The sequence below is a fragment of the Abrus precatorius genome, unplaced genomic scaffold, assembly GCF_003935025.1.
Source record: "Abrus precatorius isolate BTA unplaced genomic scaffold, Abrus_2018 Scaffold2, whole genome shotgun sequence".
Classification (NCBI taxonomy): domain Eukaryota; kingdom Viridiplantae; phylum Streptophyta; class Magnoliopsida; order Fabales; family Fabaceae; genus Abrus; species Abrus precatorius.
Genome location: NW_020874362.1, coordinates 25,184,915 through 25,412,642, shown reverse-complemented (window position 1 = coordinate 25,412,642; position 227,728 = coordinate 25,184,915). Strand labels below are relative to the sequence as shown.

The 227,728-nt window shown below is 30.3% G+C and overlaps 29 protein-coding genes and 4 non-coding genes across 55 annotated transcripts; 16 read left to right on the top strand and 17 right to left on the bottom strand.

Moving 5' to 3' along the window:
- The first annotated feature begins 22,053 nt into the window (after positions 1-22,053).
- On the top strand, positions 22,054-26,193 carry LOC113858111. 4 transcript variants are annotated; one of them, XM_027490581.1, is made up of 7 exons: positions 22,172-22,935; positions 23,034-23,236; positions 23,593-23,613; positions 23,650-23,815; positions 24,751-24,836; positions 25,225-25,316; positions 25,510-26,047. In XM_027490581.1, exons 1-7 carry the CDS (start codon positions 22,840-22,842, stop codon positions 25,719-25,721), a joined length of 876 nt encoding a protein of 291 aa, XP_027346382.1. In that variant the 5' UTR covers positions 22,172-22,839; the 3' UTR covers positions 25,722-26,047. The 4 variants fall into 4 exon arrangements, with proteins under 4 accessions (XP_027346379.1, XP_027346382.1, XP_027346381.1 ...); XM_027490580.1 differs by having other exon boundaries at positions 23,028-23,236; XM_027490578.1 differs by having other exon boundaries at positions 22,054-22,935; positions 23,028-23,236; positions 23,593-23,815; positions 25,480-26,193.
- Positions 26,194-31,761: 5,568 nt separating this feature from the next.
- On the bottom strand, positions 31,762-48,674 carry LOC113858110 ((R,S)-reticuline 7-O-methyltransferase-like). 5 transcript variants are annotated; one of them, XM_027490575.1, is made up of 6 exons: positions 48,116-48,600; positions 47,952-47,997; positions 47,830-47,861; positions 46,909-46,959; positions 40,611-41,375; positions 39,822-40,373 (listed from the first exon to the last, which is right to left on the bottom strand). In XM_027490575.1, the coding sequence occupies exons 5-6, from the start codon at positions 41,316-41,318 to the stop codon at positions 40,074-40,076; spliced, it is 1,008 nt and encodes a 335-aa protein (XP_027346376.1). In that variant the 5' UTR covers positions 41,319-41,375; positions 46,909-46,959; positions 47,830-47,861; positions 47,952-47,997; positions 48,116-48,600; the 3' UTR covers positions 39,822-40,073. The 5 variants fall into 5 exon arrangements, 4 of the variants coding, with proteins under 4 accessions (XP_027346374.1, XP_027346376.1, XP_027346377.1 ...); XM_027490576.1 differs by lacking the exons at positions 47,830-47,861; positions 47,952-47,997 and having other exon boundaries at positions 46,909-46,938; positions 48,356-48,375; positions 48,495-48,524; XR_003503333.1 differs by lacking the exons at positions 46,909-46,959; positions 47,830-47,861; positions 47,952-47,997; positions 48,116-48,600 and adding exons at positions 31,762-31,774; positions 45,991-46,572 and having other exon boundaries at positions 39,965-40,373.
- Positions 32,890-38,161, bottom strand: LOC113858112 (ELMO domain-containing protein A). Of its 5 annotated transcripts, none has more exons than XM_027490583.1 (10): positions 38,022-38,161; positions 36,778-36,880; positions 36,007-36,110; positions 35,466-35,534; positions 35,164-35,279; positions 34,552-34,606; positions 34,300-34,420; positions 34,084-34,131; positions 33,873-33,967; positions 32,890-33,245 (listed from the first exon to the last, which is right to left on the bottom strand). In XM_027490583.1, exons 3-10 carry the CDS (start codon positions 36,100-36,102, stop codon positions 33,147-33,149), a joined length of 699 nt encoding a protein of 232 aa, XP_027346384.1. In that variant the 5' UTR covers positions 36,103-36,110; positions 36,778-36,880; positions 38,022-38,161; the 3' UTR covers positions 32,890-33,146. The 5 variants fall into 5 exon arrangements, with proteins under 5 accessions (XP_027346384.1, XP_027346386.1, XP_027346385.1 ...); XM_027490585.1 differs by lacking the exon at positions 38,022-38,161 and adding an exon at positions 37,688-37,927; XM_027490584.1 differs by lacking the exon at positions 38,022-38,161 and adding an exon at positions 37,589-37,698.
- Positions 48,675-53,692: 5,018 nt separating the features above from the next.
- LOC113860067 lies at positions 53,693-54,272 on the top strand. The gene has a single exon (XM_027492693.1). The coding sequence runs from the start codon at positions 53,757-53,759 to the stop codon at positions 54,093-54,095; it is 339 nt and encodes a 112-aa protein (XP_027348494.1). The 5' UTR covers positions 53,693-53,756; the 3' UTR covers positions 54,096-54,272.
- Positions 54,273-66,934: 12,662 nt separating this feature from the next.
- LOC113859220 (ethylene-responsive transcription factor ERF054) lies at positions 66,935-69,062 on the top strand. Its single transcript, XM_027492033.1, has one exon. The coding sequence runs from the start codon at positions 67,197-67,199 to the stop codon at positions 68,412-68,414; it is 1,218 nt and encodes a 405-aa protein (XP_027347834.1). The 5' UTR covers positions 66,935-67,196; the 3' UTR covers positions 68,415-69,062.
- Positions 69,063-71,501: 2,439 nt separating this feature from the next.
- Positions 71,502-74,759, bottom strand: LOC113858490 (bifunctional epoxide hydrolase 2-like). Its single transcript, XM_027491171.1, has 5 exons — positions 74,633-74,759; positions 74,335-74,549; positions 72,414-72,584; positions 72,095-72,330; positions 71,502-71,914 (listed from the first exon to the last, which is right to left on the bottom strand). Exons 1-5 carry the CDS (start codon positions 74,703-74,705, stop codon positions 71,665-71,667), a joined length of 945 nt encoding a protein of 314 aa, XP_027346972.1. The 5' UTR covers positions 74,706-74,759; the 3' UTR covers positions 71,502-71,664.
- A 5,004-nt stretch (positions 74,760-79,763) lies between these two features.
- LOC113858520 (probable polyol transporter 4) lies at positions 79,764-82,417 on the top strand. Of its 2 annotated transcripts, XM_027491203.1 has the most exons (3): positions 79,764-80,232; positions 80,587-81,986; positions 82,029-82,299. In XM_027491203.1, exons 1-2 carry the CDS (start codon positions 80,019-80,021, stop codon positions 81,963-81,965), a joined length of 1,593 nt encoding a protein of 530 aa, XP_027347004.1. In that variant the 5' UTR covers positions 79,764-80,018; the 3' UTR covers positions 81,966-81,986; positions 82,029-82,299. The 2 variants fall into 2 exon arrangements, with proteins under 2 accessions (XP_027347004.1, XP_027347003.1); XM_027491202.1 differs by having other exon boundaries at positions 80,587-82,417.
- Positions 82,418-83,875: 1,458 nt separating this feature from the next.
- On the bottom strand, positions 83,876-85,045 carry LOC113859030. The gene is made up of 2 exons (XM_027491846.1): positions 84,840-85,045; positions 83,876-84,764 (listed from the first exon to the last, which is right to left on the bottom strand). Exons 1-2 carry the CDS (start codon positions 84,991-84,993, stop codon positions 84,193-84,195), a joined length of 726 nt encoding a protein of 241 aa, XP_027347647.1. The 5' UTR covers positions 84,994-85,045; the 3' UTR covers positions 83,876-84,192.
- An 857-nt stretch (positions 85,046-85,902) lies between these two features.
- On the bottom strand, positions 85,903-88,294 carry LOC113858899 (lanC-like protein GCL2). Of its 2 annotated transcripts, XM_027491693.1 has the most exons (6): positions 88,055-88,294; positions 87,787-87,965; positions 87,587-87,698; positions 87,260-87,376; positions 86,837-87,154; positions 85,903-86,585 (listed from the first exon to the last, which is right to left on the bottom strand). In XM_027491693.1, exons 1-6 carry the CDS (start codon positions 88,238-88,240, stop codon positions 86,247-86,249), a joined length of 1,251 nt encoding a protein of 416 aa, XP_027347494.1. In that variant the 5' UTR covers positions 88,241-88,294; the 3' UTR covers positions 85,903-86,246. The 2 variants fall into 2 exon arrangements, with proteins under 2 accessions (XP_027347494.1, XP_027347495.1); XM_027491694.1 differs by lacking the exon at positions 87,260-87,376 and having other exon boundaries at positions 86,181-86,585; positions 88,055-88,282.
- Positions 88,295-89,410: 1,116 nt separating this feature from the next.
- On the bottom strand, positions 89,411-90,506 carry LOC113859239 (expansin-A20). The gene is made up of 3 exons (XM_027492051.1): positions 90,368-90,506; positions 89,960-90,278; positions 89,411-89,723 (listed from the first exon to the last, which is right to left on the bottom strand). The coding sequence occupies exons 1-3, from the start codon at positions 90,498-90,500 to the stop codon at positions 89,411-89,413; spliced, it is 765 nt and encodes a 254-aa protein (XP_027347852.1). The 5' UTR covers positions 90,501-90,506.
- A 3,392-nt stretch (positions 90,507-93,898) lies between these two features.
- Positions 93,899-96,711, bottom strand: LOC113859109 (expansin-B3). Its single transcript, XM_027491924.1, has 4 exons — positions 96,486-96,711; positions 96,062-96,362; positions 95,247-95,376; positions 93,899-94,206 (listed from the first exon to the last, which is right to left on the bottom strand). The coding sequence occupies exons 1-4, from the start codon at positions 96,661-96,663 to the stop codon at positions 94,012-94,014; spliced, it is 804 nt and encodes a 267-aa protein (XP_027347725.1). The 5' UTR covers positions 96,664-96,711; the 3' UTR covers positions 93,899-94,011.
- A 4,778-nt stretch (positions 96,712-101,489) lies between these two features.
- LOC113859688 (protein ACCELERATED CELL DEATH 6) lies at positions 101,490-103,854 on the bottom strand. Its single transcript, XM_027492398.1, has 7 exons — positions 103,677-103,854; positions 103,349-103,611; positions 103,147-103,297; positions 102,916-102,952; positions 102,555-102,825; positions 101,910-102,169; positions 101,490-101,811 (listed from the first exon to the last, which is right to left on the bottom strand). The coding sequence occupies exons 1-7, from the start codon at positions 103,852-103,854 to the stop codon at positions 101,490-101,492; spliced, it is 1,482 nt and encodes a 493-aa protein (XP_027348199.1).
- A 1,322-nt stretch (positions 103,855-105,176) lies between these two features.
- LOC113859687 lies at positions 105,177-107,381 on the bottom strand. Its single transcript, XM_027492397.1, has 3 exons — positions 107,313-107,381; positions 106,539-106,882; positions 105,177-105,456 (listed from the first exon to the last, which is right to left on the bottom strand). Exons 1-3 carry the CDS (start codon positions 107,379-107,381, stop codon positions 105,447-105,449), a joined length of 423 nt encoding a protein of 140 aa, XP_027348198.1. The 3' UTR covers positions 105,177-105,446.
- A 1,722-nt stretch (positions 107,382-109,103) lies between these two features.
- Positions 109,104-112,626, bottom strand: LOC113858288 (tetraspanin-19). Of its 2 annotated transcripts, none has more exons than XM_027490850.1 (6): positions 112,274-112,626; positions 111,569-111,668; positions 110,751-110,831; positions 110,515-110,619; positions 109,725-109,910; positions 109,104-109,444 (listed from the first exon to the last, which is right to left on the bottom strand). In XM_027490850.1, the coding sequence occupies exons 1-6, from the start codon at positions 112,441-112,443 to the stop codon at positions 109,433-109,435; spliced, it is 654 nt and encodes a 217-aa protein (XP_027346651.1). In that variant the 5' UTR covers positions 112,444-112,626; the 3' UTR covers positions 109,104-109,432. The 2 variants fall into 2 exon arrangements, with proteins under 2 accessions (XP_027346651.1, XP_027346652.1); XM_027490851.1 differs by having other exon boundaries at positions 109,124-109,444; positions 110,751-110,795; positions 111,554-111,668; positions 112,274-112,604.
- Positions 112,627-112,727: 101 nt separating this feature from the next.
- TRNAV-UAC lies at positions 112,728-112,800 on the top strand. The gene has a single exon. It is a non-coding gene; the product is annotated as a tRNA-Val (tRNA).
- Positions 112,801-113,298: 498 nt separating this feature from the next.
- LOC113860046 (putative ribosomal-protein-alanine acetyltransferase) lies at positions 113,299-114,071 on the bottom strand. Its single transcript, XM_027492670.1, has 2 exons — positions 113,832-114,071; positions 113,299-113,528 (listed from the first exon to the last, which is right to left on the bottom strand). Exons 1-2 carry the CDS (start codon positions 114,064-114,066, stop codon positions 113,299-113,301), a joined length of 465 nt encoding a protein of 154 aa, XP_027348471.1. The 5' UTR covers positions 114,067-114,071.
- A 415-nt stretch (positions 114,072-114,486) lies between these two features.
- On the top strand, positions 114,487-117,906 carry LOC113859685. Its single transcript, XM_027492396.1, has 5 exons — positions 114,487-114,712; positions 114,799-114,953; positions 115,723-115,941; positions 117,408-117,612; positions 117,875-117,906. Exons 1-5 carry the CDS (start codon positions 114,487-114,489, stop codon positions 117,892-117,894), a joined length of 825 nt encoding a protein of 274 aa, XP_027348197.1. The 3' UTR covers positions 117,895-117,906.
- Positions 117,907-121,928: 4,022 nt separating this feature from the next.
- Positions 121,929-124,767, top strand: LOC113858863 (pentatricopeptide repeat-containing protein At2g20710, mitochondrial-like). The gene is made up of 2 exons (XM_027491648.1): positions 121,929-122,303; positions 123,095-124,767. Exons 1-2 carry the CDS (start codon positions 122,055-122,057, stop codon positions 124,343-124,345), a joined length of 1,500 nt encoding a protein of 499 aa, XP_027347449.1. The 5' UTR covers positions 121,929-122,054; the 3' UTR covers positions 124,346-124,767.
- A 3,805-nt stretch (positions 124,768-128,572) lies between these two features.
- Positions 128,573-131,789, bottom strand: LOC113858631 (E3 ubiquitin-protein ligase RMA1H1-like). Of its 2 annotated transcripts, XM_027491344.1 has the most exons (3): positions 131,633-131,789; positions 130,154-130,163; positions 128,707-129,454 (listed from the first exon to the last, which is right to left on the bottom strand). In XM_027491344.1, the coding sequence occupies exon 3, from the start codon at positions 129,406-129,408 to the stop codon at positions 128,707-128,709; it is 702 nt and encodes a 233-aa protein (XP_027347145.1). In that variant the 5' UTR covers positions 129,409-129,454; positions 130,154-130,163; positions 131,633-131,789. The 2 variants fall into 2 exon arrangements, with proteins under 2 accessions (XP_027347146.1, XP_027347145.1); XM_027491345.1 differs by lacking the exon at positions 130,154-130,163 and having other exon boundaries at positions 128,573-129,454.
- Positions 131,790-138,645: 6,856 nt separating this feature from the next.
- Positions 138,646-141,441, top strand: LOC113859037 (GPI-anchored protein LLG2). Its single transcript, XM_027491854.1, has 3 exons — positions 138,646-138,774; positions 138,889-138,945; positions 140,972-141,441. Exons 1-3 carry the CDS (start codon positions 138,693-138,695, stop codon positions 141,337-141,339), a joined length of 507 nt encoding a protein of 168 aa, XP_027347655.1. The 5' UTR covers positions 138,646-138,692; the 3' UTR covers positions 141,340-141,441.
- A 6,924-nt stretch (positions 141,442-148,365) lies between these two features.
- On the bottom strand, positions 148,366-149,216 carry LOC113859684. The gene is made up of 2 exons (XM_027492395.1): positions 149,053-149,216; positions 148,366-148,900 (listed from the first exon to the last, which is right to left on the bottom strand). The coding sequence occupies exons 1-2, from the start codon at positions 149,140-149,142 to the stop codon at positions 148,775-148,777; spliced, it is 216 nt and encodes a 71-aa protein (XP_027348196.1). The 5' UTR covers positions 149,143-149,216; the 3' UTR covers positions 148,366-148,774.
- Positions 149,217-156,455: 7,239 nt separating this feature from the next.
- On the bottom strand, positions 156,456-157,961 carry LOC113858612 (riboflavin synthase). 2 transcript variants are annotated; one of them, XM_027491322.1, is made up of 2 exons: positions 157,338-157,939; positions 156,556-157,199 (listed from the first exon to the last, which is right to left on the bottom strand). In XM_027491322.1, the coding sequence occupies exons 1-2, from the start codon at positions 157,866-157,868 to the stop codon at positions 157,080-157,082; spliced, it is 651 nt and encodes a 216-aa protein (XP_027347123.1). In that variant the 5' UTR covers positions 157,869-157,939; the 3' UTR covers positions 156,556-157,079. The 2 variants fall into 2 exon arrangements, with proteins under 2 accessions (XP_027347122.1, XP_027347123.1); XM_027491321.1 differs by having other exon boundaries at positions 156,456-157,961.
- Positions 157,962-160,846: 2,885 nt separating this feature from the next.
- On the top strand, positions 160,847-162,061 carry LOC113860096 (CASP-like protein 1C2). The gene is made up of 3 exons (XM_027492738.1): positions 160,847-161,001; positions 161,098-161,200; positions 161,828-162,061. The coding sequence occupies exons 1-3, from the start codon at positions 160,847-160,849 to the stop codon at positions 162,059-162,061; spliced, it is 492 nt and encodes a 163-aa protein (XP_027348539.1).
- Positions 162,062-165,866: 3,805 nt separating this feature from the next.
- LOC113857673 (extensin-like) lies at positions 165,867-170,538 on the top strand. 6 transcript variants are annotated; one of them, XM_027489787.1, is made up of 4 exons: positions 165,867-165,928; positions 166,050-166,213; positions 167,419-167,706; positions 169,044-170,480. In XM_027489787.1, exons 2-4 carry the CDS (start codon positions 166,058-166,060, stop codon positions 170,211-170,213), a joined length of 1,614 nt encoding a protein of 537 aa, XP_027345588.1. In that variant the 5' UTR covers positions 165,867-165,928; positions 166,050-166,057; the 3' UTR covers positions 170,214-170,480. The 6 variants fall into 6 exon arrangements, with proteins under 6 accessions (XP_027345588.1, XP_027345587.1, XP_027345590.1 ...); XM_027489788.1 differs by lacking the exon at positions 165,867-165,928 and having other exon boundaries at positions 165,949-166,213; positions 169,044-170,164; positions 170,209-170,333; XM_027489786.1 differs by having other exon boundaries at positions 165,888-166,213; positions 169,044-170,538.
- Positions 170,539-174,552: 4,014 nt separating this feature from the next.
- Positions 174,553-182,083, top strand: LOC113857471 (callose synthase 12-like). The gene is made up of 2 exons (XM_027489404.1): positions 174,553-180,037; positions 181,647-182,083. Exon 1 carries the CDS (start codon positions 174,728-174,730, stop codon positions 180,023-180,025), a length of 5,298 nt encoding a protein of 1,765 aa, XP_027345205.1. The 5' UTR covers positions 174,553-174,727; the 3' UTR covers positions 180,026-180,037; positions 181,647-182,083.
- LOC113860445 lies at positions 177,681-177,758 on the top strand. Its single transcript, XR_003503897.1, has one exon. It is a non-coding gene; the product is annotated as a small nucleolar RNA J33 (small nucleolar RNA).
- LOC113857472 (mannan endo-1,4-beta-mannosidase 2) lies at positions 181,871-187,639 on the bottom strand. Its single transcript, XM_027489405.1, has 5 exons — positions 186,734-187,639; positions 185,619-185,816; positions 184,635-184,757; positions 183,878-184,089; positions 181,871-183,385 (listed from the first exon to the last, which is right to left on the bottom strand). The coding sequence occupies exons 1-5, from the start codon at positions 187,121-187,123 to the stop codon at positions 182,998-183,000; spliced, it is 1,311 nt and encodes a 436-aa protein (XP_027345206.1). The 5' UTR covers positions 187,124-187,639; the 3' UTR covers positions 181,871-182,997.
- A 5,537-nt stretch (positions 187,640-193,176) lies between these two features.
- On the bottom strand, positions 193,177-194,947 carry LOC113859023. The gene has a single exon (XM_027491839.1). It carries the CDS (start codon positions 194,835-194,837, stop codon positions 194,331-194,333), a length of 507 nt encoding a protein of 168 aa, XP_027347640.1. The 5' UTR covers positions 194,838-194,947; the 3' UTR covers positions 193,177-194,330.
- Positions 194,948-200,764: 5,817 nt separating this feature from the next.
- LOC113857416 (probable serine/threonine-protein kinase At1g54610) lies at positions 200,765-207,128 on the top strand. 2 transcript variants are annotated; one of them, XM_027489276.1, is made up of 9 exons: positions 200,765-201,091; positions 201,353-202,074; positions 202,641-202,925; positions 203,084-203,401; positions 203,831-204,058; positions 204,655-204,755; positions 204,961-205,075; positions 205,654-206,115; positions 206,720-207,128. In XM_027489276.1, exons 2-9 carry the CDS (start codon positions 201,655-201,657, stop codon positions 206,894-206,896), a joined length of 2,106 nt encoding a protein of 701 aa, XP_027345077.1. In that variant the 5' UTR covers positions 200,765-201,091; positions 201,353-201,654; the 3' UTR covers positions 206,897-207,128. The 2 variants fall into 2 exon arrangements, with proteins under 2 accessions (XP_027345077.1, XP_027345078.1); XM_027489277.1 differs by having other exon boundaries at positions 200,902-201,180; positions 206,720-207,123.
- A 1,574-nt stretch (positions 207,129-208,702) lies between these two features.
- Positions 208,703-212,424, bottom strand: LOC113858487 (probable L-type lectin-domain containing receptor kinase VII.2). The gene has a single exon (XM_027491168.1). It carries the CDS (start codon positions 212,385-212,387, stop codon positions 210,378-210,380), a length of 2,010 nt encoding a protein of 669 aa, XP_027346969.1. The 5' UTR covers positions 212,388-212,424; the 3' UTR covers positions 208,703-210,377.
- Positions 212,425-214,314: 1,890 nt separating this feature from the next.
- TRNAG-GCC lies at positions 214,315-214,385 on the top strand. The gene has a single exon. It is a non-coding gene; the product is annotated as a tRNA-Gly (tRNA).
- A 7-nt stretch (positions 214,386-214,392) lies between these two features.
- Positions 214,393-214,465, top strand: TRNAF-GAA. The gene has a single exon. It is a non-coding gene; the product is annotated as a tRNA-Phe (tRNA).
- Positions 214,466-222,180: 7,715 nt separating this feature from the next.
- LOC113859264 lies at positions 222,181-224,910 on the top strand. Its single transcript, XM_027492075.1, has 3 exons — positions 222,181-222,399; positions 222,651-222,879; positions 224,483-224,910. The coding sequence occupies exons 1-3, from the start codon at positions 222,181-222,183 to the stop codon at positions 224,908-224,910; spliced, it is 876 nt and encodes a 291-aa protein (XP_027347876.1).
- The last annotated feature ends 2,818 nt before the right edge of the window (positions 224,911-227,728 follow it).

Sequence of the window (227,728 nt, the reverse complement as noted above, 5' to 3'; positions counted from 1 at the left end):
ATTTATTTCTCAATTTTGTTTATGTTAGCAATTAGTTGATGAGTCATGCATGAAAACAGGCTCGTCCTTTTCACGGTGAATAAAGTGGACACATCACGGATATCCACCTTCTTTTTATGATGGCTTTTTGCTTTTCTTTTAATTTTTGTTATTAAATATCCAGCGAAACCAATAGAAATTGCTGACTTTTCCCTTTTATCATTATATTATTTTCATTGATGTGGTTGGATTGCTAGAATCTGTAGTCTTTTTCAATTTTTCCACACACTTTTCTCATAACTTTTATTTATGCTCTCTAACTTTACAACAATTTGTCTAAAATGTTGGCCCTTTTGTATACTTTACTATCTTGCTTTCTTGGTACGTGTCTATATTATAGTTTATGCATAGTGCTACTTTTGGTCCTGGGTACTCAAATTACATGTCTTCTTCTAATTATTATTTGGCCATGATTATGGATTGTGTTCATATATATTTATATATGAATGACATGCACAACAAATATTAAATGCTTAAAAAGTTATAGACTTAAAATTTTAAATATTATTATTTCATATATATCATAGTAGAGAGGATCCAAGAAGTTTAAGAAATGATTGGTTGATTGATTTTATCCTTTAAAATAAAGAGAGTTTGGGGAGGAAGGTTGATGACTCCACTATTTTCATGTTTCTTATAAAACAAATTAAGAAAAGGAAAAGTTCTTACTCCACATTCAAAATATTGCCAGTCTTTAATGAAATTTTAAGTGAACTTCACCAATGAAGGTATCATCAGCCACCAACAAGAATCCAACCATTTTTTCTGTTACCACATCAAAGAAGTACCACTTAATTTGTGCATTGCCTTAACTACAATTATACAAGTTTTTCATTACGAATCGTACTTATTGTGATGGTAATCGTATTATTAATTTACTTTATTTGAGTCCTTATATATTTCGAGAATAATTTGTTATATATATTTTTCTATGATGAATTTGTTGTAGAATGCATACTTTCATAGATAAATTGATTCTCTATGAAAAATAATAAGCGGCATTAAACCTTTCTTTTTGTTTATTGGAAAAGATTGAGAACCAAAACAAAAAGATGAGTGCAAGATAACATCATTAGAGTTCTGGCCTTAACTTCTTTATGAAGAATGTATCTTTCCATCATGCTTGATAGACATTATAGCTGAGAGTCGTGTGCGTCAGATATATAAAATTATAATTTGTTTTGATTGAAAAAGGTTTATGAACAGATAAAGATGTTCTATTGAACTGTTGCAGGTTGAAGTGATAACTTAGAGCAGTATAATAAATGTTTTTTTCCTATTAGAAAGCATAGAGCAATCAAGCAAAAAAAACATTTGAATTAATGCTATTCTATCTTATTAGTCAAGTTAATCTCATTGACAAGAAAATAATAATTATATATAAACAAAGAATGAATTCCAGTGTATTTATTCGGGTGGTCATTGGCAATCATGAAACCTCAATAAGTTTTTTGCCCTTCTTCTTTTATGAAAAGTCGTCAAGAATATTGGTTTTATATATTTAGGACTTATGAGACTATACAAAACAGAGGAAAAAAGGGTAGCATTTTAAGCTCTATAGAGTTAAAGCTTTTAAAATTGGATTTGGAATAATACTATTATCTTCTGATTTCAATAGACTGTTACACGCTTCCACACTTTGTTAGTTTGCCAAACATCATTTAGTCATGAAAGGTTCAATGATTTAATTGTTAACACAAGTTTACTTCAAACCTGTGTCCAGTAATTTTTATTTATTTATCTTTTATAAATAAAAACACAACAACAACAATCAAGTCTTTTCCTAATTAATAGTTATTGTTATGTTTTTCATTTATAGAAGATAAATACAAATTTTACTATAATTTTCACCATTAAAAATGAATAGAAGTTTGCCTAACATTTGTCTATAGTTAAATAAACACTTCCAATTGTAGAGAACGTGCATGTAGTATGTAAATTTTTCTATCTATCTCTTAACATTCATTTAATTTGTTTATACTAGACAAAAAAGTATTTTTATTTTTACACTGACATTCTTTACATGTATTTTTTTTATTTATTTTTATCACATCTTTTATTTTATTTTCTTTCCTACACTTGTTCCACGTTCAATTTTACGCACACCCGATTTTAGGGTGTGAACATAACATTTTCCTATTACAAACTAGCGACAAACCTTGTTGAAGACAAAAAGTATTTACACAGAGAGCACACAAGAGTGCATCAAAAGTAAGGGTCGTGAGCATCTTCTGAGGAACATCAACAAATTAACCAAACTCCATAGAAAGAGAAAAAGACAAAGAAGCTTAAATATGAGCAAGTTTGTTAGCATCCTTGCCAACATTGCTTCAAAGAGGAAAACCAAAATAACTATGACAAACTCCTGCTGTCCAAGGTGATGAACAATTGAAATCATCAACATGCAGAAACTACTTTGTGCTGAATGGGGATTCTCAATCCCCACCAGAGATTGGGTAGAATTTGAGCCTCTCGGTTGTGAGGCTTAGATAGCCTTCATAATTGAGTAATAAGCCAACATGATAGAATATTCATCAAGTTTCTATCGCTTGCTATCGTTGTCTTTAATGTCTCTCACTCTCATGTCTTCATTTTTTTGAGCACAGGGAACACTCTCTCTCTAAAGTCATATCCTTTTATTTAGCTATAAGAAAATACATAATATTTGGTATATTAATAATTTGTAAAACTTTTTTTCGTGTACAATACCGTTTTTTCTAATTTATTTTCAATAAGTGTTGGTATTAATTTAACATATGCCTTTAGAAAACTCGCTGTAAGATTTAGTAACAGTATATTTGAGTGTACGTTTCTTTTCCCCATATTCCTTATTTCTTTTTTTTTTAAGTGTTTGGTTTAAGAAATATGAAGCGATTAAAGCCTAAACGTAAATTTTATTGCACAGCACAAATAGATACTATAAGACATCATAATTTGTAAATATAAAAACCAAAGCACAATAAAGTGAAATTAAAACTCAAATTTAAATTGGGGTAAAACCTTGAATTGGCAGAAATTCATTAGAAGTAACTACTAAGCAAAAATTACAAAACCTCAGCTTCCAAGATATTGAAAGATAAGTTTTAATAATAATGCAAAATGCAGAACTGAATTACGTTTATAATTTTATAATTAAACTTTTTTTTTTGTCATTATACTTCCTCTATCTTAGCTATAAAAAGTAAAATCTGACCAAAAATCTAAAAGTAAAAGGCTATTTATTTTGTTGAGCTTGTCATCTCTTGGGCCTTGTACCACTTAGTTTTGATTCGTGGCAAGAAATACAATGAGTTTTGGGCCAACCATGCAAGTTGAGTGCTTCTCCTGGCATAGATAGGCAAGGGCTGTGGACCTCGGGCTGAGGGTAGCAGGACATGAATCCCATAAAGCAAGGTTTGACACTTGTTATCTTAGTATTTTCACAATTTTAAAAGTAAATTAAGTTTATACAAATTTATTAATATTGCACTACTCAGTTATAATTTTAATAATATAATATACATTTGAAATATTATTAAATAATTACTATTATATTATGTACCTATAAATGTATAATTATGTAAAATTTTATACATATAATTATTATAATAACATCGCATGGATTAATAAAATTTATTTTTAACTTAAAATATCACTTATTGAACTTGACGCTTAATATTATTTGATTGTTGTTGTTTTAATTAAAACCAACCCAAATACCCAGTTCAAGTTTAGCTTTAACAATTGGTTTTGACATCACAGTTCAAGGATTGCGTATCTATGAATTCATTGAAATATTACTGTAGGATTTCATTTCTGAAGCCAATATCTTTGCATATTTCGAACCATATTCAGTCAAAACTGATTCTCTGTTTTGTTTCTCTTCCTTTCCACGGTCCCACCAACGCTAAAACAGTGTCGCCATGGAATAACTTTCTTTTTTCAAACGATCATCCAATTAGAAACTGCCAAACGGCACTTAATAATACTTCAAATTTAAGAGTTTTATATTCTTAAAAATAATCCAAACAGAATAAAAACTAAACAAATCCTAAAACGGTATATACTCCTTTTACAAGACAACCATAAACTCGAGTCAGAATCTTTGTGATCCAAAACTATGGTGGATGCCAGAAGTGACGTGCAGGGCCACACTTCTCTCATACCATGGTCAGTAGAACCCTGTTTTCATTAGTGTTCTTTTTAGCCCATTGTCATAACCTGTTAGGCCGAAACAATTGAAACTTTGGCTTTTACGTGTTGGGCCAAGTCATCCCATGATCACAGCCATGCTCATCGTATATTCTTTTGCATATACAAGTTTACAAATTACAAGTATTCTTTACAAGAAAGTAATCTTGTTTTAGCTATAAACATATACAATATTTGTGAGGTTAGTTTTCCCCAAAAATAAATTATGCTTAAAAATTTGAATTCGAGAGCTTATTACGTTGGGGCTATATGTTTACACTCATTTATGTGTTTATCATGTACTCTTGTGGCAGTTGTTTAGAAAAATATTCCAAATTTTAAAGCAATTTTTTTAATCATCCAGCGTTTACACATTTTATATTACATTTGTACAATAACTAAACCTAATCTTTCCATTTCAATGAATTAGAACCAAAATTAAATTCAAACAGCAAGTATTTCACAGATTGCACAAGTATTTTTGAATTTAAGTAAAATTTATGAATATTTAAAATTATTATATAATGTGCATTATTAATTTGAATGTCTAAGTATAAAAATAAAAGTAACTAAGATGTAGGATAGAAAACAATAAAGTTTTAAAAAATAAAAGGAAATGTTTTGAAAATATAAATAACTTTGAGAAGAAAAAAATAATCTCAATATATAAAGCAAAAATTGAAATAGTTAAAACTGAGATATAATAAAAATAAATTAACGCCAAAGAGAAATTAAAAGAATTAATAATTCTAGAATTTATAAAAAATATTAAATAATGATAAAGTCACTTGTCAAATATATATATGATAAAAGATGCTCCCACTTTAAAAATGAGGACTTATATTTATAATACAAAAGTTTGATTAGAGAAATATTTAATAGTTTCCTTTTATGTTTTTTCTTTTCAAATTTATTCCATAACTTCCAATTGAATTATCTTTCATTTGATCTACCTTTCTTACTGAGCTGTCACCTTTATTAGTATTCTCCTCGCATGATTTAACATTTTAAACTGTTTTCTGTAAATTCTTCTCAATATAGATATAAACATTTAATTGGTAAAAGGTGATGCAGACACCCACGTATAGATTTCAATAAAAAAAAAAGAAGAAGAAGAAGAAAATGAAAAGAAAAACAAAGACCTGAAGTTTCAACTTTTGCCAGCTATTATTGATCAGCTGCTTAATTAGTCGTTTAATCACAGTTTTCTGCTACCACATTGGAAGGAATTTCAACTATTAAAGCACTGTCAAAAAATTTAGGTCCAAATCTGGTAGTATAATTTTGATGGACATGGTTTTGAATGTCCTATCTATCTTGGAGTTTATTTTGACCCTTAAGTTAGCCCTATATGATACGCAAAGTTAAAAAAGCTATACAATTTGAGTTTACCGTTCACATTTCAAATATTTCAGTTACAACACAAATCATGAAATTAAGAAAAAGTCGACAAGAAATCAAACGTTTGCCTCAAAATTCCTTGTATTTTTCACATCAATTAAATGGGCAAGATAATGATCGATGTCGTATAATATGATTAATTTAATTTCTCCTATGCATTGAGGCTGCGTGTTGGCCAATGATTAAGATTATGAAGCCATGCCAGCTAATTACCGCCGAAGAATATGGGAAAGAATACCAAAACTCTTGTATAAAGATGTTGATACTCTTCTATAATGAAACATGAGAACTATTTTCCTCCCACTAGCTTCTTGACTTGATCCAATTCCAAAGTTATTATTGACTAGCTTAGCATCCAACACCACGGGCTAGAGGAACTCTATGAAGATAACTCTTTATTGACTATTCCATACTTGAATTTCAACATTACATAAATTGTGGCCTTGTCAACGATACCAATCTTCAATCTATAAATACTTTATGGACATTTTTTTAATGTATAGCTATACTTACATCTTTAGTCTAGCTTAATTATTAACTACCCTTTACTTAACGTATTATAATGGGCTCCAACAGCAAGAGTAAAGAAAATGAAAATGTTTATCTAGGCAAATATAGAAGGAAGAATGTGTCTTGACAAAAAAAAGTATTAATGAGGGGTAATTTGTAGAACTCATTTAATGGGTGTTTTTTTTTAACATTTGCATGATTAGATGTAAGAGTTGTTTATCTAGTAAAATGTAGAAAAAAATTAGTATTGTGAGATTCACATAAAAATTAATAAAATATAACTTAAACAACTCATGAAAGTATTAGCATTCCCCTAAGAAATTATACACAATTAACATCTTAATACATGGACAAATAGTATTGTAAAAATATGCGCCATTGAATTTTCTTTTTCAGTGTTGAAGCATTGATGCTGTCTTACACTTACATTGGTCGTTAAATAATAAAATCTTACATTAATGAATAATAATAACAAATAAAAATTATAAATTATTTTAAAAAATAAATTACTTAAATTTAAATTTCTCTCACATTTTAAATTCCACCCGCACTCTAACTTTATAGTTGTGTTTGAAAAAAGTATTTCAAAATTACTACACTGCATATATTTAATTAGTAAGAATTTTTTTAAATATTATACAATTTTATGTGACAATAAAAAAATTAAAAAACTTATTTTTAAAGAAAATTTTAAAATTTTTAATTGTATTTAAACTTTTATATTTATCATTCATAATTCTTTTTATATGAATATGCATAATTTTAAAATTAGTAATTAAGGAGGCAATTGTCCTGAGAATAGCTGAACCCTGGAATCATGATCGGACTGTATCTGCACACTACACACAACAAAGGCCTTAAGTAGTGACTGGTCGATCAAAAGCACAATGAAAAAGTAAGATCACAATTTCAAGATTTGGGCAAGAAGGATTAGAAATACAATATATTGAGTCCTCTGTTGAGTGAATTCCGCCATAGTTTTAACGAACATGTGACTAATTAATAGCGAAAGCTTGACCAATTAACAAGGACTATATAAACAAATTTCTATTAAAAATTATTACCTTGATTGCGTCTATCTTTGACATGGGTGGCCTGGTTCTTTAATCTTGGTGCCATGATTTGTCGGCAGAATGGACAAGCTATGCATAAATTACTTGTAATGGTTCTTTCATAATTAATCAATTTATTTTATATTTGATAAGGTAATGTTTTATTTATCATGCCACATGTTAATTGTGATAACTTTCTTTCATCACTAGAAAACTTATCTATCTATCTATCTATTCTAATATAATTTTATCTCCATTTTATAATTATAAAACTAAATCTTAATTATATAATATATTTAATGTAAGGTGTCGACATTATATTATAAAGTCAATTTTAAACCAAATAGTAAATAAATAATTAATTAAAAATGTTTTTCTGGTAAATTATCAGTAGAAGTAATACTTCATTTTAGATCAACGTATACTATTTATCATTATAAATGCAATTAATTTTATGAATTCAAATAAATTAGCCTTTATTTTATTGTAGGCTTGTAACCCCACTTCAGTAATGAACTTGGGTTTTGGTACCTAATTGTGACTCCGGCTTCTGTTTTAAGCTCTAATATAGTAATTGAATAGTTTCTTTAGTGCAAATCTAATTGGACAATTTGAATGCGTAAACTTTCTATTGTTATCTTTCAAAGTGAAAAGGAAAGTTTTGGATCCTTAACCTGGAGAAATTGCAGATAAGTTCACATCACATTCTTAATATGGAGGATTTTATATTATTTTCTCCAAATATCCAACCACTGTCTCGTTTGCTACAGTGTCATTTCATTGAGAAATTTAATGCATTTATATTGACATCTCACTGTATATTTACTTATAAATCATATCCTTTTGCCATTGTTCGCAAGTCATCCCCACTGATATTGTTACTCTACTTTTGGGGTTTCACTTTTAAATTATATGTTTTTATTAATTTTAGCTCGTAAAGTTACTTTTAATTTTTTTTGAAACATGCACTTTATTGAAAACTAATCCTGATGAGTGCAGGTACTCACATGGTCACTAGCCACTCAACAACACAAAATTAGGCTCAAGTGGCGTATAATTTTTGTTTTAATTTCCTATACCTTTGTTTTGTTGCAAATGGTTAGTTTTCCATGTTCATATACACAAATATCCTAATCGGAGTGCGACTTTTTATTTTTTTAATATATATAAAATATTATATAAACTTAAATATATTATAACTATTTTTAAATAGAGTTTATTTTAAATTATTATTTATTAATTTTTATTTTAATATTTAATTATTTTTTTTAATTTTATACTTAACATTAATATCTGTTAGTTAAATAGTAACGTGATTCACAATTTCTCATATCACTCAATTTTTTTTTTATTTTATTCTTAAATTTTTATGTCATATATTAATATCATAAATTGATATCAGTATTTTATTTTTAAAAAAATAAAAAAAATCAAGACTCCAGTGCAGTATTTTAAAATTAAGATTCCTTGATTTATTATTAAATTTTTTTGACTTTTTACAATTTATTTATTTTTTAAAATGTTAAGGTTTTATAAATTTTTGTTGTTCCATCAGCCTCTATACTAACAATTATTTGTAACAATTTTAAAATTTTATATTTTTGTAATTTTTAAAAAAACATCATAAAAAAAACCGTTAAAAGTAACATGAATAAACACAAATAATCCTGATTGAATATGAAGATGCCATAATACCATATTAGCTAGCAACCACACTGGCCATTTGGGTCCAACACCTAGCTAGTTAGTACTTGAGTAGTATATCTATTTTCTTATCGAATTCCTAGCTAAGACAGAGCTAAATTCCCTGCATTGATAAGGAGGGGAGAAAAAGACCACTGAAACATTCACAAGTTGTTGCTTATGGCTTGGGTTGGGGCCAAGAAGCAGAATTATTTGGGCGAGTACCAAAGCGAAAGGTGTGAATCTTGTGACCATAAATTTTAGTGTGTTCGCCCAACACTTGATCGTGAAAGCAGAGCGTGGGACAAACTCTCTGGCCAAAAGCAAACAATAGAACGAGGAGTGGGGACTTTGGAAAAAAATAGCTTTTTTTTTCTTTTTTGCTTGCATAAAAAGTTGAGTTCTTGGCTTTTCAATCATTAAAATAACCGATACACATAAAAAGAAAATATGTATAAATTGACACAAAAATTGTTACTCATCAAATCTACTTATTGGTATAATATTTGTCTAATAAAAATTATTACAGAAAAATTTCTTTTTTTTTTAAAAAAAAATATTTCCTGTCCATGGCTGAACCATTTATATATTTAATAACTGAAAATAGTGAATCGGATAAGATATTTGTCACGTGAGATGAAAGTGGAATGGGCCATTGCATTGTGTAATGTGCTGGATATCGATTGGCCCTCTGAGATTAGGGTTTGGATATGGATTGGATGTATAACTATATAATAACAACAATATGTGGGGCCTCACTTTTGAATAAATCCATATCATGTCCACCCAAATGTCAAAGAAAATCTGTTAGCAGAAGAGACTAAATTAAGAATCACTTAATTGTTTTTTTGGTTAGATCAATACCAAGGGCCTCACCTCACGTGGTGTTAGGAAAAAAGCACACACATTGATGCGATGTATGAAATTCTTTTATATCCTTTTATATGCTTTTATTTACTAATTTAAATTTTTATAATAATTAATTTTTAACAATACTTACACAAATTTTAACGTTGAACGTGATAGATTAAGTTCACCTAAAAACTAATCTTATTATGTAAGAGAACAAGGCGAAGATTATGAAGTCGCCATCCTCGATCTTGCTCCCAACATGAGCAACATATTTTAAACTTGTACGTCATACAAAACTATTTCAATGATATGTTTACAGGACTCGTTCATAGGGTTAACTCATCCTTACCTACCAATAACTCGTTTAACTTGAAAGATCCAATTTATTCTATTTAAACATGTTTTAAAACATAAGTTAGATAGATTAAAATTGAGTATTGGACAAGTCAACTTGATGCATTCGTGTTGGTATCGTGATTGATTTGTTTTAACTCAATTACATTTATAAATATTTTTATACTTTATTTTTAATTTTTTGTCTTAAATTTTATTTTATTTGATATAATAAAATATTTATAGTTAATAATATTGATATTTATTTTAAAAAAACTTATAAAATTCATTAAATTTAAAAATAATCATATAATTTGTTAATACATGTGCAGTAATGAAAATTTGATGAATTAATAATAATTATTTCTTATCTTTTTATAAATAATGAATTATATGTATATATATATATATATATATATATATATATGAATAAAGTAAATATGCCTTGCTTTTATATAAAGAAATATTTTGTTTCTTAAACATGTTTAAAATAAAAGTAAAAAATAATTACACAAAAAATAAACAAATTAAAAGTTGAAACATATGTAAATATGAAATAGTTTGAAATAATAAAACAAAAGGACAAATAAGTATTTATACTTGAATGAATAATTCAATTTATATATATATATATATATATAACACGAGAGGAAAGGAATAGGTGCATAATTTGATCTGAACGAGTAGTATTTTTTTTGTGGTTAAGAATGTGGATGATATAAATATAAATAAGTGGCCACTAGGGTGTATATATTTATTTATTTTAATTGAGACACGTGTTTGTTTAATGTTTAAATATATGTAGTGGTCCTTTCAGGTTCACTAATCACTAGAAAAAGAATTGAAGTTCTTTCTGCTGCAAACAATGTCTGGTACACATGCCAAGCCCATCTCTACTTCATATCCTTCCAATACTTTTGTAAATTATTAAAATTCAATATTGTATATAATATTATTATGTAATTTTTTTATTTTTTATATATACATATATTAAAAATATGCTTTTAAACTAAAAGAACACTTCAAAGTTTCCTCTTCTGATAATTAAAAAATATTTTCTAATTATTATAATGATCTTGCTGATCCTTAAATATAAATTTTTTAATTAAAAATACATTTTATTAATTATAAAAATTAGATATTTTTATTAAAAATTCAAATAATATTTCTATAAATTTTCAAATAAAAATATTTTACAATAAATTTTTTTCAAAAAATAATAAATTTTTAAAAATTTTAAAATTATCAATAATGATTTAAAAATTATTTTAAAATATTAATACATTATTAGTGATGATTTTTTAAAATTTTTAATATTATACTTGAGCTGCAAAACTAGGGTAGAAACATTTGGGTGGCATTTGTAGATATATTATAGTATTTTTGTCAAATGTAGTTTTAAAAATATCAACGAGGACTCGGGGTTGATAAATCTAGTTCCCCTCTAATATTTGTTTTTTTAATCAGTAATAATAGAATTTTTATTAAAACTGGTACTAGAAGTACTAAAAGAAATATATCAAAGCAAACACAACATTATTATGAAGTGTAGCTACTGGAACAAAGAAGCAAAAAAAAAAAAAAAAGAAGTCAAAGGGAGCAAAACAGGATTTTTCTGACTTAGTCTAGCATGTGGCTGAAAGCTAGCAATACTTATATCGAACAATATATATCATATTACAAGCAGCAATATCATTATGAAATTTCTATGAATGCCAAGTCAATAAGCAAATATTGCAATCTCCAATTATACCTACAAATGCACCATGCTGTTACCAACCACTGCTCCCTTACACATTCGATCACTGCACCAGATCAAATAGTGAATATAAATACAGCTCACAGCAGCACCGCATCAAAACAGGAAGAATTCAGCAATTTCACAACTAACCCTTAAAGTCGAAATAAATCATGAACAGTGATAATGTGTCACAACCTATTTTTATTAAGAGTTAAAGAAAATTTCTTCATTACTGTCCCTGATCCAATTAATTAGTTATATGATAATGTTCACATATATTAGAAGTATAAACTTTTAAAATTTGATTTCCGTATCTCAATTCAACATAATAACAATGCTTCAAAATCATCTTCATATAATCCAAGTATTTATGTAAATATGTTCGTATATGTACTAAAATTGCTCTACAAAGAGCACAAAAATACAAGTTTTTGAATAATAATAATAGTAATAATAATAATAATAATAATAATTACATCATCGAAGATTGTTACTAAATAGTCTAGACCTACTATCCAAACCTAGACTAACAAGTTAAAATTACAATCTTCACAAAACTCTTGACTCCATGCTTTCCTCAGCCAGATCTTCCAGTATGAGAAGTAGCTATAGCCAGACACACACACACCAACATATACAATATAGTAAGGGTGAGCTTACATAACAACAAACATAATTATAGAAAAATAAATAAATCTAATTAATTCATGTAGTTCATTATTCAACAATTACTTAGCAATACAACTTCTTTTTATTAACTCTTTGAATGCCAATAATTATAACAATGATAATAATAACAACATCAAAAATAACAATAACTCAGCTCCACTGACATCACAGCATATTGGCCTACCACTCGATACATTTACCTACCACATTTCCATACAGTTTCAATACTAATCTATAATAAACATTATTCGTTAATCAATCTCAACTATATATATATATATATATATATATATAAAACCATTTTTTAATCATTTTTTCAGAATAAAACAGTATAAGACTCCACCATAACCACATCAATGAAAACCAAATCACTCAACCATATTTACTCTGGTTTCTATTCTAAGGTTTTGCTCATACATCAATTAATCCTTAGTTAATATGATGTCTCTATATATATTCACACATGCCAACACTAGAAGAATACATAAAGCTAATTAGAGTAAGCTCTCTTTACCTAGAATGAGTTTTCTTCAGATCAACTCCTAGTAAGTTCCGAAGGGATAGATCAAGCGTTTGGGTATAGAATATGGTTCTAATGGCTCAAATCTACTCAAAACGACATGGTATAAGTCACTTAAGAAAGAAAGAGAAGAAAAAAATAAAGACTGAAAACTGGGCTCCAAGAACTCCCCTAGATCTCAATGAGTAGAAGATCTCGCTTTGATAAGAGAGAAATTTGACTTCAGGAAAGTTTTCTCTAAGAGTAATAAGAGAGAGGATAGAGAGAAAATGAGAGAGAGAAGCTGTCTGGTGAGAAAAATGAAGTTTCTGGGCGCTGAGGTCCCTTAAATACTCCTCCAGCCCGCGCGCTTTCACTTAAGCGAGATAATTCTCGCTTGAATGAGATCTACTCTCGCTTAGGCAAGAAAATCAGACAGTGAAATCTTTCAAATTTTTTGCTATTCTCACTTGAGCGAGATACATCTTACCTGGGCGAGTAGCAATCTCGCCTGAGCGAGATTGGGTCCAAAGAGTTACCCATTAATCTTACGATTCGTCGCTTGAGCGAGGTCGCCTCTCGCCTGAGCGAGATTCCTTCTCGCTTGGGCGAAAGGACGGTTGAGGTGATCCTATCTTGTCTCGCTTGAGCGAGATTTATCTCGCCTGAGCGAGAATACTCTGTACCATAACTAAATACTTCTCCCTGTGATATTTGTCATTTTTCTAGACAAAGGAAACTGCCATATTATACTAGTGAAACACATTTAAATAAAATTTTTGACATTCTACATGGAGATATTTAGGGACCATATTTTGTACCTTCCCTATCCGGGCATAGATATTTTCTTACTTTAGTTGATGATTATTCTCGGTTTACATGAATTATATTAATAAAAACAAAAACTGAAACCAAAAACCATATAATACAATTCATTTCTTATATTGAAACACAATTTAATATCAAGTTGAAGTGTTTTAGAAGTGATAATGGTGTGGAATTTCTGTTGCATGACTTCTTTTCCTCAAAAGGCATAATTCACCAAAGAACTTGTGTGGAAACTCTCCAACAAAACGGAATTGTTGAAAGAAAACATCAACATATTTTGAATGTGGCTAGAGCAATTTTCTATCAAGCTAATATTTGTCAAAATTTTTGGCATTTTGCTATACAACAAGCTGTGCATATCATTAACAGATTACCTACCCCTTTATTAAAATTAAAGTGTCCATATGAATTATTTTATGCTCAGCCACCTAGTATGATTCACCTAAAGGTTTTTGGTTGTTTGGCCTTTGCTACTACAATCCAATCACACTTAACCAAGTTCCAACATAGAGCTAGAAAATTTGTGTTCTTAGGTTATAGGGAAGGCACCAAAGGTTATGTTCTATATGATCTCCAATCTCATCAAATTTTTATCTCAAGGAATATCATACTTTATGAAAATGTGTTTCCTTTCACAGGGTTATCAAGTATTTATCCTACAAACCAACCTCCCGTATTGACCACCACAAACACAGAAACCTTATATTCTTCACCCATACCTCCTAACAATTTCCCAATAAACAACACCTCTTCTCTGACCCATGAACAAAATGTTGCTCTCCATCCTCCTTCAGAAATTCATTTACCTTAACCCACAAGACATTCCACCGAAATCCGACACAAACCTTCTTACCTAGCAGATTTTCACTCTAATTCAGTGATTGCTCCAAATTGTTCCAAGATTCCTTCTGTAGGTATTCATCCTTATCCCCTTTCTTCTGTTCGTGACTACACTCATTGTAACAATTCGTATAAATTTTTTTGTCTCTCTGTCACTACTATTCCTGAACCAACTTCATATACTCAAGCATCTAAATTGGATTGTTGGCAAAAGGCCATGAATATTGAGTTACAAGCTTTACAGCAAAACCAAACTTGGTCTCTTGTTGATCTCCCAAGTGGTAAGAATCCTATTGGCTGCAAATGGGTCTACAAGGTTAAATATCATGCTGATGGGTCTATTGAAAGATACAAAGCTAGATTAATGGCTAAGGATTACACACAATTGGAAGGAATTGATTTCTTTTACACTTATTCACCTATTGCTAAGATCACTACTGTGAGAGTCTTACTTGCTTTAGCAGCTGTCAAAGATTGGTTTTTGGAACAATTGGATGTGAATAATGCCTTTCTTCATGGCGATCTGAATGAAGAAGTTTACATGATTCCCCCTCCTGGTTTGCTTCCATCTGGTTCCTCTAAGGTTTGCAGGTTGCATAAGTCACTCTATGGTCTTAAGCAAGCTAGCAGACAGTGGCACAACACTTTGTCTACTACTTTTATTTCCCTTAACTACAAACAATCTTCTGCAGATCATGCTTTATTTACCAAGTCCACTTCTAATTCATTCACTGCATTATTAATTTATATGGATGATATTGTTTTAGCTGGCAATGATATGAATGAAATTTCTCATGTTAAACAAATTTTGGATGATAAATTCAAAATCAAGGATCTAGGTTCTCCCAAATACTTTCTTGGCCTTGAAATTGGTCGCTCCAAATCTGGCATTCACATGAACCAAAGGAAATATGCTCTTGAACTCCTAGAGAACAGTGGCTTAATTGGATCCAAACCTGCCAATACCCCTTTTAATCCTTCAGTTAAGCTCTAAGCTGATCAAGGTCAACCATTGCCTGATGCTGCCAGTTATAGACGCTTGGTTGGGAGGCTTTTATATCTCATAATTACTTGCCCATATATTGCCTATTTTGTATAGCAACTAAGTCAATTCATGTCCAATCCTTTAGATCATCATCACAAGGTTGCTTTTCGAGTTCTTCGTTATTTAAAGGAATGTCCTGCTCAAGGTTTATTTTTCTCTGCTTCCTCTGATCTAAAATTATCAGCCTTTGCTGACTCAGATTGGGCCTGCTGCTTAGACACTAGAAAATCTATCACTGGTTTTTATGTGTTCCTTGGCTCTTCCTTAATCTCTTTACAGTCTCACGTTCTTCTTCTAAAGCAGAATACCGAGCTTTAGCCAGCCTCACCTATGAAATTCAGTGGTTACACTACCTTTTTAGTGATCTTCAAGTTCATTTGGATCTCACTTCAGTTAAATGATAGCAGATTCATTTAGACATTTTACTGTCCCTAGCATCACTACTCTTCTCCTTCGATAACCCATTTTTCTCCCTACATCCCGTCTCTCCATTGCCATTAGTCTATCAAAAACAGTTTCCTTCTCAGTTCCAAAATCAACACTCAATTGAACCCCAATGCTCATCAATTCTTCTCCTTTTTCCTTCATTGATTTTCCCTTGATCAATCTATTATGATTGCAAATACCAGAGCTCGTAATAGACATATATGTGAATGACTCACCAGATTTATTGCTACCCATTAGTTTCTGAAACAAACTACTTTGACCTGAGTTATTGTGTTATGGGAGAGTCTCAAATAAAGAGAAATTTTTTAACACAATTCAAATCGCATAAACTATTTTAAATCACTTTTCTTAAAAAATATCTAAGTATAAAATTTATTATTATTATAACAATATTAACTATATAAATTACATAAAATTATACTGATATACATTTGATTAAAAATTATTTGAACCACAGCATAGGTACACTAATTTTTATGTCTCTTATTTGAAGTCATTAGTTCCAAATTAACATAATACCGCATTTCATTAGTCTTCTGTGATGAATCATGGATGTAATCTGATATGTATAGTTAGCTAGGGCAGTGTTGTTGATTATTGAGCCAGCAAAAGTAATCTTTTAAACATATTTATGACGTGTTGTGGCTGTCAAATTGCTGATAAAATTTGACAGAAAAGGTACCAAATTGTTATGAACTCTTCCCACTTACAATTTGAACCCGTTAGATTACTAAAATTTAATTATTAAATTATTGATTTCCAAAATATATATTTTTCTTATAATAATATTACACTTACTTTCTAAAAATGTCAATTTTTGAATTCGCTGTAATTTATTTACTGAGCATGACACTCCGGTAGATAAATACCACAATCTAAATGGATGTTTTACTATTTATCTGATATTATAAAACGAAAGAAATATATATATTTTGGGAAATCGCATGGAAGAATATTTTAACATTGTAATAAAAGATTTAATTAAGCAAAATGGGGCCCTCGTGATGAGTAGAGGAAAATGACTTTACACAATAAATATTTTCACACTCTTCTTTAGAAAATGATTTCCAAGGGAGGCGTGAATCACAATCACAATCACAGTCTGAGTTTTCTTTTCAATTTATTTTTTTAATCATGTTTAAACCGGGTTGATTTATCCATACATGTGAATGATAATGATTACAACTTTAAGTCATATAATCAATTTTAATTTTCATAATTAATAATAAGATCAAATGATTAATTTTTTTTTATTTTTCATAGAAAAATTCTCATTTGATATGTTTACATATATGTGTAATTTTATATAAAAAGAAAAAAATAAATATAAATTTCATAATTATACATAATATATATATACATATACATATATTTGTTATATGTTAAAATTTAACCATTCATAATAAGATTTAATTATGAATTTTTTTAAAGAGAATTAACCATGCATTGATAAGCAGATAAAAATGTCGATCGGAACATCGCTTTGAATAAAAGGTTATAAACCTGAAAAATAGTGTGCAAAGGAAATTTTATTCTTCTTATTGTCGTGTAAAAGAAAGCATTTTTATGTTATAGCTGGAATAGCATTATAGTACTAAACTTTTGGGGTTAAAAAAAAACTCTTATTTTAAGAGATTATATCAGAAGTTAAAAACATTTTTATTTTAAAATTATAATAAATAAAAAATATTTAATAATTTAAAATAATTATTACGATGTTTAATATTTTTTTAACACGTTTCGTTAGACGCACGTTAGAAAGATATAAGAAAAATGATTAATTTTGTTGATTGTAAAATAAATATTTATACATGTATTACTTATTTTTCACTATGAACAATAAGAACTATTAGATTTATTTTTTCTATGTTAACTTAAAGTTCAAGAATCCGTTAATTGACACATGTTACATGTTTCATTAATTTTCAAATTGCACATAAATAATACATTTGTTTATCATCAATTATATAAAAAAATCTCACTAAGTTTGGAACGTTGTTAATTTGATACTTTAGTCAATTAGTAAATTATTGTTTTCTAAGTAATAAATAAACCAATGTGAAACTCATTACCCAATGAAGATGATTGATTCGTGTTTTCTCCCAATGCATGAAGTTGGGTACATTAATAGCCCACGGTAGTTCTAATCCATTAAAAACCATATAAATCATAAATAATTGGGTGATAGACGCTCCTGTAGCTAGAACTTAAACCTGATGAAGTAAGTAAAGATAAATAATATCTGTATATTCAAATTCTATCACGCGCAAAATATTCTTATGTTAGGAAAACTTATAAATCTTATGTTAAGGATATTTCGTGATTTTTTACCATGTTCAGAAATGAAATATGTCGAGACAAGTTATTTTATGAATCATAAAAAATATATTAAAATAACTTTTTACTAAGATTCCTAGTTATCTCTATCCAAATCACAAAGAAAGGAGGGGGTAGTCATATATGGACGAGTTTCTGCACAAACTATAATATAATGCATATTTATATATATGGCGTTTTGTTTTTTATGAATTTTATATTATCCCCAAGCATTAGAAGGTTGAACAGGTACCATGCAATATTGGAACCAATCTCATTCCATTTGTTTTGTTTGAACAGTTTGAACGTTCTTGCATTGGGTACCTACCAATGGCCAATGTGCCTTTCGGGCAAAATTTCAAGCGTTGAATGGATACAACACTGCATTTTTAGTCAGGACTCTGTCAACACTGTGCCTTTGCATGTGCCTGGCTTATGTTGGATTTGAGATTTTTTAACGGATTTACTTTTCACTTGTTATTCATGTAATATTAGAAGGTCAAAATTATTTTCTTGTTTTCTTTATATAACTCGTTAATGCACGCCATTATGGCATATTTGTACATAAACTATTATTCTCTAGTTAAAATATAAAATTTCACACATTTAAGATATTAATCACAATTAACTTTACCATGTTTGAAGTGTTTTTGGCCTTATGTATGTTCATTTTATCGTACCAAAACTTCGCCAAAATGATTTGAGATTTGAAGTATTTTTTCAAGAATTTTCTCTTTGATCAGACTAATAACTAAAGATACTGACAGAAACTGTTTTCACTCCCTCTAGGGCTAAGAAACCGAACAGGCTGTCAAAGAAATTAGATTGATTCCTTTTTAGTTATTCAGTTTAAGAAGATTTTTCATTTCATGTCATTTTTCTTATTTCTGAATATATAATTAATGTGCGTTAGATTGTGCAAATACCGTTGTTGTTATTATTATTATTAAAAATGTTCTACAAAATGGTGAACCATAAGCAAACGACAGCCCGTTAAATATTTAAAGGAAAAGGTGCATACCTTTCAAAGTTTGAGATTTTTCTGAATGTGTAACAACGACTTTTAAAATTAACTAAAATGTACGATCCTTAAATTTTAATTATTTTTTATTTTAGTTTTGTTAAGTTATTAATGGTAACTTCATTAGAAAAAACAAAATCCAACCCTTAAAAATAAACCTTGGAAGTTGATTATTTTGTTATTTAGAATCCTATTTTAAGTTTTGTTTTCTTTCAACAAACTTCCTCCAATCACTCATAATTTCGTAGTCTGAAAAAATGCTTTGCGTATATGGATGGATGATGAAATGGATAGTGACTCTAGAACAGTGATGCTGACTCTATTTTGGCCAAGCCTGCTGGAGGATGGCTTCTCCGCTTTATGATGATACTATACCCAAAAAATAATTAAAATAATTAAAGAAATTCATTTTTATCTACACTTTGAAAACAAATATTCTTAATTAATTATCTGTTTATTTAAAAATTTTAAGTACATTAATCGTTATTTTTTAATTACGTCCTCTTATTTTCATTTAATTCTTGAATGTTTTACTCATTTAGCATAAACAAATAAGAATGGATGTTATTATTAGAAAAATAATTATAATATAAATAAAATATCAATTTGATTTTTAATCTATATATTACCTTCTTTAGTAAAAAAAATAAATGAAGGAGTATTCATTATTAGCCTACTTAATAAATTTAGACCAATAAGATAAGAAGTGCTGACCTAATCTGAATTACGAAGTAAAACATCCTGATATATTAGTTATGTATATTATACAACAAAATTAGGAATATAGGAAACAACATCCCTTTACAAATTATAACTTACATCAAATTTTAATTTCTTAGAAATATATTCCTATACATGTAAACCGTATGCTACTATTAAAATTGAATTACATTGAAGTGTCTGAGCAGTTTGAATAATATGATATATTTAAAACTCAGTGTTATTAATTTTTTTTAAAGTTATATTTTTAATCTGTTTTAATTGAGAATCACGTCATACTTTTAACGAAGGGTTAGCAAAAAATGTTGCATTTTACATTAGTTGATGTTTGACTGAATAGTTTTCTTAGTTTAATTTTGATATGTTTAGGTGTAAAAATATTTATAATTATAAAATTAAATAATTCTCATTTATGTAAAAATTATAATTAATTGTCATTTGACAATATACAAAATATTTATAATATCAGTGTATTTTAATTAAATTATTGTATGCAAAACTTTTACAGTGCTTATTTAATATTATAGAAATTATTTATAATTTCAACATTTATTTAAATGAATTTTATAATCAAACCATAAAAATTTATTATATAAACATTCAATTAATTTATTTATCTAATTTCGAGAACCAGAAAACCAAGCAGTTTTGATTATAAACAAGAACTAAGAAAGAGAGAGTTTTTGTCCATTTGTGGAAAATAAATCTATTCATATTTATACATCAAAGACTAGTCAATTTTGATACTTTTTTCTTGTTAGTTTCCTCCCTCAGAACATATTTTACATTATCTGGTCATACTTTTATTTTATTTTTTCAAAATAAAATAAATTAATCTGATATGCTTCTCTTTTGACATTGTTTTTTATTTTGTCTAACAAAGCAGATAGCATGTCCTATCTTTAAAATAAGGTAATTTATAATTAATATTAGCTTGTCACGGTAAAAATTAATTGTTCATCAACTATAATATCAATGGTTCAAATCCTTATTTTATTACCCACACCACAGCCCCAAAACATTAGGTAATCTCTATTCTTTTAACTTTATTCTAAAAGCAAACCATATCCAATAACAGGATTAAAATTAATGTATTCTTTTTCTGTTTTATTTATTATCTCTCAATTGAAAAAAAAAATTTATGAATTTTTTACAATAACATGTTTTTCATTAATTTATTGACAGAAGTATTATTTTTTAATTAAAGAATCAGAAAAGAAAAAAAATGTTAACTAATGATTTAAATCCCTTATCCATGCTTGAAAAGGACAAAAGTATGGATAATTTCAAATTCTCTTATAATACGTTTTTACATTTTTTCTTATTTACTAAATAAAGGAAACATTAAATATATTTTTTGTTTTTAAAATGATAAAAATATTTATTTCCATTTAATATTTTCTTTATAAATATTAATAAAATTTTGAAAAGATTTAGTATTCTTAAAAAAAGGAAAATACTAATAAATATTTTTTAATATTAATTAAATAATTTTAATTTTTTTATTAAATAATATTTTCAGTATAAATTTAAATTTAATTGAAATATATTGACAGTATAAAACTTTTTTATATCTTCATTTAATGAAATTTTATTATTGTCAATCATCTAAACTTAAACATGAATTCCGAGAGCTCTTAAAATAAAATTTAAACAACTAAACATAATGGTTTTTATTAAAAGATTATTATATAAGATTTAAGTTTTTGCTAATAAGCATTTTTAAAGTATTAATTAAAAAAATTTAAGGGAAAATTATATTAGCAATATTTTTAATAAAATTTTAATTTAATTTCTTAATTAATATTTTTTCAAATACTAATTAACATTTATCATAAAAACTTATTTTTTAAAAATAAGAAGGCTAAAAATATTTCCCCGCAAAGGGAGGGTGATGGACGCAGGAATTATAGAGATGTTAGAGATTTTGGATTGTGTGTGACGCGGTGGTCATGGCTTTGTTGTACCCGCAATCCATCCATCATATATATGTCCCGTGCTTCGCACTTCTTCAGAAATTCGCAGTTTCTAGAAATCACATATAAGTCCCTGTTTGGTTTCATCAGAGTCCGTCCTCAAAGAAACATGGTTTTGTTTGCCTTTTGGCTTTCGTTTCTTTTAATCTTACCGTGATTTTGTTGTTGTTTCTGGGTTTCCTTGTTGGTTTAAGGTTAAAGCGTCAGCGTGTTGTCTTTTCTTAAAGTGGGGTGGTCTTGAGTTTTCTTCAAGACTCGGTTTAATAGGGAAAGATACAGAGTTGCCATTGTTTACGTAACATTTTCTGGGGTTGCAACATTGTCTGTTTTGAATTTACATTGTTGCTTAAGTCACTGTTTGTTGAAACACACAGATTGTTATGGAGCGGGTAAAGAGACAGCTAGATTGAGATTTTTGCGGGGAAAAATATTGGTGTTTTAACGCTAAAATAAAAATGAAGACTTTTGACTCTTCTTTGTTGGGGTAATTTGCGTTTCAATTATCTTTCTTCTCCCTTAAAAGAAAAAGAAAAAAAAAAAAGATTTTTCCCAATAGTTTCTTAACTTCTCTTTTTTCTTCTCTCTCTCTCCCTCTCTCTCTCTCATCTGGGTTCTCATTGTACGGTTTGGCTGGGACTTGGGAGAGAAACTGAAACTCATCCTTAGTTCATTTCCTTCTGTTCTTCTGACTGACACCATGATTTTTGCTAAAGGGTCAATGCAATCTAAGTCTAACCTTGATTGCTTCCTCCGGTTTACCACACCGGTGGTACCATCTCTGTCTCTTCCCAAGGTGTTAATTTTGTCTTTTTATTAATTTATTTTGTGTTTTTGGTTCCTTTATGATCATAGATTGTTTGATCCTAATTTAATTTTTGTGGGCAGCACGAGATTAGAAATTTGAATCGTTTGTGGCACCCGTGGGAGAGAGAAGCAGTTGAATATTTCACTTTGGGTGACCTTTGGAATAGCTTCCACGAATGGAGTGCTTACGGAGCTGGTGTTCCTATCACCTTGGCCAATGGGGAGACCCTTGTGCAGTACTATGTGCCTTACCTTTCTGCAATTCAAATTTTCACCAGCAACACTTTCAGGTAGTTACATATGCATGTGAAGAACATATCGATAAAGGGTTGTTTAAAATTTGTATAGTTTTGAGTTTTTTGATAAAATCGAGGCCTTTTTCTCTGGATGTGTTTGCAATGTGTGTCATAACTACATGGCTTTATTTTCTTTGTTAATGTTTTCTATGACCAAATGTGTCTATTTTGGTTTAATGATGCTTGTGAATTGTTTTGGTGTCATAAACATTGGAGTGATTTTGTAAATTATGTTATGTTGTGCATGGTTCTTGGTAGATTGGCAGTAGAAATATCAACCTTTGAATGAACAGCTCTGGGAAGTGCTGTCACGGGAACATAATGCATAAATTTGACTTGAGTATTTTCAGGGAAGAGACTGAGTCAGGGGAGTGTGAGACAAGGGATTCCTACAGTGATTCTTACAGTGAAGAGAGTGAGTGTGATAAGCAATGGAGATGGGATGGAAGTTCATCAGAAGAGGGAGGATCTGAGCAAGATTGCCTTTGGCATTTGAATGACCGATTGGGTCATCTCTATTTCCAATATTTTGAAAGATCAACTCCATATGGGAGAGTCCCTCTAATGGATAAGGTGCGGCGGTTTGTTCTTTGTTGGCCATTTCTGACTTTTGCATCTTTTTCTGTTATTTATTTACTTATTTGAAGGGTTGAATAGTGTTTCATCTATATGTGTTTTGATTTTCTTGTTCCTAATAAGATGAGAGCCCATAGATTAGGCATAGGAATAGGGAATGTTTCTTTTTAAAGGAGTGTTGTGATCACTCAAAATCTTTTATGATAGGGCATCCATAAAAGGTAATCTGTGACTTTTGACTTTTCTATGTGAATCCAAATAACTCATTTTCCTCTGCCCATTATAACTTGGCACTTCATAACCACCTCTGTTATCTCTTTCTTTAGTGGAAATAGGAACACTACTTATTCCCTTTATTTTTTCATCAATATAATAATTATTATATTTCTTCAGCATATGTTCTCCTTCCAAAACTTTTGCTGTATGTTTTGATCTGATTCCCTTTATGTATGTTGTTTTCACTTTTCAGTGTTTGGATTATAGTGATCGTTATATAAAAAAAACCCTTAATGTAGCTCTTCATTAAATTAGCATATCACCAGTTTCTCTTTCAATTTTTTTTAATTAAATTAGGTCCTTGAAGTTACAAATTAGGCAGAGCTTTATCCCCTTAAATTAGTCATTTGAATTCAATTAGTTGGATCCAATGTAAATATATAGCTTCCAGAAGAAGTGGAGGGTATCATGCAATACAAAACCAGTATCAAATTCACTTTTTGTATTGTCCTTTTAGTCCTTTGAAAAGAGAAATTTAGATATTTGAAAAATTATCCTGATAATGACAAAAGTATTTTTAAAAAATGTTATAACAAGAAGTAATTTAAGAGTTTATTCTAAGCAAAGACTTAAAATATCAGAAGTACCCTGGCATCAGTGGTAATGCAAAAAAGTAAGAAGATTCTACTGCTGACCAAAATGTTTTTGGCTTTCAGATCACTGGGTTAGCAGAAAGATACCCTGGCTTGATGTCACTAAGAAGCGTTGATCTTTCACCGGCAAGTTGGATGGCAGTTGCTTGGTAATTAATTCTCTCTGTCATCCTTTCTATAACTACTTCTTGAACATGTTCTATTTTCTCTTTTCTGCAAAATTTCTATTCCTGATGATTAAGTAAAGATTTTGCTAACCAATCACCCTACAACATTAGTTAAGGAATAAAAAATTAAAAAACAATTATATGCATTAAAAATTATGAAAAAAATGCATTAACAAAATTTATAATAATTAGTAAATTTTCGCCTTTTAATTGCTTTTAATTCCTTAATTAGTGCAGTGAAGGGCTAACATTTGCCTTGGATAAAATAAATTTGGAATTGATTTATCTTTGATGTTTGGCATTCTGGTGTGGTTGAAGGCATTTATTATGATCAATTAGTGAATGGACCTTTCATGGTTACTATTTTCAGGTACCCAATTTATCATATTCCCATGGGAAGAACAATTAAAGATCTTTCAACATGCTTCCTCACATACCACACGCTTTCATCTTCATTCCAAGGTATACATGCTTTTTCACTCCTATAATTATGTGGAGCTACTATAACTTTTTATACAATTGGAGGGGGAAAAGGAAAAGATCTAGAAAATTCAGCTCAGGAAATTAAAACCATAAATTATTAGAAAGGATATGCAATGAATGGAACTTTTGCTATTATGTGTAGATATGGACCTTGACGATGATACTGAGGGAGCCCACGAGAAGAGAAAAGATGGTGAAGGGATATCGCTGGCAGCATTTGGTTTGGCCACGTATAAGATGCAAGGGAATGTGTGGGTCTCTGGCAATTGTGGTAGGGACCAAGAAAGGCTGGTTTCACTATTGAGCGTGGCAGACTCATGGTTGAAGCAACTAAGGGTCCAACATCATGACTTCAATTACTTCATGGGCGTTCGGCATGGCTAAAACAAATTAATGCACTACTTTACAAATTGACCGCTAAAATCCTCTTTTTCCGGCTATATTTGGTTGTTGTGTCCCTGGATGGACCATTAATTGCATCTTTCTCTTTTTCTTCTTGAGAAATGAGGAAATTTTAGTTTTATTTTTAACCCTTTAGGACACACCCTTGTAAGATTCCAGAGAAAGGGTAACTGATAGATGAATTGACTCCTTTGTATCTAGAGAAGTAGGTGAGACTACATAGAACTTTGAACTTGGATTGTGTATCACTTTATTTCTATTGACCATGACCATGACCATGACCATGATAGTTAATGGGATGGATGAGGTGAGAGACGTGGAATGTTTCTGTAAATGCCACCCTGCCACTGGCTATTGTTTGCAAATAGATAAGCATCCCATGATACAACATTTCTTTATCATTGTTGTTTTGGTGGCAAGAAATATTAATTTTTAATTAAAGAATGGTATATCTATTAAAGGGGGATGCAAGAGAAATGAATGAAAATGATAAACTGCTAAACATTTCCGCGTGGACCCACCATACAATAACATAATATAGCAAACGCTTTGGCACATCACATGGATTTGCTTCTACTTTTACGCTAATTTCGTTGTAAAATACGCGTATAGATCCTCACCTAAATTTTGGTTAACAACCGCATAATCCTCTGCCTAGTTTTGCTCTCCACTCTAAATATTTTATGGGTTATTTTTCATTTAATATTTATTAATTATTATTGTGGGATAAATTTATTTTTATATATGATTTTTCAGTGTTAAATTTTGCATGAATCATTTTTAAGAATCATCGTTATATCATAAGATTTTTCATGCATTGATAACTAATTTTTTTTAATTTTTTTCTTTTTTATAATTCAGTCTTGATAGATTATTTATTATTAATAATTTAAATGTATATTTTAAATTATAAAATTTGTTAAATTTAAAAATAATAATTTTTTAATTTCAATTTAATATTATACGTGACATGCATAAAAATCGTACTAGTATCTTATAATTAATATATTATTAATAATTTTCTTATCAAGACTCATCCTTTTTTCTCCAATCTTATGTTATCATTTTTTCCTTTTAAAATAAACAAGAAATAAACGATGTTATCAAATCCCTCCCATTCTCAATAATATCTTATTATAAAATGTGGATATATATCATCCTCGTATTATATATTTTTTTGTTCGATAACTTGATTAATTTTATTTGGTAACATTAATTTTTTTATCATCATTATTTAATTTTGATAATTTTTTATTGTATAATAATTTACTTTGAAGCTATATATTTACTTATTATTATCATTCTGTATTAAATGACCACTTTTATTGTAATATTTCTTATGTTTAGAAGTTAAGTTTTAGAGATGGTAACTATTTTTAAAAAAAAATTAAAGAAGTAAATTTATAAAATTAATTAATTAATTAATATATGATATTTATATTAAAATATTATTTTATAACTATAATTTTAAAAATTATAAAATTAAAGAATATTAAATAGAAACTAAAAAATTGCCACATTCTTTTTTGTTATTCAAAACTTAACTCTCAAATACACACTACGTTATTGAGATACTTGGACCATTGTTTAGAATATGAGGATATTAGTTAACATATATCGTATTTTTCTCTGTTATATACACTATTTTGCACTATTATGAGCTTATTGTTTCTTTGCATCAATAGTAACCATGATCGATACTGTGAAATTGTGATTTTTTTAATAACTAACTGATGTTATCTAAATGATAAAATGTTAATTTTTAATTTATTTTGTAGAGTAAAAATATTTAATTATTAAAATATCATTGAGTTATTCAATAATATTATTTATAAAAATTGATACAATAATAGTTAAAGTATGATAAATATTTATAATTAAATTTTTATGTGAATAGATCGTGGTGGTTCAAACTGCTCGCTTAATGTTTGTTAAAAGGTTACTCATTTTTAACAAACTACTTCTCCATTAGGCGTATGTACTCTTGTCAAGATAAGGCTAGTTTCTCTCGTTTGATCTCTTTCGACACACATTTTAACTAAATTTTCTCTGTTGATTCTTATAGAGCATAGTGTATATAATTTTATATCTATCGTGTGAGGTGTGATTTGATCCAGTTATCTTTAGAAAATTTATCAATTTATTCATATTCTCTTATTTTATGGTGAATGCTAAAAAACGTTTCAAATAAATTAGTACTAAATAACAACTAATATGAAATGAAAGTATAAAAACATAGTTAATTATTTAGTGAAATTAAAGGGATCTCAAGGGTTCCTTTTCAATGCAAACAAGAGGTTTTTGGCCACTTTGATGGTAATGTAAAAAAGTGGGCAACATTTGGAAAGTAAATTCCAAAAATGGAAGATTAAAATGGAGTGATGCCAAATTGTAACGACCAGCACTTTGTTAAGTGAGAAAGGCATGAATTTGAAACAATGCAAAAAGAGATGAGAGTGGTAACCACCAACAAACCCATCACCTTGCAATCACTGACACATGGGTTTTGGTCATCAAAGTCAATGCATCAGTATCACGTAGCTGTTTGCCACTTTGACTTATTGGTAACTCACTTTAGATTTCATAATCCACATGCATGCTGCACAAAATTCTTTGACGCCGGTTTTTTTTTTAATTTATAAAAAAAGTTTTATTTCAACATTTATAAATAAATTTTTTATAAAAAAATATATAATTATTATATTAAAATTATAAAAATATAATAAATACATTTCTTTTTAATAAAATTTTATATTATTCACTGCTTATCCTCAATTGAAGTTAATAAAATTCTATACAAAATATTAATCTCGAAATTTAAAGTTATGTTTCAAAATCTTATAAAAAATAGTAAGATTTTATTTTAAAAAATATTATTATATTTTTATAATTTTATCATTTTTAGATGTTAAACAAAATTGCTTTTAGTTGTGGTCTTGACCGAAAAACCATTCATAATAAGGCAATGTTAATAAGTATTTTGAAAATTTCCAGTTAAACAATTGAAAATTATATTAAAAATATTGTTAATATATTTTTATTACAATTTTAATATGTTTTAATATGATTTTTATTTATTAATTTTTTAAAATAATATTATTAAAATATTAACTAGTGGATGACTTTATTAAACATTCGTTTTACCATTATGAGCCGTATGGTTTATATCACCATGCATTTTGTTAACTTCATTAATTGATAATAGGTTGCTTGACACATTGTTTCTCTTGGCTAGGAAGAGATAATAAGTGTTCTAATCAAGTAATCATTAAATACTTAAACAGGCTTTTAGTATACCTAAGTGGACGATGCACAGCAAATATACCACTATACCATCCATTCAAAAATTGCCACCAAGCTACATGCTAAATATGATAAGTAATAAACAAATGCTATAATAGAATTAAGTATTAAAATTATTTATAATAATAAAGATTAATAAATCTTTAACTGAATGTTTCATTATTCAAAAAATAGAAAATGAAAAAAAAAATCTTATCATTACAAAAAAAAATTATTACTTTTTTAAAAATATTTTATATACACAGCTGAACAACAATTATACTAAATTGATTAAAAGCATAAAACTTCTCTTTAATAATAGAATGAGTCAAACTTAATTCATCCTAATATTAATAACTATAAAATTATACTCATTGATGATAAAATAAAATAATTATAAATAAGTCTACTAATAATAATTAAATAGAATATGAGTTAAATAATATAATTCAATATTTCGACATTCAATTAAATTAAAGTTATAGTGAGAATTGATTTATACCAATCTCATAAAATGTTAAACATTTCTAAAATATTTTTTATGGTTGAGATACTGAAATTAAATAATTTATCTTGTTTTTTTTAAATTGTTATATCTTTTTATTATACCTATTTTAATATATAAAATATATTATTTAAACAAGTGTTACCAATATTTCACCCAACATAAACGTCCAATTGTCATTCCAACGAAAAACATAAAATTAATAGAGAATTGGGGATATTGACATCCCCATGAAGTTGTTGACAGACAATGAAGCTGTTTGTTCCACATATCATATTGAAAAACCTGTTTCTTTTGTTCAATGAACATGCTCATGCTCTTATTAGATGTGTTAATTGCTGAACTCCATTTTGTTTAAATTGCTTTTATTAGATGTGTTTCATAATGCAATCATTAATTGATTGTAGCTGTAAATCTTATATCTTATCTCATGTTGCGTTCATCCAACAAATAATTCAAAGAGACTCACAATCGCACGAAATGGATAGAACTGAGTGGTGGACACGAATATGCGCTTTTAATGCTTATACAGCAAGTAAAGTAGCCTCCCAGTAATTTATTCTTTTCTTTTCTCCCACTTTCTCTTTGTGCCATGCTATATGATGATGCATTTGCTGAGCACTGGATAACAAATTATAAGTCAAATTAACTTATTTTAAATATTATCAACATATTTATTTTTGTAATTTCTAATATAATTTAACGCATATTTCTTAATTTTTCACGCTGATGTCTGAGTGATAGCATTCTCATAGTAGTGAATGTTCTTGGCAAACTAATTAAATCATTATATGTTGAATTTTAATGGACAAGCGTAAGCATGCCAGATAAATATCAAGTGCTTCAAAAAGCGATATAAAACTAAACGAGCCACCAAATGTGATAAAAAAAAAATTGTTAATAACACATTTGTGATTGATTTTTTTTTTTAAAAGTTAAGGCTCTTATTTTGTGAATTTTAAAAAAATAATTTAATTTTCTCTAAAATTTAATAATCACTAGAATTATGCTTAATTAAGAGTGTATTATAAAAAGAATACATATATTATAATCAATAATATAATTAAAAAGTGCATTATTGAAGTTCTTCAACATGATAATTAGAACAATCATGTGCTAAATTGATGCAATGATGCACGGGGACCCTATAGTATTGTTCCACCTCTGAGGAAGTATTTAAGCATCATATAACGGGAAGCTAATGTCACTTGAAAGTGCTAGTTAAAAGAAGTGCTAAGAAGGTCAATGCCTCATTAACAATAATAAATTGAACTTAAATAAATCAATCACCAGGGTCAATGCCCGCATTCAAAGATATGAAAGACCATGCCCATTACACGTTTGAAAGTAATGCAATTGTCATTTCTACTCAATTTAAATAACAATCTTTTTAATACACGTTTGAGAATACACAAATAATTTATGTATGTTAAATTTTTATTAGAAATAGTAATATATTAAAAAAGTCAATACATAAATAACATTATATGTTATATTTTTTAATAAATTTTAATTTTTTTTTCTTATGTGTCCTTAAACACATATTAAAAAAATTGCTTAAATTATTTCAGAAAATATATATAAAATAAATCAGGGTCGAAACAAATTTGAAAAATATTTCCTAAAATTATAATAAAAATTTACTTCATCTAAAACTAATGTTTAAAATTGAATTTTGATGTTAAAACTTGTCAATTTAATCTTTAATTTTAGCAACTATAAATTATTTTGATCTTTGACTTTGATTATTAGCAATTACTTTGATCCATGATTTTCGTGTATATTAATCAATTTAAGTCCCCTTGAAAATAAAATTTAAAAACCAAATAGATGTTAGTTATCAAATTTAGGAATGAAATAAATTGATTGAATAATGGTAATAACTAAATTGACCATTTGATTGATGTGTTGATTTCAGAGTAAATTGACTGATACTTGTCAAAGTTAGAAAACATTTTTGTTTATTTAAATGTCAAGGATTGAGTTGATTGCTTATACCAATTTTATGAATTAAATATTGAATAAAACTTATGTACATTGTTTAAATTATTTTTAATATTGTTCTTTAATTGACATTTTATTCTAATGACTCATGTAATAAGTCAACATTAAAGGTCCATTTTGATTATCAAAGTAAATTTTAGATCATAATTAAATAATAGCATTAAAAACATCTGATATGTTGTACCTAAATTTTATCAATTAACGTTTTACTCGATTTTTTTGTTTAAATTCCAAAAGGGTTTGTCTAGTGTGCTCACAACCAAATGAGGCTGGCAATGGCAAGATATTCATCCCTCTTGTAGGCTGTTCTGGTGGGGAGTATGTCATTCCAAAGTCGCCAAATAAAATTCTTCATAATGTTAGATAATAAAAAATCATACTTTGATGACTTAACAAGTTAAAATGTTATATAAAAGAGTTATGAATATAATTTATCGTTAACCTGTTAAGGTCAAACTTTTTATTATCTAACACATAGGAACTGAAATTTTCCAATTTTTTTTCAGATCACCTAACCCTGATGGCTAGACTTGTGTTACATCAATTCATCCCATGGCAATTGAGTACTGATGCACAATCTTCTTGAATCCAGAAAAAGTTAAATGAATCAATTTTTTTTATAAAATAAAATTAATTATACTCTTAATTTAAAAAAAATTTAAATGAAGGAGCATTTAAAATGTTAAGCTCTATAAGTTAATTTTAAATTATGAAAAAAATCCTAATTCCTTCTGTCTCCTTATTTTTTATTTTTTTGCTTATTCTCTTACAAGTACTCATTGAAATATTTATCTTGACTCGTAATCAGTTTGTTTAGCTAAAATTATGTAACTGCTCCTTTGATTTGGATTGTTTTCATTGCAGGACACTGTCCAATGCATTCAAAAAGAAAAGGAAAAGGAGAAAACAAAGTCCTCCTTCCAATTCTCCGTTTGTTAGCCTTCAAAAGTCTAAACAAGCGAACTATAAATATTTTTTTGAGAGCTTCATTAAAAGAAATTATACTATAAGGATGTAAAGAATATTTAGCCTTAAAATACATATGTTTCTTTAAAAGAATACAATGATAAAGTGAATTAATTAATTCCAATAATTTTTAAACTGGTCATTGTAAAGGTTTTTAACTAGTAGAACAAGGCAACAACAATTTGTTAAATACTTGTTACTGTCAAACCAAATTAACCGATTTCTACCTTAATCATTGACAAAAGATGCAGCTAAGAGTGTGTTAAAAAGTGGTGTGCACAAGTGAATCAACTTTTGTATCGCAAATGCTCCTTCTAACCCACCAATATTTTATCTTCAAGATTTTAATCAAATTGATTTTTTATTTCTAATTTTCTTTTGCACTAATGGGTCCTCACTTCTCATCTCTTTTCTCTCAGGATTAAAGAAATTCCAACTGTAGTTTCAAAATGCATCTCAAAATGAACCTTCAATGTCATTAGCTCATTTTCCAAGTGTCTGCTGTAAAGAACTTCAAAGGGGCATCATACAAATTCATCCTGAAGAGGAGTAAATCCCTGCAATTCATTGAGGAGAGACATTGTAATGGAATTGTCTGCAATACTAAGAAAATTGTGCCACTTGGAATTTGTTGTTTAAGAGTTAAGCTTCTAGTACAACAGATTATAAGCAGGCAGATCTTGTATTTTGTTTATGTCTTCTAAGGATAGCTCTCTCTCCAATTGTATCCGTGTTGCTTGTAGAACCTCCTAGTTGAAGCCATGGAATAATTTCCAGGTCAGTACATTGCAAAAGTTGAAAAGACCAAACAAGATATACTGTGTGTTTCAGATAGTCATTAGTCAAGCAGTTTCTGAAAAAGGAAGAAAAAATTTAGAAAGGATCTTCTGAATGCCAATTTTAAGTGAAAAGTTCTCACACACTCCAGTTATAATTTTGGTTCATTATTATGTTCCAACTTTTTCCAAAGCTTGTTCTCTCTGTTCTAAGAAAATGGGACCATAAATAATGTCCTTGTGCCATATCAGAAAGGCAAAACTTAGGTTCAGTTCCTTAAGTGCTGTTTACCAATCAAAATTAGAGTTTCATCTCAGTTGAAAATTTGCAGTTAATATTGTTCCAGATTACCAAGGTGAAACTTTAATTTTGATTAGTAAATAGCACCTGAGGAACTGTAAAATTTTGTTCTAACAGAAAATAAAGTTATCTTGATGTAAGGAAATATGACCATAAATAAGATATCGAAATTATATTGTAAAAGGTTGCCTTAGTATCAAAGTCCTTGCAATTTCAAAACTCTAATATAACTTTTTTAATTGGTGGCCTATGAAGGAAAGTCATGGAGATGCAGAGAACACAGGGAAGAGGAAGAATACATTAAAATCCATGTAGGAAGCATGCATAGCCAGCCATTGTGCATCCATCATCTCAAAAGCTATACAGTATAAAATATCGAATGCTTCTTCATTTTCTGCAGTAAGATGCCAGGGAATTGTGAGCATTTGCAGGATTGAAACATCAAAAAGCAACTGGGATTGGTCAAATATATGCAGGCATTTGACAGGGAGAGGTTATGATGTACCACACCTCCTAATAACTTGACAAAATTCATGCCTGGAGGACATCGAGGCTTTACTGTACACACACCCACACACCAAAAAAAAAAAAATTCAGGGAAAAAGTTAATGGACTGTACTTTGCATTTCTCACTTGGTGATAGGCAAATATTTACAAGTGCCTAAAGGTCAACCTATCAAGCAGAATCAAAGGAATGATTAATGCAATTTGAAATTGTACACCAACCTGAACATAAATCCAACATCTGTATCAACATATATGATATATTAATGCCAGCAACAGCAAATGGATATTCCCATGTTGCTCTTTCTCCTTCTTTCTTCAGCAAAAGCCTGTGAAAAGATGCCTTCAATTGAATTTCCATAAAATTAGTAAGAACTCGTCTTTTCTGCCAAGTTAAATATCAAACTAAAATGAGAGGACATAAGGCAGATCAAGTTCTTTCAGATGTGCAGAATGGAAGAAACAATTGCATACCGGAAATTTCCTTGCAAAATACAGCAGATTTTCAAGGGAAATGAAGCCACATCCCCTGAGAAAAGCAGGATATATATCATACACAATACCTTTGAATAGAAAATTTTTAGGTAATGAAAAAGTGAAACATTAATGCCACTCTCTTTTAAGTCTGTATGAACAAGTGTTTTCATATATTATGCACTTACTAATATGAAACTATCAAGTCACCATATTAATGAGTTTGAGATCCTCTATAAAGATATTGAAAGAATCTGTATATTTATTCTCTTTCTTATCATGTCCTTGTGAGTTTGTGGCACAAGCAGCACATTGATCTTCACCAAAATATTTCATGGCCAGAGTTTAATCTGTAGTTCTTATCTAATAAAATTGATATATGAAAAGGATCTTCAAATTTCTGTAAAATAAAATTGTTGGGTCTAATTCTCTCCCAAAATTTTTTAAAAAATAAATGTGAGAAAAAAATAATGAAGTTATATGCTACTATAAACCTTAACTGCACCACAAGTCTACAATGACACTATATTCATAACATCTAATCAGAAGATTTTCCGCATAGGAAGAGTGACCAAAATGTCATGTGAGCCTCATTAAAACATATCTGTGTACCTAAAGTCCGTCGATGGATTAGGACCTTGCCATCCCATATCTTTCCATTGGTCCGATATCAAGCCATTTAGAGAAACATTAGGAAAGGAACAATCCCATAAAGCTCTCAGTGATTCCTATAGAAAGTTAATGATATTGTTAGTGGTATGAACATAACAACTCAAAAGTTGAAAGTATTCCTAAACTACAGGATAAAATATATCTGCCTATGAACCAGAAATGAAGCTTGAATTTTCCAAAAACAAGATGAAGTATTGATAAACAAGGAAGAAGCAAAATAGCTCCATGAAAAACAGAAGTACTTGATGATCAGGGCAAGTCTCATCATAAGGCACTTGCAGTCGTTCTTGAAGCCTTTGAAGTCTTTCCTCCTGACATAAACATGAAAACAAAATAAGCTCACTGAGTCCCTAATAACACGAAGAAACTAGTACGCATAATTGCAAATTTTGATTTCCTATCAAGTAATAAAATTAAATTGTTACCCTAAAAGAATTATATGTCTTTCAGCTATTATCTGGTACAATATAAACAATCATATTATGACACCATCACTGTTCTGCACAAGTCCACCAAAAGGTAGGTCCTGGAGAAATCCTTTCCCCTAGAGAAGGAAAGGTGGAGGGGGATGGGCAAAAGGACAAGTGCATTACCAGATTTGAACCTGTGCATTCTTCTTACATGTCCCACAAAGGGTTGTTCATACATTGATGGAACATGGAAGACCATATAAATATAATTATTCAAAAAGTTCAATACGAAGGTAAGTCACAAGTGGCTAAAGAAAGATACACAAAATCAGAAGAATAGTTCAACAAATCACTAACTTCTTTTCTCCTTTACCTCAATTGGACTCAAAGGATAGTCAACAAACTTGTCATTTCTTTTAGTGTTTGTGCGGTGAAAGAGTCCTCCTATCCATGATCGTGATCCAACCATAGCATTAGCTACATGTAACAAAATATGGGTCAACACAGAAGAGATTTTGGATGATAAATACAATACTATAAGACAGAATCATCAATTTGAAGTACTGTTAAGTCATGTTAGAGACTTTTGACATACTAAATTTCAGAACTGAAATATTTTCTTCTAATACATCTGCAAATTGTCTGTGCTTTGCAAGGAAGTTCAAGAGAAATAAGAAGTGAATATTGGATGGGACTAAACAAGCAAAGAAGCTCATTTTCCTCTGCTTGAAAGGAAGAGCTACACAACATGTCGAAATCTCACACGTCTCAATGTTTATAGGCTTACAGAGAAAAAACTTTGAAGTTAAAAGAAGGGATACTTTATTTTTATATATAGCGTTGAATTACGAAGAATGTTCCCGAAAGAAACTGCCAAACTCAACTTAATGCTTACTGATAGGACTAACTAGGCACCTAAATCACCATATTTAGAAGGATAATGACCGTATTAAAGCATGAAAAGCAGATAATTTATGTATTTTATTGGAACTGTTAGAAATTTCTCACAATGTGCAGAAACCATCCAATTTGTCATTGGCTCATAACATCAATCAGTTAACATGTTAAGATATTGATATAGAAAAGAGGTACAAAAGTGTAAAGAAGCAGAATGGCAGAGATCAAGAGAAAAAAATCTACTCACTAAAACATTGAGTCAACTGAGATATTAAGTGAGTGGAATTAGGTGTCCATTCCAACTCTTCATCTTCCTTTCTACGTCTCCAATAAATCTCATCCTCGTCAACCTGCATTTCAATTTTAAATGCATCCTTTTAGCATAAGGAAAATATGAATAACTTCTTGTGAATCTGCTATTGACAAACTTCAATTTCATGCAGTTAGTTGAATGAATCATAGTATGTTATCTTGAAGTGCATAGATCAATGGGTCAGGAAGTAAAGGAAGAAATTTAGTTTTAGTATTTTACTAAGATATAAGAGATCCTTCAAGTTCCAGGAGCTGTACAATGAAAAGGAGAAATAACTAGACAAGAGACTATTGAACTAAATTGCGGACAACATCACTGTCAAGACCAAGAACTTACGGAAAAACAAATTGCATGTTAACACAACCAAGATATGGCAATTTACTTAAATGCATTATAGCGTTATAAAAAGAGACGGTTTCTAAGGATTTGATATTTCATTAGTTCCTTTCTAGATTCCTACATTATCAGCATCTTTCCTAAGGCAAATTTTCAGATATGGAGGTTAGGAGAGAGAGAGAGAGAGAGAGATGAGAAAACAATGTTGAATTTACTCTGTGAAGAGACGAACAAGATGGAAAACAACGTTTACGCTTCCTCAATCTCATGAGGGTGCAATCAGGCACAAGGGTCTTTCAACCTTTTTTCTTTAACCAAAAGCAAAAGGGAAAAAAAATTTCATTTTTGAAAGAAATGGGAGACTTATGATTGCACTCAATTCATGCTCTTCTCCTATAATTAAACCTACCCATCATTCCAATTCTGTTTATCCGCTGATTTCACCTGTAGCAATTACTAGAGAGAGATAAAAAAAAACAAAGTGCCAATATATAATTGAAGGCCAAACCTGAAAAATAAAGACATGATAACACGTTGAAATAGAAGGACAACATTAACAAAGTGATGAAAGGGATCTCTCTTTTTGCTTAACTTTATGCTGTAAAGAAGTTAGTGATGAAAAAGAAGATTTGAAAAGTGGGGGTGGGTGTCTCTGCTCTGCCTAGCATTGATTTTTGCTTTTCTAGCCCACCAACTTTTTAATACAAGACAAACATGATATCCGTTTGTCCTATCAAAGGCTTAGATATATAGAGAACAGGTAAAGCATAGGAACAAAGACATGTAATGTAATATAATGCAATGGAATATATTGATAGATATAATAATAATAAAAAGAGTACCTGCTATGCTATGTTATGGTATGGTATCTGAGAAGAGATGTCAGTGGTGTGTTGTTGTTGGTACTTGGTGGTATTGATGTCTGAAAAGAGCCACTAGGACAGTAGAGGGAAGTGGTAGGGCCAGAAAGAAGATGGAACATGGGAAGCGGAAAAATGGCATTTTGTTTGAGATTGAGTTTTGCATTGAGGAGGGGGTCTTTTGATGGTTTGTTTTTTCTGTCTGTTATGTGGCTTTGGATGCCATACATTTTCCCTATTGCTAGCCTATACCGTAGTTCTCGGTGCTGCCCAAAGTAATTATCTTCTGTGGTTCTTTTTTGTGATGATCGTGTCCAAATATTAGTTTGGTTATTTATGTGTTTTCAGTTTGGGAAAGGATTGAGATCTTAATTACTAGGAAATTCATGCTAATATGACACTTATGAATTATTCTTTCGAGATGGAATAAAGATTGTATTATAATTTGGATAACAAATGCCAAGGGCAATTTCTATTCTGAAGAATTCACCTATATTCACGTGTATGTGCAATTGCTTATACAGTAACATCCTTATTTTAAGGACAGTGCATGTACCTGATCCAACCTACCTTAAGGTTGACTGATGACTACTAATGGGTAGACTTGTGAAACTCTCTATCCAGAAGCCCAGCCCTAATGGCTCAGGGTTAGCATCGGCCAAGTAGACATTCATTGCTGTCCACATACAAAAAAAATAATAACAAAAGTCACGTTCATTAATTACTGATTTTTTGTGACTCGTTTTAAAGATTAAAAAATTTGTGAACCGTTTTGTACTTCTTAATCTAAAGGCTAGATAATAAGACCTGGAAAAGGCTATAATATGATAAATGGGTACTATTTAATATAAAACGTTCAAGTTCTAATTTGGAGTTTAAAAATTGGTTGTATTACTCGATTAATGTTATCTGTAGAACCTAGGGTAGGATTAATAGTATCCAAATTCACATTTTCTTATAAAACACGCAAGGAGAAGTGCTTTAAAACTTTTTAAAATTTGACTCATGCACATACTCATAATTTATCGAAGTAAATAACATTGGACTGAGAAATCTTTCTTGAGTCCAAGCCATTGTTATTAAATTCAATTCATTTGTCAAATCAATTAACAGATAGATAGATATAAATAAAGTGATAACATATATATGAAATTAGAAAAAAAAATATTTTTTTGTTTCGTATTTGATAATCTCTTTATTTGTGTGGGAAAGAGAAGAGTGAGTCTCCATACTTAAACTTCTTGAAAAAAAAAAAAAAACAACATCGAAATTATTGGTTTTCATCATCCTCTATTCATTATTAATATTCCATACAGGTTTTCACCCCTTGGTGCTTTTGGCTACTCTAGACTGAAATCACCTTTCCATCTTTGTTCTGTCTAGAACACTCAAGATTATGCATCTAAATAATACTACCACAAAATCTATGGTTAATAACGGGTGTAAGAGAAACTTCTCGATAAAATTTTCAAGATAAATGAGTAGAGTTATAAACACTGCCTATAGAAAGCACTAGAACATAATAGAGGCAAGCACCACTTATAAATAGGCAACGATATGCTTCACACAAATCACAAGTGAAGCAAGCCTTTCCTCATCAAACAAAACTATATTTCCCTAATCCAATAACCTTTCTTTAATTTTTCTACAAAACCAACAGTTGCTTCAAGAGTTTTCCAGTATTTTGTGGTCTATTATTCATTATCGTCTGTGTCCATCATGTAGTAATCGACATGGAAATAGCCAACAGAGTGAAGAGAAAAGAAAAGGAGAAAGGAAGAAAATGTTAAACACCAAATCTAATTCATTAACAGCAATAGATTCTTCAGTACAATCACACACCACTCATTACTTGATGGAACATGTATAGTCCACAAATCCAAGCATTATTAGGTGGTGGGCGTTTTATTCAAAATATGACACACCTATAGGCTGCATAACGCCTTGGAAAGCAACAGCACAAGAAGAGAATATCGCTGCTGATAATATTACTAATAATAATAACACAAACAACACATCACATGCAGTGAGAGTTCAGACTGGAAAAGCCTCAATGATGGATGGCAAAGCATTAATCTTGATGATGTTGTATCGAGCGAATCCAGTTTCTTTAAATAGCCACTTCCAATTCTCCTCAGTCCTCTCTTTGCCACCAGCATTGTGTGCAAGAAGCATCATGTCAAATGCAATGCCGACGTCAGTAAATAGTTCATTCCCTTCGGGTCGCAGCACATGGTCCACAATTATCACCTTTCCGGTCTTCTCCGGTATTGCCTTCCTGCAGTTCTTTAAAATCTTTATGCAGTGTTCATCGCTCCAGTCATGAAGAATCCACTGCATTCACCCCAAAGAAAATGTTGAATCCTTTAACTTAATATATGAAATTTCACAGTCATTTATACCCACATCGACACGGGGACATGCTAGGAACTTGACATATTTTTAACTGTCTCCTTATTGGTTAAACAAAACATATACGGTCTTAGAAAACTTTAACATGTTAAAAATATTTCATGCTAGCATTTCTCACCGATTTTGAAAAGACATGATACGAGATCGAGTTTGGCATACCTTCATGTAAATAGCATCAGCACTAGGAATGGACTGGAACATGTCGCCTCCTACATGGGTGATTCCATCATAGTTAGGTGCAGTGGCAACAACATGAGGCAAATCAAAGTTAATGCCTTTGATGTGGGGATAGGCTCTGACAATCTCAGAGAGTGACCCTCCAAGACCACCTCCTACATCAACCAAAGACTTAATCTTGTTAAACCCATCTTTGTATCCATTGATAACAGCCTTGGACACAACCCTGGCAGTGCACACCATGCCCTCATTGAACAACCTGTTATATTCAGGATCCAAACCAGTCATATCAAATTGCTCATGTCCATGGCACCTAAAGAAAGCAGTGCCATTTTTCGTTCCTTCTCTAATAATGTCACTAATATAGTGAGCAGGGCTTATGTGAATTGGGTGGTTCTCTAACAGCAACATGGGTGATAAGGTCATTTTTGTGTCCCTTAGGATCCATTTAGAAGCACGTGTCAAGCCATAAAGGGTTTCTCCATTCTCTGACTTCTCTGCACTGAAGATCTTTCTACGCACCATCACTCTCATCACTCTCTCCAGCAGAGAGGTATCTGGGGAGGGTGCATCTTCTATGTTCTCCACAATTTTTGACAAGGATAGTGGTTTACCATAACGGTCTATTATGTCAGCTATACGCAACTCCACAACGCTTTTCAAGGCCACAGAGTCGGTGAAGCTTGTCATGTACTTCCATATTTCAACTTGCCCAAGCAATGAATCTTCCTCTTCCTTGGTTAGGCCCTGATTGGATACACAGACAAATGAGACCACAACAATATAAACATTAATGTTCACAGTAGAAAAGGATTTAATATTGTTATGTGAGCCCAAATGAACAAAATGAACGTGTTGTCTCAAATAATATGCAGCAGCGCGAAAGTTGCATGTATTGAGAACAATTTCATAGTATACCTTTTTTAATATTGAACATGCATGGGTGTTTGATATGTCACATTATTATTATTTTTTATGCCATTGAAATAGAAATGAAGCATTACATATGGAATGGTTATTTTTGTCCATTTCCGGTTGTGTCAATAAAGTAATTAGCAGAAAGATGTATTAAAAAGAAGTAATAATCCTTAACCTCCTTTTTTATTACGTGTCCACTAGAAGAATATATAATCTGCTATGCATGGATTGGCGTATTCTGTGCCACGTACTGCCATGGGGAATATTAGTGTCCCCATTAACATTAATGAATTAAATGCACAACACTTTAAAGTAGAGATCGAGCAGATCAAATGGCATATTTAAGCTGTAAGTGCCTTAAGATGTATTTGATGATACATATTTTCTCAATAATTTAATAACACTATAATTAAATTAAATTAAATTACCAAAAATGATCTATCATTTAATTATTTAATTATATTAAATCATACTATAATTATCTGTTGTAACATTTGATGATGGGTCAAAACTGTGATAAAGAAATTGAATTTCCTCCTTGAATTATCAAAGGGTTGAGTTCTAGTCCATGCGAAGTTCAGAATTTATCATCATACTACATATTTATCAGTTGTAACATTATTTAAAAATTAATTATGAAAATAATTATTCAACAAAAAGTACGGACTATGTAATAGAACAGTTGAAAATTCAACAAGTTTCAAAGATAAAAAAAACAATTATCTTTGGTTCTGAATATTACTAATAGAAAATAGAGGCGGAAAAGGGTTAGCAAATTAAAAATCTTGCATAAATTGGTAGTATGATAATTGCTTAAGAAAAACACATTTACAACAAAATTAATTTAAAACATATTTTAAACAATTATTTTAAAATTGGTTTCATCGAACCTATAAGAGCAAAAAGTGAGAAAATTCTTGAGTAGTTTGATGTACACAAATTCTAAAACTCAATATTGGTTGTATGATGATTGTGTCTAGGATTCATCATTATCATCAAGATGAGTGTGTGTATTCTGACGGGAAAACCGCCAAGAGTCCAAGATTGTGTGAAAGCATAACCAGTTAAAAGCAAAGAACAAAATAAGTAGTCATTCCTAAGTTATTTCATTTTTTGGTCTGATTCCTAAGTTACTATAAGACAAGCTATTGAATCCAATTCTAGTATTACACTCACGAAGTAATATAATATAAAGTTGCATGTGGTTAAATACGAAGGGATGAAGGGTGGAGTTTTTACGATGATATTGCCATATCCAATTGACCTCCAGCTTCGCTTCATTTTGAAAGAAAAGTAAAGCTTTACATTATTTAAGCATTAGCATGATAAAGTGAAAGAAAATTTTAAGGTTTTTTACTCATTTATATGTGAAAAAGGGATCTACATTTTTAAATACGAATAAATTGGAAATGTTAAAAAATATGGTTCAATCAGATAAAAATAATAATATTAAATATTTAAATATAATAGTTTGGCGGCATAAAAATAAAATAAACTAAAATTAATTAGGGGATGTCCCTCTAAATCATGCCTTCAGAAACTTCCAAACCTTTCCGAAAATAGAAGGCCAATAAATATTAATAACTGTATTGTGCATTATTACTAAACTGTGTTGTTTTCAAAGGAGTTTTTATAGTTAATGATCACCAATGTTATTTATTTCTTTGAAGGAATAATATACGAATCACTCATCTATTTTTTTCTTCTTGTGTAAATTATATTTTTATCCTCCACATTAGTCATTTTTGTGAGTTTGCTTTATTTTGGATTAAAATAAACACTATTTTACTAACTTGTATTTGTTCAAAAATGAATTCAATATGCATATATCATAGTTTTTAAAATCGAAGCAAATCAGACTGGTTAAGAATCAGTCAAGTTATCATTCAACACAATCTAAGAAATCAATAAAACAACAAACTCATTCAAAACAATAAAAAAAATTATTAAAACTGATTTGAACAAACTTTAAACATTATTCAAAAATATTTTTTAAATAAATATAAATCATATTAAATTATTATTATTTTTCTTTAGATAGCATATATTTTCTAAAAAAAATTTTAAGTTGAGTAAAACTATTATATTTAATACTGATGCAAATTCAAAATAAATAGTTTCATACTAATTGATTAAATAGTATGTAAATTATTATTATTATTTTTATTTTATAAAATATATAGTATAATTTCCAAGTTAGTTTAATATTTTACTTAACTTAATTTTTTATATATTTATAATCATCAGTTTTAAAAACATCGATGTATATGCTCCATTATTATCCAAGCTTGATTTCGAGCTACAATCCAGCTTAACTCCGGAGAAATAGTAATTTTAAACTATGTAGGGAAACCAATAGACAGTTTTCATCAAAATGTAAAACAAACAGTTTTTCATGTAAAAATATTAACCTTTATCCTATCATTTTTTTTTTCCTTCTCCTCGTTCAAATCCGTATTGATCATTCTATTCCCTATAAATATATAAGCGAGTTGTTATCATTCTTAATTTGATAATTTTTACTTATAACATTTAATAAACTTTAATTAATACTAAAAATGTATTAAAAAGGGTTTCCAACTTTATAGTGGGGAGTTAATTAACCATAAGATAATTCGCCTTCTTTTTTTTTTTGGGATAACCATGAGGTACTTTGGTTGAATATAGGCATGAAAAATCACTGGGAAACGTCTAAACAAGAGAACCCATTGTTCAAGTCATTGCCATAGGTCCACCCAAAAAAAAAAATTCACTATTATGTAGAAACATTGTGCTTGTTTGAGGATCTATTAGTTTAGTTTTTTTAAAAAATGATTTTTTTGTGATAAATTTTTTCAAAATTTGTTTTTTAAAATTACTATTTTAAATTATGAAAAAATAACTGAAACTAATATAAAAAAACATAATTATTATGAATATTTTTAAACGACTTCTTAATAAAAAAATATTTTCTAAGCTTGATAAAAAAAAATCCTCAAAATTACTTCTTTTGAAAAATTGATATTGTGATAATTTTTTTTAAATTGGTTTTGAAAATCACTATTTTTAAATTTTCAGAAAAACTGAAACAGATTTTAGAAGAAAAAAAAAACTATTATCAATATTTTAAGCATGTCTTTCGAGTAAAAATAATTTTCTTGAAGTTTGAAGAGAAGTCACTTTATTATAAAGATTCACTCAAAGTTGCTTCTCTTTTAAAGAAAATCATTCAGCAATTTTTTCACCATAAGTTATTTAAAAATAAAATAAGTTAATTGAGTCACATATTAACTAAGTTATTGGCAGTCGTTATACAGTTGTACTTTACGTGAAAACGTAACAATACTGTTAAAAGTACATGTAAACATCCAAAACCAATACTTGACACACTAAATATTCCCTGCATGAAAGAATTTTTTGCAATCACCAATATCAGCTCAATGGTGCCTCCTACGGATTGCAATCACAGTTCGAAAAAGTTTTCCATTTCCGGAAGAGTTTCTCAAAGTCCTTATTCTCTCTAAGTCATAGCGAGAGAAGTATAGAACCCGAACTGGGGAAGGCAGGGTAGTACCGGTCCAGTGGCCACAAAACCAAACTGGAATGAAGAGTAACAAATCTCATATATTCAAAATTTAGATCACTAATTAATTAACAAAGTTTTCATATCATGCCAAGAAATTAATCAATTTAAAATATAAAGAACCTAAAACGACTTTTAGATATGCATCAATGCATGCTAATTGTCACAAATACAAAGAAAGATGGCAAGCACATTCCATTATGCCTTAGCTTTTACCTATCCTTTTGACATTAACCTTGTCTATCAAATACCCTCCAGTATTTTAATGACCTACTAAACTAGCTCCATTAGAAATCAGGACAGATATATGGTTCCTTCAACAAGAATCATCAAAATGACTCTTAATTTTTAAAATTGATGCATATTATGTATCGATCCATGGATGGTTTTGGGTCAGTATCCAATGAAGACAATGCCTTAAAAAGCCATAGCAAATACCGCTATCTTTTCCTATAAAACGTAAGATGCACATATTGGAACAATAATTAACCTAAAATACTGATAGCAGCTGACATGGTATTTGACTGACTTCATTATACTAAATGCAAATCTTATGGGGCTTTCTAGTGAGCCCACTTTGCAATCTCTTGGTTTGGGGTAATTAATATATTGTTTATGAAATATAAATCAAATAATAAATAAGGTTGACAGATATATAATAAAGAGTGTATACTCTACGAAACTACATAATCAGACAAGCACATATATGTTCAACATGATTATTAAATGTGTGTTTAGTTCAGCTGATTTTGAAGAAACAATCGCTTGCTTCTGTCAATTTTCTAGGACAACTTTTAAAAAATAAGCGACAAATAATCATTTCCAAACATGTATTAAAATTATTTGACTGTTAACCATGCAGTGTGCTGTATTTCTACGCACCTTGAAGTCCAAAGGTGGGGAGTGCTTGGAAAGAACAGTCTCCATGTTCAGTGGAATTTTATACAAAGAATGGGAAGTTTGAACTGCGTGCTCAGTGAAGGAAGCCTCTTTCTTTTACTTACAACTAGCAGTTCATTCAGTGGGTGTTGAACTGAATTGGCTTGGAAATGAATGGTTAATAAAGATGATAAGGCAGCATGACGCGTGTGGTTGATTATAGAAGTTGTATATACGAATTGATAAGGTTTCAGGCAGTGTGTGGTTGAGACTCGCAGCACAGATTTCCGTGATCGTGCAATTGAATTATTGAGCATATGTGATGCAATGTGATGGATGAGTGTGTGGTGCAGATCAGAACCAATAAAGTTTGTGTTCTAATTTAGAACAATATAATTGGTGTTGTAAGGACACCTAAACTATGTTGTTTAGCTTTCATGAATTTGAACCACACTTTATACGATCTCTGCCATGATTATACATATAGAAAGTGACTCAGTCCAATGCCACTCTTCTATTGTAAAGTTTTAAAATAAACATAAATTATTGTTAGATTATGACACCAGTTTATCATACATAGAGTTTAAAAATAACCAGCATTATTGATATAGATTATGCCATACTCTACTATGCAGTTTTGAAATAAACATTATTATTGATAGATTATGCCACTCATCTATCATTCAGTTTTAAAAATAAACATTATTATTGGTAGATTGTGCCACTTGCCTATCATATAGTTTTGAAATAAGTATCGTTATTGCTAGATTATGCCACCCATGTATCATTCAGTTTTAAAATAAACATTATTCTTGATAGATTATAATCCCCCTAATCTTCCTTCATTTGTTCTCTACTAAGCTATGGGAGCATGTCTTAACAAAAGAAGAAATTGATCAGCATCCATAGTTAAAGACAAACCTGGGGGTCACACCTTCAATTCTGAACCACCTGAATTTTGACACGTTAGAACTACAACACATATATACAAACGTAGGCCTCAAATAATTGTAAAAAAAATTGGTCTTTCTGCAATGATGTTAACAGAAATAGATACCCATGGCCAATGCAATCCATACACCGAAGCGCAACGATGAATAAGACTTTTCATGTCATTTAGTGCGTTTTGTTTTTTATGATAAAAGTTGAAGTGTAAGGAATGTATGTAGTCAATACAACACTAATTTCTCAACCTTATGCATTATGGGCCAGTTTGTGTAATTGCGTCTAACATTTTTCTGTGTTTGAAATAAAAAAAAAAAGGTAAACCTTCGAATCAAAGTGAATATGAAATCTAGATTGGGCCAACCAAGGCCCGGTCCACCCCAGCCTAGCCCAGCATATTACTTTCGATGTTCAAAACCCAATCAGATTATATCATCGGAAGGATATGGCCTGTTACTAACAGGGCCTTTGGATTTGGATTGTCACTTTAACATAAGCAAGATCCAACCATGCGGTTTTGAGACCCAAAAAAGAAAATAGGTAAATAACATATGGTTTGAATGCTATGCGTATCAGTATCTGAAAAGGGATTGTTTCGCAGAAAGTCGAATATCCTGAAAAACTTCATAAATCAGAAAACAAATGAAAGAAGAAAGTAGTTCAAATGAAATAAAATTTATAAGAACTACCACCAGCACAAAACAAGAAGATTGATGTAAATGATCTCAATAAAATAAAAATAATTTTAACTTGTAATTCTCCACTCCTGCTATATGTGTGTATAGTTTCATCGCAAATCTCAACCTCGGTGAACTTTTAACTATAATTAGTATTTTACTTTCTCAATTGGGGATAATAATTTATATAGATAAACAAAGGGAATAATAGTTCATATACCCTTCCATATCCACTGTCATGTAAGTATGCAACTACGAGTCAAAAAGAAAAAAGAAAAAAAGAAAAACTGAAAGGTGTTTCATACGTAAGATCCCGGACAACCATGTCATGATAGAATGCACCAACATGTTACATACACACTGCACCTAGGATCACAGAAAACAAACACTATACAAGGGAAGAAAACAGAGAATCAGAAGAGAAAGTAAACAGATCATGAACTATGTATAAGAAGAATCAGTGTTAGATTTATGCACTTCAAGAAAACTGGTAGTTAGCAAAGTACCTTTGGTATTTGACCAACAATAGCATCAGCTAGTGCCACCAAACATGGAGAAATCATATTAAAAAAATTAACAAATAAATAAACACTAATAAGATTCCAAAAAGATAACCACCACCCAGATTCAAGAACACGAAAAAATCTGAACCTCAGAACAGGAAGGGTGATGAGGGTGATATCTTGATCAACAAAGACAAGGGCAGAAGAAAAAGCATTTGAGATAACTTGGCCTGCATTCAATACCTGAAGACCGTGGTGACCATCTAAAAGTAATTTACATGAGCATCAAATATGATGGGTGTGAACTGTGAAGTACAATAAAATAATAATCAAGAAAAAATTAGAAACTAGCACTGGTGTTTTAGGCTTGAAGGACACATACCCATAAAGCTAAAAATAAAAATAAAAGAACGAGAGAACAACACAAGTTGTTAACCATAATTTGAAGAGCAACGAACCAACGAAAAGGAATTGAAACCAAGAGGATAGTTCAATACAGCTGTAACGTAATGTACAATTGAAAACATGCAATAAGATGTTGAAAGGTTTCATTTTAGGATCCACGCCAGCATGCGTTGTCAAGTTGAGTTATAATTGGACGTGTCCAGGTTGTACGAGAAGATAAGATATCTTTGAAGCCAATCTTACCGTCTAAGATGGTCTTTGCGTCATGTCATCAATCATCAGCTTCACATTCACGCGTGAGATCAGAGCCACAAGATCCATGTTGTGCCCATACGGAATTGAACTCTTTTTTTCCTTTCTAATTCTTTCAATTAAAGATACATTATTTTTTTAAAAATATTACATTTATTAATCCTTATTGTTGATGACATTTGCCTAAAATACTATGTTACTTATTGTCTAAAAATGCTTCTTCTTGTGCTATGATTAGATAAATATCACGTTATTTTAAGATCCTTTTTTTTAACAATAAAATTCATCAAAACTAAAATTAATAAAAATATTATAACACTATAGTCAAATTTAATTATATATTTAATTTTTTTTGTTTAAATTATGTGTAATTATGGTCTTTTATTTTTTAGTTAATTATTTTTTATTTTTGAAATTATGTAAAGTTAGTCCCTCTATTGATTTTCCTGTACGTAGGACTCAAATTCTTGGAAGTTGCGATGGAGTTGAAATATAAAATAATTTGCAAATTTAGAAGTAAGAAATTTAATTGAAAGATTTTAGAGTACATGAGGATTTTAAGTTATTTTATTTTATTTTTTGTTAATCTTAAGGAGAACAACTAATTAAAAAATATTTATGATATTTTTATAACTTTGATATAATGAAAATATAATTCTTTTAAGAAATTATTTATAAATGTCCTTAACAAAATCCTAAACTTAAAACCAGGGTGATGGTTGACAAAACGCAGGAAGACAAAGTGGATAGCCCACTTGAGAGGCTTGAAGGATAAATTGGGCAATCCAAATGTGAAGGACAAATCAGGTAGTCCAATTTGGGCATTCGGAAGGCATTGGTCGTTTGAGAAATGGATAGATACAGCTTAAAGTTGGCGAATGCTGACATATGATATATACCAACAAATATATATATACACACTAAGATAACCAATAAGTCATTTTTCAATAAATTCAAAATACCCACTTTACCCTTCTAAGAATCAGCATAACGTTTCTAGAATATAGAACCGATGAAATGAACTCAAATTATCTCCTAGAACAACGCTCCCAGTCCCAAATTCCCAAAACAATATATATAATTTTCAGAAACAAATATTTTACTTTAAAATTCGATAACATAATAAAACAGAAAATGAATTTATACTTTTCAAATTTTATCAATAAAAATAAAATATTTTATCAAAAAGTTAAATAAATAGTGAAATAAGAAGAATAAAATTAGAATAAGAAAGGAACACACAAATATTGAGTAAAAATAAAATCTTCTTCTTAGTCGGTATACTGAATGTTCGATCAGAGGTGTGCGAGGAATCAATGATGGTGCTATGATAAAGAATGAAGAGATTCATTAATGGCAAAGGCCAAGGAAAGAACACACAAAAGTTACGAACCAAACAATGGAATAAAACGGGAAGCAACTCGTTTTGACGTTTTCTAATGGGCAGAAAAAGATTAGCTGAAAAGTGGGTTCTAAACTTTTGATTTTAGTTAATAAAATGTAATACTATTATAGAAATTTTAAATCCCTCAAGAGTCACTTATACATACGTGTGCGAGTGAGGTTCGTTGGATCAAAAAGTCAGTTTAACTAATTAATTAACACTAACTAATTGTATAAATAAGATTTAGAGTTCTAAATGATTTATTAGTAAATTGTTGTATTAAGTGATATTGGTTATGGGAAATTATATTGACTTAAATAAGAAGAGTTGTTATAGATACAATAAAGTTAATTTTTTCTATATCTTTTGATACAAATTTATATTTTAAAATACAAATAATAATAAATATTATTATATTATAAAATGACTATTATTAATTATTACTATTATTGTTATAATTATTATTCATTTCTACTTAGCAGCGAAGTACCTAGTAATTATTGCTATTATTATCATTAATTTTAGTATTATTATTATTATATAGTTAACATGATTTTATGTTACTACCGATGAGTATTATTATTACCATTGTATCTATCATAATAATTATAATTGTTATAGCATCATTGTTAACATTGTCATATTTGTCGTTAACTTTGTTTTTATTACCACAAATTTATTATTGATATTATAATTATTTATTATGTATCGTTTATTCTATTATCCCATCATCAAATAAGTGTAAATTAAGTAAAAAGTAATTTATATTATCCAAGTTTAAAAATTAAAACTAAAAATTATAAAATTAATTTTTTAAATTTTAGAAAAATTCAAAACTTAAAACTAACAACGACTAAATATGGTTAAACATGAAATGTTCAAAATTTAAACAATTTGAAAAAATAAATTTAAAAATGATCAGGGTTAAACATCTATTATGTGCTTTATAAACTCGAATGCCTTCAAATTTTCACTTGAATCGTTAGAAAAAATCTATTGCTGAACACACGTCACATCTTCAAATCGTAAGTTCTTTGAATCATCAGTAAATGTAGTATTTTAAAATTCACTCACAGAGTCTGTTCGTGATTTTGTCGGATAGAAACTAAGGAACTCTTTGAAAAATTAATCTCTCACACTTAAAAGAATATTTGTCACACCATCAATTACACACAATTAATACCTTATATTTAATATCATTAAACTCAATGCATTTGTCTTCTTTTAAACATTTTGAGATATTATTTTTATAACTTAGTATAGAAAAATTCCAAACAAAATAATGATCCAAACAATTATAAAAATAAAATCATTCATAGTTTTTGTTTAAAATTAACATTACTCTTACCATTTATCAGATTATTTGCTATTAGGCTTCGTATGCCCATAGGCTACCCCATTTTGGTGATGGAAGTAGACAAATTGCAGAAAATATTTTTCTTGCTTTTGTCGAAAGTTTAATAGGTAACTTTTTTTGGGGTGAAATTGTTTAATAGTTAAACAGAGATAGTTAATGACAATATTAATATGGATGGAGTAATTAATAATGACTCCTTTCTTCTAGAAATTAAAGAAAAGAAATAAAGCACAAAATCAATTCAAAGCATTCTCTGTACTCTTCGAACAGAAAATTAAACATTGTGAAAACAAATAAAAACGCAAAAATGTCATCTTCAGCCAATATCGATATTAATTATTATGGTCTGGTCAATGGTCAACAATAGTGGCTCGCTCGAATCTTCTTTTACCCTGTTACTATTCTTTATGACGTCGGCTTGCGGTTCAATCTCATAAGCTAAAATAAGATGGTATATTATTATTATTATTAAGGATAAATTTATACATAATTCATGAAAAAAATTTATAACTTGTTAAAATAAGTTCATTTTAAATTTTTAATAAATTTTATTATTAAAATTATAATATAAATTATTATTTTAAAATTTTGTTGGATAAATATTTAAATACACTCTAAATTAAGAAGTGATTTTTTTTATTAAAATTAATATTTACACTTAACTTGTGACTTAGTTTTGTAATTTTTCCAGACTATTTGATATTATTTCGTGAAATTCCGAGAGATGGATATCACGGACGCCTGTGTGCGCGCGTGTGAGAGGGAGGAATACGCGAGTATGATTAATAAAATAATTAATAGTATTAGATCCCATGAACAGTGCACAATTTTGATATCAAATTAACTGATATTTAAATTAAATGTAAAATTTTAAGTTTTAATATTAAAGTAATCTAAAATAAGTATTCTTAGTTAAAAATGTTTTGGAGCATATATAATAAACGAGACTTTAATTGTAAATTGTCTTATTTATCAAAATCATTAGTTTTTATAATTTTAACTTAAAAATTATATTCACAATATAATTTAATTAATTAAAAAATATATTTATTACACTAACAATGCACCAAAATTAAACTTATAAAATAAAGTGATGATAAAAAACCTTCCTAACATTTAAAAAAATGGCATTTACCAACAAATAAATTAGATTATTAATGCCTTAAAAATTTTGAAAGATTATACTAACAAATAATGTATTATATAAACAATTTTGAATGTTTATAGTACTAGTATCTAAAGTCTATATCAAACATGTGACTAATTTAGATTAAATTATTATAAAAATTGTTTTCTCTAAATTTTTGATACAACTGGTATTAAACATACTTTTAAAATATATTTTTTAATTTTTATACATTATTTATATATGTTTAAAATATTACATTATTAATTAATTAAATTATATGATTATGTAGTTTTAAAATTAATTATTGTAAAAAGTTAATAATTTTTATTGATATAACAATTTATGATTAAGTAACAGTATAAGTAAAAAAAATGTTGTGAATGCATTTTAATTAAATTATTTTATTATTATATAAAAGTTTGAGAAAAATTCTTTTAAATAATATGCATTAAATGTTTTATCAATTTTATTAAAATTATTTTTAAATATTGATTTTAAGTATATACAAATAATAATTTTTTAATTCTAAAAAATTGATTTAAGTAGAGTAAGAAAATGTCTCGTGTTTGACATCACATGTTCAAAATTCTACTAAATTCAATGGCTTTCTCTCTTTCTCTCTCTTAAAGTGTGACACTTTCCCTAAAAATTTTATAAAAAGAGTAATAATTTTTATTAAAAATATTTAATAATATTATTGATATAATAAACATTTATGATCTCCTTACTTGATGTTAACATTTTTCATGTTTCATTTGTAACGTAATAAAAAACTAGGTTATTAATTATGTACCACGTGCACAACCACCTACGACGAGCACTAAATCATATAAAAACCATATTCTGTCAAATCTTAATTACATCTCACCTGTTACCATTTACCATGACCATGGAAGTGCGCACGCCAACTACGAAAAACGAACGAAATAACGGTCAACAGTCAACACCCTTTAACACGACTCTACACAAAGTATCAAACAATCGAAACCTGCTTCTGACAGAGAAGGGTTGGCTATAAAGTAAAGAACACTTCGAAATTTCGAGCACAAACCTTAATCAAAAACTGTGTCTGTGTTTGTTTGCACCTTGTGTGCGAGTGTGTGAGTTCTTTGTCGACATGAGCACACTCGTCCGCAACACCACCCTCACTTTCAGCCGCAGATCAAGATATGAGCTTCTGGGTCTTCAAACCAAAGATAAGATGCTCAAATCCATCAGTTATAGACGCAGAAGGGCCAAGCAAAGGCAAATCTTTCTCACAACCTACAAACTTTCTTCCTTGGATAATACTTTTGGAGAGCCCAAAAGGCCCAAACTCAAGAAGGTTGCTGTTAAGGTCAAGAAAATTGTAGCTTCAGTTTTGATGTTTATGCGAACCGGTTCTTTTAGATCGTGCTATTCTAGGTCTGCTATTTCTGCCACCTCTTCACCATCGCCAAATAGGAAGATCTTTTAGGATGATTTTATTTCTCTCTTGCCTGTGTTCTTGAGTATATTTAGGTGGTTGATGATGAGAGCTTGAGAATGATTATCAAATAAAATATTGTGTATATAATGCTTAATCTAATGTCTACTTCGCTACTCCACTACTTTCACCACTTGCTATAACTAGCTATCAGATAAATAACATGCCCTGTTTCAAATTTCATTCCTTTTAGCATTCATGATTATATTAGATGTTATTTCGTTTCAAATAGTAGTTTTTTGCCCTGCAATATTAATTTTTTAGGGTTTATCATCCGGTGGTTGAAAAGGGTTAAATAGAAAAGAAAGAGGTTTGAAGGTAGAGTGAATTCTGATCACCCTTGTGTAAAAATCAAATTACATCAGCTGAATTGTCCAAATTTTATTTGAGGTCCTTCGAGGTCATTTTAATATTTTCATTTTGCTTATTCGAAATCTCTGAATTTTCTTGTTTGTAATTTCTAATTTAGATGATTTTAAATCGTAAGTGTAAATTAATAAAATCTGACTTCATTTCAACACAGTTGCAATAAATACTTTAACATTTGCATTGGGTAAAAAGAAATTAGTTATATAGGAAATGACAGAAGCCAAAGGTGGCTGAGCTGCTTATACATTGTAATTGAGAGATGAAGCGCCAAAATCGGAATGGTTTCGCCTCTCATAAATTGGAAATAGTATTACTAATGATGGGGCGGCCAGTGGTCAAAGTGGTTGACAAGAACTAAATGATGATGATGGTGACTCCTACCACTATGCTTCATTAATGGCCGCCGTGGTAGGAGTTCTGGCCATCGCAATAGTAATAGGTGAGCGTCGTGGAGGCTTTTTTTACTTTATGGTTTTTATTTTAAAATTACAAAAATATGAGTTTGTTTTTAATTACCTAAACATGAAAAGATTTTAAAAATCGCTAATAACATTTTTTTATTAAAAATTATCAATGACGATATTTCAAATATTTTATTATTTTAAAAATTATTATTAGCTAGTTTTAATTTTTTTAAAATTATTAATTATGATTTTTTAATAATTTATAAATTTTTACCAATTTTAAAAACTTTTTCATATTTTAAATTTTTTTTCAAAACGCTATATAAATATATATTATTTCTAAATACTATATATAAAAAATTAATTCCAGTCTTAAAAGATGCAAGAGAAGTTTAATATTTTTTATGATTAAAAATAAAAAAATAATTATATACTTATTAAGAGGTAATTGTCAATATTAAGTTTTAAAATTTTTAACAAGATTAATTTTTAATTTTGTAATAGTTTTAAAATTTGTGTTCTTTTATATAAAACAGCTGTGAGTTAAAATACCTCCTCATATGTACTTGTTGGTTACATATTAAATTCAAATTGTTGTTGTTTCTATTAAAGTTCTTTGTTGACACATTCTTTAAGAAATTTTTTTATTAAAAATTATATTCAAATTATTAAAAATTATAAAAAAAAAAGTGTGATATTACAGTTTTTCTTAAAAAATGTTAGAAACTGGTAAATATTTTTATTTTTCTTATGATTTTATTAAGTAAAGCACTGAGTTTTGATTTTAACAATAATTAATTGTATCAAACTCATGTTATTAATGTATTAGTAAAACAAATTCAAGTGACTTTTGTAACATTATAGAAAAATAACAGTTTTGTTAATTTTAATCATTATATTAAATTTACACATTTATAAATAATAAATTATAAAAAAAATATAATATTTGTTATATTTTTTAAAAGAATTAATAATTTCTACTGTATTAAACATTGAGCAAAAGAGTTTTGTTGCTCGTACTAATTAAAGTTTACCACTTTTAATTACTTATATTAAATTGCCATTATTTCCGTATATTAGATTAATTTGAAACTTCTACGATTTAATTTGTAACATGACCAATGTCCTACAAAAACAGTTAGAGGTGGAGTGGAGCAGTTATTGAAGGACGCCACTACTCACTCTTTTCTCGTAGGTTGTCTGTTTCAACTTTCAACTCAACACTCTCCTCAACCTACGAATAAATATGATATAACCTCCACGAAATTGGACCCAACTGTCATATTCATTCAGTTATATCTTCCTTTAACTTCTTCTCACTCTTCATCTTTCTTCTCCTTATTAATGTAGACATGTTTGGCATCTTCTTTGGGTGGTCAAAAGCTTCAAAATGGTAACTAAGATTTTTATTTTTGAGATTCTTTCGTCTAGCTATAAAAACCACGTTTAACTTCAATCTTTTTATTCTTAATTATGTTGCAGCAAGAGGGTGATCAAAAGAGCACGTTGCAGGCTTGTACTACTGAAGAATAAGAGGCAGGTAATAGCAACGCAACTGCGCAAAGACTTGGCTGAGCTAATGCAGAATGGCCATGATGAAACTGCTATTATGAGGGTATGTAAATATGCTTCACCTGCTTATGAATAACATGCATATCCATTCGTTATGTACACATGCATGTGCTTCTAAATCTTGTAGAGAGGACTTGGTTCTTGGTTCTAGTATATACTGCACTGTAACTAATAATATTGCATATGCCTTTCATCCTGTTCATAAAACCTTGTTTTCATCTACAATATCTACAAATTGCAGAAATTAGTAAACTAAAGGTCACAGTATCCTGAATTATTAGTTATTAAACTTGTTATCTCATCCACTAGGATAAGGCTTTTGTTGTTGTTGTATCCATCAATGTTACTATTGAGCATAAGTAATTTCCAGTTTCAAGCCTTATATTGCAGTTAATTCCCTTAAAATTTCAGGTTAAGCATCTCATTCAAGATGAAAGCCTAGTTGCTGCGTATGATTTGTTAGATCACTTCTTTGAATTTATCCTTAAAAAACTTTCATATATCCGAAGGCACAAGTATGGCTTCGTACATATCTTGATGAATCAAAATAAATGTCATTGTCACACCCCTAATAAATTTTTTTTATGCTTCAACTTGCCAAATCCAGGGACTGTCCACCTGATATTGACGAAGCAGTATCTAGTCTTATATTCGCTTCTGCAAGATGTGGTGATTTTCCTGAGCTCTACATCATTAGGAAGCTCTTTGGACAGCGTTATGGTGAGGACTTTGCAAATGCAGCTGTGGAGCTATTTCCTGGGAATCTTGTTAGCAAAAAGGTTTTTTACTTTATTGTGCAAAACAACTATAAGCAATTCCACTTTTCTTAATGTATGTATACATATTCATGAAGTTTCAAAATCACAGTTAATCGAGAATCTCTCAGTAATGTCTCTCCCGGATGATGAGAAGTATAGAGTGGTCGATAATATAGCTAGGGACAACTGCCTCCAACCAGAGGTATATATAATCAGCTATAAAAATTGTTTTCAGGGTCAATGTGATAATATATTGTGGTCTATCTTATTTACTAATACCAAATATTTATGTTCAATAATGTTGTACAGGAGAAGGAACATGAAGGGAATCAATTATTGGAAAGTGATGCCCAAATAAATTACACAAACGCAGAATCTAAAATACTCCCTTCAGAGGTTGAAGAGATAGAAAGAGGTATCACATGTGTTGGTTCAGCCATCTCAAAGCCAAGTGACTCTTTCTCTCTGCCAGAATCTACCTTAACTGAAACTTCTGCATTAGTGTGTTCTACCCAACAGTATCCCCCTTCCCCATGCCTGGCATATCCCATGCAAAATAAAATTGAAAAAGAAGACTTTCCTGATTTGCAAAACAAAGAGGAAATAATGGCTTTGGTTCCCTCCTCAGAAAGAGTTAGTTTGCTTCCACATTCTGAAGCAATGGTAGATTATGTTGATGACATTGAGGAATCTCAGCTTCTTGTATCAAAAGGTGGTTCCTGCCAAGACCAAAGGCAATTACTCGGTTGTGATAACAGTGATATTGATGAAGATGAATCAAGCAGTGAGAGATCAAGCATAAGGGGCTTAAGAAAGAGCTATCAGACACCTAAGCAAAGATTGAGAAGAAGATCAGTTTTACTTGAAAGCCAAGCCCTAATGGAAAACGGATGCATACTACATTGTCAAAAGCCACGCAAGAATCAAGAGTATGGTACTCAATGCAGCAAAATGGGAAAGAAGCATCTAGTTGAAGGAATACCACGATCAAATTATCCCCAGAAGAGACCAAAGCAACACACCTCCTGTGAAAAGGAAAATTGTATAAGCCAAGGTAGTTCTAAGAGGGCTTTCAACCTTGACTTGAGTGACTGCAGCTTGGACCATCCTTGTTATTGTTGCGTTTACTATGCTCAAGAATGTTGCGATGAGTTATCAATAGGGACAAAGAAAGGGATCAAAGATGCACCAATTCAACAAAGAGTTTTGCTTGGGGAATTTTGTCATTGCCTTCCCCTTTGCCTCGATGAATCAAACAAGGGAATGGAATTAGCAACCATTCCTAAGAAACTAATTAGAGAAAGTTACAGTGGTGCAGCAGGGTATCATTTACTCACCTACCCAGATTACCATCTAAGTAAACCAAACAATGAAATCAAAGGAAACACGTCCAAGTCCCAGGGTAGCTATGCTGCTTCTACCAATGTTTCCAATACAAGTACCTTTGGTTCCTTAGCAAGAACAGAAACTCTAACTCCCAATTCAAGAGCCTTGACTATGCCCCCGGATCGGCCCAAAAACTGCCAAGAAATTTTGTTAAAGACATATTCGTGTACTTCTCAACAGCCCAAGCATGTTCATCCTAAGTTACCAGAGTATGAGGACATAGTTGCTTTGTTTACGGCTCTCAAGAGAAAGAGTATGCGGCTAGAGGGTAAAAACAACAACTAGAGTAGAAAAGGAGGCATGCATGTGTATGTTTTAGTATAACGCTGTAATGTTCAAGTTTTCTAGGATTTAGATATTACTGAAACTATTCTTTGACACTCATAGATATATATGATTGCAAAAAATTAATCACCTTTTCTAGCAGCAATTACGATGTGAATGATATTACCTTTTTAAATGACGATTACCGGTCCTGTACGAAGAATCCAAATATCACTTAATGTTAATGATGTGATATTGGCAATCTCACCTATCACCTATGAAATCGAATATACATATAAATTGCCTCATTTTCTTGGAGACTTGGAAACAAAAACTAATCTGTCTTATCAAGTTTTAAAACACTTTTATTTTTTCGTCATGTAGTTAGTTTAGGCTTGTTGTGATACTGGATAATCCAATAGAGAAGGCTAATATAAGGGATTTTCCTGAGTCCACTCGAAGTATAAGGAAAAACAAAAAGTTGAGGTTGATTGTGATGTAGTAGTTGGACACTTCTTTATCGATATAAGGAGAAAGGAGTTAAAACACTAAAAATGTTTTTGTGTGTGTGTGTGTATGCGCGCGCGCGCGTGCGTGTGAGTGTGTGGACAACAAACACTTTCTTTGGTCAATGATCTACAAGGAACCACAGGTTTTTTTTTTCCTGGTCTACAACACTTGAACTGTATAAGCTAAACTTTGTGACAATGTTAGCCTTCAAGCCAGTGCATTAAAAAGGTATAAATACAATTGGTCTCTCAATGGACTACAGGCCTTGCTTGTGATTTTAGGCTATGGCCCATGAAATCTCACTGAGATAATGAACTTAAAGATGCTTTTGAATAGATATGACATCTACACTTTTAATTCCCATATTTTGAAATTTTAATTTTAAAACTTTTAACTTTATAAGCTAAATTTTTTTTAGAGAACTAAATTAAAAATCACATATTTTTAAGGAAGTAAGCCAGTTTTTATATATAATGATTGTAATAATACTGCGTGAACTAAGGGCTTGATATTTATACACTGAAAAAGTGTAGCTCCCGTGAGAAGTGTCTAATTAGGAGTGCTAACATGCCTTAGAGGTGGAAAGCATTTTGAAATTGGAACCATTATGATTCAATGGCGCATAGTGATTATTTAAAAGCACACATTTTCTTCACCCAATCACTCTTCTGGATGCAGACAAACTAATAATATTATCTTCGTACTATTTTGTTGTGTTCTAGAGTTGTACTTCGAGGATACCTATGTTTTATTTGTGTCAACGTTAGTGCTATATTTTTCATACGATATTTTTTTAAAATATTAAAAATGAAAAATCTACGTAGTATCTTAAAAATATAAATAAAAGATATCGTAAAATAATTTAAAACATTATTGGGATAATGAAAGCTGAATACTCCTTTATTTTGAATAATTGTCATTATTTTAATTTATTTGCTGTTATCAAAAATTAAGAAAAAGTCAATTATTTATTCAACTTTATTCCTATCTTTCAGTAGAGAGAGTGAAATGAAGAATGTTAATGAAATAATAAAATTACGATAAAATGAGTTTTTATTTTAAAGTAAAAATTTTAATTATTTTTTCATGAAGTGTTTAACAGAACTTATACGAAAAACTTATGTTTAGGAAAGTTATATAATTTTGGTACAAAATTTTAATGAGTTTTATAAGAAATTTTATAATTTATTTTAATTAATTGGAAAGTCAAGTTTAGAAATAAATTTAACATGATGATAATATTTTATCATACAAAAATATTTAATTGAGATATTTATTTAAATACACGAGTAATCTTTTTTATCATTGAATAAAAATTAATTTAAGATAAATACTATTCAATGTCTTTAGTTAAGCAATTAAAAGTAAAAATAATATATTTAATTATAATTTTGAATACACTCTAATATAATTACTAATAAAATATTTTATTTTTAATTATTCCTATAAAAACAATAGTTAACAATATCTCAATTTAAAACAAGTAACTATCTTGGTATCGTGAAGTTTTCTTTTACTCCCTTGACTTATCAAATCCATTGATTAAATAATCAAAGTAGTTGATTGATTATGCAAACTAGCTTGACAAACTGCCCACGTGCTTGAGTTGCATTGGTAAAAACTGGACAATGATTTTCTTTTGAAGGTCCTATCAAGAACAAAAAATCGGTGCTCCATAGAACTTTTTTTTGTCTGTGAGTGCCTCCCACTCATTTTTTTTATTGCTAATAATAGTATAACACTAACAAAGCTGAAACGCAGACGCCGAAATGTGAAGTAGATGGATAGTTTTTTCTTATTTGGCATATAAAATAGTGTAGCCATTGTACTTTGGTCTATAATTTTAATAGGATTCAAAATTTGATGTTTATTTTATAATTTTAAATGCATATGAAATCCTTTTAAAAAAATAATAAAAAGCTTGCACACTGAGACTTTTGTATTTTAAATATATGCACTATTTTGGATACGTCCATAAAGTTTGACTTGACCTTTTTTAGGTATTTTATAACCAGTAATAACAATAATTTTCCTCAAGATAGAAGTCTCTGAACATTAAACAAATCGGATGTGACCTCCACTGTGAAGAAAGAAACAGTCCATTACCTAAGTTGTTTCTTGCTCATATCTATCAGAAAGTCATTGCATAGTGTTGGAGCTTCTGTATCTCCATGTTGTGAATAGCCTTGAAATTGTATATTGAAAAACCTGGTAAAGCAAAAGGGCAACATATTTATAAATTTGTGTTATGTACAGGAGAATGGTTCTTCTATAAAATTGTGACTATTTACCTACGATTATTATGATTATTATTATTAACAACATATTTAGTGATATATTCTTTTTCATGTGAGAGTAAGTTAAATAATTTTATAATAATTATATATATAGTTGAAATTTCTACTGATTGGGTTGATATAAAATTGCTCATCACATGTACATCTCCTGTGTATAAATATGTGTCTATGACTAACTATGCAACATTGTCCTTTAATTCAACTGGCAGGTGGAAGCTACTATCAGATTTGACATGCCTCCAATTGTAGAGACTAGAAAGCATGAAATAGTACTTCATTATTACAAGTGATTCTGAAGAAAGGTAGTTTTTCTGCTCATTGGCCAGAATGACAGTGGTTTCGAAGGTTTGATGTGAAACAGATGAGTCCTATAATTGTAAGACATAGTAATGCATGTTTTTCCATCTTAGCCAAACTGTAAGACATGTCAAAGTCAATGCCCCAATTTGATTCCCCGACATATTTAGCATGCAAATGTGTTCCTAAACCGTAGCGAAGGCCATACAAGAAAAGTAGGTAAGTTGTGTTTAGTTGTTCGGTCAAAGAAAGAGACCCCAAAATTTGTCCCATCATTCTGTAATCAGATAAAGAAAGAAAACATAATCTTCCATTTGTTTAGATAGATGTGATTGGATCCACAATGTAGAAATTTCCAGCCACGTGTCCACGAGTAACTTGTCCAAATTCCAAGGAAAGTTATGTTATTGCTCGTCTAATCCTTCATATATTTTATTCGCTTTTCTTAAGGTGTCTTCAAAGATATCAATGTTAATAAAAATGAACTTTTATTATGAACTATAATATCTGATATTATACTAAATTATATATTTTCATAAAATATTATTATATATAGTTTTATTGTATGTTATTGGACACAAATATATATATATATATATATATATATATATATATATATATAAAGAGAATAGCTAAATAGTAATCAAACTTGAATTTATTTTTCTTTGGTCATATATACCCGTATAATTTTCTACGCATGTCATTAAATATTTATAATTAATATAGTAAGCATATAAGAAAAGCTTCCAGAAAAAGATTAAATCATATCAAAGAAACTTCTGAATGATTTGACTATAAGCTGTACTCAACTGCAGTTTATGCTAGAGAAGTTGAAAACCTAGATTTTTTTAATGAATTTGACAATGAAATTTAACCTTAACTAGATCTAACTCCGTGTTATGCGCGGATATATAAAATTAAATTTATTTATAATAATTAATAAATTATAAATTTAATTAAAATTTATTGATAGGATAAATGTTTCTTAAATTATTATTTAGTTACAGATTATCGTATTAACAAATGATTGATTTTTATAATAATTATTTTAAAAGTTATATAAATAATACATCTACTATATGAAATAAATATATTTAAAATATTTAAACCACTACTTCTCTCTTGCATAACAATTTAAATAAAAATTAATTTATCTTGTTTGATATATATATATATATATATATATATATATTTTGATTATTAATTTAATAAAATATTTTAATATTATGGTAAAAAATTTATTATTTTATCATAAATAATATTTTATTATTTGATTCTTTATATTATAATTATAATGTAATGTTATCTTTATATGTATGATAATTAAATAATATATCATAATTGAAGAAAAGATATATGAAAAAAAAAGAATAAAACAGTAGTCGAAATTGATATTCAATTTTATAAATTAAAGATTGAAGATAGAAATTTATTTCTATATATACATAGATAATAACAACTCGTTTACCTACACAAAATTACATCCTCCGTCGTAAAGAATAGTAATATTGCTGGATCATATCATGAATAATTAGAGTGGCTCTTCCTTTAAATCACATGATCAAGTTAATTACCTAAGCAACTTTTACACAAGTCCTCATGAAGAAGTTATAATAAAAGATGTAATATAAGAAGATTGAAAAATGTTAAGATTTAAATATGGGTGGGCACACTTAACAAAAGATCAGCACCTTCTGCAATTCTAATATATATGAGGGGTTAAAATTTGTATACTAAGTTGGTTGTTAATACTTTAATGTTAGCATTGTTTTTATAAGAACTGAGAATAGGAAGAACAAAATGATAGAGGATTGGCGTGGACCCCCACACGTGCGGATTTTCGCCGACCTGTTTTTAGTGACACCCTTGTGGTGGTTACTTTGAAACGACAGCCATATCCCCAACTCAAATATTTGAAACCCTTTGCGCAATGCACCGAAAGTGAAAAGAGAGACCATTACGTGGCTCCTTTCCCACACACATAATTCCAATGCTTAGCTCACCCGTTGCACCATTAATTTATTAATAGTTATAAATTTTTTATTAAAGTTTAAAAATATTAACAAATACAATTTTTTCATATTTAATAAGGATTATTTGAAAGATAAGTAAGAGAATATAATAAAGTTCTTAACCCACTTAACAATGCTATTGAATTTAATTCTATTAAAGGAAAAAAATTTTGTAAAATAAAAAAGTGAGAGCCTATCTATTATTGTCCAGTCAATTTAGCACAGCAGGAAGATGCCAAGACAAGCCATTTTGCAGATATGGGCTGCGAAGCATTTGTTTGACCAATTCGAATGTACCTCGTGGTTCAATTGAACTCTATTTTTAAAATTTCTCCTTTTCAACAGAAACTCACGCAGGATTGTTATAATGGGAAGATGACCTTCTGATGATTGAGTACATATAGTTTAGAGATTTGGGTCCTTATTGTTTGTCGTCTTGAAAGTTGTTTGATAGAAACAGCTGTAACAAAGATATTTTAATCAGTTTAGTCGTTTAATAAAGTATGTGATCCACAATCAGGAGAAATATGTTTATCAAATTAGCTAATCATGATCTATAATAAGGAGAGATAAAGTTATTATATTTATCATATTATAGTTAATCATCTAATTGCTTACAGTGCTATAGCCGACCTTTCGTATTATTTTTTTCTTTTGCATCTTCCATTATTCTTGTGAGAAGATATATCATTTGACGGGAGAGAAGATGCTTGCATAAACTTTTGAAGATGTGTACAATCTAGACTATGTATAAAAAGAAAAAAGTTACGTTGAAACAATAATGTTATTTAAAAAATTATATGAACCTGTGTATAAGTATTGTATGATGCAAACGAGAGAGATATATAAACAGCACGTATATCATGTAAAAGTGTGGGAGGTGATATAACTTAATTCTTTATTAATCTTCCATTAGCCGTCAAGATTATATAAAAAAATAGTTTTGGAAGAACAACAATTAAAATATGATTGAGCAAGTTAGAAAGATTATACGAAAGCTAAAAGGATAAACCCTAAACAGCAGTTGTGAATCTAGATAAAGAGTGTTTATTAAGATAAATAAACTAGTTTAATTAAATTAAATTTACTTGATACATGAGCTGATTTTAGTAATTTATAATATTTTTGTTGTGCTTTTTTATATATATTATTTTATATACCATCTTAACAATTTGCTAGGAAACTTGGTAGCGAGTTAAAGTATATGGTGGATATATTTAGTGGGAAACAAAAATGCCCGACTTGAACAGTTCATTGTTTATGCCGGAAATCAGTGATACGTATTAATTGAAGGGTGATGGAAAACTGTTTCCGACACAACTCTAGCTAGGACCATTGTTTCCCTGTCTATGTACTTGAAGACCCTTAGAAGCATATATATGCATACATAGCAGGCAAACAAAACATATGAATGTGTTCTATATTTTACCATCATAAAGACACAGACACGGAGAGAGAGAGAAGGAAATAAATAATGAACCATTACAGAGGTGATTCCATTTTTTTCTTGGATATGGAGCAGCTAGACACAATGCCGCGTACCGTGTAATTAATTGATTGTCAATTATATATATATATTCTAATTATTTGGATTTATTACTCATAAATTTTGTTGGTTAAATAAGGTCGTCGTTAATACTTTTAAACAATTCTTTTGATAGCAATGACAAAGATTAATATAGCACAAGATTAAGAGAAATTACAGTGTGTCACTATGTTTTCCTTTATATAGTTAACATTCAGTAAAATCTTACCAGCACATTTTGTTAAAAGCCCTTCAATAACCTAAATTATATAGTGTTTAGTAAGGAGAGTGGTTTAATTATTGTACCTTTCAGGTTAAGTAGGAGCAAGCCATTGTGCACAAGAAGAACTTGATTGCTCTAAACAAAGATGTATTTTCGAACAAAAATAATATATAATTAGGACAATCATTCTAGTACACTTTATTTTTTGATGCAGAAGAAAAATAAAAATAAAAAAATAAACAAAAAAGAAAGAAAGTAATGTGATAAAAGAATTTTAAAAATGAGTTGAAGAGGTGAAAACACTCTTTAGGTGTGAATATCATTGTTGATATAATTATAAGAAAAAATTTATTAAATTTTATTAAAAAAATACAACAGTTAGGAACTGAAATGGGAATTCCTCGTAAGCAAAATGCAGGCAACCAAGTTTTGAAAGACAAAATCACATTCACAAACCAAATATGCCATTAGGCACCGAAGTATCATTAGTGAGTATCTGACCTCATGAATTGTAAGCCACTAGGAAAGAGTAGGGTACAAGTTTGTAATATCTCTCTCTTTATCATTTACTTAATTATTAATTAAAGTTTATTAAAAATCATTAAAAAATTAACATAATGGTATATATTTACATTATGCTGATTCTGAATTAATGAGGACTGAGCAATGATCCTAATATCTCTAGAATTTAAACACTCATTAAAATTAAACGCTTATGTTTAGAAAAAGAATTGAAATGATATAAAGCTTTAAAATGGTACTTAAATATCCTAAAGGGCTCTTACTTAGGCTTTAAGATAGGAAATAGAATGGAAGCGAGATTGGTGCAGAGTGCGTGGGAGAGGGCATAGCATTGGAGAGAAAATAAATCCCTGTTTGCGCACAATGGCACTGACATAAACAGTTAATAACTGTTTTTGGTTCGGACCTCACAACTGCCTCTGCTGGATTTGCAACAGTGGGAAAGGTTAAGAGGAAAAAGATAGATACAGAGACATAGTGAATGAAACGTAACCACACAGGTGAGTCAGCAAAGAAAGATACAGAAAAATTTATGTTCAAGCTAAAACAAGCGCGTGGGACCCCAATTTGCCAACCTTGTTCCTGATTCTGTCCAACTCTTGTTGCATTAACTCAAAAAAGTTTGATTTGAACCCTTTTCTGCTCTTAACTATAAAAGCCCTTCCTCTCTCTCCCTTTTCCTTGCAAATTCTCCACAATCAGCAACAGAGTTTGAGATGGGCCATTCCAAAGCTGAGAGCTTTGCACTCGGATTCTGTTTTTGGAAACCGTAATCACACTCCAAAATTCTCTCTTTCCTTTATTTCTTTGTGTTTGGTTCATTTTATTTTAGTGTTTTTTTATGGCTCCTTTGTTTGGGACTAATATAGAGTTATAGTAGTGCTCATCTCAGATTTTTTTTGAGATTGAGAGAGGGAGTGGAAGAAGGTTTGTTGTTGTTATTGGTGGTGATCATGGATGGAGAAAAGAACAGTGGAAAATCCACCAAGGAGGGTGGTGTTGATGACACTCATCACAAGGTGATTGGTGAGAGTGAAAGCCGAGATTGGGAGAAAGATAAGGGAAAGGGTGTGGATTTAACCTCAGGGAGAAGGCAATGGAATCCGGTTTTTGATGATGTTTCAATGTTACATGAGAGGCCACTCAAGAAGATTCGAAGCCCTGAACGCCAAAATCCGAATCAACAAACATCCCCTATGCTATCTCTTCAACCTCCTTCATCAAGAATAGTGTTTCCTTTTGCTTTTGAAGGGTCTCAGCAACCAATGCCATTCCCACACCAATTTGGAATTGGAGCCACAAATTTGCCTCTTTTTCGTCCACCTGTTCAGCCAACGCAACAAATGATATCTTTTGGGCCCCAACACAACATGGGGTATCCACCATTCTTAGCCTCAGATTCTACTATTCAACACCAACACCAACAGCTTCAGCATCAGCAACAGCTTCTTCAGTATTGGAATGATGCACTGAATCTTAGTCCAAGAGGGAGGATGATGAGACCAATGTTAAGGCCTCAAACACAGCCTTTGAATGCTACTAAGCTTTATAGGGGAGTGAGGCAACGCCATTGGGGCAAATGGGTCGCTGAAATTCGTCTCCCTCGCAATAGAACTCGCCTTTGGCTTGGAACTTTTGACACTGCTGAAGATGCTGCTATGGCTTATGATCGTGAAGCTTTTAAGCTTAGAGGAGAAAATGCTAAGCTCAATTTTCCGGAACTCTTCCTTAACAAGGATAATAAACCAGAATCTTCCACAACTGCTGCAGTTTCTTCTTCCCATGATGGATCAACATCAACATCAACCCTGAACAAAAAGCAACCTGAGCCTGAACCAATTGCGGAAGAGCATAACGTGGAGGAGACGAACACTGATAGTGTGTCAGAGACATTAGCAGAAGAGAATACTGAAACTGAAGAAAGCATTTCACAGCCTCAGGAATTGGTTTGGGGAGAATGGTTCAATGCAATTCCTGCAGGTTGGGGTCCTGGCAGTCCTGTGTGGGATGATTTGGACCCCAACAATAATCTTCTCTTGCATTCACAACTTCCCTTTGTCAACCCGAATCAACAAGAGTTCCATGATGCTGATGCTGCTCAGACACAACAACAAGACAGCACAGGACCAGGTTCTTCCTCTTCCTCTTGTCCCATGAGACCCTTCTTCTGATTGAACCAAATCTTACCTAAAACCATCAGCATCTCTTTGATCAAGTGCTTTTAACCTTAATCCTTCTCTTAGTGTTAAAAATACCCCACATAAGAATATGGCCAAAATATTCTTTATATGCTTGGATAATCCTTTTTATATAAGTTAATTTTGAGATTGAGTTAAGCCAAATTTGCTATTACTTGTTGGTTATTAAAACTTGGCCACGTTCTCACTGGTTGCTGATATATTAACCAAACAAACAAACTCTGAATCAGAAAATTTTCTGCTGCAATAAGGCTGCATATTTTAACGGGCCTTTCAGCATCTGCCTCATACTTGGTGGGCCTTACCTTTGTTCCTAGTAATAATACTTAGTCATCTAATTTTTGGTTTTATTTTTAATATTTTGTATTCTTCTCTATGCTCTTTTACAATATTTGTTGTTTTAAATTATGCAGTAGCTGTAGTTTAGCATGGCCAATGCAGAAGGAAACGTTTTTGTGATTTCCTTTTCAATGGTCCATCCGTTATGAGCTTAGTTTTTCAGCTCCAGGGACGGTGGTATACCTATTATTTTTGTAATTGGTTATGCACATTGTCCGGTTAATTGTAGTTTGCATTGATATAATGTTATGGTTCTGTTATACTTATATCATGTCAACAAATTTGCAGCTTATTTCGTTGTAATTATCATCCTTTGTTTATGTCAACTTTCTATTGTTTTGGAACAAGGTAAAAGCTATAATGGACATGCCATTCTGCTGGAGTTTGGATTTGCAATCATAGCCATCCATTGAATAAAAATAAAGATAAAACAAAACTATAGATTTTCTTTCCAATGTAATTAATTGTATTAATCAAACACCCAAGTGATATAAAAAGGAAAAAAAGTAGTTAAAAACTAAAAAAAAAATGTAGATGAAAGTTCTTTTGTTCAAGAAGAATGTTAGTGGTATAATTTTTGAACATTTTAAACATTTTCTAATTAGTTTATTTTTTAAAATGTCAAAATAAACTTAAAAAAAGTAATTAAAAATGTGGTGCTAATATTTATCTTTATAAAAAAAATGTTCAAAATGTATTATTATTCTAGCTAATAAATATAAAATAACATACAAATATAATATATATTTTTATTTTATACAAAAATTTGCTTTTTAAAGTAATTAATTAATTTGGCATTTTATTTATATTTTGATAAAATGGTGACAATGAAATTGCAACTTGTGACTCCATACTATTCTAATCTCATGGTGTTGACCTAATTTAATGGCTTTTCTTAAGTTAATTTTTCCATCTTATTTAAAAACATATAAACATTTTATTAAAAAGTTCAAAAAAGTAGTATAATAACTGAAAGAGTAGTTCATGCAAACATAGGAATTTGGTGCGAGGATTAGATTCCTACCTTTTGGTGACAAGTATCTAACTGGAAATAAAAATTTAGAGGTTTCAATGCTTCTGCCAATGCATTGCCAAAGATTGCATTAGTGTTGTTGTGTTTAGTTTGGAGAGAGTGGAGTATTTTGAACGCTATGGGGAGGATTTATTTATTTTTAATTACAAAAAATTTTAATACTTAACTTTTATAACTACTCATCTAATCTCCATCATGTATTTTGAAAGATGAACTACTGTAACATTTAATTAATCTCTCACTGTTGTTACAATTCGTTAACTCTTTTATCAAACTCACATATCATTTTTTCCGATAAATTATAACAATAAATTTATTAAAATAAATTGAAATGAACTTATCAAAATTAGAGGTCATTTTTATAAACTCTTTTCTAGTTTTTTAGTGCAATTAGGTACTCAATCAACAATTGGCACTTTTAATTACTACATTATTTTAGATTATTGTTAATTGGTTTTGTTAAATTTTAAACATTTAAAAATAGTATATTTTGATTAAAATTAATATTATAAGTTTATATAATAAAAAATTATATTTTTAAAAGTAGATTCACCTCACTCTCCATGAAATCAAGAAATGATGAATCCACATGCTCAAGATACATCCATACTTAAAAGTAGTGGTTTTGAATTTATATTTTTTATTAGACAAATGCTAGTCAATGCTCTTTAAAAATTGTTATAAAATATAATAAATATAATTTTTCCTTTGATTTTCAATACAGTTTAATGCAATTTTTATTATAAACTTGTCATTTTTAATCTTACACTAGTTAGCAAGACCATTTTTTATTATTAATTAAACTATTAAATAATATTTACTTAATATAAAGAATTATGTGAAGAATATGATAATAAAAAATATTTATATTTTCTATAAGTATTTTTAATAGAATTTATTTTTTTATCTTTTTGTATTTATCAAAATAAGCAAAGAGAATATTTTTCATTTTTATCTCTTCTATTTCAACTCATCGTAACAATATTTATTTATTTACCTATATTTTCTACTCTAGTTTATCCCTTCTTATTTTTTGTTACTTCGCCAAAACATCTCCTTAATATGAGCGTCAGCGTGTTATTTACATGACCGTCCTCTCCGAACAGTAGCACCGCAGTCTGAGGCGTATCATGAGAACAATTTGGTTTTGAGCAGACTAAGAAAATTATGCCCACATTTCTGGTTACACTTTCTTTAGCGCAGAGTAACAAAAGGGGTAGTTTGAAGAGAGAGTTAGGGAGAAAACATTATCGTAAGAAGTGTCTATGAACACTATAACTTGAGAAATTTTTAAATGGTCTACAATCAAGTGATGCCAGCCACTCATATTGTAACATGTTTGCTTTTTATTTATATATAAATTATAAAATTTTGACACTAAGTGTGATTAAGTGGCCGGACCAAATGATCCTAAACCATATAATAATTTTTCTTATAACTCTTCTAATTGTATGAAAAATTTTGACTATTTTGGATGAGTATTGTATGTTGTAGTACTTGCCACTAATAACGAGGAAAATTGGAATTGTCTGCTTTTTTTTTCCATATCCAGTGTTAGGGTTCTCCTAAAGTTTGCAAGTTCACTTAACCTGTACCTTGTAGCTTTCTCAAATTGTATCAAACTTTACATCAACCAGTGTTGGGAATTTAAATGAAGTATCTCTAAATCAACCAATCTATCTTAATTGATAAACTCAATTAGTAGTTTCATATTTTATTTTAAATGAACTTCTTGACATCATTAAACAAAATGTCCCCCTTCATGAACTGAAAATTTCAAATGAAGTAGTCTAGAAAGTACACAAGCCTTAAGAAAAATATGATTTTAACCTAAGAAGTTAGAACACACAATTAGACACTTTGTTTGTCAAGGAACTCAATGAGGAGCTGGTTCACCTTCTCTGGAATTTGTTCATGCATAAAATGGCATCCCTCAGGAATATATATGATTTCCAGGTCTGGCACAATATGCTTCACTGTTCCACTTCGGATATAGTCCTCCATGCCTGGAAACTTGAACACATAATCTTTCTCACCCATGATCAGAAGTGCTGGAACAGTAACTTTCACATCACTTAAGCCAGTTTCCACATTGAGACTCCTGCATGGATCATAAACAGTCTAATAAGGAACTAGGACAATACCAGGTTATATCGAAATAACATTAGTTGAGCAAAGATATTTGGAGTAGCATTTCACGTTTAAACATATAAACACCACTTTATAATGATTTCACTTTTTCAGTTTTGAAAGAAGGAATATAGGAATTTGTTCTATTCACCTATAAGGAACTTGTAATGCATATTTAAAACCAGATTTTTCATATAATGATGCATAGGTAGCAAGGTCTTCCTCAGAAAACCATGGTGGTAGGGGAGTTGCTGGGTTGAACAAGTCCATGATTTCTTGATCATCAGCTGCTATAGGCACCTCACTTCTAGAGAAAAGAGTGTAGATGTTCCTTACAACTGATTTTACAGGAAAGCGACCAAAATCTGCTTCTGCTCTCCCAGGTTCCTGAAATAAGTCAATAACAATCAATATTCGCTTCTAAAAATTAAAAGGAATATAAAAATTATGATGCTTGATGGAATTTGTACCTGCCACCTAGTAATATAGAAGCCTTTGGGGAGAAGGTGGTTTTGGACAGCAGAAGGACCTGGAAGTATGAAAGGAATGCCTAATGTTATGACAGCAATCACTCTTTCTGGGTGAACAGCAGCTGTAAGATATCCTGGGATAGCACCAAAATCCTTGCCAACAAGAAAAGCCTGATAAAAACAATTGAAATTGCATATGCATTAGAAACATTTTTACCAAAGTCCTTGTTGTTGCCGTATAACATACGCACTATGAAGGTGTATCTTTACAATATTATACTCAAACACGTCATTCGCTTAAATCATTACCATTCATCATACACTACACTTCAACCTTCACTTGTAAAAAGAAAAATGACATGAAAAATTCATTTGGGTCTAAAATAACCAGGGAAGGGCAATCATAATCGGTGCAAAATGTTTGAAGAGTCATGGCCAAGAGCACCAAGGTGGCAAGAAGTGTGAAGAGTTGATCCCATAGAGGTTGGCCTTGAGCTTAACATGAAAATACTTGTTAACTTTCTTATGAACTTATCCAACTTTTCAGTCTTGTTGAGTCCACTGGATTTGCTCATCCCGTTGCATAGTTCCTCAGTTTCTTCCACACTGAGAGAGGTACTTAACTCCATGATATTTGCATATTTCAACAGTTTCACATCCCCATAGTATCTACGATTGCTCTCATCAAGCCTGTGTGCCTTGTGAAGATTAGGAAATCTGATTTGGTCAAGGCCTCATCAGCCACAAGGTTTCTCATTGTCACTTCAGAGCTAACATCTAATTTAAGCACAGGTAGGTAATGGCTATGATGCACCTATGGAGGGTTGAAAATGGATTTCAACTGAATGAAGCTCATGTACACAAGGGATTGTGACCACCACCAGAGCTTCTGCTTCAAGAAGTAGCTTTTGTGATGAAAAACTTTCAAGGTGTAAAGACACATGGAGAATTGGATCTAGGTGTCGTGTAAAAGGTTGGAGAAGAGGAATATTCACTAAATGGTATTTGTGTGTGTTTCAAACTTTTCATTCTAAGAGACCACTAAATGGCACATGAGATATAAGATATGATAATGATTGGTGACAGCTTTAGAACATTTTGCAGCGTGAAATCACTTGAGTACAGAGTTTAGCCTGTCACAAAATGACAAGAACATTGAACCCAAGTATTTTTAAACTGAATCAATGGTACATGTAGGTTGGAATTTGGTTTTCTTCCATGTTCACTTCTCTTATCTTGACACCACTTCTTTGAACATGTTCTTCTAGTCATGTCATGAAGGAGCCAAACACTTTCTCATCAAGGTAACTGTGGAAGAAATCCAATAAGAACAAACCATCAATGGCCAGGGTGTATAGCAAGGTGTCTTTGTTGTATTTGTGGTAACTAGCCCTGTGTTGCGGAGTAGCTCAACCATCAAGGACCCTTTTGGCAGAAAAAATTCCAAACATTTCCATCGGATAGAGCTCAGGATGAAAGTGAGTGTATGGATCAATGGCTTGGCACAACTCAAAGTCTTGGGAACTTGGTCAATGCATACAGACGTTTTACTCAATATTGTAAGGTTAGTTTCACTCACCAACTGATTGATTTGGATCAACCAAGTGTCTTCATCAGATTCTAAATAGAATATTGTGAGAGGCCATGTGCTAATGTAGAAGATCACCCAGCTGATTCTTGGCTTATTGACACTTAAAAGCTTTGGTTTATTTATAGAGAGGTGGTAATGGATAAACTTTGTCGGCTTTGTGTTTTGTTATTGTACTATTTCCCTATTTATTTGAGTTCAATAGTGTGAAGATTTGAGCTAAAATTCACAGTTTGAACATATAAATTTTAGTGAACATATAATTATACTCTAGAAACCTACGCACACTGATAAATTCACAAAACAAGTATTCTAGTGTGAATAGCTTCTTACCTTAGAGATGTTTAAGGCATCCAAGAGGCCCACGATATCATCAACCAGATCATACATGGTTTGTTCTTCTAGTTGTGGTGGATGCTCAGAAAGTCCATAACCTCTGAAATCAAAGGCAATTGCTTTATAACCAGCATTTGCCACAGCAATCATCTGGTGCCTCCATGTATACCAAATTTCTGGGAATCCATGCAAAAATACCACTACCTTTGAGCCTGCACAAACAAAAACATAATTCATTAACTTGAAGTAAATGCAAATGAATTAACAATATTCTAATGGGTCTTCAAGGAGTTACCACTTCCGATCTCTGCCACGTGCAGCTTCAATCCCTTCACTTCCACGTGACTATGTTGAATCTTCTCCATCATAACACTGATGGGTAGTGGTGACTCAGAAATACAGTGGAAAAGTGAATGACTGGTAAGAATGAAAGCAAGATAAGAAGACTTGCCGATACAAAGGCAAAGTCAAATGACTTGGCAGCAGACAAAGTTTTGCAACAGTTAAATCATTCAAAATAATTTTGTTCTTTGTTAAAATAACAACAAATTTTAAAATAACCAAATCTTATATCTGGTTTAAATTAAATTTCATTTTCTTCCTGTTAATTATTAAATTTAAATAAAATTATTCTTTAAGTGATTAACACATCACACCGTAAATGAATCTTTATGCCATTATAATTATTGGAATTTTAACAAAGCCGTTTTATTTTTTTCTTAAGAAGCTCTTAAAATTGTAAAATTTATATCTAGATCTTATAAATTAGTATAATTAACGGAGTATTTGGTTTAGATGAGAGGAGAAGATGGATTTTAATAAAGAAAAAGTAAGGAAAGAGGAAGGAATAAAAAAATATTAAATATTTTATTTGATTCAAAGAAAAGAAAATGAGAAAAATTATTTGGTTGGTAAAAGGAGATAAATAAAATAAAATTATTTTACTATTATATTTTATAATAATAAATAATATTTAATATAGATATTTTCTTAACTTATTTTATTTATAGAATTCAAGTTGTTGTTAATTGCAAATCATAACCTCTATCTCTCTCTTATTTTTCTAAGCTATTGTAATTTTAATTTCAATTATATATAATTTTTTATATTATATAATTCTATTATAGTTATTTTAATGAAATATATTTTTAATTTATTTTTGTCTCAACTCATGATGATGATATCCAGGTCCAAACTCAAGTTCATGGAAGAACTCACACACTAAAAAAGGTCTAAGATCCACTTGAAGATTTAAGTGGGCCGAACCGATGACAAGGTCAAGAACTAAGAAAGTCTAAGAAACATTAACACATGAAATACATGTTGGAAGCCTAACATTAATTTGAAGCTCATGGTATCAAGGAAGTCCATCACTTATCTTGTTCTTGCTGATTTTGAAGGACACAAGCTTAATGACTCAATTTGAAATTTTTTTTTTCTTTTCAGTCTATAATTAAAAATATTTAAAATTTATCTAATAGGTCATCTTAGTTTACTTATAGTAAAGGTACTTTTTTTTTGTCTTGTTTGATTTTAATTATGTAAACTTTAATTTGCATAATACTAAAATCACTAGGATTGAATGAAAAAAGTAAAATTCAGATTGAACAAAATTTTAAATTGTGATATTTCCTCTAAAGGCTAGGATTCTTCCTTAATTGTAGGTCTTATCAATAATTCACATTATTGTGACAATCAACTTAGACTTATTAACCAATTAGGTTTGTGATGCCTATCCTTTGTTATTTATTCTTCTAATTATTTAATTTTATATGAAATCACAATGATAAACTTAAATCTGATATAGGATTTAAAAATATACAAAATTTCATCATAATTCTAAAATTTCGTTCTAAATTAACCTATATCATATCTCTTAAAATACAACTCTTTTTTCAGTGATTTTTAAACTAAAATTGCAGTTTAAAACGTGAAATTTCACCTCATTTTAAAAATATCATAATCTAAATTTTGTAACATGAGATACAACTCAAATTTAATTATGTTTGTAGTTGGATAATTCTCTTGTTGTTTGTTTTCTTTGCTAAAATTAATTCTGTCTTTCTAATTTTTAAAGATTCAAGATATACATTAAAGCTTTAATTTTTTTCTTTTAATTTGAGTGTTTGTAGTTCTAATTAGGTCCTTTTCTTCAAAGAGTTTTGAGAAAGCTCGTCAACTCACTTTAAAAATTCAAATTAAATTTTACACCACTTTATTTGATATAATTTAATACATATCACTCACAAGAGATTAGTCCTTTTATAATATATAAAAAACCAGCATACTTCAACAATGATTATTATAATGTGCGCACCTTTCACACGTCAACTAAGGGCAATTTTCAATGGCAAGAAAGTTTCAAACTTGCAAGATCATTTGATTCAAAATAATGGAAATAGGAATCAGTAGATATAACTATGTTAATTATTTTACTCTCTATTTATTCATCGTCCAAATTATTAAAGTGTAAAATTAGAATTAATGTTAATGTGTCTGCAATGTTTGATTTACAAGGTGCACGATAATTAGCTGCAACCACCATATATGATTGGGCCAAACGAGACAGAAGACAAAGTCATTTTAGAAATCCTCAAACGTCATACACTGTTGCGTGGAAACGGGAAAAAGAATAATCCAAGTTATCACAAGTGATTTGGTCATCAATTAGGTACTAAGTAGAAATCATGCCATGCTCTGCCAACAACACCTTAGTTCAAAATAAAAACAAAAATCTTGAAGACCCAAGAAAATTAATTATTTATAACAAATTAATATGTGTGTTCCAACCTTTAGTATATAAAAAATCCATTCTCAGTTAACTGAGCATGTACAAGTTCTTCTTGGTTTGTCTTGAAATATGTAAACTTTGATTTGCGTCTCTTGCCTTTTTTATTAAAAAAAAAATAACAGTTGAAATTGAAAATTGGATATGGATTTAGGTTTCCTAAAATAAAAGTTGTGTACTTGTATTTAATAGTGAAAAGTGTTGGGGTAATAGTTATATATTAATTGAAAAATTAATAATGAAGATTATAAAATATTAAAATTTCAATTATTAATATTTTTTACTTGACAATTATCACTCTTTACATTATCCTTTAAAGCGTATTTTGTACTTGAAATTCTCTTTTTCAGTTATGAAGCTTAACCGCACAATTAAGCATGTTATATATATCTTGGTAATTTTTTCCTTTTTTTATATAAAAAAATGACCCTTTATTTAATGTAATATGTACTTTTAAAATATATAAAAAATAACTAATTAATTATTTATTTTATAAAACTTGATATAAATAATTAAAGTTAATAAAGTATATATTAATTTATTTCTGTATAAATTTTTATAAATTTAATTTACTTAATCAATTTTATAAAAAATTATTAAATATTATAAATATTTAAATTTAACATGTAATGTTAATAAATCTTGAATAATGTATATTTGTGTCTTTTTGCACATAAACTGGCTCAGTATATATTTAGTCCTAAAGTAAAATTATTGAAAAAAAATTATTAAAATGATAATGTTAATATAAAAAAATAATTTTAAATTATTTAGATAGTTATTATATTTTATATCTGAAATATTGTTGGCTGCGTGAGAGCAGCAGTGTCTGAGCATGCTTATGATATTGCCGCGTTTTGCGCCTTAATTGGTTCTGAGAAATTGAGCAATATGAGAGTATCACCTTTCTTCTTAAAGATTGCTCGCTATGTTAATACTTTTATTATATGGTACAATTCACATTTTTGCACAACTATAAAGCTGTTAACATAAATGTATTATTATAGTTTTTATATATTTGATTAAGTAATTTAGTAGAATTTTTAAATATCATTTTCATGTTCCATGAATGAATTTTGATCGTTATCAACCTTCAATTAAAGCTTTTTTTCATTGAAAATAAAAATAAATTAGCTGGCACTTTGCTGTAATAAGACCCAGCTACAAGACAATAATATTGTCGGTGCCATTGTTGATTCCAAGGAATGAATAGCAAATTCCATTCGATTACAGCTCGCCGACACCTCAGTTAATGTTGAAATTTATAGATTTATTTTTATTTAATATCAGAGTAAAGAATATTTCGTTAGCCTACTAAATGGATTTAAGTGTTTCGATTATTATTGAAAAAATTGACACTTTGATAGTATCATTACATTGCTAAATGAGACTGTAAAAAACTTATATGTAAAATATCTAAATTTTAAAAATAAATGATTTTTTCATAAATTTACTGAGTGATTACATTTACAGCAATCAAAGAAGTTGGCCAAATAATTAAGAATATGTGGCCTCGATCATTAAATTTGTACCAGAACTATGAATTTCTCATAATGTTTGTTAAACAAAAGAAAATCAGTGGATTTTGTGTTAATTAAACTGGTTCATTTTTTTTTTACGTTTTTTGTTTTGTTTTCCGCTTAATTTTTCTAAGGGAATATTTTCTATCTTTTTATAATAATTTTTTCGCTACACTATTATTTTATAAGTTTATTATTCAAAGCAAAAAGTCAACTATTTCACAAGAAACTTATCTTATTTTTTAGGGGGAAAAAAACTCTTCTAGCTAACACGACTTTTTCTTGTTGAACTTATTGGAATATGAATTGTTCAACGCAGTTTATACAAAACCAAGCGTCATGGTGAAGGAAAACCCTTCCCATCTATGTCAACAGTTAGGTTTATAAATTTCATCTTTCATTTAGCAATACTTTTTTTAAATTATATTTTAATTTTTACACACAAAATATATTAACATAATTATATTTTCAATAAACCAGTAGAATCAATTTATAATACATATATAAAAATTAAAATATAAAAATTTTTCATATAAAAAATAAAAAACAAGACAAATATAAAAACCAAAAGTATAATACAAATACAGAATAAATTACTCAATCTTTCATCATTGTTTTCCTACTTGAAAGCTATGCCCGATATCTAATTAATAGATTCCACATCAGTTTTTCAATTGGGATTTTTATAATTGTCGTATCTTACCATATTTCAACCAGACAAATATGATTATCGTATCATAATCATAATAATTTTTAAAATTCAAATTATACCCTGATTAAATGTGAAAATAAATTATAATTTATTATTGAACATGCGAATTAATTAATAAAAAATTATTTTATTTTATAATCTGAAATTCAAAATTTTAAAAATACAGTTATATTAACTTTCTGTCTAAAGAATAATAAAAATAAATGAAGAGAGTCAAGCTAGCTAACAACAATAAAATAGTAACATATTTTAGGAAGCTAACAAGCATATTTGTTGCGCGGAAAGCGCCATTTAAGCTTAATAAAAGTAGGGGGTCAAATCCCCAAACCTTATGAATGATGCATCAAATAAATAATAAATAAATATTGAAGAAATTTTGCGGAGCTTTTGCTTGCGTGACAAAAAGGGTTGGCCACTTGGCCCCTCTTGTTGCTGAGTCTTGTCCTTCAATTTCGGGAAGAGTTTCTTTTATTCTTTCAGTTTTAGTTTCAGTTTTCAGATCTACAAACCCCAATCTATCTTCCATGATTTTAGTTTTGCTTTGTTAGTCTCGGATATGTCGTAGAATAGTCCAACCAAACACAAATATCAAAGGTTGCAACTTGCTACAGTTCTCAACTTTGAACACCAAAAACCGCAGGTTCTACTCCAATTGGAAGAGATGGGGTTCCAAGAAAACGGGAATGGGGAAATGGGGTTGTCTGGAATTCCCTTGGGAGCAAAGAACAAGTATAAGAGGATGAACTCTGAGCTCCCTGAAGATAATGATGATGTTTTATTCCAACAGCAACAGGAAGATAGGAGGAACAGTACTAGGAGATATGTTCTTGCTTGTGCCATATTTGCTTCTCTCAACAATGTTCTTCTTGGCTATGGTATGTTTTGTTTGAAAAGTCTATTTTTCGTCTTGTTGTCATTTTTGTTGGAAATTTTCTTCAGTTCCCGCGTTGATTTCATCGCTGCATTTTTTGGTTGACTATTCTATTTATATTGGGTTGGTGATGGCTTCCAACAAACCGTTCATTTGCCACCATGTTCTTGTTCTGTGGCCCATTATATTATGATTTGTATTTGCATTTATAGTATACATGTAACAGATCTACAAAATTTGGGTTTAGAGCTGGCAAGCTGAGAGCAGTTTAGTCAACTGTATCTCTTAGTGTGGATATCATTTTGATCTTGAATTCTAAATCAAAGCTTTTACATGATTTATTTTGTGAATTTTGCAGATGTTGGTGTGATGAGTGGAGCTGTTATATTTATCAAAGAAGATCTGAAGATATCTGAGGTTCAGGTAGAATTTTTGGTGGGTATTCTGAGCATTGTTTCTCTACTGGGTAGCCTTGGTGGTGGAAGAACATCAGATATCATTGGTAGAAAATGGACAATGGCTTTGGCTGCAGTCGTATTCCAAATGGGTGGAGTCACAATGACTCTTGCTCCTTCATATGATGTACTAATGATTGGAAGATTTCTAGCTGGGATTGGAATAGGGTTTGGAGTTATGATCTCCCCTATATATATTGCTGAGATATCACCAAACCTGAATAGAGGCTCTCTTACTACCTTCCCAGAGATTTTTATAAATGTAGGAATTATGCTAGGTTATGTATCAAATTATGCATTTTCTGGCCTTTCTGCACACATAAGTTGGAGAATAATGCTTGCTGTAGGGATTCTGCCCTCCGTGTTCATTGGCTTTGCCCTTTTCATTATTCCCGAGTCACCCAGGTGGTTGGTAATGCAGAACCGAGTTGAAGAAGCAAGATCAGTGCTGTTGAGAACAAATGAAGATGATAAAGAAGTGGAGGAGAGGCTTGCTGAGATACAGCAGGCTGCTGGATTTGCCAATTCTGACAAGTATGAGGATAAACCGGTCTGGCGTGAACTTCTATTTCCTTCTCCTGCTCTTCGCCGGATGCTAATCACTGGACTTGGAATTCAGTGTTTTCAACAGATCTCAGGAATCGATGCAACTGTGTATTACAGTCCTGAAATTTTCCAAGCAGCTGGGATTGAGGATAATTCAAAACTTCTAGCTGCTACTGTTGCTGTAGGCATAACAAAGACTATTTTCATTTTGGTAGCCATCATTCTCATTGATAAACTAGGAAGAAAACCCCTTCTCTTGATAAGCACAATTGGGATGACAGTGTGTTTGTTCTGTATGGGGGCCACTCTTTCATTATTTGGACAAGGGTCATTTGTGATTGCATTGGCTATTCTGTTTGTTTGTGGGAATGTAGCATTCTTTTCAGTTGGATTAGGCCCTGTGTGCTGGGTTTTGACATCAGAAATCTTCCCTTTACGTGTGCGTGCTCAAGCATCAGCACTTGGAGCTGTGGCTAATAGAGTCTGCAGTGGCCTTGTTGCCATGTCTTTCTTGTCTATATCTGATGCAATTACAGTTGCTGGAACATTCTTTCTGTTTGCTGCTATTTCTTCTCTTGCCATTGTCTTTGTCTTCACACTAGTTCCGGAAACCAAAGGGAAGTCATTGGAGCAGATAGAGATGATGTTTCAGAATGAGTATGAGAGTCAAGGGAAAGAAATGGAGCAAGGAGATGTTGAACAACTTGTGCAGAACAAACCTGGTTTAACAAATTAATTGATTGTGACTCTGGGGGATTTGTTATGGTTTAACAAATTATTGATTGTTACTCTGGGGGATTTGTTATTCCATAGTTACACATATTTCACTAGTTATGTCTAAGGCACTATCCATCCTACACATGTGATTCTGGGGAGGATTTTTTTGGATTGATACAATCTTCTGCGACCCTAAAAATCTGAGATCTGTGAGTAAGGGACATAAGAAAACATGAAGACAAATTGCATTCATATTGTATACGCAAACTTTTACTAGTTGTACAATTATTCTTATTTCTTTCTTTCTTTCTTTCTTTTTCTTACATTTAAGTCAATGACAACATGGTATATGGAAGGAGTTTTTTGTTGGGGATTATTGTCTCCATATGGTCCTTCGAGATGTTCTGAGACAATTTGTTGTACCATCATTACAATGTACTCCATGAGATGTAATTAAGATGAAAAATTCTTTTAACAGATTATTTTATATTTAACTTTACTATCTGTTTTGTTTATCATTTTGAGACGTCAAAGCTTATATGCTTCAGTGACATAATGTTAATGACACCAAGCTCTCGTCCTTCTTTGGTCAAATTATTTTTAGTTAACAATTAGCAGGGCTTCCATTTGTAAGTTACTGTTAACATATTCAAAGTCAGTGCATATCTCTCTACATTTAGAGGTTGACTCCAAAAGCAAATCCTGGTTCGGCACTGCTGCTATACACTCTTACCTCTAAAAGTTGTGACATGAAAAAAATGGTGGCTTCAATTGCTATCATCTTGCAATGCTATCATATAATTGGTATCATCTTATATTTTTATCCTTCAATTGTTGCTGGATCTGATTTATGATCTTATTGGACACATGTCGTGCTCGTATGAAAATCGTTGAGCATGCATTTTCATGCACTTTAGTTCTAACATTAAGTCATTGATTAGACACCCTTTGAATTAACAAATGTGTCTAGTTAAGATGATAAAATTATTTGGTAAAACTAAATATTGAACTAGTTGATAACGTAAAATCACATAAAAAAGATGTAATTAATTACTTAACTTTAAGCTTGAAATTTGATAATATATATTTAGATAGTCATTATTTTTTATATTTCAATAAATACATTCATTGTCCAGTTCTATTATCATCATCATCGTTACTATCTATTAATTTGAAATTAATGTGAATATTGTGGATATGTTTTATTTATTTATTTACATACCTTGTTGTAACTAGTCTATTATAATCCATTAAGTTCAATTGGTTGTAGTCATTAATTTAATTTTCACAGCATTTTAAATAATTATTTTGACAATAATTTGGAGTGGAATAAAAATTAAGCAAGTAAATTATAATTATGTAGAGATTTTAAAATAATTAATAAATCAAGTAACAATTATGGAATTTTTTTAACTTGGAAAAACTAAATTTTAAAAAATTAGCAAAAATAGTATAAAATGTCACGTCAAAGTCAAGGCGTGTGAAAATGTGAAAAAAACCTCTCTATTGAAGATTGCTTGCGTAAGAAAAAGATAATGGGATTGGTTGCCGTTTAAAGCTTGAAAAATGCATTTCAGGAGATAAAAAGATCCAACAAATTAAATGGATGGCGATTTATAGAGCTGAAATTTTAAATGTGAAAAAACATATAAGACAGGAAGTAAATTCAGTCTTCCTTCTATTTTCCTTTACCTAAAATTCATAAATTTTATTTTTTACTCAATTTCTTTTCAAGATAAATTAATCGAATCATATTTTACTGAAAAATTGGTAACCTAAACTTAAAAATTATATTCAATACTTTTAACAACACTCATCTAAAATAGTCAAATTCTACCATACACGGACAAAACTAGAAGAGTCAAACGATTCATGCAAAATTGTTTTCTTTATATCTCTCTCCGTCACATTAATTAGCTTATTCCATATTTTCTTTTTTTCTTCATATCTCCTTCTGTTGCATAATATTTTGCATCACCAAATACAATTTCTGAAACTAATAAATGCCAGAAACGAGCAGCTATTGCATAACTATTCAAAAGACATGCGTTCTAAATGCATTCTATATCCTAACAACTAGCTTAATTTTCCAAATTGCAGGGTGGTTAATACAATAATACACAATGCGCCTTCATTAATCTCACTGCGAGAAACAAATGCTCATAAAAAAGAACATTAAAATGAAATTAGTGAACTACTAAAACTGAATCAGTTACAAAATCAAAAGGGAAGTGCAAGTGTGGTTGTCATGTGTGGAGCAAGGAAAGGCCACAAATGAGAACGATAGCATAAACAGCACAATCCATGAACACTGCATCCGCCACATTCTTCACCAGCAGACCTAATTCCAATGCCCTAGCAAGTTGCGAATCAGAAGAATTTGTGTTGCGTGTTCTTCTCCCGAAACCTCTCTGTTTTCGAGACACGATCGTTGCAACCACAACCGTTAAATTGGTGAGGAGAACCAAATAGAGTGGCCTAAACCCTACAACACTCTTAACGAAGTTGGTGTCGAAGAAAGAAAATCGAAGATAAGATGAAAGGACTAGAACAGCCATAACAACGGAACAACAAAGACGAGTAACCTTTGAGGCGTTGATGGCACCGGTTATGTCACTCGGGAGGATGAAAGGTTTGGATTCTGGTAGAATCTGGACAGGTTCGGGCTCGGGTTGAGGTTCAGGTACAGGTTCGGGTTCGGAAGTTGGGACACTTGAAATCTCGTTTTCAGTTGCGAAAGGGGGTGCTTGGATTTTACGGTTGGAAACGTCGGAGGGATAGGGTTGGGGATTTTGCGAAGTGGAAAGGGAGTCTTCAACTGCAAGCAAACCAAATAATGGAAATTAGAATTGTCATTGAAAATTGGAATAGCGAATAGGGTTAGGGAAAGTACCAGTGGAGGGAAAGGGCGTGTTTGGATGGGGATCCGGAAGAGGGGGAGGAGGTGTTTGGATCCGACCCGTTATGAAGGCGAGACGGTCGGATCCTTGTTCTAGGATTCTTCTTCGTCTTCGATTGTCTTTGTTGTTGGCGTTCGCTTCTGCCATCTTTCGCTACTTCTTCTTCTCTTTCCTTCTGGTCTACAACCGGTCCACCCTCGCCTCCATCAAGTAAGCTTCTTTCTCTTATGAGTCTTAGGTTAAGTAATTAATAAAAAATATTATTCACAATATTTTTATTTTTAATTAGTGTATTTAAAATAGTGATTAATATTTCTTTTAAACATTACAAATGTGACATAATATTTTTTATTTATGAGAAGTAAATCGTAAATCATGTATTATCAATAAAGTTTATAATTAAGGGATAATTGAATTAATTAAGATTTAATTTTCAGTTATGTCTACATTTTTTTATCTATTAGTTTTTATACTGATTTATATATTATAAATTTGTAAGATTATTCTTAAAAATGAAGACATTTCTTCTCATATTTATTCTCTTTATAACATGTTTCGTCTTATTTAACACTTATTTTCATAAATTTAAAATTATTTTAAAAAAATGCTTTTATGACAAGATAAACTATATTTTTTAAAATTTTACATAAAAAGTTATGTTTCTGTTCTAAATCTCAATTATCAAAGCGACTATTTTCCCTTAAATCTAAATTACTTATATCTCCTAATAATTTGTTTAAAATAATTGTGTAAATTTATCTTATAATTTAAAATGTTTCTTTTATTTTATACATTTTCTAAAATTTTACTTAATAGTGCCCGTACAACACATGGTTAACTTGTTAGTTTAAAATGTATTTTTATATCGTAAGGTAAACTTTGCATATTTAATAATTTTCTAAACTGACATTGGATGCAGCATTAAACTTTATCAAAAACTAAATTTTCTAAAAAAATTATTTTGTATGTTTATATTCAAACCTTGAAGTTAGTTGATTGATTTTGTATGCTTTCAATTTCGCGCGTTTGAGCTAATAGACAAGTATATGCATGTACGTGAAACCCAACCTAGTTTCTTTCTTAAGATCACAACACAAACTCCACCATCACTACATCAATACAGCTCCAGTACAGCCATAGGTCATTATTTTCACGGTATAGAGAGGGCAATCACATACAAAATATCCTGTAAAGATGATTGTGACGAGGAAAAGCATGCATAAACAAGCCAAAAAGTAAAGGGAAGGATATTGACACAATTGCTGAAGCATAGTTCTCACATAGCACGAAACTTAGGAAGTATATATTCTACAAACTAAGGCTCTCATTTTCTTTTTTCCTCGGTCATATAATAATACACTGTTTATACATTAGGCATCCTTTCCATAATATGTAGATTCTCAGAGTTCATAAGCTGGGAATTTAGACTGTGAAGGATCAATCATGTCCAAAAAGAGATAAGCCATGCCTCCAAGCCCTTCAAACAATGAATATGGTCTATCACCACCATGCATTTCACCTCCAGATATCAGCTTATGAGCTCTGTCAAGCAAAAAGCAAGCAAAAGCTTTGGCCCTGTATAGATACTTTTCATTCCCGGTAAGTTGGTACAGTGAAAGGAACACATATGCATTCCCACTTATACCATGGCAAATCCCAACTCGCTTAAGCAGACCACGATTCCACACCACCTCTCCTGCTTCAATAGCTGCATCTAAGAATTCTTTATCCCCAAATATCTGTGGATTATGTTTTGAAATAAAAAGAGAAAAAGTTAGAAGCACCCAGAATAGCAAAAACATTTAACAAACAATTCAATTTGCCAAAAAAAAAAAGGACTTCTTTTGCTTTTAGTGTTTAATCAATGCAATGAAGTGGTTCTTTCAAGAATCATGGAGCCAAAGATAAATGAGAATTTTGCAACTCCTCCAGATGATCATAAAATTTCATTCGAGAAAACATGTGCTATCAAGGTTGAACATGTGGTCACCTTAGCTGCTTTGACTAGTGTGAGGGCCATTCCAGGAGCTCCATGACACCAATGCACAAGAACGTCCCTTTTCCTATCTTCTTCACTAGCAGGATAGTTTCCACTGGGAAAGCGATTGTTTATCATGTATTTGAGAGTTCCCCTAACGTCCTCAAGCTCATCTGGCTTCAAATCCATATCCAACAAGACATGCATAATCCCAGCCAATCCATGCGCAGCACCCCAATACTTCTCTCCATACCATTCAAACATCAATGGGCATCTTCCCTTCCTACCCAATGCCCTTCCATTCTTTATGACTTCATCCACAACCATAGCCTGAAGCAATTCCAAAAACACAACCCCATGGTATTCATTCACTTATCTCCCAATTCAACACACAGAAAAGGCAAAAATCACAAGTATAGCTGAAAGACCACTCACAGTATAATTTGAAGGAATTGTCCCCTGACCAAGGTGCTTGTTTAAGAACAGACACGCCCATAAAAAACCAACTCTCCCATATAACAACTCATCAGGAAGATCTTTTGGCAGCTTAATCTGCAACCGACGAGGCTTAGTTAGTCGTTAGTTCTTATCACTATATTCTGATTTTAAACTAAATAAATACAACAGAACTTTTCGAACAAGAACAAGAACAACAAGAACAAGAACAAGAACCAGACAAGAACAAGAACAAGAACAAGAACAACAACAATAATAATAATTATAATAAATTAAACAAATCCAATTCTACTTAAATAGTAATACCTTTTCGAACTGAACCAAGTAGTACCTCAAGGACTCATTATCACCGGCATATTTTGCAGCCACAGCTCCAATGGCACACACACCAGCACGCCCACAAATAAAGGTAACGTCCCTATCATCCATTCACTTAAAGTTTGAACCTCTACCAATACACAGAATCCTTGAAAACAGTAAAGGAGTAGTGAGAGAAGAGAGAGAACCTTGAACGAATAGAAGCAGCATCGCAAGCCTTCACAATCTGGGAACAGAGAGTGATATCGTTGGTGTTGCAGGTCACTTGGTAAGACTTTAAGAGCAGAGAAGCAGTGCCCAGAAGGCCACAATAGAGAGTGAAATCACGCACGTTTTGCCCCGACACGCCCCATGTTTCTATCACTATCTGACACAAAACCACAAACACATGGTGGGTTGTGTGAGAACGGAGAAGCACGTGTCAAAATGAAGAAAGAGATGAATTTGCTATTGTACGGTTTCTTTGAGGTCCAAGGCGGCGCGTTTGAGACGCTCCGAGAGTGGCACGTGAGGCATCGCGAGGAGCTTTGAGAGGGAGTCTCCGTCTCCCACCGTGAGTGCTTCTTGTTGTTCCTGCGGAGTGGACGGTGTCGTTTCGGGTACGAACTCGGGCATCGGGTTCGGGAAGAATCGATCCGCCATGACTTCGGGTTCTGAAGTTTCTAGAAGGCGCAAGGTAGAAGAAGAAAGAATGAACAGAGCACGTGTAAAAGAGAGGTTGCCAAGTTTTAGTTTAAACGACGCCGTTGAGTCTGACGTGTCGAGCAATTATTTTGACACGTCGTCTAATGCGTGTCGTGGCATTGAATGTTTCTGTACATAATAATATAAAAAAAGTTATTTCAAATTACAAATTTTATTTTAAAAAATTGTATTCGATAAAACTAATATTTTAATATTAATATCTTTTATAGGGATTACCATGGAATAACTCGAATATGGTATAGAACTCGAATTGTTTTGACATTCGTTATCAAAAGTAGAATTTCATGAATTAATTTCTAAAATTTGTGTTAGTTTCTTAGTTATCATACATTTGTACGATTAAAATTCATCATATTTTGATTGTTTTATTAGTTTATTTTACAGCACAGAAGTTCTGTAGTTTACACAGGCTTGAGCAGCTTCTATTAAAGAAGGCTTATGTAATTTATACATCACATTAATACGCCATTTTAATACTTTGTATTGCTTGGAAAATAAAAGTAAAGATAATATGTTTTAAAATCTCTATTTGATTTTATTATTCAAGAGGGAAGTGATGAATAGAGTGCAAATATCCTTGTTGATTCAATAATTATTGACAATGCCATCATGAACTATTAAAATACTAATCCAGAAATTTTATTCTTTTTAATTAAAATGCAGAAAGAAAATATGGAATTAATTAAAAGTGTCACTGTTTAATTGCTCAAGTTTCTTGTCCTGAGCGCAAATATCTTCAAATCAAACTGACTTGTATCATGTAGGGGAGGATTAGGATGGGCTTTTCATAAAAAAGGGTTCAAGAAACAAAATCAAATGACAAGATAAAGATGGGAAAAGAACTGTTCATAAGACTATTTATAAGAGAACATTACTTTCCAAATGATTACATATTCCATTAATGTTGCCTTTTGAATAATGGAACTGTAAGGGTAGGGACCATGCACATCTTTTCCTCAGCCTATCTTTTTAAGCATTTTCTTACTGCATGAAAGAAGAGCAAATATACAATTAAACTTGTGCTCTTTGTCAACAGATTTCACAAACCACAGTTTGCAACTAGAAAATTCAAGCCTCCTAAATTTTATCCAATTTGAAGTTCTGTATCTATTCATTCTTAAACTGTTTTCCTTCAAATGTCTGTCCAAACAGCCAGTTTGCCGGTGCTACATTGTAAGATGTGAGTGTTTTTCCACTGCTAATAGTTACCTCAAAGGACAAAGGCTGGCGTTGAAGGTTCACATTGCAATGCCAGTTTTGTCCCCAGTTTCTTGCCATTGGTATCCACCCTGTTCTAGATCCCTTCACTTTCACACCAACCACTTCACCATCCATTCCTACATTGGTAATCAGGACTTGATAGAAGTGTGCACTTCCACTCATTGTGAACTTCAAGCCACCACTTCTTTGACACTTTACTCTGCAAAACATTTTTCCCTTTGATCAACAACAAACTTAAATATTAACACGGTTTAAATTTAAGGTTCTTGTTAATTAGAACACTAGTTAAAAACATTCAAAATAAAAAATTTATGTTAAGAATCATAATAACATACATTAATAACAGTTTTAATTATTAAAAAATCATTTTAATTATTTAAAAACACTAGTTAACGTTTACCTTAATCAATAGTTATCATTGAAGCATGTTTTTACCTTCTATACTGAACCGGGACTATATCAGCTTTTTTCTTGGCAATTTCAGCAAATGCAGCTTGTGACAACTCAAAATGTTCCCTTGGAAAATTGCACCAACCACCATAATCAACTGAGAGCCCAAAATTTGGTGCACAGAAATCTGTAGCAGTAACAACTACAGAAGGACTTCCCAAGACACACCACAAGATATGGTCAACACATCGGATCTCATAGCAAGCCCCACAGGTACTCCCTCTATTGAACAAAATGGTGCTTAACCCAGCACTGTGTTTTCCATAGCTAGCTTTGTGGAGATCTCCATAACCACAAGCTCCTTCTGCAACACATAGCACAACCACATTGTCAAAAAAGACTACTTTTTTTCTTGCTGAGACTATGTAAGAACCAAAGGAGCAAGAGAAGTACCGGTTATAAGAGACCCCTCTGTGTCATTGGCATAAGTTGCAGTGGCTTTCTTCCATTCTTGGTCCTTGTAAGCAACAATCTTGCAAGAATGCAATAGAATCAAGTAGAGAAGTGTAAACTGAAGAACACCCATCTGAGATAATAGCGTTTAGAAACTGATTATTACTTTAAATTGAAATACTTTAAGGTGTATTATGTTTTTGTCATAAGTGGGGCTAAGAGAGGACTAAACAAATATTAAAAGGGGTTCTTTTTCTAACTGCGAATGATGATGATCTCCTTGCTAAAGTTGGAGATATAAGCATTGACAAATTTTACCATGGTTCCTTAATTTCTATATTGTGGGGTCATTGAATTAAGCCGAAAAATAAGGTAATTTGTTGCCTATTCCGAGGAGCATGCTCCTCTTTTGTTTGCTTTCATGCTTTTCTCTTGTCTCTTCTTTTTAGGCGAAGAATGGAGAGTCCAAAAGAGGAGCTTGGAGCCTGCAAAAGAGAAGCATTTCATTTCATAGAGAAAGGGTTTGAGGCTTTGTGTTGGTGGCAGACACACAAAGAGGAAAGGTCTACTAAGATACTTACAATGTGGAACCTTGACTGCCAAAGGGATGCTTTGTTAATCATTTTGTTTCTCAGGACATGCAGTGTTTTGAGGATTTGATTTGTTATATATATAACTTTTAATAAATTAATTAAGAAATTAATAAATAAACACTATATAAAAAATTACATTAAAAGATAATTACGAGATGGGTACATTATTATACTTTTTAATAAAAAAATTTATATTTAATTTTTTAATCAAAATCTTTAAAGAATTGGTTAGTTTTTCTTTAAATTATGTTTTATGATATGAAAATATGACATGATGAATTGATAATATGATGTTTCATTAACCCTACAAATTAAATCCTTGTAGCTCTCTCTGATTCCTAGAAAAAAAGTTATGAAAATTTAAATCTATAACGGTGGTCGCACAATCGAATAATGTGTTTAAACGATGTTAAACTAAATTTAAGTGAGGAAAATTATATTTAATTTTTTATTTTTTAAATATAAAGTTGTAGTATTTATTTTTTTGTTTACATATAGTAAAATTTTTAACTGAATGTAAAAATTATATTTTTGTACTAGTAGTTAAATAAAATTTTAAAGATATAATCAATTTTAGTTGGAAACAACTAAATAAATAATATATATAAGCATTTGATCAGGAATTTGTTTTAAATTTTAGTAAAATTAATTATAAAATACTTGACTTTTATATAATTAATTAATTAATTTGAAGAAATATTATATATATAAATTTAAATAGTTTGCTGCTACGTTGATAACTTGTGGTCTAAACAAACAGAAAAAAAAAACGTTTACATTTAAACGGGCCTACATTTTTATTAATTTAAACCTATTTAACTTTTACGCTATGTGGATTTTTCCGCATGCTTAAGCCCATATACCTGATTATAAATACTAAACATTAACACTCTTTAATTTACGTAGAACCTTAGTTATTTTTTTTTTTAAATAAATTTAAATTTATTTAAATAAAAAAGTAATTTTCGTTTAAGCAACTAAATCATGCTTAAGCGAAACTGCCTCTTCGCCAGAGCCAGCTCTCTTTCAATAACCTCACCGCTGTGTTGTTGAATTAGAATCCCAAGTCCTTCACTGACAAGGCGCATGCATTCCTCCTAGCCTTGAACAAAGTCCAACAAGCACCACAAAAAGATCCACATTTAATTTTACTCATAATGGTAGATCCATATCTTGCAATCCAGAATGACGGAGTGGAGAGTTTTCAATGAGAAGTGTACTGTGAGTGTTGGATTCTAAACTTTGAGAGATTTTGTTTTTGTTGGGTCATGAGCACAGAGTTGAAGACCCAAGCTCCAATTCCATTACACCCTCCAGTCATAAAATGCAAGGACAAAACCCCAACATGGCAAACTAAGTTGAAATGATTGCAAAATCTCCAACCACAGAAACGACATTAGCAAGAGCATGGAGTGGTTGAGAAGTCTGAAAAATGACAGCTTTCAACGCTGGAGAACTATGAAGAAGGTTTGGCAGGTGAAGGAAGCGAGAGAGGTAGAACAAAACAAAACGCAACATTCTAAGTTGAAAACAGAGGAACCACTCGTGATTCTGGAGAATGGCTTAAGCAAAAATTAAATTTTTATTTAAATAAATTTAAATTCATTTTAAAAAAAAGAACTAGAGATTTAATTTTTATGTAAACTGAAAAGAATCTGGATCTCTCATTTATGCCATTGTTGATAAGCATGGGACAGGTACACTTGTCATAGAAGGGAAGGCTCAAATGTTTGTTTGCCAACTACGGTTAAGCATTAGAATTTATACACCTACTTTATAATACGGTAAAATATATAAATAATTTAATTAATAAGATTAAATTTATTAATAATTTATATTCTTTTTCTAAAATAACTCTTAAAATTATTAAGACTAATTTTCTTATTGTTTTTTTACTTAATTATTCATTTTATCTGTATTAAGGATATTTTTACATCAATCAGATTGGTTCAATCAATCTAACCTATAATGGGATTGGACAAAAAAAAAAAAATCAATTTAAGTTGTTCTGTAAATTTTTATTTGGCAAGAGTTTTCAATATGATGAATGACCAACTTATAAATCCTTTCAATTGCTAAATCCTTGACCATAAAACCACTACAACTTTCCCTTCAAGAACTTTTAGTGGAGAGACATCTCAATCACCATACAATCAACTAAGAATTAAAGGCGTATATCAGGCCTCAACTACTCAAGGCCCAAACTACAAGATATTACTATAAAATGTATGGTGGGATATCACGATAGATTGAACTTGAGCTAAACCTTATCAAAATACTTCCAAATTTTGTTTATTTTGGTTGTAGTAAATAAAAAACTAACCTTTTTTTTAAGCTGGCATGAAAAAATAACGTTGAAAATTGTGTAAATTAACTTAAAGCTACACTAATTTTAACGCTGATTTTTTACTGTAAAAAGTTTCACAAAGTACAAGTTGATAGACAAAGTAAAATCTTGCATGGCAACAAACACCCACCTGTAATGAGCTTCTGAAAGAACTGTTACCTTTTCTTTGGTCAATATAGAAATTAATTAATGCTATGAAAGCTTACAAGGAAACTATCCATGAGGACCCACAATGTGGAGATTGTCACAAGTTCAGCACAATGAAAGTTAAAAACATAAATAGTCCAGAATTAATGTTCATTAAAAGCCTAATGGGACCAGTACACACACTCAACTTCATAAAGAATCAAGGATACTACACTACCCGCTCTCTCTCCAGTTTGGAGAGGGCTACATGACATTTAATACCAACAATTACAACACACAGACAAGTAGGTATACAAAATCAAGATAAAAAAATAATAATAAGAAAGGAGAAGGACCATTGGATGCCCTTGTGCACTCCAATGGTTACTTTTCTTATAAAAAAAAAAAGGGCGAGGAGTAAAAAAAAACTAATGTATACTATATAGCAAACAAAGGGAAAGAGTGTTGGAAGCTCATGAAGACTATTTTTGAGTTATGGGATCAACTAGGTAACACGGCATATTAATTACCCTCTTTGGGAAGGAGACTTGGATGTACCAATTGCAAAGGGTGTGTGACTAGGTGTAAAAATTTAGGCTAGAGGTGTAAGTGGCCTTTGGAACCCAATTGCCCGGAATAACATCTCTGGCAGAGAGGCTCCTCCCAGTAGAAGAGCTCAATTTCACCGAGAATGGTCCCCTTAAAGGTCCCCCAATAATGCACCAATTTGCACCCCAAAGATGATTCATTTGTAGCCACTCCGTAGACCCTGCCTGCCAATAGCAAAACACAACAACAGTGTAAAGAATAAAACAAAGTTAGCCTCATTTTTATATAGTAAAATTTGCAATAAAACAAATTGGAGTTGACCCCACCTAGCTAAAAAATTAAATGTAAGGATTACAGTATAACCATAATTTAATGATTTATATGTAAACAAATATCAAATCACCACTTAATAATTATTTAATTTGTTTTGGTAATTAAGTTGCCAAATGTTCCTAAAGTCAAGTAATTTCATACATAGAAATGTTTTAACATTGGTCCCATATCACTCACGTGATTTAAGCCCAGAAAACACAGGGAAAGTACCACCATAGCAAAGTTGTCAATAGGCACAATTATATGAGGAATAACCCACTGATAATATATTTAATAGGAGAGAAGAGGGACTCCCAATTGCAACCTTTGGCAGATGATCTACATCCTAAGGTTCTAAAGATTGGAGTGATGGGCAGAGACACGTGTACTAAGGAGACACGTCCGCAAAATTTGGAATTGTCAAGTGTTAGCATGGACTTTAATAATAACTGACAATGCTACTTCCCTTTTATTATCAGTAAAAAAAACATGGGAATGACCATAACGCTTTATTTCACGTTTAGGTAGTTCCTTTTGGTCAAATCTGCAACAGTTCTCAAGAAGTAGTGTTCCAAAAGTGCAATATATTATTATTACTGTCCATTGCACTTCATTAGTTAAATATATCAAGTGTACATTCTGGCCACAAATTATAGACAAATGCAAATCCGATCAGGTTAAAGAATCAAAAATAAAAAATGTTTTATTACAAAGTATTAATTTTTAATATATTCTTAGAATCTCTCAACTTTTACATAGTATTTTCACATTAAAGGCTGTTAGCTGTGATGGCATCATGCTTTCATGTTTTTCTTTTTTCTTGTTCTATATTTTACTCTTTCCTTTTGTAACTTATTGTAACTCACAAATATAAATAAAGGATACAGGAGAAATTAGGTGTAACAGCAAAAATGATTATGGAAATAAATATCAACAGAAGAAAGATGCATACTTCTCTTATGTGCATGGAGCCAATATCTCCCTCTGCATCCTCAAACTCAACCAGAAGTGATAGCCAAAATGGTGTAGAGCCTTCATTAACATGGAAGGCAATTTTTTTTCCTGGATATTTACACGGTGTTCTGCAAACAATACAATCACAGAGGACAAAATTCATTTATTAGAAATTGATATTTAAATTGGGCCTTTCCTTTAATCCACAAAACAAAAGGGTACATCAATCAAGACCCAACAAGGGTACACACCGGAAGCAGATTATGCAGTATCCTGATATATAGAAACAAATAGGCTAGCCCAAACAGAGAGTAACATTTTTCCTTTAAAGGGAAGCTGGGTTAATATAATAGGCTAAAAAAATGTCAAAAGTCAAATCTTTGCAGTAAATAAAAGAAGGAAAAGAAATGGAACTAGTCAAAGAGTTAACCAAAGTAAAGATCAAGGGCAAACATCCCTCTATCCACAACCCTTATACTATATGTATAGCTGTAACTCACTTCACATTCCTCAGGCCTTTTCATTAATAATTTTCTATAACTTAATTTTTAATTATATCTCATTTATTTTCTTTTTAATGTATCACCCGTGACATTTACCTCCCAAGGTATGTATACCCAAAGGAAAGGCGTGGAAAAAAAGCATTTTTTAAATAGAAAAAGTAACGAAACAACTATGTTTTATAAATTAAAAAAGAAAACTTAAAAAAAGAAACAAAAAAATACAGCCAAACACAAACACAGGCTTTATTTTTTTTATTTGAAAAGAAAACCAATTTTTAACAGGAAAATTACAAAATAAGATAGATAATACCTTCGGTAAATGACTGGGATTTGACCCCGGTCCCTGAGTTGACCGTGCTCGCCAGCAATAGCCATGCGGCCAAACGCAGAACCACTGAGATCAAAGTGTGTTTGGTCAGAGGGACAACCTGGGCACTCGTCCGTAATTATCACTGTCACTGCTCGCCTCGAACATATGTTTTTGTCCAAACACTTGACCTTGTAGCACGCACCACACCCTTCCCCGTTCATGAACAGTATGGGCCCCACTGCACCCACTCTGGCCCTGAACGGTTTCACGTCCACCATTGAACCATACCCGCATGCTCCACCTTCACACATTCATAAAAATATGTTACAACATACACTTTTGTTAATTCGCTGAGTCAACTCAGCGAGTCAGGTCTCAAACATCAAAATAATAGATCTTGTTAAGGAGTTAGTTAGTTAGTTACCCGTGCTTCCGTCTCCTTCGGGGTCGCCGTACCACGTGGCGGTTCCTGTGTACCAATGTAGGTCGGGGCCACGGTGCTGAGGTTGTCCCTCCGCCGTGTACAGCACCACTAGCTTCAACACGAGGCTGAAGCACGTGAGGCTCAGTTTCGACGCGGCGGAGACACGGTTGAGCTGCATTGTGCGTGGAAGCGAAGTGGGTGGGCGCTGAAGATGTTCGGAGGGAAACGGTGGCGTTTGGGGTTGCCGACAGTATTGTGGCGGCAGAGTGAGTGTGGGTTTAGTTAGACCGTTAAAAGGGGGGTTTTGGGTTTCTTATAGTACAACAGGGCGTGATTGTTTTTACCTTTTTGTCCAAAGATTTTGTTGTTATTTACCCAAGGGTGCCATTTAAGGCCTCGGGGTGGGTCCCATCGGTAGTTAAGGCGTTAATCCCGCATGTGCGCGCCAAGATTGTACGAGGGCTTTTGGTCATTCTCCCTGAAAATATGATATTAACTGTATATATAATTTTGCATTTTTTAAAGTGCATACATTATTCTTTTAAAATTAAACTTTAAGAACTGCATTGAAGAAAAATGCATATTCGTGTATTTTAAAATAGATATTTGAAATAGTTTTTGTTAACTTTAATACTGAATTTAAGTATTTAAAAATAATTTTTTTTATTAAAAATAAATTTATTATTTTAAAAATATAAAATTATTTAAAAAAATTGTATACGCTCTAGAAAAATGATGATATTCTTCAAGCAGAGATTCCGCCGCCGTACCAAATAGTTACCAGCAGAGTGTTCTCACTCACCTCTCCGTGTGAACTGTGAAATGTAAGTGCGATTTTGTTGACAAATGTGTTACCAACATCATCTTCTGCACCTAAAAGATCCCATTCATTTAATTTTTTTTATGTGAAAATTATAAATAAATAAAAAGTTAATTGAAAATTTAAGTAAACTTAGATTAGTGACACTTCAATGGTGAACTTGCAGTTGCAGGAATCCTATTCCTATTTACAAGGTTTTAAATTATTCCTGTGTTGCAATGTTGAAGTTCTCAGTAACTAAAAGTTGAAGCCGTATCATTTGCATGTATCTTTTAGGATAAATAAGTTTTGGCACTCTTGATGGCTGTATATACATATAGAAAAAAGAGAATGATAATAAATTTTTTTTTGATAACTATAAAGCATAAAGTGATGGGAAAAAAATAAGAAAAATAAAAGACTGTAAAGTGAGTAAATATATATATATAAATAATTATTCGTTATTTTATACTTGCAATGAAAACGCAATAACTTCAAATGCAACTACGATGTAAAATTACGATGGCTACGTTTCTCTGCATGCATGTACTAACCAATTCATTGTAATATCTTATCAGTTAATGTGTATATTTATTAGATTTTGTCAAAATATAGATTGAATAGATATAACAATGGTCTCGGGTGGGGTTCACTCTCAACTCTCCCATGTCAAGATGTACTGTGGTTTAGATTCTATAAAATAAAGGCACGTAAGAAAGAAAGAGTTTAAAAAAAAAAAATTAATAAATGCATTTTGAGCTAAATATAAGCTAATATGTACTGGAAGTTTTTACCTGTGTAAAATATAAAAAAATTAAATTATAAAACATTTTAAGAAAAAACTATTTTATTAGCAATAAAGAATATAAAGTAAACTATAAAAACATAATCATTTAAATTTTTTAATTTTAAAAACATGAACATTAATTTATCAATTTAATGAAATACTATTTAAAAAACTTTATTAAAGATGATGAAAAAATTAAAATATTAATTAAGTTAACGAATGGTATATAATATTTATAACATAAACAATATATTATGACTTTAAATTTATGTTAATCTAACATTTTTTATTTAAAAAATTATTAGAAATAAAAAGATGATCTTCATTTTTCTTTTCCTTCAAAACCCTCTATACAAACACATCTTAGAGAAGCTAAAAAATTATTGACTGGATAATTAGTTAAAATGAAAATATATCAATTAAGTTTAATATATAAAAGTTCATAAGATCCACGTCACATAATAAAAAGAAAAAGTAACGAAGGTATAATGTAAAATAAAAGACTTACATTACAATAAAAGAGTAATTTACTTTCTTGTTTGGTTTGCCAAAAGAAATTTTGAAAGGGAAGAAAGCTGTAAGTACAAGGAAGGTCCCTACTGGATTTTTAACTTATCTTGGCTTCTTTTTGAAGAGTGTGACTACTTCTCTTTAATTTGTTTTCATTATAATACAGTGACAATAAAATAAAAAGCTAGAAAAGATTTTATTGGTATATCTTTGTAAGCAGTGAAGTGAGTATAGTGGATACTATGTCTGTCTCTTCACTAGTCGAGAAATTTGCGGACACGTACTAAGATTGATTGCTTTGTGGCCCTGTCGAGCAACTATATATCATTGTCTTTGTATTTGTTATCCCCAGTGGTGCACCATTCAAATGGTAAATTAAGTGGCATAATCATACAAACTAGAGTAATTTGGCACGTGAGGGAACACTATGAAAACAAATTATTTATTTCTAAATCTTGATTCGCAAAGGTAAGACAAAGGAAAGAGCAAGTTTGTACTTAATTAGCACTATTTTCAAAATTATTATGTTTCTGTTTCTTATCTTGCTTAAAATTAGCTAATTGTATTATTATTATTATTATTATTATTATGCATTATTAATTATTCAACAAAGAGCTTCAGCCTACCAGAAAATCCGCGGATTGTTTGGTTTTATACAATGTTAGAGATCCAAGGTCACGATTCTGGAAGGTGGTGCTGACTACCAAGGTAGCAAAATGATTATTGGGGAAGGTAAAAAAATAATTAGTACTACTACTACCACAAAATTTCAAAAAGGGTTTTGTGATTTGTGCATAAGAATCTTTTGCATTTGTCTGTGAGCTCGAAAATTACACATGGCACAAGTTACTGGCAGCCAAACAACCTTCTCAGACTAACTCTGTCCGAGAGTTCAACGGTGGTTCTTATTTTAATCTTGTTGATATCTGATTATTGTTAATGTGTGTATATATATATTGATGATAAACAATTGAAGTAGACACAAGTTACAGGCATTGTATACACCTCGATGTTTTCTACCCTTTAACTTTACCTGTGAAAGAGTCATTTTTTACGATTCAAAATTAATCATGTAATATCATTCACTCGTAATATATATAGTAACTTTTTTTTTTAATTTATAAAGTTTATTCCCATAATGTAATATGAATGGTTGATAGTAGTAAATGATCTCACATCACTCAATAACTTTTATAACACTAGAGATTACATCAGCAGATTTTGCTGTCAAAAAATTAACAAACAACTTAAGGGATTGTTTGTTTTAAAGTTAAAAAAATTAATTTATATATATTTTTTAATCATTTTTAATCATATAAAATTAGTTACTTAAATTTAAATGAAACAAACACTAAAATTGTAGTCCATAAAATTTTTTTAGTGCATAATTTTTATTTTGCACATTCCATGGTTCTTTGATTCCTTGATTTTCGGAGAATGATGGGGTACGCAATCCACGTGTAAGAGTATAAAGCTTTTAAAAACAAAGCATCAAATCAAACAAAGATATGGGTGGATTGTAATGCTTTTAACGGAAGATTTATTTCAAAGGGGGAGGAACAAGTAAAGTTCTCTTAAACTGTCAAGCACAACAAGATCTATGATTTGCAGTACATCTGCATGTGTAAATAAAACCAAGCATATATAAAAAATCATTATCTAAGTAAATTATTGCTAGTTTAAACAGTCTCCCGCGATGAACAAAGTCATGGTTTCTCACTTGTACTAAGCTTTAAGACAAAGTGGCAGCAAGATAATTTCTTAAAAAACTAATATTTTAATACAATAATAAATGCCCATGAATCACGATATCTACTCAAAAGAGTGTCAAATTACTTAATGCAACTAAAAAGGTGGTTCTAGTTACTTTGAATAAAGCATGATTAAGTGGTCGTTAAAGGTTCCATGTGAATTGACTGGATTTTATTGAGCACTCATCACATAGCATAAATCTTTTTCAATCACACCATACTATATTATATATTAATAACTGAATATAATAAGAGGGGAGTAACATGATGGGCCTCCCAAGAAATGAGTACCTGCACAAGAACAATGCTTTTAGAAATATGCAATATTGGAAAGGAAAGGAGAAAAATTGTGATGAATGGTAGTGGTGTTTCGTTTCCTTTTTCCTAGTCCTATATGTGTTAGCGTGTGGCAATAAACTTTACGGGTTGTCGAAACCACATGGTATAGGGTGTGTAGAAGATTGGGTTGATTCTCTACTGAGTTGGTCAGGCTTTATATAGGACCTAAAATTCCATGATCATACTTATATAACTTTGTTTCCCTTTCGGGAGGAAAAACTCACAGGTACATACTACTTGTCTATATATGTAGCTTTCCATTCTTCACATGCTACTACTCTATGTTCGTATTCATATTGGAGACTACGTTCACTTGTCAGTATAGAAAGAAGGGAAAGAAATAGGCTGAATATTAGTTGCCTCCTTCATCACTATTTTTTAAAAATTATGGACTTGTTTGATAACTGTTTCTAAAAACTAAGTTTTAGATTTTGAAAATAAAAATATAAAAAATAATTGTTTGATGACATTACATAGAGAAGGAATTCAATCTGTTCAATTGATATTATCTTAAAAGTAAATGCCGTATAATAATTAAAAAGACTGGTTATTCTGCTTTTTTATATATAAAATTACATGTGAATGTTAATTATTATAAATTATGTATTGATAGCATATTGATGTAAAAAAATGTACTATTAGTATATTTTCGAACATTTTTACGACCTGATAAGGTCACAACACAGCTATCAAAGTAGCATAGTGGAAGACTTAGAAAATGTTTTATTTCCTTCTGATCCTATCCCATTAAAAGCAATAAACACTAGTACATATAGCTCAATCTCCTTGTTACACACATGAAATGTTCCTCCAATCAATTACTCGTCCTTGTCCTTGTCCTTATCCATGTTGGCTCTATGGGAAGATGAATCTTCAGGCTTATGATCATAATCTATTAAAGCAATTAAAATCCGAAGAACGAATCTACCAACTTGACGAAATATAAGAAAGCGAATTCCAATTGGAAAAAATCCCAAAAAAGGACCCAACAAGATGAAGGAAGTGTACATGGCTGCAATGATAGTTATAAAAATTGCAAGTGAAGAGTTATTTGCCACAGCTAAACGCACAGCAGCCGTAAATGCCACTGGCACCGTTAGAAAAGCAAGAACCAAACAACAAATTGCAAGGATAGTTGCACTTTGTGACAATTTATGGTAAAAAATTAGTGACATCAACATAAGCCCACATGCAATAACTGAGCTATACATAGCTATCATATTGAAAGTTATGAATACCCAAAACAACGGTTTATGGCCCAAAACTTCCATGCCTCTATTTTTGGGTTTGGGTCATCTGGGCCGTATACACCTCCTGGCACAGTGAATGCAGCTGCGAAAGTCACTGTGACCATAAGTGTGGCCACAACTAAAAATGTGCTGAGGAGATCTTTTAGGCTTAAATCCATGTTGGGAGGTACTTGTTGGTGTTGAGAATGCAACATATCATTTACCTTCACTGGTACTCCAGCTTCTTTTAATACCAAATTGGCTAGGAACTACATGGAAATTAGAAAGCTTTATTTTAAAAAGAGCAGAAATAACAGGAATTGTTCATCACAAGAAATGAAATTTTGGGCTATGATTGAATGTCTGATGTTTTAGTAAAATGAAATATGTTAGAAATAGATTGAGTTTAACTCACTTTTAAAAAAATTTACTAATTTTTAACATCTTTAAACTCAATTCTAAATGATGAAGTTAACAAAATCCTTCTATTATTTGCTATCTTTTCATCTCATTCTATTTTCTCTTCATGAATGATGCCACGATGAAGTGTTAAACGTAGTTCCCTGGATGTGAATTGTTCATACCTTTCGAAGCGTCATTTGAATTTTGAAAGCCAAAGCAACAATATCTATCTCGTGTAATAAAATAGATAACCTTAGGAAATAAATTTATTGAAGCCAAATGCAATGGAGTGTTCCCATTAATGTCTTTCTGGTTTATGGTAAATTGATCAATCTTCCGATCTTTCAATAGGTACCGTACCACATCATGGTTTCCAATGGTGGCTGCAACGTGAAGAATGTTTTGACCCTTTTGATTGAGGAGCACATTAGGATTAGGCCATTCATGTTGTAAGAATTCTTTGACCACATTAACATGACCCCTTTTGCAAGCAAGGTGAAGGGCAAGTTGGCCTTTCATGTTCCTCTCATAACAATATACGAAATTCCTCAACATAACCAATGTAAGCTGCATAATGAAGGGGTGTACCTCCACCTCCATCCCTTAAATAAACCAGCTCTGCTCTTTTGCTAGTATCTGTTTTATCATAGCTACAGTTGAACACAAAATCAAGTGAAATAAATTAGCTTGCGAGTTTAAGTTCATATATCCAAATTTATTTATAATTTTATTAAATAACTATTTGATTAAAATATTTACTCAAACAATGTACCCAAAATTATCACACACAATAAGTAGTCACAAAAGTGAAAAGGAGAAATAATTTGGTGTAAAGAAGGCATACCAGGATTTCGTTCCAGCAAGGCAGCATGGAGTGGAGTTTTTCCAAAGCACTGTGGAAGTTCCTGATCTGAAGGGAATTGAATTTCCAATAGAAGCTTAAGAATTTGCACATTCCCTGTCAAGACAGCCAAACAGAGTGGTGATATCTTAGACTTGTTCAAATAATGAACTACACACTCATCTACATGTTAAATATCTTCAACCATCCCAAAATGATCACTGTAGACAGCCTCATGCAAAGGGGTATTTCCATATTCATTCTTTTTTCTTGTTATCTCTTCATCTTTCAACCCGTCATTTTTTGACTTGTCAATTGCATATTGTAAGAGAATGACCTTAACTATATTAGAGTTCTTAGACCTCACAGCAACATGAAGTGCTGTATCTCCCCTTATGTTTCTCCTACTAAGAAGCTTAGGAAAGTGATTACAAATCAACTCAGCAATCTCTTCTCTCCCCATTTGTGCTGCCACATGAAGCAATGAATCCCCCGCACGAGTGATTTGATAAAAAATACAAGATAAAGGTAACCTCCTTTTACACACAATTGCTTCAACACATCAACAAAATTATCCACTTTCCCACTTTCAAGAGCTTTATACAACTCAAAAATCATAACTTTTTTCTCCCCAACAAGTTCCTTATGCAGTAATTTCGGTTGTGAAGCTTCATCTGCACCTGGGAATTGTAATTTCTTCAGTTCCTCCATCTTCTCGTTGCATTCTTCCTTCCACCTTGACTCATTATTTGCAAATTTTTAAACCCAGAAAGATTAAGGTTGTAATGTAATTGCAACGGTTATGTGAATTGTGAAGAACTCAAAATTAATGTACACGGAAGACCTGTATATGAATTAATTAAGGAGATAATATTGATACATGTTTTTCGGTAAAGATAATATTTATACATCTATCTGTAAATTATTTTATTAATGAATTAAATAATTACTTCGCATCTATCACTATTAAGGTTGGTGTGTGAATGTATATGGTAGCATTGTTTGGTACACATAATTAATCCTTGGTTGACGTGAAGTCAATTTTTTAAACCATTTTTCTTGAATTTGTAATGCTTAGATCCTAAATATTATTTTCATTCCCATACTATGATTTTAAATGAACGGAAGATGACAATTGTAAATTTAAACTCACATCGTTGTTGGAATGACGACGTACTCGTCGTATGTGACAGCGAAGCCACAGTTTTGAAAAGTTAACTTGAGAACCTTAATTTCCTTATAGATTCTAAGGTGTCTATGATTTTTTTTTTTTTCTCATTTACGTACTTTTTTGCTTTTTTTACCAAGACGAATTCACATAAAGTTTTCAAAGTGAAACTAAACTAAAAGAATTGAAAGAAGAGAGATTTGAGTGACGTTAAAATCCTTATCATTCAACCTTAACTCCCTCTCAAAAGGCAGAAATTTAAAGGACAAAAAAATTGTCAACCTAATTAGACAAATTATCTTTAACTTAAAAAAGTATATTTAATCACTTTAAATAAATAATAATAAATTTATGATAAATTCTAAGGTGCTATGAGAATTGAAAAAATATTTTATACTCTCTTATACATAAAACAATCTTATCAATTAATTTTAATAATAGAATTATTAATTTGTTTTAAAAAATATAAATATTTTTTAATATCTTACTATAATCTAAAAAAAGTATTCAATAAACTTCAAATTTAGAAGTATGTAACAAGCACCTAAATTGATTTATTTTTCCCCCTCTTCTCTTGTAAATCAAAAAAGCATTTTTTTTCATCTATTAAAATTCCTTCCTTTCTCTTGGCTATTCTCTCCTCGATTAAAACCTCATTTGATTCATACATTGCAAACCACGTATTTGGCTCAAATTAAAAAAAAAATCAAAAATAGGAAAGATTGAAGAAAAAAAAAAAGAGGAATAAAAGATATTCAGGTTAGAAATCCATAAAATATGTTAGTTCTGTTTTATAAGGATCATATGATGAACACATCCCATTTAAAAGAAAAGGAACAACTGCTCTTTGAGAATTGCTTCCATCACAACTACGAAAATTCAGTATATATGTTCACCCAGATTCTTGACTTGACCACACAAAATGACCATTGTCACACTCAGCATAAAATGTTTACTTTCTATATGGCTTATTAGATTTAAACAATGAATCTGGTACCCAAAATCACAGTTACCAAAATACATATGAACCTAATACACTATTTGAATTCAAACAGCGGGCCAACTGCAATAGCCACCTTGCAAAATAACTGCAACTTACACCAACCATTTTTTGGGGAAAAGCAGTGCAACATTCTCATAAACCCCTGCCATTTGCAACAGAATATATATATATATATCAGTACAATTAGAAGCAAAATACAAGCTTATAAAATCTAAACATCACAAAGACCAAAGGGAATAAAACTGGAATAAAATCGACAGGCTGGCATGATATAATATGCATTTGATCCAATTTGAACTTTAATTTTATCCTAAATCATACTTAAGCATCAAAAGTGTAAAAACCTGGCAAGCTTTCCACAGAAGAGGGAACAAGATAGATTAATGGTTCGTAGGTAACAAGTTATAATGAAAATAAAGTTCTCAAGTACCCAATATTATTATAAACTTCCAAAAATGTTCACTAACATTTCCATTCTAAGATGATGACACCAACTCAAAAACACAGGAGAGACAATTATTAGCACTGAGAGAATACTAAAAACTAAAAAATGCCTTGGCAATGAATTCATCTGGAAGGTTAGAACCTAACGGTCAAATGCTTCCTCTTCAATCTTTAAATTTTTGAATAACTAAATGCCATGTCAACTTTGACATAACTTTTTCAATAGTTTGTGAGAAGAGGTGCTTTCATGCATTACAAGTTTTCACAATGATACCATTACTTCCAAACTTAGAATAAACTAGCGAACACAATCAACAAATCCCAAATTAATATCTTAAAGGTCAGCATTGCAGGATAACCTGATATCCTGAAAAAATTGTTTCACTTCAGCCAAAATTCCACATATCACTAGAGGGTAAGTTAGATAGAGAAAATGAGTCTAATAGATAAGCACATTTTTGTTATTTTGATCCTATTTTCTTACTCAGATTACTAAAATACAGAGATACCCTTAGCCATTAACTGTGATGTAAAGGAAGAAAAGCCTGAGACTTACATGGAACTCTATGGACAATAATCAATAGCAAGTGAAACAACATTTGCAGTTGAAAACATAACATAGTAACTTAATTCACACCATTGCAGCATAATGTTGGGCATTTAGCTAACATTATGTATTTAAAGTACCAAGGGAAAAAGAAAAAGTGATTCAAGGTTCAGGTGCATTTTTTGATATGTTCTAATGGAGAAAAAATGTTCCTTGATATAAGTGTTAATTACCTGATTTTTTTTATCATAATGGCCTTAAGTTTCTTAGCTAGGTCCTCAGATCGAATCTTCCGCTCCAAGTTCTTTCGGGCTAAAACTCGCTTCTCAGAGTTTTTCATATGGAATCTCTGTTCTTGCTTTATCATCCTTTCGATTCCACTTGATTGCATCTTGCGCTGCATCACCGCTAACGCCCCTTCCAAGTTCCCATTGAAGACTTTCACTCGTATGCCCCTGCATTGCTGAAGCTGCTGCATTTGAGGACACCCACCATTCAAGCGTTCAGTTGTGAAACCTGATTGTCTGAATAAGCTGGATAAACGGGAAGATGTGTGTTTACAACTGCTATTCCTTTTCTGAGTACAAGTAAAAAACAAAAGCAGAAAATTCAATTTTCAAAAACAAAAACAAAATTTTGCTGCATGGATAGTTCTTGAAACAGTTTCATTCAGTAAAAAAGGAGGGTCAGATCAACCATAGTTTTATATGTTGTTAACTTTATTGGAACTTTCCTTAGGGATTATTTTTGGGGGATTTAGTAAGTTTTACGTAATATTAGAGTAGAATTGTAGTGTTATCATTATATATTTTATGAATTAGAGAAAAACTAAACGATTACTTACTTCTAGTCAAATTTTACTAGGCCTGTCAAAGTCTCAGATATCTAAGAAAACAAGAGAACGTGTATTTTCACAATTTCACTAGTGAATATTATGTCAAGTATTATCCTTTTCCCTGATTCACAAAAATTTTCACTTAGTGATCCTATTTGGCTATAGCCTTTACCCCTTTTTCTCTAGAAAACCAAGAAGGAAACACAAAGATTCCAAGCTGAAACCTGGGATGGGATTTCATTCTAGCAATTGGCAGAAATACAAAAATTTTCATCAATCATGGCAAAAGGGATTGCTTCCGTTACAACATGTGCATAAACCACGGCCCCTTCTTTGAAGAGACCCAACACTTTATCATCAGAGTCCCGTATTGTCTATAAACTCAAAAGTTCCTACGAACCCTTATATCTCAAGCACAGACACAAGCCATTATCAAAACCCTATATCGAAAAAGATGTGATCTTTATTCACAAGCTTTTAATGAAACTGAAAATAACGTGCATGATTTGAAATTGAAGGGTTACCTGTGGATTCAATATCGGAAAGGAGCAAAAGGGTGGTTCCCAATATGACTATGGCCACCAGTGTGGTACAATTTCCTCTTCGGTGCACCTCTCTGTACGTCGAGCTTCCGGTGTACTTTTAAATTGAAATTAATTATAAAATAAAAATTTAATTTTTTTTCCCAATTTTCCATCCAGTTTAATTGAATCTGAACCGGACGTATTGGACGTGGTAATTGAGATCTTGTTTAAGTGATACCTAGCCTTCAGACTCTCCATTGATAAAATTTAAAATATTTTATATGATTATTTTTAAATTTAATATATTTTGTAAATTAAAATATAATGTTACATATTATAAATAAAAATATTTTATTATATTAAATAAGATAAAATTAAAGTGATATATGTTTTAATTGAGAAAAATTTATGGAGAAGTCAAAATTTAAATTTTAAAATTAAATTAAAATTTAATAATCTTAAAATTATATATATGCAATGCAATGCATCAAATTTTAAAATTTAAATTAAATCATTCCTTTTTTCATTCCCTTTGTTTTTCATTCTCATTGGGTTTGTTTTCTCAATCATCATAGATAATGGGTTCATATTTCCTGACCCAACTTCATGAGATACTTTTAATAGACGATGCTCATGAAGAGGTTCAGTGAATTTGTATCCGATCTACGAACATGAATCTTAACTAAATACAGGGAACGACCATTAGTAGTTTCAGCAACAAATTATTACATACAATGTAACTCCCTGGGCCAAGAACCGTGTAAATGGATCTTATCATGAATATACTGCCTTCGTTCCTTTTAAGAAAACTTCTATTTTCAATTATCTGTCACTTTTAAAAGTTTAAGATAGTTTTATTTATTTTAACAATTATATCTTTAACTTAAAATAAAGCTATAATTAATAAAAAGAGATCAAAATTATAACCGGAATTATATAATAATTTTAATTTTAAATAAACCAAAACATTAAACTTATTCCCTAATTCTTGTATAAAATGTTAAAAAGTAACAAATTAAAAAACATAACTACTTTATACAACACTAGTAAAATCTCAGTTAGGAGCTAGAATGCATTGTTTTAAAGTTATAAATCAATTTTCACACTTTCTAATGATTTTTTTTAATATAACATTTGGTTCTAATGAATTTAAACACACATTAAAATCACATTCAATAATTCAAAATCAAGTCTAACCAAATATACTTGTAAAAAACCATTTGCTTTCCCATTTGGTCAAGCGATTAATTGAAATTTATTAAAATTTCGAGTGTTAGAAGTACATTCAATAAAAGTTATATAACGCAAAAGTTACGAGAATTCAATCACGTCCGAAGTTTGAACAGAAAAAAAGACGCACAAGAAAATGGACAATGATGTTTCTGTGTTGATGCACTTGTCACTTAAACTACACGATGAATGATGAGTAACCAAGTTAACCAAAAGAATATAGATTCATATCTATTGATCCACTTTAGATATACTTTCAACAGAAGATACAGGGGGTTGTTCATTATTGGATTTTATACACGATCTATAGACATGAATCATGTATCATATAATGCATATATTTGATCATAACTGTAAGAGATTGGTGCAACAGATGCAAGAGTCACGATAAGCACTTGTTTTTCCCACAGCCTTTAATTTAATAGCTAATCCATCTCCAGCATACAGGTCCCTTATCTAAGCCCATTTGCACCGAAAAGGATTGCCTCACCCACCTTCCATAGCTCCAAACGTCAAGGTTCAATTTATAGCAATGACCTTACCTATTTGTCTGATTAAGAAAGAAGAAAAGTTTCATTTAAAATGCAAGAGATAATTTAACATGCTGACTAATACACAATACAAAAATTACTAAGCTTAATCCCTTTAAGATAACTAATATATAGTTACTAAATAAAATCCAATTACAATAGATACGCCATATAAGAATGAGGTTGATAGGTAATAGGTATTAGCAGCAAAGCAGGGAAAATATATGATAAAGGAAATTCAATCCAAGATGACTTCAATGAGAAAATTATGATCAATTAAAGAATTCCAATCTTTTTTACCTTGTCACTATTCCTAATCCATGCATCATTTTTAGGTCCATGCCCATACCCTGGATCAACAACAACATATTGAGGTGGAGCATTCTTCAAGAGTGGCACCCTGTCAAGAGCGTATTCATCATCACTGTCATAATATTGATGTGGCCCAAGTGCTTTGAGTATCATTGCCAATAATAAGGAGAGTCCCTGCTAGTTAACGGCCCACACAGCCATCCATCAATGCATCATTCATTAACCAAAATTGCAAAAGTAACTTCATCTTTCATTTTCAAAACCAGCAAGTAGTCAGTAGAAGTATGTGACAAAGCACAAGAAGAAATATGCACCAGGTGATCATGTATTGCATGGACCAGTCTTCAAGTTTTTATACCATAGAATATGCAAATGGCATGGAGTGATTATTTCTATGAAAGAATAATAAAATATATTTTCAAACATTTAGCTATGAAATACAGGAATCAAGTTAAAAAGAAACAGTGTCCCCTGCCACATCTTTCATCTTTGCTCACATAAAATGTGTGTAGAAGAAAAAAGTTGTTGCTGCTGTGTAGTACACATCCCCAAATTTGATCCAAGAAAGCAATAATATTTTTTAAAACTCGGTATTTTTCAATCTTTGTAGACAAAGTTTTCCATGTTAGTGTGCTTTATTCACAGAAGAGAAACTTAATTGTGTTGAAAATTTGTGATCATCTTGGAACCCATGGTAAGAAGTTTTGACACTCCGTAATTAGGCTTTAACAGTAATAGTGTCATAAATCGTTACACAGGTGCCACATACAGAGATTACCTGTACAGAAACAAGTGAAAGGCCTATCCATTTGCACATCTCATAATTTGACCTGATAAAATTCTTGAACTGATCAAAATTCCCTGAGGGGTCCTTCGGGAAGTCCTGGTTCCAATTTCCAGGTTTAAATGAATTAGACAAGGGTTAACCCATCTAATGTGTCACAGGAAGAGAAGGGTACAATAGCATTTAATAAACAAACACATTGCTGAGGAAGGTTTTTACACAAAATATACCTCCTCCCAATCCTGGTTTAGAAATACATCAACAGATACTGCAGCCTCTAGCATGAGAAGCAAAACCACAAACAACATATACTGTGAGCAGTCAAGGTCTATAGTGCCTTAATGACATAATGGTCACATAATGAGATATTTTTGCAATTGAACACAATCTTAATGTTGGAAGCTCAATACAGTGCACAAAATTAAAAGTTTCCACACTGAAAAATATTAGTGGTTTTATTTGACAAGTGCCAAAAGCATTCAGTACACAAGAAATCAGTGAATTTATTCAACAGAAAACATTCCTCAATTAAATGATGAACTGATTATAGTTACCTTATTTATTGTATTATTTATTTTATTAAAATATGTTTTTTGTTAATATGCATTAGAACCTAAAATTGAAAGTCTCTAATTCAGTGTGGCAAAATAAAGGTTTCAGAAATGAAAATTGTATTTGGTTAATACTTAGCAGAAGTGAAATTAAGTAAAAAGTGCTGAAAATTAAATCATTAAGTACACAGGGGATCAATACATTCAGCAACAGTAGACATTTCCTCATTTACACTATTAACAGATAGTATTTTTACCTTATTTATATTATTAAAATTATTTATCGTTTAATATGCATTTAGCCTTTAAAATTAAAAGTCTCTAATTTAGATTTTAAGAAGTTGCTTAAAGATATCGTAAGAGCAATTTTGTAATGGCACAACCTAATTTTTAAGAAATTACATATCATTGCATTGCATCAGAGCCGTATCTGATACCAGTACATGTATTTGTGCATCAAGGTTGAAAGTATAATGGTAAACTGAAGAAAAGGATACCAAATACAGGCAACAGCCATTAGCAGTTTCAGCAGCAACATGACCTGAACAAGTGATTACACAGAATGTAACTCCAAGGCCAAGAAACGTGTAAATGAACCTGATTGCAGAGAAAAAAAAAAGTTGTTCACAGCCAGATCAGAAAACTTTATAATTTAAACAAGAATCATACAAGCTAGAAATACTGTGTATTTGAAAACGATTATTTCTCAAAAAATTGACAAAAATTAGCATTTTTTTTTTAAATTTAAAATGTTGAACAAAACATACAAATTTTAGGTGCCAACCAATGTGCTTCTCAAAATGGACATATAACTCCATTGAAATCATTGGGTCTCTCAATTCCATTAACAGCTTGGAAGTTAACAGAAAGTAGAATTCCACAGCTTTATCATGACAAACACAAATTCCCAGTTAATAATTAACTTTTTGATTGTCTAAAATATTATCTTCCATCCAATACATTAATAACATTAGCAATAAAAAGAAAAACCATTAATAACATTAAACCAAATAATAATTTCCAATATTTAATTTAACTTTTTGAAATGTTTTTCTCTGCTCCAATCAACATTCGAGTCCAGGATCTTCAAATCTTACTTTCACGGGTCCATCAAGCTCCAAAATTTTCTCACTGTCCACACAATGGAAAGAGGGGCTACAAAAAAAAAAAGGAAGTGGGGGGGGGGGGGAAGAGATTTTTACCACGGAGGTGGGTAATCAGAATCGTGACCAAAGGGAAGCTCACCCATCTGCCTCTGCCAAACCCTAATCATCCAAGCAGAGTATAGAATCATGGCTAACCCAGACATCCCAATCACCGAGTTCACCAGCTTCAATATCGATTGTAGGCAGCTTCTCAATACCCTCACCATTTTCTTTGTCAAATCCAAATTCACCGAAATTTGAAAAAATGCAAACAATTTAAACCCCCTGAATCGAATGAAAGCAAAACTACAAGATGGAATTAGAATGCAAATAAACCCTAGCTTGAAATCTAGGGCTCCACCGCGTATCCACCGATGTAACAAACCAAAGAGGTTGTTTTTGTTTTTGTTTTCATTTGATTATTTTATGGCCATGAGTTTTTCAAGCGATTATGACGTCAGCATGTATTTTAATCTGTAATTTAAATACTCTTTGGGAAAAGTGAACCGTAGTTGCTGTGGTGTAGTGGTTATCACGTTAGTCTTACACACTAAAGGTCCCCAGTTCGATCCTGGGCAGCAACATCATCTGCAAAGCTGTTTTTGTTGGTCTACTTGCATTTCCTTTTTTAATTTCGAAAAAAACCATTTGAAAATTTTGTAGTTTCACTCTGTTGAGAAATTTCGTCAAGGCTCATTAAATATAAAAGTAGGACTTGTATCATTTGATAAGGTTTATATCATTTTATGAGAAATTTTAGCAACATATTTTTTTAATATATTTTCAAACACATTATTTAGTTATTAATTAAAATTTATTGAAACTTGATAAAATTTTGAAAGTGTTAATAATTTTAAATTAAAATTTGTATTGTAATAATTTTGATAGTTAGATGAGAAAATTGAGTGAAGGAAATGGAGAGAATCCGAACTCAGTAGAGACAATTGTAGAACATAGTTTTCAAATAATACAAAAGTAAAACCACAAGCCCTCTATTAAATGCTTGCCTTTCATGACTCCTTAAACACTGTTACAAAAATGTTCTCTAAATTGTGTATAAAATGTTTATTCAATTTCTCATTTCAACTGGAATCGAAGTCCAAGTACATCCTATAGGCATTTCTATCTGAGTAGTAGTAGCCTTCAATCAAAGTGTCAACTTGGAAACCATGTTTCTTATAAAGGTTCACTGCAGGAGTCCTCAAGGGATCCACATGAAGCATTATGCGCGAAACTTTCCTTGTCCTGCATTTCTCAATTGCTGCTTTCAGTAGAGCCTCTCCGTGACCTCGCATCCTCCATTGCTCCTTCACTAGCAAAACCACAATGTGGCACACCCATGTTGTAAATAACCAAAAAATTGAAGATTCAACACAAGTACTTCACTAGCTAAGGGTTATGAGGGCAACCCAGAAGACCAAAATAGTCTCATCTTTACAAGTAGTGAAAAAGCTTCAATCTATTTAAATTGGGTAATTTCATCAAACAGGTTATGAACATAACTTGAATTTGGAACGAAAATACAACAGTTATCAGAAAGACGAAATTTGAAATTCTGAATGCAACCATTTGTTTGAGACTTAAATTGATCAAGAAAACGAAGTGGGGTTGGAACCTGCGAGCTTGGTGATTGAAGCGTACAAGGAAGAAGGCCAAGAATACATGACATAGCCTGCAAGTTCACCATCTACGTGAAGATAAAGCAATCCACTGTTCTTCTTTCTCAGTTCGTCTTCAAAAAATGAAGCAAGTGATTCGTGTTTGGGAAAGATCTTTCTCTCCAATTTTACAATCTCTTCCACTGTCTTAGCCCAGTTTCTGTTAAGCTCAACAATCTCTACCTTCACCATGACTCGTTCGTGAGTAAAAGAACTTTCAGATTCTATTTCCTTACACTATGGAGAATCTTTGGTTAGTTGTCCAACGTCAAAATTAATGAAACTCCGAACATGTAATTAGAGTCATTCTTTGGTTAGTTGGGCTATGTATGAATATTTTTCATCTGGTACTTTTTAATTCTTAATTCTTTCAAATTATTAAATGAAAAATATTAAATATTTATTATATTATTAAAAAAAATTATATATATATATATATACGACAGGATTTATTTATACCGGTATAAATTTTAAAAAATTTATATTAACTTAAGTTTATCCTAATCGTTAATTTTTAATTTTATATATATATATCAAAAATCAACGGTAGAAGAGTATTATACAGACAACATAACGCCGAAATCTGAATACTAATGATATGCCGGGGGAAGCATGAATTTTGGGTGCAAACTGCAAACTGAACACCAGAATCTAAGACTAAGGATTGAGGAGGCTAATGTTGTCGGTAATAAGGTGGCCACACCCTTCTTCTTCTTTCACCTCCCTAACTCAAACAACGGCCTCAAATGTTCACCAAAACTTCAATTGGGCCAACGCAACTGTTTCAAGATCTTTTGCAAAGGGAAAGAAGAACAAGTCACACCCTTTTCTCAGGAATATATTTTTGTTCTGTAGGACATACACAAAATGCTATTTAATTATCAAATCCAATCTTCTTATTCTGTTATTCCAAATTACAGGGATTCTCAGCGTTGCCAGAGGATAGTCCATGGGAGAGTGAGAATATATGGAGCTCTATTGCACTCTATCTATTCACTCTGCATATTCCTCTCAGTTTTGGAGGCTTATCCGTCGTTGCACTATTTAACGGACACCCTGTTCTTCCCCCACAAACTCAGGTCACCTTTATTATCTTTTTATTTTTTTATTAAATAAATAAAGTAGATGATTACTCTTATTATAATTATTGCTTTAAAGGAGCATTTCGAACACCTTACAACGTGAAAATAACCATTCAATCTTGTTGAAATGTCATTCCACAACGCATGTTGACTTATTTCTTAAAAAGGCCAAAGCACTTGCCTCATAATTTATTTATTTTTTATAACTGCATGGCATTTTAATAAACTAAATAATTATAAGAAGTTTGTTAAAAACTCTGCTGTTAGCATTTTTCTTAACTATTGTAAGTTTATTAAGCTTCTTAATATAATTTATTTAAATAAACTCTTTTTAATTTAATTTAATAAATTTCATCATGAAATTTATGTTTTAAATTTTCATATAGTAAAAATTTATTGAATAAATGTTTAATAACTCTGCTGACCCAAACAATAGTATAGATGAATAGTCCTTTTTTTTAAGTTCTGTATGATTGAATTGGAAGTTGCTTTATAAGATATTTTACTGCCCTCCCACTTCTAATGCTTGGGGATAGCTTTCTTTTCTGAACGGTGCTTTAGTGTCCACTTGTCCAGTGTGTACAGTAGAAATTTTTAAGGCAGTGCAATAGAGCTTCAATTGGAACTTGTGTTTCTATGTGATAAACTAGAAATGGCCCTTCATCTAGAGTATGTTCTGAATTTACATTTTGTTAGAGATTAGATTCATTGCTACAAAGTGTTTTAGCTTTAGATGTTTTAACAGTTTTTTCATACACTGATGTAGGCCTTATCACTTCTCATCATTCAAATTCTTGAGCTTAATGGAGCTCTTGTTTTATTGGAGTACACGGCCAAGCCACAATACAAGTTTTCAAATTTCTTCAAAAATAACAAATTATTGAGCAAGAGAAACTGGATTTTGTCATCAGTTCTGGGATTTGGGTTTCTTGTTCTTCTGATTTTCCTGACATCTCTACTTGCTGACAGATTATTTGGCTCCAAGGTTGGTGATTGTACTTTTTTCCTATTATTTCTTATCATTTGCAGGAAAAAACAATATAAACTATATATGTCTAACACAAAAGTAGTAACTATCCTCCCGTTGTCTTTGCCGCTTTCATAGCTTACATAGTAGAACAACAAGGAGCACACATTCACCAAGGGGTGTGGGGGTGTGTTAAGGCTTAATAGAATGAGGAGTGTTTGCAAATATAGTAGTTTCTAAAAGTAAACAACCAACAAAGGCTAAGGTGACTGATTGAACAATGTGAAAACTTTGAGATTGGCAAAAAGGAGGAGATTAACTGGGATGAAGTTGTGAGTAGTGTTAGATAATTTCTCTTTATTTGTCGAAGGACTTGCCATGCAATTAATGCATGGCCTACTTTTTGTAAAGCACAAGGTGGTGTCCTATACCAAATGTGTCTTATTAGTTTGATATCTCAAGGCACCATCAAGAATCTTCTTTCAAACGTCATAATGTTCAATACCAATACTTCTGCAGTTGGTGAATCAGAAACTTCATCATGTTTTTTTTTTTCACTTTGTAAACATCTTTCTTACAAGCTCTATTTTTTTATTTTTTTGGCATTAGTACATTGGTATGATTGATAAACCTTGGCTCAGTGAAGATACCCCACATAATGCAAGTTGTCCTAGACTACTATGCTAGACCATGCGGCAAATGAGGTATTTGGGCTATAACAAACTTGTCTACATGGCAATAGGTGTGGAAAATATAAGGGAAATGTGGGAGGGAAGTTATAGGTCTATTGAATGACATGTGTTATCTTTTCTTTTTCTGTCTTGAGAAATTCTAAAGGTTTATCTCTGTTGTAAGATACTAATTACTTAAAAGAAATCCAAATTCCTATCAACTTGCATTTTTCTTTTCTACGTTTCTTATGTTTCTTTTTTAATATCAGAGTTATAATATCTTCATGCATGGTATTTATAATTTGGGGAGGCTCAGAGATAATAGTTGCCAGAAAAATTGTCTTATCCAGTTTTAAATAAGATCCAACCTGATAACAGAAGCAGTCAGGGTTATGATTGCTTCTTGCTGCTAACTACTTTTTTGGAAAGTTGAAAATAAAAAGTAAGATTGTGTTTGGCATCTGAATTACAAGTTAGATAATGCTCTAAAGGAGCTATATGGTTTAAAACTGTGTAATAATTTTCGAATTCTAATTCAGTAGGTTAAATCAGTTGTGGAAAATATCGAATCGCTATTTGATAGCAAAATTTAGTACTTTACTGTGTGAGCTGTGGAATGTGAGGCATTATTATTACAAACCATGGAACTATCAATTTCTCTGGCCCCTCCCCCACCAAACTTCATGATTCTGTATGTAGTTATTCTAAACTTTGCAATTTTTTTAAAGCTTGTGTACTAACATGCTGAGAAGGATTGAAAATTAAGAAATGATTATGTTTTTCTTTAATTAAACTTTTACCATATGCATGCAGCCTGTGAACAACCCCATACTAAAGGATATCCTCTTAAATAGTGACATCTCAAGGGTGTCCTGTGTGGTTGCTTATTGCATTGTCACACCCTTTTTGGAAGAAGTTGTTTATAGGGGATTTTTGTTGACATCACTTTCCTCTACCATGGAGTGGCAAAAAGCTGTTTTCATAAGCTCAGTTATGTTCAGTGCAATTCACTTCTCTGGTGAGGACTTTCTTCAATTGTTCATCATTGGATATGTCCTTGGATGCTCTTATTGCTGGACTGGGAATTTGAATTCCTCCATTGCTATACATTCCTTGTACAATGCTTTGACCTTAATAATAACTTATTTTTATTAAATTATATTGACTGAAATAATTGAGCAAAATTGTTGACATTTTCTGTTTTACCTTCTTTTAAAGGGTTTTGATATCCTCTTCTGTTAATGCTCAATGATTTTAAATCAATTTGTTGATTGGTGCAGAAATCACGTGTCTTTCTTAGCAACGGATCCTTGTGTAATCTGTCCCAATAATATTCTACCATAATGCTAAATGTCACCAATCATGGTTAACATTTAAATAGAAATTGGGAAATTTACGAGTGGAAGAACTCCAAAACCTTTCCTCTATTTGATATACTCCCAAGACTTAACGAAATTGAACTAGCTCGTTTATCTCTCCTACTTTTTCACTACTATTTCCTCTTAGACCTTAAATAATAATATTAAACTTAAACATAAGTAGAGTCTATTTGATAAATTTTTAATTATTTAAAAAGAAATTAATTTTAATCCTTAGTTTTTTTAAATTTTAGTATCTTTAGTCACTAATAATAATGTGTTTACCTAAAAAAATGTTGTGTGTCAAATAGTACATGGACCACCTTATTATCAAAGTTGATTCTCTTTTGTTTTTATTTCAGTTTTTTTGGTCAATTATAATTTGAGTCATTAAATATAAATATTTTACCATAACTATCAAATAACTTGGTGAGTTGGTTCAGCGCGGGCTCAGTAACTTAAAAAAAAGGTCATCAAACAAATTGGAAAACATTTTGAGAAGAAACTTGGGCTTATTTATTTGTTTAATGTAAATTTAGAAAGAAATTTTCAAATTAAAATAACAACAAATTTCATCTTTATTTTGGATTAAAAAAGTTATTTTTAATTAACTAATTTTGTATAAAAAAAACAAAACTTTCATAACGTGAAAAGTATAGGTAGTTTTGTCTAAACATGAAACGAAAGAAAAAAAATTCATAAATTTTACCATATTTAAGTAACACATGACTCAATCAGATAATTTTGTTACACACAACACAACATGCTTATCTTTTTCTTTCTTTTTCCATCACCAACATCATTAAGCAAGTGTGTTATGTTATGTGGAACAAAATCATCTAGTTGGATTGTGCCTCACTTGAGTGTGGTATAATTTTTAAAATTTCTTTTTTCGTCTTATGTCTAAACAAAATTATCTATACATGTTAAGTTACAAGAATTTCATCTCTTTTTAAAACAAAATTCATTAATTAAAAATAAAAAATTAATTTAATCTAGAATAAAGATAAAACTATTATTGATATGGCAAATAGAAAATTTATTTTTTATATTTTAATTTGAATTTTTTTTTAAATTTATATTAAATAAATAAATAAGCCAAGAAACTTGCCTTTGTGGAAGTATATATATCGATTAATCACTCTTTAATTTAACTAATGATTTGGATTATTAACTTTTCTTGTTTTCTTCAATGCCCCTTAATTCTTTTTATAAGTAATTTTCTTCAAGTTAGGTGGACAGCACATAAATATTACATGAAGCCGGAGACATTCTACCCAAACTATAATATTGAACCCCCTTTTCCTTGTATTATTTGAGGTGCAATCCTTCTTTCCATGCAGAAATTTTTATACTTTATTCAACTTTATTGTTCATATATTATTTTGTTGACTACACAATCAAATTCTTATCTTCCTCACATTCCAACTATGCTAACGAATCAATCTGCTGGATTCTGGATTCTAGACACCCACTTTATGCATCACTTGTGCCAATAGCCAACCTGGCTTTACAATAAGCATTTCTTTCATAATGCTACTTCACTAAGAAATTAAAAAGGAATTTTAAATAAAAAAAATTAAATATTCTAATAATAATACATTTTATTTCTTAATGCATTGAAGATACGTACTGACAAAACGAAATTCCTTTTATTCTTCTTTATTTATTTTATAATAATTACATTTTCACACTAATACTTATTTATTTATCACATTACTCATTATATTTTTTTACTTTTCGTTTTTTTTTCCTTCTTTTTTCTTTTATTTGCTTCACTCTCATTTATTGGAATGTGTGGTGGGTGAGGGGTTATTTATTTATAGAAAAATAGACTCTTTTAAAACGAGATAGACATACAAACAAATACCATAATGGGTATATAGATTGATCGAACGTGGAAACAAAACTATAGGAAGGGGGAAAAGAAGAAGAAGAAAAGTTGTTATTTTTAAAAATTGTTTAAATAAATAAAAAATAAAAAATATAATTTTCTTAAATGTTTTTCGTCTATTTCCTTTCACTCTCAACCTTTTATTTTTAGTGTTTTTAATCTCCAACTAAAGATTCCAGTAAATAAGTTAATTCGAACAGAGTGAGCTAGCAATGGGGCCCAGCAAAACTCACTTTGCTTTCAGATGTGTCAGCGTTACAACCTTGGCACTGGCGTGGTCCCCACTCACCACACATCATAGAACGAGACTTGGACTTTATGCTTATCCCGCAATCAACGTAGGCATGAATGGACGGCTCAGATCAAAGTTCAAGGAAGCGGCACACACCGATCAACGCCACGTGTCAGGTGATGCGTTGGATCCCACTAGACATGCTTGTTTAAAGTTGCTTCTACCACCTTGTAATCTGTCTCACGCTCTCAAACCAACCCAAGATTTCCTTTGTCTTTCTCTCTTGAAGAGTTTTTGTCTATTGTTGCTATGGCTGGGTTTGAACAGCAGATGAAGGACAGAGCCAAGGAGATCAAGGTTTTGTTCAAAAAAGGGGTGAAGATTGTGGGAGATTCATGCAAGAAAGGGTGGAACAAAGTCAAGCATATCAAACGTTGATTCTAATTGTAATATCAATTGCATACCTTATCTCAAATTCACTTTATTGGTTTTTTTTTTTATGCTTTGTATTATTTTGATAGGTTTGGTTTGATATAAGTTGTCTTCTATGTCACTAGCTATTTCTTCTATTTTTTTGTCCCTCTCTCCCTTTTTGGGTTGCTTTTGTCCGTCTTTACGGATATAATTTTAGAGTGTCTATGGATTGGTATTTAAAGTTGTTCGTGAGGAGCCAATTAAGTTCCAGATCTTTCTGTTTTTGTTGACTCAATTTATGTGATATATAATTTTTATACCATTCTTTTTGTCATTATTTTTTACTTTTTATTAGGGCGTGTTGGAAATTTGAAAATTATATGGTTCAGGATTCGGATGCAAACCCAATTATTTTTGTGCTAGTTTACGCGAGTATTGAGTGGAGATGGTCAGGATCAATGATCATGGGCTTGTTTCTTAATCATGATATTCATTTCGATTTGAACGTATTATTCAGATAAATCAAATAGTGAAGAAAAAGATCCACCAACGCTAGATAGATTGAACCTGTCTCCTATAAAAGTTTTGATGTTCAGGTTTTGAAGAAAAAGTTCAGGTTTTGATGTGAGCACTGTTTTCCTTAATTCGTTTTGCGTAAGGGAATAATGAAATGACGAATTTCAATGATGTATTTGGGAAAGTTTATTGAACCAATAACAGTACTTTGGGGTTGAACGTGGTGCGAGTGAATAGAGACAAGCTTTTGCCTCCTATTGAGGCTTTCGAAAATAACATGCTATGGAAGCATGTTTCAATGCTTTATGAAATTTTGAAAGTGAAAAAGGAACTAGAATTAAATTGCTTGTATGTGCTCACCTGCCTAGCAATTCACTGGTTAAAATCAATGTTGTGAATAAAAAATGGTGAAAGGTAGACTACTTAAAATTGACAAATAATCTAAACTCAATTTAACTCCAATTATGTCTCATTACTCCACTCTTTTTCACTTTTTTAATTCTTGCTAAAATCACTTGAAAATTAAAATAATTAAATAATATCTAATACTTGAACAACATCTCATTACTCCTAGTTAGAGTGAAAGCATAGTTTCACCATTATGGATGGCTTAATAATACATGTTAAAAAATTATGGAAAATATTTATTATTTTAAAAATGATTTTTTATAATTTTTTTAAACAAAAAATATAATAGTAAAATATTTATAAACATTTTAAATGAAATAGAAATATATTTTTATTCTATTATTATTACTTCTTGATATGATTTTAAGTACTTAAAAGTTAAAAACTTATCCTTACTTTTTATTTTATTTTTATAACAAATTATTATTTTTAAAATGAACTCATCTACAATTATTGAAATTAAACTCTTTGGGTCAATCTGGGTGGGATCCACTGTGTGCAAACTGCAGAAATGAGAAAAAGGTTAGAAAGGGGGAGAGTGCCCAAATCAATTTCTTCAACCTCTGAACTGAGATCCTTAAACCCTGGCCAGGGTTTTACTTAATACTTTCAAATTGCAGCGGTAGCAACAAACCAAAATGATGAAGCTCACTGGCTCAAGATGGAACCTGTGCGGCGTTAACGGCAACGCTTCTCGTCTATTTCATTCATCTTCAACTCCAATCGATTCCCTCTTCCTTCGAATTTCGAAGGCTGAAGACCCCACCATGCCCATGGCTCCTATCCTCGACCAATGGGTTGAAGAGGGAAGAGACATCAAACATTCTCAGCTCCAATTTTTCGTCAATCAACTCAGACGATATCGTCGCTTCAACCATGCCCTTCAGGTCCACTACGTTGCTCCTTTTTCTCTTTTGTATCATAATTCGGAACGTGTTTTAAGTACTCGTTTCAGTTTGTTGATTTCAACGGGTTCTTTTCTTTCACTACTCATATTCTCACAAATTATATTGTGTTAGCTTCTCAAATTTACTTTTTTTTTGTTTGCCTTTTATGCAATTTTGCCACCTTTTATTGTATGAAATTCTAACATATATAGGAAACGTGTTAGATGTGAATGCTCTTTTATGTCAGAATGGGAGAACAAATCTCAGTCATTGCGTCTTAGTACGAATTGTGTTAAAATCTGTTGTATACAAATATTTTAAAAAGTCACGTAAATTAAGAAAATTGGATTCTTGCCATTCATACATGGTGAGATTTATCATTTCATTTTCATATTAAAAAAACATTTTCACAAGATACATCTTGTACATGATTCTATACTGGGTACTAGAACCACAAACTTATGCGGATTCTGGATCAGCTACAGTTGTGACGGGACCCTCTAGCTTAAGAGGGTTTTGGTAAAAAGTAATTTTAGTTTTAGTCAAAAAAAAATTTGCTTAAGCGAGAAAACTCGCCTGCAATTCCCACCAAAACTGCAGGTGGATCCAACTTATGCATAGGACGTAAATTAAAGGTGTAAATGAAAGGAAGTAACTACATTGTTTCTGTTTCACATGTACATATTCTATAATAATCTAGTGCTCAAGTTCTGCTTTGACTAGAACATTTTATTTGATATGATGGCATTCAAGGCCAATAATTGTTGGATCATTGTTTTAGCACGTGGCAGGTATCAGAATGGTTTAGCGATGAAAGGAACTTGCATTTATTATCTGGAGACATTGCCATACGACTTGACTTGATAGCAAAAGTCCATGGCCTAGATCAGGCAGAGAAATATTTTAGTAGCATTTCAGACACTTCGAGAGATTTTAAGGTCTACGGTGCTCTTTTGAATTGTTATGCTCAACATAACTTTGTAGAGAAAGCGGAGGCTATCATGCTAAAAATAAAAGAGTATGCTTGCAGACATGCAGTAGACATAGTGCTGAGTTATAATGTTTTGTTAAAGCTCTATGCTCGGATAGGTGAATATGAGAAATTGGATGCTCTAATGCAAGAAATGAAAGAGAAGAACATATACAACAGTTTTACACTTACTACTCAGCTGAATGCCTATGTGACCAATAATAACGTAGATGAGATGGAGAAGTTACTGACCCAGATGGAAGCTGATCCCCTGGCACGTGTGGACTGGTTCACTTTCTCATCTGCAGCACATTGCTATATTAAATCTGGCCAATTTGAGAAGTCCTTGGCAATGTTGAAGAAATCAGAGCAATTAATCAAAAAGAAGAAAAAGAGGGCAGCCTATGAATCTCTTCTAACTATGTATGCTGCTATTGGGAAAAAGGATGATGTGTATCGGATTTGGAGTATGTGCAAAAACTTAAATAGTTCCCGCAACTCAAGTTACATATCTATGTTAACAGCATTGGCGAAGCTGGATGACATTGATGGAGCTGAGAGGATTTTGGAGGAATGGGAATTTGAAAACACATGCTTTGATTTCAGAATTTCAAATGTGATGATGAGTGCTTATTGTAAAAACGGTCTGCTGGAAAATGCTGAAGCTTATGTTCAGAGGCTTTTAAAAGGACGCAAGAAATTAGATGGAAGTATATGGGGTAGCCTGGCACATGGCTATTACAAGTGTAATGAAATGGATAAAGCAGTTGAAACAATGAAGAAAGCAGTCATGGCGGGGAGTCAACGAGGATGGAAGCCTTGCCCTTTTACTTTTGCTGCATGCATTGACCACTTTAAAGACAAGGGAGATTTGGAATTGGCATTTGAGATTCTAAGGATATGTAGGGAAACAAGTCATTTCTCTGCTGCTACCTTTGATAGACTGTTCAGTTATTTGCATGGTGAAATCCCAGAAACAAATGCCTTCAATCTGATAAAAGGAGAATACAATCTAAAGACCGATGAAGTTCAAGATGAAGAGGGGTCTAGATTCACTGTAGTTGAAAAATGATGCAATTGGTGCAGTTCATCCAACTCATATTAAACTGTATCTGATTTGTACATACGTAAAGTATCATTACTTCACATTCTAGGTTTTAGGTTCCCCTAATCCACTGCACTGCAGCAGAAAGTGATGAACACCATTCGCTCAAAATTGAATCTTTGCAACACCCCTCGTGATGTGTTTTGATCCACTTACATTTATTTCTTAGGTAGAATTACGTTACACTTCTAAAAGAAAAACAATGATTGATGGCGTGAAAAGCTTTTTATATTTATAGTGAGTTTGAATTTAATAATATTAATAATAACAATCTTAAATTTGGGTTAAAAGGCTAACTCTACCCAAACGATAGTTCTTATTTAGCCATATATCTATCGTGTATATGATTGAAAGTGTACTTGGATTAAAAAGAAATGTTAACGACATTTTTTATTATTAAGAGTTAAAATTTATGCAGATTCATGAAATGACGTTTAATGGTCACGTATAATTTTATGGTTTTTTTAATTAGCTTTAACTAATAATAATGTGTTAGAGATTGAGTGTGTTATACTCATCTTGATGAAAATATTGAAGGGGTGAAATTCATTTAGAACACTAATTTGGACTTACATAAAAAGAACTACCATCAATCAACAAATAACAAACTTCAAACCCAACGCATCTTCCTTATCACTATAATCTCGCTATATTTTATCATGTTATGAGAGGAAAAATAATGAACCATTTATAGCAGAACTTAGCATTATTTGTGTAGAATAATTCTACTTTTGTGTCTTTCTCTCTCATATTATGACATTGTCATGTTACTTATTAACATAAGAGGTTCTAAATCCGTAAGCAAGATCAATTAAGGAGCCTTATGTAGCTATGGTTTCTCCCTATAAGAGGGGGGAAAAGAGCCCCTTCTAAGCTCTACCATTGCTACATTATGTGTTCAAGTGTGCATAGTCTTGAACCTTTCAGTTAATCCATAAATCTGATTATTATTGGGCCATTGTTTTGTTTGTGTTGTATCAGAATGGATGAGCAATAAAAGAAACCTGCATATATGTCCTGAAGACATGGCTGTACGTCTTGAATTGATATCAAAAGTCCATAGCCTGGGGTAAATTTGAATTATATAATTTTTAATGGATCATGTGTTTTTTTGCTGGAAAGTAAAAAAAATAATTTTTGAATGCTAAAAAAAATTATTAGATACTGGATTAAGTATAAATAAGGTATATGCGAACCAATATTTTTAGAATACTCGTTAAAAAATCAAAAGTAAAAAAATTTTTTTTTTAGAAAATTATATTAATGCACCTCTTATTATTTTTAATTGTATCACAACGTGATTTTTAATAATTTTTTAAATTCTTTGATTAAAGCCAGACTCATAAAATAAAAAGAAATAATCTTTACAACATATTTTTAAAAAAAAACTTTAATTATTAGGTGAAATGCCATATATATAGATCACAGTATATTATTGGCACTTTTTAAAATAAATATTTTTTTTCAAAGTTTGCTAATACTATTCTTAAAGCCACTAGGTAACAATTTTTTTTAAACACTAGGTAACATAATTAAAATGCTCTACTAAAAAGAAAAAAAAAGTAAATAAGTCTACTAGAACAATGATTAAGAAATTAAAGATAAAAGGTTTTATGAAAAGAAAAATGTTATCAATTTACTCTATTATGATTTATAATCAATCCTGTTATGATATTTAATATAAAGTTATGTATTAATTTCTTAACTAGTAGTACCCCAAAGACATTGTAGATAGATTTATAACTAATAATGAGACACTATACAGCTAGATAATAAATGTATCCAAAAAAATAGCTAGATAATAATGTTATAAAATTACTCTAACAATAAATAAAATCCAAATCCTTCATATGCTGAATAAATCATCATTGGAGATGGATGATGTAATTTGTTAGCAAAGCTTTCAAAGGAGGAGAGGGCATGTTGCTATTTCTAATTTTCTATCTTGTTAGAGAAAAAAAATACAGATCTAATCAGATAATATTAATTTTTCTTTTTAAAACAAAAGCTTAATCATCATAGAAAAATAATTTTAAAAAAGGATAAATTCTATAATTCTTGAAAATATCGAGGATCAGCAATGTGAGATGAAGCCATAAAATAAAAAGCTACACATTTAAGAGTGAGTTATATGTGAGGACAAAAAAAGGTATACATTTGATTTTTCATTATATCATTTATTATATCTATCATTCTATCTCTCAATCATTCCGTCTCACTTCTCCATGCCTGATTAGCTACACTCATTGAAAATATTAGATATTGCATAATTTTATAAAGCTTTTCAATTTATTTTATTTTGAATAAATCAAATTATTTTTTTTAAAATTTGTCATAGTCAATAGTAGATAAATTATTTTATATTTTTCAGTGATAGCTAAAATTATATGATATGATATTACTTCCTAGTCAGATATTTCTGAATATATTTATAATTAAGTTGCATTACAATAAACATGTATTTATGAATGTTTTCCAGCTAATATTATCACTCTCTATTCTTTTATCATGTAAAGTTCTGCTTCTTCATTATTATTTTTCTTTGTTGTATCTTTACCTCTTAAAATCAACACACTCCAGGGGTATCCAAACATCATTTTCCATTGAAAAAGCAGAAGATTTCAAATTTGAGGAACTATGTGGCTTCACAGATGCCGGTAATGGTCAATTGTGATGACAAGTTCATCATTAAATATCTTCGTCTATAATTCACAATATAACTTGTGATACACAACACATAAATAAAGTTTGAAAAGGAAATATTCTTACAAGTTTAGGTGATCATTATCAAAAGCATTAAAAGAAAAAAATTTAAAATGTACGTACACAAATTTTAGAAAATTACAGGAAAAACTAATTGCTTTCTGAAAAAGCAAAAACAAAAGAATAAAAAGAAATGCAGCCCAATCCAATTTCAGCCTTCTAAATGAGGCAAAAGCATAAGGAATGCTCTCTTTGGAACATAGCTTGAAAAATTGGGACCACAAATCACTTTCATTCACAAAACACAGTACTTTAATAATTTTTTATCCAACATTTTCAGTTCCTTTTACTAATAGTTTTAAATTAAAATAAATATTTTATCTTTACTATTCTCACTTATTAATAAATTATTATCTTTCCTTAAAACATGTATGTTTAATCCTTGTACAAGTATTTTTATAGTTTTAATCTTATTGTTATACCTCTATTAAGAAAATGCAACTCTATAAACAGTGACTTGTGTTAATAGTATCATAAGGATAAAAGTTAAAACGTAACATAACACACTCTCATATGTAAATTAAATTGTAAATTTTGTATGTATAAAAATTAATTTGTGAATGAGTGTGAATTATATAAAATAAATATGTATTTTAATCATATTTTTAAGTTAGACTAATAATTGAATCAATAAAAATTATTAATTTATGATTCATTAGTTTAAATATAATTAAATTAACATTGAATAAATAATAATTAAAGTTATATTAATATATAGTATATTAATTGATAAATTAATTTAATATCATAAAAAGTATCACATAAAAATTTAAATTAACTTACAAAAATCATATTGCATGTTTTACGAGATAAAAAATTTATCATTAATAACTAAATAATAACAATTCTTAAGCCAATCAATTTTACCAACTTTTTACCTGATTTTGGTCAATTCTTAGCCAATTATCAAGAAGTTTATGGTTCCACCAGTTTCTCAAGTTATCTAAATGGTAAAGTAATCGATTTCGATTCAATCACTCAAACCGACCATTATCATTCTGATTGTTAGGGCAATGTTGTGTATTGACATTGATTTTCATTACATTCTTGCGACGTGGAAGATCATGACTCTGGAATTGAGTAGACGCATTATATATTTGCATGGACAACAGCACACTGTACCTCCCAAGCAACGGATAAGGCATAGCTTCCAAAGGCAGCCTTTGTATTCATCATGTGCCTGTCCTTCCCAATAAGCAAAACCATTCCTATCCTGAATCTGAATAAAATATGCTAACAAGACATTCAACGTTCTTCTTACCTCTCCTACTAAGATTTATTAAAAACTATGAAAATCGTATAAATTTCACCTTCAATTTAATGATTTGAATCTTCTCACATTTTTATATTTTTTAATAAATTTTAATCAATAACTAAGAATATTTTAAAAAATATATCTTTACAACATGCTGAAAGTTCAAAGCTAGAATACCAAGTAAAGTTATGCAACTATCTATTTTCATATAGCTCAGACAGAGACTTGTAATTACAATTACTCACACATCTCAGCATTACTTTGCATACAAAGGTGTACTGTAGGTACAGATGAAAATAAAAAAGAGCACTCAGAATAAGAGAAGACATAAAACTAGGCTGCATAGGAGGAAAAAACTTATTCTGCTGAGTGATTTATCAATTTGCATTAAATGCCTCCTGGTCCTTGGGTTATTGGCCTCTGAAAGACTGTATGAATTAGGATATGTGTATATGTTTGACATCTGATTACCAAAAACCCTTGCATATATCATTCCACTAAATATTCCAAATGTATTATTTAGTGAACCACCTGTGCTAAGTATTGGTGAAGTATAACCATTTGAAATTGAATTAAATTGTTGAGAATGATGATAAGGATTATTGGGATGATAATAAACAGATGTAGTATTATGTAATCTGGGGCCCTTAGGTCTTTGTGGTATGACCATTCCTACTTTATGAGTCTTTCCTCCGGAAGATGTTGTGCTTGGGCCACGGCCATATAATGGAACTAGAGAGGATTGAGAAACTTCCGATTTGCATACCGGACATTGTCGCTTCTCTTCTTGTTCATTTTCTAAAGTGATTCTTTGAAAATGAAGCCATTTATATATGCAGGGCCAACAATAAAGATGACCACAAAGTGTGACTACTGGCTCTCGAACACACTCTAGACAGATGTTGCACTCAAAGCCACCACAAACATTTCTATCAGAATCTGCAATGACATCACTTGAAGATTTCCAGTTTTTATTCTGGGGCTCAATCTCCTCCTTACGATCTAAGTCCATTTTGGCCTTTTAGTTAGACAGTATGTTCTCTTGTAGGTAACTGAACCTGAAATGCACAAGCACATGCACTATGTATGAGACATGAACTTTTGTTGGGATGGAGGGTTATATTTTAAAAAGCATTATAGAAATTCACAAGGAAAAAACAATCCTCAAAGCTAAAAGTTAAAAAAAATAAAAATCAACCTCAATACTGCAATTGTTTAATTAATTTCCTTGAAAATATGGTTTGGTAAAGCAATTTTGGTCAGCATATATAGACCAAAAATATATCAGCTTTAAACCTTCCAGGCATCTAACATATATATACATTCACTGTTGCTTGAAATTGATAAACGTAGGTTATGTAGATAGAAAAGACACCGAAAATTAATAAAGTGAGATATCATCCAACCAAAGTGCAGCGTTTTCTTCAACAGTTTGATTAGGACCGTTCCTAAAATATAAGTAGTGTTTATGATTAAAAAAAATAGTATATACCAACCACAACTTTTAAAAATGAGTCTAAATTTTTTTTAAAAATATCACATTTATTGTTTTAAAGTTATAAAAATATAATAAATATTTTTTAATAAAATTTTATTATTATTAATTAATAATGTTAGCACTAAAGATTAAGGTTAACATTTTTCTTTTAAAAAAAATCAAACTCCTAGGATCAAGTCAAAACATTTTTCTTAAAAAGAAAAAATCAAACTCCAACGATGAAGTAAGAAAGTTTATACGATGTTAGAGTAGCAACGACATTACAGAAACTGGAAACTACATAAGATGATAACTATTTTCAGCTAGCTAGGCATATAGCAAAATGGGTTGGTTGGGGTGGGGTCAAGTTTGGCTAAGTGGTGATAAGTTCAAGCTGTGGTAACCACCCCTTGACGACTAAAAGTTAATGTTTATGCAATAATTGCTTTGAAAAAGATATACTAAAGTACACTACTCCTATACTTCAATGTCGCCAAATTTGGAATCAATCAATCGATTCAATTCTCCGGCCAACAAACGATAATGTTTTGCGTAATGATACATGGAAAATGGTTTTTATCAAACGGTATTGGCCCATGATTTTCAATATCCTTTCCCCATGATTTCTAACAAAGACTTTTTATCCTTAATTCCTTAACCAAAGTTTTAAGAATATTAATCAGTAAGACCCAATATTTAGTACTTATAGACCTTGTGGTGAATGAAGTATGTCCAACCATAACTATTATGTTTTATTCCTTCAGAGTAATTTAAAATAACTGCATATTTAATATATGTTCCATTCTTTGAGAAAAAAAAAGTGTGGTAAGGAAGACTGCAGATCACCAATCCCCGCTGGTCAATAATTGCAGGAAAAATATTATAAAAAATATTGCAGGAGACTGTTACGGTTACAGACATTAAATACATTAATTGACAAATTAAATTTTTCTGTAGTCGACAGATTAAAAGTATATTTGCAGGCTGAGCTCATGCAACTGTTTAATAAAGTAAAAGTATTATATCTGCAGGCATAACGCATCAAACTGCTCAATTAAATAAACATATTTTCAAGAATTCAGCTAGCAATAGAAAATCTAATCGATGCAATTTATTCATAATACTAAAAAATAAAATCAGACCAGTAGATAAGAGAGAATTAAGAGGGGAAGAGAAGAGATTCTTCTAATTGAAACAAGCAAGCCAATTTCATACTATCTCTCAAAGCAGAAGACAAGTTGAAAAGACAGAAATTCATATCAACAATCTCAGGGAAGTCATGCATCATGGCTAAGAGAGTGAGAGAAAAAAAAGAGTTTATAATATCTAACGCCTATCACAAAATCAATTTTCAGGAAATAGCAATTAAATTCTTTTTCCTTTTAGATCTGCTGTAAGAGAACAAGATTCAACTATGGAATACAGTGCCTTATATTGAGCATAGAAGTGAGAGCCAAAGGTAGCGTTTCCATCTATGGGAAACGTAGAAAATAAGGATCTCGATTATCAAGAGAGTATTGAAAATAGTTTAGCTTCCTTGCGGAAAGTTAAAGCAAAAGCAGTTCCTCACAATAATCCATTGAAAAAAATGAAAATTTGATAGAAAATTTGAACACCCAGATGAAGAAAAGAGGGAAAGCACAGTAGAATTACAGAGGGTGATTGAAGGAAACTAAAAATGAAATTGCATGCCCCATGTGTTGACAATTCGCACACATCCTGTGAAGAGAGACAGAGAGAGAGAGATTAGAATACTTACAGAATGATTTGTTGCGTTGCAAGGGTGCAATCACGAATGTTGGAAGTTGAAATGAAAAGATTGGAAGTTGCGTGAAAAAGCAGAGAAAGAATGGAAGAAGAAGAAGATGAAGATGAAGATGAAGAAGAAGAAGAAGTACGAGGGAAAGAAACAGAGTTGGCAGATACTGCGATTTTATAATAAACTTGGAAGACCGGATCCCCCAATTTTAAACCGGTTCAACTCATCCATTTTAATGTCCTTCATTTTTTTAATATTTTTCAATATGCAGTCATTAATTCGAGTCTAATAATTTAATGTGCCTTTGAATAATATTATAAAGTTGTAAATTTGAATTTATGTAAAATATATATCATAAATATCAAAATAAATGTGAATTTATATTTGTTTAAATGAGAATTCAAATATATTATTTATAAAAAAAATCGAGTCTAGTTACATGACTAATTAATTTAAGTTTAGTTGTAATTTTAGTTTTTAAAGAGTATAATTAAAATTTTAATTTATTTTAAAGACATATTTATTAATTTATTTTAATTCAAAAATTGAATTAAAATTTTAGTGTTATTCAATAAAATCCATTTCTGATATCATGATAAAAAGATCAAAGATACATAAGATTAAAAAGTAAATTGACATATTGAAAAACTCAATTATTTACTCATTTTTAAGAGGTTATTTTGTATCAAGAAAATTTTTTTCCCTCGGTAGTGATAAAATTTAAAATTAATATAATACATAGATTGTTTTTATTTATATTTTGAATAAAATAAAATTTTATGTACACATCAAAATCAATATAAAAGACAAATGGCGTACAATTGAACTGTTGAGCACTCATATCCGCAAAGGGGATGGATAACCTTCCCTGACGTGGCGCCACATACCACACACGGCTACTCACTTCCCGAGGAAAACGAAGCTTTGTCTAAATAATAAAATAAAATCTAAGGTGTGTCTTCTTTTTGACAAAAAAAAAATATCATTTTCAAAAAATATATAATTTTTTAAATTAGTATCACTCCACAATATACACTGATTAGATAGTCAAAAATATCTATAAAATGTTTTGTCTTATTTTATACAAATTATTTATAAAATTATATTTTTTTCAAAAAAATCGTATTTTTTACATTTTTATGTTTTTTAAATATATACAATAAAAGCTTTTATATGCTAATTTTTTATAAAAAAATATTATAAGAGAATATTACAAGATTTAAAACATTAATAATATTAAGTACAATAAAAAAATTATATATTAAATTTTTACTATTTAAAACTTAATAATGCAAAAAAATTATTTACGGATCATTGTTTTATTTTGGAAGTTCAAGATAAAAGAAATAAAATAAAACCTAACTCAAAAAATTATAAGCTGTTGCGAAAAAATAAAAATTTTGTTGTAATTTTTCGTGTACGTCTCTTTTGAATTTTAAAGTTTTTACAGATCATTACTTTAACTTTTTTTAAGTTTTTTATTAATTTTTAAATAGATAAAATATTTTTAAAATGTACAATTTACACTAAATCATTTATATAGAGTTTAAATGCTTATAAAAGATTATAAATTTAAATTTCTACTGTGTATTCCATTAAAATAATTTGACTACATAATTAATTCAACTTCTATAATACCAGCGTACATTATTAGGCTTTCTATGAAAAAAAAGAAAGAAATTACCAAAATATAATATTTTTAACAACATTATAAAAATTTAAAAAAATTTAAAAATTGTCAATAACTTTTTTTTATCACCGTTTTTAATGCTTTTCATATATTTTATTATTATTTTAAAATTTATTATTCACAAGTTTTATTTTTATACTTTTATAATATATTTTTTAAAATAATACTTTATATTTTTTATTTTTCAAATTTTGTATTTACATAAAAAATTCTCAGTATCAATTTTTAAATTTTAAATTTTTATAATTTTTAAAAATATTTTATTTTAATATAAATGGTTAAAATTGAAAATAATAAGTTCCGCACATTGATCCATGCATCAACAATTATATTTATTTGTGTTTGTTGTCACTTTATTGGTGTAGACAAGAGTGTTTGTTTCCCTTTCTGAAAAATAAGATTGAAGCTCCATTTTTTTAAAGGGATTGCATCCAAAATGTAGAGAATCTAATTGGAAATAACTTAAATAAATAGTGGATGTTTAAATTATTTGAAAAAACAGAGGAAAGAAAATATGAACATGTTCGATGCGATTACCAACATTGGACTCTTATGCTGCATGGCAAAGTCAGAATAAAACATAAAACAACGAAATGATTAGATTCTTCCGTTCGAGATGGATAAGAATGAACCCATTATTTTCATTCACTAACTCTCTGAATTCTGAATTCTATTAAATGTACGTACATTTGTGAATTTAAGAAATACAAGTATGATAATTATAGGTGATAATGTTTTACTTTAATATAATAATATTTATTAAGATTTAAATTCGAAATTACGTGATAAACTGTATATTTGATAGTAATATTCGAAATTAGAATTTAAATTCGAAATTAGAATTGAAGGTTTTATTAAATTCACTTTGATCTGAGCATCGCAACATGAAGCACGAGTGGAGATAAAAAAAAAAAGTGGAATGTACTGGAAACAGATAACAATGGATCTATATCCATGGTAGCTGCAAATGTTTCGAATTGTGTAATAGCCTAGTCACTATCGGCTGATAGTAATAAGACTGACTACTGATGCACCCAACACACAAGCTTTGGACCTATTTGATAAATCATACTCTGGAGAGATGGTAACTGGTGTTTGATATCCGAAATTTTTTTAAGTGAAATTTTTTAGAATGTATTTTTTGAATAATTTGTTATTTATATTTATTTATTAAGTAATTTTTTTTAAAAATATTATTACTTTCATAAAAATATTTTTAACTTAAATATAAGTCATATAAAGATTTTTAAATAATAACAACAGGTAAATCAATAAAAAAAATAATTAAAGAAAGAATAAAGTAATATAGATAAATGATGATAATTAAGAGAGCAAAATAAATAAAAATAAGAGTACATGTTTATTAAAGAGTAAGAGCAGAAAAATTATAGAGAAAAACACTAAAGAAGATAAGTAAAGCAGAGAGAAGAGAGAGTAAAAAAATAATTTAAAAATTAGTAAAGTAAAATAGAGTAAAAAAATGTTTTTATTCAAAAATTTTAAATTTCTAGAAAAGTTTAAAATACCTATCTATTAAGGTGAAAAAATAAAAAAATTAATTTATTTACAATTTAAGGTTTTCAAAAATTTTATATTTCTGAAAATAATTTTTTATATCTTATACTATGGGTAAAAAAAAAATTTAAGTATCATTCACAAAAAAATTAAAAGATTTTGAAAATCAAATACTACTAATGCTTTAAGGGATAATGAAACGTAGGTGGGAATAATTCCCAATGAAAGAAGATTAAATTATATCTTGGTAGGGAAGACATAGAAACAGCCACCAATTTTTCCAAATAATTCACATGTCATTTAATGTCTCTAACCATATCCTTATTAGAATGAACCGCAAGTTTAATTGTGGATAATTATTAAATAATATATGTTAATAAATTTGAATGGTTAAATTATGCATTTGATACGTAAGTGAGATAAAGACATGAGAGAATCATGATCCATGTGATAGAAAAAACAATGAAAGATAAGTTAAACATTATCGAGAGTTTTTGTTAATTAATTATGCCTGTAAACAGCTGGCTCCATATAAACCCATCACACATTGAATGAAAAATAAATGGACATTGATTGGTTGACCAAAAATAGGGACATTGGCCCGCGTAACAATGTTGCACTAAGCCACACCCAACGTTATGTTCCGCAAAACATTATTTTACTAAAAAAGAAAAAAATTGTTACAGTTTTCTGTCAATTTTGCTACTGCGAAAAACGGATTTGACTAGCATTTATAAATTTAACGTTGAATCAATTTAATTTTATAGAATTGATATTTTTATGAAGTGATGTACTTATTATATGGTTGTAAATTTTTATCTTAAAAGTAAGTTTACAGTGAATTTAGTATAATTTTTTGATTCAACATAAAAATATATATAATTTATCACATTAACTCAAAGATATAAATTTAAAAACAGAATCAATTATGTTTAAGAAAAACTAAAAATATTTAATTTAAATTTTTTATTTAACTTAAATTTAACGTATTATAATTTATTATTTTACTAAATTATTAGATTTAAATTAAATAAAAGATTTAAGTTAAATGTAAGAATTTTTAAATTTATATTAATGAAGATCTTTCTTTTATATATATATATATATATATATATATATATATATATATATATATAATTTCTTTCATTGGGTTGGGAATTTTATGCAAAATTTTAGAATAAACTTGCGTTTATGAGTATCAAAATGTAAATGAATATACTGCAAATTCAATTTTAAGCCAATAATGTTTGTCCAAATACAGTCTATTAAGTCAGGAGGAATCTGGAATACAGCCCACCGATCATATAAACAGCAGCAAGCTTCAATTTCGTGGGTTCGATTTAGCTCATTTTAAAGATATCATCTTTATTTTCATTATCTTTCTAATATAACTTAAAAAAATAATTATTTTCAAAAACATAAACTTAATTACTTAATAGTTGCAGATAAAAAGATATTAACGAGGTTAGAACAAGATATTAACGAAACGTGATGGTGCATTTAATCTCAGAATATTATCCATTTTATGTGTTCAAAAGTTAAGTCAGCTCCCAGAATAAGATTTTGATTGCATATGCATCGTATCCTAAGGTTTATCTGTTGCAGTTCCCCTTTGTGTATGAGAAAACAACATTAGAAAGCTACTGTGACAAGTATCTACTATTTCTATTTGTGTCAAAAATGATAGTGTGATTTAATTTAATAGTTCTGGTATGTTTGATCTACATTTTCTAAGTTTGTTAAACATTTGAACTCGATTATTCACATTTAGGCTTTGAATCACCTTTTAGTTTATGGAATTTTTAACTATAAAACCGCACAGTTAAGGTATTTTTTTTAATGCAAGAATGTTAAGCTCTATAAATTGGAGAAAAGTCGTCTTTTCCTTACATATGTTATCCTTTTTCTAATGGACGTACAATCGTGCATTAATTCCACTTATTTTTTCTTTTGTAAGTTGTTATCGAAACATTTATTCGAAGTGGCTCATAATTGCTTTGGCCCAGGAAAAAGTCAGATTCGGTGCCCTTAATCTTATCCTCTGCCCTGGAACAACTTACAAATTATGAATTCACACCAGAAAAGGTGGTGTTTTTTTAACATTATATTATTAATTGATGTATTTTTCTTTACTGATTTACAAATAATCTTAGTGATCATACACGTTCTGGATTGTAAGGATTTCGAAATTTGAATGCACTCAGAAGCTATGTATAGTTAATCCACTGCTAGCATCCTAGCTGCATCGTTTATTGGAGTATTTATGCAAAAACATTTATTACTTTCAAACAAGGAAATTATATGATTTCAAAGTCTTGTTTTAGGATTTACCAGTTGAACACGGACCGGGAAAACTAGATACATACACAGTGTGCAATTATTCATAATATAAGCTTAGAACTAAATTGCCAGGTATGAGAATAGAACTATAAAGGTTCTTCTGGTAAATTCTGTTAAGCTTTCTCCTTCCTTTGTTTCAGTTTAGACTTGAATTTTCTTGATATAATTCTAATTGGGTACTACGAGAAACTGAGAAATTATTGTATTAGCCAAATCATTGGGTGTGTATAATTATTACTCCCAGCCAATCTTTATGTCAATGATGATGATGACGACGTAGTGTCACTTCAATGAGCCCAATAATTTAGGGGTAAGCATAAACCGACGACGTAGTTCTACCTGTTTAAATTGAAAATTTTTTTTACAAAATTAAACGATTTGTCTTAAATTTTCGGTTGAATAAAATCATAAATTCAATCCTATATGAATTTATTTGGTCAGAGTTAGATGAAGATTACTTATTTATAAATAACTGAATTTGATTAATTAATTTTATTTTTATTTTATTTTTCTATAATTTAATCCAATATCTAGAATAATACGGTGCAAACGTTATAAAAGACTAACGCAAACAAGCTCCAGATTTGTTTGTCTGATCTATATACAGACTGCAATACCATAACATAGTTGAGTTATTGCATCATCCAGCTTCGAAGAAGTGAATACTCCACGAAATCAGTTACTCGCCTAATCCGATACGTTTAACTCGATATATCCGTCACCATCGACTAGCTCATATAAATTTTCTGACAAAAACGATTAAAATTATTAAAAATTATATTGTTTCAGTTTTATGTTTTTAACCCAAACCCACCCATGCCCGACCGCTGCCCAGCCCTTAATAGGCCCAAAAGAAGATAATATTGCTAGCCTGGTACATAAAGTTGATGATGAAACGAGAAAGTACAGGGTATTTCAACATTCAAGTTAATTTTTGCACCAGTAAGATAACAGCAAGAAATAAATTACTTATCTCATTAGTAATATGTGGATACACGTAATATGCAATAATGGTTTGAGATAGTTAATGACTATTAAGCAGCCTTGAGAATTGTGTTTAAGTATATTACCTCAAATCAAATAATAGTAATTAATAACAATAATATTATTATTATTATTAAGAAGTGGTCTAGCAATTCTATCTCCTTATAAACTAAATATATAAGGCTAAGTTAAAACTGACCAAGAAATTGAACTGTGACAAAATAATTTTATAAAACGAGGTGTTTATCAGGGTGATGGGTTATAAGAAGGATCAATTATAGTAAAAAAGGCATATTATATAACAACTATGAAAGGGGGAACAATATATTACAAAAGTACCATTAACCATAGCCAAGGAACGCAAGGAGAGCCATTGGAACATTGCCAGCCTAACAACACGCTTCATTTCCACCACAATTCCTGCAATGTCACTCTGTCCTCTCTCTCTTCATCTCTCCAAAACCAGAAAAGAAACATACCCCTAAGGAAAAAATAAAAATTGAAAACAAAAGGGTGAGGGTGAAAGAGAAAATGGGTTCAAATGCCTTCTTCTCTTCCATTCTCTGTGTTTTCCTCTTAGCCACATTGGCCTCCGCTGCCCCTTTCCTTTCTGGTACATTCTTTTATTCCAAGCTCCAACTTTTTTCAATCATAAAATGTGTCACATTCAACATATATTCAAATTTGTTAAAATTGTGTTCATGTGCTTGAATTTTTGTTAACACAGATGAAATATTTGATTCTGGGGTATCTACTGGCCGTGCCCTCCTGCAAGCTAAGAAAGGTAACATTTTTTTCTGCCCTCCTGTTTAAATCCTTGTGTTGTTTATACATCTGCAATGGGCTTCCTTTCAATTCAAATGTGGAAAAGTACCTTGAAATCAAGTTAATTCCTTTGAACCTGGTTTAATTTATTGCTCTAGCCAAGTGCAAGCAAATATGTGCATCATAATTCTCTGTTATGTAATAAGTAGATCGTATCTCTAAAAAGGTGTCAAAATTTATCAAGTTCATTTCGGAAAAAAGGAATAAAGGGGTGTCATAATTTATTCATGTGGATGATAAGTAGGAGGAGGACTAACTACGAGAATTATTTTTAAAAAATATTTTGGAAGCCATGTACTAAATCTTCCAAATCATATATTGTTAACAAATCATCGTTCATGTTATTTCTCATTCTTTTAGTTTAAAATTGTACATAAAAAGAATATAGAACTGGCCCATTGATGACCCCTTGCTAGGACGCAATGAGTGACATATGCTTCTTATTCATTTTCTTAATATATGGGTGATCTCCAAGACATTGACAACGACAATTATTTGCCGAAAAGAAAATTTTGGGAAAGCCATATTCCAAATCTTCAAAATCAAATTATTTGCATCAAGAAAAGAAAAATCAAACTTCCACGTTATGTCTTATTCTTTTCATATAAAATTGTGTATAAGTAAAATAAAAAGAAGAAGGGATGTTGGCCAATAAACGACCCCCTTGCTAGAAGACAATGGTTTATGCAAAGGTTGGTATTCATAGGTAAGAAAAAACAAGGAAATTGTTCTTAGTCCATCGAATTACTTATTCTTAATCTTCAGCTCTTTTATGTCATTTTTTTTTACTTTAATCGTTAAAGTGAAAAATAGTTTAACTCCTCTTCCAATATCCTTTTCTATATTTTTCCTTTTGCCCTCCTCAAATTTTTTTCTTTTTCTTAGTTTCTTACTTGAAAATAGATTTATCAAAGTTAAACTCTATCGTAGAGTAGAAAAAGTTTCATTAACTACCCTCAAGAACAGCACTACCTTATTATTATAAACTCAAAACATTTTTTAAGCTATATTTAGTCATATGAATTCATTATATATAAACTGGAGTGATACTAACAATACACTTTTTAACATAATTCTTGTAATACATTTTTTATTGTTAATTAAAATCTATTAGAAATTATAAAAAAATGTATTACTAGTATTACTTATATAAACTAATTATTCCGTCCTTAAAATTTCTATCATGCTTATATAAGTATTCGAAGTAAAAAAGCTGCCAATAAAAATAGTGGCAAATATCATTATATTTTTCTTTTTGAAAAAAAAAGAAAAGGTTTTACTGACATTTGAGGGAGCCATTTGATATGTTTATTTTGATCTCTAATAAAGTAGAAAAGTTTAAGTGCAGGCATATCTCATCTATGTCATACTAATGCTTTGTCATTGATGACAATGCCACTTATCAGAATAGATGTACATGTACACTTGGGACCCATTAGCCACGCAAACTTACTTTTACAATCCTCTTTAACTCTTTTAATATGGGAATGGAAAAGCGATGCAATTTACGGGAGTATTGAGTTTTTTTCTTTTATCATCATCTTACTTTCATTTTTTTTTATTACAGAAGTCAAAAAACAGAATTAATATAATGTATACTTTCTCAAGATAAATGTTAATCGGTTATTTAAGGATTTAAGAAATAAAAAAGCTTTCAAAACTATGACAATACACTCTTGTCATTCTTAATGTAGTTTTTAATAAATTTGTTATGTATTAATTTCTTAACTGATGTCTTTAAAGTATTAATAAGCACAATTATTTTTTAAATTTATTAATCAAAACATATCAATTAAGAGGAAAATGAATTTAGAAATTGTATCCTAGAACCTTAACCTTAATTGGTGAGAGCTTTATATATCTAACATCTACATTAAATAATTTTTAATTAATAAGCCATTCATATATGGTTTTATGTATTCCCTCTTCTAACTTTTAATGATTGCGGTAATAACAAGGGAAAAGTTATGTGTAAAAATGTGCAGCATGTGGAGTTGACTTTGAGCACCAGAACTTCACAATCCTGACAAGTCAATGCAAGGGACCCCAATACCCACCAAAGGTTTGCTGTGAGGCATTCAAGCAATTTGCTTGCCCTTTTTCAGATGACATTAATGACATGACAACTGATTGTGCTTCCGTTATGTTTAGCTACATAAACATCTATGGCAAATACCCTCCTGGCCTCTTTGCTAATGAGTGCAAAGAAGGGACTAAAGGTCTTGACTGCAGCGATGTAAAACCAACCAATACTTCTGACCACCCTTCTAACACCAGTCATGTTTCTGCTCCTCACTCTTTGTTCCTCGTTACCTCTGCTGCTTTCTTTGCCTTCTTCTTCAGTTTCTTCTGAGGCTCAAAATGTGAAGAAAAAAATTTAATCAATTTTCCTCAGCAGTCTGAGGATCCAGCTTTCATGTGATACTGGAATTTTCTTATGTTCTTGATCAAGATTGCCCAGAAAAGTATATTATTACAGTTTATCATTTTATTTTTCCCTTTCTCTTGATGGATATAAAGGTTCAGTTTAGATTAACTTTTTATATATAATGGAATAAAGTATTGTACAGTAAATCAAATCTTTCTTTAAAATTAAAATTTATACAATTTATTTTTGAAAAAAAAAAAGAGTTAAATGAGACATTTTTAAAAAGGGTGAATTGAATATATTCATTTTAATTTATGTAAATATTTTAATTTATTTTATTTTATTTTATTTCTTTTTTTCTTATTAATATTTATTGATAAGTTTATCTGAGTTAAATTACAAAATGTGGTCTTTTGCCCATCACTCTGGCTTGCTTGGATGGTACACCTCTGTTAAGGTTCCAGGAAAAAAAAAAATTATCAGGAAAAATAAGTACATTTTATTCTTAGATTTATAGTATCGGAATTTGTTTGTACACACGAGTTACTCCTTAGATTTATAACATCTGTAATATGTTTGTCCTTGTATGATTTCATTTATTAACTAGTTTGTACGAAGGGTTATTTTAACGCAAATTTTGTTATAAATTTAAGCACCAACTCATATCCATAAGAAAATTAAGGACTAAAAACTTGAAGTATTGAAGGAATAGTGCTCCAACTTATTTTTTTTTTCTTCTTTTTTATCACAATTATAGATGACGTATCAAGAATTTAAGGTAAAATATTGCATTATTATTACCAGACTATTTTAAAAGTTTATATAACCAATCAATTTTCCTGAAATTTTAAATTAAATAAGTGGGTGAAAGTGAAAAATTAGTTGTATATCATTAATTTATGAATCAACAATTGATTGGCCCATGAATAACATCACCTTCAAAAAGATGATGATCTAAGGTGGGGTTACGATTTGTCATGTGCTGATTACCTGATGTAGCATGCACGAGCATCAAGAAGGCAAATTGAAAGAAAAGCGGGGCTCCCACTTGGAAAATTAGTGTGGTATGAAATATGCATCTCACCCACGTTTATCGACTAATTTGACTAAAACATCATATTAAATTGTCTCAGAACGATCGATAAGAATGATGAAAATTGCAAGTAGTTTTAATTAGATGATGGCTATAGTTCAGCAAATAAATAAACAATTGAGCACCAAGTGGTGAATCTTGGTGATTACTATTGACTAGAGATAACTGTACCTATTAAATTTTGCATATGACTACATTTTGGGTATAATATTCTTTTACTTAAATTTTTGTACGGATTATGAAGGTTACAAAACAATTTCAATACCCTTATACAAATAAAGTAAGTAAACCATAGTAGCTGGTTTAAAAAATAAAATATTTCGGATTTTATAAAATGTAAATACCTTAAATAACATTATGAACATGTAAAAATATTTTTCCCTGTATTTTAGTACCCATTTTAGCAGAAATTATCAATTTAAGGCTGTTAAGTGATTAAAATAAAGCTTAAAACATGAAAATTGAGTCTGCATTACACAATTATCAAACTTAATATAATATAGTAATTAATATAATGAAGCTGAGTAAACGAGCCATCCACCAATCATCATGTAAACTAGCTTCACGTGGCCATTAACTAGTTCTAAGAATATACTCCCTAGATTTCTTTGCATCCGTCTTAAGATCACTTCTCAGAATTTATGAGAATTAATTAATGTTTTAATTCAAATTACTCTTATTTTTAGTTTCTCTTTTTGCTTCAATTAATTAAATTCTTTTATTTATTAATTCTACTCATTTTTTATTCTCTAATATCGCTCTCTCCAATAAAATATATTTTATGGATTAATATAAGTAAGGTACAAAGAGATTTGTGATTTGATTTTATAATTTTTTAGACTTCGTAATAATTAATTATCTATCTTATGGTAAACATGTAAAAAATAAATTGTAAATGAGAAAAGCATAGTACAGGAAAAGTAAAAATAAAAAATCCTTAAACTTCTAAAGTAATAGATAAAAAAGAACAAAAATTTTATAACACATGACCAAATAAAAAAAAACTGATAAAATAAAAATTGGCCATTGAAATCTTTTTTCAAGAGTTTCCTTAATTGACCAAATCCAAATAAACCTTAACCAATATGTTTGTATGTTGGATTCTTTAAGGAAGTTTCACCTGCCATGACAATTTTGTGAACACTTCCAACCTTTATGTAAAATCTACCACAGACAAAATCTCTTCAGGGACGTGGAAGCGATATGCATTCCCATCCAAAACTTGTTAAATCATACGCTTTATGCTAATGGATGGAAGCACCTAAAACACCAATGACAAAAGTGATTAGTACAATGTTGTAAATATCAAAAAGCATGGAATGGGATTCAGGAAATTCCCGCATCACAAGAAACAGCAAATGATGGAGTAACATCTCAATCGCCTAAAAAGTTGATGACGAATTCTTTGAAATATCAAATTTTCGGTGCCTTCTCCACGCATCATCTCTTGTGGGGGAATAAACCCATACTTCATTTGATAAGATCAAACTGTAAGCAACAATAATTGCCATGTCAAATAAAAGCAAATCCTATCAGTTAAAGTTGACATAATCTCAAAATTCTTTCTTTTTTCTTTCTTAGTGAGTTCAACAGAAATAATTAGGACGATATTACTCTGATCCCAAGTTAATTATTAGTGAGTATTACTATATCAATGGATGAGATTGTTACCCTTCGTCCTAAAGTGTTGTAGAAAAGTAAAAGGTTGTGCACTTAGTCTTCATACTAGTGGCGAATGTTGCATATTCCTATTGTTGTTCTATAATTCTTGTTCAAGGTAGAGACGGCCATTGTTGAGTTAGCTTGTGTTTGGAAGTTAAAGTAAATCAAAGAGACCCAAAAAAAATTATATTTGAATTTTAGTGCATATTTTTTAAAATTTTTTTATTTAATTTAGTTTTAAATTTTAAATTAAAAGTTAATGCAATCTTTTAAATTTTATTCAATATAATTTTTTTAAGCTTTGTTTGAAATTTGGAAACAGAAAAAAAAAAAAGAGTTTAACAGATAAAAGAGAAAAAAAAAAGAGAGGAGCAATAGAGTTAATACATACCTCATGACTTAAGAAAACTTAAAACATGATAGTAAAAAAGTTTTAAAGTATTTGTAAATCATTCTCATTTTATTTAAAAAAATTTAAATATAATTAAACATCATATAAATCTTTTCTTCTTCTTTTTTTTTTTTAATAATCAACAAGTCTATAATTTATTATTGAGTAATTTATAATGTTTTGTATTTATTAAATGTTAATTAAAGAATTATTTGATATTGGAATAGATTTAGACAGAGTTTAAAATTATTAAAAATAAATAAATAGTAAAATCGGTAGGAACAGTAAATATGGTTGAACCATAAGTCAATGCTAAAGTAAATACGGCGTGAATTGTATTAAAAAAAAGTTTTTTCAAAATTTTGCCTATATATAGAGGGCCTTGCACGAAATTTTTATTTCTTTATACTTCTCAAAAATTCTAGAGAGATCTAATACCATATACTACCATTCTCTAATATTAAACCTTCCTAAACTTAGATTTCTCATCAGATTTGAGATTCTACTTCTATTTTGAAGGATTTGAAGTAAGTTTCTATAGTTTTGAAGTTAGATTTACTATTTTTTTTCTTTTCTTCTTCTCTTTCTTATAGATAATTGATGATATTTTAAGAGAAACTTTGTTGTAGAGCTAAATTTTCAGTGGATCTTACCTTAAAACAAGTAATATTCAGTAGATCTGGTATTAATCGATGTTTTAAGGTAAGAGAAGCTTACTTTAACTATCAAACGATGTTTGAAATAATTTGGTATGTTATTACAAGAAGTTTTGAGATGATGTTATCAGATCTCTTAGATAAAAGCTATTTTTTAAGCTATAACTGTTGTTAATTGATTTAAAATGCTAAAATATTATGAATTATTTTAGTAGAATTGTTAAGAATATGATTTTGTCTGTGCTACATTATACTAAGATATATGTCTTGTATCATTATAGAGTCGAGTTACATATTTAAGTGGGTTGACGTGTAACAATAGAGCATGTTAAGCTGTGTTATGCTATATTGTCTAGATCCAGATACTAAAATGGGTTACTCTCAAACTAGCTTGATTCCTTCTTGATTACTTAGGCTGTGAAACCAGTTAGAACCATTTTCATATTGTGCATTAAATAGACTGAGAATGTATGAAGTTGTTGCTATAAGTAATATATATATATATATATATATATGATTTTTTTTTGTAAGTTCATCATTGCATTTCTGTTTATGCTTTTGTATATGTGTGTATTGCAATAATCATATGGTAATACGTGAGTAAAGGTAACAAGTGTTGCATCTACTTCATAAGCTGAATGGCCAATAGAAAAGTGTTAGAATGTTGGAGTTGAGTAATTTTGCATTAAAGTTTTTTTTATATATTTTGAGATATTATATAAAGAGAGTTATGTAGTATAATTTTTTATGTATTTTGAGTATTATGAACTAAATGTAATATTATGTTGTTCTGTTGGATATTTGTTATAAGAAACTTTATTTATTTTGAATGAAAAGTGAATTTTATATTTATATTCTTCATTATTCACCTATCTTAAATAAGTAAGTAGTGTAGAATAATATTATCGGTTCTTTATAAAAGGAGTCGTGACAAACTTTTAAAGAAAACTTTAATTATTTTGTATGTCAAAATAAATTTAGACTTTATTTTATTTTTAAATTTTATTAACTTAAAAAATATAGTAATGCTTGTTGTAATTAGCGATTTATGATAATTAAAAAAATATTTATTTTAAATGTATTTTATAAAATCAATTATGTCTATTAGTTTATGTAATTTGTTAACTATTTGAATGATTTAGTTGTTTAAAATAAGAGCTTATTATTACTAAGTGTGTGAATTAACCTGTCTGACTTTTTAATTGGAGAAAAAATTAATAGTAATTTTATTAGTTGAAATGGAATTGTCTCATATGAAAAATATCTCAATTAAAAAAAATTAAAATTCTGGAAGTGTTTTGATTCGCTATTTTGAGGAATAAAAAAATTGGGAGAAAATTATTTTAAAAAATAAATGAAAAATATTTAATAACTTTTGTTGTATTAAGTGTTTTATACACATTATTTAATACCTTTTATATTAAGCTCTTTCACAACACTATTTTTAATAATTTGTTATTCGATCATGTCGTTTAATAAATTCTTTAAGTAATAATATAAAACTACTTTACTCCATTAGTGCATTTGAATTAATTATCAGACGTGTGAAAAAAAGGTATCAGATGGCGTTGATCACAAGTTATCGGTTTACGGAATTACGGATCGAATATTCTATGTGCCACTCTCTCAAGTGAATGTACCTTCACGGTGTGTGTATATATATTAATTTATTATTTAATTATTTTTAAGTATATATTTTTGTATGCTTTTAATCTTGTAAACTTTAATTTTAAAATATTTTAGTACTTATTTTTTTAAAATAAATAAACTATTATTAAAAATACATTGATTTTAACAAATTAAAAAAGCATGTTATCATATAGTAATATTAAATTAAAAAAACCTATATTCCTATAGTATTATTAATATTTTTTATTTACATAAAATTTATTGAGTTTAAAGGTTTTTACATGTAATATTTAATTGTTTTCATACTACTAAAATATTTAAGGTTAATAATTAATAAAAATTCAAAATATTAAAAAGCACAAATTCTCAGAAAAAGAAATTATAACATAAATAAAAAATTTTAAAAATATGTAAACAAATACAATGGAAGAATTTTAAATATATATATATATATATATATTGTAAAATTTAATGGCTTCTTTAATAAAATATGTTATGTTATGCTTTTTAAAAAAAAATTCAATTAATTTAAAAAAATTAGTTTATTTTAATAAATTTTATGATTAAATTTATAACATAAGATATTATTTAAAAGTTATTAATTATATACTTCATTAAATTATGATTATTAAGGATGAATTAATTCATTGTCATTTTAAAATGTCTATTGTGAACTTTTTTTAAATAGTTTTTATATAAAATACTTTTTATTAGTTGAATAATAATAATTTGAATAAAAATGATAATAAACACTCTCATCAAAGATTTTGATCATTAACTTTGATATAGTAGATAAAATACACTCTTAATCGTCAGTCATTTTATCTTTAACCTTTATGTGCATCAAAGTATCCTTCCCTCGAAATTAAAGACTATTCTCTTTCAATATAAAAATCATTGAAAACAATATTTTTCTCTAACCAAAACTTTTTTATACTCAATTTTGATCCTTAACTTTGATTTATATAACTTAATTTGATCTCAAACGTCAAAAGACCAAATTGACTCATCATTTTCAACCCAAGAGCCAAATTAATGATGATCATCAAGTTTAGGAATAAATTAATTAACTTAATAATATTAGAGACTAAATTAATTTATTAAAACAATTTTAGAAACAGCAAAAATAACTTTTTCCCATCTTCATTTTTTTTTTTCCTGTATCTCCTTCTATTTCAGGTTTTATACTTTCCATTTTCAACATTTGTTCCATTATTTTACTATCTTCTTACCTTAATCAAGGATGAAACCTGGTCTTTTTCATGTACCCTCATCCAACCAAACCTCAAAATTAAGGATTCGTTTGTTTGCATTTTTAAGAAGGAAGATTCTTTTTAAAAATGCAAAATGTTTGTACGAGTAGAAAATAAGATAAAAAAATATAAAATTTGAAACTAAAAAAATTAAAAATTATCAAAATGATGGCTTTTAAACTCTTATATCCTTCCTTGCTCTCTATACTTTGTTTAATTTAATCATAAAAAACAATTTTATTCCTCATCTTGCAAAGTGCAAACTACGCATTGATCAAAGGATACACTGATTATAGGCCCACCCTCCACACCAAAACAATTCCCATCTACACAAACTGCCTGAGATAGGCCCCCAACATGTTTTTCCTCCAAATCAAGGACGAAAATTTGCCAAACACAAAATAAATGTTTTTTTTAAATAAATAAGAAGCCCCCCAACCCACACAATGACACAAACATGCATATTGCATTGCAAAAAGAAAAATAAAATATATTTTTTTTCTTATTTCCTTCAAAAATTAAGAAAAATAGTCACAATTCTCATAACACATGTCATAATAAACTACCAAGAAAACATCATAATTCATAAGATTCCCGTAATATTACAAATTCTCTCTCAATTCCTCTCTTCCTAAAAAAACCCATGTCATTTCTCCCCCAATTTTCTAGACAGCACAAGATTAAAAGTAACAAAACGAAAGGGCAAAACCGAAAAGCGCGTTTCGGCGACGAGCTTTCATCTGTGAGCTGTAACCAGCGTTTCAATGAACCGCAACCCATCGAATCTCGGCGCGAATTTCTCCGCCGAACCCGAACTCGCCCCCGGTGAAGAACTACCGTGGCCTCTGTGAGTCCCACCCTCCTGCAAAATCAAAACGCAAACGTCAATTTCACCGAAAAAAACCGCATCCGGTGGAAAAATGATTGATTTCGCGCGATGAGTCTCAGATCCCCATTGGTTGAAGCAGAATATTGACGAAAACGGAGCAGAATTAATGGATTGGAGACAAATACCTGAAGAGAAACCTGCGCGGAGGAGGAAGCGGAGATGGCGGTTGCCGATGCGGCGGCAACGGAGGCAGCGAGGAGGCCGGATTTCTTCATATTGTGCGTGTTTGGCTATCCAGAAAATGTTGATGGGTATTTTCTGGGAAAATAGGAGGAGAAAGGGAGAGAAAATTGAAGGTGGCGTTTTTTGGGCGGGTTTGACGGCTCATATATAAAGAGAATGTGAGCATTTGGGGGTAATAATGGAATAACGATAAAATACTTATTACGCGGCAACTATACTTTCCTTTTTTTTCCATTCAAATTACCTTTTTCTCGTTTCCAAACATCGAGCTAGTTTTTTTTTTATCGATTTTATATAATGTATTAAAATTTATATATTAAAATAATTTTAAAATTATTTAATCGTTAATATTTAATATTATTAGTACAAAATTATCACATATCATATATAAAATAATAATAATAATAATAATAATAACTTAAAACTTTTTTAAGAACGTGACATTTCATTGTCAATCTAAAAAAATCTGTGAAATTTCAATGCTATTTATAAATTAAAATAAATTTAAATTTAAAATATAATTTATATTTTATTTAATAAAAAAATAAATAAACTGAAACTCTTTACTTCTTTTGTTTTATTTATAAAATTTATATTTTCAAACGTTAAGTTTGTGATATCTTATTAAAAATTTTATATATCTTATTAAAAAAAGTTTTGAACATTAAATGTCTTTTTATTTTTAATATTTTAAAGTTATATTTTAAAATATTTAACTAAAATTAGTGTTGAATTTTTTAAACTTAAAAATTACATTATGACCTCCGATATTTGAAGAAGAAAATATGTGCAAGTATGGATTAAAAAAAAAAGTGAGAGTGAAACTAATAATTAACTCTCATATACTAATAATTTCTCAATGTATCATGCGAGTATTTTAAGATTTAGATACAAATAAAATCTAAATTAAAAACAGAGAGAGGACAAATACTAGTATACTACAGCTGTCAAATAATTGATAACCAATAAAAAATAAAAACAGCTATAAATATTGTGGAGATTAAGGAATGTATTTTATTATATACAAATAAATTATAGGGATAAGATTTAAAATTTAAGAAGGGAATCACGAATATATACTATAAATAATAAGATGTATACAATTGAATAAAAAGTCATATATATAAATGCTTAAATATGAAAAAAGTCACATGACAAACTGAAAAAATAAGCGTTCTTTTGGACAAATGAAAAAGGGCATCATCATTCTTAGATACGATTATTCAAATTTAATATATAATTATAATTTCGTTTTGAGCAAATATTGTGGTAATTTATCCAGGTTACGTGTTTTATCATGATAAATAAGAGTTATCTCTTTTAATTTAAGGAAAAGATAAATTATTTTACAGATTTTAAAATTATAAAGATTTAAATTTTATCTTACTTGAGACTATTTATAAACTCGTCTGATGTCAAAGATACTTATTGCTTCTAAACGAAGAAAACGAAACATAAAAACCTAAATAGATGAATCAACTAGTTAATAAGTCAATATTGGAAGAAAATTAGTTATTATAAATCACAAATCTATTTATTTACAAGAAATCAAATTAATAAGAAATAACTATTTTGTATTGATATATTATAATTGGATAAAAGTATTAAAATATTAAATTAAAATAAGAGTGAAATTTTTATAATTTATAATATAAAATGTAATTAATAATTAAGAATGTATTTAAAATGTGTATTGAAAATGGTTCTGAAAGGTCAATTTGGTGGAAGGAACAGAAATATTAAAAGGACGTTGATCTTTCCAAGGAGTTAGGAGGGAATGGAAGATTTATAAAGAAAGGAATGGATTAAGAAGGGACACGTGGGTGGTGGAGATGAAGCCAACGAAGCTTTACCGTTGGCACAAATTAATTTCAGTTCCGCCGTAGCTGGTGCTCGGTTGCATACCCCTGTCACACTAAATTACCGTATTACCCTCCAGCGGTGCAGTGCCAAGTATATATAAACTTATAAGTTAATTAAATGTTTTTAATAAAAAATATTTTCTCTATTTGACATCTTTTATTGTTCAAAGCAATGTACACAAGTTATTTTTCTTAATTGATATACAATTTTATTATATTTTAACTAAAATACTGTTATTTAATATAGCAAAAAAAAATTATTATTTATATATACTTCATCTTTTTTTTTAATTTTAAAAAAATGATAGGTGAAGAAAAGAATAATAAGTGTGAGATATAATTATTGTACTAATTATTTATAATATAAAATAGGGTATAGTTATCCTGATTAAAATTAGTGAAATATTAACGGCCTATGTATATTTTAAAATAAATATTCTCCTACTCTAGGCTTTTTTATTTAAATATTATAAATTTAAAAATAAATTATTAATTTGTTAATTTTTGAAATTATTATTTTATCTGAAGTAAATCTGTTTACATGCAATAGCTTCGCTAAAATAGTTGATAAAAATGTTAATTTTTTAAACAAATAAATTTTGTTATCAAAAGTACAATATATCATAACACGTCAACATCAGTATAATTTTATAATTTTTTATTTAAATATTACAAATTTTAAAAAAACTATTAATTTGTTAATTTTTGAAACTATTATTTTATCTGGGGTAAATTTGTTTACATGACAATAGTTTTGCTAAAATAGTTAATAAAAATATTGAATTTTTTAAAAAAAAAATTGCTACTAAAAATACAATATATCATAATACATGTCAACATCAGTATAATTTTATAATATAATTGACAAAATTAAGAGTTATTTTTACCATAAACAACGTGAAACTTATAAATGATGACATTTGTCACGATTCAAGTGAGCTTCATCATAAAAATCACACAACTTGTTGGATCTGACAAGTAGCATGATTTTGGCCCATTGTACAAATGATATAGTGAAACTTTTACACTATATATCTTTTTACGTACTTATTTTCATTCAATAAAAACAAGTTTAAGAGTATTACAAAGTTAGTTTTAGTTCATTTATTTTATATATAGTGTGAGCAAATGAGAAAATATATATAGTGCGAGTGGGTGAGAAGATATATAATGTAAAAGTTTTGTCAAATTATTTGCATAGTGAGCCAAAATTATGCTACATGTCAGATCCTTGTAAGTTGTGCAAATTTTATAATGAAACTCATTCAGATCGTGAGACTGTCACCATCTAAAAGTTTCACGTTATCTATTGCAAAACTAACTCTTAATTTTGCTAATCATATTATAAAATCATATTGATATTGACATGTGTTACGATTTAGTTATGTCACACTTTTGGTGACAATTTTTTTTAAAAAATTAACATTTTTGCCAATCATTTTAGCAAAATTATTAATATGTGAACTGATTTATCCTAAACAGAAAAATAGTTTAAAAAAATTAATAAATTAAAATTTATTTTTAAATTTACAATATTTAAATAAAAAACCTCTACTTTACGGGTAAAAGAATATAAACTTCTATGTAACTAGGGTTCCTAACAAAGTCAATCAATTATGCACTCATTGCATCTCTAAAAGCTTCACCACAAAAAGCTATTATGTCATGATGACCAACAAACCCAGCAACATTTTTTAAAATTAAAGCCTATATATAATATTTTAAAAAAATAACTTGGTAGAAACGTTTGAGTCTAATCCCACTCCCTAGCACTATGTCTAGATGAAAAGTAAATGAAAAATAAAGAAGGATATGTATAAACAAATGAATAAATAAATGTTACAAAATTAGTTACATCAAATAAAAAATAAATTTAACTTTAAAATATAGTTTTTATTATATGTTTTTGATATATTATTATTATTATTATTTTAAAGATAAAATAATTAGTTTTACTCTTAAACAAGTATAACTAAAAAATATTAAATTTCTCTAAAGTAAAAAAAAAAAGAATAAAATAAAAAAGGTGAGACTCTGTCTACCTTAATTTAAATTATAACATTTTATAAATAAAAATAATTTATAATTAATAGTAGATATTTTATCACTTTCGTACTTTACACATATATCACTTAGAGATAAATCTAAAAAAATAATAAAACACTCCCACTCTTCAATGCATATTTTATAATTCATTTCAAGAGTTAATCATTTTATGTATATAACTCACATTTTTATTTTTTATCTCATGTATTTTTATTTAGTTACACAATAAAAAATGTAAATATATTATTTATTTTATTTCCTTATATATACAATATTAAATTTTAGTATATTATTAATATAAACATTTACATTGCCAATTAAATAAAATATGTTGTATATATTATTTATAAGACAATTTATAATTAAATAAAAGTATTTAATTTTTTTATACTGTCAATTTATTCAATTAAACAAAAGTATAAATCTATCATTATTCTCAAAATATGATAAGATGCAATGACTCCTATTGACATTTTTCTCTTTCTGTAATATATTTTGAAATTGTATTAAAATTTTTCTGCCTAGACCAACAATACGAGTACAACGTTTTTTAATACTCTCGTTTGAAGACTTTGTTCGTTATTGGACTAAAACTTATGTTAACCTTCGTTTTATATATATATATATATATATATATATATATATTCAGGTTACTCATAATATCAACTTAATATATAAGCTTTCAGATGAAATTTCTATATAGTTTACATGTTTTATAGTTTGCTTTTTTATTTTCTTTCTTACCAAAAAAAGTTAATACCAACTTAGTTTTTTACTCGATTTTGAAAAAGAATATGTCAAAAGCGTGACGACAACATTCCTCTGCCATAAAACAACTTAGAAATTGAAAGTTGAAAGTAGGAAAACAACACTAAGATAAAAATAACACATCAACTATAATTAAAAATAATCACTTATAATAATTATTTGACATTTAATTATATGACACACCCTTAAAAGAAAGGCGAGAAGGAAGTGCTGACACAGTCGTTTAGCACCCAAAAAGGAATTGGTCGCTGTTGAATTTCCCATTTCCGAGTCAATGTCAGGAATAAAGCATGCATATGCATCTTATCACAAATCAAAAATAAATTAAGGGCACTTTGTTATGGCTGTACTTCTTACTTTGCAGGATAGCATCTAATTGCTTTGTTTTTAGTATGTATATTGAGAATACATTCAAAATCTTTTAATCGTAAATTTAATGAATAAATCATAATTAGTAACATTAAAATAAATATAAATCTATGATAATATAGCATGTTAAGTTCAACTATAACAATGCCCAATATAACAATGCATTATAACTAGTCAGCTATTCTCTGTGTTTGAAGATTGTTATTCTCATGTTTGATAAAAAAAAATGTTAAATCACATGAACATTATAACAATGCATTTAACTTTTTTTTTAAGTGCTGTGGGACCTTTTAATTAATAGTTTTGCTAACATCAATAATGTGGAGTGGGTTTAAATATCCAAAGAAAGTAATTTTTTATTAAAAAAATATATCAATTATTATATTTTTAGTTTTTTTATATAATGCACATTTTTTCTTGATTGAAAATTTTCATTTATAATTCTTTATCTTCAGTTTTTAGCATTGAAGTTAATATTATCCTTTAATTAGTGATCCCTTGAAAAAAAACTCCCTAGCACAAAGCAGAAAGAGGGCTTGAGCATCAATTAGACGAAGCATTTCGTGTACGTGACAAGTCAAGTTTTCTTCAGCAGCCCAACATCCTCAGTATTTTGGACTCCAAACACCGAACAATAATAATAAATTAAACACTGTTCCAAAATGGGCCTTCAATTTGATAATTTGACTAATAATTGAACGTGCAGCTTGGCTGAGTAATTTGATTGCATTGGAGGGTTAGACACAAATTATTATGCCCTCGAACAGTTACAAGGTCTCTCTCTGATAATGTACATTTCGCCATCCTGGGTAAGCCTCACCAACCATTTCCATTTGATACTATTTTATGAGTGATGCAATGCTAGGTAAGAAGAGATATAAAACTGGTTTTGATATTTCAGAGTGAACCTTGCTTTTCAAGTACTCATTATCATACCAACGCCTAATTGTTCATGTAATAATGAGCTTGATTCTCTTAAATAAAGTCTCGAGTTCAAACCTTGTAAATAAATAAATAAATAAAAGATAGACACTGCAAGAACTTTATCCACTATTAGTCAAAATTTAATGTGACTTTCGGATCACAAGGGTCTAAACTAAACAAAAAAAAGAGTAGTCATTATCATGCATTTGTTCATAAGTTATTGTTTCAGAAATGTGTGATAAATTGATAATATGATATGATGTGAGGAATATGGTGCCTTGAAATATGGCCCAAAGGAAGCTTCATGGAAAACTACCTTCTGGTTTGCAAATTAGCCAAGCCACAATCAATAGGAAAAATATGTGTTTGTTACAAATACAAGAAAAAAAATAATAACCCAGAGAAACTATGTAAGAGATGTAAATCCCACTGAAATTTAGCAGTGGTTGGCGTAGAGGAAAATAGGAACCGAAAAAAAAAAAAAAAACAAGAAAATGGCTTCCAATATTTACTCACTCACAACAACCGCTCAAAACAAGCGACCTGAGCTTAGTACAAGGGAAGGGATCCAATAAAAGAACAAGTGGACTATCCCACACCCAGCAATACGTTTATCAACCAACCCTGTGGGTTCTAGATGTTCTATAACTAAAAATAATGGCGCTGAAAGGAGATTTAACTTGTTGCATCAAGAGCAGTACATGCATCATCTGTAGTGCTAATTAAAGAATTAGCCCACTTAAGGTGCAAAGATTAAGCAGAATCGATAATTCAATATTGACAATCACATTGCAATTCAAGCTGTTTATTTTTCGCTGTATCTGGGATCCACCAATTAAGTTGCATTAAGCTTCTGCTATTTGCAAGTCACTCAATATATGTTCACTCTGTAGTAGTCTGACTGGTAGAAGTTATAACCATGATCAGTTCTGGATCAATTATTCTTCAAAATCTATTACACACATGAAGGTATGTGCACGGAAACACACAACTTCAAGAGAATCGAGTTTTTAAAACACTGTTTGCCTCAATCCCACAAATTTTACACAGCATCCAACTTTATGCGCATAGCCTTAAAGCTCTTACCCACAGAAGAAGGGCAAGTAAAGATACTACACAAGAACAACAACTATAGAAATTGAAGCTGCCCCACAAAATAACTTGCATAGATATGATCATTTCGTAATCAATAATTGATATGCATCCAAAATTTTATCTTTTCAACAAGTGAGATAATCCACCAAGTTTCTACTGATATTATAAGCAAAAGACCACGGCAAAAGCAACCACAATATGCAACTTATATTGCCAAGGTATGGGAGCCCATAATCATAAATTATTCAAGCTCAAATTGAGATCCTCCAATTATAGTTAAAAATAGCTCAAGTAGCATAAAATCTTCTTTTTAAAGCTTGACTACATAAAGTCTCATAGTCACTTGACGCAAGGTCACTCTTTAGTACTATGGCTTGTATAAACCAGTTTACTTATTCTAGGATCAGGATCACTTCAACAAAATCTACGTTTAAGACAAAAAAATAGACACATAAGAATAACCAAACACACACCACATAAGCTGAACAAAGCTGACTCAATTCCATAGTGAACACAAACGTTACAATTTACGCGGCATTTATATCCAGTTCAATGCCTCAGCCTCTTATCTAGTTCCTAACCTAGCCACATCAGAACCATTCCAAGCCAAAAATCACATTTCCTTTCAGCACATATATAGTAAGAAGGAGTTACCTCATGAAGAGCAAGAGCAAATTGAAAATATCTCTCAGATTGGCAAACAAGTATACAAAACCACCAACATTTATTTTGTTTTCTTTTTCAGTAAGGAAAAGAAGAAACTGAATGTTTGGATTCACGTTTGAAGACCTATAACCGCGGATCCAATTCATAAGATACAACAACTAATAGGGTTGAATGAATCCATAGACATCTAAACACGAATTCAAAAAACGCTAATAATCCAACAAAAGTATAGAGTGGCATCAAGAATTAGCAATGGATTGAACAAAACCACTACTGAGAAGCCTCTCCACATACTTGCCAAGAATATCAACCTCAAGATTGACCTTGTGCCCAACCTTCTTCAAAGGAATAACCACGTTCTGCTGAGTGTACGCCACCAACATGAAATTGAAACACCCTTCATCATCAAACACATCAACTACAGTCAAACTAGTTCCATCAACAGCTATAAACCCTTTAGGCACAACATACTTAAGCAACTCCTTCTCAGCCCTCACCTTCACCCAAAGCGAATCACCTTCAGGAACCATAGACACAATCTCCCCCGTGCAATCCACGTGACCCTGCACAAAGTGCCCACCCATTCGGCTCGTGGGTGTCACTGCCCTTTCGAGATTCACCAACGATCCAGGTTCCAATTCCGCCAGTGAAGTCTTCCTCAGCGTCTCCGGCGCCAACCCCACCGTAAAGTCCGATACTTTCCCGTCGAACTCGGTCACCGTCAGGCACGTGCCGTTCACGGAGATGCTGTCGCCGAGGTTGACACCGTCGAGGACCGTCTTCGCCGCGATTTTGAGATCGAATCCGCCGTGAGGGGCCATGCCGAGTTGCTTGACGGTGCCCATTTCTTCGACGATGCCGGTGAAGAGGCATCGCGTTGTGGCGTGGAGGCGCGTGGACTTGCGTGTGGTGAGGGGAAGGAGGGGGCGTGGAAGGGAGTTGAATCTGAGAAGGGTAGTTTGGGAAGAGTGCGTTGAAGCGATCCTTGTGGGTATGGGTGTTAACGTAAAAGAGGATGAGAGAGGCATTTTGTGTGTTGTGCTGCAACTGCAACACTTAGCGTTGCTGAAACACCCTATGACTGTAACAGTGAGTGTGTGTGTGTGTAGACGATCTAGACAAAGACTTCGCATGATATAGTTCAACGGGGAAAATATAATTGGATATTTTCTCCCATTAAATTCAACCTTTATTTTTTTTACAGGTTTTCAATTTAGATTCACACTATGACACTATTATTTCGTTTGTTTATTATCAAAATGATTGTATTTTAAAATAAGCTATCAAAATAAATTAATTCAATAATAAATGTGTACGACAAAAATAAAATATATAAAATAGCTAAATAGTACATGTGTATAGCATAGAACCTAATATGTATCTATTTTATCATATTGTGAATTTACAAGACAACACATACTAAAATTTAACATATGTTGTGGTTTGTGATAATTTTTTTGTTTTTGCTTTATAAACAAGTGTTATCATTTTATTTGTTTTTTTTTTCTTTTGCTATTAAGTGTTATCATTTTTGTTCGTTTTAAAAATCTCACTTTAATAAAAATGACCCAAGCTATTGTTGTTTACTCAACCGTTAAACTATTTAAGGTAATCTTAATTTAATCATTTCGATTTTTACTACTTCGATTGGATCAACGGTGCATGTCAGTGAACATTCACCAAAATTAGGTTAGTATTTTTATATACTTTTTTTACAACTGTTTGAACAATTTCTCAACATAAACATGACTACTACTAATAATAACAATATCATTAAAAAAAATAAAAAAAATTGGTTGCTAACCTTAATAGATAAATTTACTAAAATTTGAATTTCTATATATAAAATAAACGTAATACATTGAGAAAAATAAATATAAATTGTAGAATCATACATGAAAAATATAAATTAAAAGATTTAAAAAGTTATCTGATGATAGTCAGATCTTAACCCATTGAATAAGTATTTATCATACTTATTATTAGTGTTCTCTAAAGATACTTAGGGGCTATAAGAATCACCGCCCACACTGACATTACATTAGATATTCTTACGGATTGAATTCTACAGATTTTACTAGAAATTTAATTCGAGTTAATTTATTGATTTTAAGATTATTATTTAATTGGTATCATTTTATATTAATATTTAATTTCAACTTGACTCTAAATTTTTAAAATTATACTTTTTGTCACTCATTTATAGATAATTTTAGATTATATTAAAATTGATTGAGAGATAAAAATATTATTTAATAAATCACTTTCTTCGTGTTTAAAATTAATATAGTTAATTACATATTTAAGTTACTGAAAGAAAATTTGCACCATGTCACAATGGATATATTTAAATTATAAATTAACATATTTTTTTCTTGTAATTTATATTTTTTGTAAAATATAATTATCATTTTTCTTCTATTCTTTCCTTATTAATTATTTTTTGTTAATACATAATATGAATTTATATAATACACTAAAATAAGAGACAGAAGCAAATGTCAAAAAAGTTCAGAAAATGATAAATATATAAATAAAATCAAAATAATACAATATATTTCACGGATTATAATCACAGAAAAACGAGTATAATAATTTTATGAATAAAATTTACATATGATATAAATTTAACTGATAGGATCGTACCTATAGGAAAGTGAGAGGTTACCTAGCCTCTTTTTTTGTTATATGACAACAAAAAATTATTACAATTACGCTCTGATTGTATACTAATAGAAATATGGATTAAATTATCTTACACACTAATTGAAGGATTAAATTAGCTAATTAATAATTTGTTTATACTGCGCGTTTGGTTTACTTTCCAACCAACGCAACCAGTAAAACACGGTTCTCAACGTACTTCTATAAAAAAGTGAACTACAATATATTAGTCAAGTATTTTATTATTTTAATTATTAAAGTTATTACTGTATATGATATTATATATAATTTTTTATTTTTAAAATTATTTTCTATAACCGCATCTGAAAAATATACTCTTAAAATAAAAAATAATGCTTCTAGAAATGTTTCCCTAAAAAAATGAACAAATATCGTTTCCTTACAGTTAAATAATCCTTGCATGGTCATGTTTCAAAATATTCCTACGTCTTCTTTTAATTTTTTTTTATAACAAAAAGAAAAACGTAACATGATTATATTTATGAAAAAAAAAATGTATTAAAAGAGACAAAATTTATTTAAGAAAATTTTACATCTTAAAAACAAATTAATCTCCTATGATCAGCAAAAAAATGCTTTTAATATACAAAAGAAAAATATATTTTACCCTCTAATAAAAATTGGTAATGATGGTAAGAATTTGGAATGCAATGGTGAGCAAGGATCACTTATCGAAGTCCAAACTTAACCATACAAATTTGACCCCTCTACCCTCCCACCAAAAATAAAAAAGAAAAGAAAACATGTAAATAAAAATTTGGGCAAAAAATACATGTTAATAAAAAAATAAAATTCTAAAATTAAAGTAACATTAACGTCTAATTAAAAAGGGAGTAACCTTTCTTGCTAGCTGAGCTAATTGAATGGGAAACAAAAAGACACAAAAGAAAAAGACAAAAGAAGAATATTAAAATAATTTAGTTTTATGTTTAGGTTGGAAAATTTGCGTCTGTTTGATCTAGTATCTTACTAAATAATTTTCTTGCAAGAAGTAAATAAAATTGAAAAGGACATGAAACTACTCTAACTTTATCTACATAAACATAAGTGCTGATAAAAATGGAATTGATCACAAACACTGCACAAAGAAGGAGACACAGCAGCAAAACTAGAAAAAAAAACAAAAAAACTTTACTGGTCGGTGGCATAGACAGTAAGACAGATAAGAATTTCACCTAACACAACACAAAAATGTTCCAATTTCAGTGCACTAACCATTATTTTCCTTCCTAACATCCTACTTCAACATCCTTAAAATTCCAACATTTCATCTATTAAATTAAACCTTCCCTCAAACCCAAGATTCATTGTGGTGCAGTCTATGGCCAAGACTAGGAGGATCTGCCACCTTCTGTTAAGGTTCTTGGCCTTTGCAGCAACCCTTGCAGCAGTTATTGTCATGACCACTAGCCATGAGAGATCTAGCTTCCTCACACTGTCCTTTGAAGCAAATTACACTAATTCCCCTGCCTTCAAGTAAGTGTATTCTAGTGCTTATAGTTATTATTCATATTTTCGGTTCAATACAATTGTTTCCTTCATAGTGAAAACTAACTACACAATTCTACCTAGGTACTTTGTGATTGCAAACTCTGTTGTCACTGTGTATGGATTTTTTGTCCTCTTTCTTCCTGCAAAAAGCTTGCTCTGGCGATTAGTGGTCGCTTTGGATTTGGTACATGCCCTAAAACCTCTTCTTTATGTTGCCTCTACGTGTAACACATGCAATGCATTAGTGTGCTTAAGCAATAGCAACATATCCACAATCATGCTAGTTAAGAACTTGTTCTTTCCGTTGCCCACAGAAATCAAACTCTTATGCTCACATAGAAAAGCATGAAATACTCAAAAAATCTTGCTTTCTGTCAATCATTAAATACCCCATCTCTTTAGACATTAAAGAAAAGAACCACAATCCATATTATTAACATTTTGAGATGACATTATATTTCATACTAACACAGCACAAGGATGTTCCAATTAAGGTATAGTGGTTGATTGAAAAGTTAGGGGAATAAAATTTAATAACTTTCTAATTTAATACACGTGTGTATATATATTACAAAAAATGTTAATTTTAATTTTTAAGTTTAAGCATTTAAAAGTAGTTAATTGTCATTAAAAAAAAATATTTGTCACACTTTTATAACTCAGTGTAATACAATTTGTTTTTATAAAATTTTCCTACTTTGGGTGTTTAAACTCACTTCTAAAGGTCATATATTATATTACAACTTTAACAGTATAATAGACGTGTAATTCTTTGGAAGAGTTTATATTAATGGATTCCTTTTATGAGCAGGTGTTCACCATGTTACTCATCTCGAGCTTCTCTGCAGCTTTGGCTATAGCACAAGTGGGAAAGAATGGAAACAGTTATGCAGCTTGGTTACCAATCTGTGATTCAGTGCCCAAATTTTGTAATGAAGTGACAGGAGCTTTAATTGCTGGTTTCGCTGGAGTGATTATATACATGATTCTTCTGATGCATTCCATTCATAGTGTGATAGACCCTCTCCTATTGACAAAAAATTGAACAGCTTTTAAGGGTCAATGTGTTAGGACATTGGGAGTAAAGTTTGTTGAACTAACAATTGCCTTATGCTTCCAATCAGTTTTACCCTTTTCTTTTCAACCCTTCTTTTTGTAATATTTTCTTCCACACAGTAGTGAGATTTTGGATTTTTTTCTGTGGTAACTTTAAATTCTTAAGTGCCATTGTTTTTAGTTTACAACGTCTGTAAAATTTTATTTTATTTTACATGAAATTGAGATTTTTTTTAATAAAAAAGTTCAGAAGGAAAAGGATGGTACTTCAAGTAAAGAAAGCCTTTAAATTTGAAGAATATTTATAACTTACTTATACTACACTTTAAGAAGATGAGTGGGCTTTAACAGCCTACTTGTCTGTATTTTTTTTTTAGTTTTTAAAATTTATTTTGTAGAACAATTAAAAACTAAGTTTTAGTCCAGGGTGAAAGATGTTTTAAATTTCTGGAAAAGGAACAATTTAATATTATGATTTTTTTTAATGGTTAAGTAGTCAAGTTTAAAAGGGTGACTTCTCAACAATTCGCTTTAGATTATTTTTAATGTATATCAAATAATCATTTAAGATAAAAAAAAATGTAATAGTGTTTAAGAAAAAATAAAGTTAATTAAATTATAAAATAATTATATGATAATTTGTAAATATATATTAGCAAAGTTTGGCACAACTAATATAAAGCTGAATTTTGCAAACATATTAAAAGCACAAAATTTATAAAATTCATATTAATTAGAAATTGATTTCGAAAATTACGTGTTAAACCAGAATAAGTTTTACTAATTACCAATTGATTTAGGTGTTGAGTAATAGATTCATAGTTTAAATTTAATATTAATAATTACTGGTTCAAGCAATGCTCACTCTTCATTCTTCACCATGGGATTGAGATCCACAGTGATAATTATACATTTTTATGTAGATAATATCATAATGGGTGGACCTTATAGCACCTTAAGATAGCACTAGAACAACGATTTGATTTTTTTCTGCAAATTCCTCCTTACACCTCCCAGAATATGCAAATGTTGACTGAAGTTGTTGTTCTGTCACTGGAAAATCAACGTTTTTGATATCATAAAAGTCCAAATATCAACCTCTAAATTCCCTATTTCATTGTCTACAGTGACAATAAATTAGCTATTCAAATAGCAACCAACCTCGATTGCCATAAAAGATCAAAACATGATGATATAGATTGCCATAAAGTCACATTTGAATGTAAAAGGCAACTTTAAATTGTATTGAGCTAACACACGTCCAAGGCATTGTAATGTAAAATTAAACAAAACTCAAGTTTAACATTTCTACCGAACACAAACTTAAAAAAAATTGCAATTTCTTACCATGAGTTTTGATTCATGTATTTTTAATTCTTAAACTTCAAAAGAGTGCATTTTGACACTTAAAGTTTTCAAAAAATCCATCAGATATATATATATATATATATATATATATATATATATATTAAATAATTAAAAAAAATATAATACTATATTAATATAATATTTTGAATAAATGAAGAGAAAGCAATTTATTTATTTTTATTTAAATCACAACTTTTTTAAAAAATTTATCTTGTCTATATATAATTTGTTTAAAAATATACAAATAAGATAGAATTATTTGTAATTGTAAATTATAAATCAAATATTATTTTAACAAGATTTTTAAAATCTAAATTTTAAAAATTATATATTTATTTTAGTTTGTAGTTAACAAACTATTATACTAATTTATTTTCTAAAAGATAAATTATAAGTTTATATTATCAAATATAATTGAAATTTCTTAAAATTAAAAATCTTAACCCTGAATCATTTGAAAATTGTCATAATTATCAGGTATATATTATTTTTCACTTATTAAAAAGCTTAAAATCAAAATATGTTTTTCAAAATTTTAAAAACTAAATTGTATATAACTCAAACTTTATGGTTTGGATTTACGATTTTTCTTAAAAATATATATATAAAAAAATTAAGTTAACAAAAATAGAGTTCGGAACCTTCTAGATTATAATACCCAGAACAAGAACATGACATAATTAATGCGGGGTATTGGCTAAATTATTATTATTATCGTGTAAATCCACTTTCAAGTTTCAATTGCACAATCAAAGTTTGCGAGTGTGGTCTTTAGTTATAAATCAGGAAATGTAAATAATAAATAAATAAAGACATTTGCTAATCAAACACTATAATCTAATAATAAGTAATAAATAATTTTCTTATACATAACGATACTTATTCAACGTTTATGCATATGTATACCGTGTTACCAAAAAAAAATAAATTGTATATTTATTATTTTGAAAAATGTTTCACTTAATTTTTACTCCTTTTTATAAGCACTTTTTTATAAAAAAATATCTTAAAAATTTGAAAAAATAAATAGTTATTCATTCTACAAGTTATATATAAAAAAGAACTAATTAAATATACATGTATGAAGACTAAACTAAACTTTTGTTTTAGTCTTCAAGAGAGTTTAAGTCTAGCATTTTAGTCCTTAAAATATTTAAAATGTCATGTTATTAACTTCCTTTTTTGTCATTCATTTTAGTTTTTAAACTTAGATTCCGTTAAGAGACATTAAGAGAAAGTATCACGTTAGAAGTTCAGTTGTTAGAAATAACATCGTTTTGGGAAGCGAATATGGAAGATTAAAGGCACATAACATATATGCTAATATGTTTGGGCAAAAGAGTGATTAGATTAGAACAACATTGTTTAACAATTAAAGGTGCTCGCTTTCTAAAATTACGTCATTTTTACCAACTGAACTTCTGACATATACTTAATGTAATAACTCAATTTTTTTTATTACTATTTTTTAACGAAATTTGAGCTCAAGAAATAAATAAATTACAAAAAAAAAGTTAAGAGATTAAAGTGACATTTTAAATATCTTAAGAACTAAAATGTTGAAATCAAACTTTTACTGAAAATAAAATGAGAGTTTAGTCCATATATGAAATATCAACTTATATTATATTTGGTATATAAAATTAAAATTTTGTAAATTTAACCATTAAGTTATAATTAGGTAAAAAACCATTATAAGAATAGGATAGAAAATACTTTATATATTTCAAAACTATGCATTTATTAAATTTACTGTACTTAATAAAGTATTAAATAAGTTTAAATTAATATAAGTTTTGTAGATATAATCTACATAATAAACACTTTGAATTAATAATAAAATTTTAGATAAAATTATCTAATAAATAATAATTAACTAATACCTTAAGACATTAAATAAAAAAGGTACAAATTATTCATTATTTTAAAATATTAAATTTATTTAATACATAAAGTATTAAATATATTTTTTACCTAATACTATTTGGACATTCCTTACTCTAATAATACAAAATTCAATCATAATCTCATAATTTAAAATATGAAAAAAAAAGATAAATAAAATTGTAACAAAGCACAGCATACACCAAAATGAAGAGATCCCAACTAAAAAATTGTGGTCGGTGCATCTCATCCTTATCCTCATCTCCAAACCCAACAGTCCAACACCATCCTCCTCGCTCTCGCTCTGAAAACGTTTCTTTTATATCCGTTTCCATTTATTATTATTATTATTATTATTATTACTTACAAAAAAAATCTTCATAAATTTTCTTTCGATTTTTTAATTTAAGTTTAAGATATGATAAAATAATAATAAATATTAAACTATAACATTGAATATTACTTGCATTAAAATCTGTATTATTTTATAATTTAAAAAAATATTATACAAAATTCTAATTCTATCCCTTTGGACAAATGCCGAAAAAACCGTTTTTATTTTCGGGTTTTACAAATACGAAACTTGGTTTTGCGGAAAAGCAAAGTAACACAGCAACACAGCATCCGATAAACACCTTCCTTTCTCTCTCTATAAGCATTTTTTCTCTCTCTTAAAACTCTTATTCTATCTCTCACTGAATTGTTCATCCCTGTGCATATTGAAGCTCCGGCCATGGCGTCTGGATCTTCGGGTCGTGGTAACTCTGCTTCCAAAGGCTTCGATTTCGGCTCCGATGATATCCTTTGTTCCTACGATGACTACGCTAACCGTGATTCCAGTTCCAACGGCAATCACGCCGATCCTGTCATCGCTCCCAATTCAACTAAGGTATATATACCCATGTGCGCTCTCGTCGTTTCGCGCGTTGACTCCGTCGTTTTTAGCCTCTAAGGGTAATTTAGAACTTGGGTTTCTGTCGTTGAGAGGAAAAGCCATTAGGGTTTAGGAAATTTTTCGTTTTTAGAAATTAAGTGGAAATTTTGACGATAGAGTTTTTGATATTTTTTTGCTGCAATTTCCTTTATACCTGATCGTCGTTTTGGGTGTAATTCATTAAGCTCCCTTTGGTTCTTGGATTGAATATATTGTTGTTGGGACTTGAAATTGAAAATTAAAAAAAAAACATTGAAGTGACTTGTTAACTTTGGAAATTATAGTTTCCTGGAATGACTAGTAAAGTCTTGCGATATGAGTTGAAATTTGCCGTTGAATGTTTTACTATCAAATGAACGTTTTGGGGTGAATGAATGCGAAGATTTTCTCTTTTGGGGTTGTAGAATGGATGGTCCTTCTGATTGGTGAAGTTACTTTGACTTGTTGGTGCAACAGAAATATGATTGTAGTATGTTGATGGCCTCAAGGTCTTGTGTTCTTGGATTTGGTTTAGGGGATGTGGATTCTGGTGTGGTATGAATGCATGGGCTGTTAAACTTTGAAAGAAGAGCAGTATGTCAACTGGCTGAGAGTGAGAGGACAAAAGAATGTATTTATGGTAGGCATTTGTATCCCTTGTTTGGAACTTGGACGTATTGGGTTTTCTATACTCATACGCCTGCCTGAGCTATTTATGCAATTTGAAAACGCTTAAATGTTGAATGAGGTCAACATAGTTGACAGTTCACGGTTGAGGGAATCAATGAGGAATTTATGGCCACGTGTGGGAGGTATAACATTTTGAAGAATCAGATACTGTTATATGTTTAATTGGAGCAGTCAGGTACCTTGATGATGAATACGGCCGACTGTTTGTTTGGTACTTCATTGAGCAATCCTCACTTGCAAAACTGGAAATATAATTTTTTATTGGCCTATTTTTGTTTGGATATGCGAGGATGGGGGTATGTAAGTTACAGGTTCAATCCACAAAATGCTTATTGTGGGTAATGAGGTTTTCTATTTACTCAAAACTGTTTTGCTTGCTTTATTCTGAGTTTTCTTGACAGTTTGTATATATACTTGTAAGGATTATGAGTCGTGTACTTTTATACCTTTCTAGTAAAATTTTTAATCTCAAATCAACAAACATTTGGCAGGATTTTCACAAATCTAGGATGGCAAGGACGTCAATGTTTCCTGCTACTGCCTATAATCCGCCTGAAGATTCTTTAAGCCAAGATGTGATTGCGACTGTAGAGAAGAGTATGAAAAAATATGCTGACAACCTCATGCGATTTCTTGAGGGAATTAGTTCAAGGCTGTCACAGTTGGAATTATACTGCTACAATCTTGATAAATCTATTGGAGAAATGAGATCTGATTTAAATCGTGACCATGGGGAACAAGATTCAAAGCTCAAATCTCTTGAAAAGCACCTTCAGGAAGTAAGTCACAAATTTAATTGATATCTATAATAGCATATTAGCATTCAAGTTATACTGTAAGTTTTCACTCATTTTGATGTGCTTGATAAATTGATATGGCCTAGAATGCACAAATCTAGGTATGTGTACTCATACCAACCAGTATGGTATGGATATGGAATATGGTGCTTTTTCTAAAGATGGCGGGTATAGGTATGGGAGGGTATATGATAGAGATATTTATTATTAGATTAATAAACTGTCATTTTGGTTGCCCGAAGATGTACTTCATGTTAATTTGGTCGTCCAAAGTTTTAAAATGACATCAAAGTGATCCTGGTTGATGTCATACAAGCTTGAATGAAGGACCATCTTGATGTTAATTTAAAGTTTGCGAAAACCAAATTGATTTCATGTGTGTCTTTAGAGGATCAAAATGTTTTTTCAGTCTTATCATTATTACAAGATCTGTTGCCTTACACTGTTATTTAAATCTGTTTGTGAGAACTTAAAGCCCAAAATAAGTTTGTTCTACTTTAGTCCACTGCATTTTGATGACCCAATAGCTAAAGGCTCCCACCAAGATGCAGAGTTTTTATCTAATCTTGCCTTCATCTTCAATTCCTCTCTAATCATTGTGGATAGGCATTGAAGTAACCAATACTCCAAAAACTGAGAGGAAATTCACAATGATCTTTACTGAGAATTTGTAAAAGATAGATGCCAACTTGAAACGCTCAAAAGGGGGTTATTCATTCTTACTTAACCTATTGTCAAAATGTTAAATAATCAAATACCAAAGGCAAAGAAAAAGATATTGTCTCAGGATAAGGTAGAACCCTTATTTTATCATATAATAAACAAAAAACAAATTATCAAATTAAGATGCTTATCCACTGCATCATACTTCTGTCCTTTATCGAAGTGTTCATTAGATCCACTCATAGTTGTGCACACAACAAACAATAAAAACAACCAGCTCTTGTGGGCCATGCTTTGTTTCATAGGAGGATGGGAAAACAGCTGGGCCATGTCATTGTGTATCTGGCTATCTACGAGTTGTTGGCTTGATCAGTGTGCTACCATGCAGTTTAGTGTGTGCTTAAACTTCTAGTTGAAAAAGAATGTATAAGGTGCATATCTTTGCTGTAACATACTTGTAATTAATATGTACCTGGCATGCATAATTGCATACAACATCACCAGTCTTACCTTGATTTGCAAATTGTTTATATGCTTTTTACATCAGGGTTGTAAATTGCCAACCTGGTCTGTGCAGTGTTGCTAAATTAAGAATCACTTCTGGAATAATCTGTACAAATTGTTCCAACCTAATTTTTCTTATGTTGCTTGTGTAGGTTCACAGGTCTGTCCAAATTTTAAGAGACAAGCAAGAGCTGGCTGAGACTCAGAAAGAATTAGCCAAGCTTCAACTTGCTCAGAAAGAATCATCTTCCTCAAGTCATTCACAGTCCAATGATGAGAGATCCTCTCCTACCACAGATCCTAAAAAAACAGATAATTCATCTGATGCAAGCAACCAGCAGTTGGCTCTTGCCCTGCCTCATCAAATTGCTCCTCAGCCACAGCCTCCGGCACCCCCAACTCAAGCTCCTGCACCAAGTGTGACTCAAGCTCCTCAACAGCCTCCTTATTACATGCCACCCACCCCTCTGCCAAATCCAGCAGTGGCCCAGCTCCCCCAGAATCAATATTTAGCTTCTGATCAACAATATCGAACACCCCAACTAGTGGCTCCACAACCAACGCCATCACAGGTGACTCCTACCCCACCTGTGCAACAATATTCTCAGTATCAGCAGCCAACGCAGCAGCAGCAGCAACAGCAATGGCCCCAGCAGGTGCAACCCTCCCAGCCACCCCCAATGCAATCTCAAATAAGACCCCCCTCATCTACTGTGTATCCTCCATACCAGCCAAGTCAAGCAGCTAACTCATCACCTACAGAAACACTGCCAAACAGCATGCCCATGCAAATGCCATATTCAGGGGTTCCACCACCGGGATCTAGCCGCCCCGATGCCATGCCATATGGATATGGAGGGGCTGGTAGAACAGTTCCACAGCAACCTCCACCACCCCAGCAGATGAAGGGCTCTTTTCCTGCACAACCAGGTGAAATGTATGGAACTCCCGGCACCCACCCCTCCCTTCCTCCTCCTGGTAGTGCATACATGATGTATGATGGTGAGGGAGGAAGAGCAACACATCATCCACCCCAACCTCCTCATTTTGCTCAAGCTGGATATCCTCCAACAAGTGCTTCCCTTCAGAACTCCCCAGGTCATAACCTTATGGTCAGGAATCCTGGCCAGTCACAATTTGTCCGCAACCATCCCTACAATGAGTTGATTGAGAAATTGGTGAGCATGGGATTCAGGGGTGACCATGTGGCAAGTGTGATCCAGAGGATGGAGGAGAGTGGGCAAGCCATTGATTTCAACTCAGTACTTGACAGGTTGAATGTGCATAGCTCTGTGGGTCCCCAGAGGGGATGGTCAGGTTGATGAACAACTTTTCTGTCTGAATAGTACTTTGTCTTCCAACTGAATGCTCTGTTCAATCCCTCAAATCATTGCGTGTTTTATTATGCATGGAATAAAAGTATTATGTGATGTGCACGGTTTATCATCGTATGTAAATGTCTTGAGATGTGAGGATTATCTAGTATTTATGCAGAAAATCCTTCACTTGCTTTTATTTTTTTTAATTTATATTTTAAAGAAGCATATGAAACTTTCAACTTATTGATAATCTACCCCTTTGGTTATCCCACATTTAAACCGTTTACTATTACAACTTTTACTTTAGAGGAATAAGAATAAAATAATTAGAAAAGTGAGGAAATTATTATTATTATTATTGCACATCCAGAATGAATGCAATTTTTTAAGTGTCCCACTGAGTCTTAAAAGTATAAAACTATTGCTTGGTCTTTTAAGAATACCATGGATATGACCGGTTGAATTGCCAACCAAACCAATGATCTGTTCAGCCAAGCTTCTGTCTGTCTGTTGTACCATTGTACGTACATTTTGCTTGTTTAAGATGAGCATATTTTAATATATATTACATTATTATGTTTAAATATAATACAAAAGTTAATATAATAAAATAAATATATACAAAAGCATGTAAAAAATATATATGATAAATATATTTATGAAGATAAAAATATAAAGTTCGTTATTAAATATGGTAAAAGAAATAATAACACTAATTTAAAATATTATTTTATTATGTTAATTCTAAATTTAATATATTTTATAAAATAAAAGATATACTTATTATCACTTGTTTGATCAGAGTTTAATTACAGATCTAATAAATCACAAACTAGTAGATACTAGTTTGTCCAATTTTAAAAATATTAATAAATACATATTTTTGTTCTTTTAAATAGTAAAATCTGCTTTTGCTTATTTTTAAAAAAAATTAAATTAAAAAAATACGAATAAGTGTTGTAGGAATATGAAATATTGCTAAAATTATATTATTCACTTTAAAAGAGTGAAATTCTAAGATTATGATCCGTTGATAGTTTAAAAAATTGCATTTGTATTACTTTTATAAACAAAAATGTAATTAGTTTAAGAAAAATATTAATCTTGCTCCTTTAATATGCAACTAAAAAACTTCTATTAGAAAATAAATTATTTATTATTTTAAAAATATAAAAGTATAATAAATATTATATTTTTAATAAAATATATTGTCTAGATGTTTAAATTCAGATGACTGAAGTTAATAAAATAGTTAAATTAATCATGATAGGAGGATTTAGTGAAAAAGTTAACATTTTTTTAGTAAAAAAATCCTATTTGAGATGTATAGATCTTCAGATTGGGAATTTAGATGCCCATAAATCAATTTAAAATAAAGGTTCTCTTTTTTCAATCGTTTGTTTTTTTTTTTTTTCTCAATTTTTTAAAATAACGGATTAAGGAAATATTTTGCTTAGTAAAACTGGTGAAAACCATTTAGAAGATTCCTGGTTCTGCCCCCATTCGTCGATAATATCAAAGAATTTAGCGGAATCCATTGGGCCGACAACACAAAAAGATGCATGTGGCGTGCACAATGAGGAGAAAGGTAAAGTCTCTGCCATTTGGGTACTTTTGCATATAGTGCCATTGATCATGAATTGCTGCCATTGCTTTAAGATATAATATTATTTACAAGGGATAATATCTTCTTAAAAACTCTTATATTTAATTTAAATTTTTTATTTAATATATTATAATTTTTTATTTAATTATTTATTAAATATAAATTAAATAAAAAATTTAGTGTAAAATTTTTTAAATTTATATATAAATTTTTTTTCTCATTTATAAAAGCCATTTTTAAGAAAATAAAATTAAGAGTTTTTCAATAAAAAATGTAATTATACATATATTTTTAATATATATTAACATAATTTTACTTAATTTCTTAAAGATATTGGTTTATAAGATTTATTACATAATAACAATATATTTTCATTTATGATATATTTTAAATTTTAAATATAACTTGTAAAGAGAAATAAATTAAGATTTTATTTATGATATATTATATAATTTTGAAGTGATTATAGTAAACAAACAAATGAAAAGAAGGAAAATCTCACAAAGGAAATTAAGAAGAAAAAAAACACTAGAAAAAAAAAAGAATTTAAGGTTTAAAGTGTAAGTCAAACTATGGTTGCAAAATAATGACAAATGATAATATGATTTATAGTAAGCTGATTCTTTTATAACAATATTATTAATTAAAAATGAAAATAATAAGTAGACAAATATATTAATAATTAGAGACTAAAATGATTTACATTAATAAATTTATAAACTAAAATATTTGAAATTGATAATTTTAATAATGAAAATGAAATAAAATATATATAATATTATACATGACATTTTTTACACGTGATCTATGTTATTTAACTATGTATGAGTCCGAAAAATAAACTAATCAATAAAGATAAAAATTACAAACTAATTTAAAATTTTGAAAGTTTCATATACGAAAATATCCAGTGTTTACTATCTCATTAACTAAATAGAGAGTTTAATTACCATTAGTTGTATGTATGGTGACTTAGCTATTAAGACTAGAAGTAGAAGTCAGGTACACAGCACTGTGATGGTCCCGTCAAGTGGGCCCAAGCAGCGTGAGATAGGTTGGCAACTGTATCATATACCACAAAACGACGGCGTTGCTTAAACCCGCCGTTTTCCTTTCAAATTTGATTTTTCTTTTTTCCTCTCTCTTTCTATTTTCAAACAAACCAAGCGCGTAGAGTGAGTGCGCCTGCGTTTTGCCTATCCACATTGCAAATTACGTTACCCTTCCACTTTTTTATTGCCTTCGTTGAAAATTCTTTGCACTTGCAATTGCGTTCACCGTTGAGCCCTCCAATTTGTCCATTTTAACCTCAATTGGCTCTTTATTCTATCATAAATTTCATTATATTTAATATGATCAAATTAATTACGTTTACTTTATATTATACGAGACACAGTGCCTCAAAAGAGAGAGAGCCTCAACGTGCCATGACGGGTGGGGAATCCTTGAAATAAGGCAAAGTAAACAAACTTTCATCAGTGTTGACCATTGATGAGAATCTTATTCTCTTTATATTTTTTTTCTCAAAATCATCAAATTCATTTATGCTTCCAAGCTTACTACACTAATTTAGTGTATCTTTTTATGCATCGAAAGTATCCTCTACTTAATAATCTGTCTCAAACGAAGGAATCTTTAAAGATGATATATTCTGATGATAATTTTTTTCTATATATATTGAAGACCTATACATGAATAGTTATTAACATAAATTAAATTATTTATTAAATTTCATTAGTATTTACATTAGGACTTACTATGTTCAAGCTATTAAATATAGTTAAACTAATTGAATCGTTTAATTTTTAATTGGTGCGAAGGTGCTTATCTTAACATTATAAAAAGTAATTTTTGCCATAGAGATGTGAGTTTACCGGATATTTAGGCTAATTGAAAGGAAAAAAAATAGTAAAGGAGAAATAAACAGGAGATTAATAAATAGAAAAGTAAAGGAAAAATAAGCTTTAAATATACTATTTTTTAATATTTATTTTATTTCAAACGTTTATTTAAAAATATTTGAATTTAAATGTAATGTTTATTATTTTTGTTACCTCCCCCATTAAATGACAGAGTCACTAAATAAAGGGTATCATTCTTTCATTCTTGAAATTATTTTTCTCAATTTTTTGCTTCTAAATTTCATCTAATCCACACATACTCTCAATGTGTCTCTAAACAAAATACTTAAATTTACTTTTAAAATTTTAACACGCTATGTTAATGAAAATATGTTTTTTACATTCAATCTATTTTTCATTAATTGCATTTAATATAATAATTTTAGTATCAATTATAAAATATTTATATAATATACTTTTAATTTTTATTCATAAATGTATTTTAATTTAACGATACCATTGTAATTAACGAAAGCCTATATATATTCTTCTTACATACGCGAAGAAGGAGATGTTTTCATATTATTACGACGGCGTAAAATTTTATTCATTCTATTTTTTACATGTAATTTGATATTTGTATTCAATACTCCGTTAAAAAAAATACGAAACCCTCATTTTTGGAGAAAAATAAAAAAGAAGGCAAAGAAAACTGAAAATATATGAATTGACTACGACAACGAAAATTGAAAAAGAAACGAAAAAGTAGAAGGTGGGACGCTAAACACAAAGGGGTGACTAAAAAATTTTATCGACAATCAATCAATTAACTAAAATTAAAATTAAAATAATAAAAATTCACGACGCGCTAACGCGCCCTTTCTTCCTCCTCCCTCTGTTATTCAGGACTGAGCACGTTAGCAACAATCACCACCTTCTCTCTCTCCTCTTTCTCTTTCTTCTCTCTTTCTCTCTCTGTAACTACCTCCACTCACACTTTCAACACCTTCTTCAACAATAACAATTGTCACTTTTCAGTTACATCGTTTTAGGGTTCCGATTCCGATGCCATGAACCTTCGCCATCGTCACGCTCCGCCGCCGACCACCACTTCTCCCAGAGAGGAAGAGCCCTACAACATCATCCCCGTCCACAACCTCCTCGCCGACCACCCCTCCCTCCGCTTCCCCGAGGTCCGAGCAGCCGCCGCGGCTCTCCGCGCCGTCGGAGACCTCCGGCGACCGCCGTTCGGGCAATGGCGATCCAACATGGACCTCCTCGACTGGCTCGCGCTCTTCTTCGGGTTTCAGAGAGACAACGTTCGCAACCAGCGCGAGCACTTGGTTCTCCACCTCGCCAACGCTCAGATGCGCCTCACTCCGCCGCCGGACAACATCGACACTCTGGATGGCGGTGTCCTCCGGCGGTTCCGCAAGAAGCTCCTAAAAAACTACAGCTCTTGGTGCTCCTACCTCGGAAAGAAGTCCAACATCTGGATCTCCGATAGCCGCCGAGCCGGCGACTCCGAGCTCCGCCGCGAGCTCCTCTACGTCTCCCTCTACCTCCTTATATGGGGAGAGGCCGCGAATTTACGCTTCGTTCCTGAGTGTATCTGCTACATCTTCCACAACATGGCCAACGAGCTCAACAGAATCTTGGAGGATTTCATCGACGAGAACACGGGCCAGCCAGTGTTGCCTTCGATTTCTGGTGAGAACGCGTTTTTGAACTTTGTGGTGAAACCTATCTATGAGACAATTAAGCGTGAGGTTGATAGTAGTAGGAATGGAACTGCTCCTCATAGTGCTTGGAGGAACTATGATGATATAAACGAGTATTTTTGGAGTAGGAGGTGTTTTGAGAAGCTAAAGTGGCCTCTTGATGTTGGTAGCAATTTTTTTGTTACGGCTTCTGGTGGTAAGCATGTGGGTAAGACTGGGTTTGTGGAGCAGAGGTCGTTTTGGAATCTGTTTAGGAGTTTTGATAGGCTTTGGGTGATGTTGATACTGTTTCTTCAGGCTGCTATTATTGTTGCTTGGGAGGGGAGGACTTATCCTTGGCAGGCTTTGGAGGACAGGACTGTGCAGGTCAGGGTTTTGACTATTTTCTTCACCTGGAGTGGTCTGAGGTTTCTGCAGTCTTTGCTTGATGTCGGGATGCAGTACAGGTTGGTTTCAAGGGAGACTATAGGGCTTGGTGTTAGGATGGTGATGAAATGTGTTGTTGCTGCTGCGTGGATTGTGGTGTTTGGTGTGTTTTACGCCAGGATATGGACACAGAGAAACAATGACAGGCGGTGGTCACGGGCTGCAGATAGGCGGGTGGTCAATTTTATGGAGGTTGTGTTTGTGTTTGTCATTCCAGAGCTTCTGGCCTTGGCGCTTTTTATAATTCCTTGGATTAGGAATTTTATTGAGAATACCAATTGGAGGATTTTTTACATGTTGTCGTGGTGGTTTCAGAGCAGAAGCTTTGTGGGTCGTGGTTTGCGAGAAGGTCTCGTAGACAACATTAAGTATTCGCTGTTCTGGGTTGTGGTGTTGGCCACAAAGTTTTGTTTTAGTTACTTTTTGCAGATCAAACCCATGATTGCTCCAACAAAGGCAGTGTTGGGCCTTAAAAATGTTCAATATGAATGGCACGAGTTTATTCATAACAGCAACCGATTTGCCGTTGGGTTGCTGTGGCTTCCAGTTGTTTTAATTTATCTAATGGATATACAGATTTGGTATTCAATATACTCGTCTTTTGTTGGGGCAGTTGTGGGGTTGTTTGCACACTTGGGTGAGATTCGAAATATGCAACAGCTGAAATTGAGGTTCCAGTTTTTTGCTAGTGCAATTCAGTTTAATCTCATGCCAGAGGAGCAATTGTTGAATACAAGAGGAACATTGAAGAGCAAGTTTAAGGACGCTATCCACAGGTTGAAGCTCAGGTATGGGCTTGGTCGGCCCTATAGGAAGCTTGAGTCTAACCAGATTGAGGCCAACAAGTTTGCTTTGATATGGAATGAGATAATTCTGTCTTTTAGGGAGGAGGATATTATATCTGACAAAGAATTTGAGTTGTTGGAACTGCCACAGAACTCTTGGAATGTCAGGGTCATCCGCTGGCCTTGTTTTCTTCTCTGCAATGAGCTACTGCTGGCACTCAGTCAGGCCAAAGAACTAGTTGATGATAGTGATAAGCGGCTTTATAGGAAGATATGCAAGAATGAGTACAGGCGCTGTGCTGTCATTGAAGCATATGATAGTGTCAAGCACTTGCTTCTTGAGATTATCAAACCCAATACTGAAGAGCATTCTATTGTGACTGTTCTGTTTCAGGAAATTGATCACTCTCTTGAGATTGAGAAGTTCACTAAAACATTCAAAACAACTGCATTGCCTCAGCTCCACAACAAGTTGATAAAACTTGTTGATTTATTTAATAAGCCCACCAAAGATCCTAACCAAGTGGTGAATACCCTTCAGGCCCTTTATGAGATTGCTATCAGAGACTTTTTCAAGGAAAAAAGAAATCCTGACCAGCTAAAGGAGGATGGTTTGGCCCAACAGAATCCTGCTGCAGGTCTACTTTTTGAGAATGCCATTCAGTTGCCTGACACCAACAAAGAGAATTTCTATCGGCAGGTTCGGCGCTTGCACACAATTCTTACATCCAGGGATTCAATGCAAAACATCCCAATAAATTTAGAAGCTAGACGGAGGATTGCTTTCTTCAGTAACTCACTTTTTATGAATATGCCCCATGCTCCCCAAGTTGAGAAAATGATGGCTTTCAGTGTCCTGACCCCATACTATAGTGAAGATGTATTATACAGCAAAGAACAACTCAGAACTGAGAATGAAGATGGGGTTTCAATCCTGTACTATTTGCAGACTATATATGATGATGAATGGAAGAATTTTATGGAGAGGATGCGCCGGGAGGGGATGACCAATGACAGTGATATTTGGAATGACAAATTCAGAGATTTGAAGCTTTGGGCTTCCTACAGAGGGCAGACATTATCAAGGACAGTTAGAGGAATGATGTATTACTATCGTGCCCTCAAGATGTTGACTTTTCTGGATTCTGCATCAGAAATGGATATTCGAGAAGGTGCGCGTGAACTTGTTTCAATGAGGCGAGATAATATAGAGAGTTTCAACTCTGAAAGGTCATCTTCTAAGAGTTTGAGTAGAGCGAGCAGTTCAGTAAGTTTGTTATTCAAAGGCCATGAGTACGGGACTGCGTTAATGAAATTCACATATGTGGTTGCTTGCCAGATATATGGAACTCAGAAGGAAAAAAAGGATCCTCATGCTGATGAAATTTTGTATCTAATGAAAAACAATGATGCCCTTCGAGTTGCCTATGTTGATGAGAAAACCACTGGACGGGATGAGAAGGAGTATTACTCTGTTCTTGTTAAGTTTGATCAACAGTTGCAGAAGGAGGTGGAAATTTACCGTGTAAAGTTGCCAGGTCCTTTGAAGCTTGGGGAAGGGAAGCCAGAAAACCAGAATCATGCCATCATCTTCACTCGTGGTGATGCAGTTCAGACTATTGATATGAATCAGGACAACTACTTTGAGGAGGCACTTAAAATGCGGAATCTCTTGGAAGAATACAGGCATTACTATGGTATCCGGAAACCCACTATTCTGGGAGTTAGGGAACACATTTTTACTGGTTCTGTTTCCTCTCTTGCTTGGTTCATGTCAGCTCAGGAAACTAGTTTTGTCACCTTAGGACAGAGGGTTTTGGCAAATCCTTTGAAGGTTAGAATGCATTATGGTCATCCAGATGTGTTTGACAGATTTTGGTTCTTGACTCGAGGTGGTATCAGTAAAGCTTCCAGGGTGATCAACATAAGTGAGGACATTTTTGCCGGATTTAATTGTACTCTTCGTGGAGGTAATGTCACTCACCATGAATACATTCAAGTTGGAAAGGGAAGGGATGTTGGGTTGAATCAAGTATCAATGTTTGAAGCTAAAGTTGCCAGTGGAAATGGGGAGCAAATCCTAAGTAGAGATGTGTACAGATTGGGTCATAGGCTGGATTTTTTCCGGATGCTGTCATTCTTCTATACTACTGTGGGATTCTTCTTCAACACAATGATGGTGGTTCTGACTGTATATGCATTTTTATGGGGTCGACTATATCTTGCCCTTAGTGGTGTTGAGAAAGCAATGGAAAGTAATAGCAACAACAATAAGGCACTTGGTACCATATTGAATCAGCAATTCATCATCCAACTTGGACTTTTCACTGCCCTTCCAATGATTGTAGAGAATTCCCTTGAGCATGGGTTCCTTCAAGCTATTTGGGATTTCTTGACAATGCAGCTCCAGCTTTCATCAGTTTTTTACACATTCTCTATGGGCACTCGTAGTCATTTCTTTGGTCGGACTGTTCTGCATGGTGGAGCGAAATATCGAGCTACTGGTCGTGGTTTTGTTGTAGAGCACAAGGGTTTTGCTGAAATCTATAGACTCTTTGCCCGTAGCCATTTTGTGAAAGCAATTGAACTGGGGCTAATTCTTATAATTTATGCATCTCATAGTCCTGTAGCAACTGATACATTTGTTTATATAGCCTTGACCATCACCAGTTGGTTCTTAGTTGCATCTTGGATTATGGCACCATTTGTGTTCAATCCTTCTGGCTTTGATTGGTTAAAAACTGTTTATGATTTTGATGACTTTATGAACTGGATTTGGTACAGTGGAAGTGTGTTTGCTAAAGCTGAACAGAGCTGGGAAAGGTGGTGGTATGAAGAGCAGGATCACCTAAAGGTAACTGGCCTTTGGGGAAAGCTTTTGGAGATAATCTTAGATCTTCGGTTCTTCTTTTTCCAGTATGGAATCGTCTATCAGCTAGGTATTTCTGCTGGAAGTACCAGTATTGCTGTTTACTTGCTATCTTGGATTTATGTGTTTGTTGTATCTGGGATTTATGTGGCGATAGTGTATGCCCGGAACAAATATGCAGCAAAAGAGCATATCTATTATCGGCTGGTTCAGTTCCTTGTCATAATTCTTGGAATACTTGTCATAGTTGCTTTGTTGGAATTCACTGAATTCAAATTCATGGATATTTTTACTAGCCTGTTGGCATTCATTCCTACTGGATGGGGCTTGATATCTATTGCTCAAGTATTCAGGCCATTTTTGCAGTCCACTTTCATTTGGAATGGTGTTGTTTCAGTGGCTCGTCTATATGATATAATGTTTGGAGTCATTGTTATGGCTCCTGTGGCACTACTATCATGGTTGCCCGGATTTCAGAATATGCAAACCAGAATTCTTTTCAATGAAGCATTCAGCAGGGGCCTCCGGATATTCCAGATTGTTACAGGGAAAAAATCCCAGAGTTGACCGTGAATTGAGGTAATTTCTATTTGTATATTGTGGTGTCTAAATTTAGTGTTTTTGGTGTAATTGTTTTCATGTCATTGAGTTAATCATTTGTGGATAGACAAGATCGACAAGACAAGGCTGCTGTTGAGCAAATAAATTTTGTTTCTGTTTTTCTTCCCCTGTGTGACTGATATCGGGGAGTTTGTCATGCAATTAAGGAAATGTTCAGTTATAAAGACATAGCACATGAATGATTACTCAGGCAATGAATTTCCTCATCATGTTTGTACATGAATATTCAATTCACCTTTTCCTCCCATGCTCAATGAATTTGTGGCAATGACTCCTCCAACTCGCATTGTTATGACATGAACCCTTATTTGACACTTTGTTTGAATTTCTGTCACGTGTTTGGTATTCAACTGGTCAGTTGCTGTTGATACTGATATTGATTGGTGTCTTTTTACAAACTTGTGTTTGATAATGATTTTCATGCAATTATTGACTTTTTTAAATGTCATCATGCTTGAAATAGAATGCATTTTATATGTTGTGTTTATTTTCCATGCAATTTTGGATTTGATTTATACATTTGAAAAACTGATATCTATTTTTTTTACATGGAGGGGAAATTTTCAGAATCAACCTTAAAATCAAGGACGGGGTTTGGAAATGGGGAATCGATGTGGGCAAACAAGGGTCAATTATAATGTTTAATTTTTATGATTTCTTTTTAATTTCCATAAAAAAATTCGTTGCTTAAGTATTTTATTTTAGCAAGGTATTCATGATATAATTTAAGACTTATTTATTTTTCTTTTTTAAGCTTCTGAAAATATGTTTTTGTGGCATCTTTCTCTCCTGGTTTGAATCTTTCCAGCTGTGTATCTACTTGTTGGCCATATAACATTCCAATCAGTTCTTCTCATTGTGCGTCATTACAATCATCTAGACTATGTTATGTTATCTTCCTGCAAAGCTCAATCTGTTGTCTCGCAGTATGAGATGCTTCATTTTGCTTTGTTCTCTCCAGTAGAGTTTAAGTGCCTTTTACATTATGCGGTTGATGGAGCTAGACTTCAGATATTTATGTGTGGTAGTCTTTGTTGTTCATATACATGTAATATTGAAGAAGGCATAATTCACATTACCTTGTTAGAACTTGACTGCTTCCACTACACTGCATTAATATTGAGATCACCATTAGTTTGTGTATTTTGTGAACATGCTGCTATTTGTGAGCTATTAAGGTTTCTGATGAATAAAGTATCCCGCTTGGCCATAATTTGTATTACTTATGATTTCATGGCTGCGATGTCATGTAAATTCCTTAATGGACGATAGCCTTGGTACCAATGTTCTAATAAAGCACATTTTGCTTTTATAAAGTATAAATTAAATATATTTACATCAAAAAGTATAATAATATAAATAAAAGAACTAGCCCTTAATTGTTAAAATATTAAAAATTAACATTTTAGCCCTTGGGTTATAGTTGCGGCTGATCTATTTCCTATTTCACACAAAGGCTATGCATGGGGTATTCGATCATGTATCTTGATTTATTCCATCCTGTGTCTTGTCGACCTGACAATTCTTTTATCTACTCCATTGTTCATGTTTTTTATTATGTCTGCAGGATTGACGCCGGGAAGATATGTAGAGAGGACTACAGAAGACGAGACTAAAAAGCTTTCTTTGTTTTAAAAAAATTTATCTGGGCATGTGAAGGCTGTTGTTAAGTTGGTGGCTGTGATTATATTTTGTTTCTGTTTGGTGGATAGGTAGATCATTTTTTTGCTTTCTTTGATGATCATATTTATCATTGTAATTAGTCAGTTCTCACGTTTAAAATTAGTTTTGGCGGGTGAAATTCTGATTATTTTTGCTGTTACATGCTGGCAGAAAACGGCTTATTCCGTAGAATCGTAGGTACCAGTAGTTAGGAGATATAATTTTTTTCTTCCGTTGAGACCACAAAAAGAAAATAACCCATTCAGTATGCTAGGTTTTCTAACTTGGTTTCTTGTTATCAAATTTGACGGCTAAATAATGAAAACAAACTGGACGTGGATTTCAATCACCTGTTTGCCACTTGATCCTAATAGACAGAGCTGGTTAGAGAAGCATGAACAAACCGGTGCAAAATTGTTACAAATTATGTGCCTAAATGCCATTCATTGAATATTAAAAGAAAAAGTGGGAATTTGATTGCTATTTTAGTGGACAGCGCATGTACCGACCTAAAGTTGAACTTCTGTCTAAAAGAACTGAGCAGAACAAAGGTTGATATCTTGATCCCTGAGTTAGAGGCTCATAATTCGTTTTATATCTAAATGAGCACTATTTTGCTTGTTGTGGTAGGTTCAACTTTCAACTAGTCGCAACTACTTGGGTAAAGAAGCCACTGGCGTGGTGATTAGAAAAAATGAAAAACCCAACGGCTAGACTAAACGAGTGGTCTTCCAAGTTTGAAGTGACATCACTTACTCGTCATAAATCATGTTTAAAATTCGGGAGAAATAAAAGGGAAGTATCCGGAGCATTGAAGTTAAAAGTAGTTAAAATAAATTCTCATGAAATATGAAACCAAATCCTCGTATGGCGAGGTGTCCATTTAAACATTCATAAAATCAGATGGCAAATACAATGATTAATGATTTGATAATTCTAAACGTACAACCAGCGGGGCAATTTGGATTAATTAGATTACTTGTATTACTTCAATAATTTTTTTCCTCACATCTTAAAAGACTTCATTGTAAATTTTGTTCATATGGATTACAAGCTTTAAAAAAGAAAACTGTTTATGATAATATCTAATCTATGTTACGACACTGTATATACCCCACCAACCAACTTAAGCATTGGTGATGAAAATAGGAGCATATTGTACAAAACCACGCATGCACCTATTAGCAGTCTTAAACCACAAAAGAACTCATATTTCTCTCCATTTCAATCAAGGGCCACGATTTCCACAACTTGTTTTAACAAAATTGTTTAAAACTTGTGTCCTTTTGAGTCCACCCCTTGACCTTGGCTAATCTGCATGATTGTTCAACAAATAGTGAATGAACTGACGACCTTTCCCATGGGATCAACCCAAAATCATCAGTAAACTCCTTCATTCCTCCAACTAAGAATTGCCAAACTAGAGCACCAGCTCCAGACCTGTTTTTCTTGGCAGATTTGTAGCTTATATCTAAAATTGTTTTATACATCGTGTGTCGCTCAGACAACGTAAAATTTATGTCTGATAATCCATATTCAGAGAACAAGACAGGCTTGTTCAACACTTTGTCACCATCTTCAATGTGGGAAAGCATCCACTTAGCGACAAATTTCATGTAGTCTTCAAATACCTGCTCATGAAACCTATGCAAAAAAAAAAAAAAAGTTAAATAAAGGGCATAATAGAAAAGAATAATCTTTATATGAAATTATCATGAGGAAAGCTAAGAACACACTCTCTTTAACACTCTTGATTAATGGTTGAAATTTATTGAAAACTACAAAAGCATGAGTGAAACGCATTCAATTAGAAGCTGGACCCACATAACTTTTGTGATTTTTAATAATTTTCAACTTATAACAAAGAAAGAGTGCATTACAGAGTATGTTGGTAATATTCTTAAGAATACTTAGATATGTACTTCTGAATACAAATCAAAAGAAAGGTCATAGGTGCAAATTTTAAACACATTGCTGAGATAGTTGATTACTTCAAGATAAAAACATGAGAAACTCATAGCAGAAAAGGTTCCATTCTGCATGTTAGAGATCTCTGGAACTACTAAAGTTTAGTTCCTTTTATTAAAAGTATAAGAAAATTCAAAACAACAGATTTAGCAGTCACACAATGCTTACCAGTGATCAGGGTAGATGTGGACAGAGGTGAAGTCAATATTTGAGATGTTGGAGTTCCTTATAAAGTCAGATCCAAGTCTAGATGCCCACTCCTCAGGGTTAACAGTTAACCTTTTTGGGTCATTAGGACCATAGAAACCTTCAAGTCCAACAGTCACCAGATGGCGCTTGTCGATCAATTTGACAAAAGCTGACATTTCCTCTATCCAATCCTGCAGTTCTATGACAAATAAGTAAACTGTATATGACTATACTCAGATAAGTAGTGACACTACTATGTTTTCTTTCCCTTCTGAACTCAACAAAAAGAAAGCAATAATGCTATTCTGAAATTTTTTCCTCGTTTAATTTTGGACAAAAAAAAGTAAGCATCTTGTTAGATTTAAATATGTAAATTAAAAGGTTTCAATTATCAAGCATTACCCCCTTTCTTACATATATTTCCCAACTGGGATATCAAAATAACAATATCAGAATTAGCATCATAAGATTCAGAATAATGTAAAAAATTTGGAGTAATCCCTTAATATTGAATTCAGTGTGAATGGGTAAGCTTACAAAGTGGAGAGGAAATTGCTAGAAAAGGACATAGATCATCTGAGATCATAACCATTTATTAAACAATAAAAATCAAGGAATGAACAGAGATATTGGAATCATTCAAGTACTTGTTTCAATTTTGAATTAGTCATTAATATTGAAGGCATGGTATTTCTACAAATATTTGAAGGGATTAAAGCACAGGTACATGACTTACTTGGAGAGTGTCACCAGAGGGATCAGTTATGCACCGAGGTTCATTAATCAATTCCCAGCCAAAAATGGTGGGGTCATTTCTATATTCAATTCCAGTTATAGTATTCTTCCTTGTCAGAATAGTCTGTAGCCAAATTGAAAGGAAACACTTAATTATCTAAGACCAGTAAAACAAGAGCAAAAGGATAACCAAGAGGAGGGATAGGACTACGGATAATCATTGTTTTCATTTGCAGGAGCAGGAAATAGTAGTGTCGTGTAATAAAACAATAGGCATGGAAAAACAGAAAGCATGTTATGAAGGAGAAGAAAACAATAGTGCAATACAAAAAATTGAGAAATTCATAATTAATCCTCTATTTTTTCTTAAACTTGATCTTAATGATAAAAAGACCTTAACTCTAAATAAATGGATATGGATTTGTTGAAAACATTGTCAGCATTATTTGAACCATAGATCATGATCATGGTCTAGACTCTAGAGAATTGTAAATCACTTCATATGTTTCAAATTTAGTATAAAAATAAAGATAGTCAATAAAGCTTCAAAATAAGGTTTGTTTTGAATAAAAGAAAAGGCTTTGCAATGGGTCCTCTTTGCTTCCAAACAAGGTTGCATGGACAACATATTAAGATTTAATGAATGGAAGAATATTTCTCTGTTAATATGCCATCTCCAGGCTCAATTTTCAAATGGGTGCTAATAAGATATAATTCTGATGAACATAAAAAAAGGGGGGGGGGGGGGGTTAGGCTAAGCGAAACACTCAAATGCCAAACAGGTCTGACCAGCAAAAACCAACATCTCATCTACTTGTCTAGCTTCTCTACAATTTTTCAAGCACAAATCATCAAAGGTTAGGGCTACTAATTTCTAAGTTAAGGCATCATAGAGACATATTATCACTAAGGTTGTGTCTCTCGGAACACGGAAGAATAGGGTGGAGGGAGCGAGAAGAACAGTAAAAAGATAGACATATCGTACCTTGATGTAATTCTTGAAATAACTACGGATTGATGGATCAAAGAAGAAAGAATCATTAGATGAGCTTAACCCTACTCCTTCTTGCCATGCCCATTTGACATATTGAGTCTTCCCACCATATGCGTGCAAGTTATTTACTAAGCTAAGGAGAAGCCTAATTCCATGTTTCCTTGCTTCTGCTATAACGTAGTCCAAGGCCTGTCACCCAACCATCGTTCAACATGGTTTTCATTTATCATACAGTAATGCTAAACATCAAGCATTTTTTCATTTCTATCAGGCATGACTTGAAGGATAGATACAATAAGACACAAATTTCCAAGGAATTCATCATAAACGTCTAAATGACTATATTAAAAAACATGTATTGAAATTTTTTAAATGTAAGCACACACAGAACTTTCAATTTTGGCATATCAATTATAAACAAATTTTAGTCAGAACCACACACACCATTTTTGGGAGAATTTCACGTGGTTCATTGATTAAGTATGCAGTAAGGAGGAAGAAAAGTTACACGAGTCTATTGTACTTCACGTTGAAACATGAGCACAGTTGCAGAGGCATAGGGACAAACAACACAAAGATGATCTCCAACTTTATTATACAAAGACTGAGATCACACACACAGACACTGTTTCTCACATTTTGTTTGTATCCATCCTCATATGATATTATATAACTTTCCAAAAACAATGGTAAATGTGGCCACAATATTCAGCTCTGCTACAACAAGCATGCCATGGCTCATGTTATAATTTAAAAGCTCTTTCCACAAATTCTGCATAGTTTGATCCTAGCCCCCAATGAATCTCAGCAATACCAATCACACATACAAAATTACAAACATAGTTTTGGAAGCTTCCAGCCACAAAAGCTCAATTTCAGGGGAAAAGAACAAAAAGTGAGTGCAAAGATAACAACATATCTAACGTCCCACTACTAGACACTCATCAAAATCTAGTTTCTTTTTGGTCCATATCAAAATCTAGTTATGTCAGCAACCAGAGTCAATCATAGAAAAGCCAAAAAATAAGTCCAAAAAAAAAAAAATGAAACCCTAGGAGTAACAATAGGCAACATAAGCATGAAAATCACATGCTATAATACAATACCTTGAAAGCTTGTTCATTGAACACTCCAGGGGAAGTCTGAAGGGCATTATAGTCACCATCATTAAATGCCCAAGTTCTACAAACAGTGAGACCCATCTTGGACCCAGCTTTCAGCATTTCACGTACCCTGGGCCTAGAATACTCATCCACAGATTGCACCATTAACCAGTAAGAATTCCACCCATTAATGTAGAACGCTTTTCCATCCACCACAAACTGTGACCCGTTTCTCTCCACAAAAGCCAATTCAGGCTCTTCCTCAAATCCAAACCTGACGTCTCCAAAAGACATATAAATGAACAACACCAGTGATGCAAAACCAAAAACGGGATAAAACAAACCATTTCCAACCACCATGTTTCTATATCTCTTGCACACCTTTTGCAACATCAAACCAGAGAAATTCAACAGATTTAGGAGATCCCAAGATACCCTTTTGGCTCTCTATTCAAAGGGTCACCTTGTTAATGGCACCAGGTGAAGATCACTGAACCCACACCTTCACACCCGGATGTGAATGTAACCGTTCCTAAGACCCCAAATGATCAGAATGTATAGATCTCTCTATTTCCCCTTGTGAAGATCATGAATGGACCATAAAAGCATTACCTTTAAGAAGCTGAGTGCATAATGACTACAACTTTGACAGGGTCACAGATTGCTTTAACAAAGGGTCTTGTAGGATGAGCTAAAGTTTTGATACCTATTCATGAAATGGAGAATGCTTGTGCTTCTACCCCATAGAAGGAAGTAATAGAGAACACTGAAAAAGACTCACATGCCTGTTTGTATCAGAACAGTGAAAAAAATGTGATTAGGTTGAAGGGAAAAATTAAAAGTGAGGAAGAAGGTGAGAGTGTGGTGAAATGTTTGTATCAGAATATCAGGTTGTTTGGATTTAGATCTGGGAAGTGTGAACCTTTCTTCAGTTCTAATATTTTAAGGAGCGTATCTTTCAATTTCACAGGTAAAGTGGGCCACTTTGTTGTGTTTGTGTCTTTTACCATGTTCAGCAATAAAAAAAATGAAAAAAAAAGGTAAAAAAACAAAAAGAAAGAAAGAAAACTATTTCTCAGTGTTCACTAGGTCCAGATTCTGCATAAAGTGTTAGATTCGTCAGACAAAGCTTTACTTGTTTGTAGATGTTGGCAAATTCCACATGGAAGCATTTCATGCTTGGACAATTTGGACAGCTACCCCTTTCTTATTTTATTTTGCTACCCCATTTGATATCATAACACGTATGCATTTTGATTTTCATCACAAACAATAATTTCCATATAAAGAAAATAAATATGCATTTAGTTGTATCTTTGTGGGTTTAATAATAAAAATAGTTGCATTTTATAGTCTGGTATGGCAAATAATTTGTTTTGGGCATTGAGGTCAGCACATCTAACTCATAGTTAACTTTTTAATTTGAAATATGCTCCCAATGATTCCATTTTGGAATGATTGATGAATGGCTCTTTTCCTTTTGGTAAACATTAATGGCTCAATTTGAGTAGCTCTTAGCTGTTGCATAGTTACTGCTAGAAAATTGTAGGCAAATTGTATTACAATCTTCCAAAGTCAAAACCATAAGACTGTTCATACTTCAACTTTCAACTTTAAGAAAATGTTATCAATTTATCAGCTCTGCCCCGATCTTCATAACATTACTTTTGTTTTCTTATTAAACAACAAACTCAATCAATTATACAAGCATAAACCAGGCTGTTAATCAACTATAATTCCAACCAAACCAATCGCCAAAATTAGATATGGTCCCGCATCACTGTCTTTACTGATAAAAAATTCATTCCTTCCAAAAATAGCAAGTAACCAACGAAAAAAGTCATATACTAATGAAAAAACTACAGTTAATCAAATTATATTAATATAAATTATATATATATATATATATATATTATATTTATACTCATAATTTGATATATTATACTAACAGTACGATATATTGATCATACATATTAATTTTCTAAAACAATAAAATTATCTATTAATATGATATACATGTTATATCATATTAACACAAAAAATTTAACTTAACATTAGATAAATGCTATATTAATAAAGACATAACCAACACCTAACAACTGATACATTACATTTTTGTCAAAAGTAGTTATGACCTCTTTGTGAAAGCAAAAGCCAGTTTCCCTCTTAATCTGATGGTTTGCTCACTCTCATATCCCATTACTGCTTACCAGATTCAAGAGTTGCCATCCAAAAGGCAAAGAAAAGGACAGGATAAGCTGAAATAGAAGTTACATGAAGCGTTTGTTTAATAAACAAAATATTTATTACAAAAGAGATACAAAAGTGTAATAAATATTTTTTTAATAGAAGTTATATGTTTTTTATTTATTCTGTATGGGATGAGCTTCGGGTTGAGTTATTATGCTGGGCCAGCCATGAGTAAAAACAAAATGCATCACTTTTGTATCATAAACGTATCTAATTATTCATGAGCTAACGTAAGTGCTAGATGGATTTTGTTATTAGTCTTTTTCAAGCAGAAAGGCAAAGAGAATGATAAATCATTTTGCATTGACCAGATGGAGAATGATTCATCTTATTTCATAAATATGCTCAGAAAAGGGACAATAATGATTAACCTTTTCTCAAATACATGTATATTTACGCTAGAAAGATAATCATACTCCTTATAGAATCAAGCGAAACAACCTTCAGTTTCACTATAATATAGATATGGAACTATCCTACATAATTATATTTCCAATTACCACTCGTACAAAGGCTTATATGATTATTAGCTTTCATCAGCATTGATATACTCCTGCATAATTATACAATGTTTTGAATATTGTTTAGTAAGAAGCTAAGTTATGATGACTTTTGACATTTTGATCCATGCCATATAAAAAAATAGAACCAATGGCTCAGTGGAAGAAAAGATACTTAGACAATTTTTGTATGCTTATAGGTTGATTTTATGCATTTATTAACAATGTCTTGATGAACAAATTACCAGAAACTAACAAGGGGATGGCAGTTGCTCTCGACTCAAAGCCATTTTTCACACTGTGACTGTCTACCACTCTACCTTGTGGATACTTCTAACCTATAATTGTGTGGACACCCTATAAGCTACTCCTTTTTCCCTTTAAAAACATTCAAATAACAAAATAATAACTTCATCATTTCATTAAATTCTATTTTATTTCGTCATATTTCATTTTATTTTACTTGTCATCAAAATTTCCTAACACAGGTTCATAATTTGTTTATTCTGACGTTGACTCTCTCCTAACATAATCTTATGCAATTAAAAATTAATTTAGTGTGTGTTTAATTACGTGTATACAAATTTGATATGTACTTTTTATAACACTAGACAAGGCAACTTCTACCAATTTGAAGTATATAGAGAACAAATTGATGTCATTATTCAAACATGCACTTAGGCTAGAGTGATTTATTTCACTTTTCAAAAACAGAATTTGTTAGCTTTCAAACTTTAAACATGAAATATCATCCTTATTTAACATTTTTTAATGTGAATGAGAATTTTTACAAACCTTTCAAAACTTTTTATAAATTTATGTTCTTAAATTTTTAAAATTGAAATCTTTGGTTAAACTTTTTTCTTCCTTCATTACTTTTCAAATTCTTCTTTTTCCTCTACTTCCAAATGAAACATAAGGAAAACTTATATTTATGAGTTACATACAATATAACAAAACATAGTTAGTTTTACTTTTAAATGGTAATGAATCTATATTTAAAATCTTGTGCACTTAAACGACAGTAGTGATTTATTTTCACTTTTTCAAATGTAATTTGTTAGCTTTCAAACTTGAAACACCTTAAAAGAAGGGTATACTTGTTATTTTTATATAATATAAAAAAAGTATGATTAATTTATATTTATTTTAACATTGCTATTCATAACTTTTGTATTAGATTTATGTTTAAATTTTTTTTAATGAGATTTCAAATCCACAGTAATATTTAAGCGAGCAGCATAAATAAGAAGTTCAGAAGGGCCAAATCATCTCATGCTTTTGCATATTTGTGAGCCTCATAGTTGGATATTATTTATAACTTACTCTATTTCACTCAAAATATATTCTTAGTTGAGTGAAAAGTTTAAAGAGCGGTTCAAATCATTAGACCCCCCAGTTTTCATTGGTTTTGTCTGTTATATAGGGATTTGGCCCATTTTTCAATGGTTGTTGACTTTTCCAATTTTAAGAGCGGTTCATCATATTTTCCAATTCAAAATTAAAGATTAATATTTTATCCCATCTTTGTGTTTTTTTATTCTTTTTATCTATAAGGTTTTTCTGTTCTCTTTCAGTGAACAGCAAAAGGGGGAATTTAAGTGAAAAAATATCAGTGCACCAGGTCTCTCGCTCGCTTGTTTTCTGGATTAGAATATCATTAGGTTATTACCATTCAAAAAACAATTTTTAATTTTACCTGTTACTTTCACTTAAATTATCACCATTAAAAGATGTTGATTACCTTATAAATTACTCACTAGACTTTTTTCTTTCTTTTTTTTTCCGATTTTTCCGTTTTCTTTTTTGGTTAAAATAACTAGCTCAAGGGTCATCTTCATGGGATATGACATGTGTTGACCATAGTGTGCACTTGAAGTTCAGTCAAGGGTGCAGCACTTGATGGCCTTCTCTTTCACTTGTTCTGCCATTGCTTCAAAATAAATATGTCTTCAACTCACACCACATGACAATAACACTGCATCCATTACTCTTTGGGGAGCTATCAACTGTACAAAGGTGTTTGCGGAATAAATTGGATTAATTTATATATATACTATTCCATTTCATCATAAAATTATATTATAGTTTGATTTTTATTAGATTGAATAAAATTTTAAATTTACTCTGATCTGAACAAAACTGATAATTTAAAATAATATAAAACATACACTCATAAATACATAAAAATAATAAAAATAATAAAAATGTATCTCTAAAAAAAGTATAGCCTTATTAGTAAAATCATGAAAATATAATTAAGTATTGCAAATTTATAAATATATAGTTGTATGCGTATGAATGAGATGTTAGCTTTATAAATCAAATCATGTATATTCACATAACTTATATTTGAATTTGATAAATTTTCAAAATAAAATTCGAAATCCCATCCAATTAAACAAACAAATTTCAATGTTTGAGATTTTAATTTTTCTTTTCTTTTAATTAATTCAATTCTTAATGTTCAGTTCAACTTTTGTTAGTTCACATTACATTGAATAGATTTATGAACGCAACTATATCCAGCTTGGTTTGGTCTATGAGTGATAATATGTCTGATTTTTTGACCATTGCTTTGCGGGTCTTTAGGGGCAAAGTCCAAAACAACTTCAAAGAAACTCCTAGTTGAATCACCATACAAAATCCATGAACTTAATAAATCACTGTAGCAAATCTAAGAACCTTAAGCAACAAAGAATCTGGACTTTATTAAATAAAGCAAAATGGCCAATTGTGTTGTTTAATATTTATTATGAGTAGTGTTCATTAGTGTACCTTTTGGTCCTTTCAATTTTTAAGGCATGCATTATTTAATTTGTTTTTCTAAACTCAAACCAAACCTATATATAGTTTATTACAATGGACCCCAACCTTACGCAGAGAGAAGGGACTGTCGGTAAAGCTGCAATACACGTTCATCTCCTCCATAATTTGCAACATTCACTTTGCCACTTTCCACTAATTTGAAGTAAGAAACAATTAACAGTGTAAAGTTTCTCCTAATCTAGGCGTTTAAGAAAATAATCCAATTGCGTGTTCAGTGTTCTTAGTTTAAAAGTTTATGCGTATTTAGATTAATTTATCTAAAAAATATTTACATTTTTTATTTTTTGAAATCTTTTTTTTAATAATTAAGTTATTATCAAAGTGCAAGTACGTTTAATTATGTAATCTTTTTTATTCAGATAAATTCAAACGTTATGAATAGAGAAAAGAAAAAGTTTGATTATTGTATATTTTTGTCAACTAAAAATGAAACAGAAAAGAGAAAAAGAAAAATTGAAGTCCAAATGGTGCAAGCGAATCTTTACTGCTTGACTGGCTTCCTTCTTGTGAAAGAAGTCGCAAGAAAAGATAATCTGCAACAAAGCCTGGTTGGTTGGGCATCTGCACAAGCCCAATTCCAAATTCAGATATTATTATGTATTTTTGGGGCGTTTCTTTTGAAATTGGATAGAATTAATTTTAATTAAATTTATTTTAAAATATTATGTATAATTAAATTTCGATTCTAGTTTTGTATAAAAAAATAATAATACTGTTCTGTTATCCAGTAATAAATTGTCATATCAACAAAATTATTAATTTCTATATTAATTAATATAAAAATCATATATATGATATATTTTTATTGATAGTGTATTAAGATTGAACTCACTAAAATGTGTGCTCAAGTCATAAATTTATATTAAAACATGTATTTCCATTTTATTTACGGCTCATCAATCAACTTATGTACAAAAAATAACCCCCTTTCTTACAATTAAGATTTAGATTCCATTTTTCATGCATTTGGGCCACTAGAACAAGGAAGAAAACTAAAGGTAGTCAAGGTGATGAGATGTTAGGCCTCAATCCACAATGTTTGCCACTATTGGGAGACAAGAAACTGGTGGAAGATATCTTTCAAAACAACTTTATTTACCCTAATACTCTGAAATAAACCCTGTGAACAACTTAAGAACAAGAAGTATTCACTATTCAGATACCAAATATGTATTGAGTAATCTACACAGACATCTCATAGAAGTTCACTTTTTTCCTATCTCCCATTTTTAACTTATATCAATAAGCCCACGTCTCCTTTGAGGGTCCATGCACAAAATCTTCTCTGAAAAGAAACATTTCTCTTCAGATACTGGAAATAGCATTGAGTACTTAGTAATATCATTGATGAAATCAGAGCCACCAGTAGTGGACAGATGTTACCTAATTTGGCAGGGGTTCGATGATCAATTTTGCATTTCGAAGGATGTTTCAACCAAAAACTTAACTTCTAATAGGAGTAATTTCAGAATAATCCGTACTTATACAAGAGACAATATGGTATTTCTTTTGGCCAGGCATGAAAAGTAAGGAACACTTTGCCTTCTCATACGGTTTAGCTAATTTGAAAGGACTAAAAACTCTAGAGATTCTCAATAAACCTTAAACTTCACTCAACTACCTAATTTCCCTTCAACGCTCAAATGAAATATTCCGTACACCTCAGATATTTTCCATTCCCTCCCTCTTTTGGGTTCTAATTTTCGAATTCAGAAACATTTAATGAACAAATTACCAAACCAAGCAAAACAACTTCTGAAAAACATATCTAACAATCATCAAAACAAAAACGAGCTTATAAGAAGCAATAAAATTAATGAATCAGCAATAGCATACACCAAGACTTACCATGATATCATCAATCAATTTAGCATCTCAACATCTCAGTAAGTAACATTTTCAACGCTTAAACTTCACCTATGCCGCCCCCCCCCAAACAAAAAGATTAAGACCCTTTACCAGATCACATCCACCAGCATGATTTTGCAAAAAAAAACCCAATTAACAATCCCCCAAACCAATCAATCAACACCGCCACCATCTTGGCCGTTTCTTCTAACAAGAGCAAAGTACCCTAAAACAGCACAAACCGCAGCCACAAAATTCCCTTCCTTCAACAAAATCCTCACCACGAAACTGAAAATTTCCCCTGTAATCTTCCTACCCTCCACCACCAAATCCTTCCTAGGCTTACCAAAGAAAGCCAACAACACCACAACAGTGATCCATGTCACCATGACCGCTGGTACCATCACAACCAAAGCTGCAACCATGGAAAGAATACCAAACACAGTTCCAAGAAGCACAGAAGCATAGAGTGCAGGCCACGCAGAGGATGATGACTGAGCCTGCAAATTGTACCAAGAAAGCGTGGATTTGAGGAAGTTCCACGAAGAAGCCAAAAGGGTACCATAAACAAAGAAAAAGAGACATGCCCATGTCCTCCTTTTGCTCATAATGTTTAGTAGTAAGGTGTACGAAGAAGGTGGATGCATCGATGAAGTGGGTTCCTCTTCTGATTTTCCCATTCTCAACACAAACCTCAAAAATTTCACTTCCTGTTCTTTGATTAATTACTATGTAGCTGTCTCAGCAGTGCCCGTTTCTCTGTCTCTGCGCTCTAGTTTTAGTTTTCTAATCTCTTTTTTTTTTCAATGATTTTTCACCACTAGCAATGTAATATTTAAATTAAGGGGAATATACGAAAGAATTTGTATCTTCTTGTATTTATAATTTTAAAGGTTATCTTAATGCATTATTTGTTAAGTAAATTTAAATTAATCCTTAAAAACATGTTTATTAAGTATTTTTAAAATCACGAGAGATAATTTAATCGTTTGAAATTAATAGTTGTCAATTATTTTAAATTGTTGAATAATTTTTCAACAAAAAGGATAGAATTGAACATTATATTTATTAAATTTAATTTAAATGTACAGATAATGTAAAGATTTTTTATATTATTATTGAATTATGAATTATCATATTAGTAATAGTTATTAATTTTTATCATAATTAATATAAAAATTATATCTATGACAGAATTAAAATTTATACTTATTAATCATTTTAATTTTAAAATCATGAAAAATTATAATCTTTAAAATTAATAAATGATCAATTGCCTCTGTCTTCATTATTTAAATTTGTCAATTTAATATTTATTTTTAAAAAATAAAATCAATAATTTGATCTTTTAACTTTTTTTTGTTTTTGTTTAATTTTTATTTTATTTTGTGTTCTATTTTATCTTCTATTGCATTTTAACATTTTTATTTTGTTTTGGTCACATAATCAAATACATTTTTTTGTTAACAAAAAATTTTACTAATCATTTTTTATCCTTTTTCTTAATTATGCGTCTTTTTGTTATTATCATATTTTTCTCTCTATTCTTTTGCTTTGATTGATGTAATTAATATAAAAATATTTTATCAATGTTTAAACATTAAAAATTAAATAGAAAAAGTTAAAGAATAAAACAAACAAAAATAAAAATTAATCAATCAAAATACTAATTTTATCTTTTAAAATTATCCATTGATTTCGACAAGATGCACCAATTAAATTTATTTTTATTTAGTTTAGTTTAAAATTCATTTATTTGATATAATTAAAATTAATAGGTAAAATTATACTTTTAGTCTTTTAATTAATTAATTAATTTTTTAAGAGTTTTGTATTAAATTTATAATTTTTAAAAATATTTTAAACAATATTTTTTTCTCTTTGTATATTATCATTTTTTCCCCCATTCTCTTCTGTTGTAATGATTTGCTATGGTATATTTGACTGTAACACTGAATAGAGATGATGATTGAGTGCTTGAGTTGGAGGCTATGAATGACTTTGACATTTTATGGGACAATGTGTCGTAAGTCGATGGATGAAACAAAGGTTTTGTGTTTATAATTGTTGATTTAATAAAGTTATAAAATGTTATTTTATTAAATCAATAATTATAATTGTATTAATAATTATATTAATAAGTTATTAGTGTATCATCAAGTCATTGAAGAAAAAATGCTGTGTGTAAATTTGTGAGAGAAAAATAATGCTTATGTGAGTAGAAAAAATGTTAGTGCGTAATGTAAGCAAGAATATTTTGTATTCGTAAATAATAACAATGAAAAAAATTTAGAAAAATAGTTCATTTAATTAGAAGAAAAACCCATTTAAAATATGTTTAAAAATTTTAAAAACTTAAATAATTTCTTTAAAATTCAGAGAATCAAATGAAAAAATATATATAATTACGTCAAATTGACAGGGCAACCACGTTTTTTCTGGTACGTGGTGCATTCATTAAGGAATTGGATTCTACGTGGCCTGCGCATTAATAAACCAGTGTCAGCTTTTCATTGATTTTTTTAAAACGGTGACATTTTCGTTGATATCTTATCTTTAATTTGAGTTATTTATACCGTTAAAATTGTTTAAGTTTTTTTTAATTCTTTATATCTTCTTAATTAATTTTTTTTATTTTCTAAATTAATTATAAAAAAATCATATATCTGCTGTCTTAAAAAAGTAAAAAACGTCTAATGTTTTATATTTAACAGTTAAAAAAAATTTAAAAAAAATAAGCATAAAGTATAAAACGAAGAGACAATGGAATACAAATCATACTGTGTAAGCAATCTTTGTTTTAAAATAGCTTGTGCTTTTTACATATGCTATCATATCGATTTTGTTTATATTTTTAATTTATTATATTAAAATATATAAATACAGCAAATACTTTTTTAAAATGAAGAATCTTTCGTTTTATTTGTTTAAAAATAATTCAAAAACTGATGTTAGCAATATTGTATTTATATTAGTATAAATAAAAATAAATAGTTTTAAAAAAGTAGATAAAATTTTTATATTAATCACGATAGTACGGTTTATTTATTAACTATGTGCCTATTTAGATTGCAAAATTGATTATAAAAGTAAATGGAAGGGAGGAACATTTATTTATTTTTATGCAAGAAAATAGGTGAATGGAATAAAAATAGAACACGTGGGGCCCATAAATTGTGGGGGAGGTGAGGAAGAAGGAACGATTTCATTTATTTATTATAAATTAAAAAAACTATATAATACAAAACATAGAAAAAAAAGTTCTAAAAAATGTATCAATCAAAATAGAATAATAAAAAAGCGTTTTTATAATTTTTAAATAATTTAAAATTATTATTATTATTATTATTTATCTGAAAAACGAAAAAACTTTTATTTTTATATTTCTTTTCTTTCTATCTGACCCTAATTTTCAAACACTCATAGTCACCATTCACATTCAAGCTTTCACCTTTGAAAATCACCCCCAAAATTTCAAACTTTCAGAGTTTTCTTTGAGCTTCCACATTTTCTAAGCATCAGAATGACCCATGCTCTCTTGCCTATTCAAAACCAATATATTTTAACAACTATCTGCTTAATTTCTGTCATTTTTAAATTCAAGTCACCTATTCCTTTCTTTAATATACGTTGATTTTGTTTATGCTATATAGTTTACATAACATGTAGTTTTCTCTTCAGAGTTAGGTCATAAACCTGTTTTTTGCTGAAAATAATGAAAGTTGTTGCTGTGGGCTGTGGCAGATGTCAAATTGCTGGTCATGTATTCCCCTTCCTTCACTTCATGCCTTAAAGTTCAACCCCTAACTAACTTTGGAATTTTAATTTCTATTTATTTTGTGATGCAAGCAAACTAGATTATTTACTCCACTTCATTTTTTAATTAATTAAATGTTTTTAAAAAGTCTAACTTTTGACAAATTTTAGTTGATTTTAAAAAGAGCAATATTGTTTTTATTTAGTATTTACACGGTAATTTTTACAAAAAAAAAAATAGAATTCAATTTTAGTATATCATTGTAAATATTTTCCCATTGTTAATCATTTAGTTATCATATTGTAAATATGATTTTTATATTATTATTGCATAAATTAATAATTTATAATTAAATAATACTATAATTTTCTTTATACCATTAACATATTCAAATAAAATTATAAAAAATATATATTAAATTTTTCTATTTTACATTTATTTTGATTCTACTTACTCTTTGAAATATTATATACGGTATCTTTGTTTCCTTTCTATTGTTTTGTTCTTTTCGAAGCATCGATATTCAACGGCCATTGTTACCAGTCAAAATCATCCGAAAGCGATTAGATATTTCATGTGTGCTTTATTCTTACACCGTTATTTATTTATTTATAGTTTTTTTTACAGTTTAATGCATTTTGCTGACCTCTTTGGGTTGGTTTAATTCATTAATGTTTTAAGTCTCCTTTTCGTTTTACAATTTGTTCGGAAAAGTAAAGAAAAATAAATAAAGATAAGAAAATATGACAAAAATAGCAAATTATTAATGCAACACACGAATATTTTAATTTTTAAATTTTTTAAATAAAAACATTAATTTATTATTATTATTAAATAATTTATTATATTAAATAATAATAAATTCAATAAACAAGAGTCTGAAAAGTTAAGATTGAATATAGAATTACGAAATTAAAGTGCTAAAATCAACACACAATTTTGTTGTTAATATGATATATTAATATTTTAGAAATTAATTTAAATTAATTAAAACTGGAATAATATTAAAGCTTAATTGAAAATTGGAATATATTTAATATAATATAATATAATATAATTTAAATTAAATATAAAAATATTATTTTAAAATAAAATTACAAATACGCGATATAAACAAGTCACATAGCTCAAACAAGATTGATTCCTAAAAATATTAGGTACAAGAAATACTCATCTATAAAAATTAAATATTTTTATAAATAGAAACTAAAAAATAATTTAATATAGAGATAAATAATAGAGTACAAATTTTAATTTTTGGTTTGAATTAAGTTTTAATTAATGTAGTTTTTAAAATAATTTATTTGTTATTTTCTATTACTAATGTAAACAAATAGAATTTTTTTTTTCATATATTCGTATATCCAAACTTTTATATTTTTACTCTGTTTTTTTATCTCCTATATTTTTCTCGTCGTCTTAAGTTTCATCTAAACAAGGTGTTAAAGTTTAAAAAAAAATTGTATTTTTAATATAAATTAATTATGCCATGCTTTAAACCAAAGGAAATTTAAACAAATCATTCGCTGCAAAATGTAATTAAAAAGTTAGCTCCCCACTTTCCTTTAAAGTTCGTAAAAATAATTACAATTTCATAATTGATAAATGAATTAATATTAAGCATAAAGTATTAAAGTATAGTCGATAATAACTATTTTATTATATTTTTGTGAATTCCATTCCGTGGATATTTCAATTAATTCCAAACATTAAACAGAATGTCAGTGTCAATTGAGCTACAATTCTTCGATGTGGTTTTTGGGTACAATTTTATTTTCATTATTTGAATCCAAACATTAAATTTTAGAAACTTTGGGGGGTATAAGGGAAGACAGATCCTAAACACATACTGAAGCAAATTCATCAATAATTGTTCAGTAATAATTTGAGAGATTGTTTTGGTTCACAATCACATAGCCATGACTTTTCGACAGAAACATAAGTATGAGATTATTGATTATAAATTAAGTATTTAGATTGTTATATTTTATAAGTCTTTTGACTCAAAACTTGTAAATTATGGATTTTTAAATCTATATTATTCAGTACTTTTATGTTCAAATCATCTTTCTTTTAGAAAGGTAATCTGTCTTTTACGCTTGAATACAGTTTTTGATTCAAAAGATGACCTCGATTAGCAAAAATAGAACTCTATTAACTATGATAGAGAGAGTTAATTAAAAAAAAAAAGGTAGGAAACAATTCATGACATTAATCACCACAAATAAATGACCAAACAAATTAAAAACCTTAATTTGCTGCTTCCTAAAACAACGAATCAAAGACACCTTTAATTTGGTAATTATAATCTCATAATTATTTAAGTTGGAAAATTCAAAGAAGTTTTTTAATCCTTTCTTTTTTCTTGTGTGATTTGTCAATAAGAACATTCTGAATAATAAAAAAGAAAAAAATGGAATACAAATAAAATATTTATATAAAGACATCAAACAACAAAATAGAAATTATTAAAAAGAATAGATATATACTATTTTTATAAACAATAAAAAGCATCTAAATAATAAATATGCTCATTAATTAATATATTATTTTTTAATATATGTCTAAAAATACATAAGAAAAATTTATGTATGATTTTTATTAAAATTATAAAATATGGCAAAATTTAATTCATTTTATGTTATAATTTTAATAAAAAGTAATATTTATTATTTTTTATAAATATATATTAGAAAATCATTAATATATTGTTGAGATAGTTCTCTTACAAAATAAATTATTCTTAAACTTAAGACTAAGATATACCAAATTGATTTTAACAGATAGAGATGGAATCCTTCGTATCCCACACACCGAACAATAAGGAATGACTTTAATTTAAAAAAGATAATGGCACTATTGCCCTGTGACTGAGAATGGAAAAAAAAGAAAGAAAGAAAAAGTTTGAATAAAAATATTATAGAAAAATTAAAAACGCGTTTAATGCTGAGCATTCATATTCCAAACAGAACTCAACGACCAACTTTGAAGCTTTGAACACAAAATCAACACCAATCGTTCTTTGACAGAAGGAACATGGTGGAGGGAGAGAGAGTCACACTATATGGAATCATGCACTAGAGAAAGAGAGAGAGATAGATAGAGCGAAAGTGTATGTGTGTGTGAGAGAGAAAGTGGAGTCTTTTGACTGAGCCTAGCCGGCAAAAGCCGTCTAAGGTTGTTGTCTAAGCTGATGATAATGTTCTTTTTAATGTCTGAATACGCGTTGAACTTTCAGCCTTACCCACCTCACTTTTCTCTTTCCTGTTAAGCTTCTGATCCCATTTTCACCCTTAGCTTAATTCAAGTGTTTTTCCTTTTTAATCGATTCCATGATTTATAATAGTTAATCTTTCAGTGTTATCATCTTCATCCGAGACTTTTATTTTTTTGGTTCAATTTCCTCTCCTTTATTGAAAAATGTTTCCTCTGTGACAGTTAACGATTGTTGGTATAGTGGTGCTGTTGGTGGATTGTGAATTGCGTGTTTGGTTCAAGTTTACTGCTTTAGATTTGGGTCAGTTTGGAATCTTCCATTTTGAGAGTATGTTATGAGATGGAATTGGGTATAGTTTTATGAAGAAAAGTTCCCATCTTTGCTTTTTTTGATTGTTTATGAGTTTTGGTGGAGTTGTTAGAAGAAGATGTGTTGGTGGTGAATGGTGAATTGGTGATCCTAGTTCTAGAAGGACAATATTATCACAGAGTTGAAGTAATATCTTTAATCTTTCTGCTCCAACATGGGTTGCATATGTTCCAAGAGTTCAGCTGTAGAAGACAGCAAAGAAGGTGTGACAAACAAATTGCAAGCATATAGCACAAGGCCTTCAGAGTTGAATGTTTTGAGGTTGAGTTCAACCAAGAGGGTTGAAGGGGGTGGGGTTAAAGATTTGTTATTAGACGGTGGTGATGTGAAGGCTTCATTAGTTGACAAGAAGGTCAATGGATCAGTGCTGTTGTATGATGATCAAAATGGGAAGAAGAAAATAGAGAAGCCTGAATTGACTGTTGTTGATCATATGGGCCTTGCAAGGGTTCCAAAGGCTACAGAAGGAGAACAAGTTGCGGCAGGATGGCCTGCGTGGCTTTCTTCTGTTGCTGGTGAAGCTATTAAGGGATGGATACCGCGGAGTGCAAATACTTTTGAGAGGTTACATAAAGTAAGTTACTGCCTTGTCTGGTCTGTTTGTGTTTATTTTTATTGTAATTAAACTGTCATGTAATTCTTATAAAAATTCTTTTGACACTTACCATGTCAAAGATACTGCACTTATTGTGCATTTTGTGCTTAAAGTTTATGAACCAAATTGTGCTGAGTGGAAAACAGTGGTGATAGTGTAATATTATCATTTCAGAATTACTCAACTTTATAACCTGAGAATGTTTCCTGTGGAAGTCATGTGGCTGTTTTAAAATGAAAAATAGATGAGTATTGATGTTGGCTAGTATCCACTTTACTGGCACCTGATTTCTCACGAAGAAATGAAAAGACTCAATGAAGTTTGATTTTGTACAATATAGAAGCTGGGTGACCAGATTTTGTGTATAATTCATTTTGCACTTTTTCCTGCAATGCTTTTTATTTGAAGATTTGGTTAATTTCATTCTTACTTTTGTAAAGAAAAGATAATTCCAGTTAGGCTGGCTTAATTATGTCTTGTTTTTGTGAGTATAAAGTTCTTATATTTGTTTTAAATGAATAAATTGATGGCATTCTATTATGCAGATTGGGCAAGGAACTTACAGTACTGTTTATAAGGCACGCGATGTGACTCACCAAAAGTTTGTTGCATTGAAGAGGGTGCGTTTTGATAATCTTGATCCTGAGAGTGTCAAGTTTATGGCAAGGGAAATCCATGTTCTGCGTAGGCTTGACCATCCAAATATTATAAAGTTGGAGGGGTTGATAACGTCTGAGACATCTCGCAGCTTATATCTTGTCTTTGAGTATATGGAACATGATCTTACAGGACTTGCGTCAAATCCTGACATCAAGTTCTCTGAACCACAGGTAGTGATGATTTCTTTCCATTTACTCAGTCATACTCATATGTTTTACATTGGGTTGCGATTCTTGTCCTTATTTGAACTTTAATAAGAAACTATGTTACTTTGTACTTGTTTTTCAATAAGAAAACTCCCGAAATGACAATATTTTTTGTATGTTAGCTGAAATGCTACATGCAGCAACTTCTTAGTGGATTGGATCATTGTCATAGTTATGGTGTCCTCCACCGTGACATAAAGGGCTCAAATCTTCTCATTGACAATAATGGTATCTTAAAGATTGCCGATTTTGGTTTGGCAAGTTTTTTTGACCCCCACCACAGTGTTCCATTGACGAGCCGTGTTGTAACTCTGTGGTATAGACCACCAGAGCTTTTACTTGGAGCAAATCATTATGGGGTTGCAGTGGATTTGTGGAGCACTGGTTGCATACTTGGGGAGCTATATACTGGCAGGCCAATTTTGCCAGGAAAAACAGAGGTATGAGACTTAGAGTTTATGAATATAGTTTCCATCATTTTGTCACCATAAATGCTGTCCTATTTGGCTTTGATGATATAAGATATTTATGGGAATTCAATAGTTAATGTCTGTAGAAATTTCTTACGACAAGAATTAAAAAGGAACTTATTTTTTTTGTACTGCAGTTACATGATTAAAATGATATTATTTCTCTATATTAAATTGCTATCCCTTTTACTGGGTGAATTCTCTTCATCTGTGCTTCTTTTACCTTAATTTATGGTTAAATAATTACTGGACTCCACTTGTGCTCAATTTCAGTTTCCAAACTCATGTATGCATGTCTAGGTGGTGGGTCCTGATTCTATAAATTGATACTAATACTAGTATACTGTGTTAATATAGGTATGTACAATGTATCTTAAGGTTAATTTTAGTTCCTTGTAGGTTGAGCAGTTGCATCGGATTTTTAAACTTTGTGGCTCACCATCTGAAGACTATTGGCTAAAATTGCGGTTGTCACATTCAACCGTATTCAGGCCTCCACACCATTATAGGCGATGTGTTGCGGAGACATTTAAGGAATACTCATCTACTGCAGTAAAGCTTATAGAGACCCTACTTTCTGTGGAGCCTGCACATCGAGGGACTGCAGCAGCTGCTCTGAAAAGTGAGGTATAGGGATTTCCTGACATTGGAAATATCTAATTGCAAGCATTTTGATAAGATATTGCAGTGATGTGTTAATATAAGTTCCTAATTCTAAATGTTGTTTTCCATGATCACCTGCTAAAATGAGTACTCTGCAGGTTAGTTATTTTAAAATGATTTCTATTTTAATTTTCTTTCTTTACATGTTTATAGAGTCTAATGGCATTGAATTGATTGATAATTTGATATATGTTTTCTACTCTGCTTAATGGGAAAACTTTTGTTGTTTTTTCTTTTACATGTAATTGCAAATATATCTTCTTTTACACTTTAAAAGTCATACTGTTCTGCATTTTGTTCTTTTTCTTTTTTCCTTTCTGTGATTAAACAGCATCTTATTGCCTTCAATACAAGGCAGATAATGAAATCATGAAGTCAGATAACTAATAAAGAAAATCAAGAGATATATTTGTCACTGTATTCCTTTTTGATGAAGTAGGAAATAATAATCAAATTTCTCATAGAATATAGTCAAACATGATATTTTAGGAACCTTTTTGCTTTCTAACCGCCTAATAGGCATGTGATTCCATTCTGAAATTTTCCCAATTTATTGGCAGTTCTTTACATCAGAGCCTCTGCCTTGTGATCCATCAAGTTTACCTAACTATCCTCCCAGCAAGGAGATTGATGCTAAATTACGGGATGAAGCAACTAGAAGGTACTGATATAGGTCAATTCTATATATGCTGAGGCCAAAACAATTATATACATTTTTAGTAATTAGTATTAGGATAGTGGCTTCAGTCTCTAGAATGAAATCTGTTATTAGGAATGAGAATTAGATGGCTTAACCTGAACAATATCTGTGTAATTAAAATGATGTCTAATGGATTATTAATTTGTTATTCACTTTACTGTCTTAGGCAAGGAGCTGTTGGAAGTAGGGAGCAAAAAATTGTGTCAGGAGTTAGACAAGAAAAGGGACCTAGGGCCAATGTCACAGCAAGAGACAATTCTGACTCAGGCTTATCAATACAGGTAATCCAGACAAGTTTCAATTTTTTTTATGCCTCTCCTCTATTGAGATACCTTGGGATGTCGTGTAAATTCTGTTTGGTATACTAACCATGAAACTATGGGAAAAGAAAAGGAAGTTTTTTATAATTTGAATTGTCTCTTGATTCAGCTTGGAGATTGTTCAGCATTTTTAGGCATGCATTGAATTGTTATGAAATACAAAGAAAGTTGTTAGTTTGATGATTACCAGTTATTATTACCATCAGCCAATGGATTTGATCATGTTATGCGTCTGCTTATCAGTTCTTTGTTTAGTGGCACATGCCCTTTTATAACTATGAGGCAAAGAACAGAATCCATGGCTTTGAAACAGTTTGGGTTATGATAACACATCAGTTCTAATACCAAAAAATAAAATAAAATAAAATGTAGCATTGTGTGCCTATTGCTTACTGCAAGCATAACTTTTTGCAAAATTGCAATCATGCTTTACAACAATGAAACCTTATATATTAATTTTTTTAAGTATTCTAGTGCAACCCTCCTCTTTTATTTTATCTCTTTTTCTACTCAGCTCATCTTATTGATGTCTGATGCAGCATGGACAACGTTATTCCATCTCAAGGAACCGAAGTGATTTGTACAATCCTCATAGGGGACCTGTATCTGGGGTTCTGGTTTTCCCACCCAAGCACTCACAAGATGTTAAAGAAATGGAAACTAATTACTCTGGGCATCTCTATAAGAGGCCTTCACATTCAGGCCCATTGGTTCCTGGTTCTGGCTGGGCAAAGAGTGGGAAGGACGTTGATGATGGGCCTCCTGTTCCAAACAGAGGGAACCTATCAAAACTTTCTGGACTAGTGGCATCTAGGACTTTGTTATCTGAAGATCAAGACGATAACAAACTTGTTCACTTACACCACAGAAAACCAATTGAAGTACGAAAATCAGGGGAATCAGCTTATGGATCAGAGTCAAGACGAAGACTGGATCAAAAACGGATTGTTGACCTGAATCAAATTGAAAATAGAAGGGTCCCAGCTGAAAAATCAACCCCGGTTAGTTGTTGTTGTCATTATTATTTTTAATCTTGCTTTTGCTATATAAAATTCTAAATATTTTGACGTTGAAGTATTCTTTATGCATCAATAAGGATTTGGATTATCTCCTATTACATGATCAGATCATTCTATTGGTGAGAGATTGACCCAAGTTTTATTGAGTAGGGACTAAGGACCTACCTTGATGGCTTATAAAGTCTATTAGTTATATTCAGAACTATCTATATCTTTATCTCTCTAACAGGACACTCCTATTATGTAAGAACAAGAGGGAATCTAAATCCCATTAATAATGTCAAAAGATAGTCTTTTATTTCCCTAAACGGTGACAATTTTCTACAAATTCATTCTCCTTTTTATAAAACTCTCAAGTTGGGGTACTTTTTAAGTACTTAGAGGTACCCTTTAGGTGCATGTAACGTTTATAGGTCATTGTTTATAATAAATGGAGTCCAAATTCCAAACTTTTATAGTTTGAATCAACAATCAATAAATATTTGACAACTAAGCACCGTGGCAAAGCGATTTTATTTATTTGTTTATGTATTTTTTGGCTTGACTCTTGCTGAATCTTGAATATTGATGTGTGGAATTATTTCAGGACGGGCGAGGATCCATGGGAAACAAGATATACCTCTCTGGTCCGTTAATGGTTTCTTCAAGCAACATGGATCAGATGCTCAGAGAGCACGATCGAAAGATTCAAGAGTTTTCAAGAAGAGCAAGAATTGACAAATCAAGAGGAAGAGGGGAGAAAGTTCGTGCACGGAGAAAGTAGTCGAATTACATAACTATTTCTTATTGTTCTTCTACTTACATATTTTTATGGCAACATTTATTTATCTCAACACTAAGGAGGGAAAAAAGTGGGGAGAGAAAGAGAGTGCATTCACTCTTAGTGTAGCATATATATAATGTAAATTTCAGGTTCTCAGAAGAAATTCATGTTTCTTCAACTTTTCATGTTTCAGCCTTATATATATAAGCAATTTAATTTGTTATGTTCTTTCCAGTCTTAATGTTTCAGCTATAGACTTTTTCAAGCAACCTGATTTATGTTCTTTGGTGCTACATTTATTTTCCTAACTACTAAAATTACCAAGCAAATAAATAATAAATATATCCCATGAAGTTGAGAGGGATAATTGCTCAAAGCTTTGGAACCATTCCAATAATTGATTTTGATATTTTAAGTTATGGAATATAATTGAGATGTGCATAAATCAATTTAACTCATATTTTTATGGAACGTGCATTTTTAATGGAAAATGTGAGAATCAATTTTTTAAATTGTAAAACAAACAAGCCTTAAGAAAACTTGGGTTTGAGAATTAGTAGCACTTCTAGAACACATATGGTTGATTTTATCCCCTCCATTACGTGCCTCATTGTTGACTGGTTCAATACGATTATACATTGTAGGGTATAAGAATGAATTAATGCTATTTCATATCACCAATATAAATCACACGATTTACCGATTTTTTTTTCCTTTTTCGTTTACCAATTCTCATCAAAGAAATTGAAAAGTCAGACAAGCTCAAACTATTAAATGCTTTGTTTGTGTGTGTGTGTGTATATATATAAAATTAAAATGAACGGAAGGAGCATTGAACACGCGCTCTTTTATCATTGTACAACTTTTGTTTCTTGAACTTCTAGTATGAGATTTCAAGCTGTTTTAATTCCATTGTGTCTAAATCTTGTAATTTATAATTTATGATTCGATTGATTTCAAGCTGATTAAAGACACAATATAAATAATAAATTTTATTAAAAATTATAATAAATGTTAAGAAAAATTATTCATAATTTAGTTGAAAAATACTCAACAAGATAGGACTTGACAACCTTGCCAGGGATTGATGTTCCACATAACAAACTTAAACAATGTACTCTAACTCCTTTCTCAATGTCAATGATGTGTAAACTTTGAACCTTGAAGCACTCGTCAAAGCTCAAAGTTAATCAAAGCACTCATCAAGGGGACAATACAATTAGTCACTATCCACAAAGGGACAATATCTTGTTAATCACTTGTAACTTATTTGCTAGAATGAGTTCTCTCACACATATCAATTCTAAAATTAATATTTCAAAATTAAACAAGAGTTGCATTTCATGGTAGCCAATTGGATCTAGTGCCTATTTGTATATAAACAAGAAACACTTTTTTTCAAAGTTAAAAATAATCACCATCGATGAACAAGCTTTGGAGGTTGTGTCAAAAAAACATAACCCTTTATTTTATTTTATGCAAGATTATCTAAACAAAAATCTCCACTAGGAAAATAATGTTCTTGGAAAATGGCAAAACAAACAGGGCACAAGTCCTTGAGCTACATGCCCTTTGAGTCCTTGTCACTATAGTTGTGTTAGACTGTCAAACAGTTGTCCCATGTGATGCAGCCTTGGCTACCCTAAAATCTCCAAATCTTGCCTTCATTCATGTCCTTGTCAAACATCACTTTTCCTGCTTTTATGTCCCTATAATTATGTTGATCTCTCTTCACATTAGCGTCATTTATCCTTACACCTATATTTAGAAAAATGCACGTTTTCTTTTGTTATTTTTTAGGGTATTCTTTTTGTGGTCCTTAGAAAATGAAAAACATCAAAGTTTAATAATCAACCAATGACATATAGCACTAAATTACCCTCCAATGAAAGCTTGTGATGTTAATGAGAGAGGAAAAACAAAGTGTGCATATCAACCGAGTAGTTTCACCATCTTTGTTGAAAAAGTAAAGATAACTATTTTTTTTTTCAGTTTTTCATTGATGTCCATGCTTTCTTTTGTTACAATATTTTTACAACAAATTTCTACAATAATATTTTTTGTTTTTTATTACATCACTCATTCTTTCTCTCTTTCTATTCTCTAAATTGTAAACAAAAATTGTACAAATCTTTTGTATAAATTACATTTTTCTTTTCACATATTGCAGCTACCTTCTATTTTCATTATTTTTCGTTCCTTCTATTTTTTCTCATTTGATTAAAGGTATTGTTAAGTTGGGTGTTTATATATACACACACACACGTAAATAGATATGGGTACTCACGATTTTAGAGAGAGATGATTAATTATTCAATATAAAAAAATCACTTTCTTTCTTTTTTCCTTGTATGTTTCTCTCGTATCAAGAATCTATAAATATCCATCTCTTAGGCCGGACATTCAAAGACAAAATTTTGGTTAACATAGCATCGCCCAATTGAAAAAATGCTCTGAAATGTTCATCATTCTCTCTGTTGTTCCAGAAAACCCCAAATACATTTCATCCAACAATATCCTAGGATGGTTTTTTTTTTTCCTGGTCAACTAGGATGGTTAACTGGCCCACTAATCAAAGGTCTCTTTTTCCTTAATGGGTTGTGAGGCCTGTTTTTCCCTGTTGGAGCCATAGTAACACTAAACTGTGAATTCAAAATCCTTATCCGTACTTGATAGTTATGACCGTTATCTAGTTCAAACACCATAAGCTTTTCACCATTTTTACCAACCAACAACCCAGCAGGTTCAGATTATGATGAAATCAGATAATTAAGTCAACACCCACATGATTATCACTTACTTCATTGAATTCCTTCAAATTCAATAGCAAAAGTTGTTGGGGGAAATTACCTTACCTCAACCAGAACGATTAAAAGAGTCCCTATTAATTTCCAGAGTGGGTGCCAATTATGTTCCTAAAATGAGGAATAAAAGTAAACCCATAACCAGAAGGTAAGTTTCTAAAAGTTTTGTTGTAGAAGTTGCAAAAGGAAGAGGTGAAGAAAGAAGAATTAACCGATATCATTGATATTCTATAGGGTTAAACAGCATGGTCTATGAAGAAAAAGGTCTTAGTGTGAATGGAGTCTTTGTAATTCTAGTATATTAGAACATGAGCAACAAATGAAATAGACGTATGCAAATTAGTATATCAATATGAGTTCTTCCTTGTATGATTCAATTATAAAAGGCATAAATCCTACAAATAAAATCACATGGATACAGCCCATAATATTTGAAATTAAAAAAAAAAAAATTATATTGGTGTCTATTATTATGTAGTGTGTACAATGTACATCAAATAGAAGAAAATCTTAAGCCATATACAGAATGCCATTTTCATACAACCAATTCAACCAATACAGTTTAAAGGAATGAAATGATAATAATTATCACAGGGGCACAGTTAATCAAAATTTCATAGTAAGACACTTTGCATCTGTATCAAGGAACCGGTAGTCAAGTGATTTTTCAAGAAAACTCATCTTCCCTCAATGCCACATTGGGTTGTGAAAGAGCAGTAAGAGGAGAAAATTTCCTCAATTGTTGGGTGAATGTTGTTCCCAAAGTTCCCAGCATATGCAGCTGCTGAATTTATTTTGTTAAGCAAGCTCATATCTAAACTCTCTCCCTCCAACACCTTCACAACCTGTCTCATAGTTGGCCTAACATGAGGGTCAGGATGAGTACACAACAAACCAAGTTGAAGAGCCCTCTTAACCTCATCAGTGCTATAATCATCCCTCCCTTTTAACCTTTCATCAAGAGCAGAACACTCTTCTTCTCTCTCCATTAGCTTCGACAACCATGCAACCAAGGGTGGCTTATTTTCGTCATTTGGTCTTCTTCCACACACCACCTCTAAAACCAACACACCAAAACTGAATACATCAGTGTGAGTTGAGGCTCTCCCAGTTTGAATAAGTTCAGGTGCCATGAAACCAACAGTTCCAATCACTTGTGAGGTGTTAGCAACCTGCTCATGATGGTGCATTCTGGCTAGTCCAAAATCCCCCAGCCTTGCATTCATATCCCTATCAAGTAATACATTGCTTGCTTTGATGTCTCTATGCAACACCTTAACCTCCCAACCCTCATGCAAATACAATATTCCTTCAGCCACATCCTTTAGCACCTTGATTCTCTCTTCCCAACCAAAAGTAGTGCACTTATCACCATCAAATAATCTTTTTTCTAAACTTCCATTATCCATATAATCATAGATTAAAATCAAGCTTCCTTTCTCTTTCTTACACCAACCTCTCAATGGAACCACATTCCTATGTTTCAATCTGCCTAAACTTGAAATCTCAGACAAAAACTCTCTCATTCCATATTCACTGTCATAAGCAATTCTTTTCACAGCAACTTGTGCTCCTTGCATAAGCCCTTTATAGACTTTCCCATTCCCTCCAAACCCAATTACATTTTGGTCTGAAAATCCTTCAGTAGCAGCATAAATATCTTCATACCTAACACGGCGTGGCCAATACTCCAATTCCCAATCTTCAATTTCTTCTTCTCCCTCCTTTCTTTGGCTCCTTTTTTGTCTGAGAAAAAGCACAAATATCATAACAGCACCCCAAATAACAAAGAGAGAGCCTACACTGATCCCTACAATGAAACCTTTTGACCTCCTAACAGTCCCTTTGGGAAGCACAAATGAAGGCAAATTTGTAGTCACCAAAGCATCACCAATAGAAAGATTTGAGTTACTAAAGCTCCAAGCCAAAATCTTATGACTCTCCACAAGCTGCCCTGTTGCCCCACAAAATCCCACGCACATTTCATCCAAAAGAACATCAGAAAGATCCACAAACTCACTAATCAAAGGCTTCTGAGGCCTTTTTTGGCCTGCACGAGCCATTGTAACATTAACTCTAGAACCTAAATAGTCAATCCACACTTGATAGTTCTCACCATCATTTAGCTTCAAATCCTCAAACTTATCATCATCTTTCCCACCCCAAAATCCAGCAGAATGTGAACTAAAAGAAGAAAGAGAGTTTATATCCACACCCACATGATTATCATTGATATCATTGAACTCTTGGTTATCAAACACATCAAACTCGATGCCAAAGACATGGTTGTTGCGATTACCGTTGTTTGTCAAGTTGAAGAGACCAAGATGCTGAGCAGAACTAACGCCAGTGCTGCCAGCAAAAGGTGACAAAATGAAGACAAAACCATGGCCAGGTAGAAGGTCTTTGAATGGAGCAATGGAGAAAATGAAGGAAGTTGAGAATGCCAAAGGCGTTGAAGAGGTAGAAGATTTTGTGGGAATCTTTGATGGGTAGAAAGCACGTCCCACACTGAAGGTGGAGCGGTTGGTGAGGGTTAGAATGGAAGATTCAATGGTGGCATTGGCATAGAGAAGTGTATTGGTGGAGTTGAAGTTGGTGTTGTATACAAACTCTATGGATGAAACTGAGCTTAAAAGCACAAGGTTTGTGAAGAGAAGAAGGAAAGAGAAGAAAAGGGTAGACATTGAAGATGGAAGAGATTAACATTCAAGAAGATGCTAACGCTAACAACAGATATGGCGGTGATCAAAGGAAGAGTGTGCACTGTGCAATCAAAGAGATGAAGAGGTGAAAAATTACAACTTTTTATCTTGCAGACACGTGGGATCTATCATGTAACTACAAGTGGGATCCAACAAGAACTATCATTATTCCTTCGAAGAAATATCTGAATCATAATTGTCTAAAGGAGTAAAAGTCAACAAATAAAACAAATTATGCCAAGGAAATGTTGATTTGACCAGTATGAGATAACGCAAGTGAACTCAATTTCCCCACCGAACAAATAAAAGCCTATTTATATTAAAATTCTAACTGTATGGCATAGAGATTTATAAAATATATATTTTTATATTGCTATTTATTAACTATTTGTTAATAATGTCATAATATTTTATATTACTTATATTTTAATAAATAAAGTAAGAAACTAATTTTAGTGCATTGTAGTGTAATAATTTTTACATTATTGATAATTAAAATATATCATTAATATAATTTTTATTTTAATTATTACAAAAATTAACGATTCTTACTTGTTTGGGGGGTGGGGATGGGGGTAAGACAATCTATGATTGGATGTTAGTGTAAAATAATTTTTGTTAGTGTTTTTAAAATAATACAATTTATTTAAAAGTATCATAAATTAACTTTTTAGTTATCTAAAAATTCAATTGATATTAAATAAACCTATAAGATGATATTAAAAAAATTATTCTATCAAGTTACTGTTCATTAAGCTAGAGGCATTTTTATGTCTTTTAATATTTGACTAGCAAAAAATTCTCATGTTATAATTTTTCATAATGATAATCATATTGATATATGTAGAAAAGGATTAGTTGAAAAATATATTTTATTTACTTACCTTATAAAAGAATGATTCATAACGTGTGTTGTAAAATTATACGAATATTTAGTAAAAAATATCAAACTTGATATATTATTTGATAGTAAATATTTTTTTAGCTTATTCTCTTCCTAATTTACATGTTTGACTAATAAATTGTATCATTTAATAGGTGAATATAATTATGAAATATAATACTAAAGAAAATAAATGAAATATACTGAACTCAAATTTATATTATCTGTAAATAGATTAATAAAAAAATTATTAATTAAATTTACTAGAATTAAATAATTATTTTATTTATCACATTCAAGTCAATTCAAATACAAATAAAACTCTTACATATAATATCATTATTGACGTTGTTTTTTTAATCAAAATCAATATATCATCGTAATGGTGGTAGAGATTTCAATTACCACGATGAAGACAATGTTTACTAAAATGAAATAACAATACTAATTGAAAAATAATGCCAATCATTTAAGTTTTATCTATTAAACAGATGAATATAATTATATTTCATAATTTATTTTATTTATTTATATTTCTAAAAGTATTATACTGGTAATCACTTGTAAACTTGAATTTTCAATCTAAATAACTCTTTCTACTAAATACAGAAACACCTATAGCAAAACAATAGCTAAAAAAGGGCTCAGGAAAAAGGTGACAATAATTATATTGTAAGTATTTTAGTCTTATAATAAATTATATTTACATTTTTTTTATACGAGACTTGCTTATTACTTTAATTACTCTTGAGTTTATTATTGTTTTTTAATATTAGAAAAATAAATTATCTTAAGCTTCTGTACATTTTAATTTATTGCATAAAACTGAAAAGTATATAAAATATAAGATGTCTATGAAGTAAAAAGAAATAGGCGGATTTTTATTTTTATGTAAACTTTGTTGTTTTCTGAATAAAATTTATCTCCCTAAAGAGTAAACACAGCAGACTTAATGGACCATTTGAAAGTGGTTTGTGCTTAAAGTCTTATAGCTATTTATTACTTTTAAATTTCTTCAAATAAATTGCACCAGTGGTCTAGTGGTAGAATAGTACCCTGCCACGGCACAGACCCGGGTTCGATTCCCGGCTGGTGCACTTTCTTGCGGGGATAGCTCAGTTGGGAGAGCGTCAGACTGAAGATCTGAAGGTCGCGTGTTCGATCCACGCTCACCGCATTTTTTTTCATCTCCATCATGAAATCATCATCAACATGTCTTCAAGTTTCCAGACATATTCACATGCTTCCTTAATCAACATAATTAGTTGCTAATTTGTTTGTGTGATCCATAAATGAGGATAATAAATTTGTACTTTGTATTCGTAGTTCATTAATACTTAATCTATATTATAAGCTTTAATTTGTTTGGGATGTTATCAGCTTAATACAAATCTCACTTTCAAGATGACCGTGCTCAAACTCGAACCTATCCTTTAAATAAACAAATATTTTCTGCATCTTTCATTGGAAACGAGACTTTTTCTTCTACCAATAGTTTCCCATGTTGAATAATGGGAAGGCCTCGAATTGCCTCCCTGAAAATGACTAATATTAGTTATATACTTTGCTATTATAATTTATCATGCTAAAGAATAATATGATGGATTTGGATATATACCTAGGGAGTATCTGCAAAACATTAATGTGTTTCGTATTATTGAAATTCTTTCAGCATATATATTATGTGTTTGTAACTGTTTTGCTTATTTTTGTTTTTCATTATCATTTCAATTGCTCATTTTACTATTGGAATTAATGGTTAATAGTTACTTGTATTATTCACATAATTCTTGCTTATAATATTACTTATGCATTTGATAAACCACAAGCACCCAAAACTATATCATCGTATGATTTTGTCGTTGATATACATTTTCCAAATTTGTGCAGGTCATTGTGATTTATTAAACTTTAACAATTGATCCCCTTAGTGATTGATTCATCAGGGCCTTACAGAATGTTAGTTCAATAATTGCATGGAGAACGGCCTACAACTTAGCAGGTATATAGTCTTTGCCAACTGCTACAATAAATTATAAAATATATTATTTAACAACCACACCCTATTAAGCATATTCTTTTAATGTGTATAAAGATACATAAAATTAAATATATCATTAAATTTTCAGATATATTTTTGATAAAAACTTATTATACATAAATTTTTATTGTATTTTCCTGTAGACCCATTAAGAAAACCAATTAAGTAGAAATGTACGACAACCAAATTTGTGTTTCATGGCAAATTCAATTCATTAAATTAAAACAAAAATTGAATCCTCTTGTATTATTAAATAACATGATATAACCATATTATTAAGTAAACAAATTAACTTTTATCAAATTATAATCTACTACAATTAGTTGAAAGATTTATTAATTAAATTTAATAAAAAATGTGTATTTTTTAAACATAAACATATCATATTATTTAATAATATAATTGGATTTAAGTGCAAATGAAATCTTTACACACTTAAGCTATAATTGTCATTGTCACTCCAACTATATATTAATGTATGTATAATTAATTCGATTCATTTAAGTATATAGCTGTGTTTTTATAGTTTGCCTTGCATCGTTGGCTTTCTACTTGTTCAGCTTTAATTGAAATTAAATTTATTGGCCAACTAGGTAGAGCCTGTCATTTTGTGCTGATGCTATCGTAAAGTAACTATATTATTTTAACCTACATTTGCACTTTTATAGTTCTTTGATCCTTACTATTATGATAAATTAATATGTTCTTATCCCTTTAATTCCTACATGGTGTTTTACCTAACATGCAACCTACTTGGATATGTTGTGACTTGCAGCACACAAGACAAGGTGCCTGGAAATTATATATTTTGCTGTGCTTACTTTGGCCATTTCACCACTTTAAGTTGTTTTGATAGGCGGTTAGATTGTATTTTAAGGTGATGTTTGTTTCATGACATGTAATTGCATTTTTAGCAATAATATTTTTTTAAAGGTGATATTTGAAGAAGAGTAGAATAGAATAAGACTGTAATAAGCTTTTATTGTATATAATGTTTAATATATACTTAATAAAAAAAATAATATCATATAAATATGTATAATTACTTTTTTATCTTAAATAAAGTTATATTTTTTATTTTTTATTCTGTATAATTTATTTATTCTTTAATTTAAAAAATATATAAAAATAATTTAATATATTTTAAATACATATAAAAATAAAGAGGAAAGAGGAGAGATGAGAGATGAGAAAGAGCTAATAGAATAAATTAAAAGTACGAGAAAAATAATTATTATCATTTCTTTCTTTTTTTTAATATAACTATTTTCTCAAATTAATAAATACACTAGTCCAATATGGTAGGATAAAAAGTAAGATAAATTAATCTTATCTTTTTAACTTAATAAATATTTAATTAAAATAAATATGATATGTTATCTTTATTTTGGTCACCAAATGGATTCTTAATAATATTATTTTTAATTATTTTTTTGGATAAATAAAAAAGTATGTTTGCTTAGAATTTAAGTGAAATTTATTTATAGGATAAATAATTTTTATACTAATATTTATTTATTGATATTTATATTACTATTTAATCAATTGATAATATAATTTTTTATATCAATAATGTAATAAAAGTAATTTGTATTAATATATTTTTAAAACAAGTTTTCAAAGCTAATAATAAAAAAAACTGCATAAAAATAGAAGTTACAAATTAGAATAACTTGCTTCATCAAATTAGTCAAAAGTAAATATTAATTAACTTACTTTATTTAATAGATATTATAAATATTAAATTTGAGCACTTTAATTTTTAATTAAATAATTTTTTAACATAATATAAATTTTTAAATATAAATAAATATAGACTATAAAATTATATATTTATAAATATTTAATTTATTTAAATTTTATATTTATAATTTTAAAAATGTTATATATAATTCAATAGTTGAATTAATAAAATTTAATATCTGCAAAAAATTGTTAACTCTTGATTTAAATTAAAATATCTTTTAATGATAATTAATTTAAAAGTAATAATAAATAGACATTTTCTTTATCACTTAAAAGCAACTAAATGAATAGCTATATTTCCACCATTCTTCAAACAAATCTCATTCTATGACTTGTAAAGATAAGTTGACCTTTCCAAGTGCATGCCCCTTCAGAAGCTTCAAGAGTCCGAGGTTTCTATTTTTAAAATGATAAAATTATACTTTGGAATATTTCTCTCAATAAGTGGATATCTAGGTCATCTATTAATAATTTTAAATTTATAAAAAAAATTATTATTTTTTATACTGATTATATAAGTACTTTTACATGAATACACGTAAATATATGAATTTTTAAAAATACTATTTTATACACTAATAAAAATTAAATTAATATATAAAAATATAAACATTTTTATGCAATATTAATTAGAGAAAGTTTTTTGAATGTAAACAAAAATTAAATAACTAAATTAAAAATCTATGTTAATTACATGGGTCTTTAAAGAAATAATATTAATTAAATTTGATATAAAACATGATATATACTTTTGTATAAGTTATCTCTTGTAGTTTATGGTGAACCTAGTTGAATATATACTAAAGTATATGTTCTCACTTTTTCCAACTTGAAGGGGAAAATTATTATTATTTGCTTGTTGCACCGTATATTGACATCAGAGTAAGATTGCGATAGCCAACACCACTCTGTTCTATCGCGTAAAAATGAACTAAGGAATATATATTAGTATTTCTAGGAAATATGTTTCTAAAATATGTATATATAAAAAAATTATATATTATATCACATATACTATTAATTTTAAACATTCAAAAACCAGAATTGATGAACAAAGTTAATGGTCGAGAAGTGCAAGCTGGTTTCAATTGTTGTAATTAAACATGCAAATTAATTTTGTCTGAACTGATTTCGTAATATGTATGCCTGAATCGGCTATCTCAAACCTTTTAGAATTTAAAATTATATAAAATTTGAAAATAATTATTCACTCTGAAAGAGAACTTGATAATTTGGGATAGAAGTATTATTTTTATTTTTATAATGAATAAAACCTAAAATAATAAACTATTACTAAATATATTGTCATTTATTGGTAAATCAAAGTTTCAAATACTAAAACAACTTTAAATATAATATTTTTTTAATAAAAATTAAATTATTAATATAGATTTTAAAATTCTATACTAATATAATATATTAATGTTTGATGTAATAGTACATATTAACATGACAAAAATTTACTTTTTTTTTACTTATTAAAATTGTTCTACATTAATTTTAAAAGTAAAAAAAATTATTGAAACAATTTTTTATATTCCTTTTTTTTTCTAAAAAAAATACAAATTAGCAATATAGTGTGCCAAAACTCTACTAAATAAAATTAAATTACTCTAGACAAACTGCTCAAGTTAAATAATTACTCTAATTTGTACTTTATGAAAACTATTAACATAAAAATTTCTTAGATAAGAAAGAGGGGAAATTTTGTATCAACTTTAATATTTTGAATTTAATGGATACCTTTTTATTAGACAATTTTACTTCTCTCTTGAATATAAATTTATTTGATAATTTTTTAATCCAAAAATTCAAATGTGTATGAATTCTTAGTACTATATATTACACGAACACAATATATGAAAGCAAGAATAAGAGAAAGGATAAGCAAAATGTTTCAATGACTTTTTTTTTATTTAATTAATACTTGTTTTTTATTTGAACCTAATAACATTATATAATTTAGGTAACTAGTTCTACTTAATAAGATAAAGTTTTTGTTGTTTATTTTTATAATGTGGAGTAATTTTAGGAGTGTCTATGATTCACTTTCAAGACTAAAAATTTAAGTTTTTCACCTTTTAATACAAAATATTAATTTTTAATTAAAAAAGTAAAAATCAACGGAAGGATAAAAATCTTAGACTTTTAAAAGTTAAATGACTGAAATAAAATATCGTTAAGTTAAATATGAAGTTAAATTACTTTGTCACTAACAGAGTTAAACAAAACTGATATAAATTATTGATATAAATTATTAACGTGTTAAACGATAAAAAAGAATTAAATGAAATAATTAAAAATTAAAGGATTAAATTAAAAGAAAGTTAGAGATTAATCATCTAAGTTTATCTGTTAATATTCTGTGGTAGCCAAATTATTTTGTTTGTGTATATATATCATATTATTAATATAAACTCACAATATATTAATAATATAATTTTATAAAAAAATATTAATAATGGCTAATTTAATGTTAAAGTGATAGTATATAGTATATAATTTTATTTTATTTTTTGGTATTGTATTGTATTCACTCACTCGAATTAATAATTCAAATTATGTTGATATAATTATTAGAAAACCTATATTGTCTTCATTATTCGTATCAAAATAACAAACATTATTCTGTGAATTAGATGTTTGCTAGCTGGTATCTATAAAGAAGAAGAAAAAAGAACAAATTAGTTGGATGCTCGCGAAAATTTGCATTTAATTTTCGGGAGAAACACTGCAAAAACTTAATATGGAGAAACAAAATCATACCCACATATCTTTCAGCTCCGAAATTAATTACACAAAAGTTTACAACATCACACTGTCTCTTAAGAATGCTGTAATTTTTTTTAAAAACATTTTATACTAATAGAAATACGAAAATTACAATGATTGCATAAATCACAACAACTTATAATGTTTACAATGATTCATATCAAATTTTATATTTAAAATTAAACTTTCATGTTAATTTTACAATCTTATGTTTTATTATTACTTCATCGTGTTTCATGATATTTAAAATTTAATCATCATGTTTTTGTGTTTCTATTGTATCATAATGAAACAGGATATATTATGTTATTTCATAATTGTGTTTTATGAAATATAATTATTTTACTTGATATGTTATATTTTTTATTTTATTTTTGTTTTATGTTTTTAAAAATTCGATTATTATAATTTTTGTGTTCCTATATTATTTCATAATCGTGTTTCTATTATATAGTAAACATGATTTTTTTTAATTCATGTTTTCTTTATCTCTCTTTATCACACTGTTTATTTTATTCTTTTCTATGTCTTTCCTAGTAAAAAATTTATTGCAAAAGTAGAATCTCTCTTCCATAATATATAAAATATGTTTGATTGAAAAAGAAGAGATTGAGTTTACTAAGTTTACATGTAAAATATCATTTTATTTTTACTTTATCTCTTATCATTAAAATTTTATACATGATATGGGAAGCCAACTTGTCAGAAAGTTCCTTGGCGATCATGACCTAAATCATTTTTAACGGAACCATTATGTGGAAATCGTTTTTGATTAATTAATCTCAATCAATTAAGAGAACTAGTCAAGTCTCTTGACATCATTTCATATACTTGAAGCTAAATTATTATGCAGTACGTCTTTATCAAGATTCGATATGAAAGATGAATAATCTGTGGATCCAACAAAAGAAAACGATGGATGATTAAAACCAAAATTGTAAAAGAAAATACAAATCAGTCATGTAATTTGTTTTTATAATAATAAAGAGGGGGTGCACCATCAAAACGACGGTCGCAATTTTCCATCTATAATATTCTTTTATGCACCTTTTCAACCGCTTTATTGCACTTTTTCCATGAATTAAATTCTTTCATTTTCCAAGTGATAATATAATCCTGTTACTGTAATACCAACGTAGTTAAATGAGCAGTGAAAATTTTGCTTAAAAGGTAAAAAAATTTCAATTTTTTTAATATTACTTTATGCTGAATGTGACTATCCAAGTCAAGCCCTGCCCCCTCCAAACTTGCCGACTCATCATAAAAGTAATTAAAAACCTTAAATTTGTTACCATTATATCCATCGATTCCGTGAATGGCCCTTTGACAATTACCTTTTATCTTAAAGCCAATGACTTTGGCGTAGAAAATATCATGTTTTCCTCTACTATTCCAATACGGATAAGCACCATGATTCAGCATCCAAGAAGTCTTGAACTTGGCAATAAATGTAAAAATTAATTAAGATGTGATATATTATTATACAACACCAATTAATTTTTAAGTAATCTCTTCCACAGATTATTTCTCCTTCCATTCTCAAATCCTGATTATGTAGATCATAAGTGCTAAGTCTCTTACGGTTGGATAGAGTTGGAAGCACCTTAAAAAATCACTGACAAGAATTTAAGTTATAATATACAGTTTAACGAAAATTATATCAAGTGCTGGTATTTACATCAGCATCTCGTGAAATACTTGTGTTACATATATGATAAAAAAATGTATAAAAAATAAAAACTTATGTTTGATTTCTGTTTAAATCAAACATACCCTAAGTAATTAAAATTGATGAAAAAACATTAACATTGAACAAATAAATTAGATGGGAAATTGGAAGAGCTGAATGATGAGTCTAAGGAGAGAAAAAGAAAATTCGCATTTGATTTGGAATGTACCATGTTCACTATTTAGTTAATCATTCCCATGTTGTTGCAGAGAACATGCTACAAGGATGGAATATGCGGATAACTGAAACTGATTTCCAGCATACACTGGATCCCATCAGACCATCCAACGTCATAGATATAAGACCACGTGAAACTTTATTAATTTGTACTACTTTTATTAAAAAGATGTCAATAATATATTTTTTAACACTTTTTTATATAATTAATCAATTTTTATTTAAAACTAAAACAAAATAATTGTTTTACAAAAACTTCTTTAACATTTTAAAAAATTAAATAATCACAAAAAATATATTAAGAGTACCTTATATACTGACATTCTTATAAAGTGAAATAAAATTCTCACTCCCTCACGGGTATATCACATCAGATACCATATATATAGAGAGAGAGCTATCGGAATTGGCATTCATTTGCACATCCATGAACAAACAATTTTCCACTCTTTCGGCCACTGGCCGGAGCTCTGACGAGGTGAGTTTTGATGATACCGTTTTTGGGTTTTGGGAAGATGTTCAGGTTCCATCGGAAAATTCATCCAACTCCGGAAACGATGACGAAGTTGATTATGAAGAAGACGAGAGCTTTTGTACAACGGAAAAGAATCAAGCTTTCTGGGAAGAACAAGATCAGCTTCTCAAGGTATACATATAATGAAAAAAATATATAAAATTTCATTTAGGAACTAAATCACTTGTTAAGTTCATGTCACGTTTTTTCAGTTAAAAATACTATTTGATGTTTCTTATTAATCAGTACTAATTAAAAATTACATTAGGAATATATTAAAAATCACGATAAATTTTTTTTAATAGATATCGATTAGCATCTACTTAATATTAATAATGAAAAATAACTGATGGGTCGCTTTTTTCTTGTTTCAATTTTGGAAGGCAACTTTATGCAGGAGTAGCTCCCGTGAGACAAAAGTTCGGGAAGCAACAAAGGAGGCTCTAAGAGAAATGAACACGTCGGAGATGGTGTGTATTTGCCGGCAACCGGTGGTGGCTAAGAGTTGCCGGAATTGCTTGCTGAGAGAAATATGTGATCGATTATTGAATCTTGGTTACAATTGTGCCATTTGCAAATCTAAATGGAGAAGTTCGTCCGAAATTCCATCAGGTATATATAATATAAATATATTATTATTTAGAAATTAACCCATGATTCAAATTGTTAGAGAAAGCGATTAATCAAATTACATTTGACAAAGGTTGGTTTTATATGTATCCAACAAGGTTTTAAATTACAATCACGATCATGATTCCGGTTGTGATTGCCATGGATTAAAAAAAGGCAATCACAGAGTGATGCAGTCGTGACTAAATTTAAAACCTTTGACATTAAAATCTATCCGATCGGAAATGGTAATAGCAATTTCACAATTCATATTCTGATCATTTTTATAATAAATATATTTTTTAAAATTTTTTTTAATAAAATAAATGGTTTTAATTAATAATTTCTTTAACTAATGTAACATTTATTGACACTTACTTAATTCTATTTGGAGTAGAAGTTAAGGTGAAGATTTCCTTCTATTTGCACGCACGTGCAATATGGATATATGATCTTTACTGTTAAACCTCAGAATTAAGAAATAGAAAATAAGAGCCCACAAATTATTAAGACGACAATTAAGAAATTTTATTTTTTTACTTAAATTAACCAAAATTTTATTCAATAAAAAGTTTAAGTTTATCTCAATTTATATATTATTTTATATTTATATAAATTGAATTGATGTCAAACTTGATTTTAAGAAATCAGATAAATAAATTTAAAGTATACAAAAAAAAAAAAATTCAAAATTCAAACTTAAAATTTAAAATTAAAATATTAAATTTTAATGAACTTAATAAGATAATAAACTTAATGAAACTATTAAAATGTATTTTAATAGATATATTTTAATGGACTCAGTGAGACCGGATCAATCCATTTTATCGTCTCTGCAATTTATGCGTGCAGTCTTGATTAGCTTAATTAAATAGTTAGTGTTAAAGATAACAGAACAACCTTAATTTCTTAAGTGAGAAATTCTGCCTTAAACGGAGTCCACGGTTTTACTGTGGAATGGATCACCAGATCATGATTTCGATAATATAATTATTGGAGTCATATATATAATACGCTACTTTTATTTAGAAAACAACAAATATCATATGCAATAGGTTCCCTGGCACTTTTAATTATATTATTGAATGTGTGCTATGTTAATCTGTGAGACCTGACTTTCAAACCTGAAGATACAAAATGTTATAAAACAAAATATTATAAATATGATTTTAATACACTGATAATGTATTTACATTATCAATAATTAAATAACATGTAAATACAACTTTTTAAGTAATTATTATAAAATTTAATAATTAAATAAATTTAAAGATTATTCTTGTTTGAGGAATTTCACAATAACATACACATTGGTTAACTTTATATTAAAATATCTTAACATATGGGTGGAACATGATTTTTCTCACGCTTCAGTAGGATCAAGTCGTACTTAATTTATGTAATTTGCTATATCTTTCTACAAATTCTTTAAATAACACTCGTACTACTTTATAAAATATGCATTAAATAATATATATATATACATATTTTAAAAATGTTAAATATTTTTATTTAATAATTAAGAGAGTTTATGAATATAAAAAGTAAGAGAATTTAGAATTATTTATTTAATTTTTCCTCATCTTTTTGTCCATAATTGTTCCAGGGGACCATACTTATTTGGAAGTGACAGATAATTCATCAAACACTAAAAGAGGGGCAATAAAAGTGGTGATTGAATTGAGCTTTAGAGCTGAATTTGAGATGGCACGGGCTAATGAAGAATACAACCAATTAATTAGGCGATTACCCGAAGTATATGTTGGAAAAGCAGAAAGGTTAAGAGTATTAGTTAAGATTATGTGCTCAGCTGCTAAAAAATGCATGAAGGAGAAGAAAATGCACTTAGCGCCATGGAGAAAACACAAGTATATGCAAGCTAAGTGGTTGGGCACATGCTATAGCTCTACAGTGGAACCACTACCCATAACATATTCTACAAGACAACCAAAACCTAAGGCGCCTTCAATGCTCACTTGTGATTTATTAGATAACATTTCAGGGCTGCACTGTACTGCAGTTGAGGTTGTGTGAATGAGAATACAAAGAATCTTGTTTTTGTTTTCATGTCATAATATTATATGGCTATGTCAAATTATTGTGAAAAATTAGTGAGTTACTTTGATGATCATGGTTTTTAGTTGAGCCTACGATGGATATGGGGAAAATTTTTAGGTCAGCTATTAATATATGATGATGAGGAATTGAAAATTTGAAAATTGCTAGTTAAGTAGTGTAAGGCCTCATTGTGTGTGCATGTTGTGTTTTCGGTGACCTTGCATCTCTTTCGACAAATCCTAACCATATGTTATGCCACTATGAGCAGAACTTTGAGTCATGGTTCTCAACAGATGAACCAACTATCAAATAATGATTAAAGGCTATGAAACAAAATTCCAATACAACTGCAAACAATAAGGAGTTGATACAGCACAAGCTTCGAAAGAATTCCAATCGCAATCACTACCATTCCATAATTGCAAGATCTGTGACTCACCAATTGCAACATACATATAATGAAGGGTACCAACTTCAAAATACATGAAAAGTAAACAATACAAGCACTGCAGAGTATAAAAAAGTAGATTCAAACAAATGTTCTTAGGTAGACAAAACTAAGGAGTACTCTGATAAGTAAGAACTCAACAAGCGGTATTTTATTTGAAGGGCTTTAGGTTGTTTATTTGTGCAATTCACATCATTAAAAGTAGTAATTTATACTGATGGGAGTTGGAACTATTTTCTATGAAAAGGCTAATTTTGACCTTCCTTCTTTAAGCTTAATTAGCTAACACCTTTTTGCAACAACAACAAAGCATAGTGCATGACATAAATAACTCCTTATCTTTTTCAACAATTAAACACTTCTTATGCTCGTCTGCTTTACTCCACAGGTCAAAGGTCTACGAGTTCTTATTCTTTTTACACTCTGTAAGCTTATAAACTTTAGAATCTTTATGTAAAGTATCGTTCAAATTATTCTATATAGTTTTCTTGTGAAAATGGTTTCGAACTAACTCCTATTTACATGTAGATATTATAGATTGTAGCATCTTCCATGAGTTATTTCCTTTCAACTTTGTAGAGTATGGGTCCTGAACTCTTGTCGACCTAAGTAACTAAGTTGAACAGCTATTGGTTCATTTATTCCCTTGGTCTCATGTCGAGAGGTTGCATCATTGCTAGCTTCCTTTGCCCTTAACATATATACTAGAGATGTCATTTAGAAAGACAAACACACACTTTCGCATGCAGTAGAAAACAATGGCACATTGAATGAAAGGAGACTACGGAATGTGATGCTTATGCTTCTATATCTGAGAAAGAAGCTAAGTACTTTGACTAAGAAGCTTATTCCCCATGAACTTTGCAACTTAATCCTCCTTCACGGTGTAGCCATGTTATCCAATTGAAGTATGCAAGTGCTTCAGGTCGAGAGGAATATGGCAAACCATATAGACCCAAATTGACATTTTATCAAGAAAGCATTTATAAATGTGTAGGAATAACTTTTTCCACAAAAATAATCATTTAAAAAAAAATACTTGATAAAAACAAATAGTTATTACTTTAAAATGAACCAACCAAACATGCACAAAATGTCACAATTTTAAGCGTTAATTAATGGGTAAAATTTTACAATCGTTTATATTGTCCTGTTTTAAAGAAGTTAAAAATCTGTCCAAACATTAGCACACCGTACCATAAAAGTTTAAAAGCAATACTTCTAGGCATGGCATCACCAAAAGCAGCTAAACAAACCAACATGCGAAATAGGGTATTAAATATACAAGGTTGCGAATCAAACCAAAGGCAGCCAAAGTAAGAAAAAAAAAAAAAACTTTATTCATCCGTAGATAAACCCTTATTCATTCGTTCTTAAAGTATAACTCAGATTTGTCCTTAAAAAATATTTAACCCGAAATCTAACTCAAATTCGTCCTTCAAATAAGATATTCTTCTTCGTACACTGTTCATGTATTGTTCATACAATCTCCATAGCATTTATTTGATCGGTCAATGTCTTATGTAGTAAACCACATTTACTTGAGAAGAATGAGCTATTGATTTTGGTTTTTTACGGCTCATATTGTTCTTTTATAATCTCCAAAGCCTTTTAGTTTCAATGTGTTATGAGAACAATTGTAGAAAACCACATTTTCTAGAGAAGAATGGGCTGTTGATTTTGGTTTTGATTAAATTCGGGATAGAAAGATATGATGCGTGTTTAGGGATAAAGAATGGGAATTTATATAATTAAATCTAATATCTATCTGAGCTGCATCTGATTTATTTTAAAATTCCCCTTCTAGTTTCTCCCCATCGCCCAAATACCTTTAATATTCTGACTCTGTATTTTTGAATTAAAAATACTGGACTGAAAATGATCATTGGAAACGAAATTAAAATAATGAACTAATATAACCAATGACACTTACCCTGCATCCATCTATTTCCAATGGTACATATCAGGGTATACTTATATTTGGTTACATTGAGGTTGAGTATGTTGACAAATAGGGGTTTGGTTGTTCATTAAAAATCGTGAATCATGGAAAAGTTTTGGGTTTTTAATTAATACTTGATTATAGCTGACATAGGAAAGAGGGGGAAATTTTGCAATAAAGAAGAATGCAAGGTCGTGTTTTGAGCTCCATCCAAGGTTTTCTACTAAATTTAACTAAAGAACTAATGTTTTCATTTTCAAGTTTCAACCATAGAGTAGCAGGTCTAGTGATAGAAGGGTAATTTGTATTTTCCCCCTAGAAATCAATGGTGATTGCCGAGTCTCCTCTTTAAAGAAAAAAAAAAGGTGACTTTGCTCTCGTTGCTATTCTTCTGTAATTATATT

Bases quoted from the DNA above. Each gene is read 5' to 3' on its own strand.
- LOC113858111 (XM_027490579.1), top strand. From the start codon at position 22,840: ATGATTTTTGCTAAAGGGTCAATGCAATCTAAGTCTAACCTTGATTGC. The intron at 23,816-24,750 runs GTGCGGCGGTTT...TTTGGCTTTCAG, and splicing joins GAGTCCCTCTAATGGATAAG to ATCACTGGGTTAGCAGAAAG. The intron at 24,837-25,224 runs GTAATTAATTCT...TACTATTTTCAG, and splicing joins AGTTGGATGGCAGTTGCTTG to GTACCCAATTTATCATATTC.
- LOC113858112 (XM_027490582.1), bottom strand. From the start codon at position 37,448: ATGAGATTGAGGAAGCGTAAACGTTGTTTTCCATCTTGTTCGTCTCTT. The intron at 36,881-37,394 runs GTAAATTCAACA...ATTGAAATGCAG, and splicing joins CTTGTTCGTCTCTTCACAGA to GTTGACGAGGATGAGATTTA. The intron at 34,132-34,299 runs GTTGGTGTACAA...GTGTGTGTACAG, and splicing joins GATGTTGGATTTATGTTCAG to TAAAGCCTCGATGTCCTCCA.
- LOC113858110 (XM_027490573.1), bottom strand. From the start codon at position 48,551: ATGGTTAACAACTTGTGTTGTTCTCTCGTTCTTTTATTTTTATTTTTA. The intron at 41,376-48,494 runs GTATGTGTCCTT...GTATCCAATCAG, and splicing joins TTTTATTTTTAGCTTTATGG to GGCCTAACCAAGGAAGAGGA. The intron at 40,374-40,610 runs GTATGCCAAACT...GGGTGAATGCAG, and splicing joins CTGATGCTATTTACATGAAG to TGGATTCTTCATGACTGGAG.
- LOC113860067 (XM_027492693.1), top strand. From the start codon at position 53,757: ATGAGCACACTCGTCCGCAACACCACCCTCACTTTCAGCCGCAGATCA.
- LOC113859220 (XM_027492033.1), top strand. From the start codon at position 67,197: ATGGATGGAGAAAAGAACAGTGGAAAATCCACCAAGGAGGGTGGTGTT.
- LOC113858490 (XM_027491171.1), bottom strand. From the start codon at position 74,705: ATGATGGAGAAGATTCAACATAGTCACGTGGAAGTGAAGGGATTGAAG. The intron at 72,585-74,334 runs GTAAGAAGCTAT...TGTTTTTATCAG, and splicing joins ATGCCTTAAACATCTCTAAG to GCTTTTCTTGTTGGCAAGGA. The intron at 71,915-72,094 runs GTGAATAGAACA...TGATCCATGCAG, and splicing joins GCATTACAAGTTCCTTATAG to GAGTCTCAATGTGGAAACTG.
- LOC113858520 (XM_027491202.1), top strand. From the start codon at position 80,019: ATGGGGTTCCAAGAAAACGGGAATGGGGAAATGGGGTTGTCTGGAATT. The intron at 80,233-80,586 runs GTATGTTTTGTT...TGAATTTTGCAG, and splicing joins CAATGTTCTTCTTGGCTATG to ATGTTGGTGTGATGAGTGGA.
- LOC113859030 (XM_027491846.1), bottom strand. From the start codon at position 84,993: ATGGCAGAAGCGAACGCCAACAACAAAGACAATCGAAGACGAAGAAGA. The intron at 84,765-84,839 runs GTACTTTCCCTA...GTTTGCTTGCAG, and splicing joins CACGCCCTTTCCCTCCACTG to TTGAAGACTCCCTTTCCACT.
- LOC113858899 (XM_027491693.1), bottom strand. From the start codon at position 88,240: ATGGCGGATCGATTCTTCCCGAACCCGATGCCCGAGTTCGTACCCGAA. The intron at 87,377-87,586 runs GTATTACTATTT...CGTCGGTTGCAG, and splicing joins ACTTGGTTCAGTTCGAAAAG to ATTAAGCTGCCAAAAGATCT. The intron at 86,586-86,836 runs GTGACCACATGT...CATAATCCACAG, and splicing joins CACTAGTCAAAGCAGCTAAG to ATATTTGGGGATAAAGAATT.
- LOC113859239 (XM_027492051.1), bottom strand. From the start codon at position 90,500: ATGGGTGTTCTTCAGTTTACACTTCTCTACTTGATTCTATTGCATTCT. The intron at 90,279-90,367 runs GTACTTCTCTTG...TATGTGTTGCAG, and splicing joins AGAGGGGTCTCTTATAACCG to AAGGAGCTTGTGGTTATGGA. The intron at 89,724-89,959 runs GTAAAAACATGC...AATGTTTTGCAG, and splicing joins GTCCCGGTTCAGTATAGAAG to AGTAAAGTGTCAAAGAAGTG.
- LOC113859109 (XM_027491924.1), bottom strand. From the start codon at position 96,663: ATGCAGCTCAACCGTGTCTCCGCCGCGTCGAAACTGAGCCTCACGTGC. The intron at 96,363-96,485 runs GTAACTAACTAA...GAATGTGTGAAG, and splicing joins CGAAGGAGACGGAAGCACGG to GTGGAGCATGCGGGTATGGT. The intron at 95,377-96,061 runs GTATTATCTATC...TATTGTTTGCAG, and splicing joins ATCCCAGTCATTTACCGAAG to AACACCGTGTAAATATCCAG.
- LOC113859688 (XM_027492398.1), bottom strand. From the start codon at position 103,854: ATGGAGGAACTGAAGAAATTACAATTCCCAGGTGCAGATGAAGCTTCA. The intron at 102,953-103,146 runs GTATGCCTTCTT...GTTCAACTGTAG, and splicing joins CTTGCTGGAACGAAATCCTG to CTATGATAAAACAGATACTA. The intron at 101,812-101,909 runs GTATTCATAACT...ATTGTCACAAAG, and splicing joins GCCATAAACCGTTGTTTTGG to TGCAACTATCCTTGCAATTT.
- LOC113859687 (XM_027492397.1), bottom strand. From the start codon at position 107,381: ATGAAATCCCATCCCAGGTTTCAGCTTGGAATCTTTGTGTTTCCTTCT. The intron at 106,883-107,312 runs GTAAAGGCTATA...ACTTGTACTCAG, and splicing joins GGTTTTCTAGAGAAAAAGGG to AAAAGGAATAGCAGTTGTAA.
- LOC113858288 (XM_027490850.1), bottom strand. From the start codon at position 112,443: ATGGTGAGGGTATTGAGAAGCTGCCTACAATCGATATTGAAGCTGGTG. The intron at 110,832-111,568 runs GTATCCTTTTCT...GACTGCTCACAG, and splicing joins ATGGCTGTTGCCTGTATTTG to TATATGTTGTTTGTGGTTTT. The intron at 110,620-110,750 runs GTATATTTTGTG...AATTGGAACCAG, and splicing joins TAAACCAGGATTGGGAGGAG to GACTTCCCGAAGGACCCCTC.
- LOC113860046 (XM_027492670.1), bottom strand. From the start codon at position 114,066: ATGGTGAAGGTAGAGATTGTTGAGCTTAACAGAAACTGGGCTAAGACA. The intron at 113,529-113,831 runs GTTCCAACCCCA...TGGTTTTGCTAG, and splicing joins TTCAATCACCAAGCTCGCAG to TGAAGGAGCAATGGAGGATG.
- LOC113859685 (XM_027492396.1), top strand. From the start codon at position 114,487: ATGAATTTTGGGTGCAAACTGCAAACTGAACACCAGAATCTAAGACTA. The intron at 114,713-114,798 runs ATATTTTTGTTC...AATTACAGGGAT, and splicing joins CACACCCTTTTCTCAGGAAT to TCTCAGCGTTGCCAGAGGAT. The intron at 115,942-117,407 runs GTTGGTGATTGT...ATATGCATGCAG, and splicing joins ACAGATTATTTGGCTCCAAG to CCTGTGAACAACCCCATACT.
- LOC113858863 (XM_027491648.1), top strand. From the start codon at position 122,055: ATGATGAAGCTCACTGGCTCAAGATGGAACCTGTGCGGCGTTAACGGC. The intron at 122,304-123,094 runs GTCCACTACGTT...AGCACGTGGCAG, and splicing joins GCTTCAACCATGCCCTTCAG to GTATCAGAATGGTTTAGCGA.
- LOC113858631 (XM_027491345.1), bottom strand. From the start codon at position 129,408: ATGGACTTAGATCGTAAGGAGGAGATTGAGCCCCAGAATAAAAACTGG.
- LOC113859037 (XM_027491854.1), top strand. From the start codon at position 138,693: ATGGGTTCAAATGCCTTCTTCTCTTCCATTCTCTGTGTTTTCCTCTTA. The intron at 138,775-138,888 runs GTACATTCTTTT...TTGTTAACACAG, and splicing joins CGCTGCCCCTTTCCTTTCTG to ATGAAATATTTGATTCTGGG. The intron at 138,946-140,971 runs GTAACATTTTTT...AAAAATGTGCAG, and splicing joins CCTCCTGCAAGCTAAGAAAG to CATGTGGAGTTGACTTTGAG.
- LOC113859684 (XM_027492395.1), bottom strand. From the start codon at position 149,142: ATGAAGAAATCCGGCCTCCTCGCTGCCTCCGTTGCCGCCGCATCGGCA. The intron at 148,901-149,052 runs GTATTTGTCTCC...TTGATTTTGCAG, and splicing joins CCGCGCAGGTTTCTCTTCAG to GAGGGTGGGACTCACAGAGG.
- LOC113858612 (XM_027491321.1), bottom strand. From the start codon at position 157,868: ATGCCTCTCTCATCCTCTTTTACGTTAACACCCATACCCACAAGGATC.
- LOC113860096 (XM_027492738.1), top strand. From the start codon at position 160,847: ATGGCCAAGACTAGGAGGATCTGCCACCTTCTGTTAAGGTTCTTGGCC. The intron at 161,002-161,097 runs GTAAGTGTATTC...AATTCTACCTAG, and splicing joins ACTAATTCCCCTGCCTTCAA to GTACTTTGTGATTGCAAACT. The intron at 161,201-161,827 runs GTACATGCCCTA...TTTTATGAGCAG, and splicing joins TAGTGGTCGCTTTGGATTTG to GTGTTCACCATGTTACTCAT.
- LOC113857673 (XM_027489786.1), top strand. From the start codon at position 166,058: ATGGCGTCTGGATCTTCGGGTCGTGGTAACTCTGCTTCCAAAGGCTTC. The intron at 166,214-167,418 runs GTATATATACCC...AACATTTGGCAG, and splicing joins TCGCTCCCAATTCAACTAAG to GATTTTCACAAATCTAGGAT. The intron at 167,707-169,043 runs GTAAGTCACAAA...TTGCTTGTGTAG, and splicing joins TTGAAAAGCACCTTCAGGAA to GTTCACAGGTCTGTCCAAAT.
- LOC113857471 (XM_027489404.1), top strand. From the start codon at position 174,728: ATGAACCTTCGCCATCGTCACGCTCCGCCGCCGACCACCACTTCTCCC.
- LOC113857472 (XM_027489405.1), bottom strand. From the start codon at position 187,123: ATGTTGCAAAAGGTGTGCAAGAGATATAGAAACATGGTGGTTGGAAAT. The intron at 185,817-186,733 runs GTATTGTATTAT...GTTGGGTGACAG, and splicing joins TCAATGAACAAGCTTTCAAG to GCCTTGGACTACGTTATAGC. The intron at 183,386-183,877 runs GTAAGCATTGTG...TTTTTTGCATAG, and splicing joins CACATCTACCCTGATCACTG to GTTTCATGAGCAGGTATTTG.
- LOC113859023 (XM_027491839.1), bottom strand. From the start codon at position 194,837: ATGGGAAAATCAGAAGAGGAACCCACTTCATCGATGCATCCACCTTCT.
- LOC113857416 (XM_027489276.1), top strand. From the start codon at position 201,655: ATGGGTTGCATATGTTCCAAGAGTTCAGCTGTAGAAGACAGCAAAGAA. The intron at 202,926-203,083 runs GTAGTGATGATT...TTTGTATGTTAG, and splicing joins TCAAGTTCTCTGAACCACAG to CTGAAATGCTACATGCAGCA. The intron at 204,059-204,654 runs GTATAGGGATTT...ATTTATTGGCAG, and splicing joins CAGCTGCTCTGAAAAGTGAG to TTCTTTACATCAGAGCCTCT.
- LOC113858487 (XM_027491168.1), bottom strand. From the start codon at position 212,387: ATGTCTACCCTTTTCTTCTCTTTCCTTCTTCTCTTCACAAACCTTGTG.
- LOC113859264 (XM_027492075.1), top strand. From the start codon at position 222,181: ATGAACAAACAATTTTCCACTCTTTCGGCCACTGGCCGGAGCTCTGAC. The intron at 222,400-222,650 runs GTATACATATAA...CAATTTTGGAAG, and splicing joins AACAAGATCAGCTTCTCAAG to GCAACTTTATGCAGGAGTAG. The intron at 222,880-224,482 runs GTATATATAATA...TAATTGTTCCAG, and splicing joins TTCGTCCGAAATTCCATCAG to GGGACCATACTTATTTGGAA.